At 45.7% G+C, this 239,096-nt stretch overlaps 3 protein-coding genes across 11 annotated transcripts; 1 reads left to right on the plus strand and 2 right to left on the minus strand.

Moving 5' to 3' along the window:
* Nucleotides 1-10,162: 10,162 nt before the first annotated feature.
* On the plus strand, nt 10,163-16,278 carry MKRN2OS (MKRN2 opposite strand). Its single transcript, XM_043885698.1, has 4 exons — nt 10,163-10,458; nt 13,829-13,878; nt 14,629-14,791; nt 16,038-16,278. Exons 1-4 carry the CDS (start codon nt 10,241-10,243, stop codon nt 16,276-16,278), a joined length of 672 nt encoding a protein of 223 aa, XP_043741633.1. The 5' UTR covers nt 10,163-10,240.
* Nucleotides 16,279-23,293: 7,015 nt separating this feature from the next.
* Nucleotides 23,294-65,449, minus strand: TSEN2 (tRNA splicing endonuclease subunit 2). Its single transcript, XM_043886238.1, has 12 exons — nt 65,360-65,449; nt 59,590-59,796; nt 58,091-58,172; nt 53,695-53,731; nt 49,740-50,250; nt 48,704-48,781; nt 40,311-40,361; nt 37,905-38,043; nt 30,296-30,332; nt 29,342-29,453; nt 24,916-25,005; nt 23,294-24,016 (listed from the first exon to the last, which is right to left on the minus strand). Exons 2-12 carry the CDS (start codon nt 59,776-59,778, stop codon nt 23,957-23,959), a joined length of 1,386 nt encoding a protein of 461 aa, XP_043742173.1. The 5' UTR covers nt 59,779-59,796; nt 65,360-65,449; the 3' UTR covers nt 23,294-23,956.
* Nucleotides 65,450-113,732: 48,283 nt separating this feature from the next.
* On the minus strand, nt 113,733-237,940 carry PPARG (peroxisome proliferator activated receptor gamma). 9 transcript variants are annotated; one of them, XM_043885947.1, is made up of 8 exons: nt 237,792-237,940; nt 214,422-214,512; nt 158,424-158,651; nt 156,500-156,669; nt 147,948-148,086; nt 142,573-142,772; nt 131,233-131,683; nt 113,733-114,190 (listed from the first exon to the last, which is right to left on the minus strand). In XM_043885947.1, exons 3-8 carry the CDS (start codon nt 158,641-158,643, stop codon nt 113,943-113,945), a joined length of 1,428 nt encoding a protein of 475 aa, XP_043741882.1. In that variant the 5' UTR covers nt 158,644-158,651; nt 214,422-214,512; nt 237,792-237,940; the 3' UTR covers nt 113,733-113,942. The 9 variants fall into 9 exon arrangements, with proteins under 9 accessions (XP_043741882.1, XP_043741880.1, XP_043741881.1 ...); XM_043885945.1 differs by having other exon boundaries at nt 214,418-214,512; XM_043885946.1 differs by lacking the exon at nt 237,792-237,940 and adding an exon at nt 236,816-236,933.
* Between the last annotated feature and the right edge of the window lie 1,156 nt (nt 237,941-239,096).

The raw sequence follows: 239,096 nt of genomic DNA on the forward strand, positions 1-239,096 counted from the left end.
CACTGCTGAGAATCTTCAGGGCAGCTGTGAACAGAAGGGGTAATAGTGGACACCTCTGTCTTGTTCTTGAGTTCAGGGAAAGTAATATTTCATCATTAACTAAAATGTTAGGCCCAGAGTTTTTAAAGCTACCCCTTATCAGATGAAGGCAGTTTCTTTATCATTTTAGCTTTCTTAAGACTTTTTAATAATAAATGTCTTGTTCTTTTAAATCAAATCAGTTTTTCTCCTGAGAAAACCATATGGTCTTCTCCTTTATTTGGTTATAACAATTGATTTTTCAATGTTAAACCAACCTGAGATTCCTCAGATATACCTCACTTGGCCATGATATATTATTCTTTCTAGAAATCATCAGATTTGATTTTAACACTGTGTTTAGGAATTTTGCATCCTTATTCATAAGAGATATTATTCTGTCGTGTTCCCTTGTGATGTCCGTGTCAGGTTTTGTACTTGAGATGTGCTGGCCTCATAAAACAAGTTTGGAAGTCTTACCTCTTTTCTATTCTTTGGAAAAGTCTGTATAATATAGGTATTAATTTTTCCTCAAATATTTGGAAGAATTCACCACTGAAGCCGTCTCAGCCTGCAGTTTCTGGCATAAGCAGATTTTTAATTAAAGATTTAATTGCTGTATTACATATAGGCTGGGCTTCCCAGGTGGCTCCGTGATAAAGAATCCACCTTCCAATGCAGGAGATGCGGGTTTGGTCCCTGGGTCAGGAAGATGCCCTGGAGTAAGAAATGGCTATCCACTCCAGTATTCTTGCCTGGGAAATCCCATGGACAGAGGAGCCTGGAGGGCTAGAGGCCATGAGGTTGCAAAGAGTCGGACATGACTGAGCATTCATGCACGCATGCACATATAGGCCTATTCAGATTTTATCTTCTGTCAGGTTTGGAAAGTTTTTTTTTCCCAAGTGAAATAGTCCATTTCATTAAAATTATTAAATTTATTGTCATGGAGTTGTTAATATATCTTCTTTAAAAAATGATCTGTAACCTTCTTTCATTACCGATACTAATTGGTATCTCCTTTCATTACTGATATTATTTGGTATTTTATCTTTTTTTAAAAAATTCATTTTACTAGAAATTTATCAGTTTTGTTCATCTTCTCAAGGGAGAAGCTTTTGACTTTGTTCATTTTCCCCACTGTAGATGTTTTTATATTTCACCACTCATTTCTGCTCATATCTTTACTACTTTTTTTTCCCTACGTTCTTTGAATTCATAATGCTGTTGTTTCTGGCTTCTTCAGGTGGAACTTCAGATCACTAATTCTCAAATGTTCTTCTTTTTTAAGTATTTAAAGCTATAATTTTCCATCTAAGCACATTTTAACTGTTTCACAAGCTTTTATGTCCTATTTTCCTTATCATTCAGTTCAAATATTTTCTAATTTTCTCTTTATTTATTTTTTTTATTTTCTAATTTTCATTCTTTGACTCGTAAGTTATTTAGAAGTGTTCTGCTCAATTTCCAAACAACTGAGACTTTCTAATTATCTTTTCCTCACTGATTTCTAGTGTAATCCCAGTGTAGAATTGTCTGTTCTCCTTTTGATTTGGTCAACAGTTGATTTATACATTTTGAAGCTGTGGTTTAGGCTCAAATTTAATGCTTTATCTTTTTTTGTGTCATACATTACTGAGAAATGTTCCTCTTCATGCTTAGCTGTACTTGTTAACCAGGGCAGAGTTATATCAGTGAAAAAAAAATGTGTTAGAATGTGTCAAGAAATTCTTCTAATTTAAAAGTAGTTAGAAGAAGACCCTGGAGCTAAAGTGCCATTCTCATCACATATTCTAAGGACTGGACACACAACCTGACTCAAGAAGCAGAAAATATGAATAGACCTCCATCAAGAGATTGAATTACTAATCCAAAATCTTCCCACAAAGAAAATTCCAAATCCAGTAGCTTCACTATGTCTGGGTGCTCAGTCATGTCTGACTGTTTGCGACCCCCATGGACTGTAGCCCACCAGGCTCCTCTGTCCATGGACTTTTCCAGGCAAGAAGACTGGAGTGGGTTGCCATTTCCTTCTCCAGGGGATCTTCCCCACCCAGGGAGGGAACCCTTGGCTCCTGCACCGGCAGGCGGATTCTTTACCGCTAGCGCCACCTGGGGAGTCAAGCTTCACTAGTGAATTCTACTGAACATTCAAAGAAGAACTAACACCAATCCTTTACACATTCTTAGAAAAAACAGAAGAGGATGGAATACCTCACATTCTATGAGGCCAGTATTACACCTTGATACAAAAAGCAAACACGTCACAAGAAAACTACAGACCAATATACTTTATAAACAGAAATATAAAAACTCTCCACAAAATACTAGCAAATGGAATGCAGCAATGTAGAAAAAGTATTATACACCATGACCGTGTGAAAAGTATCCCTGGAGTGCAAGACTGGTCCAAAATACTTAAATCAATGTAATTCACCGTGTTAAAAGAAAAAATAATATGCTCATTTTAGTAGATGTGGATAAAAAATTTGACAAAATCTAATGCCTTTTCTTTGGCATTGCCCTTCTTTGGGATTGGAATGAAAACTGAACTTTTCCAGTCCTGTGGCCACTGCTGAGATTTCCAAATTTGCTGGCATATTGAGTGCAGCACTTTCACAGCATCATCTTTCAGGATTTGAAATAGCTCGACTGGAATCCCATCACCTCCCCGAGCTTTGTTCATAGTGATGCTTCCTAAGGCCCACCTGACTTCACATCCCAGGATGTCTGGCTCTAGGTGAGTGATCACACCATCATGGTTATTCGGGTAATAAAGATCTTTTTTGTATAGTTCTTCTGTGTATTCTAGCCACCTCTTCTTAATATCTTCTGCTTCTGTTAGGTCCATACCATTTCTGTCCTTTATTAAGCCCATCTTTGCATGAAATGTTCCCTTAGTATCTCCAATTTTCTTGAAGAGATCTCTAGTCTTTCCCATTCTATTGTTTTCCTCTATTTCTTTGCATTGATCACTGAGGAAGGCTTTCTTATCTCTCCTTGCTATTCTTTGGAACTCTGCATTCAAATGGGTATAGCTTGCCTTTTCTCCTTTGCTTTTCACTTCTTTTCTTTTCACAGCTATTTGTAAGGCCTCCTCAGACAGCCATTTTATTTTTTTGCATTTCTTTTTCTAGGCGATGGTCTTGATCCCTGTCTCCTGTACAATGTCACGAACCTCCATCCATAGTTCATCAGGCACTCTGTCTATAAGATCTAGTCCCTTAAATCTATTTCTCATTTCCACTGTATAATCGTAAGGGATTGATTTAGGTCATACTTGAATGGTCTAATGGTTTTCCCTACTTTCTTCTATTTAAGTATGAATTTGGCAATAAGGAATTCATGATCTGAGCCATAGTCAGCTCCTAGTCCTGTTTTTGCTGACTGTATAGAGCTTCTCCATCTTTGGCTGTAAAGAATATAATCAATCTGATTTTGGTGTTGACCATCTGGTGATGTCCGTGTGTAGAGTCTTCCCTTGTGTTGTTGGAAGAGGGTGCTTGCTATTACCAGTGCGTTCTCTTGGCAAAACTTTATTAGCCTTTTTGCCCTGCTTCATTCTGTACTCCAAGGCCAAATCTGCCTGTTACTCCAGGTGTTTCTTGACTTCCTACTTTTGCATTCCAGTCCCCTATAATGAAAAGGACATCTTTTTTGAGTGTTAGTTCTAGAAGGTCTTTTAGGTCTTCATAGAACCGTTCAACTTTAGCCTCTTCAGCTTTGCTGGTAGGGGCATAGACTTGGATTACCATGACACTGAATGGTTTGCCCTGGAAACGAACAGAGATCATTCTGTTGTTTTTGAGATTGCATCCAAGTACTGCATTTCAGACTCTTGTTGGCTATGATGGCTACTCCATTTTTTCTAAGGGATTCCTGCCCACAGTAGTAGATATAATGGTCATCTGAATTAAATTCACCCATTCAAGTTCATTTTAGTTCACTGATTCCTAAAATGTCTACATTCACTCTTGCCATCTCCTGCTTGATGACTTCCAATTTACCTTGATTCATGGACCTAACATTCCAGGTTCCTATGCAATATTGCTCTTTACAGCATTGGACCTTGCTTCTATCCCCAGTCACATCCACAACTGGGTGTTGTTTTTGCTTTGACTCCCTCCCTTCATTCTTTCTGGATTTATTTCCCCACTGATCTCCAGTAGCATACTGGGCACCTACCAACCTGGGGAGTTCATCTTTCAGTGTCCTATCTTTATGCCTTTTCATACTATTCATGGGGTTCTCAAGGCAAGAATACTGAAGTGGTTTGCCATTTCCTTCTCCAGTGGACCACATTCTGTCAGACCTCCCCACCATGACCCATCCGTCTTGGGTGGCCCCACACGGCATGGCTTAGTTTCACTTAGTTAGACAAGACTGTGGCCCATGTGATCAGATTAGCTGATCTGATTGTGATTGTGGTTTCAGTCTGTCTTCCCACTGATGCCCTCTCTCAGCACCTACCATCTTACTTAGGTTTCTCTTACCTTGGACGTGGGGTATCTCCTCTGAGCCGCCACTCCTGCACCATGCAGCCACCGCTTCAGCAATACGTGAACCGTGAACTTCCAGATCTTCAAGCTGGTTTTAGAAAAGGCAGAAGAATCAGAGATCAAATTGCCAACATCCGCTGGATCATCGAAAAAGCAAGAGAGTTCCAGAAAAACATCTATTTCCGCTTTATTGGCTACACCAAAGCTTTTGACTGTGTGGATTACAATAAACTGTGGAAAATTCTGAAAGAGATGGTAATTCCAGACCACCTGACCTGCTTTTTGAGAAACCTGTATGCAGGTCCGGAAGCAACAGTTAGAACTGGACATGGAACAACAGACTGGTTCCAAATCGGGAAAGGAGTACGTCAAGGCTGTATATTGCCACCCTGATTATTTAACTTATATGCAGAGTACCCCATGAGAAATGCTGGGCTGGAGGAAGCACAAGCCGGAATAATCAAGATTACTGGGAGAAATATCAATAACCTCAGATATGCAGATGACACCACCCTTATGGCAGAAAGTGAAGAAGACTAAAGAGCCTCTTGATGAAAGTGAAAGAGGAGAGTGAAAAAGTTGGCTTAAAGCTCAACATTAAGAAAACTAAGATCATGGCATCTGGTCTCATCACTTCATGGCAAATAGATGGGGAAACAGTGGAAACAGTGGCAGACTTTATTTTTTGGGCTCCAAAGTCACTGCAGATGGTGACTGCAGCCATAAAATTAAAAGATGCTTACTCCTTGGAAGGAAAGTTATGACCAACCTAGACAGCACATTAAAAAGCAGAGACATTACTTTGTCAACAAAGGTCCATCTAGTCAAGGCTATGGTTTTTCCAGTGGTCATGTACGGATGTGCGAGTTGGACTATAAAGAAAGCTGAGCGCCGAAGAATTGATGCTTTTGAACTGTGGTGTTGGAGAAGACTCTTGAGAGTCCCTCGGACTGCAAGGAGATCCAACCAGTCCATCCTAAAGGAGATCAGTCCTGGGTGTTCATTGGAAGGACTGATGTTGAAGCTGAAGCTCCAATATTTTGGCCACCGGATGCGAAGAACTGACTCATTTGAAAAGACCCTGATGCTGGGAGAGATTGAGGGCAGGAGGAGAAGGGGACGACAGAGGATGAGATGGTTGGATGGCATCACCGACTCAATGGACATGAGTCTGAGTAAACTTCGGGAGCTGGTGATGATGGACAGGGAGGCCTGGCATGCTGCGATTCATGAGGTCGCAAAGAGTCGGACAGCAACTGAGTGACTGAGCTGAACTGAACTGAACGCCTTTTCATAATAAAAACACTCGAAAGAACTAGGAAGAGCAAGGGACTTCCTCAACCTGATACGGTCTTCTACCCAAACCCCACAGGTAACATCAGACTTAATGGTGAAAGACTGGCAGGTCTTCCTCTAAGATCCAGAACAAGGAAAGGATAGTCACTGGTAACACATCTAGTCAACAGTACGCTGGGGTTTCGCACCAGGGCAATTAGGCGAGAAAAAGAAATTAAGCTATTCCGACTGGAAAGGAAGAAGTAAAACTATCTTTATCTGCAAATGGTATGATCCTGTGTAAAACTCTTAGAAGAAAGTACAGTCACAAATTTTCATGACACTGGATTAGGCAATGGATTCTTAAGTGAAACACCAAAAGGGTAAGAAATGAAAGAAGAATATGGATAAATTTGTGCTTTAAATATCATCAAGAAAGTAAAAAGACAGCATTTAGAATTTATATAGGATATATATATATATATATATATCTCCAGAATATATAAAGAACAACAAAAGTACCAAAAAAGTTGAAATATATAAAGAACAATTATAAACTCAACAATTTATATTCACAAAAGGCCAACAGGCATGTAAAAAGATGTTCAACATCATTAGTCACTAGGGAAATGCAAATCAAAACCATGATGAGGGACTTTCCTGGGGTCCAGTGGCTAAGATTCTGCACTCCCAATGCAGGGGCCCCAGTTCAATCCCTGGTCAGGAAACTAGATCCCACATGCCACAATTAAGAGTTCACATGCCTCAAATCTAAGATCCCTTGTGTGGAAACTAGACAAAGCACAGGTAAAATTTACATGTAAAATGCCCCCATTTCAAGCGTACAATTCCATGGTTTTTACCTGATCTAAGTTTAGGACATTTTTTACCAATTCCCTCAAAAAAAGCTACAAGAATATACTGTACAACACAGGAATATAGCCAATGTTTTATAACAACTATAAGTGGATTATAGCTTTTAAAAAGTAGTTTCGTAAGTTAAAAAAAAATAAATACACAGAACATACCACAAGCCTGAGCTGTGCTCAGACGCGTCCAGGTCTTTGCGACCCCACAGACTCTGGCCCGCCAGGCTCCGCTGTCTATGGGGTTCTCCAGGCAAGAACACTGGAGTAGGTCGCCATTTCCTCCTCCAAGACAAGCCTGAATCAGTCAATCCGAACAGATAACATCATGACATATTATAGTAAATCTATTGATCTTTAAAAGAAAAAAATATCCTTTGGGCATACTGGCAGACAAGCACACATGACTTATATGAGAAAGAAAATAAGTTACTCTGTCATCAGACCTTTGACGGCAGTGTTATACCAGGAGAAAATGGAATAAGATATTAAAGAAAATGTGAGCCAAGGATTTTATATCCAGCAAAACCGACCTTCAAGTATAAAGAACAGGGATGAATTATCCAAGTACTCACAGTATTCTTCCTATGAGCTCTTCCTATGGAATCTTTTCTAGAATGAACTTTAGACAATCTTATAATGACTAGAGAGTGATGGAAAGACGAACAGTGCGCATGAAGAGAAGTTTCTGCATAAGACTAAGCCTCAGCGAGGGTCAGAAGGGAGACATGATTGTTTACAACGGCAGATGCTCCGACAGTGACGATATAGGACCAACCATGTAAGGACATGAGAGAAAGATGGGGAGAATATTGCAAAAATAAAAATAAAACCCCTAATCGTGAAGAGAGGTGGTAGTATTTACTCCTGTTACTCTTGAGATTGTGTCAAGTGGGATTTTCAGTGTGGAGGAAAAGAGAGACAAATGCAATACAGAAGAGTAAAAACACTAGTCCTGAGCTTGGAAATAGCATTTAATCTTTGTTTTGCATGTGAGTTTTTTACCCTGTGATGTTTTACCCTGTTTTGTTTACTGAAAAGATCAAGAAATGATTAAGGGGAAAAAAAGAATGCTAATGTATTAAAAAACGTTTATTAAGGCATAGTTCCCCCGTTTCTTATCACGGGGCTAAAAATACCTCTTGGTGTTGGTGTCATGAGGATGAGAATATTCTCAGTGCACAACAGCGGTGTCTATATTAATAATGAACAACCTCAGAGCCTGGTCACCTGAGCTAGGTGTCTAGCTATAACCTCTCTGCCTTTGCTGTAACAGGAGAAGGTTGGCTGGAATGATTTCTAAGGCCTTTTCTATTTCTGTGAGTCTGATGATCACTCCGTATTATTACACTGAATGTGTGCTTTTCTGCATTTCAGCATGCTGTTAAGTTATCTGAATGCGATGAGGAAGCGCTTTTACCTGCCATGACACCTTCTCTGGGGGTCTTCCCTCTTCTCTGAAACCAGAGTCATCAGCAGGGGGCTGTCTAAGTGAAGTGTCTCACAGCCAAACTCTGGGATCCTCTGCAGGCATCTGATATGCTGAGCTGGACTCATACAACTGATACTGTGAACAAGTTTCCAAGATGAGAGAAAAACATGAATTTCAAAACAGTATACAGTAAACATAATTAACAAGAACCTGCTGTATAGTGCAGGGAATTCTACTCAATACTCTGTAATGGCCTATATGGGGAAAGAATCTAAAAAAAAAAAAAAACAAGAGTGGGCATATGTATTAATATATGTATAACCGACTTATTTTGCTGTGATTAAACTGAAACTAAGGCAATATTATAAATCAACTATACTCTAATAAAAATTAAAAAAAAAACAGTATACAGTTATAACATTGGGGTTTGAAAAAAAGCACATGGAAATATTCATTTGTTTTACCTTTTAGTTTTCTCCTGGGAATATACTATGGTGGGTGCAAAATTGTTATCAGAAACACTGGACATTACCTTGTTTTCCATCTTCTTGTGCCGTTGCTTAAACCTTTTAAAACTGAAGAGTAACAAGCTGCCCAGAGTAAAACGTATAGTTGGATGAATTTTTACAAACTGGATACTGTCAGGCAACAGTACTTTAAGCAACACCTTCCCTGGGGGCTCATATAGTAAAGAACCCACCTGCCACGGGGGAGACCTGGGTTCGACCCCTGGGTCGGGAAGCTCCCCTGCAGGAGGGCGTGGCAACCCACTCCAGTGTTCTTGCCTGGAGAAACCCAAGGACAGAGGAAACTGGTGGGCTACAGTCCATCGGGGGGGGTCGCCAAGAGTCCGATACGACTGAGTGACTAACACACAGTCAACACCTAGACGGTGAATCAGCTCAACCCCAGACCCCAGACGCCGCTTCATGCCCTCTCCCAGGCAGTATTCACCACCTCGGGTAACCACTACCCCTATTCCTGTGCTGTCAGTTTTTTAATGAGCGAGATTCATTCTACAATATAAAATATCATAAGAAAAATAACCTCAAAGTAAGTGAAAGTCACTCAGTCGTGTCCAACTCTTTGCAACCCCATGGACTGTACAGTCCATGAAATTCTCCAGGCCACAGTACTGGAGTGGGTAGCCATTCCTTTTTCCAGGGATCTTTCCAACCCAGGAATTGAACCGGCGTCTCCTGCCTTGCAGGTGGATTCTTTACCAGCTGAGCCACCAGAGAAGCCCAAGAATACTGGAGTGGGTAGCCTATCCCTTCTCCAGGGGGTCTTCCCAACCCAGGAACCGAATCGGGGTCTCCTGCATTACAGGCGGAGTCTTTACCAGCTGAGCTACAAGGGAAGCCCTAATAGTTAAGACACTTGTTTAGTTGCTAAGTCATGTCAGATTCTTTTGCGATCCCTTAGAGTGTAGCCCACCAGGATCCTCTATGGGCTTTCCCAGCCAAAAATACCGGAGTGGGTTGCCATTTCTTTCTCCAAGGGATCTTCCTGACCCAGGGACTGAGTCCTCATCACCTGCATTGCAGGCAGATTCTTTACTGCTGAGCCACTGAGGAATCCTTGAAAGTAAGGATCCCAAATGATATAACAATCTATTCTAGAAAACCAAAAGTAAAAGTGGGTCTCTAACTCTAAGAAGCTCACAGGCACTGACAGCTCTAGTAGAAACAAATATTGTTGTTCAGTCGCTCAGTCGTATCCGACTCTTTGCGGACCCCAAGAACTTCAGCATACCAGGCTTCCCTGCCCTTCACTATCTCCTGTAATTTGCTCAAACTCATGTCCATTGAGAAACAAACACAGCACTGCCAATGCAAGGGAATGCCGGGGGAAGCTAAGGAAGCTTTCACAGAAGAGTAGGGCTTTGGAGGATAAAGAGGAGCCGGATGTCGACTGTGGGGAAACGTACAATGGCTAGAGAGACACGTTGGGAGCACAAATGAAACGAGCTCTTTAAGACCCTGGGGAGGCCTGGTTACAGGTTAACTCTAGCTGGCTTGGCCTGAAGCCGCCCTGCAGAATGACATCACAGCTCTCAGGTTACTCGGAGGCAGGACACTTACTGGCCGAGTTAATGAGGAGAAGGAAGTTCGCGGAGCTCCCCGCTGCTTGCTCGGGACAGGGAAGCCATGCAGTGCCCAGAGGCCGGGAAGCCTATCATCAAGTTCAACCACTGTCAGAAGTACGTCTACAGCTTCGGGGTGCCGAGGCGCTGCCCGCTCTGCGGGCGGGACGTGGGCTCCAGGAGGCTGGAGGAAGCGCCCGTCAGCATCTCTGAGCCGTTTACCAACGGCCACCGGGAAAAGTGCTCCTTCCTCCTCAGGCCGACTCGAGGGACGTTTCTCAGGTACGGGGTTCGATGTGTTGCCCCGGACCCTGCCGGGCTTCCCCTCGCTGCTTCGGTCGCTGCAACTTTCTTTTTCTAACATGTACTCTACAGTGTGAGATCCGGGGGGTCATCTCTTCAGTGCTTTGGAGTTAAATGCTAAGATGTAGGCCTCTGTGTTTCATGAGTAGAAGCGTGCATACGTTCCCGGGGGCTTCCCTGGTGGCTCAGTAGTAAAGAATCCACCTGTCCGATGCAGGAGGCGAACAAAACATGGGTTAGATCCCTGGGTGGGGAAGATCCCCCGGAGGAGGAAATGGCAACACACTCCAGTATTCTTGCCTGGGAAATCCCATGGACAGAGGAATCCGGCCTGCTACAGTCCAGGGGGTTGCAGAGTTAGACATGACTGACATACTCAACAACAACAACATACTTTTCTGGGGTAAGTGCAAGAATATACAAAGGTCAAAGCTGCTTATACAATTTTGAGAGAGAGGAATCCATAGAAGGGAGATTTTTTTTTTTTTTTTTAACACATAGATTTCATGCCAAGAGACTCATTGAGAAAATGACCCAGCAGCTAATCTCATCAAAACAATACCTTTACTTCCAGTGAGTTTGCAACATTTGTGACAAGCGGGTACCCAGCAGAGAGCCTGAAGAATGGCCACTTAGAGACCATTTTCCAGGGAGGGCATGAGACTGAGACAAGCTGGTCTGCTTCAACTGGAGACGCTACCTGACTTTCAGAAACATGTCAGAAGTCAGAAGAGAGGACGGTGGCTTCTCCGAGTCCTGAGTTGACAGGTGGAACTGTCAGTGGCGCTGCGCAAGCCAGGGTCCCAGAGGACCCGGGGCGGAGTGAGCTCTGGGAAGTGCGTCCTGCGTACCGTCACCGTCACCGTCCAACGCCCGGACGTTCCTGCCTCCCGAGTCACGCCCCGCCCGAATCCCTTATGCTGTTTGGGGCTAGAAAATGGGACCTGAGTGCTTCTTTGCTCACCAGCGCCCTTAATCAACCCCCTTCCTGTTTCTATGGGGGTGAAATGACTGACATGTGTAGGAGGTCAACATTAGAGGCAAAACAGACTGCACCCCGACCCTTCCTCGGGGAGGCTGCGGGATGCAGAGGGGAGCATGCAGGCTTTGACGCCAAGAAGCCCCTGGTGTCTGCTCTGCTTCAGATGAGCTCTGGGACCCTCATCTGTTAAATGAGGACCCATCGACCCTGCAGAGCTGTGTGGGTCAGCGATAAGGCCTGTCAAGCTGGCCCAGGTGTAGCAGACACGGTGATGAACCAAATTGCTCCTTCCCATCCCATTCTTTCCATACTCAGCTCAGAAGGTGACTGGTAGAACCTTCCTTTCCGCCTTAACCAGAATCGTGAAGCTCAAACAGTGAACAGCTGCAGCCCTGCTCCCCAGAAATGACACAGCTCGGGACAGGCTTTCAGGCTGGCCCCCGGAAAGCACTCATTCCTTCTATGATGTGTTAGTGACAGGGACAGGCCTGGCCTCCCTTGGCAGCGGCAGAAAGGAGGTGGTGGTGGTGAATCCAGTCGTCTGCTGAGGCATCTTCCTATCCCCTCAGGCACTCAGGCCAGGAACTGCAGAACCCAAGTAGTAGCCCCCTGCCCACCAGACCCTTGAATACCAAGTTCCAGATTATTTCCTTCCCTCTCATCCTATTTCTAAACCCTCAGAACTGGCTCCCACAACCCACCTGAGACAACTTCATCTACTTCAGAAAAGAGAACCAGCAGGGACTGGAGGAATCGCCGAGGCTTTGATCTAACCAGATGAGGCTCCCCCAGGGCGGCCACATATGGTTGTGCAGGTTGTGGACTGCACAAAGGCACCTGGCCACCTGTGCACTAAAACTCAGCCGGAGTTCCACCCCTCCTGGCAGAACTGTATCTACAAGAAGGGTCACCTTTTCTTAATTTGTACAAAAGTGTCATATGGCGTAGGGGTGGCTGGCCCTGCCCCTGTCACATGGTTCTCTAACACTTTCCAGTCTATTAAAAACTTGTTAAACTAAAAATGTCCTATCTGAAAGCAAGTGAACTCTGTGAGGCAGGGACCTCATCTTATTTTCCGCTGTGTCCCTGGCCCTTCGCTACTAATGACAGGCCTGAAGTTGACATCTGTTACATGACTGAAGCGGCTGAAGGAAAGGGAGGAGGGTGGGAGTGGGAGTGGACGCCTGGGACTCAGGGGGGAAACGGAGGCTGCACACACACGGAGCGTGCGTCCAGGGCCTGTGCCGTGATCAGCCGCTCAAGACTGTCCTTCCCAGCATCTCAACCTCTGAACTCGCAGGATCGCAGAAAACTCACAGTGGCTGCAACAGGACAACTCTGGGTGTTGGCGGGGGGAGCTGCTCTGAGGAAGATGGAGCAGCCATCTGCGTCCCTGCGTGCGTGCTAAGTTGCTTCAGTCGTGTCTGACTCTAGGTAATCCCATGGACTGTAGCCTACCAGGCTCCCCTTCACGGGATTTCCCAGGCAACAGTACTGGAGCGGGTTGCCATTTCCTCCTCCAGGGGATCTTCCTGACCCAGGGATCGAACCTGTGTCTCTTACGTCTAACCTACACTGGCAGGTGAGTTCTGTACCACTAGCGCCACCTCTGTGTCCTTGGGCCATTTTAAAGCCCAGGACTTCTTGCTTTAATGAGGAACCAGACATTCCAGACCTGTGGTCTGATGAGAGAGCTGTCATTTAAAAGTGACCTGGTTCATGTGACACCTCTGCACGGCAGCGCTCAGTAAGCATTTTACCCTAACAACCAGCTTGCTAGGAAGCTTATGCTATTTCCATGTTAAAGGTGGGAAAATCTCAAGGTGAGTGAGTGATGATCTGGGATCATATATGGAGCTTAAATCACCTGGAGTTGTACATCTGATGTCAGGGTGGGGTGAAGAATCATTTCAGGAAATAACGGTTGTCTAGGAGAAGCGAGTGTGGCCACAGGCTTCAAGGAACGGGCTGTGTTCGTTTCAGAGAGACGCCCACTGACCCTCTTCCCCATGTGGTGAGGAACTGGCTCCCCCCAACACAGAAGGAGGAAGGAACAAGGGACAAGGAGCTTCCTCCACAGCTGCCCGCCAGGTGGGCCCCTCTGCTGTAGAGCCGGGCGTCAGGCTGGCTTCTTGCTCCAGCAGGGCTGGCCTTCCAGCACACTCACCTTCAGGACTGGGGGCCAAGAAAATCCAGAGGGGGCCCGGGGCAGTGACTCTCCTGGTGTTTCCACTAAGCTGGCTGCTGGTGCCGAGTTCTGGTACCAGCCAAGCGGGGAGGCCCATCACACTCCGCCCACTTTAAATATCAACTCCGGCTGCCAAACGTGTGCACGTGAGACGACCGGAACACACTTGTTTCTTTCAGGGAGTACGATGGAAGGTCTGATCTTCACGTGGGAATAACCAGCACGGGTGGTAAGTGCGTTTTCATAGCTTAACGTTCCCACGATACCCGGTTAGAAGAGAGCAGCGTCTCTAGAGCAAAAGTATTGCGACAGTGTCACGAACAGCTCTCAGTATCTGAACGCTCTCAAAGGAGTGTCTCCAAACATTCAAACCATCACCAACCTGTGAGCGTTCTGCTAGCTTTTTAAGACAAGGAGAAGCAGACATCTGGAGATTGAGCTGTCCAAGCCCCCCTCTTGTGTTAGGAGGAGACCCTCTGCTCCCAAAGCCATACTCAGCCCACTGCCACTGCGTGCTCCCACTTCAGGGGCCAGGCAGGGACCCCAGGGGTAAACTGGTGGGGAGCGGGACAGCACCTGAACACGTGGCGGGGCCTGCAAAGGTCTGCTTTAAAAACATCAGAGGAAGCTGACTCTGTGAGCAGACACGGAGGACTGGGGTTTGAACGCAGTGACTGGTGTGAGCGCGCCAAGGTGCACCGGTCTTTGTCAGGAGACGTCTGCTGCTCACTTAAGGAAACCAGACAGACCCCTTTGTAAATAGAGGGCTTCAGCAAGAATCTTTGGAGATGACCGTCCCAGGCCCTCTTACTGTCTCGTTTTTCTGGGGCGACCGCGGGCGCTGAGAACAGGGGAGGCAGACGGTCCCCGGAGGAGGGGCGTGCCAGCGACCTGGGTTTCTGTTGCGTGCAGTCACCCTTGACGGTACTGGGGGGGCGTTTCCCCTGATGCCTCTGCGTGACTGTGGTTTTGGCCGCAGGAGTCGTGTATAACTACACGGTGCACGGTGTCCAGCGAGACGAGGTGGGCTGGGAGCAGAGTGTGAGCGTCCCCCTCCTGCAGCCGGGCCTGTTTGGACTGCTGGACCAGTGGGACAAGTACCTGGAGGACTTCTCCACCACGGGGGCCTGGCTGCCTCACAGGTAGGACTGGGCCCTCATTCACTGCCAGCTGTGATCCCAGCTCCCTGAGGACGCTGAGCTGCCCTGACTTTCATGTTGAGCCTGTACCCAGGCAGATGTGTCTGTAACAGAATGAAGCAGGGGTTGAATGACTGGGGTTTTCTGCAGAGATGAGCCAGCACACGTTTACACATTAGAACCACAGCACCCTACGAGCTTTGAAAAGGACCAGAACTTAGTACTCGAGTTACTTTATTTATTTGACTAGGTAGTTTTAGATACTTGTTTTTAATAGGCTTCCCCAGTGGCTCAATGGTAAAGAACCCACCTGCTAATGCAGGAGACGCAGGAGATGGGGGTTCAATCCCTGGTTTGGGAAGATCCCCTGGAGGAGGAAATGGCAACCCATTCCAGTATTCTTGCCTGGAAAATTCCATGAACAGAGGAGCTTGGCGGGCTACAGTCCATGGGGGTTGCAAAGAATCAGACATGACTGAGCAACTGAACACACACAAGACGTTTAATAATACATACTGCAAAACCCGTAGTCTTATGTTCCCTTAAAAAAAAATTTCAATGATGTTCAAAACATAAACATATCTAAAGCTCCCCGCCTTTTAAGTCTCAGCTGTTTTGAAATTAACTTCTTGATTCACGCCCCCTCGTCACTGTAGAAGAGGTATACAGTAATGCTTGTATACTTAAATTGTTCTGACGCTTTTCCTTGAAGTAAGTTTAGACACTGTTGTTTAGTTGCTAAGTCGTGTCCAACTCTTTGCAACCCCACAGACTATAGCCCACCGGGCTCTTCTATCCATGGGATTTCCTAGGCAAGAATACTGGAGTGGGTTTTGCCACTTCCTTCTCCAGGGGATCTGCATGACCCAGGGATCGAACCAGCGTTTCCTGCATTGGCAGGCGAATTCTTTATCGCTGAGCCGCCTGGGAAGCCCTTAAATGCGGTGGGATATCATAAGACATGGAATTCCACTTCGAGAACATAGGGCTTCAGGGAAATTAAGTTCCCTCAGTCGGCACTTAGTTGTAACCCAAGTCACCACTCTGGACAGTTCGGTGAGTCCTTTCTGCACTGCAAGCAGAAATGGCCCCAGACGCCAAGCGTCCCTCAGAACCACACTTCTGGATGCTCTGCCATCAAGGGGGCTGGCTCACGTGGGGGCCCAGCTCGCAGGGGGATTAAGATGACGGCAGGCCTCGGGCAACTCAGGGCTAACCCTTGTCTTCCTGACACCCTCGCCCTTGTCAGGTATGAAGAGGACCACCACAACTGCTACAGCTACGCCCTTGCCTTCATTAACTGCGTCCTGGCCACAGAGGGCGAGGAGCCGCTGGACCGAGATGAGTTCACGGAGAAGTTCGTGGTCCCAAGGACGAGGAAGGCTTCAAAGTACATCATGCTCTACCACGCGATCGAAGAGCAAGGCTTCTACGTCACTGACCCCCCTAGTCCCCAGACGGGCCCAGGCCCAGGAAGCGGCTCGTGCTGAGCGCGCGCGGTGCTTGAGAGTGGACGGGACAGGACGGGGCGTCTGGGGGTCCCGCCTGCAACAGACGCTAGGTTTCTACATGACTTAAGCCGTGGTTAATAAAAAAGTTACAGCTTTCCTCTCTGCCTGTTTCAGCCTACTGCAGTGAAAGAATTTACGAAATGAATGAAAACGGCCCTGGGTTTTCAAAGTTATAGGCGCTATTACTAAGATGCCTTCCCTAGTAGTTTGGGGTCCATGTTAAAGCACGAAGTGGCAGCATGTATCTTTTATCCACAGAGCAGTGAAAACTCTTCATATAAAGTAACTGGAGCTGAACAAAGTCACCTTTCAATGTGAATCCAGCAAGTGGGGATTTACAGGATGGTGCCTCAGATCTTCACAGTTTTATTTAGCAATGAGTGCCTTCACCTCGCTGTTTGTTTTTATAGAAAAAGCACACGGTAACAGTCCATAAGGTTGCAGAGTCGGACGCGACTGAGGTGACTTCACACACACAACCTTTTAACAATCAATAGTAGGGAAAAAAAAAAAGAAAAAAGGTCTCAGAATCTGAGCTGGGAATCGGCAGTCTCCTGAACCAGACTTCGTGTGTCTATGCACACAAACAGGCTTGGGAATTTCTGTCAGTCTGTTTTCCTCTCATCTCCTGGCCTGATGTGAGGAGCTAGGGTGGTGGGGTTACCACAGCAACACCGCTCTGCCCACTGAAAGTGTGGAATTCAGAAAGGATGCAATGGAAGTCTGTCTTCTTTCTCTAACACCTTCAGAAGGAGGAAGGGGACAACTGGGATGGGTAACCATAATGATTCTTAACAAGCACATTAGGATTTTTATACCCAAATGATCAGACTTTAGCCAGTAAGCAAAACATCTGAGTTCGTCTTTGGAGAATGCTTCCAGAACTCTTTGTTTCTGACCAAACCTGATATACCATCCACCTAATCTTATTGCCCAGTGTGGGCACCAAATGATGTCTAATTTCCAAAACCCAAACCCATCTTCAAAGTACCAATAATTACTTAGTAATAAACATATTTGGGGTTTCCCTGATAGCTCAGTTGGAAAAGAATCTGCCTGCAGTGCGGGAGACCTGGGTTCGATCCCTGGGTTGGGACGATCCCCTGGAGAAGGGAAAGGCTACCAACTCCAGTATTCTGGCCTGGAGAATTCCATAGATTGTATAGTCCATGGGGTTGCAAAGAGTCGGAAACGACTGAGCGACTTTCACTTTCAAACATATTAAAGTGCTGCACTGAATATGCCAGCAAATTTGGAAAAGTCAGCAGAGGCCAGAGGACTGGAAAAGGCCAGTTTTCATTCCAATACTAAAGAAGGGCAATGCCAAAGAGTGTCCCAATTACTGTACAATGTCACATGCTAGCAAAATAATGCTCAAAATCCTTCAAGTTAGGCTTCAGCACTATGTGAACTGAGAACTTCCAGATGTACAAGCTGGATTTAGAAAAGGCAGAGGAACCAGGAGTCAAATTATCAACATTCACATCATGGAGAAAGCAAGGAAATTTAAAAAAAAATCTACTTTTGCTTTATTGACTACGTTAAAGTCTTTGACTGTGTGGATCACAACAAACTGTGGGAAATGCTTAAACAGATGGGGATACTTTACCTGCCTCCTGAGAAACCTGTAGGCAGGTCAAGAAGCAATGGTTAGAACCAGACATGGAACAATGGTTTGGTTCAAAATTGGGAAAGGAGTACACCAAGGCAGTCTCTTGTCATCCTGGTTATTTAACTTATAGGCAGAGTACATCATGTGAAATACTGGGCTGGATGAATCACAAGCTGGAATCAAGATTGTTAGGAGAAATATCAACAACCTCAGATATGCAGATGATACCGCTCTAATGGCAGAAAGTGAAGAAGAACTTAAGAAGCCTCTTGATGAAGGTAAAAGAGGAGAGTGAAAAAGCTGACTTGAAACTCAATATTTAAAAAACTAGGATCATGGCATCTGGTCCCATCACTTCATGGCAAACAGAAGGGGAAAAAGTGGGAGCAGTAGCAGAGTTTATTTTCTTGGGCTCTAAAACTACCATGGACAGTGATTATGGCCATGAAATTCAAAGATGCTTGCTCTCTGGAAGGAAAGCTATAACAAACCTAGACAGCATATTAAAAAGTAGAGACATTGCTTTGCCAACAAAGGTCCATCTTTGGACCATAGTCAAAGCTATGGTTTTTCCAGTGGTCATACATGGATGTGAGAGTTGGATGATAAAGAAAGCTGAGTGCCGAAGAATCGATGCTTTTGAACTGTGGTGTTGGAGAACACTCTTGAGAGTCCCTTGGACTGCAAAGAGATCCAACCAGTCCATCCTAATGGAAATCAACCTGAATATTCATTGGAAGGATTGATGCTGAAGCTCCAATGCTTTGGCCACTTGATGCAAAGTCCTGACTCACTGGAAAAGACCCTGATGCTGGGAAAGGCTGAAGGCAAAAGGAGAGGGCAGCAGAAGATGAGATGATGAGACAGCATCTCCGACCCAAAGGACACAAATTTGGGCAAACTCTAGGAGACAGTGGAGGACAGAGGAGCCTGGTGTGCTGCAGTCCAAGGGGTCACAAAGAGCTGGACAAGACTTAGCGAATGAACAACAAAGATATTTAGATCCTTAAAGCTTGTTTCTAGAGAGGTACTGGTCAGTGCTCCAGCCCTGTCAACTTCAGTGGGAAAACGTGCAGGCAGACCGACTTTTATATCTGTAAAGCTTTCAGGACTGTTCTTTAAGAAACACAAAACCTGCTACCTAGAGAATGAGACCACCTTAAACAACTGTGCCTGCTATTCTGTGTATTCAAGGGATCATAGAGACCCCCAGCAGGTGAAGATGAGAGGAACACTGAGTTTGGAGGATATGCCCACCTTCCCTCTTTCTCTTCACGCTGTCTCAGGATTCCACTTCCAGGCCCAGTTCTTTACTTGGTTATTAATATTTGTAATCATAACTGCTGCATTTGATGAGGGTTCATGTACGGCTCCATACCAGAGCACACACTTTCTACTCTTCCCTTTCAATCCCTAAGACCATCCTATGAGACTGGTACTTACAGCATGCCAATTGTACAGATGAGAAAGGAAACTGACTTCCCCAAAGGCAGTCAGTGGCAAAACCGGGGTTGAGACCAGGTTTGATAGCAAAGCCCGTGTGGTCGCCTCCAGTCTCCAGCTACCAGAAAGTGACTGGCGGTACGCAGGGTGACCCAGGAAACTGGGTCAGTGATTTGCCATCGTGAGGGAAGATAAAGGAGAAGATGAGGATTCTGCTTTCATCGGTATTCAAATATGAACAGAAGAAACATACTGTGGAACGATTAAATAAGAACTGGTAAATATTAGAAACCCTAATTTCATGCTACTTTCTCTAGTGCCATGTGACCTTGATTTTCAAACAAAGCTTTCAAGATCCCCACTCCCAATTTTCAGGGCTGCTCCGCACCCCGGAGGTGACTTTGGCAGCAATCAACCTCGTCTTTTTTTCTTTCACTCGAAAGTGAAAGTCGCTCAGTCGTGTCTGACTCTTTGCGACCCCATGGATTATACAGTCCATGGAATTCTCCAGGCCAGAATACGGGAGTGGGTAGCCAGTTCCCTTCTCCAGGGGATCTTCCCAACCCAGGGACTGAACCCAGGTCTCCCACAGTGGAGGCGGATTCTTTACCAGCTGAGGCACACAGGCTACAAACTCCCTGCTCACAGAATCACAGTGTACAGGTTTTACCCCAGTGAAAGAAGTGAAGCATCAGAACAACATCAACAGATGGCAGCGTGGCTCAGTTCTGAAGAACTGCGGACGGAGAATCTGTCGTCTCCGTGATCCTACTGGCCAAAGGCTAACTGCAGGAGAGTCAGTGTTGGCGCCGACTCCGCCCCCAGATGAGTGCCGCGGTCCCCCAGGGTCCCCCAAATGCACGTCTCGGCGGCACAGCAGTTAGTGCGGCCCTGGGCACTCGTCTGTCCCCCTCAGCACTCCTGTTCCCAGCAACGCCAGACCGTGCCCAAGAGTCGCCGATTCTCGGGACTAAACGCACCCACGTGAAGGTATTTTTCCAAAGCCTCTACAACGTGCTGGATTACTCTTACAACCAGGAAAATCCAATAAATATGATAAATGAAGGTGGGGATGGAGAGGACAAACATTTCTTTTTAGCCCAAGTATTTTTCCCACAGGAGAAAACGAAAACCCACATTCAAGTAAAGAGCAATTTTTTTTTTAAAAAGGGAAAATGAAAACGCTTTAACAGAAAAGGTAAAAATAAATGAAGATTGAAAAAAAAAAGTTTATCGATGAGTAACAATGAACTTTCAGATCTGTATACTAGGCTCAGAAACGCTGGGAAACCTAACCAGGTTGAGCCTGGTCAACCTGCCTAAAATGGTGTCCTACTCACACTGGTTTAATGTTATATATTAAACCAATATGAGTGGGACTGAGCGTTACATATAGTTTTTTCTGTTGTTGTCGTATTTTTGAATCTCTTTATGATGGAAGTCTAGGACAGGGAAGGCAAAGATGCCACCATTTCCCCTCACAGTCTGGAGCTGAGATGAGAAAAGGTCAGTTTCTAGAACTGTAGCTAAGAGGATCAACCTATGGTAACCAGCATCAACAAGTATTAATAACAGCCATCACGGATGGGGTGGACTGTGTCTCTAAGGATGCGGGGACTCCCCCACCCCCCAAATGAACCCTCACACCTGCAAAGTGCTGAAGGGTGTTATGGGCCAGGCTCTGAGCTAAAGAAGCTCAGATGCGGTGGATCAACCCACCGCATACTCCAGCAACCTGCTGGGGTCAGTAACATCATTACTATTCTTGGCCATGGTGTACGGCTTTTGCAGGATCTTAGTTCCCCGACCAGGGACTGAACCTGGGCCCACGGTAGTGAAGCACCAAGTCCTAACCACCAACTGCCAGGGAATTCCCAGTAACACTGTATCATTATTTTCACTTTCTTTTATTGAGCTGAGATTCACATCATGTTAATGATATTTAACTTTATTTTCTGTAAAATACAAAGATATAAAAACTCTGAACAACTTAATGGCATTTAGTACATTCACAATGTCGTACAACCAGCAGCTCTATCTGATTCTAGAACATTTCATTGCCCCAAAAGGAGAGTCCATAGCCACTAACCAGTTTCTCCTCCATCCTTCCCTCGCTGTAGACTCTGGCGACCACAGCAATCTAAGTTATGTGTCGATTTATCTACTTGCGTATATGACTGCAATCACGCAGTATGTGACCTTTTGTGCCGGCTTCTGTCACCTGGCATGTCTTTGAGGTCCATCTGTGTCAGTATTCATTCCTTTTTTGTGGGTGAACAGTCTGTTCCACTGCGTGTATATGCTGGTAACATTAATCCCACTTAACAGATGAGGAAACCGAAGTTAGGGTCTCACGGTCAGTAGGCGGTTGAGCTGGATGCAAACCAGTCAGCGTGATGCTGCTGAGCTGGTGCTGACACAGAGGGAGAGTTAGAAAAGCGATGGGGAGTGAGGATCTGGTGACGGACTCTGGTTTTTAGGCAAGCCTGGAGGGCCTGTGAGATTTAAGAACCATGTAAGTCTGATGCTTTGAAGGCGGGGTGGGCAGCAAATCCCAGAAACTGCCAAAGATGGCTGTATCAAAGAGCAATTTTTCTATCTTGATGAAACTGAAATTTTTTTTTTTTAAACAAATGTCACAGTATATGTAGGCTCAGTTGCTCAGTCATGTCTAACTCTTTGTGACTCCATAGACTATAGCCTGCCAGACTCCTCTATGGGATTCTCCAGGCAAGAATACTGGAGTGAGTTGCCGTTTCCTACTCTAAACAAATGGCATCTTGTACATTTCCTTCAGAAGGTAAGAAAGGGGTATTAGGTCTAATGCTTCCACAGGTAAGCTGATCCCGCTTTCAGCTGGAGACTTCGAGGGTGACTTAAACCAAAACCTTGGCTGCTCTATCTACTCCGTAGCTGCATCTAACCTTGGCTGGTGTATCCTCCTCTGACGCTCAGAGTGCACGGCCTGCTATCTGGTGTTCAAGCCATACACGATGGGGCAGAATCTTTCCCTCAAGGCCTGCAGGCACCCTTCCGGAGCTTTCAGTTACAAGTCATAACTGCGGTCTTCACACTTTCCTACACCTTCTCTGTAGCCTTTATTCCAAGGAGTCACCACAATCTTTGAGGCTATTAGCTGATGACACAGTATCTGGAGAGCTGAGAGGGTGATGGTCCTCTGGTGAAGGATTCATGGCAAGAGTGTCTACCACCAAGGCATTTGATGCCCTGATTAGGCCTCACAAAGGATGAATCAAATAGGAAAGAGGCGGCTCTGGAAATTTTTTGGCTGACTTGTCAAGGTTTCAAGAAAGTGATGATTCAAAGCCAAGTCTTGGTCTAAGGGAGCCTGGAGTAAGCCAGGTGGATGATAAAAATGCTGAGCAACTCGTCTTATCACTAATGAAGAGCAGAATATACTGGGGACACTGTCAAACTGACGGGCGTTACTGGCCTGGGCGGTGCGGTGGTGGTGGACGACAGAGCTCCGTCATCTGGACGCCAAATCTGTGAGACGCACGCTTCACCGTCAGGCTGCGAGAGCAGGATCAGGAGGAGAGGAGCAGCGTGTGGAACACACAGCCTCAAGCAGAACTTCGGTCGTCAGGAGCTCCGACACCAAGGCGAGCGGAATGCAAACAGGCCTGCTTTGGTTTTCCCATCTCACGGCTTCCAAAGATGGTTCTTAACTGTCTGCTTCCGGGGCGGTCAGTGCCAAGGAGAGGCCTGCCCGCCAGGGGCGTGGATCTGGGCGCTGAATCTCACACACTGCTCACCGGCCCTGCCCACTCATCCCGACTCACTCCTGGCCCTCAGGTAACACTCTTCATTGTCATCTACACAATTCTGCTTTCCTTTGTTTTTTTTTAAACAAAGTAATTTTTACTTACTTCGTCTAGTGTTTTATGAAATATTGATTGCACTCACCAGACACCTCGATTCATTTTTCTCACCACATATTTTTATTTCATGACAAGTTCGGTGAAGCGACATACAACTCTTAAAGTCTAGCCCTGAATCATACTGTCGTGTACTCTACGCAACATGCCCGCCGATGAGGTCACTGAGAGATCACGAGGTAACTTGTTTTAAAATGCTTCTTATGACACAGCAATCCTTGGGAGACAGTACACGGGATTTTCCGTGTTGGGGTAACTGGCTGAAGTTCCTGGAGAGCTGAGACCTGTGGACAGAGCGCCCTCCTCCAGGACAGCCTGGATGTGGGTAACAAGAGGCAGCGCACAGCGGTGAGCCTCCTGCTGGGAACCCACCGTTTCAGGTAAAATCAGAGAGTAACAGAAGTCCCCTGCTGCTGGGAGAGTCTGCCTCCCAGAGCCGCTGAGGCGCCAGGGCGAGAGGCTGGGGGTCGGTGAGCGAGCACTCCAAGGACAGAACCTGCGGTCCCCACACAGGGCTGATTTCCTCCGTGAATTTAACTTTTAAAACACTAACACTTTCTGGTGCCGGGAGCGCCATGCCCTTTACAACTTTTACATTAAGGGGCGATTACCTCAAAAAGACTCTCTACTTCGCCCTGAATTTGGCTTATGCAGGAGGCTCAGTGGTATCTGCCGGTGAGGTCAGAAACCCGAGGCTGAATTGTCAAAGTTCATCCTGGTCGCTCCTCTCCCGTGAAGAGACCCAACGGCTGAGAATCACTTCCTGGAACCAATCCAAACACAAACGCGGCTGAATTTTGGAAGCAGAAATACACGAACACTCTAGACGTGCGGCATCACAGGGATGTTTCCCAGCCGCCTGTCTGTACAAGGACAGTACCTGCTCCTGCTCCTTGCAACTAAACATGGGGAGAAACGTGAATGCGGCAAACCCAGCATGGAAACAGCATCTACGGGCATCACCCCAGGGTTCTAAGAGCTCCCCTGGCCCCAGCTGTGGCTGTCTAGCAGCGCGTTTCAGGAACAGCAAGCGCTGGCGTGAACCCGACGTGTAACACAGAACCGGGTCTGTGACGGCTCCAGTGTGTCTGGGTCAGCACAGAGAAGGGACTCCAGGCTCAAGTGGTATTTACTGAAAAGCTAACCCAGTGGACACAATGAGGACAAACAGGGGGATGAGGCCCTGGAGACGGACTCTGCAGGCCTACAGCAGGGTGGGGGGCGGGAACAGGGAGGAAGGACAGAAGTATTAACCAAGACTGGGCGCCTGGAGGATGGACTGGAGGTCCCGGCCGAGAAACACCCTCCGGGAAGATGCGGAAGCCTCAGCCCGGCCCAGGCCCCAGAGCCAGACCGGAAGTTGGGGGGGCAGTGGGCTGACAGCGACCCTTGTCTCGGGGATTGGACACCGGGAGAGGCCGGGCTGGCCCCAGGCTGGCAGTGCAGGCGGTTCCAGCTGAGCACAGCCGACAGAAACCGATGGCATCGAGGCCGTGGGGCTGCGGGATTGAGGGGGAGCGAGGCAGTGGTCTGCGGGGAAGGGTCTGGGAGGGCGGAGGGGAGACACTGATCCTGTCTGGGGGCCACACCTTCCAGAGGACAGACACAACACGATGGGCAGAGCCTTCCGGATGACGTGAACTGGGCTCCGAGCTCACTTACTTGAACTTTAATTTGTTTCATACATTCGGGTGAGTCCATGTCCTTGTCGGTCATGGTGGAGGGTTTAATCAAATAGCACAGCATAAGTTCCTAAGGAGACATGGAGAAACAAAGTCCGTATCACACAAAACAGAAATACAAACCTGAGTGCGTGTGCAAGAAACATGGGCCCCCTCCACCCCCTCGCAACTCACAAGCATGTCCGTTTCCCCTGGGGAATGTAACTGGGCATTCTAGACCGAAGACCTGCCATCTGGTCGTCGCAGACACAGCACATACACTGAAATGTAGGCACAGCGTTTAAAGTGCTCAATGCTGGAGTCAGCACAGACCCCCTAATTCTATGGGACAAAGCCACTTTCACAGGCTGAAGCCTCAGCAGCTTAGCCTGTACCTAGGCAGCGGCCGTGGGCTCCTGCTGGCCCTTCCCCCAGGGCCGCCCGCGCCTCCAGCAGCGGGACAGAGAACTCAGAACTACTAACAGAGGACACTCTGCACGTTCATTGCTTGTAGTCCTGGTACAGGGTGAACTGACCCTCCAATCCTGCCGGGAGTGGGATGGAGGCGAATACAAGCCGGGAAACACGTGGCCCTGGGTTTGAATCCGGGTTCCACACAAGAGCTGCGTGAGCTCGGGTTTATCATCCGACCTCCCTAACACTGATTCCTCGCCCTTTGGATAACAACAGGTTAGTGAGAGAAGACATAAGGTGTTCAGCTACTTAGTTCAGTAACTCAGTCGTGTCCAACGCTTTGTGACCCCATGGACTGTAGCACGCCAGGCCTCCCTGTCCATCACCCACTCTCGGAGTCCACCCAAACTCATGTCCATCGAGTCGGTGATGCCATCCAACCATCTCATCCTCTGTCATCTCCTTTTCCTCCTGCCCCCAATCCTTCCCAGCATCAGGGTCTTTTCAAATGAGTCAGCTCTTCCAATCAGGTGGCCAAAGTATTGGAGCTACAGCTTCAACATCAGTCCTTCCAATGAATACTCAGGACTGAACTCCTTTAGAATGGACTGTGGATCTCCTTGCAGTCCAAGGGACTCTCAAGAGTCTTCTCCAACATCACAGTTCAAAAGCATCAATCCCTCTGTGCTCAGCTTTCTTTACAATCCAACTCTCACATCCATATATGACTACTGGAAAAACAATAGCTTTGACTAGACGGACCTTTGTTGGCAACGTAATGTCTTTGCTTTTTAATATGCTGTCTAGGTTGGTCACAACTTTCCTTCCAAGGAGTAAGCATCTTCTAATTTCATGGCTGCAATCACCATCTGTGGTGATTTTGGAGCCCAAAAAATAAAGTCTGACACTGTTTCCACTGTTTCCCCATCTATTTTCCATGAAGCAATGGGACCGGATGCCATCAGCTTAGTTTTCTGAATGTTGAGCTTTAAGGCAACTTACTCACTCTCCTCTTTCACCTTCATCAAGAGGCTCTTTAGTTCCTCTTCACTCTCTGCCATAAGGGTGGTGTCATCTGCATGTCTGAGGTTATTGATATTTCTCCCGGCAATCTTGATTCCAGCTTGTGCTTCCTCCAGCTCAGCGTTTCTCATGATGTACTCTGCATATAAGTTAAATAAGCAGAGTGACAACATACAGCCTTGACATACTCCTTCTCCTATTTGGAACCAGTCTGTTGTTCCATGTCCAGTTCTAACTGTTGCTTCCTGACCTGCATAGAGATTTCTCAAGAGTCAGGTCAGGTGGTCTGGTATTCCCATCTCTTGAAGAATTTTCCATGGTTTATTGTGACCCACACAATCAAAGGCTTTGGCATAGTCAATAAAGCAGAAATAGATGTTTTTCTGGAACTCTCTTGCTTTTTTGATGATTCAGCAGATGTCGGCAATTTGATCTCTGGTTCCTCTGCCTTTTCTAAAACCAGCTTGAAGATCTGGAAGTTCACAGTTCACATACTGTTGAAGCCTCACTTGGAGAATTTTGAGCATTACTTTACTAGCGTGTGAGATGAGTGCAATTGTGCGGTAGTTTGAGCATTCTTTGGCATTGCCTTTCTTAGGGATTGGAATGAAAACTGACCTTTTCCAGTCCTGTGGCCACTGCTGAGATTTCTAAATTTGCTGGCATATTGAGTGCAGCACTTTCACAGCATCATCTTTCAGGATTTGAAATAGCTCGACTGGAATTCCATCACCTCCCCGAGCTTTGTTCATAGTAATACTTGTTAAGGCCCACTTGACTTCACATCCCAGGATGTCTGGCTCTAGGTGAGTGAGCCCACCATCGTGGTTATCTGGGTAATAAAGATCTTTTTTGTATAGTTCTTCTGTGTATTCTTGCCACCTCTTCTTAATATCTTCTGCTTCTGTTAGGTCCATACCATTTCTGTCCTTTATTAAGCCCATCTTTGCATGAAATGTTCCCTTAGTATCTCCAATTTTCTTGAAGAGATCTCTAGTCTTTCCCATTCTATTGTTTTCCTCTATTTCTTTGCATTGATCACTGAGGAAGGCTTTCTTATCTCTCCTGGCTATTCTTTGGAACTCTGCATTCAAATGGGTATAGCTTGCCTTTTCTCCTTTGCTTTTCACTTCTCTTCTTTTCACAGCTATTTGTAAGGCCTTCTCAGACAGTCATTTTATTTTTTTGCATTTCTTTTTCTAGGCGATGGTCTTGATCCCTGTCTCCTGTACAATGTCATGAACCTCCATCCATAGTTCATCAGGCACTCTGTCTATAAGATCTAGTCCCTAAATCTATTTCTCATTTCCACTGTATAATCGTAAGGGATTGATTTAGGTCATACCTGAATGGTCTAATGGTTTTCCCTACTTTCTTCAATTTAAGTCTGAATTTGGCAATAAGGAGTTCATGATCTGAGCCACAGTCAGCTTCTGGTCTTGTTTTAGCTGACTGTGTAGAGATTCTCCATCTTTGGCTGTAAAGAATATAATCAGTCTGATTTTGGTATTGACCATCTGGTGATGTCCATGTGTAGAGTCTTCTCTTGTGACGTTGGAAAAGGGTGTTTGCTATGACCAGTGTGTTCTCTTGGCAAAACTCTATTAGCCTTTGCCCTGCTTCATTCTGTACTCCAAGGCCAAATTTGTCTGTTACTCCAGGTGTTTCTTGACTTCCTACTTTTGCATTCCAGTCCCCTATAATGAAAAGGACGTCTTTTTTGAGTGTTAGTTCTAGAAGGTCTTGTAGGTCTTCATAGAACCGTTCAACTTCAGCTTCTTCAGCGTTACTGGTTGGGGCATAGACTTGGATTACCGTGATATTGAATGGTTTGCCCTGGAAACGAACAGAGATCATTCTGTCGTTTTTGAGATTGCATCCAAGTACTGCATTTCGGACTCTTCTGTTGACTATGATGGCTACTCCATTTTTCCTAAGGGATTCCTGCCCACAGTAGTAGATATAATGGTCATCTGAGTTAAATTCACCCATTCCAGTCCATTTTAGTTCGCTGATTCCTAGAATGTTGACATTCACTCTTGCCATCTCCTGCTTGACCACTTCCAATTTGCCTTGATTCATGGACCTAACATTCCAGGTTCCTATGCAATATTGCTCTTTACAGCATTGGACCTTGCTTCTATCACCAGTCACATCCACAGCTGGGTGTTGTTTTTGCTTTGACTCCCTCCCTTCATTCTTTCTGGATTTATTTCCCCACTGATCTCCAGTAGCATACTGGGCACCTACCAACCTGGGGAGTTCATCTTTCAGTGTTCTATCTTTATGCCTTTTCATACTATTCATGGGGTTCTCAAGGCAAGAATACTGAAGTGGTTTGCCCTTCCCTTCTCCAGTGGACCACATTCTGTCAGACCTGTCCACCATGACCCGTCCGTCTTGGGTGGCCCTACACGGCATGGCTCATAGTTTCATTGCGTTAGATGATGCTGTGGTCCATGTGATTAGATTGGTTGGTTTCCTGTGGCTGTGGTTTTCAGTCTTGTCTGCTGTCTGATGGAGAAGGTTGAGAGGCTTACGGAAGCTTCCTGATGGGAGAGACTGACTGAGGGGGAAACTGGGTCTTGTTCTGATGGGCAGGGCCATCAGAGGTGTTCAGTCATAAACATTAATTCCCTTTCTTTCTCTGAGAGACCTGCTACCTGTGAAAACAAACGTGTCAGTGTTTTCTGAGTCATCTGTGAATGTGCGTGGGAGGATTCTGAGCACGTGCTGGTGGGTCCTGCCCCCGGGAAGGAAGGCAAGGCTCACTGATGCCCACGCCCACGGGGAACCTCGGGGCTCGGTCCCTGGAGCTGTGCACCCACGGTGGGGCAGAGGGAGGGTGTGGGAGGAGGGCCACCTTCCAGAGCTCCGCGGGCCCAGATGTTCCGCGGTGCCCACGGATGCCTTTCATGCTTCCGAAACATTTAATATGAAGATCCACCCATTTAAGCGACATGTGAGCCCCAAAGCTGATGCTGTGTTACCTTGGAGACACTGACTGAAACTCTGCTCAAGGCAGCCAGGGACCTCCAGCTGAGAGGTCTGCGAGGAGCACCCTGGAAACGGTCGTCCACCAGCTCCACGATGACGGAGTAACTAGAAAACACGGGAGGGGCGTTCCAGAAATGAAACGCATGATGTCAACACACTTAAAAAGAATGCTCCTCCAACTAATAAAAAAATTAAAAAAAAAAAAAAGAATGCTATCCTACCAAGAACGACAATGCAGAAGACAGAAACATACATCATCTGATCCTGAATTCCCCTAAACTACACCTGGGAAAAACATTTTAATGAAAAACTCATACTTCACATTACAAACAGTCAGCCCGATTTCAGCAATTACAGGAAAGGAACGGGAATCTCTCTCCCAATATGAAAGCTGTGAATTCACTCACCTGTTTAGATACTAACACTCACTGATACAAAGATGAACAATTCCTCTATATCAGTAACTACACAGATTAACTCAATGTTTACTGCTGAAATGTACATTATCATGACATATTTGTTTTATAGCATAGGGACATTAATGTACAAGGCACAGATATACTGTATCGATTCCTATTAGGCCAGGAGGAATCTGACTCCTATTAGGCCAGGAGGAATCATGTGCCTTTGAAAATTAAACTGGAGCTCAGAAAGTTCCTGCTGTCCCTTTAAGCCATTACCTTATTTAAAAATCATTCCATTAAATCAGGAGCTTGGGATGAACACACACCCACTGCTCTGTATAAGGCAGATAATGAACAAGGACCTACTGTATAGCAAAGGGAATTCTACTCAATATTCTGTGATAACCTAGATGAAAAAAGAATCTAAAAAGTAAAAAACATATGTGTATGCACATCAATCGCTTTGATGCACACCTGAAACCAACACGACATTGTAAATCAACTACACTCCAACCGAAAAAAAAAAAAAGAATCACTCCAAACCTGGCATGGTAAAACGGAGGGCCTTTTCGATACAGCACTGCAAAGGAAAAAGAAAATGTATAACCACTCGAAATCAAACTCTTGTTTTATTACTTAATGAAGTGCTTTCTATCCTCAAAGGGATACAAACAGCTGGTGCTCTGCATGTGGGTGATCTGCAGTACACCCTCTGGTCTAGTTTTAAAACCCAAACTGTTTCTTCCCCTGGAACAGAATGCAATTAGCAAAGCAAATCTGTTATCGAGACCCAAACTCCCTCGTCCCATCTGCACCCCACAAATGAGACCCAAATTCAAGCAAGACAGGGCGTAGCCATCTGCCCACCAAACCCATCTGCTCCTTCTCCAGGCACGTGAGAGACCCGTCTCAGCCTCCTGAGCACCCGGCCGGGCGTGACTGGGCGTCATGGGCCCTTCGGGCTGGCCCTGAAGCCCTCGCAGACACCAAGCCTGTGCCTGTCCCTTTCTGAAGCTGCGTGAAGCCCGTGGGACCACATGAAGAAGCCAGGCTCCTGCAGCCCCTTTGGGAGTTGGTCCAACCACCATCCGGCTTTGGATTTCATAGAAACAGAATTAACTTCAAGAGTTTGCTAAGCCCCTGAAATTTGTGGTTTGTATGCAACCAGGGCTGCAGGCGTTACCTTAACTAACACAGTTATGGGCTTCCCTGGAGGCTAAGCTAGTAAACACTCCGCCTGCAATGCTGGAGACCTGGGTTCTATCCCTGGGTTCGATTCCCGGGTTAAGAAGATCCCCTGGAGAAGGGAAAGGCTACCCACTCCAGTATTCTGGCCTAGAGAATTCCAGGGACTGTATAGTCCATGGGGTCGCAAAGAGCTGGACACAACTGAGTGACTTTCACAACACAGTTATATATGTGAGCTCTTGGGAAAACCAAGGCAGGAAAGCTTTGTTTCCTTGAGGAACTGGTAGAACTTTTCCTTCTGGGCCACACTGATCCTGTAGTTAATCACGTTTCCCTTTGGCTCTGGCACCAAGAGGTCAGAACCGGTGAAAGACCCCACCGATGATACAGCAACCCTTCACCTCTACTTCCCATGGTTGGGCTTCCTCTTAAGAATAGAATTCCTATTTAAATTGTATTTAAATTATTTGGAAAGTCAGCTCAAATTCACTGGGTAAGGGCCCAAACTGAAGTAAACATCTAAACACCCATCTCTCAACTTCTGGGCTGTGCTGCAGCGGAAGGAGACCCCCAACTAGGACGAGGCTGAACTCGGGGCTCTTCTTCGCTCCAATCTCTGCCACTCCCAGCTGTGGGGCTCTAAACACGTCACTAACGTCTCTGAGCCTCGGTCCCCTGAGCCATAAAATGAAGACATGAAGGGAAATTAAGATCTCCTCCAGTTCTCAAATGCCGTTATCTCTGATCAGTCACACACCCTTCACGGATGAGACTCAACTGGAACATGACACCGCTCGAAAGAAACTCTGACCCCCGCGTCGGGCCCCTCGGATGCCTGACTACGATGGAGGGGCGTCTCAAGGGTTAGAAGCATGAACAGAGAATCAGTCAGACCCCCGTTCGAGGCTCAGCAGTGCCGAGACCACACGATGACACCCGTGTTCCAATCTCCTTATGGGGAGTGGGGAAAATAATGTAGGTGCAGGTGCTCGAAGTTACCTGTGATAACAGTCATTACCATGGTAACAGTGCATCCAGAGCTAAAAAGGGAGCGTTTTACAGAAATGCCTCCAAGTAGAGAGATGAAAACTTCAGAAGTCTAAGGGATACTGGGTATTTAAAAATAAAGTTTGAAGGAACCGAGAGAAGGGAGGACGTGACGTGTGGAATGAGTGGCGGAGTGCAATAATCGGTGGAAATGGTGACGAGTGCAACAATTAATTCGGGGAACCACGGTAACTACCGGGGTACCAGATACTCAGTCTCACTCTACAAACACGTGTGAACTACAAAAGGGAAAATGCAGACGTCTGACAACAACCAACTTAGCAAACGAACAGCTCCACCAGCAGCAGGACAAGCTGACATCACCCACTCCTGGACGCGGCCCCTAAGGACACACATCACCCGCGCCGGCTGAAAACTGGTGAGCCTGAGCCTAACCGCGAGGAAGTGAGCAGACCTACCCAGACGGCGGGACATCCTACAGGACTTCACAAGAGTCGACGTCACAGAAAACCAACAGGTGGGGGGGGCTCTTAGATGAAGAGAGACTGAAGAGACTGCCGTGCTGGTTGAATGGCGGCCCCCAAAGACACGTCTGCATCCCAATCCCGTGAACGTGATCGTGTGGGGAAGGAGGAACTTTGCAGAGACTGAAGTGACACAGCCTCGGCCAAGGAAGGCCTGGCGCCACCAGAACCTAGACGAGGGGAGGGGTGGAGGGAGCGTGGCCCCGCCCACAGCGCGGTTTGAGGCTCAGGGTCTTCGGACCTTCTGCGGCTTTATGGGCCCGAGTTTGTGGTCATTTCTCATGGCCTCCCTAAGAAACTATAAGACAGATAAATGCTCCCTGTGATAAATGAACCTTGAGTGGAGCCTGTCAAAAAAAAAAAAAAAGATCCAAAACAGCTACAAAAGACAAAGTAGGGACAAGTGGGAAACTGAAAAGATGGACTGAATGGTTAGATGATGTTGATGAATAACTCCAATTTCTCTTAGGTATTACATGGTGTTATAATTACCTAGGAGAATCTTCTCAGGAGCTGTGTCCAAAACCATAGCTTTGATGGCACTTATGAATTAACAGGGATTAGATGTACAAATGTGGACGATGTTAACAAAAAGATACAGTCAGTAGGAAAAACACGCCAAGAGGGTGGCTTAGGAAAGGACTGGAGATGAGATGGGATGAAGGTGCTCCTCCCTGCTGGGTGAAGGGCACGGGGGCCCTGATGCCTCTCCCCAGGGCCGGGCCAGCCGCCAGCTCTCCACAACAGGTGATGGGACTCTGGGCTCTGGACATCCTGTCTCTGCTGGCTTCTGATGGCTCCCATTTTTCTGTCTGATTTGAAACTTCTAGTTTGCAGGGAGCTGTGAAATCACGCGACCAAACACTCAATGTGAATCCAAAACTGAAATGGGTGGGAAGGAGGCTCAGGAGTAACTAGAACTCTGGGTTAAGGCCACCAGCAACTGCATGCCTAGGACAAAAATATAAATCCTGGACTTGGTTTTTGGCTTTCTGGCTGGCAACATTACTTAGCTATGGTGGGAACTACATGGAGCTGAGACCTAAAGAGCCCTAAACTCTGTACTTACCAACTGTGGTTAAAACTCAACATTAAAAAAACTAAGATCAAGGCATCTGGTCCCATAACTTCATGGCAAAGAGAAACGGAAAAAGTGGAAACACTAATAGATTTTATTTTCCTGGGTTTCAAAAATCACTGTAGACAGTGACTACAGCCATGAAATTAAAAGATGTTTGCTCCTTGGAAAAAAAGCTAGACAGCATACTAAAAAGCAGAGCCATCACTTTGCTGACAAAGGTCCATCTAGTCAAAGCTATGGTTTTTGCAGTAGGCATGTACGGATGTGAGTCAGACCTTAAAGAAGGCTGAGCACCAAAGAATTGATGCTTTTGAACTATGGTTCTGGAGAAGACTCTGGTCCTTTGGACTGCAAGGAGATCAAACCAGTCAATCCTAAAAGAAATCAACCCTGAATATTCATTGAAAGGACTGATGCTAAAACTCCAACACTTTGGCCACCTGATGTGAAGAGCCAACTCATTAGAAAAGACCCTGATGCTGGGAAAGACTGAAGGCAGGAGGAGAAGGGGGCAACAGAGGACGAGACAGTTGGATAGCATCACTGACTCAATGGGCATGAAAGTGAGCAAACTCTGGGAGACAGTGAAGGACAGGGAAGCCTGGAGCGCTGCAGTCCACGGGGCTGCAAAGAGTTGGGCACGGCTGAGTGACTGAATGACAACAACCAGCTGTGGGACCCTTGGTAACTGCCCTGACCCTCTGAAACCTCAGTTTCCTCGGCTGTAGAAGGAGGTGAGTGCCACAAGCCTCATGGAGCATGAAGATGAAATAAGATGGGAGAAGAAAAGCAACAGGCAAGCTGACGTTGGCCACAGGAGCCGGCAGCCAAGGGGCCTTTGGTGGGGGGGCGGGGATGGGGATGTGTGTAAGGAAGGGCTCCCAAGTGGTTCCTGGCCTGGCTGTCAGCGGTGGGCGTTCACAGTCAAGTGGTCGGGCAGCTGCGCCTGACCTGAGATCGCATCGCCTGTTCCACAGGCTGCTGCTGGAGTGAGACTGGACTGACGGGACTTAGTCCAGGGAAGAGTCTCCCTGATAAGACATGAGCTTCACGGCGGCCCTCTGTCGTGAGTCACCGCCTCTGTGAGCAGGAACAACTGTGAAGGGAGCGTGTCCTGGGTGTGACCTGTGCTGGCAGCTCTAGCATCCGTATGGTTGCACTGCCGGCCTTCCAAATGAAAACGGCAGTGTTAGACACGGGCAGGCCCGGCGGCTGTGCCTGGGGCGGGGGCCAAGGTCGGGGGGCTGCGCCCCTCACCGCAGGCCACACAGCTCCTGAACGCTGGCCTCAAGACGCCCTTCACGGCACTGCTGGGCCAGGGACCTGGGCTCACGGTAACCACACGAGCACCTCCAAATGCATAAAATGCCCCCCGTCAGCAGGGCAAAGGCCTTGGGGGGCTGGGAAACAGCAGCGGATGGATTTCCTTCCTTTTTAAAAAGTCTGTCCGTCTGTCCACGCTTTCATCCATCTTTATAAGGCAGTTTATTTTTAAACGAGGCAAGTTCTCTCTACTCACCCTCCACAAAGACGACTTGAGTACTGAAAACACATGCAGTAAGGTATGCTTACACCGCACTGGACAGAGGTCCCGCCTCACTGCAACTTTCTGTTTTTACTTTTTATAAAGAAGATGTTGCTTTATAAACATGTTGTTATCCATGTTACATGATGAGTGACCGGAAGCTCAGAGAGGTGCAGTAACCTTCCTGAGGTCACACAGGCAAGCCCCAAAAGGCTCTCTCCGTCACCCCCGCCACCTCTGAGAGCGTCACTGTGGCCTTGTCGACTGGAAAATCCCGCTCAAGTTCCACCCATTCATGGAGCGCACTGGCTGAGGCCTGCCGAGCGTGCGGCCTGAGCGGCTGCTCTTCCCCAGGGAGGAGGTGGGCAGGCGGGGGCCAGTGCCGGCCAGGCCTCAGGCTCACCTCATTTAAGTGCTGTGACCTGTGGGTGACTCTGTTACCTGGAGACTCAGCAAGCTAAGCTCGAGGTCATCCTGATCATTCACATGGTGACCCAGAGTTAGGACACCTGTACCTGAAACCCAGGCCCTGAAGAAACAACAGGAGCCTTTACCTTAGAGGAGTGGGCCCTCCTTAAGCTTTACACATGTTGCTGACCCACTCTGAGAATTTAACGAAAGCAGAAGGGGGTGGCAGAGGTTGGGATGGTTAGACAGCATCACTGACTCAAGGGACATGAATCTGAGCAGATTCCAGGACAGTGAAGGACAGGGGAACCTGGCATGCTGCAGTCCGTGGGATAGCAGAATCGGACAAGACTTAGAGACCGAACGACAACAACCCATTCTTGATGCAGAAAAATGCACCCATTTACAAACATGCAATTTTGAATAAAATTCTGGGCGGGGGGGAGCTGGTGCCCCTGGAGGATCATCTTATGATTCTAGGTTAAGCACACCTGATTTTAGAGCACTTAAGGATTTAAAAGACTGAACTGGCTTTCTTTGTGCATTAACAAGGAAAGGCTCAAAAATACATGGGAGAGTGTGTGACAGAGCCCATAAGACCTCGGGGGCCATGACGTCATAGGAGTCCTCTCAAGCACCTTGACGCTTTTGTTTGAACCTCACATGCAATTCTCAAGAGCTCCCAGGAAGCACCCTCACTGTGCAGATGTGGGAAGGTTTCAGGGGCTTATCAGGGGAGCAGCAGTGGTGCTGGACTGCAGCGGCCCCCAGACGTTTTGGCACCGCGGGATGGTTTCATGCAAGACAATTTTTCCAAGGACCGGTGGGTCTGGGAATGACTCACGTGCGTTACATCTTTCTATTATCATTACATTGGCTCCACCTCAGATCATCAGGTGTTAGATCCTGGAGGTTGGGGACCCCTGTGGTAGGGGATCCCAAGGACCTTCGCCCACTTGCCCAGGCCTAGTGATGCAACCACTCCCCGGCAAGGGTGTACCTCAAGGCTCTCCTGGGCTCCAGAATCATCCATCTTTATAGTATCTTCCCCCACCCCTCGCCCCCAGTTGACTGACTATGTCCAAAACACAGCTCTAAGAATCTAGGCGTGACCCTGAATTCCTCTCCTCCCCTAGACTCTACATCCATTCCATCTGCAAGGCTGCTCAGGTCAGCCTCCCTGACTCCTCTCTCTGCTTCCACTTTTTGCTCCCCTCATCCTACCCCAACCCCACCATCTATTGGTAAAGCAGACAAAGGTCCTATTGAATCAAGCGGTTAAATATAAGTCACTCCTTTGCTTGAGATCCCCTCAGACTTCCAATAGGCAGACTAACATCCCAAGTCTGTGCCAGGGGGAGATGTGATCTCCCCCAGCCTGACTCTCCCTGGGGAGGGACCTTGGAGCTCTGGACGCCCTGAGGCCTGCCGGGCTCGTTCCTGCCTCGGGGCCTTTGCTCCTCTGCAAAGGGTTACTCTGGGCCCCAGGGGTTCCTCCCCACACTCTCAGGGGACCTGTTCCCTCACTGGGGTCGCACTTGAGTTGTTGCAGTTTGGGGCACATCTTTTCAGAGTCTTCTCCTGACCATCTACCTTCCTTTTACTCTCTGTCCCTTTATTCCACTTTGTTTTTCTCAGTACCCTGAAATTACAGTGCATATTTGTACGTCTGCTTGTTTGTCCCCCTCTCAGCATGTAAGGAGCTCCACCCAGACAGCTTCACCTGTCATGTTCACCTTTGTGCTCCTGGCACCTAAGAAGATCTGGCTCACACGAGACCCTCAGCAATATTCCGGTGAACGGGGTGCTCACTGGGTCCCAACTCCTTCCTTTAAATAAAGAGCAGGGAGGCGGTGCCATGTGCAAGTTCCTAAGAGCCTGGGTTCCAGCATTCAGAGTGTAGCACTCTGACACTAGCCCTGGAAACTTTTAAGAGCAGGTGACCCTTTTTTTCACAACTGCAGTCTCCTTATCAGGAAAATGAGGATTGAGAGCATCAATCTCGCAGAAGTGCTGTTAGGATTAAATGAGGTCATGAACGTCGGACGCCTGGCACTCAGTGAGGGCTCAACAATGATCGCTGTCACTATCATCACAGGTACACCATGATCATTAATGCTAACTGCACATAATTTGCCAAATGAAGCTCTCCCCGAAGACAAGGGACCGCCCTTCATCACAAGATCACAGTGTGGGGTGGGGGGCGGGGCTGTGGACTCTCTTTTAAGATCTCAGAGCAGACAAGAGAAAAAAACATACCCTCCACCCTCATCCAAACGTTCTTATCTAAGCCAGGAGGAGGACAGCATCTCAGGAAAAAATGACAACAGCACACACAACCGACTTGATGTTCACCCCAGGATCTGACCCGGACCCTAAGCCTGGCCCGCGCGCCTGCGAGGCCAAGAAATCACTTACGCAAATCTGTTCCGTACTTAAGTCCGGGCTTGGGCACCCAGCCCTTGCTGCGGAAGTGATGGTATGCCATGTAGGTCGTCCTGAACGTGGGCTGCACAGTGGTGAAAGCGTTCCAGAGCTTCATGATCGTTAAAGGCTCCTATGGTTGGTGGGGGAAGACCAGCCATTACTATGTGTGTACCCACCCGGCACCTGGCCAGTTAATCAACAACATCTCTACCAAATGTGAGCTGAACACAGGACCCACGACGAAGGGTTTTAGCCGGAAGATACAGGCCTGAGTGTGGCGGCCTCCAGCCACTCACCTGTGACGTGCTGCCATCGTAGAACACACACTGAGTTTCAAAGACTTCGTACGCAAAAGAGAATGCAAACTTACTATGCAAAAGAGAAGCAGTTTTAAATATGTTGGGTTAAGACTACCTCAGTAGTTTTAAATATGTTCGGTTAAATAAACTATGTCAATCAATTTCAGCTGACTAAAAATAATAAAAACCTTTTCAATGTGGCTATTAGAAAATTAAAAATTATTCATGCGGCCCTAGTGTGAGGCTCCCATCATATTTCCACTGGACAGCACAGCCACAGAGGATCTAGGCGAGGCCCCCCGAGACAGCCACCCTGGAGACAGGGAGCAGCCATGTGAGGGCAAGGAGGGCAGTGGACAGAGCCGTGAGGGGGAACAGCCCAGGCAGAGCAACGGGGGTGGGCTGGGGGGCCCCAAAGCCGAGGGCGCATGTTCCAGCACGTACAGACCCTGATGGGTAGCTACAGTATGGTGGGCCCTGTTCAGAAATGCAAAAAGTTAATTCTGTAAAAGCCTTAAAAGAAAAGATACTCCATTTAGTCTCTGAAACTAAGTAATTAATCCCATAGCACAAATTAATAATCCAACTGCTTGTTTCTAAGGTTGGACTTGAAGACACCACGGCTCAGATAACATTCTCACATGTCAATTCAGAAACACCACACAAAGTACCAGGGAAGTTTGGAAAGTTCCTGCTTCATTTCAGCCTTGAGTAAAAGAAGCCGTTCTTTAGTTGGTTTACGGTTCAGTCACTAAATAAGACTTGCTCCGTTTGTCTCGACCTAAGATCTTAACACCATGAATATGAGCTAGAGTTGGGGCTTGCTTTCTTCTTAAACAAACAAAGAACCCAAAATAGTTGTTCCTTCAGTGGAAACTCTGTATATGCGTGGTCTTCAAATCCATCCCCCCACAAAACAAGCAAGAGTCTGGTAGAGAAGGCTGGACTCCGATTTGGAGCCCGCCGTGTTTCAGGGCAGCAGGCACGTCCTGACGAGTGTCAGCGAGGGCCCAGGGGAGGATGCAGGGCGGGCCGAGAAGGGCCGCCACCTGAGAAAATGAGTCACCCGCCGGCCACACACCCGTTCCCAAACCACGGGAGCACTTGTGAAAAAGATTTATGAAGTTAGAATCTGCTGAGTGATAAGACATGTGCTCCCAAGGAAAGAATAAAATACACGTTCTCCTGGCTTCCCAGGTGGCTCAGATGGTAAAGGGTCTGCCTACAGTGCGGGAGACCCGGGTTCAATCCCTGGGTCGGGAAGATCCCCTGGAGAAGGCAATCGCAACCCACTCCAGTACTCTTGCCTGTGAAATCTCATGGATGGAGGAGCCTGGTAGGCTACAGTCCATGGGTCGCAAAGAGTCGGACAAGACTGAGCAACTTCACTTCACTCACTTCTCCCGTCTGATGTTCTGCTTACCTTTTTCACCTTGATTTTAGCTTGAGTTTTTTTGAAGAGGTATTGTATTCACAAGGTCCAAAATTCAGAAAGTACAGACGTGTGCGGTGAACTCTCGACTCCCACCACCCCCAGCTCCTTTACCGGAAACAGGATTAACAATCTTCCAAGGGCAGCAGGCTACAGCACAAAACTGTGGGCTTCGGAGCCGCCCTGGCATCAGTTCAAATGCTAACTCCAACCAGACCAGCTGCGTGACCCTGCGCAAGTGGCCTGTTTACCGAGCCTCAGTTACCTCATCTGTAAAACTCTTCCCGCGTGGAGGCAAGGCCCAGAAGTGCCGCATGTAAGGTACCGGACTCACAACCTTCACTGAATCGGGAGCTAAACACAGGTGGCTTTCACTTCTGCTGTTAATTTTCAGTACCACTCTTATAGATTTCCTGATCATCCGATAAAGACTCTGCTCCTCTCCTAGGATCTGGGAATGAAATTCAGTCTCAAAGGGTCAAAGTCGGCTTTTTGCCTGAACAGTCTCAATTCAGGATCCAAAGATTAAACTTAGAGAAAAAAAATTCAATTCCAATCTCATCCAGTGGAAGTAGATACACTTGGAGTAAAGCAATATGAAAAGTATTTCAATGTGCTTTTGACATCAGGGAATTTTAAGTGGATTGTGTGAATAAAACACCTTACCTTTTCATAGTGAATACTCAGACATCCCAGAGCATAGACCAGGAAGAAGGCCTAAAAACAGGAAAGGAGAAAATGCCCATCAGAAACTGTTCCTTGTTCTCGACAAACTATTTCACAGATTGATTTCCTTTTGCCTTAAATATGAATGAATGTCTTTTGCACCATCCAATTGGTCACGTACTTTTAAACATAAATGGTTCATTCAAATTTCAAGGGATAAAACAGCAATGTCACAGAATAGTTTAGAAATCAGTGGAAAACAAACAAACAAACAAAAACACTTTTATGAAATTTTCCATATGTTTTCTCTTTTAAAAAACCACACAGTTAAACTGAAAAATGACATAAAGAGCAATAACAGTAGAAACTTTTGCTCACTGGATTTTCCTCTGTAAAATAACCGGAAAAAATAAATTGTAGAAGAAAAACGAAGAAATTTGTGGAAAATGAGCAACGCAGACTTGGGTTGACTCATAATCAAATGAGTTTCTTGGTCACTTGCTGGAAAGTGATTTCCTAACAAGTAAACCGCATCTTTCCATTAATTTCATCATATGGCACCATGCCTCCCTCACAGGGGGATACAAGGGGAAATGGAAAGTCAGGCTCAGTTGGGTAAGATCACTCTGACGTGGAAATAAAAATAACCTTCTGACAAAAACAGAAGGATGCCTAGCACTGACACGAGGAAGCAGGCCCTGTATTTGCTCTGTCTGTAGAAGGGGGCTAGGATCTGAGTTTACACCTGAAAGGCTCGGGTGAGGCTGGTCTGCAGTGGACGGTGGCTCTACATGCTACTTTCTTTCTAGACTTGAGGATGGAAGACGAGGCTCTTGATCAAACGACAGGTTCCCTGTCGAGGGCCCTCTGGTGCAGGTGACAGCAGAAAGGCAGCCCCCGCCCACTGCCCCTCAGGCTGCTGTCCTTGGTGCTGACAGATGATCTAACAACAGGTACCCAGGAGGGCCCCCCAAGCCCTCAGGCTGCTGTCCTTGGTGCTGACGGCTGCTGTCCTCCCTGCCCAGTGTTTGGAACGCGAGACCACAGCTGTGAAAGGTGCAGGGCTTTCAAGGAGAGACAAGGTTCTGCTAAGGAAACACCTTCCCAACCCTCAGAAATCGCCCCAACCCACCCCACTGCCACCCTCTCCTGGCCACCTGATGACATTTCTCTTTACAGCAGTGGTCCTCAAGGTGTGGCCAGTCGGGGGATCCCAGGGTCCCCAAGACCCTTGAAGGGGAGCCACAAGGTCAAAACCATTTCCTGAGATTAAGGCTCATTCTCCTCAGAGGCTCTGACACATGTGATACCACAAGAGGCTGAATGCAGCAGCGGATGTGAGAATCCAGGGCGCTTCTCTTCAACCAGACCTTACAGTCTTTGCAAAAACAAAAAAAACCATGCTGTTCTCACTCGGTTTGTTTTGCTTTGAAAGAATACAGTTATTTTTCAAAAAATATTATTTCAGTGGGTTTATTATCATGTAAAATAAGTTAACAAACACATAATTAAATTCTCATTTAAATATATAATTTGATAAACATCAACAGATATATAATCCACGTAAGACGCTCCTCGGGGTCCCTCGACTATTTTTAAGAGAAAAGTGGTTTGATAACTACTTTAGTTCCACCCAGATCTAAATTGAGAGCTGCTCTGAAGACCAGTGGGTCTATGGCCATACCACCCTGAATGTGCCCGATCTCGTCTGAAGACCAGTGGTCTCCTCCTGCCTGTACTTCTGCAAAGGCCCCCGCATCCTGGCCCCACAGCCTCTTCTCCAGGGCAGCCCAAGCCACGTTCCCAACATGGGAAGACCCCCGGCTCCCAGGAGCCGGGCTGCCCACCTGCCTTCACTGCCTCCAGCCCTGTGACCCTTCCCAGCAGGCGCTTCACTTCTCTTCTAACGCACGGAGCTGGCTCCTGCCTTGGCCTTTGTAACTGCTGCTCAAAGGTCAAGGAGTCAAAGGTCACTCCTCAGAGAGGTATTCCCTGACCACCCTGTTTAAATAATCCCCATTCTGATTGACTTTTAATAGATGGGGAGGATCTTGTCCAGTGGGGTTGGCATTCTTTAGAACTAAGTCATCAGTGTTGAAGGGGCTTGCATACCTTGATCAAGTCACAAGCCACACTGAGCAGGGTCCCCCAGGACAGAAGGGTCATAGTGGAGAGTTCTGACAAAACGCAGTCCACTGCAGAAGGGAATGGCAAACCACTCTAGTATTCTTGCGGCGAGAACCCCATGAACATGAACAGTATGAAAAAGCAAAAAGATACAACACTGAAAGATGAGCCCCCCAGGTCAGAAGGCATGCAATATGCTACTGGGGAAGAGCAGAGGGCAATTACTAACAGCTCCAGAAGGAACGAAGAGGCTGAGCCAAAGTGAAAATGTTGCTTAGCTGTGGATGTGTTTGGTGGTCAAAGTCAAGTCCCATGCTGTAAAGAACAATTTTCATGGGAACCTGGAATGTTAGGCCTGTGAATCAAGGTAAATTAGACCTGGTCAAGCAGGAGATGGTAAGAGTGAACATCAACATCTTAGGAATCAGTGAACTAAAATGGACGGGAAAGGGCAAATTTAATTCAGATGGCTATACTATGTACTACTGTGGGCAAGAATCCCCTAGAAGAAATGGAGGAGCTCTTACTCAACCAAAGAGTCTGAAATGCAGTACTTGGGTGTAATCTCAAAAACGACAGAATGATCTTGGTTCACTTCCAAGGCAAGTCATTCATCACTACAGTATATATCCAAGTCTATGCCCCAACCACTAATGCTGAAGAAGCTGCAGTTGAGTGGTTCTATGAAGACATACAAGACTCTCTAGAACTTACACCAAAAAAAGATGTCCTTTTCTTCTTGGGGAATTGCAATGCAAAAGCAGGAAGTCAAGAGATACCTGGAATAATAGGCAAGTTTGGCCTTGGATAGGAAGCAGAGCAAAGGTTAAAAGAGCTCTGCCAAGAGAATGCACTGGTCATAGCAAACACCCTCTTCCAACAGCACAAGAGATGACTCTACACACGGACATCACCAGATGGTCAGTACCGAAATCAAACTGATTATATTCTTCACAGCCAAAGATGGAGAAGCTCTATACAGTCAGTGAAAACAAGACTGGAAGTTGACTGTGGCTCAGATCATCAGCTCCTTATCCCAAAGTTCAGGCTTAAATTGAAGAAAGTAGGGAAAACCATTAGGCCATTTAGGTATGACCTAAATCAAATTCCTTATGATTATACAGTGGAGGCAATGAATAGATTCAAGGGATTAGATCTTATAGCCAGAGTGCCTGAAGAACTATGGACAGAGGTTCACAACACTGTACAGGAGGCAGTGACCAAAACCATCCCAAAGAAAAAGAAATGCAAGAAGGTGAAGCAGCTGTCTGAGGAGGCTGTACAAACAGCTGAGGAAAGAGGAGAAGCAGAAAGCAAAGAGAAAGGGAGAGAAATTCCCACGTGAATGTGGAGTTCCAAAGAAGAGCAAGGAGAGATAAAAGGGCCCTCTTTAATGAACAATGCAAAGTAGAGGAAAGCAATAGAATCGGAAAGCCTAGAGACCTCTTCAAGAAAATTGGAGATACCAAGGGAACATTTCATGCAAAGATAGGCAGGATAAAGGAAAGAAATGTTAAGGATTTAACAGAGGCTGAAAAGATTAAGAAGTGATGCCAAGAATACACAGAAGACTATATAAAAAAGGTCTTAATAACCTGGATAACCACAATGGTGAGGTCACTCACCTAGAGCCAGATATCCTGGAGTGTGAAGTCAAGTGGGCTTTAGGAAGCATAACTACAAACAAAGCTAATGGAGGTGATGGAATTCCAGCTGAGCTATTTCAAATCCTAAAAGACGATGCTGTGAAAGTGCTGCACTCCATATGCCAGCAAATTTGGAAAACTCAGCAGTGGCCACAGGACTGGAAAAAAGTCAGTTTTCATTCCAATCTCAAAGGAGGGCACTGTCAAAGGATGTTCAAACTACCGGATAATCGTGCTCCTTTCACGTGCTAAAAAGGTTTTGCTCAAAATCCTTCAAGCCAAGCTTCAGCAGTATGTGAACCCAGAAGTTCCAGATGGACAAGCTGGGTTTAGAAAAGGCAGAAGAACCAGGGATCAAATTGCCAACATCCACCGAATCACAGAGAAGGGAAGGAAATTCTAAGAAAACATCTGCTTCATGGACTGTGTGAAAGCCTTTGACTGTGTGGATCACAACAAGCTGTGGAAAATTGTTAAAGAGATGGTAATACCAGACCACCTTATCTGCCTCCCAAGAAACCTGTAGGCAGGTCAAGAAGAAACGGTTAGAAACAAACATGGAACAATGGACTGATTCCAAATTGGGAAAGAAGTATGGCAAGGCTGTCTATTGTCACCCTGTTTATTTAACATATGCAGAGTACATCATGGGAAATGCCGGACTGTGTGAATCACAAGCTGGAATCAAGATAACTGGGAGAAATATCAATAACCTCAGATATGCAGATGATACCACTCAAATGGCAGAAAGTGAAGAGGAACTAAAGAGCCTCTTGATGAGAGTGAAAGGGGAGAGTGAAAAAGCTGGCTTAAAACAACATTCAGGAAACTAATCAGATCATGCTATCTGGTCCCATCACTTCATGCAAACAGAGGGGAAAAAGTGGAAAGAGTGACAGATTTCATTATCTTGAGCTCCAAAATCACCGTGAATGGCGACTGCAGCCATGAAATCAGACACTTGCTCTTTGGAAGGAAAGCTAAGACAAATCCAGACAGCGTATTAAAGAGCAAAGACATCACTTTGCCAACAAAGGTCTGTATAGTCAAAGCAATGGTCTTTCCAGTAGTCATGCTGGACCATAAAGGTTGAGCGCCAAAGAATTGATGCTTTCCAATTGTGGTGCTAGAGAAGACACTTGAGCGTCCCTTGGACTGCAAGGAGATCAAACCAATCAATCCTAAAGGAAATCAACCCTGAATAGTGTTTGAAAGGACTGACGCTGAAGCTCCAACACTTTGGCCACCAGTGAAGAGCCGACTTATTGGAAAAGACCCTGATGCTGGAAAATATTGAAGGCAGGAGGAGAAGGGGGCAACAGAGGATGAAATAGTTAAGATAGCGTAACAGACTCAATGGATATAAATTTGAGCAAACTCCAGTTGATAGTAAAGGACAGGGAAGCCTGGCAGGTTGCAGTCCACAGGTCGCAAAGAATTGGACACAACTAGGCGGGTAAAGAACAACAAGTCCAGGGAGGTCTGTGGGGAATGTTGACTTTGTTCCTTGAAATGTCACAGTAAGTCTTTACTTTGGGAGTACTAATAATGATGGATAATAGATTTCCCTGGTAGCTCAGTCAGTAAAGAATCCACCTGCACTGCAGGAGACCTGGGTTCAATCCCTGGGTGAGGAAGATCTCCTGGAGAAGGAAATAGCAACCCACTCCAGTATTCTTGCCTGGAGAATTCCAGGGAGAGAGGAGCCTGATGGGTTACAGTCCACCGGGTTGCAAGAGTCGGACACGACTTAGCGACTAAACCAACCAACATGATGGATGGATGAGCCTAATGATGGTTTTAACGCCGTATCACTAGGTCTGGTCAGGGCCTAAAGCATTAAGATGAAAAACAGCTCTCCAGGACAGATGTCTACGCCAGCTCAGTGATACCATTCTCACACCCTAAGAGCCGCTTTGAATCGCCACAGCAGGGCTGCCCATGTTCCTCGTGGACACTTATGGAAACACGGAAAACGGCACGGGTGGTGCTGATAAACAGGGATGATGCATCCAAGGGAATCGGCCAAAACGGAGCTGGGAAGCGGGGCTGGGTTTAACAGGCAGCGGCCTGGAGACTTCTGCCATCATGTCTCTGGAATTTCTGAGGGACCACGCAGCTTGCAGGACTGAGAACCCCCTCGTCTCCTGTCACTCAGCATTTCCTCAGCAGGTGTTTGGGAAGTGGGAGCAAGACAGTCAGTGAGAAACATCAGCAGGTCAGCGGTATGGAGCAGAGGTGGAGCCCCCGGTTCCTGACACGCGTCTTGTCCCTTCAGGCCCTGCCAGTTTCTGGGCCGAGCCCAGACCCCGTGCACGTCCCCTGATAAATCATCATCGAGCACCTCACAGACGTCAGGCACCGGGACGAGGGCAGGGCACGGCTGCAGCCCACTGCCCACGCTGCGCCCGTCACGCCAGACCACAGTCCTGTCTGTCTGAGGACCTGAGCCACGTTCTGCTTACCTCTGGACTGTTAATACTCAGCCCAGGGCCAGGACACAGAAAGCACCTGGTGAATAATTTTGCTCGACATTAATTGCAAAGGAAAGAATTCCAACCAGCCACTAATGAGCTTGCACAAGTGACCATAACGATGGCGATGACAGCAACAGCGGGCACCACTCCCCGAGCACCTACGACTCAACACACGCTTCGCTGAGGCCATCACACGCGCTATTGATCTCAGACCACCTCACGGAAGAGGTGTCACACGACCCTCATCTCACAGTGCAGGCCCCCGAGGCTCAGAGAGGTCAGGCAACTAGAGACTGGTGTCCCCAGCACGGCCCGACAGAGTCGCCACGCGTGCCTGCTGAGCGTCTGAAACGCGGCGGGCACAACTGAGGACAGGGGTTTTAATTTTGCTCCATTTTAGTGAGTTTATCTAGTCACACGCAGCTGGTGACCACTGGATTCGACAGCGGGCTCGGCTGTCTCTTGTGTAGAAGGAGTAGATGAAGTGAATAAATCCCGACGTCCTTTCCTGCCTGCGAGCTCCTCTGTGCCCCCTGGCCTCACTGTGCCAGCGGGCAGCGGGAGACGCATCGCGTCTCTGAGCACATCTGGGGAGTGACCGGCGTGGATGAGCTCAAAGAGCGCAGCTTGAGACCCACAGAGACGCCCAGACCTGAGCCAGACGCCCCTGGGGCCGTCCAGACGGGCAGGGGCGCACCCGGAGAAGGGCACAGCCACAGACAGGAGACGGAGGAGGGGCGCTGCCTTCAAATCTGGGTACAGTACAGACAGAAGCAAAAAAGGAGGCGCTCAAGGCTGTGTGAACACAGGATGGAGGAACCCCAGACAGAAAACAGGAGGCAGGTTTAAAAACCCACCTGCACCCACTTTTGAGGCTTCCGTAAAGGGGACACGTTAGTAAATCTGCAGAAGGAAACACCTAGAATCTATTCACACAATCAGCTGTCATGACATGACCCGAAGCACGCATCACAGTTCACAAAAAGCTGGTGAAGCTCCAGGGATATGCTAAAAACCAATGCACAGGGGCCTCCCTGGTGGCCCAGTGGTAAAGCATCTGCCTGTCAATGCAGGAGACATGGGTTCAATCCCCGGTCCAGGAAGATCCCACATGCCTCAGAGCAACTAAGCCTGTGTGCCCCAGCTACTGAGCCCACGCTCTGGAGCCTGAATGCTCTAGAGCCCGCTCTCCACGACAAAAGCAGCTGCTGCAAAGGGAAGCCTGTGCACCACAACCAGAGAGGAGTCCCTGCTCACCTCAGCTAGAGAAAAGCCCGTGCAGCAGCGAAGACCCAGCAGAGCCAAATAAACAATCATACAGGTGTGTGTGTGTGTGTGTATGTACATACATATACATGGGCTTCCCCGGTGGCTCAGACAGTGAAGAATCCACAGGTCGTCTGCAATGCGGAAGACCTGGGTTTGATCCCTGGGTTGAGAAGATCCCCTGGAGGAGGGCATGGCAACCCACTCCAGTACTCTTGCCTGAAGAATCCCATGGACAGAGGTGCCGGGCGAGCTACAGTTCATGTGGTTGCAGAGAGTCGGACATGACCGCCTAATCACAGCGCACACACATATAAAACCACTGCTCACTTTAAACGAGAGAACAGTACGTACGCGCTGTGTCTCAATAAACTTAGAATTTTCCCATGCTTAGTTGTTCAGTCCTGTCCGACTCTTTGTGGCCCCAGGCTCCTCTGTCCACGGGGATTCTCCAGGCCAGAACACTGGAATGGCTTGCCATGCCCTCTTCCAGGGGATCTTCCCAACCCAGGGATTGAACCCAGTTCTCCCACACTGCAGGCCGATTCTTTACCATCTGGGGCACCATTTTTCTACAGAAGTTGGTAAAAAAAAAAAAAAGAAAAGAGAGTAAAACAGTATTTGGACAATCTGAAAACCTGATGTAAAAAGGAGTCAGACGACCTGCTGAAACCTCGGTGGGATGATACTGGGCAGGGCCCACAAATGGACCTCCTAGAGTGGATGAAGTGAAGGCCGAGGAGTGAAATGCAGACAGGCCGGCTGTGGGGCTCTTGGTACTGAAGTGCAGGCGGAACTGCACTGAAGTGGACTTGTCTACACCATGTTGCCCAGGCCCGAGGCCCACAGCTGAGAAACGGCAAGCTGGAAACTTTACCTCTTCTAGGCTGAGCTGCAGATACTCGAAGATCCTAAATGGATTTCTTCTACATACCAGTCTCTTCTGCGGCAATACCTGCAGAGGAAAATAAGATACATATAGGACAAATGTCAGTCCTACATGTTATACGGAAGGGGCTGCATTTTAAAATGAACACACTTCTTCTAAGTTTCCCAGATCCACATTTGCTGGACTCTGTTGAAAATGAAATTTTCTATTATTTATGTAGAAAAAGAAGTTTTTGTTTTCCTTTTATAGCTGACCCTTGAACAACAAGGGTGCTGGGGCGCCGACCTTCCGGGCAGCCGAAAATCTGCATGTAACTCAATGTTGGCCCTCACTTCCTGCCTATCTGTGGACTCAGCCAACCTCGGGTCGTGGAGCGCAGCACTTACTACTGAAAGAAACACTCTTCTAAGTGGACTCATGTTCCCGCCCATGTTCCAAGGTCGGTACTGACATTTTGACTTATTTCTTTTTATCCTCCGTGGAGGATCATTTCGTGGGTCAATTTCATGTGTTTTTTTTTTTTCACCCGACTGCACACCTCACAAGCATATGCCTAGGTTCTTAATGAGACTCCATTCTAAAGGAAAGATAACATTTCTTCATGGGGGTGTTTCATGTACTATCTAATTATGAGACTGCTTCTCACTTCCAGCTTCCACAGATAATTCTGGGGGCAACTGCAGGGTACTCCCTTAGTGAAGCAGCTTCAGCTCCGCAAACCTGAGCCCGTGCCCATGGCTACCCTCAAGACCTGCTGATCACCTCATTCTCCTCCCCGGCAGAGGAGAGAATGTTACCTGACTTGCGTTATTTCATATGCGTGAAGCCAGGTTACCCACAGACTCTGAGGTTTTAGTTGAAACAGCCCTCCTGATTGCTGAGCCCGCAGGGCCGCTGGGGCCTGCAGAGGCTCTCCCAGGCCTGGGTGCTGAACACCCGCTCACTGCCAGGTCCCAGTGAGGGCCGTCCCCACGGGCCAGGAACAGCCGGCTCTGCAGGAAGTGATCTCTTTTCTTCTACTTACGTCCCCCGCTGGGGCCTCTTCGCTCTCGCTCCCGGCACACACGGCTTCCTCCACCAGCACGTGCTCAGGCCCCCTCTCTCCGGCCGGGGCCAGACTGGCCCGCCGGTTGCTGTCCCCAGGCTGACCGCCAGATGGCGGCAGGAGAGCGTCCCGTCTGCCGCAGTGGCTGCGGGGCAGAGGCGCCGGGACCTCGGCCACGTGTTCACCCGAGCCGCCGTCTGGGGCTCCGGGGCCCTCCTGCAGGCCGTCTGATCGCTGGCTGGAATCTTCCATATCACACGACTTGCCCTCGACCCCATTCACGGCAGAGAGTTTCTGTCTGTCTGCTCTGCCTTCCGATCTGGAAACCAGATCGGAGTTGGGCTCATCGCCCAATGGGACCTCTTCCGTCCTTTTCAAACGAGGATGCTCAAGGGGCTTCGTGTAACCCTCGAGGATGCTGCGCACTGTGCTCTCGTCCCGGCCTTGTCTTCGCAGGAGCTCTGCGGCCCACTCCACGCTGCGCTGATACCTGCAAAGGGGGAACTCTGTTAACAACCACACTTCAATGTCGGTATTAAAGATACAGCAGACAGTTTAAAAAAAAAAAGGAAAAAAGGAAGGAAGAAAAAAAAAAAAAAAGACAGCAGAACGTGTGAAAACGATGGGAAGGCAGTACGCCAAAAAGTCTATAGTTCTTCTTGATGGACTATAGGTAAATGATTTCTTTACACTTCTCTGCATTTTCTAACTGCTCTGTGATAACTATTGTTCTGTTATTTGTTTTTATTACAGAGTTTCACTTAATTTGCTTAGTTTGAACCAAAAAATGACCCCAGCTTAACAAAGTGTGAAAATTTATGTGATTTAAACCTGGTGGACCAAGGACTTCCCTGGTGGTCCAGTGGCCAGGACTCCAGGTTCCCAGTAGAGGGGACCTAGGTTCAATCCCTGCTCAGAGAACCAGATCCCACGTGCTGCAAAGATCCTGAATGCACCAACGAAGATCGGTGACCCAGTGTGCCACACCCGAGACCCAGCACAGCCAAATAAATAAATAGAAATAAATACAAAAAAAAAAAACCTGGTGGACAAAATGATCTAGGTAAATATAAAGAAAAAAATGGTCATCCTCTGCCAGGGTTCGTTTTGTATTATTTTCCGTTTTGGATACCATGAAGTTTTCAGACATGTATCCCGGTCACAGAAAAAGGTCTTTGTTTAGTGTTGGAAAGCTAAATGAGAATTTTAATGAACGTTTTTCACAGAACCTACTAATGTCTGTACTGCACATGGAAAAGAAGTTACAGTTATATACACCCCAGCGTCTTTAAAGAAAAAATGACCCCTCCTCCACAATTTTCAAAATGTATTTTAATGAGATAACACACTCTACATTTCTTAAACTTGAAGGCAAACCCTGAACACGTCCCAAGTTACAGACGGCCACAGGTTCCGTCTAGTGAAGCAAGTCTGCTGGGGTGCGTCACGTGGTCCAAGATGCACACGTGTGGAATCACATGAGCATGGGTGAACGAGGGCGAGACTCAAGCTCTGTTCACCTCCACCTACAGCGATCGGTCTGGAAAGCGTTTGGAGAAGCCACATGGCTCGTGGGGAGACAGCTGTCACTTTTCTCTTCACCTCGGGCATCCTGCCTGGGTGCAGATGACGGGACGCGCCGTGGTTTGTAAACTGCTAGTGACACATGGTGAAGCAAGGGAGCGAGCTGGCTTCTGCTGTTTTTGTAAAGAGAGCTGTGGCCGCCTCACCCTGACTCATCAGAAGCATCTCCAAGCTGTCCACGCCCTGTTTATCCTGCACAGGGATGAGCGGGCCGTCCTGTGTATACTGGGAACGGAACCACAGATGTGAAGACTACAACCCAGCGAGGCCGCTCTACATCCATGAGACGGCTGCAGAGGTGATCACATGCGCAGGACCAGAGTCCTGGCGTCTCATGTTCAGCCCTGCCTTGGTCCGTCACTGCTGGGTGGCAAAGCCAATGACGTAACTGCTCCGTGCCTCACATTCCCCCCTAAAATAGAGGCAACAGCACCGTGACCTCGTAAGGGTCACATCACTTGCTGCTGTTTAATCGGGGTAAAATGTCGCTGCCCAGAGAACAGCAGAGTGTCTCTTCTCCTGCATGAAAGGCACAGCCACTCTCGTGGGCAGTCAGAAGCCTTTTCACACGAGCGATCTAAATGCATCTGTGCTCTTCACACCACCTGTAACGCCGCCTAAAGCCTTCGTGGGTCTATGAATCTCCTGTGTCTGAACAAAAATGTGTATTTGTGTCATGTGTATTTTCCTGGGGAAGGGATCCACGACTTTTCAACAGATTCCCTGAGTAAAACATGCGAAAGAACCACTGAATTAAAAGGTTCAATGGTTCCCACTTTGGGCAGATGGTGGAACTGAGAAAGACAAAGACCGAGACAGCAAAAGAGGCAGCGCGCGCGCGCGAGCACACAGACCCCTGCTTTGCCATCGGAGCAGAGGGGCCGAGGCAGACGCGGGCCAGGCCCTCACTGTGAGCGCGCTAACCCTAACCCTAACCAGCTGCGTGCCCGCCCCTCCCACGCTCAGGGACACCAGGGCCTGCCCCAGGCCGCTGTGAGTGCGGACTAAAGGGGACCAGACACGTGAAGGGCTCAGCGCACAGGCAGCGTTGGACGAGTATTTGTTAGCTTGGGACTGTAGGGTCTCGGGGGCAGACCTGAAAAGTAAACTCATCTTGACTCCAGACACAGTACGTTTCACAACACAAACGATGCTTTAACAGATGGAGACGCAGGCCTCGGCGGGCCGCTCCCTGGGAGCGGGACTGGGCTCCTCCCTGTGACTCTGAGCGAAACCACTCAGTGTTCAACCCCTTTCTCTGCTGTCCTGCCACTGCCCGCATCACACCCGAGTCCCTGCCTCTAACGACCTCGCGCTGGCTGGAGGACAGCGGCTGCTGAAGCGCGTGCAGGAAAGCCTCCGAGGCAGACCGGTGATCGACCCATGGCAGAGGGACACAGGAGAGAGGGTGTCTTCCCACTGGTGGGCGATGCCTTTAGAAAGTCCTGCTGTGATCAGCTCCAAACACTGCTGGAGAAGCAGCAGGAAGAGAAGAAGAGCTGGGAAGCCTAAGGGCAGAGTGGCAGCTCCGATCAGCAGCCAGACTGAGGCTGGTGATCCCTCAGACCCATCCCGGGGCCCCCCAACCCCTGAGGGGGCCACCTGAACACACCTCAGCTTCGCAGGCACCCCTGCCCTCGGACACACGTCTTCCATCCACAGAGAACACCCTGCCCCACCTCTTACTGATTAAGGCTGACTTATTATTGGAAATTCTCAGCAGAACGGATTTCAGTCAGTCTGCTTAGGTCTAAGTGCTGACCCTCAGCAGGTTAACTAACCTCTTCCTGTCCTGTGTCCTCACCTTCCAAGACAGACAACAACAGGACTGACCTCCGGGGGGCAGTGAGCGAACGAAAGCAGCTAACCAACAAAGCTGTCACGAGCGCAGTGCTTGTCCCGTGGGAGACGCCCCAGAAACGCCGGCACGCACAAGTTCACGGTCACCTCCCACCCCCAGGCTCCGGAGCTGCTCCGCCTGGTTCAAGTTCAAGTCCTCTTGGGCAGCTCTCGGGAGGCTCCCCACGCAGGGGATGCAAACAACTACACCCACCTCAAAGGTTTCCCGAGAAGATGAACTGGGATGATGAGGGTAGGCGGCCTGGACCAGGACTGGCGCTGCTCTGACAACGGTAACGATGCTGACAGCGAGGGCGACAGCCCGTCACTACACCCATCACGGAAGAGTCAACTGCCTCCTCTACCCCTCCTCTCCCAGGAGAGTCTACAGTGGCCAGACCACACGGCCCCGAGGAGAGGACCCAGGGCTCTCCTCTGCTCACACCTCCCACGCCTGCCCAGCACCTGACCCACGTCATTCTGCCCACGGCCAACGTCCGCCAAGACTTACTTCTTTGATGTGATTACTGGTAGGTCTAGCTTCATATCTGCAACAACAAGGAAGTTTCTGTTAGTTTACGGACTGACAGCCTAGAAAAGACTGAGAATCCCGAGATCTGCAAAAATCTCACACCCGGGAGGTTGATTAATCCTGTCCAAGCAGCCGCAGTGAACACGTGCTGTATAAACCACCGCTCTCTGCTGCCCACAGCCCCTGCAGGCGCCGCTGACCTGTCAGGGCTCAGACGTGACCTCGGAACCCTTCCCAACACTCCAGCTAAGCGGCCGCGGCACGGAGGGGGAAACTATCACCTCTGGATGCTCAGGCCCTCGACTTATTTATTTTCACTTCCCAGGCCAGGGACCGAACCCGTGTCCCCCGCCTTGCAAGGCAGAGTCTTAACCACTGGACCACCAGGGAAGCCCCAGGCCCTCGATTTCTCAATGAGAGCGCTGAGGCCCTAAAGGTGCACACTTCATTGTGCTGGGCATCTGGCCGGAAGAGTCTTCCCGCCTGAAGTGTTGACGAGGTCATCTCGCTGCGTAGGTTTTCGTCCTCGACCTCCCTGACCCTGCCCGTGGAGAAGACATCTCTGTTTCCTGACTCCCTGCCTGGTGCTCTAGACGCGCGGAGTCGTTGATGTTCGGCTTTAAAATCCTAGGGAAGCGAGTTCACGGACTCCTGTCTCCTTGGGAATGAGAGTTTTCCTGGTGTCATGACCTTCCTCTTCTGGGAGTTTTATAACAAGCAACAATTTAGCAGGTGTTACTGACACCCTTCCACCTACCAAGCACAGGAAATACAGAGGCAATAAAGCAAATCCCCTCTCCTTGAGATACTCACACTCTAGCTGGGGAGACAGACCATCTGAACACTGATTCTAACCCCAGCTGATATATGGCAAGGAAAGCATGTATCAAGGGACTGGCTTACTTGAACTGGAAGGGTTAGGGAAAAACACAAAGGAGAAGGAATAATTGAGTTGGGCTCTGCAGAATGAGTATGAGCTCACCAGGCAGGCCAGGGGAAAACGCAGAGGGATCCCTGCAGAGGCTGGGAGACGGCAAATGCACAGCAGCTTCACACAGCCGCAGCCCACGGTGGGTGTGGTGGCAACAGGTACAACGGGGCAGAAAGGAACAAAAGCTGGAAGGTACGGCTGAAGCCAAAAGGCTGAAGAATATCCTAAAATGGACACTTGAGGAGATCTACTTCCTGAGGGCAGCCTACGCCCTTAACCTCTGCTTCCTTGGCCTAAATGCATTTCCTTCACATTCTGTTCACTACTGAAAACTTAAGTTATACTACATAGATCAGGAAAAGCGTCTCAACAGTTAAGACCATCACACTATTTGAAACTTTTTATTTTGCTAAGTGTTAGTAACGCTGAGGCTGGGTGGTGAGGACACAGATTCATGATGCTTATTTGCTTTACTTTTTTTTTTCTCCCTCTTTAAAAATTAAAACTCTACGAAAAAATTTAAAGTGTATAAAAGTAGAGAGAATAATATAATACATTTCTATGTTCCCATCACTCAGCTTTTAACTCATGGCCAGTTCGGGCTTCCCAGGTGGCTCAGTGGTAAAGAATCCGCCTGCCAATGCAGGAGAAGTGGATTTAATCTCTGGGTGGGAAAGGTCCCCTGGAGGAGGAAATGGAAGCCCACTTCAGTATTCTTGCCTGGAGCATTCCACAGATAGAGGAGGCTGGTGGGTTACAGACCATGGGGTCGCAGAGCTGGACACAACTGAGTGAGTGAACAAGTCATGCTCCCTACGTCTCCTGCCCCGGCCCCGGATGATTCGAAACACATACCTTACATCATTCCGGCTTTGGTGCACGTGTGCTCAGCCGCTAAGTTCTATCCGACTCTCTGTGGCCCCCTGGACTGTAGCCCGCCTGGGCTCCTCTGTCCATGGAATTCTCCAGGCAAGAATACTGGAGCAGGTTGCCAGGCCCTCCTCCAGGGGGTCTTCCCGAGCGTTCACAATGACCGGAGAGCATGCCCGAGCTGGCCCGTGCAGGATGACCACACGGTGCCCGCCACCCCTGATCGCAGTTGAGACCATCCTGGACCAGCGGACAGCCATCCAGTCTAGCTGGATGCATCACTGGATCCATCACTGTGGCCAGCAGGTCCAAGACTAACCAGACATGAGCCCATCCAGCCAAGAACAGCAGACCTACCCAGAAAACCCCCTGGACCAGGGATCGAACCCGTGTCTCCTGGATTTGCAGGCGGATTCTTCACCACTGAGCAACCAGGGGAGACCCTATTGTGTTTTAAAGTCACTCAAAACAGCTTGCCCTGTGGCTACACCATCAACGTGATACACAGGTTCTTCATTTTCTCGATTTTTTTGTGCTTTTCTTTTTTTTTAAAAATAAAATTAACTTTTTAAAATTTAACTTTTGTTTGTAGTCATGTAATACGTTTACAAGTTTCCAAAGTCAAATCTAATTTCACTTTTCTCTCCATCCTATTCTATCCCTCCCTCACAGGCATTTTAAAAAATTATAGTTTATCCTTCTTTACATTTCAAAACGTATCTGACATCTCCTCCCCTTGGATGACCCAAGGCACACTGTCCTTTACCTCGCTTCCTCTGCTTAGAAATAACAGCTTAGCGAGCCCCTACTCCTGTCTCAGTGCCATACCACATCCTTGTAAGAACGGGCTATGCTTTATTCAGCGGGTACCCGCATGGCTATTTGGGTTATTTCTAGTCTTTTAACATTAGGAACAGTGTTGCAATGAACAGCCCTGGGCTCTTTCTTTTCATAGTTTTGCCAGCTTATCTTTAAGATAAATTCCCAGGAGTGCAATTGCTGAGTTAAAAGCAAACGCATCTACTGGACAACTGGGTATCTTCAGGCAAAAACAATGAAGCTGGACCCATATCTTACATCAAAGAAAAATTAAATCAAAACAGATGAAAGACCCAAACTTGAGAGCTGAAACTATCAACCTCTTAGAAGAAACCCTGGGGAAAATCTGCATGAGCTTGGATTTGGTAATGGTTCCCTAAACATGACCGCAAAAGCACACGCAAGAAAATAAAAAGGATAAATTAGACTTCATTAAAATGATAAACTTTTATTACCATGTCACGCCCATTAAAATGGCTATTATTAAAAAAAAAACAAAATAATGAGTGGTGGTGAGGATGTGGAAAAACTGGAAAACCTTATGCACTGTTGATGGGAATGTAAAATGACGCAGGTGTGATGGAAAACAGTTTGTGATTCCTCAAACAATTAAAATAGAATAATCGTTTGATCCAGCGAGTCCACTCCTAAGTATATACATAAGAAAAACGAAAACATATGTCCATATGGAAACCCGTATGTGAATGCTCAGACCAGCACTACTCATGACAGGAGAAACAACCCAAATATCCGTCTATGAATAAACAGATAAAAAACACAAAGTATAGGGGAGGGGGGCTGGAAAAAAAAAACAAAAACACAAAGTATAAACATACCATGGAACAGCACTCAGAATGAGGTTCTGATACACGCTATGACACGGATAAACCTTGAAAAAATTATCCCACGTGGAGGACACAAGAGTTTTTTCCCCTTACAAGAAATATTTAGAATGGGCGAAATCAAGGGCACAGAAAGCATGTGAAGGTTACCAGGGGTTCGGGGCGGGGGGAGCGGAGGAGGGGGAGGGGGAGTAAGTGTACATGTGACTTTTGAGACATCCAATTCCTCTCCGTCACGGCCATGCCACCTGCAGCCCCGCAGGATCCCGTGAGGGTGCTTCTCAGGGCTCGCCAATGGGGCACGCTGCGAAACTTTAGGATCTCTGTCACTCTGACTGCTGAAATGGTACCTCAGTGCAGTTTTAATTTCTGTTTTTTTCTTGCAATATAATGCTTTTAAAAAATCTTTTCTAATTATGTTTTAACCTGCTGGTATTGGTTACATACTTACCATGACACTCGCCTTAGAAAAATACACCAAGATGAAAGATTTATAAAATAAAGAGGAACAGCTATTGAGAACTACACACATTAGTACATTTTACAAACACATCAATGTCATGGTTACTGTTGCAAATTCCAAACCTAAAAATAAAATATAAAATTCGCCTCGCATACGGGTGAGCAGACACTTAATGACTAGAACCTTCCATATGCCCATGCTAGGCAATGCTTAACGACAGAAAAGTCTGAGTAACATTTCTGTTAATTTCAGCAATTAGATGAAAAATATTTTCACCAATTGTTAAGAACCCTCTCACCATGATTAGAATTTAGTTGATTACTTTTAGTGGTAAGATTGCCATTGGCATGTTACTTCTCCTTTGGGATTTTATTGTATAATCTGATGTGAGAGCTAAAAATGAAGAAAAATATAATTTGTGAAAAGAACGCAACGTCGTACAAGTCTTACCTTTCCATTTAGCAACCAGCTTAGGATCTGAGATTGTGAAGTTTGGTCGGCTTCTGGACAGGATGCCTTTTCCAAAATAACCCTTCGGGGAAGAGAAGAAAGAGAGTTAGCTCGTGTTGAGTTATTCATTTTTTAGCTGAAGGAGACCTATTTGAGTTAAGAAGAGAGTCACTGCACTGTTCACAGCTTGATATCTTCCCTTTGATTACATAATGATTACTAGGAAGATGGATCATAGCATTTTTTCCCTCCGATTGTGTGAAGGGAGCCGGGGAGTTTCCTGCGCACCTCATCTGTCTCAGGAGTAATGCTTTCAGTCCACCCCGGGCAGCTGAAGGTGATGCGCAGACGGAGGCAGGGTGTCCTCCGCACACGTGGGCCAGGAGCCGTGTCCACCAGACACAGAACCTTCTCGGGTTCCCGGGCACCCAGACTGGTACTACTCCTCGCCTTCCTGCTGCCTCCAAAAACTCGGGCTCCCTCTCTGCCATTTCTTAAAACCAGAAAATATTTAAACCCACAGACAACTCAAAGAGTAATAAAATGAACACCTTATACCCTCCGCCCAGATTGAACGGTCAGAATAAATCACCGGTGTAGCGCTTCACAAAGCCTCTGCTAAATGTTGTGTGTTGCGACGGTCGGGGGAGACTGCCCTTGGCCTGGACCTCTGACCCACCAGGATCAATGCCATCCACGTATCCCTCTCTGGGAGGCTGGCTGCGACATGGATTTTATATAAAATGACTCGAGTGAGTCACACTCACAGAGGCAGGAAGGGGATCAGGAGCACCTGGGCTGGGAGTGGGGCAGGGATTAAGGACTTGGGGCACCGGGGAAGCTCCTGCGCCCGTGGGGAGGATCCACAACAGGACCGCAGTGTGGCTGCACAGGTCTCTGAGTCTGTACTTGGAAGGGCGGATTTTACGGCTTCTTACCTCTATAACGCGGTCTTAAAAGTGCCTCCAGCGTTGAACTGGCTACGGGGCAGAAGATAAGGAAGCTTCCCGTCTCAACCCACACCTATCAGTGATGGCAAAAGCCAAAACTGGAACTTATCAGAGGAGAGGTCCTCCACCAGGAGGACAGGCAGGTAAGGAGCCGGAGGACAAGAGGAGGCCTCATCTGGGTTCCCCTGCAGCACAACGGTCTGCAGCTCCACGGTCACCCCCGGGGATGGAAGCGGGTGAGGGCCACACTTTACTTCTTACCCAGGACGTTTCTGTAAACTGCTTGAAATTTTTTTTTTTTTTTTTTAAAACAACGAACACATGTTGCTTTTACAATCAAGAAGCAACACAGGTCAATGCACTGACCCAACTTCACTGTTACAACGTGGGTCCGTGGGTGGGGTTTATGGTCCTCGGGGCACCTGATTCGGCTCCCACGCTGGACCGGACCTCGAGGAGCATGTGTGGGTCACTGGCGGTCTGCTTCCGGGGGTGGGCGGGGGGAGCACGGCTGGCTCGGGGTGGTCGGGCCCAGCCACCCGCACCTACCTTCCCGTAGAGCTGCTCCATGTCTTCCAGGCCCCTCACGATCACATGGCTGTTTATCATCTCAGCCTGGAAGATTCGGAAGTCCTTCTCGGGACCATGGTCCTGACCGCAAGGGACGGGCAGGGGGGACCCATAGCTCTCGTGCACTCTTCTCTTCCTCTTTGGGGGGCGGAACACGGCCTCCGCCATCTTCCGAAGTGGCTGTTCCTTCAGGACCGTAAGAGACAGAGAGAAGCAAGTGCCTGTATACCCAGGCTCAGAAAAACCTCGTGGCCTGTGGGAAAAACAAAATATTCAAGAGAGACAAAACCAAGACAGTTCTGGTTGGAGCAGTACAAACCCCACTCCCCGAGGGGACCCCGATGAATTCCCACACCAATGCCCCAGGAGTCGTGGCACGATTTCTGATCGCAGCTTGTGCCTCTGAGCCCACAGACAGGTCCATGGGCACCACGCTACTCAAAGGCCTCCTGCCGGCGGGCACAAGAGGGCTTCTGCCCTCGAGGATTCCTCCCGCCTGCTCACTCGGCCAGCAGACACTTACCAAGCACCCACCAGAGGCTCCTAATCACCAGGGGTGCTGGGGACAGACAGAGAAAACCAAAAGGACCCTGTCCTCAAAGAAGTACAGGTAGTGAGCACTTCGTATTCCAAAACAGGATCATCTCCCAGTTTTCTAGTAAATTATTAATAATGACAATGACTTTAAATGATCATCATTGAAGGTACCAAGCGTGAGTGCCTAAGAGCAGGAAACATCAGGCCAGGCTGTGGGGACTGGAATCGGCTCCCCCCTGCCCAGCCATGTGATGGGAGAAAGTTACTTTGTCTCTCCAAGCTTTGGTTTTCTCCTCCGCAAAATAAGGATAAAAACAGGCTCCATCTTATAGTGAAGACCCAGAAGGTGCCTAGAACAGCCTCCAGCGTGTGGCACCGTGCGCTGTGCATGTCCACTATGGTTATTATTACGGGCTGAGCGCTACCAACACCGCGGATGGATGAGAAAGCAGGGCCAGGTGAGAGAAACGCTGCCAGAGGCCCGGAGGGGAAGGGCTCTGCTCCTTCCTCCAGGTCCTGCTGGGAGCACGGGCGGCAGCCGTCCCTCTCGTTTGAAGGCTCACTGCTTCTCCAGGTTAGGGGCTGAGGGTTATGGAGAATCCTGGAATTACTTGACACCCAGCACTACTAGAGTCCCTTGAACAGCAAGGAGCTCAAACCAGTCCATCCTAGAGGAAATCGACCCTGAATATTCACGGGAAGGACTGATGCTGAAGCGCCAATACTTTGGCCACCTGATGAGAAGAGCCGACTCACTGGAACAGACCCTGAGGCTGGGAGAGACTGAAGGCGACAGAAGGGGGCGACAGAGGCGGAGATGGTTAGACAAGACTCAATGGACGTGAGTCTGAGCAAACTCGCAGAGGCGGTGAAGGGCGAGGGAGGCGGGCGTGCCGCGGGTCATGCAGCTGCAAAGAGTCGGCCACAACTGAGCAGCTTAAGAACGGCAGCACTCTGAGGGAGGAAGGGAAGGTGAAGCCGGTATCTCTCCCTTCCTCAACCCGAGGAGACAAAACAAGGCCAACACACACACAGGCTGCAGTTCAGTAATGGCTGGAGGAAGGAAGTCAAACCTGGTGCGCTGCTGTGATAAAGACAGAGGGCCACAGCAGAGGTATCAGCTCAGGAAACTCAACCATGAGCAAGGGGGGGAAACGCGGGGAGTGCAGGAGACAGGGCCCGGTGCTCCACACGCTGGAATGAGACGGACCGATCCTGCTCCGCCCCCAGGCGCGGCTCTGGGCCGGACGGAGGCTGCCAGCACGTGCGGTGCCTGAAGACCCAGGGGCGCTGTACCACCCACGTGTTCAGCCTCCCGAGCCAAACGCTCGCCGGGGAAGAAGCACCGCTGACTGCTTGGCTGTGCCCTGCACTCGGTACCAGCACCCGCGGGACACGGGCTGCCCAAAGCCTGAAACAATGAAACAGCCAGTGAAGGCGGTGAAAGCTGGGGCAGGAAGCTGAGGGGCTCCCGGGGTTTAGGCCCATTAAAAAGAAACCCAGGGACTTCCCTGGTGGTCCAGAGGCTTAAGACCCTGCGCTCCCAGTGCTGGGGGCCCGGGTTCGATCCCTGATCAGGGAGCTAGATCCCACACGCCACAGCTAAGAGAGTTCACAGGGCACAATTACGAACCCACTGCCAGCGCGAAAACAGGGCACAGCCAGATGTTTAAAAATAAATATTAAAGAAGAGCGCGTGTGTTGCTACAGACTCATCGGCAACGTGTGTGCTCAGACTTTTGATTTTTGCTAATGAGACAGCAGAGAAGTAGTATCCGGTGTAGTTGTAATTTACCCTTTTTTAAATATTTCAATTTTTTTTTTGTATGGTTTTTGATTTCTCATGTGGTTGAGGTCATGCTGTGGATACGAGGGCAAACAGACATGCCGCTCCTTTAACGAGCCCACGGGCCAGATGGGGAGACAGACACACAAACAAATCCTTCCTGGCAGGACAATGAGCACCACGTACAGCCAGGACAAGAGGGCGAGCCCCCCGCCCAGCAGACCCACTCCTCCCAGAGATGCACTGACTCTTCCACAGGCTAGGAGCCTGTATGCTGCTACTAAAAAAAAAAGATCCCAAGTGTCGCAACTAAGACCCACCACAGCCAAATAAACAAATATTAGGGAAAAGAAAGAAATCAAAAGCGTTGTCCAATGTGTAAGGATTCCTATAGCCACCCTCCAGAAGATGTGAAGGAATTAAATGACGACAAAGAAAAACAGAAACCACGGAAGTTAGAGACATTGATAACCAGTTACAATAGTAACTATAAAAAGAATCAGCAAGTTGGAAGATTGCTTCTTAAGATTTTGCCATAAAGTATTCCAAACAGCAAAATGCTAAGATAATTTCTAAATGAGTCCCTCAATAAACATAAATACTGAGCGTGACTGCATACATTTCATATACCAATATATGTGTGTATATATGCACACATCTTGCCATATAGTGTTCAGAACAAAACTATGTATACCACATGTTAATGGGCAATTAAGAGATTCCCTCTCAAGGGCATTTTAAGTAGACTTTCACTTGCCAATTTGTCACTCAACCCAAGCAACTGCAGTGGATCCTGAACCACATGGGGTTTACCTGCATGGGTACACGTACACCCAGACTTTTTTCAATAGTAAATGCTACAGTGATACACCATCCATGGTTGGTTGAGTCCACAGATGCATAACCTTAGATATAAAGGAATCAGGGATATGCAGGCGGACCGAAAATTACACTCGGAGTTTTGACGATAACAGAGGGTCAGCACCCTGACCTTCTATGTTATTCAAGCGCCAAGTGCATTTAGCATGCAATTGAAGAAACGGCAACTTATTCTAAAACTTAAAATAATGTGTTGACTTTTTTGAGGCAGGATGCTGGTTTCTAGTTAGGATTTTCAGGAATAATTCGTGGACTTTTATAAGCAGTTCACTTTTATAACTTAACTGCTGGTTAGTATTTGATTTGTATATATTACATTAAAAGATTTTTAAAAACAGAAAATGTTCAATGACTAACTTCAAGCACTTCCAATTAAATTCTCTCAAACCAGTGAGAGAGAAAAGTTCTGTTTTAATTTGCCTAGTTCGTTTAGGATTCTCCCTTTCAGACTGCTGTTATACTCTTTAAGAAAGCCTAGAATGAGCTCTGACACTTGATGGCAAGAACTCTGTACTTCAACCCAAGTTGGCATCATAGAAGGTTCCTCTCACAAGACTCCGTGCTTTTCATGAGACCTCAAAATTCGGAGGTCTGGTGTCACCTCTGTGCATGTGACCACATGGATATCAAAGAGGATGTGTCTCTTAGTAGGTCTTCCATATGTGCAGAGGTACCATTATGACCGTGTGATTTTAACAACTCAAGTATAGTCCCTGAACTCAATTTCATCTTCAAATTGATCAGGAGTAGAAAACTGTGTGGAAGCCACTCACTCACACGTTAAACAACTAAGACCCAGTGCAGCCAGATAAGTAAATAAATAAATAATACAAAGATTTTTTAAAAACATGCTGCATCCATATAGGCTTCCCTGGTTGGTAAAGAATCTGCCTGCCAATGCAGGAAGACTAGGGTTTGATCCCTCGGTTGGGAAGATCCCCTGGAGAAGGAAATGGCAACCCTCTTTAGTATTTTTGCCTGGGAAATCCCATGCACAGAGGAGCTTGGCAGGCTACAGTCCATGGGGTCGCCAAAGCGTCAGACAGGACTTAGTGACTAAAGAACAACATATCCATGTATTGGAATATTACCAGCAATTAACAGGAATGAAGGTTAAGAGAGAATTCTCTGACTTTGCAGCAGGCTTTACGACCCTGTGCTTTCACTGCTAAGGTTCAATCCCTGGTTGAGGAACTAAGTTCCTACAAGCCATAACACGTGGCCAAAAAAAAAAAAAGTTTAAAAGACTAAGAAAATTGACCTGGGGTCATATATAACAGTGGCTCTCAAGCTTGGCTGCTCTTAGAATCACCTGGGGAAGTTTTGAAACTCCCAAGGCCCAGGCCGAACCTACAATTACATCAGAAGGTCAGAGATGGGATCCAGGTGATTTCAATATGTGGTCCACCTTTCCAACCACCAGAGATAGGATGGCCTATTCAAACTGAATGCCAACAGCCATCCCACTGTGGAGAGGAGGAAAGGGACTGGGGGCAGGCGGGGGTGCTACGCACCTGTAAGGAGCTGTTCCTTCTGCTTTTCCAAACCCGGCTATACTGACTCCAGGCACCCGTAGTGTTAACTACACAATACATTTAGTTTTCTATCAGAAGAAGGGCTTGTTCCTAATTCTTCCCTCGAGCACACAAGCTAACACCTTTTAGGTGTTCAGTAAATGTTTATTCCAAACAGAACAAAGGAAGACAAAAAGGGAGGGGGGAGGTACCATTATTTAATTTTCCAACCCCCTGGGCCCACCTGGCCAAACCAGCTGGTTAAAGCCTCCCACTCAGCAGAACTCACATTCTCCCAATTAAAAAACAAAACAAAAACAAAAAAACACGCTTGGGGCTCCAAGTGCGTACCTTGTAGGCTAGGGGAGGCAGGGATGAAAAGGAAAAGACAAACAATCCTGCCTCTGGGGAGCTTTCAGGTTAGAACCCGAGACTAAGACACACAAACAAAAGTGAAACCTTTGAAGACTGATGGGTGATTGTGTGAGCGAGCCTGGTACTGGGCCTACCGTCTGATGTGAGAGCCAGGAGAAAAGCTGCAGCTGCAACTAATGAGCAAAAAAAAAAAAAAAAAAAAGTCAAGGGCTCAACAGACTCTCCCAACTCCGTGTCATAACCTGTCCTTTTGCCGGTCTCCTAGAGCGGCGCCCAGCAACCCTACTAGCGACTAAAGAAGGCTCCTCTGGGGCACAGTCTGTTATCAGATGCATCTCGCCTTAGTCTGCCCGCGGCACTCTGCCGCGCGGCGTCAGTGTTTCCAGAAAAAGCCTAGAAAAGAGAGGCTTTGCAGGTACACGGAGGAGGGGGAAGGGGGCTAATATTCCGGCAGAACTAGGAAGCCGGGCCCTGCGTCCCGCCCCAGTTCCGCGTGGCTGTGCGCCCGGAGGAACGTCCCAGGGCCGCTTCTACTTTCGCCCCGGAGAGCTTTCGGAAAAGGCGACGTCTCTTCCCGCGGACGAACCCCAGAGGGCCGCGGCCACCAGGCTCGGCGACTCGAGTCGCCACCCGCACCGGGAGAGCCAGGGTACCTTACCTTCCTCCGCCCCCAGCGCGCGCGCGGCGTTACCCCGGCAACGCCGGCCGGGGGGAAGGGGGGCGGACACCGCTGCCGTCAAGCACCGCGGCCGCAAAGCCGGGCGACTGCGCAGCCGCGGAGTCCGCGGGCGGCCCCGCCGGGTCTTTGCGCAGCGCGCTTGCGCGGGGCCTGCAGGCTGGTCTCAGTGGGGTGTGCCCCCGGTGTGAGTCGCAAGCGGCGCATCCTCTTTCCTGCGCTTCCCGCGATTGTACCGATAGCCCCTCTGCACAGGTGCTGTTCTCGTTTAATCCCCACAGCAGTCGCACAAGATCCGTTTCACAGATGAGCTCTAAGTTACTTAGCCAGTGTCACGTAGCTGGGAGGTATTGGATTGACAGTGGTAGCACTAGACACGAAGCCAGGTCTTAAGGAGTTGTGGTCCTCGCCCCTGGGGAGAGGGGATGCTTGAAGCCACTGCACTTGACATGAGCCAAGCCCTGAGGAAGCGGGTCGGCTGAGCTCAGCCCGCAGACCGCAGCCTTCTCAACACTTCTGTGTAAGTGAAGCATGCAGGGGACCCGTAAGGAATTGCCCCCTCGCAGATGGCACCGACCAGAAGCCACGGTGGGCACTGGCCGTCCCATTTAGAATCCAGGACAATAGGCCTGGAGTCAGACCTGCGTTAGCATCCCCACCTCCCCCCTCATCTTCTTTAGTGAGTGATCTTTAGTGAGTGACAAGAGCCTCTTGATGAAAGTGAAAGAGGAGAGTGAAAAAGTTGGCTTAAAACTCAACATTCAGAAAACTAAGATCATGGCATCTAGTCCCAACACTTCATGGCAAATAGATGGGGAAACAGTGGAAACAGTGACAGACTTTATTTTAGAGGGGCTCCAAAATCACTGCAGATGGTGACTGCAGCCATGAAATTAAAAGACGCTTACTCCTTGGAAGAAAAGTTATGACTAACCTAGACAGCATATTAAAAAGCAGAGACATTACTTTGCCAACAAAGGTCTGTCTAGTCAAGGCTATGGTTTTTCCAGTAGTCATGTATGGATGTGAGAGTTGGACTATAAAAAAAGCTGAGCGCCAAAGAATTGATGCTTTTGAACTGTGGTGTTCGAGAAGTCTCGAGAGTCTCTTGGACTGCAAGGAGATCCAACCAGTCCATCCTAAAGGAGATCAGTCCTGAGTGTTCATTGGAAGGACTGATGCTGAAGCTGAAGCTCAATACTTTGGCTACGTGATGGGAAGAGCTGACTCATTTGAAAAGACCCTGACGCTGGGAAAGATTGAAGGCAGGAGGAGAAGGGGATGACAGAGGATGAGATGGTTGGATGGTATCACAGACTTGATGGACATGAGTCTGAGTAAACTCCAAGAGCTGGTGAAGGACAGGGAGGCCTGGCATGCTGCAGTCCATGGGGTCGCAAAGAGTCGGACATGACTGAGCAACTGAACTGAACTGAATCTTTTTGAACCACAGTTTCCTCTATTGAAAAATGGGTCATCAGGTTCATGAGGGATGAGCGAAACAAAGGTGCCTTGGGAATTATAAAAGCTTCTCCTACCTGGTTATTTTAAAGGAGGCCTGGTAGGGAGTGCAATATATACCTTCCTAAAATAAATCCCAGGGTCCCCAGCACACATACCATACATGCTGGGCAGTGGGGAAGGCAGGTGGCAAGAAAGGGTGGCATATAATGCCAGAGAGATTAATGAGGCTGAGTGTGACGGGCTCTGAAATCTGGATCTTCCCCAACCTTCTCTTGTCTCCAGGCCTTCGTGAACACTGTAGCCTCCACCTGGAACATCCTTCTCCCGGGTCTGCAGCAGTGACTCCTGGTCACTCTGTAGGTCTCAGCTCAGACCTCTCTTCTTCAGGACACTTCCTCTTGCTTCCCCAGGCTGCCTTGGGTGACATTCCTGTGTGTTCTGGGATAGTCTGGTGCCCCCTGAAAAAAAGTAGTGAAAGTGTGAGTCACTCAGTCGTGTCTGACTCTTTGTGACTCCATGCGTGGATTGTGGCCCACCAGGCTCCTCCATTCATGGACTTCTCCAGGCAAGAATATTGGAGTGGGTTGCCATTTCCTTTTCCAGGGGACCTTCCTGACAAAAGGATTGAACCCGGGTCTCCCAGGCGGATTCTTTACCGACTGAGCCACCAGGGAAGACCTGGTGACCCCTGTGATGTCCCTAATTGCTGGTCCTCCTTAAGTGGACTGTGAACTCCTGGCAGAAAGAGCCCCAGACATGGCACTTGGTGGGTACCCTGCCTGCAGGAGCCTTGACCGCTCAGCTGAGGAGTTCAGACTTTAGAGAAATAGAAATCAGAGTAGGTTCCTGGTTAGAACGTTGCAAAAAAGGGAGAACTTCAGCAAGATTTGCAGAATGGTGGTGTCGGGATGGACTGGGGTGGGAAGCGGCAGCTGGAGGGGGGCTGTAATATTGCACCAGAACAAGGCAATGGAGGAAATACTGGAGTTGGAAGGAGAGGGTTTTTAAAATGAAAGAGAACGCAGAGGTTGTCCAGTTCAACTTCCTTATTTACCTGGTAAGGAAAAAGGTTCCGAGTCGCCAGAGGTGACAGAGCAAGTCTGAGGGGGAGCTGAGACGAGAGCCAGGTCTGGGCAGCCTCAGTGGGTGCTCTGCGCTCAAGGGCTTGGGATGTGCCCACGATGGGCTCTCAGGGGCCATGATCTGCAGTCCTGTTCCCCACAGAGGGTCCCAAGTCAAAGCTAATGAATGAGATATTCTTCCATCAAGATTTCCTCCTTGGTGGTGTGTCTGTTTGTCCCTTCTCCCCCACCCCCACACACCACGCAGGATCTCAGTTCCCTGAACAGGGACTGAACCCGGGCCATGGCAGTGAAAGACCAGAATCCTAACCACTAGGCCACCAGGGGACTCCCAACAGTGTGTGTTTTAGACCTTTAGTTATGGTCCTTTTCAAACATACACAAAAGGAGAGAGAATAGCTTAATACCTCATCACTTCCAGCATCTTCAACCTTTGGTATCTTGATTCGTTTATACTGTCCATAAACATGCTTCTCTCCCACTGCTAGGGTGTTTTAAAGCATCATATAATCTCACACTTTATATTTTGATATGTGACTCTAACAGGTAAGAATTTAAATTTTATTGCATCCATATCTATATAGTTGCTTCTTGTTATTCACAGTAGTTCTGTAAAGTCACATGAACACAGAATAAGAGAATACTGAATCACTGCTTCTAGGGGAAATATAGGTAGGTTCCCGCCAGCCTCCTCTCACAACAGTTTCATCAATCAATTGATGTGCAACCTTGTTTTATGTGTGCTTCTGCTTAAAAACACTTTCCTTAATGTCTCCAGTAGATTCATCAGCATTGAACTCATGGCCCACATGTGTATAACTCACAAGTGAACCAAGCGCATCTAACATGTGTATCTTCTCATAAGACACAGCATGGCCTTCTTGGCTTAGGAACACTGAACGCACCTCAGCACTCTGCTTGGGGGTCCATTTGAAAATCACCAACACAAAGCACAAAAATATGAAAAGCGTGGCACCGAAGAGATGGCAAAAAGCGCACCTGTTTATGACATCTTCCCGACAGAGGGATCGAACTCATGTCTCTTATGACTCCTGCACTGGCAGGCGGGTTCTGTACCACTGGGCCACCTGGGACATGAAATACAGAACTGACCCACAGGGAGTGTTGGGGGCTAGGTCAGGGAAGACTCAGATGGGCTGAAGAATCCGGGAGGCTTCCAGGAAGAGGTGGCCTTTGAGCTGATCCTGGAGAAGGGTGAGCGCGGAGGAGGAGGGAGACAGCAGACAGTCGGGGGCACAGGGCGGGCCCACGTGCCAGGAGGTGTGGGCCTGGACTCTCTGGAGCAGGAAAGGAGCTGGGCCTGGCGGGCAGGAGGTCGAAGCCGCCGATAAGGTCTGATAGGCAGGGCGGGACCCGATCTCGCAGGCGCTTGAATTCCAGGCTGGGCGTTTGGACTTTACCCCGCAGACAATGGGGAGCCACCGGCGTTTCTGAGTCGGGCAGGGCGGCCCCAGCTGCCGCCCCATTGTTTTGCTCAGACGGGTTGAAAGCCCTGCCGTATTTCAGCGCAGGCCACTAGATGGCAGTATTTTAGCAAATTTCAACTACCCAGCCTCCAGTTTTCAGCGAGGAATACCAACACTGCAGCGACCCAGCAAAAGGTTCTACGCGTTTACCCGCAGCATCAGCAACAGAAAACGCCCCCGGGCTGGAAAGGAAAATCGATCGAGGGACTGCAGTCCAGCGGAAAGTTCCCCCGGCCGGCGGGACGGAACCTCAGATCATTTCTCTGCCGTGAAGGAGAAAGGGTTCAGGATGTGCAGGAATGGGCGTTCCATTTTAACAAGAGCCCTGCAGACATTCTCCAGCAATTTTAGCCTCTTGGCAGCCCTTGGGAAGAGGTGCTGCCATCCCATTTTACAGCTGAGGCCACTGAGACGCTGAAGGACACATTTGCTCAGTTATTTACGGAGCTGACACCAGGCTAGGCAGGGAGATAGAGCTGGCAGCGGGTTTAAGTGGTGCTGGCCGGGAGAGCCCCCAGGCTGCGCTTTGCTGGGCCCAGGGCCCCCAGGGCAAAGTGCCCGTGTTACCTTTATATCCTACTTTGGCTGCTAGAAAAACCTGCAGCGTAGATGGTAGGCGCTGCTGGACTCCAACCACTTGCCTGATTCCAGCTGCTTTTGAGAGACCGTCTCATGATTCTCTGACAGCCAGCCACTCAGTGAATTAGGGGTTATCACACAATGGTTTTACAGGTAAGAAAACAGAGAGGTGAAATGACTTGCCCAAGGTCACACTGAAATGACTTGCCCAAGGAGGAAGTTGATCCCACAAGAGCTTACTCCTCCCTGTGATTAATGAAACAGATTTCGACGTCTGGGTAAATTTCCTAGAAAAAACTGGGCAGAGATGGGACACATATGAAGATTTTTTTTCTTTCCCAAATCGAAGCATGATGGTTTGTAATTAAAAAAGGAAACAATTCTAAATGTCCATCCCTAGAAGAATGGACAGAACATGGTACAGAGGATTTATAAAGTGGAAAAGTAGTCTCAGCCATAACGCTTCTGTGCTCATTAGCATGGACAGATTTCACAAACATGTTTGCTGACAAAGGCAAGGTGCAGAATGATACAAATCCTATGATCCCTTTCCATTAAGTTAAAACACAGCCCAAACAGTATCAAGGCTCAGTGTATGCATAGGTATGCCAAACTATTTTAAAACAACAGGAAGGTTATGCACCAAATTCATTAGTTATCTGTGGGCCTTGGGTAGTACATAAGGGTTTTTAGCTTTACATTTTATTTCTTAAAGAAAAATAAAACTACAGAAGCAAAGATAGGGGTAGAAATATAGGTGATTGTTAATTTGGTATATTGACTTCTCTATTTTAATTTTTGCATAGAAAAGATGCTTCAGGTAACTGGATAAATACAAAGACAGGAAATGACAAAACCTAAATTATTTTCCTGTTTAGGATCAGCGGTTTGAAGATGGTGGTTGCCCGTACTCTGGGAGGGCGGGAGAGGACCCTGGGGCAAGGAGGTCAGAGGAAGGGGTGGACAAATTCGGCCAGAAATGCACAGGCCTGGCTCTGGTGTTATGGGGGTCCAGGTCACCAGCAATCACAGAGTAACAGCTCATCCTGGCAATGCCCAAGTGGTCCCAGCATCCTGTGACTGCCATGCCTGCCAGGGAGCAGCGGGCAGCCAGCGAGGCTGTGGGGACTCCAGGAGGTGGGCAGAGGGGACCAGGAGAGGGTGCAGGGGCCCCTGGAAGATGCGGCTCCTGTGTGGCTGGACGTGGCTACACCCTCTGGCTTCGCTCCCTCCGTCCCTTTCCTTTGGTCATTTTCTCTGGACTCATGATCACAGGGACCACTTAATGTGTGGCCTGGAGGCGTCCTACCCCCTCCCGACAGCAGGTGCTGCAGACAGAAATGCCTGTCTCCTGGGGCTGCGGTGCCCAGCATGGCAGGTCTTTAGTACTCTGCAAACCATCGATCACTACACAGAGACAAAGTCTTCTCACTTTTCCTCGTTCTTTACATTTGTCCTATTACACAAAATAAAAAAAGATCCATGTCAGTTCAGTTCAGTTGCTCAGTCGTGTCTGACTCTTTGCGACCCCATGGACTGCAGCACGCCAGGCTTCCCTGTCCATCATCAACTCCTGGAGCCTACTCAAACTCATCTTCATCCAGTGGGTGATGCCATCCAACCAGCTCATCCTCTGTCGTCCCCTTCTCTTCCCGCCTTCAATCTTTCCCAGCATCAGGGTCTTTTACAATGTGTCACTTTTTCACATCAGGTGGCCAAAGCATTGGGGCTTCAGCTTCAGCTTCAGCATCAGTCCTTCCAATGAATATTCAGGACTGATTTCCTTTAGGATGGACTGGTTGGATCTCAGTCTCATTTTCCTTGTATTGGCTCAGTTTCCCACTCACTTATTCCTCCCAACAGCTCCGTTAGTGAATACTTTTATTCTCCCCATTTTGAGATAAGGAGACTGAGTCGGAGAAGTTATATAACTGTCCCAAGGTAATCCAGCTAAGAAGTGGCAGAGGTAGGAATCAGACCCAGCTCTGCCTGACTTTGGGCTTCCCCGGTGGCGCTAGTGGTAAAGAACCCACCTGCCAGTGCAGGAGACGTAAGACGCTGGTTTCATCCCTGGGTCAGCAAGATCCCCTGGAGGAGGGCATGGCAACCCACCCCAGTATTCTTGCCTGGAGAACCCCATGGACAGAGGAGTGTGGGGGGGCTGTGGTCCGTAGGGTCACAGAGAGTTGGACACGACTGAAGTGACTTAGCATGTACACACGCTGCCTAACTGCAGGGCCGCTGTGCTGTATTGATAAGATATGCTTGATGGTCTCATATCCGAAAAAGGAGAATCTGGGGTTTTGTTCTGCTTTTTTTCTCTTCCTCATAGAAATTTCTTTGTTCCAAGTTGCTCTTGTGTGTGACCACCCCCCCCAACCTGGCCCCCTCTCTGGGCTCAGGGTTCTCATTTCCTGGGTGGTTGAAGGATTCGTTGGTCTGCTCATAGGAGAGGCAGGAGGAGAAGCCCAAGGTGGCCCAAACCTGGCTTTCCTCTCTCCTGGGCACGTCCGCCTCAGATGTCAAAAGGCCTGGATTCCAGGCAAACCAGAAATAATGCCCCAGTCATCAGATTTGAAACCAAAATTCAGCAAAGACATGTATTTGCTGCCAGAAAGCAAATAGCTTTTTCTTTTCTTTCTCATTTTTTTTCACCCAAACAAAACATCCTCTTATGAAATATGTCCAATTTGCAATATTTACTTTCCCTTTATTTAATAACAGGAAAGGGTTTGCTGGACTTTTGTTGATTTTTGCATTTCTTATTAAAATTCTTAAGGGGGTTTTGGGGGAACTTAATCAGCAGAAAAAGGAGAAGAAAAAAAAAATTGCATCTGCATTCCACAGGCCTTATTAATGGAGGAAACTTGCTGTTTGTTTAAGGGCATTTTCTGATGGGAGAAGGCAAACGGTCACGTGTTCCGGAGCCTCTGACTCCTATTTGTGACCATGCTTCTTCCTCAGCTGCCTCCACAGCTCTGAACGCCTTGTCCTAAGCTCTGTGCCTGAGAAGATGGGGCTGCTCCGCAGCTTTCAGCCTGAGAAGATGCCCCCCTTGCCAGGCCGGGAGGGAAGCTAACGTTCACTGAAGAGCCAAGTGCAGTTCTCTGCACCCGCAGTCTCACTTCACCTCAAGGCAGCCCGCCTGGCAACCCTGGCTAGGCAGACAAGACGACGGAGGCTTAGGAGGCTGAGGCCCCACGTGCAGCCTCCCTTTCCTGGCGGCTTACATTCCTTGGGATGAAACGGGAGGGAGTCCCAGTAGTCATGGAGTCCTGCCTCCAGCCGAGTCCTCACAGCACCTCCCTGGGCTAGCTAGACAATGTCTCATCTTGAAGCACCAGAGAGGTAACGCGCGGGCCTTGCTAAAGGGCCCGCGGCGTGAGGGTTGTGGAGCTGGGGTTTGAACCGTACTCTGCCTGACTCTCACATCCACCTTTATTTGGCTTCACCACACCTGCTCTCTGGGGCCAAGAGCAGCATCGTGTTTCTTGTAACGAAACACCTCACTCTCCTGAGGTTCAAATTCTGCCCCCCAAGAGGTCTTGGTCCTGCCTCTTCCTTGGTTCTAGAATCAGACTGCAAGTAACTGTAAGGCCTTTGTTTTGATATGTTCATTCTACCAGACACATTTATGCAACATGATTTTTATTATATATATTATATAATCATGGTAACACATTTATTTCTAGAATAGTGCCTTATGTGGGGTCTTTTTTTTCAATAATTTTATTTTTTTTGGCTGTGAGGGGCCTTCATTGCTGCGTGGGCCCCTTTTCCAGTCGCGGTGAGTGGGGGCCGCCCTCTAGTTGCAGTAGGCAGGCTTCTCTTGTGAAGCTTAGGCTCCAGGGCGAGGGTGGGCTTCAGTAGTTGCGGCACGTGACCTCGTTAGCTGCAGTTCCCGGGCTCTAGAGCACACCCTCGATAGCGGTGGCCCATGGGCCTAGTGGCTCCACGGCGTGTGGGATCTCCCCAGAACAGGGATCGAACCCTCGTCTCCTGCACTGACAGGCAGACTCTTTAGCACTGAGGCACCAGGGAAGCCCACCAGGTTGTCTTAATAAAAGGCCTTGCAGACAGCTGGGTCTCCACGCTCTCCTTCTCCAGAGAAGCGAACTGAGGAGGAATTTGCCCCAGGTCCTGGAGGCCAGAGCCAGGTCCCAGGCTCCCTGTCCTCTCAGCCTGGTGCTTCCCCAGGAGCGTGTGTGCAAGCAACAGCCACCTTCTCGTTCTTTCAGCCCCTGCTCCGTGTGGCCCTGAGGGGGAGGTTAGGACATTCAGATAAACCACACATCATATATGACGTCAAAGTTCTCAGGGTTCCAGCTGGAGCAGGTGCTTCGAAAAGTTACTCTTGTAAGCGTGGCGAATGCTACAACGAAGGGTTTCGGGGCGGGGCACCGGGCACGGAAGAGTGGATGCTTGAGCTGGGACTTGAAGAATGAGGGTGGACTGGCCAAGTTGGGAAGGCACCGCAGGCTGAAGGCCCCACCTGAGCAAAAGCCCGGAGGTCTGAACAAAGAAAGGAATATTCAGGAGCGATCCAGCGCTCTGCTGGGGAAGAGAAACAGGCCTGGGAGGGAGAGTGGGGACCAGGCTGTGAAAGGCCTGGAGCGCTATCCAGAGGGATGCAGGAAAGGTTGAAGGAGGGGAATGACTCGGTCAGATTTGGGTTTGGAAGATCCCCCTAGATGCCAGAGGGCAGAAGAGGATCCAGAGGCTCTGAGAGGCCCCGGGAAGGAGGCAGCTCCATGTTCCAGGCCAGAGATCCCCAGGCCTCCCCACCTAAGTGCTCCTCCTCCTCCGACCCTTGAATGAAATCCTCCTGTCCTCGCTGCTCCAGGCGCCCCCCACCCCCGAACCACATGCCTGCCTGGAGCTCCCTCACTGGTTCCTGGGGTTCTGACTTCTCAGGCGGCTGTTCTGCACTGACCTGGAGGAGAGTCTGAGGAAAGCCCTCCAGGAGAGTCTGAGGAAAGCCTTGAAAAAATTGCACAAGGATGGAACTGTTCTAAACACAGAACCTGTGAGTGGGAGTCTCACCGAGACCCTGAAGCTGCTTTTACTTATAGGAGGGGGTGACTCCAAGACAACACCCTAAAAATGATCAGCTCCACTCTGTGAATCCCCGAGGCATGCAGAGGCAGCCCAAGGAGGCAGAGCAATTAGGAGTGAAGACCGACCGCCTTGAGAGTTCAAGCATGAACCCAGGAGGGCTCCCAGGTCAGCGGGAGCGGGAGATGAATGTGGTAATGATTCTAAACAGAGACCGTGTCCATCTGAAGAAGGGCTGGGCAGCGGGAGAAGCACAGGACAGAAAAAGGAGGATGCTGTCCTGGCCAAGGATCATTCGGGGGCATCCCGGCGGTAGGTCCAGCTTGCTCCGACGCCCTGAAACCCTGGAATCGCATAACCAGCCCCTCCCTTCGCTCATTCTGTGCTCACCACGCCTCGTTCTGATTAGAATTTGGCCTCCCCGTGCAGGGAGCCCACAGGGAGCTGGGGTGTTGGCTGGGGGACACGTGTATCCGGTCCCTTTGGCAGTTGTGTTTCTCGTTGCAAATTAGTAAATTGGGAACAGACAATTCACAGAAGAAGCAATACGAATGACTAAGAAGCACATGAAAAAAAAAAAGTTCATCCTCACCAGCATTCAAAGAAATGCAAATTCAAACCAAAACTGAGATTATTTTCTAGCTATTAAAGTAGAAAGGATTTCTTTAAGTAATACATACTGCTGGGAAAGGGGCAGTATAAGAGGCACCCGACGTGCTACTGATGGGCGTTTCATGCTACCTGCTGGGCTGGGCGAGTCGTGCCTTTACACTCCTGCAGCAGAGAACCGTGCAATCCTGGTGTGGAAGGCGTGGCTGGGGGGCCCTCTGCGTGAATCTGTTCACCAAATGCTTAGGGAGCATCTGGTATGTGCTGGGCTTCCCTGGGGGCTCAGACGGCAAAGAATCCACCTGCAATGCGGGAGACCAGGGTTCGATCCCTGGGTTGGGAAGATCCCCTGGAGGAGGAAGTGGCAACCCACTCCAGTATTCTTGCCTGGAGAATCCCACGGACAGAGGAGCCTGGCGGGCTGCAGTCCATGGGGTCACAGAGAGTCGGACACGACTGAGCGACTAACACTGGTCTGCACCAGCCTGGCGAGACACCAGCGAGGGAGTGGCCGCACAGAGATCTCACCCCCAGTGCCAGAGGGCCCAGACCAAGAGGGAGGCTGGAGGCCAGCTCCTGGTGGGCTGGAGGGGAAGGAGACGGAGGGGAAACGGAGCAGCTAACCTCCAGCTCCCCCGGCCCCACAATTTCAGTTCTCCCCTGGCTCCAGGTCTGCCTCAGGCTCCTCTAGGTGGATCCCTGGGCATTTCCTAGAGTCGAAGTCTGCCCCCTTGTCCACTCCCCAAAACTGATGTAACTGCGTCGGGCTGGGCCCAGGCAGGATCCCAGGGGCTGTGCCGCTGGGGCTGTGAACCAATGAGAAAATGGAAAATGAGAAAGTCATACATGTCACAGAGAAGCCCTCCGGCGCTGGGGCCTCCGGACCTGGGTCTCGGGTGGGTCACGCACTGCCTGGGTCATCTGGGGCAGGACGTGTCCCCTCCTTGGGCTGTGGTTCTCCTCTGTCGGACAGAGAGCAGGCATTTGGGCTGGGATCACAGGAGAGCGCCCGCCAGGCTGGGTGATCTTCGGTCACAGTCACGGTGCCGGGCCAGCCAGATACCATGACTCGCTGCCCTCTGGCAGGGACCAGGGACACGGGGCTCCCAAGGCACCTGAAAACCGCACCAGAGAAAGACGTGACGCTGAAACAGCTCTGACCAGCCACGCAAGCTTTTCTGTGAATTTGGAGAACATCCGCATGGTTTTATTCGTGCTGTGTTGTTGTTCAGTCGCTCAGCCGTGTCCGACTCTTTGCGACCCCACGGACTGTAGCTCGCCAGGCTCCTCTGTCCGTGGGATTCTCCAGGAAGAATACTGGAGTGGGTAGCCATTCCCTTCTCCAGGGGATCTTCCCAACTTAGGGATCAAACCTGGGTCTCCTGCAGGCAGAATGCAGGCAGATTCTTTACCGTCTGAGCCACCAGGGAAGCCCATGGTTTCATTTGAGGGGCCAGAATTCTTGTTCCAGCAGACTGTGCAGTTTGGGAGATAACCACATGACTCCAGCCCCAGAGTCCTGATTCGGAAAGGGATGGAGCTGGTTTTCCATGCCGGGATCTATGGGCCCCACTTCCGTGAAGACAGCCAAGAGCACCAGCCCGCAGATCCAGCTCTCAGATTCTACCTCTTACGAGCTGTGTGACCTGGGGTGAGCAACTCCACCTCTCTGAGCCTCAGGGTTTCCTCTCTACTATGGAGATAACACGGGTCCCTGCCCCAACTGGCTTTGAGGGAGGATGAATGGGGTTGAGGGCTTCCCAGGGGGCGCTAGGGGAAAAGAACCTGCCTGCCAATGCAGGAGACCTAAGAGAGACACGCGTTCAACACCTGGGTTGGGAAGATCCCCTGGAGAAGGGAACAGCAACCCACTCCAGTATTCTTGCCCGGGAAATCCCATGGACAGAGGAGCCTGGCGGGCTACAGTCCATGGGGTCTCAAAGAGCTGGACACGGCTCTGAAGCGACCGAGCACACACGCACACGAATGGGGTTGATGCTGGTGCCGCTCTGAGCCTGGGATCAGGGCCGTGTGAGGGCCTGTGTGGATGGTGGCCACACGGGTCTCTGCCCCCGTAGGAGACCAGCCCTTCCCAGAGCGGCGTGGTTCTCTTGTGGTGTTCTCCTCATGCGGAGGCGGCCTGAGGTCTCACTGCTGATGCAACCTGTCTTACCAGGGGCCTGATGGACACGTCTCCCTCGAGTCCATGGTTCACCATCCCATTTGGCTGCCGTTCAGGGAACTGAACTGACCCTTCTTCCTTCCCAGAGAAGACGAGGAAGGTCTACAGAGGAGTGAGGCCAGCAGTGATGCTGGAGGCCACGTGCTGCCTGCTTGGCTGGCTGGGTGGGGAAGGTGTCTCCAAGGGGGCGGGTCTCACCTGGGCAGAGGCTGGGGCCTTCCACTGACTGCCCTCCTGGGGGCTGAACTTGGACGGAGCGGGTGAGGGAGCGCGAGGTGACCACGGACACCCCAGGGGACAGCGGTCAGCAGCGGTGAGCCTTGGCCGGAGGCCCAGGGCCAGGGCAGCGGGGGGAAGGGGCGGGGCCGGGCAAGTGAACTTCAGGCCGTTACGGGCAGGGTGACTCATCTGTGCCAACCGGCTGGTGAGACATAGAGAAACCCGGGGACAGGAAGATCGGTGGGATAACGCATTTGAAAAGTTCTTTGAAAAGGGTGAGTCGCTCTAAGAGCGAGGGCTCTGGGCTTCAGACAGAGCGGGATTCCCAGCCCGCTTCTGGAACCCTCCTGTGACCTTGGGCTTAACCTCATGGGGCCCCCGTTTGCTCCTCTGAAAGGAGGCGCCAGCGGGTAGGCCTGCCTCAGTGGGTGGATGACGGGCTGGGTACGCAGGACCACCCCCGGCAGCCGTGGGGCCCTCGGCCAGGAGGGATGTCGGCCTTCGCCGAGTCTCTCTACGCACCTTGTCCCCATCCTTTGGCCTCGACCAGATCCCCCTGCGTGTGCAGGCCCTCCCCTCTGCTCCTTACTCTCACGACCTTTTATCTCAGCCTTTCCCACAGCCCTTATCAGCCTAGGCCTGGCGTGCACTGATGTTTAGTGAGCGTGCCTTATCGCCCCCAGGGGGCCTGGGTCTTACTCATGTCTGTACCCACCGGGCCCAGCACACAGCCTCCAGCCTCTCCAGAGAGGCTTCGCTGGATGCTTGAGGACTGGTCAGGAGGCAGAAATGGCAGCTGAGTGCTAGCTGCTTGTGTCCTGATTCCCGAAAAGAGTACGCCCTTTGCAGTGATGAAAAGGGGAGGAAGGAATTTGTAAACATGTTTTCAAAAATTCTACAGCCTTCTTTTGATGGGTACCTTGAATTCATCTTCACAGCGAATATGGTTTCCTGTGTCTTTGGTTTTTAGGCTGTGATATAAACAAAATGAATGAGAACTTCCCGCAGGATCCACGGGATGAAAGGTCCCCCTGGAATGTCTGTTAAAGAGCTGAGCCGTGAAAGCTGGCCTGCATGGAGAAAGCGCTATCGCCCGCCATCAGCAGAGGCCAAACCAGATAAAAAGAAAAAGCACCCCACTCTGGAAGTCTGGAGAATTCTGGGGCCTGCACCCGCGTGACCTTGTGTGATGTGACCCCCTCCTAAGCTGGCAGGGGGCGGTGGCCCTTGAGGTCCTCAGAGCTGCCTTTGTGAGGACAGCAATGAGCAGAGCCTCAGGCAGGTAGTGGGTGCTTAGAGATGCCCACCACGCTCCCCTTCACTGCTCGGCAAGGATACACCAACTTATCTTTTGCACTTATTCCATGAGGTTCAAAGTGACTGTACCTAGTACAATGGCCTGAATCTACCTCTACGGGCGAGTCCAGCCCAACCCCTCTTAGATGGATAAACCTCGATTTTGAGTCTCTACTAAATAGGAAGTGGATGGGAGACACTGCTGGGGCGGGGGGCATGGGGATCAGCCAAGAACTGAGCCGGGCAGGATCTCGGGGAGCTAAACGCTTGGCTGCTGGGGTTTTCTTCAATAAGAAGATTCCAGAACTACTCTGAACAGAGTTGTACCATTACTGCGCACTCACTCAGTCGAGCCCGACTCTTTGCGACCCCATGGACTGTAGCCCGCCAGGCTCCTCTGTCCGCGGGATGTCCCAAGCAAGAATACTGGAGTGGGGTTGCCATTTGATGCCTCCAAAAACAACCAACTAGGAAATAAAATCACTCATCCGCTAAATATTCATTGAGCCGAGAAGACTCTCTTCCTTCTTTCCTTCCCTCCTCTCCTGCCTCCTGCCCTCCCTCCCTTCCTCCCTCCCTCTCTGCCTGCCCTCCTCTCTTCCCTCCCATCTTCTCTATCAGCACGGTAATTTTCCGCCTAGCAATTCTCTAGACCTAACTCTCCAGGTCAGAAACGCCCGTGGTGTTTCTGTCCTTTCGTCTCGCCTGTCACAGGGTAAGAACCGCGCTGCTCGGAGCTGCTGACGTGCGCCAGTGTAACCGGCCTGAGGGTCACGGGGCGAACAGCCCAGCTGGGTCTGGCTGGCCCTCGGGCAAGCCCTGTGGCCTCCCCGCCCTCTGCTTTCTCCTGGTTGCAGGTGCGTGAGGAGCAGGTGACGCCCTGACCCTTCCGGCTCAGCCACTGCGACCCCAGCGAGGCCACCTGTTGGGTCTGAGAGCCCAGCCGACTGGGGTCCCCTCCCCACTCTACAAGTGTGGCTGATGGCTTTGGGCCAGGTGCACAGCAGCCAGTGGGCACCCAGGAGTCCTCGTGGGATGCCCTCTCTGTAGAGTCATGGTGGGAGTGAAGTGACAAGCTTACGGATTAAAGTTTATGCCAGTGCTGGCACAGTGAGGCTTGCTGTCTGCCGAAGAGGGTGCACTGGCATGTCAGAGCCGTCTCACACTGACTGTGGGCCCGGCCGGAGGTCTGCTCTCTGCTGATTCTTAAACTTGGCGGCCATAACTTGCTAGCCTGAGGGCATCATATGATCAGACACCCGTGGAAGGACGGGGTGCAGCAGGCTTCAGAGGCGCTCAGGCTGGGTCAAGGCTGTGTCCCTGAAACCCTAAGCACCCCACCCAGGGGTCCCGCAGGCTGGGTGCAAGGGGTGGACACGTCAAGCTGCACAGGTTGAGTTAAAGTCAATCCTGAGTGCCTGGAGAGGGGGGACTGGAGGGCACATGCCCAGCCTACAGGCGCAGAGATCAAATACGGGCTGTTAACACTGCCAGCCCCTCCAGATTCCGCGGCCCGGCCGGCTCCGCAGCCCGGGGCTCCGCACTGGGGGCCCGCGTGCGTGGGGCTGGAGTCACGGTCCTCCCCGCGGTGTGTGCCCGCACTGCTGAGACGGCCTTCACATCCCCCGCCAGCCACCTTTTCAAAGTGCGTGACTGGGTGACTTCTCTGGCTCTCCCGTGGTTAAGACTCTGCCTGCCAATGCAGAAGGCGTGGGTTCAACCCCTGGTGAGGAACTATAGTCCCATGTGCCACGGGGGCGGGTGGGGGTGGGGGTGTATGGCCAAAATTATCTTTGCTATACAATAGGTCTTGGTTGGTTTTCCATTTTAAATATGGCAATGTGTTCATGACCTTCCCGAAGTCTCTAACTATCCCGTCCCCCTGGCAACCATTAACTGTTTTTTAAAAAAGTCAAAGACTAAAATTGTTTGTTGAATGCATTCCCAGAGTACTGCAACCAACGATGACCAAAATAAATTGTAGAACATTTTCAGCACCCTCCAAAGAAACTTCTTACCCCACTAGTTGAATCATTCCCCATTCTCTCCTCCCTCCTGGTAACCAAGAATGGACTTCCTGTCTTTATTGATTCGCCCATTTTGGACTTTTCATGTGAATGGAACCCCACAAAATATGTGGTCTTTCGTCACTCCCTTCTTTGACTTGGCACAATGTGTTCAAGGTTCATCCATGGAACCGAACAGCTACCAGGACTCCATCCTTCTTTCTGGCTAAATGATATTCCACTGTGTGGACAGACCACATTTTGTTGATCCGTTCATCTGCTGATGAACCTCTGGGCTGCTTCCACCTCTTGATGAACTGTGAGTAACACTGCTCTGAACATTCATGTACGTGACTTTGCGTACAGATATGTTTTCACGTCACTTTTGAAAGTACCCAGGGGTGGATGGCTGGGTCATATGTGCTGTGCTTAGCCGCTCAATCATGTCCAACTCTCTGTGACCCCACGGACTATAGCCCACCAGGTACCTCTGTCCGTGGAGATTATCCGGGCCAAGAACACTGGAGTAGGGTTGCCATGCCCTCCTCCAGGGGATCTTCCCAAACTAGGGATTGAACTCAGGTCTCCCACGTTGCAGGTGGATTCTTCATCATCAGAGAAGCCCAGGGAAGCCCAATAATACTGGAGTCAGTAGCCCATCCCTTCTCCAGGGAATCTTTCTGACCCAGGAATCGAACTGGGGTCTCCGGCATTCCAGGTGGATTCTTTATCAGCTGAGCTACCAGGGAGGTCTGAGTAGCTCTTCCGTCTGAGCTACCAGGGTCCCATGGTAAAGTCAATATTTAACTTTGGTTCAGACAGTGAAGAATCAGCCTGTAATACTAGAGACCTGGGTTTGATCCCTGGGTCGGGAAGATCCCCTGGAGAAGGGAATGGCTACCCACTCCAGTATTCTTGCCTGGAGAATTCCACGAACAGAGGAGACTGGTGGGCTACAGTCCACGGAGAGGCACAGAGTCGGACACGGCTGAGCGACTGACACATACTGTACTTACACACATAAACCGTCAAAGCGTTTCCTGCCCCTGCGTTCCCATCGGCAGTATACGGATGGTTTATCTACCTGCTCCACATCCCCACCCACACTCGCCATGACTGGTCTGCTTAGCTTCAGTCATTCTGACGGAGGAAGAGGGGCGGCCGTTGTGTTACCTTGCATTTCCCCCTCCTCCCTCTGAATCACACGGTCAGCTGCCCGGCCCTGAGTGAGACTCGGGATGAGGCAGAAGCTGAGCAGCCCTCGAGGGGTCTGGACCTGGGGTCGGGGCCTGGGTGACGACCTTAGCTTCAGCTTCAAAGGCCGTCTCCACTGACCCCTTGGGGGGTAAATGGGGGCAAGTAGGTGCTGGGGGTGGGAAATCAGGCAAAGGGAAGGGTGTTTGGGTGGGGGAGCCGGACAGAACGAAGCGGACAGCTGACTCAGCGCTCGGTTTCCAGGTTGGCTGCCTTTGTTTTTTCAGCACGTTGGAATCTCCTGGCCACTAGTCTTTTATTTCCTTTTAATTAGCCTTCCCCACTGACAGCGACGGGTCAAGATTTCTAGGAAGTGCTCTAGACGACGCTGCCTGACAGACATCCATCTCAAGGAGTTCACTCCTTAGGGCTGAGATACATCCTCTATCCCGTCCTCGGAGCTGACTTGGGGGCTGGCAAAACAGCTGGGCTCTGGGGCTCTGACTTCTCATTGACACTTGACCTCCAACACACAAGCAGCAGAATATTTACAAAACATCCCCGTGACCTACAAAACGTCTCCCTGGGAAGAATTAAATAGTTACACATTAAAACCTCTTAAAAATGCAGGTACACATTAGCTGCCTTTAGTACAGACCCGCCTGGCGTCTGTTTGGTAGAAAAACAAGCTTCTAAAGCTTGAAGGCAAATTTGTCTCCCTTAAAGGACCCTTGGCTTGCACATGCGGGCGTCTTCAGACATGTCTTACACAGCAATAATCCACACTGTCACCATTCTGGAGAAGGAAATTTCCTTCTGCAGACCCAATCAGACTGAGGAAATTTTAAAAGTCTGGAGCAAAAAACCTCAGAAATCAATTCCTAACTGACTAAGCTTGTTATTTCCACACACGAGACATCTATAAAGAAGTAAATGATAAGACAGCATGATAGCTGTTATGACAGAGAGAAGGATGGGGCACCGTGGAAGCACAGAAGAGAAAGCAACTGTTTGCAGGAGGTTCAGGGCTGTCGGACAGAAAAGGGGACATTGAGGCTGGGCTTCAAAGGATGAATAGGAGTTTGCTGAAAGCTAAGAAAAGGAAAAATCTACGAGTTAGAAAAGCACACATAAGGCCCTGAAATGTGAAACCATGTCCAGGGCTCAGTCGAGACTGCAACATCCCAAACACTCCAGGGGCCACTTCCTTGGTATGTGAACCCCTCATGACCCAGTGTCCGGTTGACAATTCTTGCTTCCCCAACAACTACATCACACCCTGGGAGGCAGGCAGGTCAGGGCTGGTTAGACCCTTGCCTTTCCAGAGGAGGAAACCAAGATACAGAGAGGGGGCAGGGGCTTGCCCACACTCCCAGGATTAAGAAAGGGCAGAGGCAGGACCTGGATGAATGTCTTCTGATTCCCAAGTCACTTTTCCAAGCTACTTCTCACAAAGGGTCAGGAAAACAAATGCTGCGCTGTGTGTTAAACACGCCTTTTCTTACTTGAGGTCTCAAGGGGGACCCACTTTGCAGATGAGGAGACTGAGGCTCCAAACAAGTAGATGACATACAGCCAGAGGCCTCGGTCTGCCTGAGGCCTTGCACATGCAGCAAACTGCCTTCCCAAACCTGAGACCACATTGGACCAACACCTCTTTCTACCCTGGCAACGGTTGAGCCTGCTGTGCTGAGTAAAGGCTGATGAAGACACAGGCCTCTGGAGACGGTAATATTTTCTGCATTGACATGGCAAATCACTTGCAAAATCTCATGCTATTGAGAAGGGTTTTTGCAACACAGCTCCTTGTGACAAGGCAAAGAGGCTGTAATGCTTTGGGACTTGAGCTTCTTTCGAAAAATCTTTTTTTTTTTTCCTCTCTCTCTTTTTGACAAATAACTCAGATCCCGGGCCAGTGTAGGAGCAGCCAGGGGAAGCTGCTCTTCCCCCTGGCGGCACCCACTTCCTCCCGGGGCCCAGGAGAGAGCGGCCGGCCTGCTATCTCCCCGGCGGCCGTTCTCTGAGCCGGCCCCAGGTACCCGGGGTTTGTTTTATGGATGGGTCTGTCGTGAGTCAATATGATACTGTTTCCTGTGAGAACTTTATTTCCCTGCATTGTTTGCAGAGTCTGCGTGTGTGTGTCTGAGCACGTACTCCTGATGGCCGCAGAAGTCTGCGCGGCTTGCCCCTGGGGGGCGGGATACCTCTGGGGGTGGGGGCCAGGGGCCCAGACACGGTTGTCCCCACCGCCTCTGGTGCCAGGGAGAGGTGGGCTGACTCACAGGCTCGGGTCTTGCCTCCTGTCTGTGCCCGGCTGGCGCCCTTGCTGAAAGCCACTTCAATTGTGCATCTCCAGCTGGGGGTGGGGGGCGGCCTCACCGTGGGCCCAGCCTGGACCGGCTTGCACCTGCCCTGGGCTCTCTGGGACTGTCTGTGATGCTCCTGAGCAGTTTCACTAGGGCTGGAGATGACCCTCCTCGAGCCTTTAACTCCCTGGTCTGCAGATGGGGAAACCCAGAGTCACCGGATCTGTCTGAGCTGAAGCGAGCAGCGGGGAGGCGCATGGGACTGCAGAGAGCTGGTCCTGGGTTCAAAGCCTGCCTCTGGGACTTGGCCCTCTCGGTGGCTCAGACTGCCAGATGGGGTTAATACTCGCCTCGCAGACCGGCGGCAGGCATTAAATCAGAAAACAGATGCACAGCAGGCGCCACAGAAGGCGTCTGGAAGGTGTTCGTCCTTTCCCCCATTTCATCTGAAATACAAGCTGGAACTGGAACTGCAGCAAGTGGGACCCGGCAGACGGCTCAGGTGGAGGCCTGAGGACCACAAAGGCATCCGCGTACCTGGCCCGGGACGGTCCTCCTCGGACCATTTCATCAAACCCCATGGACTCCCTGGGTTTCCAGAACAGAGAGGAAATGGCCTGAGTGCTGAGAGATGGCTATCAAGATCAGTCAGAAGCTGGGCCAAGAGTTTTAAAGAAGAACAACCTATAAGCTACCCTGGTTCTCCTTAACTCCCTAGCCCACCGACCACTCCCTTCTCTGCCGATTGCCCCCCTCCCCACCCCGCGTGCTCACAGATGGGCCCGTATTCATGGTACTGAGCGCCCCTTGCCTTGACGATCTCCCTGTTAATTCTTTCAACGTGCATCTCCATCTTTTGCAGTAGGGAAGCTTTCCAGTGGACATCGGTTGTTTTGATCTGCCCCGCTTTCTTCTAGAAGTATCCCGCTTTCTTCTAGAAGTAGAACCCAGCCTGGGGGACTCTGCACTCCCAATGCAGGAGACCTGGGTTCGATCCCTGGTCAGGGAACTAGATCCCACATGCCCCAATCAAAGATTCTGCATGCGGCCCCAACGAAAAAATGATCCTGCATATAGCAACTAAGACTCAGTGCAGCCAAAAAAAAAAAAAAAAACCCAGTTTGGGTTTTGAGCCCCTGCTCCCTTCACTAAAGGCAGTCTCAACAGAACTGCCCAAGGAACACTTCTGACCCCATCTAGCCAATCACATGCCCTTCTCCTGGGGTCTGAATCTTGATGGGGAGGAATATGAGGACCGAAAATGGTTACAGCGGTCTCGTCCCGTTCCCGCTGCCTGAAGACGCAAGCTGAGTCAGCTGTGTAGACCCAGGAGTTGCTTTTGACCCTTCCCATGGGACAAGCACTGGGTCTTCCTCACGCTTCCTCAGTAAATTTCCTATGCCCTAATGTTACAATCCTAGGGACTTCCCTGTGGTCTAGCGGCTAAGACCCCGCGCTCCCAATGCAGGGGACCTGGGTTTGACCCCTGGTCAGGGAACTAGATCCCATGTGGCACAACTAAGAGTTTGCAGGGCGCAACGAAAGATCCTGCACGCCACGACTAGGACCCGGTGCAGCCAAATAAATAACTTTTTTTAAAAAAAGAAAAATAGGTTAAAAAAATAAAGTTACATCCTAAGTAATACACGGTGCGTGTATATACACGGATGTCTTACCTCCTCAGCTTGTCCCACGAGCAGGGACTGAGCCATTTATCCATTCACTTTTTAAATTTATTCAACAAACCATTACCAAGTATCTACTCTGTGCATCAGTGTTGGGGTTCTTTCAGACATGAAAACTGCAGTGCCCACCTCCAGCACCCCAAGTCGGGTGAACACTGTGAGAACGTGCCAGGCATCCCTCCCATCACGGGCATCCACTCATCTCCGGATGCCAGGGAGAGCCTGCTGTGGTCCACCTGCTGTGTGGGGCTGGGCTGGATCACATCCGTGTCTTCCCAGAGAATCCAGAGCCCGCTGTACAGAGTGAACTAAAATGACCTCAGGGTCCCCCAAGGTCAGAGTCTGAAGGCCATCCAGAGTCCACAGGGCCCGAGGGTTTTCAAACAATCCAGTGGGGTCCTGGGGGTTGAATGTCACTATTTCATGAAACAATATAATTCTTTACAGCTTGATTGAGGGATAATTTACCTGCCATAAAATTCACCCATTGTAAGTGTCCAAGTCAAGGCTTTTCAGAGAAGACATCACCACAATCCACTTGGAGGACGTTTCCCTCATCCTACCAAGTTTCCTCCTGCCTGAATGCAGACCATACCTGCTTGAAGCATTCTATTTTTTAAAAAAAGCTAAAGGTAACATCTGAGAACCAGTGATCTGTTGGCGCAGTGGTAAAGAATCCGCTAGCCAATGTGGAAGATTCAGGTTCAATCCCTGCATAGGGAAGATCCCCTGGAGGAGGCTGTGGCAACCCACTGCAGTATTCTTGCCTGGAGAATCCCAAAAACAGTGGAGTCTGGTGGGTTACAGCCCATGGTGTCTAAAGAGTTGGACACGACTGAGCACGCTTACACGCACATGAGTGATCTGTTACAACCCACTGATTCTCCAGGCGGGGAAAGGGAGGCTGAGATAGAAGGCAGGGCCTGCTGGGGACCCAGGCACTGCTGAGATTCAACCCGGAATAGCCCGATCTCAGAGCCCAGGTTCTTGGCCCTCGTGGGGAGCAGCAAGGAGCAGCCGGGAAGAGGGCCGGAATCGCGCAGGCCGAGTTTGCATCCTGGCCCCACCGTTTATTTACCAGATGTGTGAGCGCGGCCAGGACCCTTCGCCCCGGGGAAGCCGGTGTGTTCCTCCGCGGGTGAGGCGGGAAGAACGGTACCCACTGAGAGGCTCGGGGTGCACACCTCGTACATACGGCCTCCTCCTTGGCACCGCGGGCAGGGTGCGGGGTGAATGCTCAGGGGAAGTTGGCTAATCACCATCGTTTCACCATATCTCGTCGCCCGATTTGCCCTCAGAAATTTGGAAGTGAGAAAGACACTGATTAAACAAAACCAGGCCGGGGACCAGATGGAAATGCGTGTACAGAGGCCGCTTTCTAAGAACGTGGTGCAACTCGGCACCCTGGGGCATCGTCGCCCCGTTTGCAGATGGAGCAACTGTCGGGGTGGGGGTGGGGTTGCTCAAGCTGCCTGGACCCGGCGGCGGGGCCTGTGGTGGCCGGGAGCAGCTACCCCTACCTCGCCTTCGTCTCCAGGCTCCGCGTTGCCCAACAGACCCGGGACAGACACATTTCGTCAGTGACCAGGGAGCCGGGCTCCTGGCCCCGCCGCCACCCAGATGAACCAGATGTGTGATGCCGGGGGCCCTCAGGAAGGACAGGGCCTTGCCCCCTGCCCTGCCCCAGTCAGCACTGCTCAGCCGTCACCCAGGAAGGAAGGAGGCTTACCAGCAGCCCCCATGCTGTGTGTGTATTATCTTCATCAGCCCAAGAAGGAAGCTGTTAATACCAAGCCCGGTAACAGTGGAGGAAATCTGAAATTTCAGAAAAGGGAGGGGGGTGTCTGTCCAGGTAGCGAGCTCCAAAAAACAAAACAAAAGGAAACACGGTGTCCCGTGAGAGGTGGGTGGGATTAGGTCCAGGTAATGCTGCTCTGGTAAAGCAGAGTCATTGGTTTTTTTATTTTTTGTAGTATGGACGCACTGTAAAGAGTTCTGCCTTTGAAGCTAAGTGGATGCGACGTTGGGGCAAGTTGCTTAGCCTGAGACTTCACTTTGGGGAAAGCACTGTCTGGGTTGCGAGGTTACCATGGTGATTACACCTTCCCAGGTGGCGCAGTGGTAAAGAACCCTCCTGCCAATGCGGGAGATACAAAAGGACGTAGGTAGGGTCCCTAGGCCACGAAGATCCCCTGGAGAAGGGCATGGCAACCCACCCCAGTATTCTTGCTGGGAGAATCCCGTGGACAGAGGAGCCTAGCGGGCTACAGTCCATGGGGTCGCAAAGAGTCAGACACGACTGAGTGACTGTGCGCACACACACACACAGATTAGAGTTCCTATTTGTAAAAAGCATCTGGCGCGATGACCGGGTATTTACTGAGTGCAGGGTACAGAGGATTCTCAGCCAAGACACACCTCCAACCCCAGGAAGGTGCAGTCTCTGTGATGGGTGGATAAAGTCCTGGGGGAATCTAAGTTCCAATTTGATGAAGATCAGAATAACAGTGCTGGGGGAGAACTACGGAGAAACCCAGGGAGTGTCTGGGTTGCTGAACGGACCAGGAACAGCTAGAGAAGGCTTTGTGGCCCCGTGTGGTTGGGGTAGGAGATGAGGCTGGAGAGGCCAGAGGAAGTCAGACTGTGAGGACCTTCTACGGTGGTTAAGACTTGTAATCTTATCCTGTAGGTCACAGGGAGACACTGAAGGTGTGTGAGCAACGGAAAAACGCTACCTAGAGGGGACTTGATCTGCTGGCAGCTATGCTGGAGTCGACTGGGAAATGGGTCTCCTCCAGGCCCCTTCCCCGATCTCCATGACTGAATGAAAGCGTAAAAGCCAACTGGGAGCTGAGATGTGCTGGGCACCTGGTGGATTTAGAAATGATGCAATCACGCACAGGGCTTTAACAAGGCGATGCCTCAGTTATCAGACAGCAGATGATACTCTGGGGAGCGGGGAGCACGGCTGAAACCCGCCACTCATGAGAGGTCCAGCCCCCAGCAAAGAAAGAAGCAGGACAGTCGGGGAACAGTGAGGTCCACCTGTTGCTCAGTTACTGACTGAACAACACGTTCTACAGTAGCTGCTCTGTTGGGTTCATGGTGACGACACCGAAAGTTAAGTGAAAGTGAAAGTCGCTCAGTTGTGTCCGACTCTTTTCGACCCCATGGACTGAATTCTCCAGGCCAGAATACTGGAGTGGGTAGTCTTTCCCTTCTTCAGGGGAATCTTCCCAACCCATGGATCGAACCCAGGTCTCCCGCATTGCAAGCGGATTCTTTACCAGCTGAGCCACAAGGGAAGACCAAGAATACTGGAGTGGGTAGCCTATCTCTTCTCTAGCGGATCTTCCCGACCCAGGACTTGAACTGGCATTGCAGGCGATTCTTTACCAGCTGAGCTACCAGGGAAGCCCTGATGGCACTGGCAGTGAGAAAGTCATCAGCAGTCTGGATGCTGTGTTGGTGAGGGCAGGGGCCACTCATTTTACCGTTACCATCAGTCAATATGGGGGCTTCCCAGGTATCACTAATGGTGAACAATCTGCCAGTCAATGCAGAAGATGCAAGAGATACAGCTTTGAACTCTGGGTCGGGAAGATCCCCTGGAGAAGGAAATGGCAACCCACTCCAGTATTCTTGCCTGGGAAATCTCATGAACAGAGGAGCCTGGTGGGCTACAGTCCATGGGGCTGCAAAGACTCGGACGTGACTGAGTGACCTGAGCACACATGAATCAATATGCATGAGCACATAAAAAGAAAGGTGACGGAGGGCTTCCCTGGTGGTTCAGTGGCTAAGATTCCATGTTCCTAGTGCTGGGGACATGGTCTCAACCCTGGTCAGAGAACGAGATCCTGCGTGCTGTTAACTAGGAGCCCACATGCTGCAACCAAGATCCGGTGCAGCCAAATAAATTTTTTTAAACAAGGAAGACAAGTGATAGGAGTGGTTCCTTCCTCTGAGTTCTCCGTCTTGACTGCCTGCCGCAGCCTGAATGAGGCTACAGCTAAAGCACGTGGCTTAAGACGGTAAAGAACCTGCCGGCAATGCAGGAGAACCCAGGTTTGGTCCATGGGTTGGGAAGATCCCCTGGAGAAGGGAACAGCAACCCACTCCAGCATTCGTGCCTGGAGAGTCCCACGGACAGAGGAACCTAGCGGGCTACAGTCCATGGGGTCACAGAGTCGGACACGACTGAGCGGCTAACAAACCAGGTCAACTGGGTGAAGCCACAGGAGGGGCTCGGGCACTCAGAAGGCCACTCTGTGGCCACAGGGGTTGGCCACTGTCCACCCAGCGCCCACCTTTACCTCCTCCAGATGCTCCGAGACCTCCCGTCTCTGCACCGCCTGCTCATGGGCCACCCTGCCCAGCGGCTGTCACCACTAATCGGGACGCTGGCTGCCGGCTGGCCGCCGTGGGCTTGCCCATGCTCCAGGGGCTGTCCAAGCTTCTCTGCATCTCCCCCACCTCTCCACGGCAGCCCACAGACACCAGGAGTGCCCTTAAGCTCAGGCTGGTGCTTGGTCAGGCCCCACAGACGCACCAGCACAGAAGGGGCCTCTGTGTTGCACCAAAGGAGATTAGGTCTGCGGACAGATGTCGTCCGTCCAACTTTGTACCTCTTGGTCAAGAGTGGCTCCTGCTTAGTCCCTGGCTGTTTCCTCCTGGGATCCACCTAGGGCCCATGGTGCTTGAAGGCCAGCCAAACCCTGCGTGCACAGCAGCGGCCTGAATCGCCTCGCCCAGGGGCCCTGAGATCTGGGATCCCGCAGCCTTGGAGCTCACGAGAGGGCGAGGCCACCCAGGGCTGGAGTGGCTGGGAAATGGGAGGAGAAGGAGAAGAGCTTGAATAGGAGAGAAAACACGAAGAAGGAAGGGAATGGAAAGAGGTTACAAGCGAGCGGTTACGTGTCTGTTTACTGTGGGTATTAGCTTCAGGCAGGACGACATGTCAGCCTATTAACGCCTGACTTGTTCTTGCTCCGTAAGAGACGCACGAAGAAAGGGAGACCTCATCTCCATCCCTCCCATGTCAGCTTTTCCCAGAGAATTTACTGGCCTCTTCTCCCCTAAGAGAAGCCTGTGGTCCCAGAGGTGATGCTGCTTCATGGTTCTGGATGAAGGGGGAGGGGGGGACAGAAGTGGGAAGGAAGGGGCTGTAACCATGAAGACTGGGGACCTGGGTGGTGGCCTGGAGGTGGCTGAGCTGCTGATGCGCCTACGGCACGGAGGCCGTGAAGGAGGGGTAGGTGCTGGAGCTGTGACTGTGACTGGGGATCCTTCGTACCCTGTCTTTGCCATGGGGATGGAGCTGCCAGCCTCTGGCAGACCAGTGAGTCCTGCAGACGATCAGAGGCCCTGCTTCAACTTCCCAGGACCTCCCACCCTGAAAACATCCTCATCTGATTTAGAAAGAAAACAAGGCTGGCTCTTCTGCTCAAGCGCCGTGCCACGGCCGTGCCTGTATCACCTACAGCAGAGAAACCTCATCAGGGAGAAACCCCCGCCCGAGGTCGGCAGTGCTGGCTCTTGGCTCCCGTTGCGTGTCATCCGCAGTGTGCACCTCACCCCTCACCAACAGGGATTATTTTTCTCCCAACATTTTTTTTAAGATGATGAAGCAGTTTCCAAACAGCATTTTGATTAAAAAAAAAAAAGTCAAGGTACACTCAGTGGTAAAGAATCTGCCGGCCAACTCAGGAGACTTGTAGGAGATGCAGGTTCGATCCCTGGGTTGGGGAGATCCCCTGGAATAGGAAATGGCAACCCGCTCCAATATTCTTGGCTGGAAAATCCCACACACAGAGGAGCCTGGAGAGCTGCACTCCATGGGGTCACAAAGGGTCGGACACGACTTAGCGACTAAACAACACACTGTCACTTAGACTGGGAGTCTGGGAGTTGTTAATGCCTTTCTGTGTCCTGCTGTGATTGATTCTTAACTTCCCAGTCTTCATTGTGAAATGAATATTTGAAATAAATAGAAACTTTCATTCTCTGCTAAGTATGTATTTTTTTCCCTAAAATAAAATGAATTGCCTGGTAAAGAAAAATAAATGAAAGTTATTCCCCCAAAGCCCGGAAGCAGGACACGGGGGTGGGGATACTCTGAGCCCAGGTCTGGGGCTGAGGTGGACGGTCCCCACGGGAAGCTGTGTGAAGCAAGGAGGCTGGGCCAGGCAGGGAGGGATGGGATTCCAGAGGCTATGTGCCCAGCTGTCTTTGTCTGTACCGGCAGGAGTGTTGCATCAAACTGGAGGAGGGCCCTTATCTGCCCCTGCAAAGTCCACGGCCCCGAGGCCTAAGCAGACCCCCTCCTGAACGTCATGCTTCACGGCCTGAGCCTGGATGCTGCTCATTCACCAGCAGGCATTTCTCAGGTCCCCGGGATGCAGAGATGAATGTGATAGGTTTGCTGGGAAGAGCTGGACCGGTTCCACCTCTTGCATGGTGTGTGGCCTTCAGCAAGTTACTTTACCTCTCTGGGCTCTGATGCGTTTCTCCGTAAGAATGACAAGAATGCCATGGGCCAGCAACGTGGAATGGGATCACGGAAGCCCCCGGCTGGAAACTGGTGCCTAACAGATGATCAGCAGGGGCCAGGCTCCTAGGTCCTCCCAGACTACCTGCAACTTCAGAGCCGGAGGGGAGAGATGGATGGACAAAGGGATATCTGCACAACAGCAGCAATAAAGACAGCAACAATGGCAACCCTGATAGCACTGATTTGCTGTTGAGTCGCTCAGTCGTGTCCGACTCTTTGTGACCCCAGAGACTGCAGCGCGCCAGGCTTCCCTGTCCTTCACATCTCCCAGAGTTTGCTCAAACTCACATCCATTGAGTCGGTGATGCCATCCAACCATCTCATCCTCTGTCGCCCCCTTCTCCTTCTGCCCACAATCTTTCCCAGCATCAGGGTCTTTTCCAAAGAATCAGTTCTTTGCATCAGGTGGCCAGAGTATTGGAGCTTCAGCTTCAGCATCAGTCCTTCAAATGACAGAATTTATTACCCATTTAGTTTGTGTCAGTCTCTGTGCTAAGAGCATGAAGAGCATTTCATTCTCGTAATTACCCTGAGAAGACAGGGTTGCCATTCCTATTTCCTGAAAAGGATGCTGACAATCAAAGACATGGAGTCACTTGTCCAGGGCAGCACAGCTAGAAAGGCAGAGGTGGACTGGACTCCAGGTCTGTCTTGCTCTTTGCCAAGAAACCGTATTCATCTCCAACCTGATAAATGCCAACACAGAGGTCTGTCCAGGGCCTCTGAGGAATGCAGAGCTGAGAATGTGGTGAAGAGGGCCAGTGGAATCAAGGGAGGCTTCTCAGAGGTGGTGACATTTACAGGGGGCCTCGCGCTATGGGTTGGAGTGCGGCAGACTCCGTGCTCTGCAGATGCGAAAGTTAGTTAGATGGTGACTGTCCCGCTAAGCAGTTTCCAGGCTCTTGTGGAGCTCAAGATGCGGGGCATGGAGTTCCCAATCTCTCATCGGCCTTTGAGGACAGCCTGCAGCACAGATTCTTAGCTGGTTCTCGGTCGGAAGAAACTAAGACTCACCCAAGCCAAGAGGCTTGCCCGGAGCCACAAAACTTGCAAGTGGCAGGACTTGAATGCCTGTCAGACACCTAATGCCCCATGTTTAACCCCTGGGCGAAACTGCAAATCTGGAGACTGCTGCGTGAAGGATTCTGTTGTAAGCACAAAGAGAGAGTCTCCCCTCTGACCACCCATCCTCAACTCAGGGAGCCTGTCCTTAGGAACGAGGGGGCAGCATGGGGTGGGAGCCAGAGAGTCACATAGCCCTAAGCTCCAATTCTGACTCAGGCCCTAAAGAATTGTGACTGTGTCATTTCCCTCCTCAGCCTCACTTTCCTCATCTGTAAGCGAGATAAACATGCCTCCCCCAACCCAGGAATGCTGTGAAAATGTGAAATAATGTGTATCCGGTGCCTTGGCCGGTGGCTGCCACCCCACTGGATACCCAGTAACAGCTTGTTGTGTTCGTATCTAAGGAACCCAGCCCTGTTTATCGGCAAACCCTTGACCCAATCCCTTGCACAACTCTGGTGCTGATCATCTGAGCCTTTACACCACAGCTCAGGTCCCCTGAGTCCCCAGTGGCCTTATTCGGAGATGCTGAGCCCTGCGCGTGTGGCAATAACTGTCTCACATGGCGGCTGCCCTTCTTGCAACGGGGACCGTGGAGGCAGCCAAGAGCCCCCGCCGTGTCCCCACCTCGTGCTCCACCCCAGAGTGGCTAGCTCCACTGGGGATTGCTAAACATGGCCACGTGTCCCTGGCACCGTCCGGGGAGCTCGCGCCAGGGCTGGTGGGGCTGGAGATAAACCCGGTCCCCAGAGCCCACTGTTGGTGGGGGCACAGATGTCCGACTCTTCCGTTTGTCTACCTTCTACCCTGCAAGGCCTTCAGGGTCAGAGAGACCACGGTTCAGGTTTAGGCCCCACTGCTACTCAGCTCTGATTCCAGACAGTTCATTTCTCTTCTGTAAAACGGGGTTTTATCATTCCTGCGGTTCAGGGTTTCTGTAAAGACTAAATGGCACAATGCGGGTGAAGGTTCCAGCACAAGGCCTGGCTCAAAGTGGGTGCCTAGTGGGTCTTAGTTTCCCAGGGGCCTTAGATCACCCCCTTTTCTCTCTGGATGTGATCACGTATCAGATGTGAGACCTGACGGTCTCTCAGGGCCTGTCCAGCTCTCAGCCTCTAGGCTTGTCCCAAACTGGAGCAACTATCCTGGGTGGTGTCAGCCTTTGGTCAGGAAACAGGGGACAGGACCAGCTCAATGTCACCCAGCCATCTGGCTAGAGGCCCAAGGCCTCCTGTGCCCAGCTTCCAAAGAACCTGTCCTCCAGGTGCGAACAGGGGTTCAGCCGGTTCTCTGCCTGCCAGGAAGGTGCCTGGACCACCTCTGGGGCCGTGGTGAGCTCCATGAGCCTATTCATTTATGGTTCTCTTGAGCACTAGCTTGTACTAGCCTCTCCTGATTCAGTCTCTAGCTTACATTTCCAAGAATAATACAAGCCCTTGGGGGTAGGGGCTGTGTCAAGCCCTGCCTGATGCTGGGACACAGTTGGCACTTGCCAGACACTAACTGACCAGCTGTACCTGCCAGGCTCTGTGCAGACACTGGGGCGGTAACCAGCCTTCAAGGTGACCCCCCAGTGAGCCAAGGCTCCTGGTGTCCTTATACCCTGTAGTCCTCTCCCACCGAGAAGAGGGCTGGCCTGTGTGACCAGCAGGATCTCGTGGAAATGACGGAATACGACTTCCAAGGCTAGGTGATAAAAGGCATTGTGGGTTCTGCCTTGCTCTTTGGGATCCCACACCCTGGGGGAAGCCAGCTGCCATGTTGTGAGGGCACCCAGGCAGGGAGGTCTACACGGTGAGGAGGGAGGTCTACATGGTGAGGAGCCCAGGCCCCCTGCCGACTGCCATGTGAACGTGCCATCTTGGAAGCAGACCCCACGGTCACAGTCAAGGACCTTCTGAGGATGCAGCCCCAGCCGACACCTGGATGCAACCTCTGAGAAACTCCCAAGTCAAAACCTCCCAGCTGAGCCGCCTCAAAATCTGACCACGGATACTGCGTGAGATGATAAAACAGTTGTCAGTGTTTCAGGCCACCAGATGTTTGAGGGTAACTTGTTACGCAGCAGTAGATAACTGATACACCCAAAATGATATGTCAGCATAATCAGCCACTCATTCCCTCTCCTGAGGGACTCCTGACTCACTCACAGCCCCTGGTACCTAAAACATAAGTGTTCCATTCTCCTTGGATCTTCCCAGTTGTGGTTTACCGAGCGTCTCTTTCAGGAGCGCCTGGGACGGGCACCTGCAGCGGGCCTGGGGCCCTTCACCGGACTTGTCGGGCAGAGGCACAGGCCCCTGGTGCCCACGTCACATCCCAGGCCCACCTGGGACCAGCTGCAGCCGTGGGGGTGGTCTCGTGCAGGCTCAGACTCGCCTTCAGCTGTCAGGGTCCCACGCCCGGTACGTGCAGCACCCCTTTCCCCATTCTGCCCCAGAATCTTCTCCCTGGTTGTGGGAGCCTTCAAGGCTCACATGCGGACATGTTCGGGACAACTCCCAGCGTCGGTGCTCTCAACCGGGGGCGGTGGGGACTGTCCTTCTGGGGAACAGTCCTGGGAGTATTTACCTACTGAGAGGCCAGCAACGTTGCCACCACACGTGTGTATTGACTTCTCCTCCTTTCCCGTTGAGTTCTCCTCACGCTGTCATCATCGCTTCCTGCAACCACCTCCCCCAGATATCGCCTGCACCCTTGGGTGAACCCACGCTAAGACACACTGAATCAGAGTCTGGAAACGTCCCGGGAAACTGCACTTACGCACATTCCCTGGGTGGCTTTCAAGCACTCTTAACATGGAGAGTGCTGCCTGCAGTGGGGTTTCCCTGCGTGAGGACCAAGGGCCCTGCTTGCAAGAGCTGCTGGGCTGTCAACGTGCTGGGTACCTTCCATCCACCGCCCTAGATCCACACCCTGTCTTTCTCCCCGCCGCCAGAGGCTGACCTGCATGGTTTGCATGAATAGACATCCTCGCCGAGTGGTTTCTGGCCAGCCCCAGTCAATGACTCGCACACCTGAGACAGAGGGGGAGAGAGTGGGGCTGGGGCTTACTCGCCTGGCTCCTAGGCTGTCTGGGCCCGGTGAGCGGGCCACCTCCCTGGACCTACACCACTCTCCTCCCAGGCTCTCTTCTCCCCACAGCTGACTCGCCCTCCAGGTTCTGGTGACTGCTGTCTGACCCTGGGTCTCGCCCTGGTTCTCTGCACTGCCTCTTGGGGGTCTCTCTGCTCACCCCTTTGGAAATAACCCCTTTATTAAGCTGGGGTCCAAACTATCCAACCTGAGCGTGCCTGCTGTTTCCTGGTGGGACGCTGACCCGATTCTGTGTGTGCTCCCCGCCTGGTGGTGGATGGAAGATACCACGCTTTCCTCACATGACGGCAGCTATTGCTCCTCCAGAACCCACTTCCTTTTCCTTTAGCAACATACCCCGGTGTTTGGTTGGAGCTGTTCTCATCTTCCCCAAGCTCTGGAGGGGGCGGGGCAGGAGACACATTGGCTTTCCGCATCCTCACGGATGCAGGGATTGGGCAGGTGGTGCATCATGTGACTGTGGTGGACCAATCAGGTTGAGGTTCTAGAGGTTGGCGGGCGCTTCCTGAAAAGACGGACTGTTTCTGGTCTAGGGGCGGCCTGACCGCACGAGGCTTCTTCGTGGTGTCAGAGCTTCAACTGGGGCTGAGCAGAAGTGTGGGAAATTGGCTCCCTCCTTTCTCTGTCGAATTAAAAACGTGCCCTTGGGCAAATCACTTAACAACTCTATGTTTTGCTTGTGAAGTGTGAAAGTGTTAGTCACTCAGTCCTGTCGAACTCTTTGTGACCCCATGGACTGTAGCCCACCAGGCTCCTCTGTCCATGGGATTCTCCAGGCAAGAATACTGGAGTGGGTTGCCATTCCCTTGTCCAGGGGACCTTCCCCACCCAGGGACAGAACCCATGTACCCTGCATTGCAGGCGGATTCTTCACCTTCTGAGCCATCAGGGAAGCCCACCTATTCTTTAAAGGGGCATAGGAGTACTTTCCTGGAGGTCCAGTGATTAAGACTTGGTGCTTTCACCGCAGAGGGCTGGGGTTTTATCCCTGGTCAGGGAAGTAAGATCCCCATGTCGCATGAAGTGGCCAAAACAAACAAAAAAAACCGGTGGGCATAGGAATTTTACAAGAGCCTCATTAAATTCTTGCAAGACTAACCCAGAGAACCCATGAAAAGAACTGGCAACAGAGGATTTATCAAAGGAGCTCTTTAACCCCTACCTAGAGGTCTCTTCTTTCCTAGGATCCAGATGTAGGTCCGTGGAGCTGAGCCAGGGAGAGAGTTCAGTGACCATCCCCTGCTGGGCTCAGAACCACACCTCCACCAACTGCAGTCTGTCACTCAGTCAGGCTCACAGCCTTCTCTGCTGCTCAGGGAACTGACTCTCTGCGGCTCCAATCCACGGGCTCACCTGACCGGCCCAGGAATGTCTGAATCACCCCTCCCCCACACCCGCATGAATTATCACCCAAATCTGACTTTCCCATATTTCCAGTAGACGGGGATCTCTGAGAAGAGTGGGAGCGTGGGAGCCAGCCTGTGATGGGGGGTGGGGGAGGCGCTTCCTGGGCTGGCTTGGGCTGGCTGGAGACAGGAGCCTGATGCTGTCCTGCTTGCTTCCTCCTGTTCTCTGCTGTCCTCCAAAGCCTCGTGTCCCTCTGCACACGGCCATCTGGTCACAGCGAGGCGTGGACCAGCAATGAGGCGGGACGGGGAGGAGGATGGGGCCTGAAGCCCACCCCCATGACAGCCTCACTTCCTGAGGCTTCAACACTGCCCTGTTCAGGGTCTCTTTTAAAAAGGCAAATGTTGGAAAAACTAGAGGCCTTTTAGGGCTTTCCTGGTGGCTCAGACAGTAGAGGATCTGCCTGCAACGCTGTAGATCTGGGATTCGATCCCTGGGTCAGAAAGATCCCCTAGAGAAGGGAATGGCAACTCACTTTGGTATTCTTGCCTGGGAAATCCCATGGCCCACAGTCCATGGGGTTGCAAAGGGTTGGACACGACTCAGCGACTAACACACTCACACACACTAGGATCTGAATTCGGTTTCATTTCCCCCTACTCTATCTTATGAGCTGAGTCCCAACCCCAGTGGACTCCTTAGTGTTTCTGGAGCCAGCCCATGCTTGACTCTGCCTTCACCCATACCTTTCCTGACCTGGAACACCCTTTCCTGCTTTCTCCTACTGGACTCTTAAGACCCAGCTTAGTGTCTGCCTCTCCCACCCCCAGGCTGAGTTAGGGGCTCTCCTCCGTGTTCCCACAGCAGCCTGGACCACACTCCATCACTGCCCGCATCACTCTGACTGGTAACCGTTGCCTGCCTAGTCTGCCCTCCTCACTGGACAGTGTGTTTCTTGGAGGCTGGGTCCAGGACTGGATCTCCCCAGTGTCCCCAGCACCTAGAGTCTGGTATTCAGTAGGCGCTCAGGGTGTTCTCACCGACTGTCTGGAAAGATGCGTGAGTGTCCCCACTCTGCCCACTGTTACTGCTACCTGGGTGTCTTAGTCTGGGCTCCCCCACAAACAGACCCTGGCAGGGCTCAGGGTGGACGTGGGTTATCAGGAGGTGAAGAGAACACCTCAGGTGGGGAGGAGGTGGGACATAAATAGAAGCCAGCCCCCCAAATCTGTGTTTTCAAGCTGTTTGCCATGGTGGGAGATGGGATCTTAATCCCACTGGGCAACTCTGGGAGTCAGTATAGATTGTGTTCTACTGGAGGGGTGAGGGAGCTGGGTGTTTGCCCCTGACTTCGATTGCCCAGTCCATCCTAAAGGCAATCAACCTTGAATAGTCACTGGAAGGACTGATGCTGAAGCTGAAGCTCCAATACTTTGGCCACTTGATGAGAAGAGCCGAATCATGGGATAAGACCCTGATGCTGGGAAGGATGGGGGGCAGGAGGAGAAGGGGACGACGGAGGATGAGATGGTTGGATGGCATCACTGACTCAATGGACATGAGTCTGAGCAAGCTCTGGGAGATGGTGAAGGACAGGGAAGCCTGGCGTACTATAGTTCATGGGGCTGCAAAGAGTTAAACACCACTGAGCGACTGAACAACCCACTGCCCTTGGCTTCGGGCTGCTCCCAGGAACGTGAAGTTCCCAGCAAATCTCATCAGATGAAGCTGGTGGCCGGGTGCAGGCAAGAGGTGAGGATGAGGGAGGTGAGGAGGAAGGAGGGACGCGATGGGGCTCCCAGGCTTCTCTGCTGCAACAGCCCTCCAGATGGTACCCCTGGCCCCCTTCCCATCCCGACTATGCACTCCTCTTGGGCAGTGACTGGTCATTCATCTCTGCCGCCAGCACACATGCTCTCTGAGCCCTGAGTGAACGAAATGAGTGGGTGAGTGAATGATGGACGGATGGCAGGAGTGGTCATCAGGTTATCGACTTCTTCCCTCTCCAGTGGGAGAAATTTGGGGTCTGGAGATCCCTGGAGCCGAGAGAGAAGGTAGGGGTGTGTGTGTGTGTGTGTGTGTGTGTGTGTGTGTCTGTGTGTGTGTGTGTCTGTGTGTGTCTCTGTGTGTGTGTGTGTGTGTGTGTGTGTGTGTGTGTGTGTGTGTGTCGGGGGGGTGCTGGGCAGAAGGACTGGCCGGCCAGCTGGCAGTGAAGAAAGGCCTGGTTCATGTACTTCTCAGGCTGGGGAGGTTCCGGGGCCTGGCTGCTGTGGGAGTGGCTTCCGCCCCGGCCCGTGGGGTTGCGTGACTCCCGGAATGCCGGGGCCAGGGCGTGGAGGCGAGCAAACGCCATCAGGCGTATCAGTGATCTCCGGGCGCAGATATGGAAGTTTGAGGAGGCCCAGCCGGCTCTGCCCGACTGTAAAGAGACGTGATTGAGGCGGGTCACGGGGAGGTGGCGGTGATTAAGGGGGGCTGAGTCCCGCGGACTTCCTGCCCAGCAGGTAGGGGTGACCCGGGAGTGAGATGGGACATTAGTCACAATGTAAACCTCCTCGGCCTCATAAACCGGGGCAGAGGCGGGGCTCCCACGGCTCCAGGCACCAAAGCTGATTCCCTGGGGTGGAGCCCTAGCTCCTGGGCTTTATCTTCCTCACCTGAGACCCAAGCGTCTGGCTGGAGTCTCGAGAGCCCGGGGCCCAACTCAGGGAGGCACCTGGGGACACGGCTCTAAAAAGAGTGGCAGTAGCTCGGTGGCCCCCACGATTTCTAGTTTATAGGGTTTGTAAAGCACTTCCTCCTCCCATTATCTCGTTTGATCCTCCAAACAGCTTTGCGCCGTCTTATAATGGAGGGCAATCACCTCCATTTTATTGATGAGAAAACTGAGGCCCCTCAAGGTTTCAGGCCTGGAAAAACTGGGGTGGGAAGAACATCCAGGAAATCAAATCAAGGGCTGAATTTCAACCACAGAAAGTCTAGTTTGGGGCTCCAGCTGAGGTCCAGGGACATAGGCTGGAGGCGGCATCTCCTGGGCTGGGAACCCCAGGCAGAGGAATCTGAGAGCAAAAAGACTGACCCTGGGCCCCACCATCTGTCTGGGCCACTGCTTCCTGATTATAAAACTCTCTCCAGAAGGAGACCTAGGAGCTCAGGGGAGGTTTCTGTTGAGTCGTGGGAAAGAACTGAGCCTGACAAAGGAGCCAGAGATGAGCACCTATTAACTGGTGTGTCTGTGCAGACGCCCTGCGGGACGCCCGTAGGGTCCATGCAAGCTTGCAGCCTCTACCCCTGTTCCTAGAAGGGAGAAGGAAATGCAAAGAATACCGCTCATCCTCAACCTGTTTGGAGAAATGGGCTGGCTTGTGGCTTTGCCCACTAGAAACTCTGAAGAACTGCCTTTGAATGAAATCCTATCTCTCCAACAGCCCACAGCACATAGAAAGTGAAAGTGTGAGTCACTCAGCCGTGCCCAACTCTTTGCGACCCCATGGACTGTAGCCTGTCAGGCTCCTCTATCCATGGGATTCTCCAGGCAAGAGTACTGGAGTGGGCTGCCATTTCCTTCTCCAGGGGATCTTCCCAACCCAGGGATTGAACCCGGGTCTCCCTCAGACTCTTAAGAGACTAAGCCACCAGGAAAGCCCACATAGAAGGGATTCAATAAATATTACCGAACCAACAGATAAAACAGAGAAAGTCAAACCTCCGATTGACCTTGAAGGGAAAACAGGGCTTAGGGAGTCAAACAGACTTGGACTATTGGTTGGCCTCCTTTCCTGCCACTGTCCTGAGACTGCCCTCACTCTCCTCCATCGCACGGCCTCTGGAGGTCTCCCCACCTTCCCATCAGGCCCCATCTCCTCGCCGGCTGACAGAGGGGTTGCTGGAGTGAATATATCATCAGCCAGCTCTCTGCTTGAGGTCTCCACGGCTCTGTGCTGCCGCCAGGGCGGAGTCCGAACTCCTTCATGACAGGCCCCGCTGTCCTTTGATTCCAGCCGTCTCTCCTTCCCCACTTCTGTTCCAGCCACACCAAAACACTCACCCTTCCCAACACGCCACGTCTCTTTGCCCTGGACAACCCTTCCCTGCCTGCCAGTGAAAGAAAAGTGAAGTCACTCAGTCATGTCAGACTCTTTGAGACCCCAAGGACTGTAGCCCGCCAGGCTCCTCAGTCCACGGGATTTTCCAGGCATGGATACTGGAGTGGGTTGCTGTTTCCTTCTCCAGGGGATCTTCCCGACCCAGGGATAAAACCCGGGTCTCCCACATTGTAGGCAGACGCTTTACCATCTGAGCTACCAGGGAAACCTGCCAGGACAACCCTCATAAATCCTCTCAAGTCTATCTCAAAAGGCACCTCCTCCGTGAAGCCTTCCGTACCCTGACCCTGCGCAGAGTTTGACCTCTCTCACGGCACCATGGCAACCGAAACCACAGAGCTCAGATCATCAGGAGCTTTAAGGCAACCTCTTCTGACGTTTTGGCCGGGAGACTGGCTGTCCCAACCAGCCGTGGCGGCAGGGCCCTCCAGCCTAGGGTTTGTTATTGGAAGAGACGACAACCAGGTCCACATGCTGTCAGCGCACATGCTGCCGTGTGTCATCACACACTTCTCCCAGGAGCTTTATGAGGGAGCTGAGAGCTTGCCCAGTTATAAAAGAGGAGCCCAAGACCTGGGAAGGTTACACGACTTGCCCCCAGGTCACAGAGCCAAGAGAGGGCAGGGCTGGGGCTCCGACACCCAGCTGCCTGCCTCCCAGTCCTTCTGCTTCTGGCCGCGTGCCGGATGGGACCCGCACGGCTCGATTCTATGCTCGTCTCCTCCTTGAGGACATGAACCTCCTCAGGCTTTTCTGAGTGTCCCCAGAGCTGGGGACAGAGAACCCAGTGGACGTGTGCCGACGCTGAGCTCAAATCTCTTCCCTCTCTGCCCTCTCGGGTGGACTACTGGTGACCTGCCCCTCTTTTGAGACTCTCTCCTGGGCTTCATTTGGCCAGATTTCCCTTGTGTCAGCCATGCAGGGAGCAAGCTCGTGGGACTCTGAGTATGATTATTAGCTGTGTGACATTGGGCAAAGAACCTCTTTCCCTAAAGGACTTCTCTGTGGTACACAGCCTTATTTTAAGGGCACCTGAAGCCAGAGAAAAAGTGTAGCACCAGTTCTTTGAGGATTGGTAGGAGGAAAAGTAGGACCAGTTCTACCTTTTTTCCTTGAACTTCTGGGGTAGGTAGAAATAAATTAAGTAACTTTTAAGTGATTTTAAACAATTTAGTGAGGTGGAGGAACCCAGAGCCTGTTACACAGAGTGAAGTTAAGTCAGAAAGAGAGAGTGGCTCAGTCGTGTCCGACTCTTTGCGACCCCGTGGACTATACAGTCCATGGAATTCTCCAGGCCAGAATACTGGAGTGGGTGGCCTTTCCTTTCTCCAGGGGATCTTCCCAACCTAGGGATCGAACCCAAGTCGATCACTGCAGGCAGATTCTTTACCAACTGAGCTATCAGGGAAGCCCCATAAATATTGCATATTAACATATATATATATATACACGTGGAATCTAGAAAAATGGTACCGATGAGCTCATTTGCAGGGCAGGAATCGAGGTGCAGACGTAGAGAACGGACTTCGGGACAAAGCAGCGGAAGGAGAGGGTAGGATTGGGAGAGCAGCGCTGAAACATCCATTACCATACGTAAAACAGACAGCTAATGGGGGTTGCTGAATAATACAGAGAGGTCAGCTGGGTGCTCTGTGACAACCAAGAGGTGTGAGATGGGCTGGGGGTGGGAGGGAAGTTCAAGAGGGAGGGGACACATGTATGCTTACAGCTGATTCACCTTGTTAAATGGGAGACAGCAACACAATATTGTAAAGCAATAATCCTCCAGGTAAAAATAAATTATATATATATATATATATTTTATGGTGGCTCAGTCTGTAAAGAATCCACCTGCAATGCAGGTTTGATCCCTGGCTTGGGAAGATCCCCTGGAGGAGGGCATGGCAGCCCACTCCATTATTCTTGCCCGGAGAATCCCCATGGACAGAGGAACCTGGCGGGCTGCAGTCCACGGGGTGGCAAAGAGTCACAGTCACGACTGAGCAACTACGCACAGCTCATGGCTTGTATATATGTGGTGGAGCAAACTCTAAAGCTTACGTTAAGTTTAAGGAAAAAATACGCCTGGGCTGCTCGAGGCTGTCCTCCTCAGGTCGCCAGAGGATGTGATGGAAACCGGTGAGAAGCACCCTATGAGATGAGGCTGGTCCCCCTGGCAAGGAGATGCTGAATGTGTCAGCCCTCCCGTCTTCTTGCCCTGGTCCCCTCCGTCTGCTCCTATAGCTGGGCGGAATACAGCGGAAAGAACCAGCACCGAGCTAGACACACCGGAGTTTGAACAGCTAAGTTCCTAGAGTGGACAGCTAAGTGTTCTGTGACTTCAGATCTAAGAGTCTCTGCTTCCTTTTCAAGTATCGTGGGTTTATCAACACCTCCTACCCGTGCTGGATTCCGCCTGCCCTGCGGAGTCACCCCCACCCTTCTCCACCCTGGCTGAGGTGCAGAGGCTGAATTGAGGGATCCTGCGTCCTAGTTACTGGCTCTTTTGTTCTCTGACTTCCGGTAGGATGTGGCCCATGGGAGACTGAGGTGGGAGGATGGGAGGAGAATGGGAGAGGAGGTTATCGGCCCGCAGCTGCTCTCTCCACCTGGGGGACACAGGGACGGGATCCCTCAGTTCCTTGGACCTCCCCTCATACAGGGAGCCCCACTCCTACGGCTGCCTCTCCTGGGCTCTAGTAACGACCCCTGTCCCCCCCACCTCAGGGTGTCTGCTTTGGCTAGCCGTGGGGTGTCTCACCAGCCTTCGTTGGTTTCCCTCACCCCCCAACTTTGTAAACAGTCCCAAACTATAATAAACTGTCCCCAACCCTGCCTTTAGGGACTTCTCTATAGCTCAGATGGTAAAGAATCTGCATGCGATGCAGGAGACCAGGGTTCCATCCCCGGGTCAGGAACATCCCCTAGGGAAGGGAAGGGCACCCCACTCCGTATTCTTGCCTGGAGAATCCCATGGGCAGAGGAGGCTGGTGGGCTATATAGGCATGGGGTCCCAAAGAGTCGGACACGACTGAGCGACTCACACACACACACACACACACACACACACACACACACACACACACACACACACACAATGACGCCTTTTGAGTGAAGCCTGTTTCTCTTCTGTGGGGCCCCGGCTCACCAACTACTGCGCTGGGTTTCTGGAAGGGGTGAATGTCTGCGCAGCGGTTTATAAGGAAAGCCTGTATGGGCGTTGGAGAGCAGTAATGAGCATCATTAGGGGACCCGGCGGGGAGGGCAGAGGCAGGCCTGGCGGCGGCTCCGTCACCAACCGCGGTGGTGCCCGGAGCCCTGGGAGGCCTGGCCGGGAAGCCAGGGCTTTTTTCGGGGCCCGGTTCCCGCAGCAGCGGCGGCGATCGCAGCGGGGCTCCCGGGGGCTCCTGGCCGGGGCTCAGCTGGCAGGCGAGGCGGCCAGGGAGCCCCAGCGCACGCGGGGCCGCCAGCCGCTGACTCAGCACAACGCCCCGCTCCCCGAAGCGCCGGGTGGGAACCGGCGCCTCCGCGGCCCCAGCCCTCGGCCCTCTTCGGCGCCCCCTCCGCTGGAGCGGCCCCCGCCCCGAGGAGCGCTGGCCGCTGCCCGGGCCGCAGGGAACGCGGGCTCCGATGGTCGGCCGGCCTGCCGCCGCCTCTCCGGCCGCCCCGCCCTCCGGTCCTGCTGCGGCAGAGGCCGAAATGGGGACAGAGGGAGCCTCTGACTGTGAAGATGGGGAAACTGAGGCTCAAGGAGAGTGCAGACAGAGCCTCTGACTGTGCAAACGGGGAAACTGAGGCTCAGGGAAAGGTCTTCCCAAGGGCCTGGGTTGATCACTGTCAGAACCCTAACAGGCTGCAGGCAGGGTTACTCCTCTAGTTGAGAAGAAACCATCTTGTCACCAGCGGGCCCCAGTGGGGATGATTCACTAAGCTGTGTGAGGCTAAAGGTACTTGTCTTTAGAAGATTCTAATTGCTGAGGAGTTAATACAGTGTAAGTTTCAAGAGCCCACACTTGCATCAGTTCAGTCAGTTCAGTTGCTCAGTCGTGTCCCACTCTTTGCGACCCCATGGACAGCAGCATGCCAGGCCTCCCTGTCCATCAGCAACTCCCGGAGCTTACTCAAACTCATGTCCATTGAGTCGGTGATGCCACCCAACCATCTCATCCTCTGTCGTCCCCTTCTCCTCCCGCCTTCAATCTTTCCCAGAATCAGGATGGTACCTTTCAAAATAAATCTTAACTTTCAAAACTAAAAAAAAAAAAAGCAGGAGGGGATTTCTCCCGTGGTCCAGTGATTAAGACTCCACACTCCCAGTGCCTGGGGCATGGGTTTGATACCTGATCAGAGAACTAAGATTCCCCATGCTGTGGGTGAGGCCAACATTAAAAAAAAAAAAAAAAGGTGAGGGGGGGGCGGGACTTCCCTGGTGGTCCTGTGGTTAAGAATGTGCTGGCCAATGCAGGCGATAAGGGTTCAATCCCTGGTCTAGGAAGATCCCACGTGCCTTGGAGCAACTAAGCCCGTTTGCCTCAACTACTGAAGCCTGCATGCCCTAGAGCCCATGCTCCACAGCAAGAGAAGCCGCTGCAATGAGAGGCCAGGGCGCCGCAACTGAGAGTAGCCCGCACTCACCACCAGAGAAAGCCTGAGCATAGCAACAAAGACCCATCGCGGCCAAATAAATAAAATTAAAAAAAAAAAGAAGACTCTAATCGCTTAGGAACTCTAGGTGTGACCCCCTTACGTGACCACCTCTAATCCTCACAACAACCTATAGGGATTGGGATCTTCACAAGTTAAGAGTTGACGCTGAGGCCCAGAGACAGGAAGCAACCTACCTGAGGTTGCACAGCTTGTAAATGGCAGAGCCAACATCCAAACGTTAGTCTTTGATGCTGTTAAGCTTGTGCTCTGTCAACCAGGCCCAAAGATAGCTTTGTTGGTCAGTTGCTAGGTCGTGTCCGACTGTTTGTGACCCCATGGACTGCAGCACTCCAGGCTTCCCTGTCCTTCACTAGCTCCCGGAGTTTGCTCAAATTCATGTCTGTTGAGTTGGTGAGGCGATCTAACTATTTCATCTTCTGTTGCCCACTTTTTTTGCCTTCAATCTTTCCCAGTATCAGGATCTTTCCCAATGAGTTGGCTCTTTGCATCCGGTGGCCAAAGTATTGGAGCTTCAGCATCAGTCCTTCCAATAAATATTCAGAGTTGATTTCCTTTAGGATCAATTGATTTGATCTCCTTGCTGTCCAAGGGACTCTTAAGACCTTCTCCAACACTACAATTCAAAAGTATCAATTCTTTAGCACTCAGTCTTCTTTACAGTCCAATTCTCACATCTGTACATGACCACTGGAAAAACCACAGTTTTGACTATAATGGACTCTATCAGCAGAGTGATGTCTCAGCTTTTTAATATGCTAGGTTTGTCACAGCTTTTCTTCCAAGGAGCAAGCGACTTTTAAGATTGTGACTGCAGTCACCGTATGCAGTGATTTTGGAGTCCAAGAAAATGCTGTCCTATAAATGAAGCCTAGATGGGGTGGGCCTCAGAAAGCTGAAGGGCTAGCCTCAGTTTTGTGCCTCCCTATCTTTTCTGTAGCCTTGGGCTAACTCCTTCACCTCGCTTTCTTATCTGTGAATAACGGTGACCAGGCCTGCCCGGATTCCTTCCTGTGATACTCTGTAAGGTAGTATCTTACAGAGTATGTAAAGCACCTAAGTGCTATTATTCCCATTTTACAGATGGGGCAACTGAGACCCAGTCATTCCTTTATTCATGATGAATGAATTAGATGTAATTTTCTGAGGGGCTTCTAGAGGCCAGCTACTATGTCCCCAGAGAGGAAAGTGACTTGTCCAACGCTATACACCTAAAATGTGGCAGAGCTGAGCCTCAAACTGACAAAGGAGATTCTAGACACTCTTCCTGGCCTCCAGGGTTGTGGACAAGTAGCCAGAGGATCCCCGACTCAATGGACATGAGTCTGAGCTCCAGGAGCTGGTGATGGACAGGGAAGCCTGGCGTGCTGTAGTCCACGGGGTCGCAGAGTCGGACACGACTGAGCGACTGAGCTGAACTGAACTGAGCCAGAGGATCAGAGTTATCCAACTCCAGCAGAAAGTTACTCAGATCCTCCTTAAGCCCAGTCCATGGCACTACATAGATCCCAGGAAGGACCCTCTTCCTGGGAACTTTTGGCCTGGAACATATTTACAAAACCCCAGAGGGGATGGAAATATCCTGGCCCACTCCCTACAGACCTAAATTAGCAATTTTCTTATACTTTATAACCCCTCTGGAAATGCAAACTATGTAATATTAGTCTAAAATTAGGAGCATAAGTCACAAGAGAAAAGTCCCACTACTTCTGGAGAAAATGTTTTCCTAAGCCTCATCCTGGCATTTGTTCTAAATCCAAACATAGTGGTTGTGTTTCAAATAATTATTTACTCCTAGTACTTATGGATTGGAGGCAGGATGCTTCTGAGAGAACCCATTTTTATGGTACTGTCAAATGCAGAAATCCAATCTCTTTATCTGGCTTTAGGACATCCAGGTAGGGCCTGGATACTTGAACAGGAAGAGCCTGTCCTGTGGAGCCAGGATGCCTTCTCAAATGAAGGGCACTTTAATAATAACAAGGGCAATAGTGTTACTGGTAGCTGACGCAGACTGACTGGTTAAGATGTGCCAAGAAACCATGTGGAGTGTCTTACAACCACTATTACGTTTAATCCTCACGATGACCCTGTAAGATGGGTATTATGACCCCATTTTACACCTGAGGTAATTAAGGCCTAAAGAGGTTAAGAGACTGGCCAAAAGCCATGTGGCTATAGAGCTAGTAAGCAGTGGAGTTGGGGTTTTAACCCAAGCCAGCCTAACAGTAAAGTCCACACAAGGCAGAGTTCCCTAGTGGCCTAGTGGTTAGGATCTGGTGCGTTTGCTGCAGAGGCCTGGATTCAATCTCTGCTCGAGAACCACCCTGCATGCTGCGAGGCGCAGCCAAAACACAAAACATCCAAAAAAAAAAAAAGAGGGTATCGTCTCCCCTAAGAGCTGCGCTTTCCATGTGCCAGACACAGTCCTAAGTGACTTACACTTACACAGTACTGAGCGATCACCTCTCGATCGGCACAACAAGCCCTGGCAGGACTTGGCTGCCTCCCCGTCCTTTGCCCACCACTGCAGATACTCACACTCGCTTCATGTCTGTCCTTCTGAGCTTCTCTGGTTAAACTCTGGAATTCAACTCCTTCGAGTAAATTAATCCTAGCCTCCTAGGGCCCTGGACATGTTTCTTAAATTTCTTTGACCCTCAGGGTTTTCATCTGTCAGCTGAGTTGGTTGGTCCCTTCATCTCTAATTTTCCAGAATTCCTGGACAAACGCAGAGCCCATGTGGATACGGGTGTAGGGTGTGCACGTGGGGTAGAAACGACCCTCATCGAGGCGCAGGAACTTCCCGGTGAGGCGGGTGTGAGGTTGGGCTCCTGGGAACAGTGACGGGGAGGGTGGCAGGGTCCTTCGGCCGGACGGTTGTAACCGGACCCCAGAGAATGCGGTGAGTCAGGACCTCCAGGTATGTGTGACCCCAGGGGCTGAGCTGGGTCTATGAGGTGGAAAATCCCTGGGGCGGGGTGGGGGGGCGGTCTGGAAGGGAGAGAGCTTCCTGCCCCTTCAGGTAGCTGTGCAGGGCTGGACCGCCACTGGAAGCATGTAGACGGGATCTGACTTCTGGAGAGATTTTTTTCCCCAAATGCAAATCTGGTCACGTCCCTCTACTGCCTGACCACATCCCCCGGATCCCTACTGCCGACAGAGGCTGTCCCAGCCTGACACCAACTCGGCCACTCTCATCTCACGCCCGACGCTAGGGCGGGGGTCCCTGACGTCTTGTTTTCTGAACACATTCCGTCCTGTCGCAGTTCCGTGCTCCTCGGAGGGTCCCTGTGGACCCCTTCGCCCACCTCTGGGCAGTTCATCGCTTGGGCTGAGTTGCGATGATGCATCTGACCTCATCACCATACTGTGGTCCCCTCCAGGGCGGGGCCCCGTCACAGGCATCTCCACGTGGACGGCGGGGGGCGGGGGGGTACCATGTACAAGCACAGAGTGAAGGGCGGGGATGTATAGAGACGAACAGTGAGGATCATGAGCACGGTGGGAACCAGGGGCTGGGGGCCAAGGACCAGGATGGGCTGGGGGAAGAGGGGGGCCGGCCCACCTAGTGAAGACAGGCATCTCGGGCCCTTCGTCTTGCAAGCCCCGACTGTTCCAGCAAGTCGGTAGGAAGAGGAAGGAGAAAGCAATGGTGTGATCCTCCTGAAAAGGAACTCTGGTTCCTTCTCTCAGGACTCAGAGCTGAAGTTCGCTTTCTTGAGGCGGCTCCACCCCCACCCCAGGTCCCCACGTGGTGGATGTGATACTGCCTGTGGTTCTAGAGGGCTGAGCTCAGAAGCGGTCTCTCCTCAAGACTCAGGGATCGTACATTTCTAGGGGCTCACTTCTGTAACCCGACTCTTTCTGAAGCAATCGGTACCTGGGGGTGGGGTGGGGGGCGCGAGTCCCACCCCCTGTCACCCTGCCCTGCTTTTATCAGCACCACACCGCAGGGCATATCCAGCAAGTTTGGGCCCGCCCACAAGAAGGATTCGCCTGGTAGCCTCGAGGGAGCCACGGAAAATATACTGGAATCCAGGAGCAGCTCAGAAAACCTACGCAGCAGCCTGCTCCCCCAGCCCTGCTGTGCTCAGCGGAGCTGATGCAGCTGAAAACCCCGTTTCTGCACCCCCCTACCCCATGCTTCCCAGCTTGAGTTCTTACTGAAGACCCCCGTCCTCTTGCTCCTCACCCGCGCCTTAAAAAAAAAGAAGCCCTTGGATCACCCCCGTTTCTGATCGTGTCTAGAGAAGCAGGGTGTGTGCAGCCTCGGTTCCTGCCCTGGGTGCCCTACGGCTCCAGCGCTCCACGGCACAGATGGCAGGGGGTGGGGAAGGGGGGAGAGGGGAGGATGGGGCAGGGCCCTCGTGGGAGCCTCGAACGCTTTTTCTTTCTTGTTCTTTTGGCTCTTGACCACAGTTAACTTTTCTTCCTATTTTTGTTAACACAAATCCCTAAGTGTGTTTGTGTCCGGAGAAAGTGCTATGAATAACTGATGATACATTTGTTGATGATGAACTTGTGAATCATCCTGGGGGGAAAAGGAGTCCAGAGAGCAGAGCGGGAGCTCTGGAGCCTGCTTATGACGTGTCGTAAAATATTTAGCGAATGATGGTCCAAACCACAAGGAAAAAGTCAGAGAGATGGGAATTTGAAAGCTGCCAGGATTTAAAAGCTGTTTAATGCTAACCATCAGTGCCAAAGAGCTGAGAGCGGCTCCCTTCCTCCCTGCATTGGCCCCAAGGATGCGGAGAGGGTTTTGGACCAGCAGTGGCAGCGCTGAAAGGCTCTTTGTTTGAGCCCTCCTGTAAACAAGGGATCTCCTCGGAGGTGGAATCCTCACCTTGTCTACTGCCCACACACTCTCTTTTTCTCCACGAGGAACAGTAGGGAAGCCACTGGCTGCTTGGCATCAAAGAAGGAAAAAATAACCCCCCATGATGGATCGAATTTGTCACTTTCCCATGTTCTGATGTCACTCACACAATGAGCTTGGTCCAGGGCCCCTGGATGATGTGGTTGTGTCTTTGGTTCTAAAGGTTTGAGCTCTGAAGCTATCTCTCCTAAAGGGTTAGGGACATCGCATGTTTAGGACTGGGGTCAGGACTCACCTCCCTAACCTGACTCTTTGGAGGTCTGTTTATTTTGGGGTAAAGGATGAAAAGATTTGAACTGAAAGCTTCAAGTGTAAAGTTACGTTCTCCTCATATCAACACCAGGAGGAAACCTAAACTATGGGAGAAGTGGCAGGGGGATAATTCAGGTCAGCAGAAACAATTATCCTGGGGAAGAGAGACCTCAGCAGAGAAGCGTGCTTCAAAGTCATCATGTTGTTCATGGCTAAGCAACGCTAATGAACTTGGTGGCTTCAATCAACTAATCTGTTCCCTGTGCCAAGAAGGTCTCTGCTTTTAGGGAACATGCCATCTGTTTTGCTGGGGAGGCATGTATTTCCTGAACAGATAATTAGCCTTTGAGGTCAAAAAGCAAGAGCTCCCTGGGCAAGGTGGTCCCAAGGAAGTCAGCAGGAAAATGTAGCAAAATTGCTCTACATTCTCGGGAACAGAACACGGCCCTTTCCCCTCATTCGTGTTTTGTTTTGGTTTTGTTTCCTTTTGTTGTTGTTATTCCTATAATTTTGCTTTCCTAGAATGTCTTCTCTTCTACTCTCTACCTATCGCCGAGTCCAACACATCTTTGAGGCCCACTTGAACGAGCTTACAGTCACTCATGACTTTTCCAATCTTCATTACTTTCAACTCTTACAGTACTTGGCATCTGAACCATTCATTTGGCACACACTGTGTTGTTTAACCTGCTTTTAAGAAGGATTCATCTCTTCTCAATTCAGTGGTACGTTCTTTTGGCAGGTACCATGTCTTATAACACTTCTGTGTTACCACAGCTTCTAGCCATTAATACTTGCCACTGGGGTATTTGCATACGCCTTGGTATCCTGTTAGAGGGCTGCTGCTGGTGAGTGAAAATCTTGGTTGGGATTAAGGAAGAAGATTGAATTCCTGGTAGGCCTAAGGATACGCCTCACATGAGTACATCCAGGTTAAGAAACACATGCTCTGAATGGTTTTTGGTCCTGGAGTTCCATTATTAGTTGTAATTTTTCAAGCAGACAGAAGGTTCAGAAAAGTTGTAAATTGAGTAAAAAATGATTTGACTTAGAATGAAAATCAATCAGCAATTCCATCCACATTGTTTCACGTATTTAAGAAAGAAAGGAAAATGAAAAATAAAGATGGAGAAGGACGGAAGGAAGGGAAGGGAAATGAAAGGGGAAAAAAATCCTGGAGGATGGGGTGGGGGACACAACAGACTCAGTCTTCAAATACGACCACTAATTTCACGATGTGGTAATTTTTAATATTAAAAGTAAGTTGTAAATGTATCTTTATAAACAATATGCATAAAATAGATCTATTATTCTAAAACCTTTTCTTTTCTCAGATGCTTTTTCACAGTAATTTTTTTAGGTGTCAGATTTTCCCCCTCAAAATAATAGTGCAATCGGGAGAAGGCAAACGTAGCTGTCAGCGAACGGGACTTCTGCGCTAATACAGGTCCTTGTAGATCTCCTGGAGGAGCGGGTGGAGGCTCATGTCCGTCTCTGTTTTCTTTATCACTTGCAGCAGCTGCACGTGTTCCGTCACAATCTGTCTGAGGTCTGTCATTTTCTGCAGCAGCTTGGCAAAGAGCTGGGAGGACTCGGGGTGGTTCAGCTTGAGCTGCAGCTCCAAGGCTTGCAGCAAGTTGTCTTGTATGTCCTCAATGGGCTTCACATTCAGCAAACCTGGGCGGTCTGGGAGAGCAGAAATGGAAGACAGAACAGGAGGTTGAGTTACAAAATTCTCTGGTCCCACAGCTGGGGCATATTCAGCCAATGACTCACATTTTGTTGGTTTTCCTTTGGTTCTAAAAGAGCGTGTTGGAGAGAAGGTAAGCAGATAGCAGGCAAGAACTGCATACAAGGAGAAATGGAATGAAAGCCAAGACTATCAGAGCTCTTTTCCAGGGCCATTCTCTGCCTGGCCAAGACTGTGTGACCAGCTGACAGAACATGGTGGCAAAGCAATCATCTCCCCAGACTGGGGATTTTCTGCTGGCATCTTTCTACTCATTCAGAAATCTCATTTTCAATTTCTCTTTCTTCCTGATGAGTGTATGTTTTATCACCTCTACTTACTTTCTTATCACAAGTTTAACATACTTTGAAAACAAACTTTTGTCTTCTTTTTGCTTAATATAGCACATGCATTTTCAAAGAGACAGTATTTTCAAATACTGTTACACTTTGGAAGGACAGACCAAATTTTAACATAGGCTTCTTCTGACTAGAGAGGTTGCAGGTAATTTTCACTTTCTTCTTTATATTTTCCTTATTTGAACTTTTAAAGGGAGAGTTTAAATTACTTTTAAGTTCTTAATGTTTTTGCTTCATGTGGATCTTTTTAGATTTATCCTTGAATACTTTCTACTATTCTTTGCTTTCTTGAATTCTATACTTCTTTTTCGTCACATTTTCTAATGTATCCCTGCTGATGTTTAGGAAAAAATGATTGATTTTGTCATACTGAATCTATTCCAATTTCACTCTTGTGGATTCAAATTGTTTTTATCATGGATTTTCAGAAAACTTTGGACAGTTACATCTGCAAATAATCATAGTTTAAATTTATCTCTTCTTTTCCAGTGTTTGTAGTTCTCATTTCTTTTTCTTGCCATATTGCACTGGATAATACCTCTAAAACGGTATGAAATAATAGTCATGTTGGGAGGCATTCTTATTTATTCCTAACATTGAGGGAAATGCTTCTAATGGCTTATCACAAGTATAATGTTTACTCGATTATGGCAGGTAGGTTTTTCTCCTGGCTCCCCCAGAGTTTTAAAGTGTTTTAATCAGGAATTTTGTTGCATTTCATCAAATGTTTTTAAGTTTTGCTACCTACAGTGATGAGCATGTCGTTTTCTGTTAATCTAGTGTAGTGAGTTACATTCATAGATTTTCTTCTACTCTTACATTCATTTGCTAATATTTTATTTTAGGGCTTTGAAATCTGTGAGCTTGGTCCAGAGCCTTCTTTTCTGTGTGCCATCCCTTGCCTATTGGTAATAAATGTTAACTAGCCTTACAGACTGAGTTGAGACATTCTCCTTCCATTTCTATGTAGTGATTATCTATTCCTTGATGGTTTCTTGGAATTCATTTGCAGAACCATCTGAGGCTGGTGGTAAATCTGTGACTATCTTTAACTTCCCTCCTATAGCTTTTACTTTATTCAGGCTTTCTACAACTTATAAAGGAAAATTTTAGTAATTTACATCAGAATAAAGTTGTACATAATGTTCTCTAAGAATCTGAATCTTTTATTTATGTCTCCTTTAATTGAATGCTTTTTGTGTATTCTCTCCTTTAAAATTTTTATTCGCCAAAGGCTTATCTATTTTTCTACTTTTTAAAAAAGCACAACTTTTGGTTTTACTGATCAACCCTGTTTTTGAAAATTGCCTTTTGTTTTCAATTTAGCTAGTTCATTCTTTTAACTTTCTTTAGGTTTATTTTTTCCTTCTTTTTCTCATTTCTTGGGTTGAATGGTTAATTCATTTAGTTTCAGTATTTCTTGTTTTCTGATAGATGAGTGTAAAGCTCTAAAATTTCCTCTGAATGAAACTTTGTTTCACCCCATAGGCTTTGGTAAATCATCCTCTCACAGTTCTTTCCTAAATAGTCTGTTTTACTATTTTGATTTCACTTTTAATCTAAGAGTTATTTAGAGACAGGCTTCCCTGGTGGCTCAGCTGGTGAATAACCTGCCTGCAATGCGGAAGACCTGGGTTCAATCCCTGGGTTGGGAAGATCCCCTGGAAGAGGGAATGGCTACCCACTCCAGGATTCTGGCCTGGAGAATTCCACGGACTGTATAGTCCATGGGGTTGCAAAGAGTTGGACATGACTGAGCGACTTTCACTTCACTTAAGAGACATGTTTTTAGATTTCCAAGTGGAAAGGCTGAGTGTTTGTTTCTTTTTTTTTTTTTTCTAATTTCTGAGTTTGTTGCATTGTGGTGAGAATAAAAGATTCTCTCACTGAGGCTCAGCAGAGGGGTGCAGAGACTATGTATGGCATTTAAGATACTCACTTGATATTTTATATTGATTCAAATTTTAGCTCTTGAAGGCCATTCACTTTTTTCTTTTTAACCCTTCTCCCCTTCCCTGTCATCTAAAGCGCTCTGCGAGAGCTTTTACTCCCCTTTATGTCCCTCATCATCTTGCCTCCATTTATCCTTGTTCCTTTGCTTCAGCCACAGTAAGCTCTTTCTTTACCAAGTCCTTCAAGTATTCTGTGTTCTGTCATAACTCTGCTCAGGCAGTTCTGTTCCTCCTGCTGAGAGCTCTAACCATCCTACTGACTTAAACTCACTCTTCAAAACCTTGTCTGTGTCCTTATGTCCTGAAGCCTTCCTGGAGATCATCCCTTCTTCTCCCCTGTTCTTCCAACCCCCTTTCTCTGGACCGTGTAAGCGCCTACAAACACCTCAACTGCTACTCTACTAGGAGATTACATTTACTGAGGGGCTATCATTTCCCAAAAATTGTACAAAGGGCTTTGTATACAACACATCATTTAATCTCCACATAACTCCGTAAGGTCTATGCTTTAAGGAGGGGAAAATGGAGATTTAATTAGAAAAGGAGAGAAATCCTGTCCAAGAACTGCCACTTGCTAGTAAACAGCAGAGCTGAGTAGTGCTTGATTCCAAGCACTATACTCTTAACTTTTAGTATGTTGTATTATAGGTACAGATTTTTTTGTTTATCTCCCCTACTTGGCCATGAGCGATCAGAGGGCAGAGACTATGTCTTGATCATCTCTGAGGCTCCAGTGGAAACACAGGAAGCACTCAGTTGACTGAGTTAATGAGTGAGAAGGCTGTTCTGGCTAAGAGTCCTGGATTGAAAACTACAATTCTTCTGGTTGGTGAACAAGCCTAAAGGAAGGATCAATACACAATGAAGGAGTCTCTCAGAAATACAGTTTTCCTGTATCTAATAAACTTGAGTAACCTTTATCCATTGAGGCGAGACATAGGAAAGCAATGTGAGAATAGTCTCGGGTGGGATTTTCAGAACTCTAAACATGCTCTTAAGTTTTTTTTTTTTAAAATTACAGGCAGAAAGTTACCTGTAGTTTATTTTTTTCCCCCTTAACTTCTCTAACCTATCCCAGTGACTGGAGTAATTTTTTTTCTGTTTAATTTCAGCACTTAATTTTGGAGACATCAGCAAGAATCTCTGATTCTGAGAATGAAACAGATGATTCAGTCCTGGCCTAGAGACTCACACCCCTGGAGGAGTCATCCTTTCTCACAGTTGCTATGCAATAACGAAACCCCCTGACACTTCAAGGAAGAGCAGATCCTGGATCGGTGCCTTTGGTTCAAAGGCTGCCAATCCTCCCCCCGAACAGATGTGCCAGATTTCGAAGGCCTGGACAGCACACGCTTGTGCGTCGCAAGTGGCAGCGCTCCGTGTGGAAGAGTCAGTGCGGCTCCTCCGTGGGCTGGGACCCCACACGCTTAGTGCAGGACCCTCTGCTCACAGGCAGCCTGACTCCTTGGTCCCTCTCCCCTTCCTCCAGAGCAGCATCCGTGGGGTCAAAGCTTCTGCAGGGGAGATGATGTTAATCTACTAGGTTTCATTTATCATGACAGTTCAAATAAGCTAAAGCCTCAAATGCAGCTGAGGGGGCTTGCTGGAAACACTTGGCCGCCGCGCAGTGCAGTGGAACTGTTGTCTCTAGGAGGGGAGAAGGATCTGGTTTGGATTTTCAAGCCTCTCCCTGGCAAGTTTTTTTTTTTTTTTATGATGTGACAGACAAACTTTGGCTGAAATTTTGTGGCCACTGATTTATGTTTTCTCTAGTGGCGAGTTAGATCATTTACTGAGGTGTCTCACTGTTGCCCTTACTGGGCCTCAGTCAGGGCAAAGACAGAGTGCAGGAGAGTGGGGAAAGTGGGTGTGCTCTGCTTCTGGCAGCTCTCCCTAACCAGCTCTGTGACCCTGGGCGGGCTGATGAAGTTCACTGTGCCTCGCTTTTCTCCTCTGTAAACGAAAAGGAGTGGACTAGAGAGGGGATCTCTAAGACCATAGTTCAAAAGTTCTAAGCTTTCTTCTTGTTTGTAATTCCCTTTATAAGATTCACATAATGAAACTGGGGGAACAAACTCAAAATCCAAGTAGAAAAGCACATTAACAGGCTCACACATTAAACTTAGAGCACTTGGCTCCTTTGCAAAGCTAGAAAAGCTTCCTGTGGTCTTCAGGACTCCCTAGGGTCAAGAGCAAAAGGGCTGTGTCAGGCGTGACCTCGCCCCCTATTCTCCAAGGCCTTCTCTGCTACCCTCGCTGTCTTTCCGCTTCCAGGTTCCTCCCACTCACAGTTGAACCCCTGCTGAGCTAAGCTGGGCAGCACGAAAGTGCCCCAGAAACCTGTCTGCAGACCCAGCTCTTCTGGACCCCTTTCTCTTCCCTCTCCCTTCCCCGCAGCTCAGGGCCTGCTAAAGTGTCCTTCTTAGAAACCTTCTGAGGTCTTCTCCCTTCACCTTGCCAAAGGTTAGAGTTGGGGTCTGGAAGAGGATCAAGGTCAAGGGACCCCCTCTTCGCTCACCCTAGATTGCCTAGAAAGCCCTTTTGGCAAAGTGTGTGCTGACTCAGACTCCAGGACCCAACCTTCAAGGAAGCTGGAGTCAATTACTGGTTCCTTACTCCCCAGGCTGCAAAGAATTGGGAAAGAAAGCTTTCCGGTCCCCATCACACAGAGCTGGAATTGATTACAGAGCACTGTTGATTGCGGGCAAATCTACAAAGCTCCCATCTTATCCAGATCTGGTTCTGTTAAGAGGTTATCTGAAGCAGATTCAAATTCTCTGCCCACCTGAGCCAGGCATCTCCCTACCCCACATTTTCTCAGGAGATGTCTCAGTTAGGGGACCAGATGGCCCTGGCGGTGTCTCCTGAAGAGGGTGCAGAAAAACCAAAGTGCATGGCCCTGTTTCTTTTCTAATTGCTGCTGTTATGACATTCCCAGTTCTTTCGTATTGGCTTTCTGATGGAGACAAATCGGAAAAGGATTGCATCCAGTACATTTAGGAAAAAGAAGTCCTGACAGCTGGGGAGTGGTAAATTGATCCCAAGGCAACGAAAGAACAGCTCGGGTGAGACGGAAGGGAGGTGGGGCTCCCTAGGGAGCTCACACTTGGCATCTCACTTCCTCTTCCTCTCCAGTTTCCTTTTTCCACTGCTCCCTAAGTACACAGGTGTGTTAAAAAAAAAAGAGCAGTGGACGCTATATTTAAAATGGATAACCAACAAGTATCTACTGTGTATACAGCGCTCTGCTAAATGTCCAGTGGCAGCCTGGATGGGAGGGGAGCTTTGGGGGAGAACGGATACACGGACACGTATGGCTGAGTCCCTTTGGTGTCCACCTGAAACTATCACAACACTGTTCATAGGCTACACCCCATACAAAATAAAACTTTTTTTTTTTTTTTTAAACAGCAGTGGATTTGGAAACTGAAGACTTGATCCCGTCTGTCCTCCCCTTGGCTCCATGTGACTGTGGACAAATCATCTTATCTTTCTGGGTTCGCCTTAATCTCTAAGACAACAGTGGTGTTTCTTCCCTTAAGGTCATGGTGAGAAGGAGTCAGGTAAAGGAGCTTTATAACACAGTACTGGTCTCTGTGTTTGTTTAGGCAGAGGCAGTTCCCACAGAGATAGTCTGGAGTGGGGTGGGGTGGCATCTATGCAGCTGGAAAATGGGGTGGTTTCTGAGCTGTCACTGGTAGAGGAGAAATTCAGGAGCATGAGATAAGGGCTCCTGATACAGACACATGTTGGGAGTCTGGGGCAAGCTCTCACTCTTGTCGTTGAATGCGTGTAAGCAAGACTGCTTATGAACAGTTATGAAACAAGGAAACCCCGGTGCCCACATTCACTTCTTCCTTAGAGATGGTCTGGGGGTTTTGTGGTCCTTCCCTGATCTAACCATCAGAAGCATGGGAACCGCTAGGCAAACCTCTGCATTCATCCAGGTCTGTCTCTGGCAAACTCTGGCATGGCGTGTAGCAACTCCCTCCCACCATCCCACCTTTAAGAGAGAGAGAAAAAAAAGAAACCTCAGAGAATTTTCACATGTGTTCTTTTCGTATTTAAATTTGAACTGGGGCTTGATTGAGTGCAGTGATTCTTGACTTTGCCTCCACACTGAAATTATCTGGGGAAATTAAAAACACACAAACACGCATACCTGGCTCCCCTCTTCAGAGACTCTGACTTGGCCTGGGGTGTGACTGTCGCTCCTAAAAACTTCCAGGTGACGGGAAGCCAAGAGCAAACACCACTGATTCCAGAAGCATCTGGAATCTCAACCTCCAAGCTTACTTGCTGGGTAACCCTGGGCAAGTTCCTAAACCTCTCTGTACCTCGGTTTCCTCATTTAGAAGACGGGAGACCTGACAGTAATCAGCGCACGGTGTGGACGAGAGGATAGAATGAGTCCCGTGATGAAAAGTGCCTGGAGCAGCATCTGACGCATGGAAAGTCAGCGATTTTCAGTTGCTCTGTGTAACGGTACAGTCCAACACGCCTCTTTTCTTCTTCCCTTTCTGCTCCTCTCATTTCTCTTCTGCCCCCGGGTCTTCTCTCCTATTCTTTCTCCCTTAACTGCTCCCTTCCTCACCCTGCCTTCTAGATGCTTTTCTTTTTCCACTCCTGGGACTGCCCATTGCTGGGGATGCAGTGGCAGGAATCCTAGCAAGGCCAGCCTACGATGATGAGAAGTGTGAGCAGCAGATGAGGTGGGGAGAAATGTGGTCGGCCACTGCTATCGGGGAAGGGGAACAACAGGGCAGACACAGGTCATCTGGGGCAAGCGTCAGCCGTGGAGGCACACATTGCTGGTAGACTCTTTCCCTCTGAAGGGGTTCACAGTCTAACACATCCTTGTTAGACAACGGTTCAGGAAACGCTTTCTCTGTGTCCAAGTGACAGCCACCAAGGATGTAGCAGTGACACGTGCGACCTGGCTAGGATGGAGGCTGGGAGGACCACCACCATGAAACCACGCCCAGGTCCTACCGTCTTTCACCTGCTGTTTAAGCAGCAGCTGCACACCAACTCCCCTCATCTCAAAACGCTCGACTGCTGCCTCCAAAAGCCACCTCCCCGACTACAGCCCAGGACACAAAGGCGTCTGGCAACAAGGGGGGCGGGGCTTTCCCCTCTGCTGTGTTCGCAGCTCTTGCATCTCTTGAGGGCACCCGCAGTGAAGGGAGTGTGGCTCCTGTTTTATTTCCAATGGAAATGGGACTGGAGACGTCAATCCTGCCCTTGGGAAGTCCTCTCTTTTTCTAATTCCTTTCACGGGGTGTTCGGGTCCCCTTGTTCTATACATTCAAGGTCACTCAAGTGAAACTCAGCCTTGGGGTTTGCTCCCCTTCTCTGGGTCTGGACCAGGGAAGCTACTGACTCCCTTCAAGCCCAGGGATGCAGGTCAATGTCTGCCCCTTTTGCATCCCACCCCAGCTCCAACCAGGAAGTGGGGGCAGAGGAACAAGGCTGGAGTGGAAAGATGGAAAATGGTTTCTTCTCCATCAAGCCTGACACACTCATGCTCCAAACCCAGTGATTCTTCCTTGCTTCTTCAACTTCTAGAAGTGCTAAGACAAACCAAAGGGAGTCAACAGAATACAAGGTGGCCGAGAATTAGCTCTCTGCACCTCTCCCCTCCCTCCCGACATTGTCCTGGCCAACATCTTTGAGAAGAACCTGTGATCTCAAAACAGGTGTGACCTCCAACTGCTAAGTATGACCTCTCAACACATAATGTCCCCCCAGACTTTACAGCATTCCACAACCCCCCACCCCCGCCGTCTCCCCACACACACATGCTCCTGCTTGGTCCGTACCTCCTTCAGGGGCCAGCAGCGCCCAGAGTTCTCCCCTCACCCATTCTCCCCAGTATCTTTCTCCCTTGGGGTTTTGTTCTCAATCCATAGCTAATCCCCTTAAAGTGATAGGTGATAAAGAGATTAGCTGATATCTCCCTAGGAGTGTTTATATGGTACTAAGGGATTTTAAGAAGGACTATTAGTGAAATTTCAAGCGATCTGACTGGCAGGATCGCATGGACCTACTTTAAACTATATCACACAGGGGAGAGGGAAAAGGCGCATTCACGTGTGCCAACCATGTCCCAGGCATCATGCCAGAGGCTCCACATAATGCTGTTTACCCAGGGAGCTGATAAGGAATTTGAGGCTCCGGCAGGTAAATGCGTACGGTCACACATTTGGTAAGTGGCAGAGTGAGGGGGTCTGGGGAGTCCACAGCCTCCCCCCGCCCCTCCCGCCTCTCCTGGTCCACAGATGGGGGGGCGTGGGGGGCAGGGGGGACCCCGGGCAGGCGCTCTCCCCTCGCCACCTGTGCTGGCCTGGAAGAGGATCTGTCTGAGTGTCGTGCCGAGCTTGTGCCAGTCTGGAAGGCTGCCTGGGGTCACCCAGAGTTTAACCACACATTGTGAGAACCCCAAATGATAAAGTGCTCCCCACAGCGGCCCGCCGACTGGCTGACCGAGCCGCTTCCAAGATGTCGGTGCGGGGACAGGAATGACTCAGCAGTTTGGCTTTCAAGCCATGTCTGTCTCTGAGGCTAAGTGCCTCGACGAACGATCCCAGCCTGTGGGGCCTGGGGTTGGGAGGGGATTTATTTCTGAAGCAGTCACAGATAAAGATGCTTCAGTGTTCTACTACAAATGACAAAAGCCTCTGTGTGTGTGTGAGTGTGTGTGTGTGTATGTGTGTGTGTGTATGTGTGTGTGTGTGTGAGCATATGTGTGAGTGTGTGTGTGAGCATGTGAGTGTGTGTGTGTATGTGTGTGTGTGTGAGTGAGTGTGTGTGAGCGTGTGTGTGTGGTTTAAGTTCCTCAGATGATTCTAGTGTGTTCTTCTCCCTGCCCACCCCAACCCTGAGGTCTCTGGTTTTTAGAATTTGGGTGCCAGTTGAGAACTTGTATAAATATACCTCCCTCTGCCGAAACCAAGCCCTCTATGGGACATTTCTAGATAACCCACACTGAGTCATCATTCAAAGCCATCTCAGCCGCCTGACAGGATCTGCCTGCTGGTCACGGCAGCAGTGGTGAGACCCGAACACCAGGAGAAGGGAGCCGGGTCCCGCCGTGTGGACACAGTACGGGTGCCCAGTCGATATTTTCTAACTAATAAATGAAAGCAATTACTCTCTCACACAACCATGGCCCAGGCGGGGAACATGAATCATGTAATCAACACTCTTCCACTGTCCAGCTCAAAGTTCGGTCACATGAGAAATCAGATGTCTGTGTTTTTCCTCAATATTACAAAGAACAGTTAGAAAAAAACAACTTTTACCCTTAGGTACCAGCCTAAGTCTCGTATGGATAAAGTAGATGAATATTTAACTGTCACAGCAGAATGGAAGAAATCTGCTCTACCGCTCTTCACAGTATTTATAATATCTCAGTTTTAAACTATTTTTGGTTTTGTCTCCTCCCAGTTAACCAGTAAGGATGATGCCAGCAGACAGAGAAGACATGGGGACCATTGGGTTGTGGAGAATCAGGGTCCCCCCCACCCCCCGAGCTGGGGCTTCCTTAAGAACAGCACAGGCTCAGTCAGGCACCTGCCCTCTTGCCCTATATTCCAGAGGAGAGGGGGGCTGCCCATTCTAACTGGCAGAAACACGGTTCTGCAGTTAAAATGAAAGGATTATACACGAGCTGTCAACATCCACAAGGTTCTGGAGGGCAGTTAGGGATGCGGAGGAGAGCGGACACGCACAAGCCCAGAGGCCCTCCCACCCTGGACCTGTGGGTCCACCGTCCTCCAGAGGGGTGCTTGCTACACAAGGAATGGGCAGAGTGAACATCTGGATGGTCAGGAAGATGTTAAGTTACTGGAGGGTATTTTAACACTTTTACATTTCTCTGTCAGAACCTGCTGTCAGATGCTATCTGACCATGCTGGGATGTGTTTACTTGAGTACTTCAAGTTTATGGTCAGTTTTTGCAGGGAGCTCTGTGAATGCGGGGCCGTGCTACCTGAACAAACGGAAGAACCAGCACCAATCTCGGGGTTAACATGGGGGTCCACGCCTCCCCAGAGCAGTTCTCAAACCTGGGGTGTAATTTTGTAACGCAGCTGGGGACAAATGGTGTCTCGAGAAGGGCTCTGGATAGTAGGAAGTGATGTTTGAACTGTACCTGGAAATTCTTGATTGAAATACTTGAAGGTAATAGGGAAATGGTAATTTTGGATAACTGCCAAAGAACTCTAAGACCAAGGTAAGTAACTGGGATGGTTCCACATCTCAACACACACCAAGGCAGTGGCAGTTAAGGGCATCTGTTTGAAGGTCAGGTTGGGTCTGACCTTGGCCTCACTGATTAGGAGCTCAGTGACCTTGGGACAAATTGCTTAATCTAAAGCAATTCTAACCTTCTGTTTTCTCCGTCTGTGAAAATGGGGATAAGTGAGAGATTTTCTAGAATTGTAGGGAAAATTAAAGATTCAGGATGTAGGTAAAGTGCTTACTATCTATTCTGGTTCACAGTGAAGTAGTGAATAAATGGCAGATCTTTTTATTAGTAATGTTAGGTCACTGTTCACTCAATAAGCATTTGTTAAGTACTTATTCTGGGCTGGGTTCTGTGCTCTGACTCTAATTCTAACAAACTAAAACATATACATTGCATCTATGGGATGCCCCTGGCGGTCCAGTGGTTAAGACTCTGCCCTTTCAATGTAGGGGCTCATGGCTTCAATCCCTGGTTGGGGAACTAAGATCCTGCATGCTCTGAGGTGCAGCCATAAACAAATAATTATTTAAAAAGTGTATATCTGTACACATGTAAGCCATGACCAAGGATATAAACAGAGCTCTAGTGTACTGACCTGAGCGGTCTAGGTGTTTTCCATTGTCACAGAATATCGACTCTTCCTTCACCTGCAGATGTATAGTTATGAACAATCCCCCCAGTAGCCTATGTGCTCTGCCCATTCCACAAGAGAAAAGCACACAGTCACTCCAAGAGCAGCTGTCCAAAACTGCTTCACGGAGAAAGAACATGACTGGAATGGCTGGAAACAGGAGGAGCCGCTATATAGGAGGTTTGCAGAACCCAGCCAGACCCAAGAGGGCAAATGAGGAGGCTGGTGACTTGCCATCTGTGGCTCCTGCACCAATATTTACAGCTTCTCTGTCATTAGGATGGTGATGACAATCTGCCTCGAGAAATATATTGTAAAATCCAGTGAAATTTCCTCCCCCATATCGTGGAAGTTTGGGGAGAACTGTGATGGATTCCAAACTGTTTTGAATTAACAGAAAGAGCTTTTTCCTGTTGCCGAGTTCCAGCTGGAACCCTCCTATGCTTTTTCTCCACCAAACAGCAAACGCCCGAGGGGGGCAAAGTGTCCAGTGGAGTGTCCTGGGGCTTGTCAGCTTTACTGAGCTTTCCACTTGGCCTTGGCTGCTGGTAGGTTTGGGGGAGTTTGCTGGTGTGGCTGGCATGATGCTGTGGCGCCAGCCGCAAGCATGCCCTTGTTGGAGGCAGTTTTATTACTCTTGACGCCACCCATCCAGGCAGGGAGACGAGAGGGAGCAAGGGCTTCTTGCTCCTTCTCTTCCCTTATCATGACTCCTGAGGAAGCCTTGCTTCTGGACTCTGGGGCCAGGGCTCCAGAACAGTGATGGGAACACAGGCTGGGGCCACTGACCCAATGAGGGAGTTGACAACATCTGCCAGTCAAGTGGCAGAAGGGATCCGGGGAGGTGACAGTCAGGATAGCTGGGTTTCTCTTCTAGTTTCACTGCTCATGAGTTGTCAGATCTTAGACACAACCCTTTCATCTCTGACTCTCTTTTCTGTCTATGGAATAAGAATAAAGATACAGGAGAACTGTCGGGACCTAGTGGGAGAAAGTAAGGGACAAAATGCTGTCCTTTGGTTCGGGGAATGTGGTTCTTTTTAGTCTCTTTCTTCTTGCTTGAAGCTCGAAGGAGAAGGAGGGAGACAGGAGGAAATTCTGAGAAGAACTAGGTCATCTCTCTCAGCGAACTTGGTCTGAGAGCTGAATACATAGTAGAGATACTGAACACCAGACCAATCTAAGGACCAAATCTAACGGCATCAGCAGTTTCTAGGGTTGAAGCCGAGTGACCGTGATCTTTACTACGGCAACTCCAGTTTCCCCAGCGAATACTTACTTGGGTCAAAATCAGGTACTTTCATCCAAAAACCCCCTTTGGGTCCTCTGGGGAATCCCCCACCCTTAACCTCCCCAATTCCTCACCACCCCACTCTTACATAATGCCCATCTCCCCTTCAGTCTAGGGTCATAACTTTGACTGGAACGAAGCTCTTCTGTGAGTGACACTTAAGGCCAGCTTAGAAGGAGGTCACCAGGTTCCCTGCCCACAACGCTCCTCTCTCAAGTCACTGAAGCTATCTGCAGACTTCAGAACAAACCGTAGAGGAGAAAATAACCCCTCTTGTTAAGAACAGGTAGGATCAGCAATTTGTCAAAGCCTCTGCTTACATGAACATTTTCCTTTGGAAAACCCAGGATGGGAATTGAGAAATTATACGTTGTATGAGAAATTACATGGGGTACTCAAACAAACCACTGTCTGGGATGGTGGTTTCACCATCTGTAGATGACCAGGAAGCTCATCTCATTGGGATCCAGTCTTTGGATCCAGAATGACCAGAGCAGCTCTTTCTCTGGCCTCTACCCAACCAGCTTCTCTGACTAAAGGAGGGAATCAAGCTCTTGGGTGTTAAGCAAACATGGGGTCCAGTTTATCCATCCTTACCTAGTGCCCAGAGGCTGGCTTCATCGACAAAATCAAACTTTGCTCAGCGAAGAGAAGGATTTCCCTTTTGCGATATGGGAACTTGCCAATGGGTCAATGGTAAGTTTTTCTTTTTTTTAAAGGAAGTCTCAAATGATCCACAGGGTTTTCTTCTCATTTTAACTACAGATATATGATTTTAAGATTCTATGACTGGCAGCTACTTTCAGATTTCTTCTCATTGTTGTGAGGATCCAGTGAACTCTGGAAACTGGCTACTGTGAAGACAGTCTGGGGAGTGCTCAAAGGAACTCGTTTATAGAGCGCCGACATTTAAATGATACCATTTTTAATTTTCATAACTGAAAGCCAAAGTCTGCAGTATCTATTAAATTAAATCAAGTTATTCTCAGAGGTATTTTTGACCAATTCATACACATTTTAAAGGCCTAACTGAATAAATGGTTTTTAAAATAATCTAGTCTGTGTGTCGTGGGTAGTATATGGCATTTTTCTAGATGAAATCATACTGTCATCTCACATGCCCATAAAACAACATTGCTCAGGTTCAAAAAGCCATGAATTACTGTAATTATTTCTTGCCTAAACCTTTCCTGGATAGAAACAAAGCATGTTGGAATGGCTTATTTCAAATGCCTCCCTTAGTATCTGTGGTAGGAATGAATATAAACTGGTACAAACTTTGTGGAAAAACAATTTGGTAATAATGAAACAAAAGATTTAAAAATGCTCATGGCCATCTACTCAGCAATTCTACTTCTGGTAATTTATAGAGTGAGAAAATAATCTGAAATGTTAACAGAAATTTACACATAAGAAGAATCACTGCAGTAGAATTTAGAACACGTTTTCCATAATTTTCTATAACATAAATCAGTCATAATTTGCTCTTATAAAGCAACCTATACATAAGTAGGGAGATAATTTAGCATGCAATGGTCTATTATAAAAAGAAATATGTTATAGTCATTAAAAATGATAGCATATATTAGAGAAATGCAAATCAAAACTACAGTGAGGTACTACCTCACAGTCAGAATGGCCATCGTTAAAAATCTACAAGTAACAAATACTGAAGAGGGTGCAGAGAAAAGGGAACCCTCCTACACTGTTGGTGAGAATGTAAGTTGGTGCAGCCACTATGGAAAACAGTATGGGCTCCTCAAAAAACTAAAAATAAAGTTGCCACATGATTCAGCAGTCCCACTACTGGGCATATATCCAGATATGACTCTAATTCAAAAAGATACACGCACCCCTATGTTCACAGCGGCACTATTCACAATAGCCAAGATACGGAAACAACCGAAATAGCCAATCGACAGATGAACGGATTGAGAGGCTGTGGTTCATGTTTACCATGGAATTATTAGTCACAAAAAAGAGTGAGACAATGCCATTTGCGGCAATGTGGCTACAACTAGAGGTTATCATACTAAGTGAAGTAAATCAGAAGGACGAATACAGAACGATGTCACTTACACGTGAAATCTAAAATATGACACAAGTGGAACTATTTGTGAAATAGGGAGAGACTCACAGAGATAATAGACTTCAGGTCGCCAAGAAAGACAGGAGATGGGGGAGGGATGGAGTGGGAGGCTGCAGCTGGCAGACGTAAGCTATTACCTAAAGAACGGACAGACAGCAGGTCCTACTTGATAGCACAGGGAACCATGTTAATATCCTGTGGCAAATCATGATGCAAAAGAATAAAAAAGGAATAAACATATACACACACATGCAGCTGAATCATTTTGCTTTACAGCAGAAATGAACACAACCTTGTAAGTCAACTATACTTCAATTAAAGCAAATTTTAAATGGCCGCATACATATATGCCAGCACAGGCACAGAAACGTTTTGGTAGGAGAAACAGACCTTTGTTAATCCTATTTTATTTTGAGGATACGGAGCTTTACTTTTCACTTACACCCTTCTATACTCTTTGAATTAAAAAATGACCATATATTACTCTTATTTTTAAAATTAAGAAAAGTATTAAGAGTGTTAATGACATGAGAAATGATTACGTGAAAAAAGGAATATAAACCTGGTACGTGCTCAGTTGTTATCATATCTGATTCTTTGTGACCCGATGGACTGTGGCCGTCCAGGCTCCTCTGTCCACGGGATTCTCCAGGCAAGAATCCTGGAGTGGGTTGCCATTTCCTACCCCAGCGGATCTTCCCCACGCGGGGATTGAACCTGCACCTCCTGCACTGCAGGCAGATTCTTTACCATTGAGCTACTGGGGAAGCCCACAAACATGGTATATATGGTATAATTAGGGAAAATCTTAGAAATAGATCACATGTTAATAATTATATTTCTATATTTCAATAAAAATAAAATGGGCCTTAAAATATTAGCTAAACAATACCAACTTGTTTTCTAACCTGGTTGTTCAAAATTGAATCTTTTTCTCCCAGTGGACCTAACCTAAACTGGAATCTCATTCTTTGTTGAATTAATCACAGGTTCCAGAGATTCAAGGGTCAACTGAAGAAGTAGGTATCAAAACACACTGGATAGCACAGTTTTGCTATTATTAAACACAACACGACAAAGGGCTTGTGGCGTCAGAGTTACTCTGCACTGTGTTGTTATCTATTTGCACCCTGGTCATGCAAAGTGGGCTACCAGTGTAGACCGTGGAGTCAGCCAGATGACCTCGGTTCATCATCCTGGCTCCACCTTTGCCGTCTGGGAGATTCTGGCCAAGTGACTGAACCTTTTAGTGCTTTGGTTTCCTCATTTGCAAAACAGTACTTACCTCATTGGGGTTGTGAGAATTAAAAGAATGTGTGTGAAGTGGTTAGAACACTTCCTGCACAGAGTAAGTACTCCATAAGTATTTGCTACTTACTATTCTCGTTACTAACACACCGTGCATCTGATTTCAGAAACACTCGGCTCTCGAGTATCTGGACAACAAAAGACGCCCGAGTGGACCTTGCGCTTTGCAGTGTGCTGTCTGGTCACACACAGCTTACATCTACAGGACCACGATCTCCCTACACATCAGTTTTCACCCACAGGGGGTATTCTGGAGAGCACCCACAAAAAACTTCACCCGAAGTCCACCTCAGTAAAGAAGAGTGGTTGTCGAAAGACAATTTTTATAGAGAGAGATGACACTAAAACTTTCTCCTATTCAAGTTGGAAACCCATGAGGTGCCAACGAACGTAGCATTTAGTGTAAAACCTGGCTTTCGGAGTTGGTTAATTAGATCACGCCCTTGCAAGGCCAAAAGTACAATGAATGCCTAAATAACTCAATTTTCTGGGTGTTCCCTGGTTCGGACTGCATTCTTGATCACAGCCAACCACCTCACCAGGGCACGTCAGGGGAGTCGTCAGAGGACTCCATACGGGAGAGAGGCGGAGGACAGTAGATGTGTGCTCTTTAATCCCTGAACCTGCGAAAGCGATTCAAAGTAACACCTTGCTGACGGTGGGGCTGGACCATAATCTGACCACACACACACACACAGTGGTGCTTTCTCTATGCAAGTGAGCATCGTCTCACAGTTATACATGCCATTACTTAAATGAAGAATAGACTGGCCTTCTGGAAAGGAACAGAAAAAGACAAGGAAAAAGAAAATAAAGAGAGAAAAAAAAAAAAAGGAGAAGAGGGCATTTGTCTTCCATGTTTGGATTTGACCAGAAAAAAATATTTTTCAGAATAAGGGAAAAGCGCCTGAGTTACCCACAGCTGTCAGAGAGAAAATCAATAATTCTTTCTCGGTATGCCTCCCAGGGCATTATCCCATTGGCACTTTCTGTGTGGAAAGTGCCGTAGGTGCAGAGAGAAAAGGCACAAAGCCTCACGCGAAGGCAAGTGGAGATTCATTCGGCCATCCCCCCCCCACCCCACCCTCCTTCACGGAAAACCGCAGGCGGCAGCTTACCTCCACTGAGAATAATGACAGCTATAAATATTGCTAAGTCGCTGTCATCTAATTCCAGTGCGTTGAACTTCACAGCAAACTCGAACTTGGGCTCCATAAAGTCACCAAAGGGCTTTCGCAGGCTCTTTAGAAACTCCCTTGTCATGAATCCTTGGCCCTCGGATATGAGGACCCCATCCTTATTCATCAAGGAGGCCAGCATCGTGTAAATGATCTCGTGCACGCCGTATTTTAGGAGAGTTACTTGGTCGTTCAAGTCAAGGTTCACAAAGCCGGGGATATTCTTGGCGTACTCTGTGATCTCCTGCACGGCTTCCACGGAGCGAAATTGGCACCCCTGGAAGATGCGGATGGCCACCTCTTTGCTGGGCTCCTGCAGGGGACTGATGTGCTTGAACTTGATTTTATCTTCTCCCATCATTAAGGAGTTCATGTCATAGATAACAAACGGCTGCAAAGAAAAATGGAAGAAAGTGGCTGAGTTGGACATTTCTCATTCACGGTCAACACCATCCCAGCTTCTTCACAGACACTTGCTTTGCTAATGAAAATCTTTCAAGTTCAAGACACTGAACAATGAGAAAATACTCATGTCTTGATTAATTCTCCAAGTTGTCTTCTGGAACCAAACATATTTCACCAACATTGGTGATATGATACCACAACCAGTGACTTGCTAATAGCTCCAATTCCTGTTGCTTGGAGGGTCTTTGTTGTTGATATAGAAAATGATGCAAAAATCTACTGTTTTATTCTGGCTTTCAATGGGATATATTGTTAACCTTTTTTCAATAATAAAATTATTTCAGCAACTCAGGGTTGAATAGACCCACTTGGACATAAAGTAATCTTGCAGTTTTAGATTAAATCCTCTCAGAGCTTAAATAAAACATAATGTATATGTAAACTATACCTAACTTTAGAAAAATCAGTCTAAAAGCAGACTAAAAACACAGAGTCAAGAAAATGTCTGTTTCTTTCTTTCCTCTTTTTTTTTTTTTAATGCTCTGGAAGCAATCTGTTTCAGAAAGAGCAGCTGCATAAGGCCTGTGGGCAAACACTACAAAAGTGGCAAAATAAAAAAGGGCTGGAACTTATTTTTCAAAGTATCTGTCCTTAAGGGTCAAGAATCAATAAAACTTGTTTATCAGTTATTCAGGTTTGCAATAGGCTGCTTTCAAAAGCCCGTTGGGTTTGTCCATGAAATAATCTTTCTCTTTCATTTCCTTGTATAGATTTAACCAGAGGTTTGTGGTCCTTGTGAAATTCTCAAGGCTACTCTGAATAAGTAACCACAATTATATATACACACACACACACGTATATACCTACTGATCTCCGTAAGGAACCACCCCTCGATTCTAGTCATGTGTTTTACTCAGAAGCAAGGAATAAGAGTTGAGGGTATCTGGCTTCCAGCTTTGGTTCTATGGTTAACTCTGTGACTTTAGGAAAGCTATTTATCTTTCCTAGCCCTCGAATTTCTCATCTGAAGTGGACTGCATAGATTTCTCTTCTCTTGAGGATATGCTAGTTTCATTTCTTGGAAGTGGTGTCTGTGATGTGTGTGTGTGTGTGTATCTGTGTGAGTGTGCATGTACACATACATGTCCACGAGTATGAAGTTTCTGATGTACTAAAAATAAAGCTTCTTTTGAGAAGCTTTATTGAGAGATACTGAGAATTCTCTCCTCTTTGGCAAAAGGAAGCAGATACAATGAGAGCCAGCAGTAGCCAGATTCAAGACCCACTGGTTCCGACAGTCTAACTATCAATCTCTACAGCAGTCTAGGATTGTTATCAAATTTTTTGGGGGGAGGGGCATGCCACACGTCTTACAGGATTTTAGTTCCCTGACCAGCGACTGAACCTGGGCCCAAGCCATGAAAGCACTAACCACTGGCCCACCAGGGAGTTCCCGTCACCAAACTATTAAGTCTACTCTGCACTGAAGGACATAACACCAATTCTAAGGGGTTTTGGATGTTGAGTAGATTCCCAAACTTGCCTCTTATTTCAACAGCATTCACTGGAGTTATTCCAGAAATTGTTACTTTTTTTAAACCCCCAAAATTCACTTCAATTGTATTGTTTAGCAAATACAAAACCGCAAAGTAGGACAGATGAGAGGAACCCAAGAGTAAGCTCGCCAGTGACTCTTAAGTCTTCAAGCAAGCCAGGAACGAATAGTGCACACTGCTTGAAGGCATTCTGCTTTTTACTCTACTTCAGACCGATACTATCAACGGGAGGAAAGACGAAGCAAAAAAAAGGACAGAGGAGATGGACAGTCTCTTCAGTTAACATGTGGTGAATTTTTCCAGAACGCCAGATTCTGATGCTGACAAACACTTGCTTTTACAGAACCTAGGAGAAGGTGGTGTCTGATCTCAAAGAGTTTTGTGGCCCATTATAATTTATGCTACCAAGAGCCTGACTTTCTTTACTGCTATGAGACATCTGAGGGTACCTGAAGAGTCCACCCGCACCTGTACAAACACAAACAATAAGGATATAAAGTCATCACCTCTTTACGTATGGAGAGACAGTACCTCCATCTGCCCAGCTTTTGGATGACCTCAGTCCCTCAGCTTCTTGGCAGAGAATGGATGCATAACATTCTCCCACCTCCATGTAAGCAATTTCTCTGGAACTATGCCCTGATAAATCATCCTGTGACTCTTCCCCCTCGACTTCCCCTGTCCCCTCATATAAAGCCCCAGGTTCCTGTTTTTGAAACTCTGTCATAGTTGCACAGAAGGCACAAAATCCTGCTAATTTTCTCTCCCAATTTAACAACAATGTGACTTGGTAACCCCTTGGCAATCGACGTTGGTCAGGATTTCCTGGCAGTAAACACTCAAGGACAGAGAAAGGAATCAGCAGCCCCCACCGTCATGCCAAACCATTCCAGTTTTTTTCTTTCTTTAAAAAAAAGATCCCTTCAGCATTTTCAAAACGTTGAGTTGGCAGAGGATTCTGGGTATGGACATGCAAATGAATCCCAGGTGGGTTTCTTTGTTTTTCCTCGTCATAGCTGATGTTGCTGGTTTTTTTGTTTTTTTTTTTTTGCACTTTTGAAGTCTGCATAGATCCTTTCAGATCCCATGTGGATCTATCAAGCTGCAGGGGTGATCCAGATGTGATCTGCCCGGAGATCTGCCTTTCTCTGCCACCCGTCCACCAACTGTTAGACTGCAAACAGTTAAGCCACACATTTAAAAAAATTAATGAGTTAATTTATTTGGCTGCACTGGGTCTTAGTTGCGGCATGCAGGATCTTGTTCCCTGACCAGGGATTGAACCCAGGCCCCCTGCATTGGGAGTGCACGGTCTTAGCCACTGGGCCACCAGGGAAGTCCCAACCCACACACTTTACACTGGGATTCCTCATACAGAAACAGCAGAAGATGTGCCTGCCTGGCTTACAGATGGCTGAACTCTGAAAACCACGAGGGGAATTCGGCCTGTGGAGTTTATCTTGAATCAATGACTTAATATTATACTTCTGGTAAAACGCTCCACATAAAATGTACTTCAGTTGCACGTTTCTGTCTTTTCTACAAAGCCTTACATGCTCTATTAGCTTGCACGGTATCATCGCATGATCTGCCACTGTCAGAGGAACCATATCCTCTTCAGATTTGGTTTTAATGGTTTTACACTTCTAATTTGGGGCTAACAATGTATTTATCTTCAGACACTATATCAAATGGCTAGATAAGCATCTCTCCTTAACAGGAAAGAATGCTTAACTACAACTAGGACGTTATCAGGGTGAGATCCAGGCTTTGTGGGGCCTGAAATGTACATGACTGTTGAGTACATTTACAACAACTGTTGGGTTCAGTGATACAAATTATAAGAACAAATAGCTCAGGCCCTTCCCTGAGCACTGGAAGGGGCTCTATGCAAGGGAAGAGGCCCTGAGGCTTCATTAGCTTCACGGTGAATCAGCCTCTGGCTGTTATAAATGCTTGCACTTCCACCGACCACAGAAAGGTCAGGACGGAATGAAGAAAACCGCACTTGAACACAATGTTTCTCCAGGGGAACAAAGTGATTTCAGTAAGAGGAAGCTAGTTTTCCTTGGAGAGATATATCAAATGTCATCTATGTTGATATATTTTGATTTTCAAAAATGGCTCCACATATCAAAACTGGGATGGGGTTAAGGGTACTGTTTTTATAGAAAATTAAAATTCGTTCTGGAACTATCGCATACCTATGTATAACACAAAGATCACCGGAAAAGCTGACTTATTAATGAAGACAAATTAGAGTAATAAAAGTTTACTTTTTTGAATGGACAGATATAATAATACTGTTTCTTGGCGGTCCAACATCAGCAGTTTAATATAAGAGTTGTTTCAGTGACTATACAAGGATGCTTTAAAGTTACAGCTCCTTTTGAATAATAAAATGGCAACCTAGGGAAGACAAATGAAAAAATAAACTGAGAAAGCAGGGATTATTCTGGTGATGGGTTTCCCAGGTGGCTCAGTGGTAAAGAATCCATCTGCCAATGCAGAAGATGCAGGTTCGATCCCTGGGTCGGGAAGATCCCCTGGAGAAGGAAATGGCAACCCATTTCCGTATCCTCGCCTGGGAAATGCCAAGGACAGAGGAGCCTGGCAGGCTACAGTCTATGCGGTGGCAAAGAGTTGGACACGACTTAGCGACTAAACAACAGCAACAATTCTGATGATATCTCCAAGCTGGGAAACTGAAATTAGTGAAGCAGACAACTCTACACTCTCACGATCACTTGGTAACCGCATCAGAGTTAGCCTGGAAAACTAGCCTGGAAAAACTAGCCTGGAAAAGTGGTGATCTTAGTTTAGATCCTGGTGGTCTTAGGTTTCCTGACAGATTAGAGCAAAGATTCAAGGAAGAAAAGTGAATTCTTAGGGCTTTGTCTTCTTCATCGTCTCCTTCCTTTTTATACTTTTGACCTTCACCCGCTGAGGCACACATGGTTCTTCTCCTCAACTACTAGCTCCAGTGGGTGAATGTTAATCCAGCTTGCATTGGTTGGGGTTCCTCAATTTCTTTCTGGTTTCTCCTCTGTCATCCCTATTTCCTTCCTGTGGAGAACCATCGGCTTAGAGAACTAACAGGAAGGTCTTCAGGAATAATCTGCAGCATCATTCTCTGACTAGGTGTGAATAAACTGAAGCTAAGAGACTTTCTAAAGTCAAACAGCTATTTATAGCAAACCCTAAACCAGATCCCCTCACTCATGACTAATTCTTTTCTCTTTCTGCTACTTTCTACATGACTTCCCCACTTTTGCTTTTTTTTTTTTTTACAAAAAATGACAATTCTGGGAGGAACTGGGGCTTCTAAACTCATTTATGCTGGGGTCTTGGCACAGGGCCTTTGAACTCTTACTTCCGAGAGATGCCATTTAAGTGCTAAAGACTGAGGGCAAGAGAGGGGGCGACAGAGGCTGAGATGATTGGATGACATCACTGACTCAATGGACGTGAGTCTAAGCAAACTCTGGGAGACAGTGAAGGACAGGGAAGCCTGGCATGCTGTGGTCCATGGAGTCACAGAGAGCTGGACGCAACTTAGCAACTGAACAACAATGTGGGATCGAAGTTAAGTTTGAAAGTCCCTCCAGTGTATCTCATTTTCCTGCATCGTTTAGAGATTTAACACAAAAACTTAATAGGAAGAATTGTTCACACTTTAATGACCCAGCACATACCCTCGTCTCTTAAAGAAACATCTATGGCTGGCCAAAATGTTACTCAGCTGACAAACAAGCATACTGACCTACTAGGTCTAATTATTAAAGATGAAAAAAACAACAACTAAAAATGCCTTTCTTCTTGACTACATAGAATATTACCTTCTAAATTTACTGTCTAAAAGAAGCCCATTTGTTCAGATCTGTTATATCTTCAGTGATTCCAGATAGTACTGGAAATAAATTTATTTTTAGAATGTGACTCTATAGATTTAACGATTCCAGGAGCCAAATTTCTTCAACAGTGATCAAAACAAAGCAGCACTGCCATTCTGCTCCTTATTTACACTGCAGTTCCCAAGTCTCTTTTGTCTGTCTGTCTGGTGTCTTCCTTCTCAGGGGAGCAAATTCCAGCTCACTCAGGGAAAAGCGGAGACAGACCACATTTTGTTTAGCTGGTAAGCGTAGGATTTAAAAGGATAGATATCTTTCCAATAGTTTGACTTACTATGTTTGACGGCCCTTGTAAATTTTAGGATGCAAACATTTAAATGGGTACAGAACTGTTTTCACAAAAGTTTATATTTCCATACTGGTTTTACTATTCCTTGGTTTCCTATTTCACACACTGTTTAGAAGAACCATTTTTATGATGGCACCAGTTTGCTCCTGCAATTATAAAAACAGTGACTCCACATACATGCGTTATAAGCAGGGCGATTCTTTGGGACCCAAAGTCCAATACAGTATAAATAACAAGCTTTATTCCTTATTTGCAGACAGAGCGCAGTCAGCAGGGCCTCACCATCCCTCAGATATGGAGTGAAAAGCTGGCAGACACACCAAGGGTTTTTCTATTTATTGTTTTATGACAAACCATGGCACTGAAAATGGTTTTTTGAAAACCACTCTCTGTTTATTTTCATCAACAAACATGGGATCATGTGACAACGATACACCCAGTGTGATCATCACAGCAGGGTAACAGTCAAACACTGGGAACTTCCAAAGTCCGTTCAGTTCTCAGGTTGCCTTCAGTAGACACAGCACCCTAGTTCTAGCATATTCGTGATTTTAAGAGTTCTGTAGATTCTCTCAAAGAAGGGCTCTGGGCGGAACAAGCCATTGACAGGGAAACAGACCATGGGGAGAGTCAGTTCCATTTCTATTTGAGGGTGGCTCAAAGGTCCAGTGCTCCTAAAGTTTCTTCTCTGATGTCCCACACCCTGTGATTCCAATTCCCCATCTTCCCCTAGACCCAGAGCCTAAAGTTCCCAAACATTACTCTTTGAGGAAGGACAATGAAAGTGGGACCATCATATTCTAAAGGTATGACGTCTAAGTTTAAAAGACAGGAGGGGAGCCCCTGCGGGCCCGCTGGCTAAGAATCCGTCTTGCAAAGCTGGTGACACGGGTTCGATCCCTGGTCAAGGGACTAAGATCCCACATGCCGCGGGGTAACTAAGCCCACATGCCACAGAGTCTGTGCGCTGCAAGGAAAGATCTCTCGTGCTGCAACTAAGACCCGATGCAGCCAAATAAACAAGTATTTCTTTAAAAAGGAGCATTTAACTGATCTGTCATTTACCTGTTCTGCACAGTGCCAATGGCACCAGGGAATAAGAGACAGAGGAGAGCTGAGTGGGGAAGGGAGAAGCCCTGGTTGCCCTGGAGGCAAATGCTGGAGCTGGGCCTGAAAGACTAGCAGGCGCGTCACCAATGAGACAGAACAGGCGAGGGTTAAACGGAGCAGGAAGATAAATTTAAAGAAAGGCCTCTTCAATAAAGCCATTTCCCTTCACAAAGGTTCTGGGTAACTGGTTATCCACTATGCTGAGCAGCCTTCCCCCGGCTTGGCGGCACCCACCCTAATGACAGCCTTCCAGTGGGGTGTGCAGTGAGACCCAAATGGCTCTCCTGCACCAGCCATGGCCCCTTTTCCAGATCCCCCCATCCTCTCAAGAGTCCGCCCTTCTGCACAACTTTTCCTATCAATGCAAATCTTCACTTTCAAAAGTCCTGGCCAAGAAGAGATAACACAACAGCCCTGAGATAGATGCTATCAAATGAATAACATGACCATGTAAGATAAAGAACAAATCTCTAGTCTCATTGGAAATCACATTCTGATTTTATTTTTTTCCCTTTCCCATATTCCTCTCTGCACTATTTCTTTCCACTAGTGCTTAATTTGATTTTGCAAGATAAGGAGAAAAGAGAGAGCCAAACAATTCTATTTCAGCTTTGTGTAATCAGAGGGTGGATTATTCTAATTTGGCCCAGTCTCTCTTTCCTTCCCAGACCCTAACAAGAGGCAATTCTGCCTCCATCCAGATTTTTAATGATGTCCAGGTTGGTGAGCAAATCTTGGGCTAAAGGCCTTCTGATGAAAGTCCAGAATTTCAAAGGGCATAGGCAGCAGCTTTTAATTCAATTAAGCAAACACATTTTGAGTAACTATTATAGACAAAGCACAGTCTTAGTTACTATAAGAGGAAGCCGATAATTAAGCATTTTATGGCACTTTCCCTTAAAATAGCTTAATACCTATTTACCCCATAAAACTTTGGGGCTTCCCCCACTCTCCCCCCACAAAACCCCCTGGAAGAAGGGAATGGAAACCCACTCCAGAATTCTTGCCTGGAGAATCCTATGGACAGAGGAGCCTGGAGGGCTATAGTCCACGGGGTCACAAAGAGTCAGATACAACTGAGATACTAACATTTAATACCCCATAAAGAGCCTTGGTTCCCGGATGGCTCAGATGGTAAAGAATCCACCTGCAATGCAGGAGACCTGGTTCAATCCCTGGGTTGGGAAGAGCCCCTGGAGAAGGGAATGGCAACCCACTCCAGTATTCCTGCCTGGAGAATTTCATGGACAGAGGAGCCTGGCGGGCTGCAGTCCATGGTGTCGTAAAGAGTCAGACACGACTGAGCAACTAACACACTAAAAGAGCCTACAATTACCTTCATTTAAACTCAAAGATTTAGAGCCAAAGACTCAATTGCCGTGAGCTTTTAAAGTGATTTATAGTGAATTGGGCTCTGGACCGCTCAGTTAACACACGAAACAGTATGCTGGCTACTGTAAGTATAAGTTTAAAATCTTGACTACTGGAGAAAAAAAAAAATTTTTTTTTTTTTAATGCTTTCCTCTTATCTTTCAGGTACTATTAAATTAATAGGACTTCCAGTGTGGATTGCAGGTCTGGATGGGGAGATAAAGAGGTGAGAAACTAGCTCCTGGAAACTGAACGGCCCGAGGCAAACTGTGGAGTAAACAGTGTGCTCTGGGCTCTCCCTGGTCACCAAACCGCTCCTGGCTCAGGGTCTCCTGCCTGGCTCCCTGTCACACATGGGGCTCTCAGAGAACTGGCGCAAGCTGCCTTCCACTGTTAACTCTATTCAGCCAGGCTGCTCTGATTTTCTTGTTTCTCTAACCTTTAAACGAACACGTTTACCTTCCATGGTAAAGTGAGCGAGGCCGGGGCCATCCGTTTTTGTTTTGCTGTGCCCTCATTTCTTCGTTTAAAGAATACATAGACTCTGCTTTTCGTTGTTTGCTCGCTAAGTTGTGTCTGACACTTTTGAGACCCCATGGACTGTAGTCCGCCAGGCTCCTCTGTCCACGGGATTCTCCGGGCAAGAATCCTAGAGTGGTTTGCTGTTTCCTCCTCCAGGGGATCTTCCCGACCCACGGACTGAACCCAGGTCTCCTGCATTGGCGGGTGGGTTCTTAACCACTGAGCCGCCAGGGAAGCCCTAGACTCAGCTTTATCATGACGTACAACCTGTTGCCTGCCCTATGGAAGACAGTAGGTCCTCACTAGAATTTGAGAAGAACAAAACAACACAAGGAAAATTTCTCGACTGTGGAGGTATTGGGGCAGCAGAACAAGGTGGGACATTCCTGCTGATCTACACATTCATAAAAATAAACCATCACTTCGAATGCTTTCCCAAGGTGAGAATTCTTGGGAATTTCACACAGAGTCTCTGTCTACCAGGCCGTTGCTGGCCAATGGGCAAGACTGGCTTCTGGGAGGAGAACAAAAGAGGATAATAATAGCAGCTGCAAGGTAGTGTGGGTCTTGAACATAACGAATGTGCAAGATTTTTAAAAACCTGTAAACAGCTGGATATAGGTATAATACTGTTAGGGTACCAGTGATCTCTCTGGCAGTCAGGAAACCCACTGCCCTTCTTGATAGTTGACTTTTTACGCAGCCAACTGCATAAAAGGTTTTCTTTTTCTATTAGCTGATTCTACTCTTATGGTATAGCTAAAAGAAAAAAAAATAATGTTTTGAGACAGTCATCAAAATACAGTAACAGGTGATAAAACTTTCCCCCAAATAAAATTAAGTGGGGAGAGAGTTACATATTTCTGTTCATCTGTTCATGTGTGCATCTGAAAATAAATGACAACATGCAGAGGCTTTCAAGGGTTGGGACAGTGTCTTCAGAATGTCCTGTGGCTCCTTCTGCCCTAGGAACCTGGTACGGACGTTGTTCTCAAAACCAGACCCTGCCTGTGAACAGTGTGGTGCAGAGACGGGAGCCAGGTCACAGCTGAAGGTGACGGCAGGACCAGGGCCGGAGTTCAGGCACAGTTATAGTTCGTTTCAATGTCATTCCCATGTGCTTTCTCAGCTGGTTATCAGGGAAGAATTCCACTTCTTGGAAAACGGACTCAACCACCATTATCACCCACTCTGGGTCTCCTAAACAGGTCATCAATGCGCCTGCTGATGTCTGAGAATCCCCTGTAGTAGCCCAGGCTGCTCAGAGCCTCCGAGACGGTAAAACTCATACACGACACGAGGACGGAGCTCCCAGCTCCCTGGGGGTAATAATCAAGACAGCACTAAAGGCAAGAAAGGGGGTGTGATATTCGAAACATATTTTTATGCCCCACAGAGAACTTCTGAGAGGTACTTGAGTAGTTCTGCACGATACAATCATGGGATCAACCGCCTTTCCCAAACCTAGGTCAGGCCCTTCCCAGAGAAAAACTGGGCTGCTTGAAGGCGTGCAAACGTGGCCAGTGATTTTGATGCCAAGAAAAGATATGGATCCTGAAAGAGCGTGGTGGCATGAGGGGAGCCTGAGTTCATTTGCTCAAGTTAAGATGACCTGCTGCAGCGTCGGACACGGCTTAGCAACTAAACCACCACCAAGGTGACCTGTATCTTTCTATACTAGTCTCAAAAATTTTATTAGGAGAGCTTGAAGGAGTTTTTCCCTATTCAAAATAATGTTTATTTACCGTATCTGAAAACACTCTCTCCCCTCTATTTTGGACTCAGCCTGCAGTAGGTACCAGCCAACCACAGAACGGTACTGTGTGGGGGTGTGCATGGGTGCTTAGTCGCTCAGGCGTGTCCGACTCTTGGCAACCCCATGGACGGTAGCCCGCCAGGCTACTCTGTTCATGGGATTCCCCAGGCAAGAATACTGGAGTGGATTGCCATCCCCTTCTCCGGGGGATCTTCCCCACCCAGGGATTGAACTGGGTTCTCCTGCATGGCAGGCGGATTCTTTACCACGTCTGTGTGTAACACGGTAAGTCATTTACTCGAAGGGAAAACAACAGCAAAACCCAGCCACCCCAAATGAAGACAGTAGAAGAGAACTAACTGATTTGTCTGTCGTCTTTCCCGTCAAGATCGCCCTCGCCTTCGCTTTGGTCAGCGGGAAGGACTTAATGTACGAGTCATACAAATGCTTTGCCAGGGCCCGGAGGTCCGCAGACTCTGGGTTCAGTTGGTCGATATCGCTGGAGATCTCCGCCAACAGCTTCTCCTTCTCGGCCTGGGGCATGCGCCCAAACCTGATGGCTACAGAAGAAGACAAAGGGCAGGATGCATCAGTGCATTCATTCCTGTATATACATATATATACATTCTTGTGTGTGTACACATACACATCACAACTTCTTTATCCTTTCATCCATCAGAGGATACTTAGGTAGGCTCCACGTCTTAGCTATTATAAATCATGCTGCAATGAACATGGGAGGGGTGGCAAGTGAATTAGGTTGAGTCTTATTAAAAATATTTTTGTCCTTTAACATCTAAGGGGTGAATTTGCAGTCATATCAGGCTTTTGACAATGAGTAAGGCTTCGTCTCATGGTCAGTTTTTCCGCTTTTAACATGTTTATTTTGCAACAGCTGTAACCTGTAAGCGAGACTTGTATGAAAAATAACACTACTGCTTTTCATATGACTGTTGCCAATAAGTCATGTTTTTCCACCTCTCTTTCTTGAGGGAAAAAATATGCGCATTTGGAGGTTTTGCAGGACTTGGCAATCATTTTATTTTCTAGCTCCTCTACAGTAAAACAAGGGGCAGTCTTATCACCACGATTAAGTAATTTTTAAGTTGGGGGTAACGTTTTTCAAACTATTTGGAGAGGATATTTAAACATCTGTCCAGGTTTCTCTCCAAAGTCAAGATGAGCAAGATACTACGGCCTCATCTTCTGACTCTGAAGGCTTACGTGGCATCGTTTAATTCATTCACTGAACACCTTGTTTGATGGAAGATACCGACCGGCTCAACAAACTGGACCAGGGGACACAAGGATGAAAAGGATGTGTATGGCAGATCCAAAATATAAAAGAGAGCCTGCATACGCATGGATTATTCTCTCCCTCTCCGGTACTGCTTTCTACCAGCTCCTTCCTCTCCATCTAAGCAGGGTTTAAGGTTCTGGCCCCAGTACGATCCCCCTTTCCTCCACCACTGGACTTACTGAAAGAGCTATCGTCCCTCACTGTCTTACTCTTTACCTCCCAACCCACTGCAATCGCTTCTTGGCCTTTGGGCTAGGATCAAGTGTAGCAAGGGGGCTTCCCTGGTGGCTCAGTGGTGAAGAATCCGCCTGCCAATGCAGGAGAAGCAAGAGATGCAGGTTCAATCCCTGGGTCGGGAATACCCCCTGGAGGACGAAATGGCAACCCACGCCAGTCTTCTTGCCTCGAGAACCCCATGGACGGAGGAGCCTGGCGGGCTACAGCTCACTGGTCGCAAAGAGTAGACGTGACTGAGCGACTGAGCACACAGCACCACCGCAATCTAGCTTTTCCTCATTTAAATTCACCAAAACTTTGCTCTTACAAAGGCCCCTTCAGCTCCTCCAACGGGCACATCTAGGGGCCTGTTCTAAGTGTTCGTTCTGCTTGAGCTCCCCGGCTTCCTCCCAGCCCTTCACACTGCTGACCTTCTCCACCCTCTAATTTCAAAAGTTTCTCATACTGGTCTCTGCCTCTCTGGCTCCCCATGCCTTTCTGTCGGCTATTTTCCAGACCTCTGTGAAAGCCCCTCTTCCTTCATTTACATGCTGTTATTCCTAGCTCAAGCTTTCTCTCTAAAGCAGAAAATGTGCTAACGACTCCTGCCCTCTCTTCCCTGAGATTTGTACCCTTATTTTTCACTTCTTCCTGTGTCCCTTTGCCTGTGGATGCTGGATATTCTATAGGCACCTCAAGTTACTGGCTCAGTCGTGTTTCTTTGCCAACCCATGGACTGTAACTCAACAGGCTCCTCTGTCCACGGGGTTTCCCAGGCAAGAATACTGGAGCGGGGTGCCATTCCCTTCTCCAGGGGATCTTCCCAGCTCAAGGATCAAACCTGGGTCTCCTGCAGGCAGATTCTCAACCGTCTGAGCCATGATTTAATGTAATAGAAAATCAAACTTTTCATTTCCCCTTCCTGTTTTCCTGTTTTCCTGTTTTCCTTTCTGGATTAGCTCACTCTGTCACCCAAACTAAGCACCTCGAGTAATCTCTGACCACCTCTCTCCCCTCAGACGTGTGCATTCGCTGGTCATGGCGGTGATGTTTCTTTCAACGCCGCCTCATCTGGCCATGCCCAATGCCTGCGCTCACAACACTGCACTGGCCTCCTGGTGGACTTCCCTGGCTTTTCCCTCTCTGACTTCTCCTTTTTTACGGTTTTCAGTAGTTTGGTTTTTGGCGGTACAGGTCTGTTTGCTCCCTTGCTTTCTGACAACATGGCGCTTACAGGAGAGGTTAAGAAGCACACAGAAGAGAAAGAAGGGGGAATCAGAAACTGGATGGAAGAGAAGGTGTTTGAGTTGGGCCTTCAACACCAGGTAGGATTTTGACAGGGAAGGAAGGGCAGAGGAAGCAGAGCCCAGAGGTGTTCTATCACTGGGTAATTTGCAGCAACAGCCAAGAATACAGCTTGTCTGAAATGTAAGTGGAAAGAGCAGCAGTGGGAAGAGGGAGGTGGAGGCTGAACTGTGGGCAGTAATGAACCCCTTGAAGGTGTGAGTACCACAGCCTCTGCCTTAGGACTTCTCACTCTGTTATATCTGCTGAAAGTTATTTGAATTTGGGGAGATTTTCCCCATACCACAAAGAAGACTAAAGAAACAAAAAGTAACATGTTGCAGTTTAAAGTCATTTGCCATTCCGGTTTTTCTTTTTTGCAACATACACTGGTGCTTTTGTTTGCAAGAAAGAAGAGAAGTACCTTAAAATGGGGAGAGCCACAGAAATTTGTGAAACCACTTTTCTAGAATTTAACAAGCTGCTAGGAAGTTATTTTGAAAGTTGTCAGCTTTTTTTTTAATTAAAAGACAAAAGGCATCGTTTATATACTACAACATCCCAATCAGTAAAGCGAGTGAAAGTGTAAGGGCCAGTTGCTCAGTTGTGTCTGACTCCTTGCGAACCCCGTGGACTACGGCCCACCAGGCAGAGCCATTCTCTTCTCCAGGGGATCTTCCCCACCCAGGGACTGACCCGGGCTTCCCGCATGGCAGGCAGATTCTTTACCGTCTAAGCCAAAGATGCTTAACTCTGTAAAGCTAAGGTTTCACTAACTTTTCGTATTTGTGAAAAATAAAACTTCTGTCTAAAGTGGATGGAATAGGGAAAACCTAGCTGCTTTCTTTTCTGTGCAGCCCATTTCCATTAAAAAAAACCCTGAAAATGGATTTTCTTAGTCATGTTTGCAATCCTATAAATGCTAAAGTATGATCTTTGATACCATGATATTTAATTTCTTTCCTTTTTCACCTTTGTAAGAATTAACCGAACACTCTCTACAAGGCTGCTCCTCTCTCTAAATAGAGTAAGCTAATGGGCACAAGAAGGCAAAAGATGACCTAATTATCATGCTTATGCTAGCTTTGACTTTTCTGGAAAGAGAAAAGTATACCATCAACACTATAAAAGTTGCACTTTAAATTATTTGCCTATAAACAATAAGCAATAGGAGATATATTTTACATGAATGTGTGCAAGCAACAGAAAACATATTGTACCTCAATATGAAAAGTGACAATTTTTAAAGGACAAAAAGTAAATACAATTGAAAGCAAAACTGGCATCTTTTCCTACGTGGTATTTATAACAATGACCTCAAAGTCAAAGATTTCTTCATAAAGATAAAATAAATTTACTGCAACATGATCACATCACCTAAAATGTAATCCTGCAACTGAAAATGTACCCTTGCTTTACGAAGTCTGAAATAAAAAGGAAATCGGTAGAATTAAACCAGCAAATTATCCTGCAATTAATGACTGAAGTTGTATAGACAGCAGATGTAATCAATTGCTGGGAAAGTTGGACCAAATTTCTATCCTGTCTAATAGAGTTGGTAGAACTATTCAAAATATATTCTTGCCTTTAGAGAAAATGACCCCATATTAACGATACAAATATAATTTTGTAAACCATTTTTAAAGGGTAGAAGACCTATTCAATTAGTGATTCCCAAATATCTTGATTGTTGCTGTTAAAAAAAAAAATCTGCATGATGGAACAAAAATTTAATTTTCACAGATGCTTTGGAGTCCTCATAGATGACGGCTGACTTCAAATATTATATCTTCTTACCAGATCAGTTTTGAGAGAGGAAAAGGTAAAAGAAAGAAAAAATAGGGCATACGATGACATGAGACTTCAGATTTAATTTGATTACTTTGGCATTTTATCAATGTATCTCTAAGCCCATAATAAGTTTTGAAAGAATTGATGAATACTTGACAAATATAATACTACCAAGTTACATCAAAAATTTGTTTTGTGAGCCAGTCAACCAATAAGAGCCAAATGGCGATTAAGAGCTATTTCTTCAAACAGGGCTATCTCCCATGACTGTACTGAGTTAGTTCTACAGTTCATGAAAACATGGGTCTTCAACAGTCCTGCCCTTAAGCTGACACTCCTAACTATAAGCTTCACTTAAGATACAGGTTCAAAAAAGTAGAATGCTTTACTCTCCTATTGAAGCTTTGTGGAACTTTAAAAAATACTTGCTTAATCCATAAATTGTATGCTGTACAAAGTCAAGGATAGGGTTCTGCTCATTTCTGCATAGTAAAGAGAAAAAAAGGACATATGTCTATGTCTGATATACTGCTAAAGTTCCATATCCATAAATCAGAATTTTCTTACATTTAAAGTAGAAACTAATGTTTATAAAATAGATACCTAGCAATAATCTGCTGTCTAGCACAGGGAACTTTGCTCAATATTCTGAACGGCCTACATGGGAAAAGAATCTTTAAAAAAAAAGAAAAAGTGGATATATGCATATGTTTAACTGAGTCACCTTGGTGTACCCCTGAAACTAACCCATAGCTGTAAATCAACCATGCTCCTATAAAATAAAAAAATAAAATAGAGACTATTTACACTTATAATTCTATTTTTAATACTATTAAAGCAACACAAAAAATTAATCACAACTCTCATACACGTGTTTCAGAGCACTACAGTAACTTTCATTACCGCCCGGACTTCCCAGTCTTTTCTCCCATCGTGGCAAATGCCCAACTACAAGAGAGAAGGATTCACACTTAGAGCTGAACAACTCTGACCTAATTGAGAAACGCTTTACTGGCATGCAATATTCTGAAATCTGGCAATCTGTGGGAAAACTGTACACGTTTTCAGCCACAGCCCTCGGGGTCTACGGATCTAGCAGCCGTGATGAGAAGCATTGGGTGCGGGGCACAAAGTGCTCACTTACCATTATGAGACATCCCCACAGCAAGGCACTTCTGAAACCGACAGTACTGACATTTATTTCTACTTTTCTTGTGGATCCGACAGTTAAGATCACACCTATCATAAATAAGTTTCAATCTGATTGTCCTCCGGAAGAAACCCTACAAAGGAATATTGGGGGGGGGGAGAAAAGAAGCAAGTGTTAAGTCTTTGTGACAATGGCTTAAACCCACAATGGCCTGAGTATTAGACACTGGAGGCTCTTGACACATTTCGTCAGTGGTGACTTTAGACAAATCACTTAACCTCTCTCGGTTTTCTCTGCTATAAACTAAAGAAACAGAGGATCGCCAGTGTCCCTTTTTTAGCTCTTAGTGACCACAACCCACTGATGTCATTCAGAGAATCTTGGCCCCACATCTGGATTTCAGCAAGCCCTAAGAAGTGCTCTGGATTTAATGTAATGCAAATAAAACACCATGTAATCAGTTCAGTCTCTCTGTAAATCATTCCAGCAGCATGCCCTAACCTTATAATTGTGCTAAGCAGTTTGGCAAACTTAGAGTCATTTCATTCTAAAACATGAGCAAGGCCAATAAAAATCCACATGTGGGTAATTTTTTTGGAATTCTCTATGTTGCATAATTTCCTACAAAATTGGTTTCATTTATTTATGCATTTGAAAGAGTGTTCCATAATCACTGTAGCCTACAAACAGAGATAACAGAAAATAACAGGAGATGTAATATATAAGTTCTCAGAAACTTGACCACTATCTCAAAATAGCAAACATGTCAATTTGAGGCTGAATTCTGCTATGTTTATTTTTGAAAGATCTGAAAAAATTCTAATGAGAAATGTTTTCTAACTCCATCTTGTTGTTGTTGAGAATATTTCTACTCATTTCTATTGCATTCATTTTCATGAAACTCACTTTTTAATTCTTTCAAATTTATCTGGCCCTGTTTGAATACAAAAAGCACTGAATTAGGATTGATTCTACCACTGACACACAATTTTACTTTCTCCAGATTTCTACCTTGAACTCTAGACAAGTATGTTAAGCTGTTTACTTGACAACTTCACTTGGAAATCTAACATTATCTCTAACCCAGCACAACCACCACTGAAGTCCTGGTGATACCCTATGAGCTTACTTTACTGCAACTTTCTCCATATTAGCTGTCACAACTCCAGCCCTGAAGGCACTCTCAACTTCCTTCTCTCATGTGGAAAGCTCATGCTCAAAATATACAATCACCTGTTTCCCTCACTGTGTTAACATCTCATCTTAATGAGGCTTATCTACCTTATTCAATACTGTGGGCTGTCCCTGTTCCTACCTCTCATTGGCAATTCTTGCTCTCCTTTATTCTGCTCTTACCCACCATCTCCCCACTCCATTAGCAGTTATGACTTCCTAATGTACCACATAATTTAGTTATTTATTTTCTGCCCCTCTCTTACTTCCCAACTATAATTCTGAGCTCCCTGGGGACAGGGATGGTCTCTTATGTCCCTGGATGTAACCCAAACACTAACAATAGTGCCCCATTAAAAATTTTTGTTGAATAAGCATGTGTCATTTAACTTCCTTTCTGGGCCATCTCTGATATTTTGAGATTCTAAACTACGACTGAGATATTACAAGGTCACTGGCACACTTCTTTCCTTCCAGTTTTTGAAGCCATCTTATTAAATGTAATAATTACAAACATGTAGGAAATACATGTAACTGTGAAACATAATGGGCCCCCCTGCCGGCTCTTATGGTGAAGAATCCACCTGCAATGCGGGAGACCTGGGTTCTGTCCCTGGGTCGGGAAGATCCCCTGGAGAAGGGAATGGCCACCCACTCCAGTATTCTGGCCCGGAGAACCCCATGGACATGAGAGCCTGGTGGGCGACAGTCCACGGGGTCACAAAGAGTCGGACACGACTGAGTGACTTTCACTATAAATCAGAGTAACATAATTATCACACACGAGCCCATTATCCAACTCAAGACTTAAAATCATAACCAGCCACGTGCATGCACTTATGTGTTCTTCCCTTATCCAACTGCCGCTCCTGTGGCTGCTTGACAATATAATCATAACCCTAATTTTGAGCTTATCATTTCCCTGACCTTTAAAAACACACAGCTTTATCATACAGCCTATAAACTAAATAATACATTGCTTAGGTATGCTTGATTGAGGGCTTTATTAAGTAGTATCATACTACATACAGATTTTGCAAATAGATTTTCCTCTCTATGGCTTACTATCCTTGGAGAATACTGCTTCAGTCTTTTTAACTTTTTAACTTCAGTTGTTTTTTTTTTTTAACTTGTAAACCTTTTCATTTTGCTCTCATTCTTGAAAGAGTCACAGGGTACTCAGTTTTTCCTCTTTAACAATCTGGATTCCATTGTCTCTGTGCTTTCATTGTCTCTGTTGAGATGTCTGTTGTCAACTGACCTTGATTTGCACTTAATTCTCTTTGCTTCTTGTACTCTGCAGTTTGCCGCACCGTGTCTAGCCATGGATTTCTTTATCTTCTTGGACGTTTTCTGCACCATGGTCTCAGTAGTTCATTGGTTCCTGTACTCCACTTAGGTGTTAGACTTTCTTTTCAAGCCTTCAATACTTCTGAATTTCTCTTTTATATTTTTATCTTCTTGCCATTAATGTGGATCACAAGGGTAAACAGCAGAACAGCCAAATAAGATGACAAAAAAAAAAAAAAAAACTTTTGCAATGGCAAAAGTAAGGAAAAGCAAACATTTCTCACCAAAGTTCATCAGTGAGAAGAGTTCTGTATATTACCCTTCATTAGTAAAAACGACATGTTTTTAATATTCGAAGATCTTATGAATCCTTCAAGAAGTAAAAGAGGCTTCAAATTCTAGCAGATTCCAGGTGGGATATGTTCTTTAAGACATTGTTGGTTTCATTCTTAATAACTTCTTTGCACGTATCTTTCAGTTCGGTAATCCTTTTTTCTGCTGTGTACAGTATGCTATTTAACCCTTGCATAGCATTTTTATTTCAATGATTGTATTTTTCACTTTTAGAAGTTTCACTTATTTTCAAGACTGTTGGTCATTCTTGATAGTCTATTATTGTTCATTCATTGCTATGATTCTGCCCTCTATCTTTAAACAACCCATACATAGCTGTACATTCTGGATCAGGCAGTTTCAATATCTGCATTCTTGTGTAAGGGTGGAGAGTTCTGTTTGCTTGTTTACCTCTGATGAATGTCATCAAGAAAGCTGCCTATTTATGTGCTTGCTGATATTTTATTTTGAAGTCATTTCTTGACCTTAAATTGTGAGAATCCTACAGGGTCTAAATCAGGAATTCTTTCCTCCAAAGAGAATTTGAAGATCCTTCTGTTGGAAGTCAGGAGTGCCACTGACTTATGACTATTTCAGACCCTCTTGGGAATTCTGGCTCAACTCAGAAGCTGGGCATCTATCATGAGGAAACTCTGTCCCTCCAAGTGTGCCTGCAGCTGCAGTTCAAGACCTAGGACTGTTTGCTTGTTTTGCTACCGATGTTTTAGAGAGTTTTCCCTACCTCTTGTGAGATCAGCAACATCTCAAAGGATATGTCCTATGTAGGGTATGCTGGAAAGGAAGGTAAACCTCTTTAATTCTCAGAGGGTTCTAAGACGCTTTGAATATTTAAAAGGCATTTTCCCCCTGACTGATTCACAGAAGGCTAAAGTACAGAACTGTTGCCACTGTTAAATACTGTGGAGAAATCTTGCTTTGATTTTTGCCATTGGATCATATATATTTCAGGATATCTTTGGCTGCTTCTCTGAGTTTCACTTTTAAAGCCCAATACTAGTAGTTGAAAATGCTGCTCGGCTATCCAACAGGTCCCAGAGTACTCACTTTTTTGGCATGGTTGGAAATGAAGACTTTTAATAAAATAACTATGTTTTTTAAGTTTAATGTTTATAATGTGATTTGTTTTTTGTGTTGACCCCAATGAAGTCTTTCAAAGAGTATCACATTTTTTGTAATGATTCCAATGTTAAAGGATCATCATTCTCTATATCATATATGCACTGACCATGCACATAAAATCTTGAACTAAGTATATACAAACCCCAGCACAAACTTGGAACTGCTTTTACTTTAAAAAAATTTTTAAGACTAAGTTCATGATAACCAACTGCTTTCTTGTCATCTGACTTTTTCAAGAAACCTGGAGAGGAAGATACAAGGCTCTCACTTAGTTTTTTGTAAAAAATTATTTCTTTACTTGGTGAATGAAGCAGGCTTCCCCAAAATTTTCTTCATTGCCAGTAAAGAAACACTCGTTTTTATTATGTCAGTGTCCATACAATGAAGTGCAATTTCAACAGCTCACAGTTCTGATCACCATGAAGTCTATGAACTGGTGTGATGGAGATGCATCAGTCACCATAAAACGCTTTGTGTATGTTTTTATTATAAAACCTTCACACTTGCTTGTGAGAACATAAAGCCTGCTTATTTCTTCCTTAAAACATTTTCTCCAACCTCTCCTTCATTGCTTTACTAGTAACAAAACTTCAGGTACAATGAGATCTAAGAGTGCTATTTAAATTTTACAACGAGATTAAATGCCCTGTGTCGGACCTGCAGTCAGCTTTAACATGAAACTATATGGCCCACAGAGGCTGAATCAATGAGCTGCCACTGGTGCATGGGAATATACTAAAAACTCTTCCTGAGGTAGAAATACAAAAATACATAGAAATATAAAAATAGATTATACAGTATTGTATGGTAGTATTTCCTTGTATCTTTACTAAGTCTATGGTTCTAAAATGATCTTTCACTATAGACATAAAAATATTATGAAACCTATTAGGGAAAAAAATAAATGTCCAATCTGTAAGCAATCAATGTCAGCTTTATAAGTTCTAAAGTATATGAATCTTTCATTAGTTACAGGTTATATATTACCTAAGTCTGTAATATTAATGACTGAAGAATCTATCACTGTTTTCTTGTAATCCAAATCCAAACTTTTTATTCCTGTCTGAACTTTGGCAAGGGTCATCAACATAAAACTGTTCCACTGCCATGTAAATATGTTTAAGAAGTTCTACCGACAGCTATCTTGAGCAATATAGCTATTTTTTTCCTATTGTAAATTAGTTTGTAGGTTTGTGGTCAACTGTATTTTAATTATGGGTATACCCCACATTCTACTGAAATGACAAATGTTAAATTGCCAAAACACCTTTTTTTAACACAGTCTAACACGTGTGTTAATTTCACTTTCACTGAGTATTGTTGGTGAGCTAAGGCTGTATCTTTTTAAAGTTTATTTATGGCTGTGATGGGTCTTCGCTGTGGCATACTGGCTTCCTCTGGTTGCAGCAGGCTGGGGTTACTCTCTAGTTGCGGTGTGTGGGCTTCTCATGGCAGTGGCTTCTCTGGTCGTGGAGCACAGGCTCTAGGGTATGTGGGCTCAGCAGTTGTGGTACACAGACTTATATGCCCTGGGGCATGTGGGATCTTAGTTCCCAGGCCAGGGATTGAACCCATGTCTCCTGCATTGGCAGGTGGATTCTTAACCCCTGGACCACCAAGGAAGTCCCATTAAGGTGGTCTCTTTGATTACTGATGGGCACTGGGCTAACTGGTCTAATGATGGCGTTCAGAGTGTGGCAGCAGTTCTGTTTAACTCCAAAGTACCAAAGAATGAGTGAGCATGTCTTCAGGCTCATACCTTATAATAACAGTTCTCAAACTTTTTGGTCTCAGGACCCCTTTACTCACCCAAAAACGTTGAGGTTTCTAAACAGTTTTAATTTATATGAGCTATACCTATTGACGTTGATCAGACTAGAAATAAAACCTGAGAAATTATCATGTACAAGAACATTCAGGTCACATTCCATCAGGCATTATAACTACGCTACCATTCCATGTCATGTAGCTTCTAGAACACTCCACTTACATTCCTGAGAGCATGAGAGTGAAAAACAAGTTAATATTATTATGAAAATAGCATCAACCTCATGGTTCTCTTGAAAAGGCCGTAGGGATCCCACCCCCAAACCACACTTTGAGAACTGCTGACATACTTGGAGAAGCCAAATTATATTATTCCTCTAACATTTTTCTTATCTTTAAAATGGGCAGATGCCTATTTTCCCTTCTACAGTGAGCATAACCTTCTCTGTATTTTAGTCTTCTTGTCGTTGTCGTTCAGCCACTAAGTCGTGTCCCGCTCTTTGCAACCCCATGGACTGCGGTGTGCCAGGCTTCCCTGTCCTTCACCATCTCTCAGAGTCTGCTCAAACTCATGCCCACTGAGTCCCTGATGCTATCTAACCACCTCATCCTCTGTTGCTCCTTCTCCTTTTCCCTTCCATCTTTCCCAGCATCAGGATCCTTTCCAACAAGTTGTCTCTTCCCGTCAGGTGGCCAAAGCAGTGGAGCTACAGCTTCAGTATCAGTCCTTCTAATGAATATTCAGGGTTGATTTCCTTTCCTAGGAAGTCTGTAATCTTTTTTTTTTTGGATGGTTTGCAAGTTACTGGAGGTTACTATACAATACTGTTAATTTTCTTCTACCGCTCTTGCTTGTCTGTCTCTGGTAGGTGAAGGACTCCTCTGGACTCATCAGGTTTTAAGTGTTATTTCTCTGTCTCTGCCTTAGAACATTTCTGTTTGTAACTAGAGGGCATTTGAGTTTTCTCCTCCCTCTTTTCTCTTCTTTTTGCTACTTTTCTTCTTTGTTTGCTTTGGTCTTCTAAGTTTTTATGCTCTCAGAACTTAGCTTTAACACTATAAGCAACTGCTGACAATATCTTTCAATTTTTGGTTGATTGGTTAGTCCTTAAATTGCAATTCAATTTTTAGCTGTTCTCAGAAATGTTAACTCTCCACAAATATCTGATGAATAGAATCACAGTGAAACTATTTGCTTAAAACTTATAGTTTTCTAACTGCTTTACCAGCCCATAAAAAAAAAATATTGTGGAAACTTAACCAACCATACTTTATTTATCAACATAAATTACCAAGATGATCAAAACTAGATGATTTCTTCAAGTACTTCTAAGAATTTAGCCACAATTTCCTCAAAATTACATAAATCTAACAGAGTAAAATGACAGGTTCTTACTACTCCTTGAGAACATAATGATTTCCTATAAGGTTACAGATATTTTAGTTTGGTTTCAATCACTGAATGAATGAGTTTTCATGTTTTAAATAAAAGCATCTCTTGCCAGGAGTCATTTTGGAATTTTAGACCCAGAGATGAATCAGAAGCCCTTTGGCGAGCTACTCTAGCCAAACTGTTTTATACATGAGTGACTGAGGGCTGAAATCCTCATGTGATTGGTTACAGACCGTGGACAAGTGGCCAGGTAACCACTAACTTGTCTCTTTCACTTTATTAGGTTGCCTTTAGAAAAATAAACTTTTGGATTGAAGAGGCTTTAGTGATCATCTAAATCAACACCATGATGTTATAGATGTGAAAACTTAGGCAGGATATGGTTAAAAATATAATATATACAAAGGCATCTTGCCCAATATCTGGTGTATAGCAGCAATTCAGTAAATATTAACTCCCTTTTTTGGCTCATGGTCCAGTTAGGAACCCAGATCTTCCAACCTATCTAACTGCTGTCACGTATCTTCATTCTGAACAAAAAGCCCTGCTGATGATTGAACCTGATCTTACAGAAGCAGCGTTATTTTATAAGGCAAACACTTATCAACAATTTATTCTGAGCCCTAGAGTATAGAGTATAAATACTACTCAATTACTATTTTATTCATGGAGCCTATTAGAATTAATTACTTTAAAAGAAAGTACATTTTAAAACATGAGTAGATTAACATTTTCTCAATAGTTGGGCAGAATATTACTAACTGAACTTTCCAAAATAGCCTTTTTCACAAAGAAAGGAGGTGAAGAGAAAGGGTATCTCTTTTCCAAAATGGCTGTGTCTCTTTGCCTGACCATAACTCATGGCTCACGCTGATGCTGAATAAGAAAACACACAGTATTGGTTTAGGAGTCAGAAGGTGTATGGATCTGCCACTTACAATGGATGACCATGGGAAAATCTCACTGACACAAGATTTCTACACCTGCAAAGTGGCCATAAATAAGCTTAACCTTATAGGACTGTGGTAAGGCTCAAACGAAGGTTATCTATCTATCTACATATACAGAATATGACATGGTATAGTGGAAAGAAAAAATATTAGGAGATTCAGGAAATCTGGGTTCTGTTCAGGGTCAGCCTGTCACTGTCTTGCCACGTTACCTTGAACAAGCAGTTTCTGTTTTTTGTAATCTGCAAACTGTGAAGCTTGAATTAGATCAGCGCTGCACAGGACCAATTTGGAAAAAAGGAAGTGAGGCACAGTAGCCTTGCTTTTTAACAATTTTCTCAGGTTTTCAAGTGTTATGTCATCTAAAGAATGGGTTTCACCAAAGATATTTAGAAGTTTGACAGCTTTGTCTCAGTTCTTTGCCATCTGTTTGCAACAGGAAATGAAAACCTAGGTACATTTTCAGCAAATTATTTAAAAAATGATTTTTTTTTTTTTACCTTGCATCCTTCACAAGCGTGAACTCCATAGTGGAACCCTGACGCCTTATCCCCACACACCCGGCACTCAATGGCCATGAGGGAGTTGGAAGGCTCTTCATGAGGCTTACTGTACAGCTGAGTCTTTTCAGAATAATAAGGTGGGGACACAGGCTCCACTTTGATTGCACCTGTGTGCAGAAAAACATGAGGCCAGTTATCACAGGAAAAACAATGCGAAACAGGCAACAGGGCATGTCGCTGTCGTACACCTTATTATCATATTTTATTATTTAGGTTAGATGCACTATGGAACATGAAAAAGACACAGGAAAAAAGTGGGCTTTGTAATCACATGCAAGTCACAACGCCTCTGAGCCTCACCTGTGAAAACAAATTGGGAAGGGAATTAAGTTTGTGGTTCTATGACCCTCCAGTACCTCATAATACTAACGTTCCCTCAGGAAATATATATTTGAGATCATGAAGGTTATTTTTCTATGGGCTGTATTTGGCATTCATGACAATATTAAATTATACATTTCAACTTAAATATTGCATTTTAGAAGCGTTTTTAAACCACTCTTGCAAAGGAAACACAAAAGGAACTGAGAAGGAAATGGTATGCCTGGCTTGAGGGTACATGAAAAGTAAGAGACCAGGTTCTCATCAATGTTGAGTCAGAAAAGATGGTTTGTAAAATGATCTTTGATAGAGAGAGACACTTTGGAAAGCAAGCACTATCTTTCCGCTGGTCAGGATCAAGCCTATTAAATTTCCATATTAGGCTTCAACTGAAATCACACATGTAAATATAACCACGTATATAATTTATCTTAAAAAAACTAGAAATACAGGAAGTTCTTACTTATTGTCAAGTAATGGCTGCCAATTACACAGTGGTTGCTCTGGAAAACCAGCATGACAGCAAAGAGATAAAAATCAAGGAAACAGCATCACAGAAATTTATCTTATCTTGAAAAGTGCAGTTTTAGTTTTTCTTGATGTGAACTGCATTAATGGCATGGAGATTTATCAATAGTCTACAATGTCAACATTCAAATTTGTGCTGAAAAATAGGTTTCAGTGTAAGCTGTTCACAGTGCAGAATTAGGAAAATTGCATTATAGTAATAGTGATTCAGTGATAAGTTATAGCAGGTAATAAACTATTACTTGTCTACTTAAAAGTAGAAACAATGAATCAGAATTTGGGGGGACGGACATTTAGCCTGAGATACAGCTAGCGGTGTAATCATGCTGGAGATTGTCCCTGAGAAGGACAGAAGAAAAGAAAGAGAGGAGGGAAGCGGGGAAAAAGGAAAGATGATCCAGGGTGCTCACAGACTACCGGCCTTGTTGGTCAGTTACATGTGTGTGTCAGCTCAGTCACACAGTCATGTACTCTTTTCAACCCCATGGACTGTAGCCCACCAGGCTCCTCTGTCCATGGGATTTCCCAGGCAAGAATTCTGGAGTGGGTTGCATTCCCTCCTCCAGGGAATCTTCCCGACCCAGGGATCAAACCCATGTCTCCTGCACTGCAGGCGGATTCTTTACCACTGAGCCACCTGGGAAGCGAAAGTGTTAGTCACGCGGTCGTGTCCGACACTTTTTCCCAAGAACTTTTGCCTGCCAGGCTCCTCTGTCCATGGAATTTTCCAGACAAGAACAAGGGAGTAAGTAGGTGGCCATTCCCTTCTCCAGGGGAATCAAGGATTGAATCCAGGTCTTCTACATTGCAGGCAGATTCTTTACCATCTGAGCCACCTGGGAAGCCATTGGTCAATTATAAATGCTTAGTATTTCATGGACAAGTGGATGAATAAATGAATGGTAAATGTCTTCACCACAGCCATTAGTCCTGGGAGCATTTACCCTACTGTGGACGAGAGATTAGTCCAATCCTAGTCTCAACAGTCTGAAAAGTGAAATAAACCTCATACTTTGGTACTCTTGGAGCTTCAGGTCATACTTATAATCTGCAACCATCGGGTCAGCTCTTGGGAACGGAATGTCCTCGTAGTGCGGAGCGGAAATGCTGGAGAAGTCAACGGTGGTGAAGGGCTTGATGTCAAAGGCATGGGAGTGGTCATCCATCATAGAAAGATCCACAGAGCTGATCCCAAAGTTGGTGGGCCAAAACGGCATCTCTGTGTCAACCATGGTAATTTCTGAAACAAAGAAAAGACCAGCTGTGACGTTAGTCCTGAGGACTGGGCAGTCTCGTGAAGATACACAGAAAGGGAACAGAAAGAGTCTCCGGTCAAGATGTCACCTAGGTGATCACGAGGAGAGAAACGAACACAACCGCCTTCTTAGTGCCGTCCAGGCTGCTGAACTAACTGAGGGAAGTCACCCCTTGCCTGGACGTCACGATCGAGGAGCCTCTAGCAGTGTCAGCCTGTGCAGCAGGCCCACACCAACGTCCTAGAGACAGCCTGCTCTCCTTACAGCGGGATGACTTTCCTAAGGGTATCTGGGAATGGGCTTCTTGCTTTTTCCCAGCGAGCAGAGAGCTAAAGAATGCAGCTCTCACAGGCTGACTCTTGCAAGAGGTTAAAGATTCTAGCTGTGGTCTTCGTAAGAAAAACAAAGTGCCTCGAAAACACAAATAAGGAGATGAGCGTTGTGAATGCGCTTCAGCGGCTCCAAGAGGGCTCCTCAGGCGCTGTGTGGGTTCGCACTTCTGAATATCTGCACGAAGAAGGATGCAAAAAGCCTGATGCTATCTGTGTTATGGTGCAAACCCTGCACTGCTGACCGTCTGGAGCTCACACTGGGTCTCAGTGACATCCAGAAAACAGCGTGCGCTCTTAGTGACGGGGCATCCATCGAACTGCATCTTTTGTTCTGAACGTCACCTAAACCTACCTAACCCAGGACGCATCACTTACTTTGCCCATCTCCTCAGTCTGCTTATTTTATTTTTCTCCAGCCATTTTTCTTAAAATAAATCATTTTCCTATGAAAAGACACCTCTCTTGTCTCACCTGCAATATCCACAAATGTGGGTTATGCTGACCGCAAAGTTCTTCTGAAGACCAGAGTAAAGGTTGACCACGCTAAAGGTAGTGTATATGCTGCTGTATCCATACCGGGAAATAAAAATAGAGATGCAAAACATGTCTGGGTTGCAAGAAAAGTTGTTTGCTCATCATTTTACTGGTTTAATTTTGTTTCACTTTTAACATATGACTTCAGTGACTGCCTGTCAACCCATGTCAGGCTTCTCAACACAGGAATCATATCCCTAAGGGTCATTAGTTTTATTGAAAAGTTTTGGGGAAAATTTTAATGATAAAATAGCTACTTATGTGTAAATAAATAGAATGAAAAATTTATCTGATTTTAAAGATATGATTCTGAACTCCTAAAAAACTTTATACTTAAAGTACATTTCATAGCTAGAAGAACACTAATTTTTTTAAAAGACTGTATTTTTTTAAGCTTTTTAAAATATGGACCATTTTCTAAGTCTCTATTGAATGTGTTACAATACTGCTTCTGTTTCATGGTTTGGTTTTCTGGCCACAAGGCATGTGGGATCTTCACTCCCGGACCAGGGGACTGAACTCTTGCCCCCTGCATCGGAAGGTGAGGTCTTCACCCCTGGACTGCCAGGGACATCCCCAAGAGAATAGACTATTTTACTTTATTTTATTTTATTTTTTTGTGAAGTCGCTCCGTCGTGTCCGACTCTTTGCGACCCCATGGACTGTAGCCTACCAGGATCCTCAGTCCATGGGATTTTCCAGGCAAGAGTGCTGGAGTGGGTTGCCATTTCCTTCTCCAGGGGATCTTCCCAACCCAGGGATCGAAACCGGGTCTCCCACATTGTAGGCAGATGCTTTACCATCTGAGCTACCAGGGAAGCCCAGAATAGACTATTTTAAAAAGCAGCTTTAGGTTTACTTAAATATTGGGCAGAAAGTATAAAGCTCTCCAATACATCTTCCCCTTTCTCCCTCCCCACCAAACCCTGAAACACACAGTTTCCCCTATTAATAACTGACATTTCCCCTATTATTAACACTTACATTAGTGTGGTATTGCTTGTTACAAAACTGATGAAGCAACAGTGATACATCACTAACTAAAACCCACAGTTTATAGTCGGGTTCACTCTTCTGTGGTGTCCATTCTATGGCTCTGAATGTATGACGTCCCTGATCCACCATCACAGGATCCTACATTTCCTTGCCCTAAACGCCCGTTGTGCTCCACCCCTCCCTCCCCCAAGAACGCTAACTTCATTGTCCTCTTCTCCTAAAGGGCAATCTGCTGCAAAAGCAGCGATCAAGCACTGATTGACGTGCAATAAATTTAAAAGTCTTCACCCGTCATGCAAGCACCCCGACAGTCTGACTTTTTCAGTGTCATTTTCCACTTGGGCTCCCTGACCTCACCCCCACCCTCGGCAGTCATGTGCTTGGGCCCCTCACACCACATGCCCCGGGCAGACACTCTGCACTGTCTAGTCCGCTCGTCTCTGTTCACGCCGTTTCTGAGACTCCTCGGACTCCTCCCATTCCTCACGATCACACGTCACGATGCCCGTCTGTCTTTCCCACAGGAGTGGGGAAAATCCCATACTGGTCCACATGCTCCTTGCTCCATGAAACCTTCCATGAATTCTCCAACTTAAAAAAATATCCTCCCTTCTCCATGTTCCCACAGCTCTGAGTACACCTCTTTCACTTTGGTATAATTATTTAAACAAATATCTCCGCTGTTAGATTTCCAGTTTTTGGAGCAAAGGACAGTGTCTTATTATTCCGTTTTTCCTTCAGACCTTGTTTACTAAATGCTTGCCAACTCAATGATCATATTTTATAGGGAAGGCCAGAACAAGTATTCATTTCTCTGAGGAAAATGGAAAAAATAAAAATACTTTCTCAGCGGTTTAGTTTTGCTAAGACTGAAGCTCCCCAGGAAAGATGTAGCTTTCAGTATCATAAATAAAATACAGTTTAAGCTGTACCTCCTTCTCTCAACAATGTATACTCAGTTTTTCTCTTCTGATAATTGCAGCAGAAAGATTAGAGTCCTATAAACTTTTTTTCCCCCCTACACAGAAAGGACAAAGAAAGAAAGAATACAGTTTGCTTCTTCATCTCTATGAAAACAAAGCATTCGACATTTACCTTCCTTCCTCTCCTTCCCTCTCCCTGTCCTCTCATCCTGGGACACCTTGACCTAAACAATAGTACTCCACCGGCCACAGTTACTGGGAGGCACAGTGGTTCCCTAGATGTTTTATTTTATTTTGACTTAAGAGATGGGTCCAGGGAGCCTGCTTCTAATTTTGTCTCTAGAAAACATAAGCTACTGTTTCTGCCAAGCTGTAAGGTGAGTAGGTGTTTTTTGTTACCCCGTGCAATTACCCGTGGAAGAACACACGAGCAGACCACTTGCATGAGCAGCAGCCCTTCTCAGAGGTGAGGAGCAGCATCGTCACTTTCCAGCCGGGTGACCAGTGCCCTGCGTTAGGCACAGCCCTTAATTTCACAACTGTAGGTGTGTTTCAAGCAGACGGCAGTCCTGGGGCAGATGTTGTGGGGTAGGACACGAACATGTGCCGTTTATCTCAGACCATCAACCCTGGCTTTAAACTCTGCGACAGTTCATGAGCAGATTTTTTTCGCAATGTGCCAAACTACAGTGTATTTCATGCAAAGAGACATATGATGCAAAGTAAAGCAACTTCTCTCACCCGAGAAGGCGTCACTGTTCGGGAGTACAGAAGTGGGTCAGGAAAGATTTTAAATGGTAAGTCGGAGCACTAGAACTATACAGTCTACCTGTCAGGTTTTATGCTGTCTCCTATGAAAAGAAAAGAAAACCTTCTAGAATATCCAGGGAAATGCTGCATCTCCTTAATAATTGTTGTTCAGTTGCTAAGTCATATCCAATCCTTTTTTTTTTTTTTTCAGAATGACTGCATTTTTATATAAAATATTTACATGCCTAAGATTCTGGCCAAAAAAAGTTAGATTAGAATCACCTGGGCCAATTTGGCTCTGCATTTTTATTTATTTATTTATTTTTTCACAATTATTTTTATTAGTTGGAGGCTAATTACTTTACAATATTGTGGTGGTTTTTGCCACACACTGACATGAATCAGCCATGGATTTACATGTGTTCCCCATCCTGAACCCCCCTCCCACCTCCCTCCTCATCCCATCCCTCTGGGTCATCCCAGTGCACCAGCCCGGAGCACTTGTCTCATGCATCCAACCTGGACTGGTGATCTGTTTCACACTTGATAATATACATGTTTCAATGCTATTCTCTCAGATCATCCCACCCTCGAATTCTCCCATAGAGTCCAAAAGTCTGTTCTATACATCTGTGTCTCTTTTTCTGTCTTGCCTATAGGGTTATCGTTACCATCTTTCTATATTCCATATATATGCGTTAGTATACTGTATTGGTGTTTTTCTTTCTGGCTTACTTCACTCTGTATAATTGGCTCCAGTTTCATCTACCTCATTAGAACTGGTTGAAATGAATTCTTTTTAACGGCTGAGTAATATTCCATTGGGTGTATGTACCACAGCTTTCTTACCCATTTGTCTGCTGATGGGCATCTAGGTTGCTTCCATGTCCTGGCTATTATAAACAGTGCTGCGATGAACATTGGGGTGCATGTGTCTCTTTCAGATCTGGTTTCCTCGGTGTGTATGCCCAGGAGTGGGATTGCTGGGTCATATGGCAGTTCTATTTCCAGTTTTTTAAGGAATCTCCACACTGTTCTCCATAGTGGCTGTACTAGTTTGCATTCCCACCAAAAGTGTAAGAAGGTTCCCTTTTCTCCACACCCTCTCCAGCATTTATTGCTTGTAGACTTTTGGATAGCAGCCATTCTGACTGGTGTGTAATGGTACCTCATTGAGGTTTCATATCCAATTATTTGTGACCCCATGGACACGTCAAACACCCTGTCCCTCACTATCTCCTGGAGTTTGCCCAAGTTCATGTCCACTGAATTGGTGATGCTATCCAACTATCTCTCTTGCCTTAATAAATACATTAGCTGAAGCCTGGCGTGCTGCAGTCCATGGGGTCGCAATGAGTCGGACACAACTGAGTGACTGAACTGAGTGTTAATAGAACCCTGAATTTTTGCTGAGTCTGGTGCCAAATATCATCTCACTTAACGCTCACAATGTCCTGTGAAGTAGGTACACTTGTAAATCTCTTTAAAGAAGAGGAAACCGAGGCACAGGTGTGGAAATAACTTGCCCAAGACCACCCGGTTACTAACAAGCAGAGCTGGATTATGAATGAACACAGATGGTCTAAAACTCCACAGCCTGCACCAGTTACTAAGGAGCAGAGCTGGGTTATCAACCCAGATGGTCTAAAACTCCACAGCCCAGCCTGCACTTGTGACTTCCTAACTTAGTACTGGTTAGGAAAAGAAATCTCTTCTTGGATCTTCTAGTTCTATGTCAAATAACAATTAATTTCAACGAACCCTCACTGAACACCTATGAGGTGCCAGGTTCAAAGGGATGCCCTGTAAAGGGTGAGTAATTCTCCAGTAGAGGTTTCACTGAAGCAACTGGTTAAGCTGAGCAACAAGAGTGGGCGCAGGAAAGAGCCTTTACTAGATGGTCTTAAACTTAGGAGCCTTGTTGGAAGTGACCTCAGTGAGACATTTGGTCACTGCTGTTGTTTTGTTTTTTTTTTCCAATCTCATTTGTTTCAGTTCAGGGTCAGTTCAGTTCAGTTCAGTTCAGTTGCTCAGTCATGTCCGACTCTTTGCGACCCCATGAATCGCAGCACACCAGGCCTCCCTATCCATCACCAACTCCTGGAGTTTACTCAAACTCATGTCCATCGAGTCGGGGATGCCATCCAGCCATCTCATCCTCTGTTCAAGGGTCATGGTACTCTTAAATGTGATTCACCCAGCCACCCTCCTTATTAATCTACTCAAATCACTCTGCAGTGACCTGTGGATTTCCTAATTCCTCTCCCGTTACAATAGCTGATACCCAGAGACAAAAACTATCCTGAAAACGTTAGAGTGGAAAGGGCCTTTTGGAGATCATCTAAGCTCCTCATCTGACAGATGAAGAAAAGCAGGCCAAGTGATTTGCTTGTGAGTCTGGAGCTAGAGGCTGAGCCCATGAGAATCCAGGTTTTCTGTCTTCTTCTCTAGCATCCTCTGTACTACATTAGGAAGTTGTTACTGTATGTAAACACATTGAAAAGGGTACTTTTTAACCTACACCAATATCTACCGATCTGAACATTTTAGTCTTGACTCCTACACAGGAATGACATCAAATTCATGAAGGAGAATGGCTCCTTCTCATGCAAGAAGCCATGTGCTGGATGACAAATTAGAATGAAAAAAAAAAAAAAAACTGGGAGTAGAATTTGTTTCTAAGAAAAATAATAAACTCTGAATTCATCAAAAGGTTTAGGGAACAGTCTGATAAAGTGAGCACTGTACCAGTCTAAGTTTTCACATCATAAATGTATGCATTTTACATGTTCCTTTGTTGAAGAAGCTGCTGTTCTGGACATTAACACCTGCAGATGGAGAGCCAGGAGTGAGTCAGAGGCCCCGGGTTTGAATCCTGCCCTCCTGCTTGTCATTTTGTAACCTCTTTATACCTAACTATCCCTAGTCTGTAAACAATCATACTACCGACCTCACAGAGTTGCCATTGAAGATTCAGTTAAATAATACATGTAAAGCATCCAGCATGGGGCCATTGAGTTCTCTATAAATATAATTATTGGTGGCAGTGGTAATTTTTGTCACCAGATTACTAGAATCATGTAAAAGGTGGGCTAAAAGCTCCTCAACGCTACCACTAGGGGACAGGAAGAGGAAGAAACAGAAGCAAAGTCCTATTGTTCAAACAGGACTACGCCTAAAACAGATGTCCTGTTTTAAAGGCCTCTGCAAAAGGAGAGTCCACAGCCTCTCCTGGTTACTCATTCCAATGCTTAATTGCTCTTCTGCAGCCAGGAAAGTCTACGTCTTATCTGGCATGTCCCCAACTGTGTTACACATATGTTAACGATGTTCCTTTCAGAATAATTAAAAACAAAAAATTCTGGTGGGCAAATAAACTTAGGAAATGCTACATGAAGCCTGTTTAAATGGGTTTGCCGCAGGACTTCTTAGAATTATATGCTAATAATTCATGAGAATATACAGAAGCGGATGGGGGGGGCATGGACTACAATGTTCACAGAGTTTACTGTCTGATGCAATAGGGTTTGTGAAATCATGATCTAACCTATGTTGTTGGACTTTATAATTTTGGAATTTCATTTTCTAAATCGATAGTTATTGTCTTCTGTATATTTGCCCCTTACTACATGTACTTGAAAAGCATTAAGTTACCCCTTAGGCTTTCTTTGACTTTAGAGTGACTAAGGGCAAGGATTTATGTTGGTTGAAACAACAGCAAAACACAAGAGAGAACTTAAACCACGCAGAAAGGAATCACAGTAAAGACGAATGCTTTTACAGAGACTCTCCTAAAAGATTCCAGACAGGGGAAAAAAAAGTCCAATATAAAGGGCCAGGAATCAGAATGACACTGACCTGTTCAAGAGCAGCACTGGAAGCTAGAAAATCAAAAGAGCAGTGTTTTCAAATTTCAAAGAAAAAAAAAATGATTCCCAACTTAGAATTTTATACTCAGCCAAACCGTCACTCAAGTGTAAGAGGAGAATAAAGATATTTTCAGAAATACAAGGACTCAAAAACAGTCACCTCTTTCCTAGAGTTCCACACCAGAACAAAAAGGAAACAAAACATCCAGGAAGCAAGGGATGGGAACCCAGTGGAGAGGGGGAAGGAAGGCCTAAGACACCAGATCCTGAGCAGAACCTGCTCCTAGACAGAGAGAGGAACAGGGGGACAGAGGAGGGCAGAGGGATCCCTGGAGAAACACAAGGCCTGAGACATGCAAATGCCCACTCTGAGGGAGAGTCTGAGGATGGGTTAGTGACAGGTATGCAGAAAAAGAACAACATGGGAGCAAAGATAATAATAATAATAATAAACTCCAGAAAAACAAACAGCTATTCAGGGTCAGAGGCAGAACTGCAGCCTACTGTCTGGCTCAACCGTAAGCAACACTTTCAAAGGTGAGCACAGATGTCTGATTGCACCTAAAATTATGAATCGCCACACTATGAAGTTGGGGGGAAGGAGAAGTGTGTGTTTTGGGAAAGGGACCGTGGTGGCAAAGGGCTAAATAAATTCTTATCTACCACAGTAGGAAGTCAGTGGGTAATGATGGACACAATTTTAAAATAGCAGTATAAACATGTTATCTTAAGACACAGTAGTAAAAGCCAGGAGAAATGTTTTAAAAAGTTAAAAATCACTGCCTCTGAGGAGTGGGAACTGGGTATGGACTAAAGACTGCAATTCTTCATTAAAAGCTTTGCACAATCTGACTTCCAAAACTGTGTGCAAATATTACTTTGATAAAGGTAAAAATTAAGTATCTTTCAATTGCAACATTTTCCCATGATTTCACCTTAGAAGAAGGAAATATATTCCCTGCCTGTTTCCCAGTCCTCTTAAAAGGAATTATCATATAATGACCTGGAATAGTAGAGAAAAATTTAATGTAGCTTCAAGTAAAATAAAGGAAAATCAGAAACTATTTTTAAAACTTGACCAACAGATGACATTTCACAGATGACTGTGACTAGAGCATTTAAAAGATAGATTCTATCACTTCATCTCTTTTCCTTCACTGGTATCACGGAAGAAAAAGAGTCTGGGCCCCATCAGCAGACGTATAGCTTACTGTTGTCGTTTGTCATTGTTCAGTCACTCAGTCGTGTCTGACTCTTTTGTGACCCCATGGACTGTGGCCCACCAGGTTCCTCTGCCCATGGGAATCCCCAGGCAAAAGTACTGCAGTGGGCTGGCATTTCCTCCTCTAGGGATCTTCCTGATCCAGGGCTTGAACCCACGTCTCCTGCACTGACAGGTGGGTTCTTTACCACTAAGCCATGAGGGAAGATCACAGTTTAACAGTAGCTAATAATTTTTAGGCACTGATTCCATGACAGGCACTGACCCATTACATATGTAATTTATAATTTGTTAATATGTATAACTTATAAATGTACATATAGTTAACATAACTTACTACTTTTAATACAACTTACTAATGTTTAAAAGGATTAAAAATGGATTCCTTACAGTGTCATTTGTTTAAGAAAAGACATTTTCATTGTGTTGTCAACTTAGACAATACTACAAACCAAATTCAATGCTTCTGTGGTTGACATCTTGGTGATACTCCCATTGATAGCCTTGGCTTTCAAGAGGTTGAAAGCATTCTAATATGTATCCTTATATGCACATTTCTTTATAATATGCCAGGAGGTCTCACAGCAAATTTCCAAATTCAGACCAACAAAGGGCTTTAGAAAATGTTCATTTACACTTTTACAAACTTCATTTTCTCTTGCATGGGCCACATCTTGCTGAGATAGCTGTTTAACCCAGTCCTGAGATATCAGGTGAGAGGAGAGATGAGAGAACCATGCCCTCATCCAGACTGATCATTTCTTCTGCCACCTTAGCTGGAGATTCAAGCCCTCTTTCTCATCATGGTCAAACTAGTTCAAGGTTGGTTCTTCTGATAAAAGCAGAAGAGAAAACATGTCATCTGTTGGTCAAGTATTAGGAAAACATGTTTCTAAAGGGAGACTCACTGAAACCTAGTCAGGATTGAATCTGTTGTACTGTAGTTAGTTACTCTGGCCGAGTTGAAAATCTGGGCTTGCCTAGCACACACGGGCAGCCAGCGAAGAATGGTGCTCAGGTCAGAAACAGCCAACTGGAGTGCTCCCCACTGCTCATCTCCCTCTGTGCAGCTTGATTTGGGTTTTGCAGTGACGGGGGAATGAAAATGGGAGACAGGAGGCTGAGTGGGAAGGGAAAGAGAAAAAAAAAATGAAAGGAATGCTCCGGAAGTGTGTAACTACTTAGAAAGGAGGCAGCCACCAAAGATCCCCAAAGGACTGCTTCTCCTGACTCTGCCTCCTTGTCAACCATCACAAAGGACCTCCTGCAACCAGGGAGAGAGAGTGGGTAGGTGTTTTTATTTTTATTTTTTTTGGGTAGGTGTTTTTAAAGAACACTTTACTACCCAAGCATCTCCAAAGGCCTGCGATTACCCTAGAGGGGAAAGCTGGCCTGACTCAGAGTGGTTTAGTTTGGCGAACTGAGTGATATACTATGCTTCTATTTACTCTTTTGTTTTCAATTTGCTGTGCCAAAAGCACTCTTAATGAGAAGACAATGGTCCTAAGCTAAACAAACTCTGAGGACAAAAGTGTCAAAACAGATGTAGCCAGATCACCAGTGGTTACGCAGTGAAACACAGATTTCCATTAGCTATACTATATACACATACATATGTAGAGATTATATATACATATACACACATATATATAACAATCTTAAAACATATTGCCACATCATATTAAAATATTCGATGTAAGCATTTTCATTTTAACTCTTCCTCCCGAGCCAATATAGCATTATGAAAAATGTTCTACATGAAAGCATTTGATACAATTCAACACTCATTCATGAGTTTAAAAAACCTCTTCACTAGGAAGTGCAGGAAACTTCACTAATCTGATAAAGAATAGCTGTTTAAAAAAAGACAAAATCCCTAAAGTAGCCATCATACTTGATAGTGAAATACTTAAGCTTTCCTTCTAAGATCAGGAGTGAGATAAGGCTACTAGTTTATCATTATTTCTATTAAACACTGGAGATCCTATCCAATCCAACAATAACAACAACAAAAACACAGAATTAGAAAAGTACAAATAAAACTAACATTACTCACAGATGACATGATTGTATTAAAAAAAACACAACAAAACCATTAAGTTAACAGAATTTGGCAAAGTTGCTGACTATAAGGTTGATATTAAAAAATCAGCTGTATTTCTATAAGCCAACAACAAACAGAAAATGACATTTTTAAATGATTTTTTACAATAGCATCAAAATCATCAAGTACCTATGGGACAAAAATCTATCAGAACAACAGTAAGATCTCTACATTGAAAACTCAAAAGTATTACTGAAAAAAGATCTAAATATTTGAATGAAGGGGTATATCATGTTCATGCACTGGAAGGCTCAGTATTATACCACCGTCAATTCTCCCCACATTTATCTATAGATTTGGAACAATTCCAATCAAAATCTTAGCATTTTTTTGTGTGTGTGGAAAATGACAAGCTGACCCTAAAAAATTATATGAAAATTTAAAGGGCTAAGACTAGATGAGGCAATCTTGAGGAGAAGAAAATGCTGGAGAACTTATACTACCAGATACCAGAACCAATGATAGTGCTACAGTCATTAAGAACAGATATTGGTTGGTGCAAAGACAGAAGAACAGACCAATGTGATAGAAGAGCAAGCCTAGAATCAATGCCACATGTAAATGGTCACCTAGTTTATGAAAAATGTCAGTGTAATGTAGTGGGGAAAGACAGTCTTTTCAATAAATAGGGTAGGTCATACATTGGATATCCACATAGAGGAAAAAAAAGGTTCAACCCCTTTCTTATATCATACACAAAAATCAATTTCATATGAACTGTAGGTCTTAATCTACAGGTTCTTAAAGCAGTGTAAACAGGGCAGGTAAAAATTCAAAGGGTGCACATTTCATTCTAGGAGTCAGTATTCGAAGATATGTTCTTGTTTTAGATATGTTTGGCCTACTTTGTTATATAGAGACCCTGTGTTCTTTAATAATGCAGGAAATCTTTCTCTAAAACCTAATGCCTATATCAAGAGTCCTATGTTTGGAAGGTTAATGTGCTTCAATCAGTTGAGTTGTCTTTTGAGACATTCTTTTTTAAGTGAAATATATCAGCAGGTTAAATCCAAGCCACCAATTTTATACTAATAATTTAACCTCTTCTTTATATCAATGACCTATTTTATAACCTTGCTTCTTATACAAGTCATGGTGTATTTCATTATGGTGTTTCTCTTCCCAAAACTTTTCCTTGGTTTACTTTTCTTTGGCAATTTTCCTTTCTCAGTAGCTTAATCTCAGTTCATGCTCAATCAGTAATACAAAGCCAAAGCCATCTTAAATCAAGATAACCAATGACCTAAAACTATGTGCAAGGTATTCTTCAGGTCTCACAAGAAATACAATATAATGTAGTTCTTGACCTTGAGACGTTACCCAGGTGAAAGATGTTTGATAAAAGAAGAAAGTAGACAGACAGTAAGTGCTTTAGAAACAGAGAGAAAGAGACTCACACTTTCTGAAATAATCAGGGCTCTCTTCACTGTAGAGATGTGTTTGAATTGTAAGGGCCAGTGGAATGGCTAGGACTGGATTGTTCCTGATAAAAGATAATCCAAGGAAAAGATACTCATCTCCAACATCTAGCATGGCCCTTCTAATACCTGAATTAATTTAAGCAATAATAACAAAATGAATATAATATCAGGATTAGATTTCATACCGAACCAACACTTGCAAACTGGACTGGTTTCTCCTGGGTCAATTGTTTGTACCTTATAATTGACTAGAGGTGTGGCTGTATCAATAGTAAAGAGATTCCTTGTAAATGGTAGAGATTTCTATGGAAACTTGACCATAATTAGGTCAAATTTACACACACATTTGGATCTTATTAGCAACATAGTTTAATCAACTAAGCAAAATTGCCCAGTCTGCATAACAGGTTTTTTAAAACTAAAAGGCAGAGTTTTAGGTAAAGGGTAAGACAACAGTAAGGTAATATCCAATTATCTTACATTAAAAACATTTAATTGCTAATGCAAAGCAAAAGAGTAAGAAGAATGAATATCTAAGTTTCTCTGAAAGAAGGGGGCCATCGTGTTCACGTGCCTGGAACACGTGAAGGATGTCAGAACTTCTGTTACTAGATTCTGCCATTGGCTCTCTGCCAAAACTAGAAATTGAACCTTGGTTTTTCTTCTAGAACTATGACTAATAATGGGTATCTATGGGATTGGGGGCAGGAGGAGAAGGGGACGACAGAGGATGACATGGCTAGATGGCATCACCAACTCGATGGACATGAGTTTGAGTAAACTCCGGGAGTTGGTGATGGACAGGGAGGCCTGGCGTGCTGCGATTCATGGGGTCACAAAGAGTCGGACACGACTGAGCGATTGAACTCAACTGATCAGATAATATCTAGATATTCTGAAAAAATGCTAAGGAGAAGACTAGAGGAGACTTAAGAAGTAAGTCTGATTTAAGTAACTGAAAATAGAAAACTTTTGGTAGTGTGGATAATGTAAACCTGTATTATCCCAGAGTGGTAACTTCTATTTTAAAGATGATAAGACAGAATTAACATCTGGACACTGATGACATAGCACGCAGTGCTCTAAGGGCTTCATATAGGGGATGTTAGCTACTAAAGCAAGTAACGCACTTTTCTGCTAGCAAATAGGCCTCCTGAAGTTCAGGTGAACACTGGAAGTATCAAGACATAGATAGACTTGCCAAAGAAGCCAGGCATTTGGCTAATTAAAAAACTTGTCACATTCAAATTAATATTCAAATGATATCCAACTAATGATATTCAAATCAGTGGAGGGCCATGGTGCAAATAACTCTAAGTAATAGGTAATCCATAGTATCTTTGTACTTGGTTTTTAGCATATATATCACATGGTTTGCTTATATTAGCATCCATTTTAGAATGTTACTCAGCGCATACTAAACTTTCATTTTTACACACTAAATAGATTCCAATGCCTGATTTCAGAAAAGTACCATGGAAGATCAGCATGTTCTTAATAAGTCAACAAGAACTTAACAGACACCTATTACATGTTAGATACTGGTGGAATAAAAGGAAATATAAAACTTGGATCTTATCCTCAGTGACTATATAACTTGGCTTAGGGAATCTTTAAAACAGAGAATAATATCAGGCAGTCTCAAATTAAGGGTTAAACACTGTGATACAGACCAAAAATTCTAGAGGGTTTTTATTCTTTCATTGAACAAGTGTCATTGAGCCCTGCTATTCACCGAGCATATTCCAGGTAGTTGGGATGTGTCAGTGGATGAACAAACTAGACAAAGATCCCTGACTTCATGGAGTTAATGTGCTAGTGGGATAAAGCAGACAACACACAATAAATACGGAGAGTAAGTTAATTATATGGGAGGCTAGAGGATGAGGAATGCTTTAGACATGAGAAAATGTAGAGCAGGGGGAGGGGAAGGCCCATGGGGAGGACAGATAATTCAACAGGGGGTCAAAGCAATCCTCACATGAAGGTAAGAGCTGAGCAGAGATTAGGAGGAGCTGAGAGTCAGCCAAGGTGTCAAAGGAAGAGAATTCCAGGAAGATGCAAGAGCTGGAGCGAAAGCACTAAGGCAGGAGCAGTGCGGAACATGGGAGGAATAGCAAAGAGGCGAATGTGGCTGCAGAGAGGGGGTGAAGGGCAGACAGGGGTAGGAGGGCTGTTGACAGTGGTGAGGCAGGGGTATGGGGCTTACGTTTAAGAGAAGGGGGGTTCACTGAACGGTGTTGAGTACAAGGACAGACCTGACTTCCACTTTAACGGGATCCCTCTGGGTTGAGACTAGGCTGTTGGGGCTAACGCAGACTCAGGTAAACCTCTCAGGAGACTGAGATGGTCCTCAGGGGCAGTGGAGGGGAGAGAAGACACACAGTCCTTTATGGGAGAGGGAGAGCGATTAATGGTAACGTATCCAGGGAGTGTTTCATGGAGAAGACGACACCTGAACCTGACCTTGAAGGACAGAGAGGGCTGGCAAAGGTGGAAGAATCAGGAGAGGTATTCTAGGACATGGTAGTCTTGGAGGGAAAAGTGAGTGTGGCTTGTCCTTGGGACAATGACATTGGTCCAGTTAGAGCAAGGCAGGCCAGTCTCTCGGATTGGAGGGAAATAAGATACATAAGGTAGAAACAGATTACAAAGAGCTCTGAAAGCCAGTGTTCCTGCTGGTGTCTCGTACTTATTATATTGTAGATGCTCAGTGTGTATTAGAAGATGGGTAATAAAGACAGGCTTTTAGGACCACTTATCTGGCAGATTGGATTGGCTGGCTGACAGTTTCTCATTTAGAAGGTCAGCTATAAGGCTGTACAGAAATCCTGGAATGAGGTAATGAGGGATAATTCTCCTGTAGGTAATCGACAGTTGCTGTTTTAAATCTACTTTCTAATGTAAACCATTCGCCACTTGTGGGAACCTCAATCTTGTGTTGGCAATCCCTTTCTCAACTAAAAATTACGTGGGCCTAAAAAACTATGTACTCAGGCAGCCACGTGGTCTTGATTCCAATAGCAGTTGCTATCAAATACATGTGCAATGCCCGTGTCTCTAAATTAGTTACAGGTACAAAACTGTCTACACACACAAAAAAAGTAATCTGGTAGAGGTTTATAGAAACTCAGTCCTATTCAAATGAGTCTGATTCGTTTTTCTACCACATATTTGCACAAATAACTCAACATTAGTAGGTGGACAAAAGGCGTTTTCTGGACAGCTTTCTAAAGCCTAATATAAGGGCGTTCAAAGGAAGCTAAAATAACAGAAACTTTGTGTCTGTTCCACTGATCTAATATAACTAAGAAATTTGCTTTGGTCAGATTTCCTCTGACACAAAGAATATGTACCTTACAAAGAGCTATGATGATTTCAGAATCTCCTCCAGCTTATCTTATTCAAGTTATAAATGAGAATGCTGATAAAGGTAATAATCCACGACAACCTCTATCAGAGGTATAAAAGTTGTTTTTCACTTAACGACCCATGTTTTACACTGCCATTTATATGGATTTATATTGCAGTTTATACAGATAGTTGCTGGCAGGCTTTCCCGGTGGCTCAGTGGTAAAGAATCTCTGCAACGCAGGAGGCACAGGAAACTCAGGTTCGATCCCTGGGTCGGGAAGATCCCCCAGAGGAGGGAATGGCAATCCACTCCAGTATTTTTGCCTGGAAAATACTGTGGACAGAGGAGCCTGCTGGGCTACAGTCCATGAAGTCGCAAAGAGAAGAACACGACTGAGCGATTAACCAGGAGCATGAGCTTTGAAGACAAGTCGTGTTCCTTAGGCTTTGTTGGGGAAAATAAAAAATCTTTAAGTGCTATGTTTTTCTTGTAAGCACTTAATATAAATGACATATATTTGGGGTGTTTCCTATAATTCATAATTTGGGGAGAATGTACAAGAGAAATGACAGTTTTCGGACGCATAATAAGAAGATTCCCAGAGTCTAGAAATCTGGCAAATCTACTATATCCTGGTGATCAGAAAACAAATTTGAACAGTTAAATCAGAAATAAATGATAAAACTAGAGCCATACTATTAAGGAAAGGGCTTCACTGGTGGCTCGCACGGTAAAGAATCTGCCTGCAATGCAGGAGAGCTGGGTTCGATCCCTGGGTCAGGAAGATCCCCTGGAGAAGGGAACGGCTACCCACTCCAGTGTTCCTGCCTGGAGAATTCCACGGACAGAGGAGCCTGGTGGGCTACAATCCGTGGTGTTGCAACGAGTCGGACAGGACTGACTGACTTTCACTCACTCATACTAAGGAAAACATTATTATGGACAACAGTAAAATTCTAGAAAAACTCCCTGAACTGTTATTACTTGTGAGATCATGAAATCTGGAGCTGTCAGTGACCTAAATCTTCATCATATAGAGAACATTATAACCCAAGACACTTTTTCAATGTCTCTGAGAAGAAAACACACAACCATTGCCCTCATTTAGGCACAAAGAATGATTGAACTTGTGGAAATTCAGTCTCTTTATAGACAAATGTTAATGAAATTGGGAGGTAACTGGCCCGTTTTAAAAAAAAAATCAGACATGAGGATGCTTTTTCTAAGTCTGATCGTTTCCTTATCAAAACATTCAAGAGAGGTTATACAGAGGCCTCATCTCACTTAAAACTGCCACTCATTTTGATGCATAAGGAATCCTGCCGTTTTTTTCCTCCATATTCCTTAAAATGCTATCCGTAGTGATTACCACTACAAGCCCAGGACAATGGACGTCACAGAGGGCGTCTGGTGTCACTCCGTCCTCACAACAGCCCTGCATTTTCTGTTAACGCACGTGCGGAGGGCAGAGGGGATGGATGGCACGCTTACATTCACACAGAAAGCACATGGCCAGGACAAGTTCAGGAGTTCCATTTCCTGACACCACATGGGTCCCTCAGAACTTCTGGAAAGGTAAAAGCCTGGGCTCAGTTCATCTAATGCTTCCAAGCACACAGCTGCCTGGAGCCACACGGCCACAGTTTAAGTCTCCCTCAGTAGAAACGGCGGCAATCCATCACTCGCCCCTCTCTCAGGAGAGACTCTCGTTTCAAAGAATCATCTATTGCAGCATTTGTCGTGTCTCTAAGGCACACTTCCATTGCTCAATCAGTTCCAAAGGACAAGCGTGTCATCATCTTTCAGTGCTCTGGTGCAACAACTTAAAATTAGAGAATTCACCCAGGACTAAGTCTGGCACTGAAAGCGGGAGGCATGTTCAGCTTCAGTTTATGGACGCGTCCCTTCAACCTCGCCAGTTTCTCTAGTGGAAACGGATTCACGGCCAGCATGGGGTTACTTGGGGTTCCTTGAAAAGCTCATGATGAAAACAAAAAGGGGAATAAGATACGTGGAATCACGGTGATAATGAAGCCCAGGAAAACACGCAGAACTCCCCTTTGGGCACAGAGGCTACAAAGAGAGGAGTTTTTAAGTCCATGAAAGGGACCCGTATGGCTGGAAATCTGGACCGTTCACACTCAGGGAGCCACTCTGCCTTCAATAGCAACACCCAGATCTTTGCAACACCCTTATTTCCCTTTGCCTGTGATGAGGAAGAGAAGCCAGATAAATTCCTGTGCCAAGGCCAGGTACCTAAATCTCTACAGGCTTTCATCTCTGCTGGCCTCGATTAGCTAATGATGACCACGTTCCCAATTTATTTTCAGGTTTGTTTGTTTTGGCAACAGTGAAGTATTTAAGTGGCCATCTACAAAATACAATAGAAGTGAACTATCACGGGTCTTTGGCCTTTAGAAACATATTTTTGACAGAAAAAAACATTTATGAATAAAGAGTAATCAGAGATCATTTAACATGAGCGTTAAATAATTGGTACAATATATAATTTCTTAACTGCTAGTAATTCTATTCTGTACCATCTTAATTAAGAAGAAAAGTACTGGGTTATTCTTTTGAAAGGGATCTGAGACACACAAAAATTACACCCAGGGCAAATTCAAGGTATAAAAATAAAGATGTTAGTGCAGAATGAAAACTAACGCAAAATCCATAACTATCCCTTACCATAAACATATTTGCTTAAGTTAACCTAAAATATTTGTTGCACTGCATTCTGGACATATTCTTTTCAAACAGACAAAACTGTCAAATTGTGACACAAGAATTATTTTAATATAGATTGGACATTCTGCCCTGATGCAGATTAAATTAATAACTGGAGAAACAACAATACTTTTTATGGTTTGTAGGAAAACAGAATAACAGGATTTTATGTAATATAATAAGACTAAACTCCCATTTAAGAGAGCCAGGTGACAGAAATATACATTGAATCCAAATGTCACAATAAAATGAAATGTCACTTCAGGAAATTTTTTTCTTAACTTTTAAAAAGCTCAATGTTTAAAAAATTCTGTGATTAATATGTTCAAACTTCAGATTTTCAGAGAAATTAAAACATCAAAATGTAAAGCCATCCATTTCAACAATTAAGCAACTTAATTTTAACACTTTAGCATTTATGTTGTAAAATGGGAATCAGACTAGCTAACACAATGAATTTTTACGTAGTATCTACAAGAAGGGGGAAAAAAAGAAATAAATATGATATAGCATAAAAGAGAAATAGCTGTGCTAATATGCTCCAGTAGAAGGAGCTATAGAAATAAAAAACTTACATTTTGCAAAGGCCAAGAAAGAAATGCTGAAAATGAAGTATCTAATTGAATCTTTCATATTCGAGTAAAAGTAATAATCATCGACTTAGCATGCAATAGTAAAATGAGATGCTTAGAACAGGCCTTCCCCAAGGTCTCCACGCTATTCTACAAAGCATTAAACACTATGTTTCGCACCCTAGGAAATATAAAGAATAAAACTTGGTCCTATACCCTGGATGCTTACAATTCTTTGAGAGAGATAAAATGTCCACGCAAGTATCTAGATTCCAAAGTAGAGCAAAAACATGTTGAGCGTACTTTAGGATGAATAAATGCGGCCATGAGAGATACGTAACACACAAGGCTAAAATGAGGAAAGATATTCTGAGAAGACCTTAGGTATTTGGGGAAAACATATGTCAACCCAGAACATGTTAGGTAGCCCAAAAAGTTCCTTTGGGTTCTTTGTAAGATTATACAGAAAAACCCGAACAAGTCTTTTGGCCAACCCGATGAAAACAAGTAGAATTTCTTTGGATATAAATATACCTTGAATACTTAAATTCAGGACATAGGAGTCAGGAACAGAAATAAAATCTGGATTTAGTTGTCTGTTCTTTAAAAGAAAAAGCTCTGAGTATGCTTTAAGTGAACGCAACAGCAGCAAGTTAAGCATCAAAACACTGACCTACACACACAGACATCACTTGGAAGACAAGCCACAAGATCAAGTTCACCCTTCCGTGATGCCCGGCGTATACCGACAGCCAAATCTGGAGCTGACTTTACCTTGTGAGGTACTTGCAGACGCTGTGACCGCAAAGGGCTCGCTCTCTGGGTCAGTAAGAGGACCTCCCAGGGTCTCACCCATCACAGCGCGAAACAGGGATTTGCCGTGACTCCCACTGATATTTGGTCTATTTCTTGCAAAACGCCAGTTCCGTTCAAAGAAAAAGATGTGTGGCAGTAAAACTTGGGAATGCACCAATGAGTCAAGGCATCCGTTTCCAAACGTTTGGGGGAGGTGGGGATAAACACACAGAGGACCAGGCCTGGGTGGACTGGTTGGCACCCTCCTGCTGGAGACCAGCTGTGACAAACTGTTTTGTCATAGCACTGTTCACTGCTTTGGCAAGACCTGGTACATTACAGGGAAAACATTGCCACACTGTCTCGCCGGTGACCCTCGTGTCTTGGGAGGGGCGGGGGCAGGACAGTGCTGAGAACTCTGAGCGCAAAGACACAGTTCAATCCTCACTTGATTCTAAAATGGAAAACTTTACATCTCTGGGTTATGAAATACTAGTGAAACTTACTTGGATAGATTTTTTTTTTTTCTGTCTGCCCACCCTTGGTTGAATCTCTAGTCATATCATCTGATATCTGAAGAAAATGTTTGAATTCAAGTATGTGTGTATAAAACTTGCCATCAGCTACTGAAATGTTCTGTCCTGAGGTATTTACTCTATTACTTTGTGAAGTCTGTAAAAAAAAAATGACACAGTGATCCAGATTCTCTAAAACTGAAGCATTAATAGACTGGAGACAGGGCCTGAGACAGCTTACATTTTATATATCAGGGTCTGTTTCTCAAAAACTTAAGTTTATCCATCCATAGCATATACATCAGCTGATGTGTGAACGTTCGTTAACGCTGGAAGGATAGATTCCATATCATCATGAAAAATGTGGAGTTCTCCCTGAGAGGATTAATGCATTACCAGAAAGGGGGAAAAAAAAAAATAAAAGACTGACAGTGATAGGTTGGAGAGGAATTGTGGTCAGTTTTGTAATCAGGAAAAAGCTGGCTTCTTGCTCAAGGCCTTTGACCTTTTTGGCAAAGAGAAACGCTATCTGTGCCAAATTTCAATGTGGGAGCAGGCCTCCTCCTATCACACAAGTGGCCTCATGGAATTGCAGTGACTTGTGGATTTAAAAAGATGCCCCCACATGGGGCAGAATATCAGGTGGTAATAAATCTCTGAATATGCTGATCCCAATAGTCCCCGAGCGGAATACATACATATCTGGTTCATCTATATTGAGTAACTCGTCATCCTACAAGAGACTAGCAAAAGCTCCCTTGACAGTTGTGGGGCAATAGCTTGGTGGGAAGAAGACTTAACTGGGTCTCCGCAGCACAGAATCCAGTGGAGAGTTGGGCAATTCCATCGTGTATAAACTTCTAAAAACCAAAACACCTTTATTAAGGTGATTGAGCTAAAGGAACTTTCTTGACAGTCCAAAGGGCTGAGGGAATTACAGCTGTGTGTAGAACTAGTTCTTTTCTGTTTGCGGCTGCTGCTGTTGTTCAGTCGCTAGGTCGTGTCTGACTCTTTGCGACCCCAGGGACTGCAGCACGCCAGGCTTCCCCATCCTTCACTATCTCCTGGAGCTTGCTCAAACTCATGTCCATGGAGTCGATGAAGCCATCCAATCATCTCATCCTCTGTCACCCCCTTCTCCCCCTGTCCTCAATCTTTTCCAGCATCAGGGTCTTCTCTCAATAAACGAGTTTCTTCTTCTCAATGGGAAATTTTGCACAACGACACAACATTTAAAAGTGTGATTAATCCAAGATTCTTGGTTGAAGTTATGACAGATAAAAATAAGTCAAGAACATTTTCCTTTTTGCTAATAAAACTGAACAAAAATTTAAACCCCATTTGGCCTACAGATAGGGCTTCCCAGGTGGTACGAGGGGTAAAGAACTCACCTGCCAATGTAGGAGATTAAGAGACTGGGTTCGATCCCTGGTTTGGGGAGACCCGCTGGAGGAGGGCACGGCAACCTACTGCAGTCTTCTTGCCTAGAAAATCCCATGGACAAAGGAGCTGGCAGGTTTCAGCCCACAGAGTTGCAAAGAGTCAGACACAACTGAAGCAACTTAGTACCCACGCGCTGCCTACAGATACTCAATGTTCCAAAATGTGCCTGAGTCTGAAAGGCAAATTTTGGCTTTATTCCTGTTGTGTGTGTGTGTGTTAAGTCACTCAGTCGTATCCAACTCTTTGCAACCCCATGGACTGTAGCCCTCTGGGCTCATTTGTTCATGGGATTCTCCAGGCAAGAATACTGAAGTGGGTTGCCATTCCCTTCTCCAGGAGACCTTCCCAACCCAGGTATCAAACCTGGGTCTCCTGCACTGCAGGCAGACTCCTGACCGTCTGAGCCGCCCAGGAAGCTCCTTATTCCTGTTAAGTGGCAGTTCCTCACCCAGTTACCTATCATCACCTCAATCTTGCCTTTGGATTGCACAGTCTCTCCAATTTTTAAAAAATGAACTTAGTACAAGTTTACTAAAGTGTCCTTAAGATTATGATGGATTATAAGAAGGATAAAGTTGGCAGAAGGATATCATTTTCGAGTGAGAGAAGCCCTTTGCGGGTCTAAGGATCTATTAATAAGATGAGGAAATGGGGATCCCAAATGAGAAGTAAATTCTCCAGGTCAAACAGCTAGGGAGGGATGGAGCTGGAACTGGAATCTAATTCTCAGTCCAGTTTACCACCATTGGCCTTCACTGACTTCTACTCTTTGAAGTGACTGAATCATCACTTTTAATAAATCAGGCGCAGCAGGGATAGAGTACCAGGTGAGTTAAGGGGGAAACATGTTAACTCTTTAAAGGAATATCAATAAGTAACTGCTCTTCACTTTTCCCTATCTATGGACATGAAGGGAGTGTGGGGAGTTTCTCAGTACACTTCTTCCTGTCATTCCCACACTTCCTCAGTGACCATGTAGCTCATTCATGCCCTGTAGTTCTATCTGAGGATCATCTTAGTTTTGTTTCTGAGGCCAACAGTATCATCTGGTTCTCTGGTCAACTCTTTTACTCTCTGGGCAATACACACATTCATTCTTTCCAAGGGTCATCAAAGGGACTGATTTCTGGATTCTTCACCCACTGTCACTTCTATCCTCTCTCTTTTTTTTCCTTCTCAAAAACCATTCAACTTGGCCTACCTCCTATGTTGCTCGACCCTGTAAGTCTCTAATAGTTCTGAAGACAGGCTTCAGCCATTCAAACACAGAATTATTTTTAACAGCGAATTACTCCACAGCCCCTGAATCTAACACCATCGACTCTTAGAGCACTGACCACAATCTGCCAACCCTTCTCCCCTAGACTATATTACAAGAAAGCAAAAAACTTGTCCTATTCACTGTCTTTCATTCATTTATTTATTCAATGAATGTTTACTGGCAATATATCACCACTGTATTGGCAGGCGTGGAGCTAGGTGCTGGCTTGATGAACAAGATGGATGTGCTCTCACCTTGGAGAATTTAAAAATAGTCAATAGACAAAAATGACGGGTTTTTTTTTAAATGACGGTTTTAATACAGCAGTACAACAAATGTTGCTTAAACTCTGGACAACATACGAAGCAACATAGAAAGCACCCCAAGTCACTAACAAAATACTTAGAGAACACAGATTGTTTAATCGTATTTGTTATGTTAGTGACTGTATTTTGTCCTATCACACTGTAGCACTGGGTCATGTAAAAGGACAACTTACAAATTAAAAGGGACAAAAGCAAATGGAAACAAGAGTCCCTCTGCTGCTCACCTGAAACCACCGCAGCACTGTTAATTGGCTATGCCCCAATACAGAAGGTTTCTGGTGTTAGAAAAGTAAGTAAGTAAAAATTTAAAAAAAAAAAAAAAAAGGACCCAATTTCACTTGTATCTAATTACACAGTTTACAGCTATCCACTCGTGTATCCCTCAGATGTGCATAAGATACTAAATGCCAGGTATTATTCTAAGGGATAAGAGATAACAATATTCATAAGTCAAGGTTCCCATCCTTGACAAGTTCACATTTGATTATATTTATCAAAATTATCCAAATATACCCAAAAGAGTGATCTTTTAGCTTCCTTAACCTTGAAGGTCAATCAGCATGTGATGGTACCAGAAATAATTCATTTGCTTAAGTCATTAGCATCAGTGGACACAGTATATGATCACTGACAAACCTGCTAAGTGTTTTGACATGCATGTAAATTTACTTACTGTCAAGGTCTTGAGATTCCCCAGTGTCTTACTCTTTACAATATCAAAATTTGAAGGATATTATAATAAGATGCATAATGCCAGTGAATGGGGCTGTAATGTATGTCTTGGAGCTCTAGACCACATCTGGGCGTTTTGTACACCAACTGGCTATCAGCGCTTTGCTTCTGAAGAGTACTTTTATAAAGAATTCTATTGCATTCCATCCTGTGGAGCATGTCCTTTGAAAGATTGCTATTGTTTGGTTGTTTAGCCGTGTCTGACTCTTTGCGACCCCGTGTACTGTAGCCCACCTGGCTCCTCTGTCCATGGGCTTCTCCAGGCAAGAACACTGGAGTGGGTTGCCATTCCCTTTGCCAGGGTATCTTCCTGACCCAGGGGTTGAACCCACATCTATGGCGTCTCTTGCATTGGCAGGCAGGTTCTTTACTTTGCCACCTGGGAAATCACTCATGAAAGATAGCCCTTGGTAATTTTCCAGAGTGAGGAGAAATGGGAGAAGGCCACCTTCCTATTGCACTCACACAAAAGCTAACCCAGCTTCCACCACTGGGGGATGTCGGGCTCTGTGCCACGTAGAGGGGGGAAGACGAGGCGATCGTCTCCCCGTGGATGGTGGAGATGCAGGGGTGTGGATGTGACTGTGGGTGCAGGACGCATCTTCAGCAGGAGGAAGCATGGGGAAAACCAGGAATGGTGCTATCATAAGGAAGACGGAGAGCTTAATCCTATTCTAGTTATGACATCCAAAAGAAATGGAAGTCTGGAATTTGAGAAGGCTACTCTTCAGTAATATTTACGGAATCATCTCTTAACCGAAAGAATCTGAATATTACTCAGCCAAAATACTCCTCAAATTTTAGTACAGTTAGGAGAAGCAACTAGAATAATGGGCTTCCCAGGTGGTTCAGGAGTAAAGAACCCATCTGCCAATGCAGGAGACAAGGAAGATCCCTAGGAGAAGGAAATGGAAACCCACTCCAGTATTCTTGCCTGGGAAATCCCATGGACAGAGGAGCCTGGTGGGCTACAGTCCACGGGATCGCAAAGGGCCGGACACGACTTGGCAACTGAACGCCACCACCAAGTAGAGTAATAACAACTGTTAATGATTCCATAACAAAAAAGTAAGAGAATGTCTAAAAATGTACAATTAGCAAAATCATGGTATTATATCTGTATGCAGTTTTTTTTTTTTTTTTTTTGTATGCAGTTTTTTTAAAAAAGCACTAGGTTGAGAAAGATTTACATCAAATGTTCCCACAGAAGAGAGTATTTTTCCTGTCACGTTACTCTCGGAAACTAAAACCTTTCTCTTTTTCCAATCATAGTAACATTAGTTGATAACATCATAGAAGTTTCACATGTACAACGTTATAGCTCAACTTCTGTAATACACAGCAGCATTTGTGTGTCTGTGTGTTAGTCAGTCAGTCGTGTCCGACTCTTTGTGACCCCATGGGCTGTAGCCTGCCAGGCTCCTCTGGCCATGGGATTCTCCAGGCAAGAATACTGGAGTCCAGGTAGCCATTCCCTTCTCAGGGGATCTTCCCAATCCAGGGATGGAACCTGGGTCTCCTGCATTGGCAGGAGGACTCTTTACTGTTCAGGGTTGGGTGGCTATGAATGTGTATTAAATATTAATAAATATTTAACCTATTTATTAGGTTAAATTTGGATTTCATTCCCTAGATTGAATTTGGATTTTAAAGCTGCTTTGATTGCTTTCTTTTTTCTTTTCTGTAAAACAAGCCACGTTAGTACAAGTTAGCATAGTGCGTATAGAGTTCTTTCTCCTGCTAGCTCTCTGTCTCTACCTGTGCCCAGTTCTGCCTGACTCTTTGTGACCCCATGAACCGTAGCCCTCTAGGCTCCTCTGTCCATGGGTTTCCCAGGCGAGAATCCTGGAGAGGGTTGCCATTTCCTTCTGCTATAGCCCCACTGAAAAAGTTGCTTTGTTGCTACAAGAGCTGTGACCACTTGCATTAGCTCCTAAAAGGTCAGGAGCTCCTTGAGGGAACAGTATCTAATAATTGTGAGCATCCCCCGGTCCTGCGCAGCGTGCCTAGCTGGCATCAACGTGTGTTATTGATGGTGATGAGAGCCACGAGGAGACGCCTGCCTGACACATCTGTCTCCCACGGATCATTCATGGAGGAGAGGGACCTCGGGAAGTGACAACACCTTCAGCTTTCTTCTTCTTCCGACAAGACTGACATCTCCCCATGGTCCCCCAAGGAAGCCACACAGCTGCCAACAACCAGAAAGACTTCTGAAGCTCACTTCGCCTGCCCAGAACTGCTGCCTTTTCCTAGTGCAACTAAAGTCAGCTCAGAACCCCACCTTCCAGTGTCAGGGGGTGCATCAATTCAGTTTCTCCATGGTCTCGGGGAACACAGCATGGGAAAAATGATGTTTCAATGGGACACAGGTCTTTTAGCAGAACATACAACCCCGTATCCTAATGGGTAGATTCCATGGCCACCATCCCAGCAAGTCCAGGATTCCCATGGGAAGAGAGAAAGGAAGGCCACCACTGAACATACCTGGGTCCTTTCTTTCTTTTTCTTTTTTTCTTGAAAGAAAGGAGGGCAAGATCCATTCTCTTTAAGCTACAACTATAACTTGGTTCAGAATTTCAAAAAGTATTGGGTTGGCCAAAAAGGTCATTTGGATTTTTACATACATGAAAAATTCAAAAGAATTTTTTTGGCTAACCCAATGACATGGTTTCTATGCTGACATTGTTGTTCAGTCGCTAAGCCAAGTCCGACTCTGTGACCCCATGAACTGCAGCACACCACTGCAGTTCTCCACTATCTCCCGGAGTTTGCTCACATTCAGGTTCATTGAGTTGGTCATGCTATTTAACCATCTCATCCTCTGCCACCCTCTTCTCCTTTTGCCTTCAAACTTTGCCAGCAGCAGGGTCTCTTCCAATTAGTTGGCCCTTCGTGGATCACAGCCTTCTCATGGTGAAGGGGCCTGTGTAACTCAACGAAGCTACAAGCCATGCCATGCAGGGCCACCCAGGACGGACATGTCACATTGAAGAGTTCTGACGAAACGTGGTCCACTGGAGAAGGAAATGGCAACCCACTCCAGTATTCTCACTTGGAGAACCCCATGGACAGTATATGTTTTCTATACAGGATTATTATTTTAGGCTAATAAGCCATTTTGATGAATGAACATGAATCTGAGCAAACTCCAGGAGACAGTGAAGGACAGGGAAGCCTGGTGTGCTGCGGTCCATGGAGTCGCAAAGAGTCTGACACAACTTAGCGACGGAACAACAACAACCACCATTCTGAATGAAAGAAAATTAACTCGACGAAAAGATGTTAGCTTATAGCCAATAGCTCCAGAAGATGTGTATTTGGTATGTTAAAAGGTTTTCTTGACCCTGAAGTGATGTGATCTATGGAGTCATAGATAGAAACTGCAGCCAGAAAGCCTAGGTTTTCAGTTGTTATATGGCTTCAGACTTGTGTTAACCCTTTGGGTTCACATTTCTCATTGCTGGAATTCTGCAAAACCCTTTAAGTCCTTTTGGCTTCTAATGTGGAGATACTTAACAGTACGCCTGCAATTTGTTTATTTAAAGGGTAATGGAAACTCTGTATATTGCATTCGTATTCATGTTCTAGTCCTGAGTTACTACTTCCTTCTCATAACTGGTGGCTAATTAGGTACACCATGAAAGGCACTTTCATCTGGAAACTTCCTTCTTCCCGCACTGCCCCCCCTTCAAAAGTTAACTTGCCTGTTATACCTGAAAAAAACAAAAACAAAACAAAACTCTAACCTGTCTGACCACTTTCGAGGGATCAACTAAACACGTTTCCAGTCATTATACCGTTGAACCAAAGACATACCACCTAAACTATGTTAACTTGTGTTTGCAATGTAATATTTGAAATTCTCCAGCAATTTGGCTTCTAACCATAATAAAATAACTACAGGTGATATCATCAACTGACCCATATTTAAGTTGTGGGAAATCCCAAACTTCTAAAACATGTATCTTCTTCATTGTTCAGATTTTATCAATTAATTTTCCAAGATCAGCTATCTGGAGATTCCTAAGGTAACGTATACCATCACTGGTGAACCATATGAAAACCCCGCAATCCTAATGCAAATTCAGTGCCACAGAACTATAGGCAAGTTTAGTTTACGTAAAATAAGCCATTTACCAGTTTTGTGACTGCCCCAAAGGAAATACGACAACTTTGGAGATCACAGACTCCTATAACTTGATACCACAGAGATTAACACATTCAGACTCTTAACTTTTCATAAGGAAAATGAGTTACAGAGAAATCAAATGATTTGCCCAAGGTATGACTCCGATAATCAGCAGCAGACTTTGAGCTAGAAATCAGGTTTCTTCATTCCCAGTCTGTGCTCTGTCTCATTAAAATGATGCAATAAAACGTTCAAGTAAATTGTTCCAATCAATTATTCTTAATGCCAACAATTATGTTAGAAGTCTATCAGCACAAAAGCTTCAGTACTATGCGAGTCACTTAATCTGTATGACTCACTGTGGGAATGCCACAGTGGGCCACAGAGTTTAGAGTCAGGGCTTTTTAAAAAGGAAGTACTCAATAACAGCTTGGTAATTAAAAATTGGTGATATCTGATCAATCAGTTCAGGAACCCATTCTGCTGACAAATGTCCTTTTGCCTCATGCTCAGATTCTTCATGAGTCATCCTAACAGCCTGGGGTTCTTCTGGTACAAACAGTTGTACTTTCTATGGACACAGTTCCTCTAATGAAAAGAATAAAATTACTATGTGAAAATTTCCACTGTGAGGTATTCATACTTTCAAGTTTTAAAAAGCACCTTAGAGTTGCACTGTGCTTTTATCTATTTTGAAATTCACAATGATGCTATGAAGTCCTTCAAAGCAAAACAAGAAAGTAAAAAGCAGCTCTTGAAAAGAGCTTGCATGTGGAACCTGGCAATGGATTTTGGCTACAAAATTAATCTTTATTTTTCTATCAGCTCTCTAATTGCTACCATAAATAAAATGGGTCTACTATTGCTAAGTGAACCTTTAAAATTCATACTTGTCTTTGAAGATCTAACTACTTAACAATTTCATACTCTACTTATATACACCATGTCTTTGTGAAACATACTTAACATTCAAAAAACATAAATTTAAGAGCAACAGAGGTTTCAGTTGATGACTGTTCTCATTATTTTATTAATCAAGTTGTCACGTGTAAGGTTTAAATTGTTGATGATAAGATTTCAAAATATTATAATTTTGAAAGCCCACTCTGTTCCAGGCACCGATTTACTTAAATCATCTTTAATTCTCATAACCACTCTTTTAGATGAGAAAACAGACTTGGAGAGATAAAGTGACATGACCCAAGTAAAAACGCTTGTAAAGTGACAGAGTTTGAATTCAAACATGGGTCTGTTTGACTCTTTACACCATGTTGAGTAAAGACAAACAGACACAACTTGACAGACAAAACCCACTACCAGATGTTTTTGAAAGATACTAAATTGTTTTCCAGTCTTTTCACTTTTCTTCCTCAATGGAAACATTTTTATTTTCCTTAAAGGACAGAAAACACTGTTGCTTTTCTATATGAAAGTGTTTTTTTTTTTTTTAATTAACATTTTATATTTACAGAACCAATCCATTTTCATTGCTGAAAATTTCAAAATACAGACTGGTAAAAATAAAATTATTATATTTCTATTACTTGGAGATTATTATTGTTGAACTCTTAGTGTTTCTCTAACTGGATCTTTTTCTGGGGATATGTATAATCATAAGTACATACATAAACGTACATACCTGTGCCTATACACATAGTATTTATGTTTTTTAATAAAAATGAGATATGGTACTTATTGGTGGTAAGCCTGCTTTTCATTTATTTATAAGTTGTTTTACTTTATTATTTTTTATTTTTAACTTCATATTTGTATTGGGGGATAGCCAACTAACAATGTTGTGATAGTTTCAGGTGAGCAGTGGAGGGACTCGGCCATACATGTACAAGTATCCATTCTCCTCCAAATTCCCCTTGCATCCAGGTAACCTGCTTTTTAAAGTCCATAATCCCCATCTTTCCATTTTACTAAATTTTCATTTCAAACAATACCCAGTTCATATTCAAATTTTCCCAGTTGACCCCAAATGTTCTTTATAACTGGTTTATTCCTAGCCTGAATCTAACCCAGGATGTAGCTATCCATTTGGTTGTATGTCTCTTACGTCTTCTAAAATCTGGGGTAGTCACCTTCCCCCACTGCTAACTTGCCTTAATTTTAAGGCCACTGACTAATTGAAAAGATTAGCCCAATTTATCACATGGTATGCCTGCCGTCTGGATTTGTCTGGCTGTTTTCTTCTGGGACTGTTTATCTGGCTTCTCTATCCCCACGTTTCCCAGAAATTGGATGTTATATCTAAGGGTGTGTGGATTCAGGTGAAACTTTTTTTTTTTTTTAATGTAATATAGGTCATATTCTATGTTTCCTAGTTCATCACATCAGAGAGATGGTATATGACTGACCATTAGTGATCCTAAGATCAATTACTAATTTAGAATGATGATAACACTGTAGGGTTCCTTTTTCTTCTTGCAACTAGAAAGTAACATGTGTGCTGCTAACTATGGAATTATAAGTATATTCAGCTTCACCAACCATTCACCCAAAAGTCACAACATACTTAATAATCCTTGAGTGAATCAACGCTTTGAGTTTATGAAGTTTGATTCCATCCCTCCTTCTACATTTATTAGCTGGCATTTTTATATAAGGTAGAGCTTTCGTTGAGAATTAAAGCAATGTGGATACCCCTGAAATATAGTTTTCTATTGCAAAGGAAGAGTAAATACTTAATTTTTTCTCTTACTAAAAAAAGTAGATATCTTCAGTATCGAAATCTCTTGGTTAGGCATGCTGTTCTGAATGTTCACTGAATGCTCTTCTGTTCTTGAATGCTTTTCACTTTAGTCTCATATCATAAAATACTGACATACTTAAGTTTCTATTTTTTCAACTGTTTTTTTCACTTTTCTGTTATCTTTGGTTCTAGGACAATGACAACCAAGACATCCATCCTCTGGTTCTTTAGAGCTCTAGTCCTTTTTCCTTTCATTAAACATACAAACCACTTGTCAACTCTAATAATATAACGAAGGCTTCAGTTTCACCTAACAATTTCCACTACTAGCGATTTTCAGTTTTTCGCAAGTGGTTATTCCTAAATAACAGGGAATACATACAATAAAAACTGAACTGGTTCCTCCAAAGTTATGCTGTATGTCAGCATAGCTTTGGGAAGAAAGTTTAAGATTCCTGACAGGTTTGTGGACTTATTAAACCACATTCCAACCACTGAGTTTGTTTTTTGCACTCCAGTGATGCTTTTCTTCAGATACACTAAGCACTAGAAAGTAAGACACTATGTTTTCACATTTACAAACATGAGCTCCATTTTAATAAACTCTTTATTTTAAACATTCAGAAACACCTTACTGAGCACGAAGGGAAGGAGAGGGAAACTAAAATATGAAGAGAGACAAAGAAAAAACAAACAGCAATGCTTTCAATTACAAAATAAGTATGCGCTCCCTCCATAAAAATAAAATCCAGTATTAAGTCAGTCTTCCTACTAATTATGTTTTTATTTATCTATTGCATACACTCAGATGAAGAGCTCAAAATGCCTAAAGTCATTCTGGGCAAGTTGACAAGTATCCTACACAGTGAAATGAGAAGCAGGAAGAAGGCCAGATTGCCTAATTGCTACTTGGGAATCCAAGGAGGTGGACAAGCCAAAATCTTTACAGGGATCCAGAGAGTACAGCTTCTTCCTTAGGCAGCAGGAGAAAACAATGGGCCGGAGTCTCCTTCTGTGTAATTTTATAGGATGATTCCATTGTTTCTTTCATGTAGTGCCTGAAGGGAAAGTGTATTGCTATCTATGGGAGAGCTTCCATTAGAGAGCTATTACGGAGGGTGAGACGTAGCTCCTGGGAGATTAGCGAATGATGCCGCACGGAGTCTCCTACGGAGCTTTCAGGTAAACGCTTTGGGAACTGTGCACCCAAAAGACCTCTGTCCTGAGGTCAGGCAGTTTTAGTGACCAAGCATTAATGAGACAAGCAGTATGGCAAGCTGATTAAAGGAGCTTTGAAAAGAGCGTTTGGGAGAGGGGATAAATAGGGGATTGAGAAAGGGTATGGACATATAGATAATGGAAATGTGAGACTGGCACTTATGCAGAAGTCTTACAGAACACTTAACCTGACTCCTTTCCACTTATGGCTGGGGAAACCAAGGCACTAACGGGTTAAGTGACTTGCCCACATCTGTGCCCTAGATAACACGGAGTTAGTGACAAAGTCAAAGCTAGAATCCATGACATCTTTCTAAAAATGATACAGATAAACTTATTCACAAAACAGAAAATGGACTCACAGACAAACTTATGGTTGGGGGGGGAGGGGAAGGATGGGAGAAAGGGATAGTTAGAGAATTGGGGATCGACATGCACACACTGCTCTATTTAAAATGGATAACCACTACAAGCAATAAATGCTGGAGAGGGTGTGGAGAAAAGGGAACCCTCTTACACTGTTGGTGGGAATGCAAACTAGTACAGCCGCTATGGAAAACAGTGTGGAGATTTCTTAAAAAACTGGAAATAGAACTGCCATATGACCCAGCAATCCCACTTCTGGGCATACACACTGAGGAAAGCAGATCTGAAAGAGACACGTGCACCCCAGTGTTCATCGCAGCACTGTTTATAACAGCCAGGACATGGAAGCAACCTAGATGCCCATCAGCAGATGAATGGATAAGAAAGCTGTGGTACATATACACCACGGAATATTACTCAGCTGTTAAAAAGAATTCATTTGAACCAGTTCTAATGAGATGGATGAAACTGGAGCCCATTATACAGAGTGAAGTAAGCCAGAAAGATAAAGAACATTACAGCATACTAACACATATATATGGAATTTAGAAAGATGGTAACGATAACCCTATATGCAAAACAGAAAAAGAGACACAGAAGTACAGAACAGACTTTCGAACTCTGTGGGAGAAGGTGAGGGTGGGATGTTTCGAAAGAACAGCATGTATATTATCTATGGTGAAACAGATCACCAGCCCAGGCGGGATGCATGAGACAAGTGCTCGGGCCTGGTGCACTGGGAAGACCCAGAGGAATCGGGTGGAGAGGGAGGTGGGAGGGGGGATCGGGATGGGGAATACGTGTAAATCTATGGCTGATTCATGTCAATGTATGACAAAACCCACTGAAAAAATAAATAAAAATAAATAAATAAATAAAATGGATAACCCCCCAAAAAAATAAATAAATAAAATAAAATGGATAACCAACACGGCCCTGCTGCATAGCACAGGGAACTCTGCCCAATGTTATGTGGCAGCCTGGATAGGAAGGGGGTTTGGGGGAGAATGGATACATGTTATACGTATGGAGCACAGGGAACTCTGCTCAATGTTATGTGACAGCCTGGATAGGAAGGGGGTTTGGGGGAGAATGGATACATGTTACACGTACAGCTGAGTGGCTGAGTCCCTTCGCTTTCCACCTGAAACTACCACAACACTGTTAACCAGCTCTACTCCAATACAAAATAAAAAGTTTAAAGTTACAAAAACTAAAATAAAATGGATAACCAAAATGGATAACCAATGAGGTCCTACTGTATAGAACAGGGAACTCTGTCCAATGGTATATGACAGCCTGGATAGGAAGGGGGCTTTGGGGGAGAATGAATACATGGACATGTACGGCTAATTTCCTTTGCTATACAGAAATTACCACAACTTTATTAAGTGGCTGTACTCCAATATAAAATAGAAAGTTGAAAAAAAAATAATTCTTAGTTTTTTAGTCCCAGTTTAGATGCCACCTCTCCATGAGGCATTTTTGGACCATTCTGGTCTCCTTAGAATCCTTCCCTCTCCCATAAACAAAGGCAAAAACCCCTCATATAGTAGTTATTGATGTTCTCTCTCATGTTGCTTTATTTTATTTTATCTTGGTCTAATCTGAGAGCAAAGGAGATGCTGAAAGAACAAGTGAATGGAAAGAAAAAGTTAAGAGGCAGAAGAGTGTAACTGAAAAGAAGCCGAAGACCAGGGTTCAACCTTGAGTTCTGCTACTAACTCCATTCACGAACTAGCCACAGTGGCTCTGGTCTGAATTCCCCATTTGTAAAGTGGAGACAGGGAGAGGAGAGTCGATTAGAAGGCATCTAACATTTAACTCTTCCAATCAGTGTACTTTAAGGATTAAGCTCTCATCTGTTATAGACTCCTGTCCCTAATCAGAATCATGGTAACCTATTACTACTATCATCTGCCCACACTCCCACCCACTCACCGCCCTGTTGTTCACTATTTCCTAACACATACCTGAAGTTCTATTCAAAAGGATGTATCTACCCATTCTGAGGTACCTGTGGTATACAGTAGGTGTTCAATACATGTTGAATGGATTCATTAACATGTGAATCAATGTGTATACTCCTATTTTCTATCATCTGCCAGGACTTGTTTCTGGCTTCCTGATCTTATTTCTGCTATAACACTTAATGATATGTTTTTCTTGATGGAAGCAAAGTAAATGCTGTTTGAAGGTCAGTTCATTAGTTCTTACCCTTAATAATAAACTGTACACAGAGTCAATACCACATAGTTTGCTGCCTGTTGCTAAGTCATGTCTGACTCTTTGCGACCCCATGGACTGTGGTATGACAGGCTTCCCCGCCCTTCACCATCTCCCAGAGCTTGCTCAAACTCAAGTCCATCGAGTCAGTGATGCCATCCAACCATCTCGTCCTCTGTCATCCCCTTCTCCTGCCTTCAACCTTTCAGGGTCCTCAAGACCCCGTTTTCCTGACAGCCAGTCCCTCCCACCAGGAAGTCTGCACAAGCCTCTTATCCTGATCCATCAGAGGGCAGACAGAAGAAGCAAGAACTACAATCCCACAGTCTACAGAACGAAAGCCACAATCACAGAAGGCTAACCAAAATGATTGCATGGATCACAGCCTTGTGTAGCTCACTGAAGCTATGAGACACGTTGGGCAGAGGCCCCGAGACAGACGGGTCCTGGTGGAGAGTTCTAACAAAACAGGGTCCATGGAGAAGGGAATGGCAAACCACTCCAGTGTTCTTGCCTCGAGAACCACAGAATTTACCCTGAGCTGTTTCACATGTGTGTTTTACTCCTTCAGGTATAAGTCCTTTGAAAACATGAGAAGGTATGTTTTACTTCATTTATTCTTCTTAATATAGCATTAGAGATTCAAGACTTGATTGACTATTAATTCTAAACAGATAGTACACTATCTTTTCAAAGGCCTTCAGGAAAGTTCCCTACCCCCAAAGGACTCAGCCCCCTTGTTACACTTTCAGAAGAGGTTCTAGGAAAGATGGTTATCACTCTTTGAATACTACCCCTCTACAAACCTAAAGACCATTCTACAAAAACACCACTCCTCTTTCCTTACTTTCTTTTCCCACCTGACGAATTAGTTTCTCATAACTAGTTCTTTAGACCTGATTCTATTTTGGAGGACTTAAAAGTTCTAGTATAAGAAATTTCTCAAGTGGTACACAGAAAGAGTCTTGGACTATGAAAGAACCAGGAGTTCTAATGAAGCATCTACTACTTACCAATGTCTTTGGGCAGATTACTGAGCATTTCTGGGCTCCAGTTTCCCCATATGTAAAAAAGGAACTAATATTTGCCTTGCCTTACAGGGATATTATTATGATTAAACATGTTTCTGTATACATTTAAAAAAAATCTTTACATGTTTTAAAGCTCTGCACAAACATAAGATATTATTTTCCCATTGTTACCAGAACACTAAAAGCATTTTCCATAAAGATATAATTTAAGACTTTCATTGAATAAACAGTTAAAAATATATATGTGTAAGAAAGCTGAAAGGAACCATGCTATAGTGTTATTTCACCATTGGTTATTTCATGGTGACAGGATTATGAGTGCTTAGTTTTTGCTTTATATTTTTCTGCATCTTTTTTTAATAGTAGCTATTACTCCTAGAATTTAAAAAGGCTACTTTAAGTCAAATAATGACACTGTGCAACAACTGAGTATTTAAAAAAATAGCTATCAAATCCTGAGGACTCTTTAAAAGAGAATATCAAAAACAAGCCTTTTATAACTGATACAATTAAATTTCTAAGTAGATCACTAAGGTAAATGGCAGAGGTATTTAGCTAAGCTTTTCGAAGAAAATGAAAGTTATCAGGAACAACATGTTTCCATTTTTCTAAAGAACTATTATCTTCCTTTTTTTTCTCTGAAGTGTTTCTACTAGATACCAGCATCACTACTCCTCAGGGTATCAAGAGGTGAGACACTCAACTTGGAAAACCTCAGACAGGAAGCCTAATGTCGGTGTTACATAAAAGATACCACAAGCTCCTGACCTGTTTCTGGTCCTCTGCCTCTCCATGCTCCCTGAGAGCAATCAGCGTTAATCTGGGGGACCCTGTGACATTCGGAATGTGTCACAAATCAATTTCTAGCTCAGCTTTCATTTTCTTTAGTGAGAATTCTGATCCGCAGCCTTTTGGTTCTAGCACTGCCTCAACCTGAAGATCACTGTTCCTTTAATTGGTTCTCACCATTCAGTAAGATTCAATCATTCAGTCAGTTCATCATTCAGGCCTCAGTAAGATGACCATACACTTTATTGCCCAAAGTCTGGCACTTTGAAGAGTGCAACAGAGAAACATGCATAAACTGAGACTGTCACAGGCCACTAGAACATGTAATCACTTTAAAATCAAGCAAAGTAAGGAAACTTAAAGAAAGAAGTTCCACGATGTCTTTGGTCCTGACAACTAGAAACCAGGTCAGTGTTGCCATAGTTTTTTTTCATACTGTCTTCCACTTCCAATGGTTGTTAGCTCTTAAATATAAGAATATAAGAATTATATTCACACTGTTATTGGAAATCTATAATTAAACGTGAAAGTAAATTTTCTTTCTCTTTTCTTCTTTTTCATTTTAAAGGTTCACATAGGGCAGCTGTTTTGCAAAGGAGGGTGGGGATTGCAAAGGTTTTGCCCCAGGCTGTCTTGCATTAAGAATTGTTGCGTTTGGCCACTTTTCAAGGAACCAGATGTGAAGTAAGTAATGCCCATTTGGATTACAAATCTCATTTTAATATCTTTCAACATAAATAACAATAGCAACAGTCCATATATTTATTTCAAGGCTTCCAAGAGGAGGACAGACATTACCCACACAGGAACCACACTCTAGAAAAGCTACAGGAAACAATGATCCTATTAAAAACAGTTTTTACATGCTCAAAAAAGTTAATTTCAATGAAGACAACAAAATAAAGTTTGGTTTGATGGCTACAATTAACCAAAGCATCAAAAGTGGCAAAGACTAGACTAACTCAATTCAGTAAATTCTGTACACTTGGAAAGTCTTAATCACAAGACTTAAATATGGAAATTACTGTATTTTGGGGTTATTACTAAGTTTGCCAAGGTTTCATAAACATAACCAAAGGCAACACAGGCTTGGAGGGGACCAGTTCTAACATATTCTTTGGAGAATAAACAAAGTTTTAATATAGATTTTTAAAAAAATCTCAATATCAAGTTTCTAACAACACTTTATTATATCAATCTGAAACTGCAAGTGAATGGATTAAGCTAGCCTGAAAGAAAATTAACAATAATTTCTATTACTCTCAATTTTGAGTATGAGGGGCCCATTAATCTGATGGACTTTGTCTGAGGACAGTGCGTTTACATCCACAGTCATAAACAAGACTAAGATTTGGGAATATTCAAAATAAAGCAAAAAAAAAAAAATTCAGAAATACGCTTATAGCAAACAAAGATGTTAAGCTGTACAGAGTATAAGACAGGACCAGAGAGATGAAACGAGGTCAAGTGAAGAGCCGAAGTAAACGCTGGGGCGTGGAGGGTCCACTGGAGGAATTCAGAGTATGGTGATTTTCATCACAAGGGACGACAAATCTGTAAGGCTTGTGTGTCTCTGAAAGTGCACAAAGCATTTTTCCATATATCACTTATTGAATCATGGCAGGCAGCAATTATTACCATTTTATTGAAAACTGAGGAAGCTACGTGACATGGCCAAGATCAGCTGACCAAGAAGTAAGACCTCAATTTAAAAAATTTAACCCAAATCAATAAACATCTGTTGAACGAACCCCATCAGAAAACCCTGCCATTTATAAGACACTGTGGGAAATACAGAGAAGTGTCAGCCTGCCCTTAAGGAATTCACATCTTGTTGGAGAAACAAGCTGCAAACAGGTGAAAAGTTAAGTAATGATTCATGATGTAAATAAGAGTTCCAGCCAATGACAGAGGAGGTGTCACAAGGCAGCACCTGGGGAATTGCCAAACACATGGAAAAATGACTCAGTTTCACAGGGACTTAGACGAGTGTATCAAGATGGGAAGGGTTCATGGAAGAAATGGGATTCCAGTTATGGCTTACACATGAGCAAGACGCAGATAAGACCAGAGTATGGTCTCCTGAAAAAGAGGGACCAGGTCTCTACAGCCTACAAAGCTATGGGTATATCTATTCCCAGCTGTGTCACAGAACCTCAATTATGTATGAATAAAGACTATTGTTGTCTGACCCACTGATGAACAGGTTAACAACGCATGAATGAACACCTGGAGAGGAAGTAAGCAGCATTCTAGACAAGGGGAAAGAGCAAGAATATGTCTGGAGGATGGTGAACCCAGATGTTATTGTGCTTTATAGGAGTCTTCTTGTTATTGTCACTATTCAGTCCCTAAGTCGTGTCCAACTCTTTGTGACCCCATGAACTGCAGCCTGCCAGGCTCCTCTGTCCATGGGATTTCCCAGGCAAGAATACTGGAGTGGGTTGCTGTTTCCTTCTCCAGGGGATCTTCCCGACCCAGGGATCAAACCTGCATCTTCTGTGCTGGCAGGCAGATTCTTTACCACTGAGCCGCCTGGGAAGCCCTTACAGGAATCGAGGAAAGGGCATATCCAAGGCAACATAGTTAAGAGGATGGGGCAGGAGCTAAAATACAGGTCTCCTGAAATCCTGGTAGGAGTAGAGATGTAAATGAAAAGAACACTCACTTTAAAATGAAGTAAATTTGAAGTAGAAGTCTGGCATCACCACCTACCAGGGTGTAACTTTGGGCAAAGGACTTAACCTCTTTTAGTCTCAGTGGCCTCATGTGTAAAACAATTGCTGTTTTACAATTTCTTTGTTTTACAAAGTCTTGTATGTAAGCCTTCTACACACAAGTGAGTCCAGTTCCGAGAGCATGTTCAGAAGTCCAGTTTGTTTTTAAGTCCAACAAAGATGGCCTAGGTACCCAACTAACACAATCAACTATACAGGACTGCACTATAGTAGGCTTATCACACTTTTCACACACACACACACACACACAAAGATGACACTTTAAATCTTATAATACAGTGCCTTGAAAAGTACAGTAGTACAGAGCAACAGCTGGCTTCCAGGGGCCGGCATCGAGTGACCAGACAAGAAGAGTGACTGACTGGAGCGGGGGAGGAGTGGGAGACGGTGGAGCCGAGGGGTCGTCAGCAACGGGGACGGAGGGCAATGTCTCTCATGCCTCACGGTGACGGAACACAAGTTCGCGTCTTCGAAAGTCTGCAGTTTGAAGGTTGGTGTGCAGGGGATTTACTGTAATGCGTGCAAAACAGAACCGCTTGGCACAGAGTGAGCATAGATGTTAGCTTCCTTCCTAGACCACACTTGGAAGGGTATTGTACTTCATTTTATAAGATTCACTTTGGTATTATTGCCATTGGAAAGATCCCCTGTGCAGTTGCCTCATGACTTACTTGCTCAAACCTGATACAGCTGTAACTTTTCACATTGCTCTTTATTGCCTGCATATGTATATCTGTAATGTCACTAGAATAATTCTGAAAGAGCTGCCTTATACACCAGGTCAGTGATCAAGGAGTACGCATTTTGATGAAATTAACAACACTGAGAAATGTACTGACGTTCTTGGTTTTACTAGGTTAGGATTATATAAAAATCCACATATAAATAAAAATAAATGCAATATAATGTTCATCAGCTTTCAAAAGCTCTTGATGTACTGAAAGTTGTTCCCACACCTTTAGAAAAAAATGGACAAACACTAAGGGAAAAAAGGCAGTTAAAAAGTGATTTGTTTTTAAAAGTGGCTTCTAAAGCATTTCCTGAGATAATCGTCAACATTTTCTATATCTTCAGTAAAATGTTATCTGCTATTCAAAATGAAACTAAGACATGAAGAGCTCTTGAATCATTAGAATTACCTAAATTCAATTTAAATTTTACTTCACCCCACAATAATTACCAAGACAGAAACTTGGCTTACTGTGTTTTAGAAGGATTTTACGTAACCAGAAATGACGAGGGCTTTCTGGTTGATTCGAGAGAGACTCAATTTACTGAGAACACCATACATCCAGTTCATCAACATTTCACAAGACTACCTTCTGGAAAAAGAAATGGAAAAATGTTTGACTTGACAAATCAGTGGCGTACAACTATCTCAGCATGTCAGGTAGGTAGATATTTTGTGGAACTAGTCATTCAGCTTTTCCATCACAGAGCAGACCTCTAGGTCCTGGTCCTTCTTCCATGGTTTCTCTTCTTCCTGGCTCCTGAGAAACCAGTGATCCTACTAAGAAAGTTGGTTCTTCCTCAAGGCTCTTCCCTCTTCCATTTCTATATACTCTCCCCTCAGCAATCTCATCACAGAAGACTTCAAAGGTCAAGGATATACTGAGATTATTTGTGCCTCAGACCTCTATATAAGCATCTCCTTGATATGTCCATTGCAATAGGCTCCTCAAAACTCAACAGGTCCAAGACTACATCTATCATCTTTTTCCTAGAACTGGTCTCATTTAGTGAGCCTGACTTAGTAAATGGTTCCTGCCAATCTACCAGCTGATCATACCCGCCCCCCCAAAAAAAGTCATAAGTGACTATTCTTACACTTACATGCAATCAATCACCACCTCCTTTTGATTCTATCTGTTAAATTCATTCGGTCACTTCTCTCAACTTTCTCCACTATCAACCCCGATCCAAATTACTCGCCTATCTTACACATCTTTCTGATCATTTCCCACCTGCTTTCCCTAAGTCAGCTCTAATCACCTCTCCAGACAGTTCTGCAACTTTAGCCGGAATGACCTCTTAAAGTTCAAATCAGATTCTGTCACTCCATTATTTAAAATTGACATTGCCTTCTGATTGCCTGACCTCTGAACTGCTCTGAATAATCCCTGTTTATCCTTGAAGCCTCTTCCCAGTCCTCTTCTCCATTTACAGCTTGCTTTTCCCCATGCAGAGCCTTCACACGCTATTTCCTCTGTGGTACTTCTCCTTTCTCCTACAGCTAACTCCTTTCTTAAGCTGACTCCTACACCCCCTCTTCCATTATCAGCATAAAAATCACTTCCCCAATCCCTCAGATCAGGTGAAATCCCCCTGTTATTATCCTAAACAACTCACCACTCTCTTCCTCCCTTGGAGCACTCTTTGTCTTAGTTATTACTTGCTCATTGTCTGCCTTTCCCCACAACATCACAAATCCAATGGGTTCACGACCCCTGCAGCATCCACAAACATGGACTAAAGACTCGCGATTCAGTATTGGTTGGTTCTGTTAATTTGCTGTGTTATTCCGGGAAGTCACTTAACTTCTCTAGGCTTTTGTAAAAGGAGAGGAACGGGACTTGATCAGAGTTTCTTAAGCATCACTGATGTGAGTCCCTTTTAAGGGAAGAAAAAATTGGACAGATCTGCGAAGGCTGTGTCTTCAGACTTTATCCCCAGGTTGAGAAAACTAATGTAAGAAACCAAGAAAATATCCTTGAATTGTGAAACCGGGGCTTTATAAAAAACCTTTTAGATTACTGTTGATGACAACACAGTATTTTTAAATTCTGAAAGTCTCGGAGCCCAGGAATATATATGTGGACCCCCAAGACTGTTTGGATCCAAATTTCAGAAAGAGATGGTCTCTTAAGTCTACAGTGAAATCTTTCTAAGAAAGTAGATGTTTATTTTCCTGAGTACTTCTTAGTGAGTCGGTCCTATAGGGACGTGGGCTCATGAAGCTGCCGTTTGGGAGTACAAGGGATTTCAGAGCATCAAAGCACTCTGAAAAATCCTTTCATTTGAAGCGAGATTCTCAGGTACTAGTTTTGGCAACAGGGTGAAAAGCATTCAACCTCAACTGTGTGGCAATGTCGGTGACAATGAAAGGCAGATATAAAGCACGTCTCCGGGCTCAGTGAAATAATCTTTTTGATTGTATAGAAAAGTGTGTAAGAAAATGAATTAAGAAGTGAGAGAAGAACAATAAAAGGCAAGAAAGCAAACAGCCCAACTATAAGGGGGCATACGACTAGAACAGATATTTCTCCAAGGACATACTGATGTCCAGTAAGCACATGGAAGCCAGTGCCATTCTTGACAAAAAAGACCCTGGGATTTTAACATCTCTTTTATGACATGAGTATTTATTTCAAAGGCCCTTCCCAAATGTACGTCAGCTGTAGTATGCACAATAACCTCCCACTACCTCTGCAGACTTTGGGTCTGAGACCTTTCTCAGCAGAGCCACAAAAAGCATGATACCAGCTGCCATCTCATACGCTCTGCTGTGGTCCTTGTTCTCTTTTGATTTGGGCTCCTCACTCTCTTTTTTAAAAAAAAAAGAACTTGCCAAGTAAGTAGAAAGAGAAACATCCTTAGTTTTTCTCAAGGTACTTGGATTTAAACCTCCTAGTGCTAGAAGAAAGGTGACATCTATTCATAATAAACGTCCTGTTCTTCGGGCTTCCCTTCCCTGACTTCTTACTGAATGCCCAGACGCCAGGTTCTCAAACTGTCTAAATTAGAAGCAAAATGCTTGTTTTCTGGCTGAGACCTCATCTGCCAAGATTCTACTCCGTCTACTGATTTATAACTGCTTCTAACTCTCTAAGTGCTGAAGACTGTACCAGAAGTGGTGACGCTGCCTGTATTCAGGCAAACAGAACAGCTAAAATAAAATCAACAGCAGTCCAAAGAGGAAGAAGCAAATTGGGTTAAAACACCCTGTTTCCTTCTCTTTTACCACTCCACCCTTTTCACTCCTCTTGTCTTTCAAGTGACAAGATAACCTCTTTCAACACAACATGCACAGTACACTGGTCACTTTATAATACGGTGAGGGTGTATATTTTGGAGAAAAAAAAAAAGCAAATACTTAAAATTGAACAAACTTTTAAGGGAGAAATGAAAATCAATCACCTTCTTCCTTCAAGTTCATGTTTTCACAAGATGGCTAATTCTACATGCCACACTGTTTACTAACTTGACTCAAAACCCAGGATAACTAAAGCTTTCACTGATCACTCAGTTTTGGGATCTTGGGTTGTCTTGCCCAATATTTCCATTTCTATCCAAGAATCAAACAGCCATTTGTTAAAGTTGGCATTTTTGTGTGTCCCATGTTAAACAGTCTGAATTTCTATCTCAGGAAAAGGGAAGACCAGGGACAATCTGTAGACTTGAAGCATGGTAGTGAGAGACAAAGGCATCTTCAAGGCACCAGATCGCTGAAGTCAGGGTCTGCTAATAGTGAAAAATGTCAGCTCTGGCTCTAATTCCTATCAGAGAGATGAGACGAATCAGTAAGTCCCAAAGTAGCACCAAGTAACATCAGTGCTATCTGGAAAGTAGTATAAAGTATATAAAAGCATGCCTTTGAAAAAAATATTCCTGCAGTCAATCTTCACACTGAAGTACATCAGCCAGAGATGTTTCTGTTGATTTTGTGACAGCTGCAACTTTTCCAACATACAGAGCACTAAAGTTACAAACTGGCTTGCTGGTTGAGTGGTCTGGAAAAAGTAATATTCTATCTCACTGGACTGCTGTAAATTTAAATCCATTTCCTCTATTTCTCAGCTCATTTTGGCAGAACGCTTCTAACTAGAAGTGTAATAAACTATATTGTCATACCTCAGGGTTTTTACAACTCCATCTACCATATTTGGGAATAAGGGTGGGGGGAGCAAGAACTCATAAGGAAGTGAAGGATATTTGGTGACATTTTGTAACCTTTAGCTAGTTGGGGACAACTGAAATCATGTGTTTAAGATGGGAAGCATTACTAATTTGGGATGACTTCTTGTGGCTTTTTTTTTTTTTTCTTACACCACCATCAGTGAATTTGTTCAGAAATAGATTTCTGCTTTTCTCAAAATCAGTTTTCCTCTGTAATACAAAACATGATTCCTTTTTATAAAGGCAACATTCTTGGTACATGGGGTTGCAAAAGGTCAGACACGACTTAGCAACCAAACAGCCAAGAGCCAAACTGACAAAAAGGTGTGAAACTGGAACACTAATTAATTTGTAAGTTCCTACAAAAGATAATTTTGAAAACTCCTAAGGTTTCAATGAACTGTCAGTCAACTCACCAAGGATAGAGTCCTTTTAACAAAAAACCAACACAGCAATCAAATAAAAGAGCAATTAAAATGATATAGACTCAGGCAGCATATTGAAAAGTGGCTGCCTTGGCATAATTAATACCCTTCTGAGTTGTCACTGAGGGGACTGCGAAAGGAGATCAAAGGAGACGAAAAGCATCCTCTCTAGTGGAAATACTGTGTTTTGTAATTCAACTCTCATTCACTTAATATGCAGAATTGTTACTCTGTACCAAGCACTAGGCTTGATGGTGAGGACATATCAGAGGATAGGATAGAGACCCTGCCTTCAAGAATTAGTAACAAGAGTTAGTTACAGTTAGTAACACACTGACATTTTAATAACTGTGAATAAGGGAGAAAAGAGATACAACCAGAAATTTTAACTGGAGGACTTAAAACTCTCAATTTTCCTTTGTATCTCTGATTTTAATTATTCCTACAAGTGTCTTTGATGTATAAAGCTATGTGATTGCCCTCTCTCTGAACAGATCAAGGCTATCCCATTCCATAGTGCTTAGAAAATTAAGTACTGGAAGGGTCCTTAGAGACTCACTTGTCTACCCTACCCTAAACTGTCAGCACACAGGAAAACTGAGGCCGGAAGAGGGAAAATGACTGATTAAGGTCATGTAGCCACCATATCTAGTTTTATGACCTCTTCCCCAAGTAAGTTGTAACTCGGAGGTGTCACTACAACTAGTGTTTTTTTAAAAATCTGTTTTAGAAAACAAACGTACAGTTATCAAAGGAGAAAGGCAGAGGAGGGGAGGGATAACTGAGAAGTCTGGGATTAACAGATACACATGGCTATAAACAGAACAGATAACCAACAAGGACCCTATTGTACAAGCACAGGGAACTGCCCGATATTTTACAATAACCTCTAAAGAAAAGGGCTTCCCTGGCGGCTCAGCTGGGAAAGAATCCGCCTGCGATGCAGGAGACCTGGGTTCGATCCCTGGGTTGGGAAGATCCCCTGGAGAAGGGAAAGGCTACCCACTCCAGTATTCTGGCCTGGAGAATTCCATGGGCTGTGTAAGTCCATGGGGTCGCAAAGAGTCGGACACGACTGGTGACTTTCACTTCACTTAAGGGAAAAGAATCGGAAAAAGAATATATATCTATATCTGAATCATTTTTCTGTGTACCTGAAACCAATGCAACACTGACTGCAAAGTAACTGTATTTCAATTAAAAATAAATGACTACTTCCCTGATGGTCCAGCGGTTAAGACTCCGAGCTTCCAAAGCAGGAGGCAAGGGTTCAGTCCCTGGTATGGGAACTAAGATCCCACATGTTGTGGCGTGGCCAAAAAATTAAATACATAAATAGGAGAAAAAAAGTAATTAAAAAAAAAATCTATGTTTATCTGACATCTTTCTATTTTCCACACCCCCCCCCCCGCCCCCACTGCCCCGCCTCTGGTCTCCACTGGAAAACCAACCTCTGAACTTGGTGGAAGCAATCCTTTTTCACAGGCTCTGGCCCTTTTTAATGACTTTTCTCAGGCCTCAGCCCTATACTGTCTCCTCCCCCACTGATCTGCACTCCGTCACTACATTCCTTGAGTCAGCTTTTCTGGGAGAGCTGTCCTATTTGCTGCCCCACTCGGCGGGGGTCTAAAATCTCTCCCTTCATCCATATATTACCACCTGTTGCCTTCTAAGTTCTCTGAACAGGCATTCTGCCCGCTCTGCCTGCATACATGCTCAGTCGCTCATTGGTGTCTGAGTCTTTGTGACCGGCGGACCGTAGCCCGCCAGGCTCCTCCGTCCATGGGACTCTCCAGGCAAGAGTACTGGAGTGGGTTGCCGTACCCTCCCCCAGGGGATCTTCCCGACCCAGGGATGGAGCCTGAGTCTCCTGAGGCTCCTGCAGATTCTTTACTGCTGAGCCACCAGGGAAGGCCTCCTCCCGCCACACTTCAGCTATAAAATTAAACAATGATCTCCTCCTTGCAGCTGTTAATGGCATTACGCCTTTCCTCATTCTTCTTGACAGTTCGCTGTCATTTTACAATATTTCAGTTGAAAAAAAAAATATGTGAGCTTGGAAGTCAAAAGAATCTCAGTTGAAATTACACTCCTTTTGGCACTGGTAGTATGCCCTTAGGCACGTTATTTCACCTGTTTAACTTCACTTTATTCATCTGGGAAATAGGGGTAATTATAATTCCTACGGTTACACAGTTGTTGTGAGGATGAAACAAGATTATATACGTCAAGTTAGTAATATAATGCTAGGTGCGTAAGAGGTACTAAGGCATGTATTCTTTTCCTTTTCTTAAAATTCGCCTTCTTTGGCAGTGATGTGATGATCCTATCTACTCCTGCCATTTGTTCAACTTCCCCTCTTAAGCCTGACCTGTGCACTGTCCTTCACTCTATGTTCTATGCTATGCTACTCTATGCTATGGGAAGCATTCTTCACTCTGTGTTCACGACATCCAAATCAACGTCTCTCATTCCAGCCTCCGAAACAAGGTTCAGTCTCGAATTGTCACCTCTCTAGGGCTTTCCTACTGAGATACTCCACCTTCACTTCAAAGTCTACAAGCCTAAAATCAACCTCATCTTTCTTCCCCCAAACATAGTTCCTCTCCCATGTTTTTTCCATCTCTCTAAACATCACCCCAAAGGTCATTCTTGACCCTTTTCTTCCATTCTCTTTTTTATTCAGTCGCCCAATCTTACGTTATCAAACCATCTCCTTCACGTGTCCTTTCCAAATGGAGTGACTGTTGCACCATGTTCCCCTCCTGAATCTTCAAGTTGCCCAATGTCTCCTAGACCAAGGCCAAGTTCCTTGCTCTGGCCTTTGTATCCTGCCAAGCTCAGGCTTTCCCCCTCCTACGTGAACCTCCCACTGCCTCTAGAGTGCAGTCAGTGTGGCCCTGACATCCCGAAATTCCTGCCCACGATGCTCCTCGTGTCTAACACCTCCAGCTCCTTCCTTCTCATGTCTCCGTATCCAGATTTTCAGGGTTCAGCTCACCTGAATACTCCAGCTCTGCAGATGTCTTTGCTTCTACGAACTTTCACTACACGTTTTCCACCAAACACACGTCACCCAGCTCTGTGATTTAATTCTTTCATGTGGTCTGTGTTGGCACTGCCCTTGAAATGAGAGTGTGAGTAGTGAATGGTGTCATTCTCCTTGGTCTAGAACAGGGCTGGATGCAGAAAAGTAGCTCGGAAATGCTTGTCGAATAAACAACACATATAAACAGGAACAAAAACAACAAAACCTCCGTACAAATAACTGCTGTAGATCTTTACCTGACAAGCAGCCCTGCTTCAAATACTAGAGAAGACTGAAAGGTCATCACAAGTCTGTGAACTGAATATTCCTCATCTCTGAATTATACAGGTCAAAAAGTAGCTGGCTGGTATTACCCTTTGTATCACACTTCCTATCTCTTGTTGGTAGATTTAAAAGTAATATTTAGGCAAGAATGCTTATAGTACTATCCTTAATTAGCAGGAATAAAAGTATATCTGAATCACTTAATTTTAATTACACTATAATTGTAGCACTTGCATAATCCTTGCTAGGAATTGTGTTAAGTATTAGGGACATCCAGAAGACAGTCTCTATCCCCAAGAAGCTCCCTTGGGGAAACTAACTACAAAATCAGCAATCATCTGATACTTGGTACATTCTAGGCATGAACCAAGGCCACGAGAGGAACACTAATAGAGCCGTCTGGTGTGGCCACGCCCTAGCATGGAAGCCACGAGACTGAGGGTGTAGGTTGAGGTTAGCCACGAAGTCTGTAACGCTCCCAGGAAGCGGGGTGAAATGCAGACACATGTTTGAGAAGAAAATCTGTCTCTTTGAAAGATGAAATGGGAATGATGGATTGAGTCGGAGAGAGAACATGCAATAACTCAGGTGAGGAATAAGGAAAACCTGAACTAAGAAAACATCAATGGAAATTAAAAAGTTGGAAAAACAAATTTATAGTAGCAGCCATCAGTAGTTCACACATACAGATTTTTTCCCCTTGCCATGTCGGGGAGAGGACGTGCACAGAGAATTTATTCTCCTAAGACTCTTACTTGCTGTTGCTGTTACTGTCACCGCAAAGTCTGGTGGATGAAAGGATGAGAACAGCGACCTCCACATACTGAGAACACAAGCTGGGACCATTGTTTGCAACTTTCACTTATCACTTAGGGAGTAAGTCAAGTCACTCCATCGCATTCCAGCCACCACGCATCCCAGTCAGTTCTTCTTAAAAGATGTGAACTTGAAGGAAGTGACTCTAGTTTGTGGGACTGCTCCCCAGCAAGCACTTTTCCTGAGAAATGAGCGGTAGGGTCTAGGTCTATTACATTTCACACTTTTCATACAGGTGCACAAAACCAAAGTTAATTAATGAATTAACACAATGAAGGAGCCGAATGCCTTTCCTGAAGAGAGATATTACAAAGATATTGAATAGCTGTGGACATTCTTTGAACATATGCTCTATCACATGGATAAGCATTAAATTTCCTCATGTGGAAAAGATGAAAACTAAAGACAGTGACTATAGTAACATCTTAAAGATATATGATTTGCAAAAACTGTATCTATTTGGTCTTACTTGACCCTCATAATAAATATCTTAACAGATAAGGAAACTGAGGCCCAGAGATTTTAACAGATTGCCAACTAGTAGAAAAGGAGAGATTACAGTCTAGATGTCCCCGATGCTCGGGTGTCAAATTTCAGGTGCCCCTGGAAGCAGAAATTCTGTCTAGAATTACATACTTAGGGTTCTTCCAAAGTATAACTGGGGGTCAAGGCTGGTAAAAAGTGGAGTATTAAACATCTCTATAGTTAGAGGAAGAATCCCTTTCTCTGTATATAATTATTATACTACTTCCTGAGTAGTACGTCTTATATTTTCAGTGAAAGCAGCCAAAAGCATTTTGTGGCTTATGATTCATGCTAGATTTCTCTGGATGCTCAAAATGGATTGCTAAAAAAAAAAAAAAAAAAATAGGCCTTGTCAATTGTACTGATATATCAGTGGTTATTTCTGTACACAAAAGTGTTCTCAATTTTATGACGCTATCTGGAAGAAGTTCAACAACACATTGTTAATACTCTATTGCTACAAAATAATTTTAAAGCTCCATGGGAATTTAGATTTGCACAAGTTATTAGAATGTGACCTTTCCCTTAGATTTCTTATTTTAGGATCAACTTAACATGGTATTTCCCCAGTGGGAACTGTTGTACTTCCTTCGCAGATAAGAAAAATAGCAATCACAAATTATAGTGAGTAAACTTAGGGAGACATATATTTCTGTGATGCAGATGAAACTGAAATCATAAAAGGTGGCCACACGACTTATTCCTTGGGTTTGAGAGGAAAGCCAAATGGCTTGCTAACAAAAGAACACAAGTCATGCCATTCTGGTATTTCCCTGAAATTTATGCCTAATTGTTTCTTGTCCCAGCTACCAAGTCTTATGACTTTTAAAGATTATTAAAGATGCTTACGTCACTAAATTTCCTATGTCCTGTCTACTGAGAGTATAAAAGGTTAAGAACATCAAACTTTTAATAATTTAAATGATTTCAGATCACAAGATCTGGACTGAAGGACAAGGAGTTCAAAAATGTAAAGAAAGAAAAATCAAAACAACAACTAGAATAATACAGATAGATCACAGCTGCTTCACTTTATGGTCCATGGAATAGCAATGGCCTCCAATGGTGAAGCTCTTACATGTTAAGTTGATCCTATGTGGCAGAATTTATGCACGTTATCGGGAGGAGCCAAAGAATCAAGCAAGCTACAGCTAGGACAGCACAGCTCATTACTGGCATTTTTAAAAAGGCAACAGAATCCTAGAAGGAGAGATTAGAAAGACATGTACATTTCTCCTAACTGGTCTAACTAGATGCCAAAAATCAGTAATTTTACACACTGTTAGTTCATGAAAACATTAAAATTAAGACATTACAGAAAGATTAAAAACTTTTCTTCTCTTACAAGAATGAAAGCACAGTTATAAATGAAAATCAAGTCATCGCCAAAAGTAATGTTTTGTATCCTCTCTTATGAGACCTTTGTACAGTAAGTTTTATTAAAATTACTACTTGAGGCCAAACATTGCCTTATTGAAATTATTACTCAAGAGTCTCAAATAGTCAAACCCCTCACCCTACCATGAATTCTTCAGTTTAATAAACTGTGAACATTACAGAAGTTTTTCTTTCAGGCTTAATTTTTTGGAGTTAATCCTCTACATTTCATAGCAGGGACTCACAGTTTTTAGGTGAAGATAGTACCCATTGTGATCAAATTATATGTTTTTCCAGAAGATGTTACAGAGTTCAGACACAGGTTTTAAAATACTGTTTTTGAATGAAAAGATAACTTAGAAATCATTTACCATAATTTCTTAATTTCACAGACATCAAGGGTCAGAGATAGTGTATTTTCTTTCTCAAATTCTATAATAAACACACAAAAATGTGTGTGTATTTATTAAGAACGGGAAAGCAACTTGTAGAAATTAGTTTCAATAATGTTGATTGTAGATAATCTTTTTCTTTAAATGATCTTAATTGTTATTATGTTGCTTATTTGATAGTGAAATGTACAGTACACTGCATTGTAGTTAAAAAGCTGTAATCTCTATTTCACATCATTAACTGTTACACTTAACCCGCAAATGACAGTTTAGAATAAAAAGGAAAGACAATCACCAATAATCTTTTTCTACTCATTGTAATACATTTTAAACATATAATTTTGTATCTTAAAATTTTCTCTTATTTTTTAAAAATTTTCTCTTATCATTAGATCTTTATCGTAAAATTACTATTCCCTTCAAATATTCAAACTACCAATTTAAAATATTTGATTGAAATAAATCCTTAAAAAATCGTTTGTATCTGTCTCTCTGGAAGCGCTACTTAGTTAAACCTGCATTTTTAAAAGCCATCATTCCTTTATAACAACTAGCAACATGCGGACTTAAAGGCCACAGGGACCTACAGCACAAACTTTACATCTCATTTAAATTTGGCATAGCCCCAGGAAATAACCTGCAACTTCACTGCAACCAAGTTGGTTTTTCCTAACCCAGAACAAAACCAACACCTCCCGACACAACCCTGGAAATACCCCCAAAGCCCATATTATTCTAATATCTAAGCAACCAGTGAAACTCTTCACTCTCCACCCTTGTTCTGCTGTCATACACACACACACACACACACACACACACACGTACACATACACACACACACACGCACACACGCACACACACCCAGAGCTGAAAGGTAACAGATTCAAATGAACAGAAATCATTTAAACACATGCTCTGGAAATATGCCTTTGTTCAATTTGCTGCTAATATATTCTCAGAGCAATGGGAAATGCCACAAAAATGAATAATGCAGGAGTAAATACAGTTGCTCAAAACCTTTAACATAGAACTCCTCTTAAAGCAATTAATCGAAGAAAATGACTCTTTTGAAAAGTGGAGTATGTGCATGAAGATATTCACTGTATGTAACTGAACAAGAATAAACAGTAAGCGTATAACAATTAGAAAATTAGAAGCCACCGAAAAACTGGCTTACTAAATTCTGTGATATCACTAAGATGAACTACCGTCTTGTCGTTATGACATCTGAAAGCCAGGTAAAAAGGGAGAAAGACGTGTAATCTAACAGGGAAAGAAGCAGAAATACTACATAAACCATAACTGTCAGTGATTTAAAAACATACATAGGTCAGCTAGAACTGCAAGGAACTATTCAGAGGTTAGAATAGTAGTTTATTAGTTTAGTATAGTGTGATTACAGGTGGTCTTTTTCTTGTAAAAGATATTTCACAGCTTTTCAGTAACAAAAACATCTTGAAAGAATTTAATGTGAAATGAGACAAATCCAATGGCCCAAATTCAAGAGCCAAAGTCACTTTATCTGTCCTAGCTCCTAATCTTATTTCTACTCGTACCACCTCCCCACCTTGAAGGTTTCAGAACCCTATCTATGTTCCAGTCCTACAGCTCTGAGTTCATACCTAGCAGCATAGCTGAGCAGAAAGTGTATTTACAGAGGGCAGGCCTGAACCCTGCATGTGAGCACATACAGAAAACGATAAAGATCATGGGGTCCTATTAGTAATTTACAGGACTGCGATTTGCTCTTGGCTGGTACACCTCTAATTGAATTCCTCAGCCATAAAATCATTGGGACCAAACGAGTTCAGATATCTTTTATCTAAACCCTTTTTTCTCCCTTACCATCAGTTAACATAATTCTTATGGGGCTTTTCTTCTTTTTATAGATTCATTTGTCTTAGTTATAAATTAACCCAAAAGCAACTCTCCTGACTACCCAGCTCTCCTGTTTCCTGCGTACCGGGTTTCTTCCTGCTCGCACCATTTATGATACAGGGCCATTTAAACTCCTGGTTGGTAAGTGATGTCCAGGAAATCATCTCTAGATTTTTAAAAACGATCCCTCTGAAGGAGAAACAACTCCAGTCAGAGATTGTGCTCATAGCTGGGCACCCTAGAAAGAGGGGGAATGGAACTGCTAAAGACTTTTACTTCTTTTTTCACTTTTTAAAGTGCTGGTAAAACATACACTTAGATGAAAATGTACCATTTTAACCATTTAAAAATGTACAGTTCTATGGCATTAAGTGCATCCACACTGCTATGCATGCATCACTACCATCCAGAACTTTTTCATCTTCCCAGACTGAAACCGAGTTCCCTTTAAACACTAAACTCCCATCTCCCAGTCCTCCCAGCTCCTGGTCACCAGCCTACTTGCCATCTCTATGAATCTGACTATTCTAGATGACACTTCAGTTTCTTCTTGTTTCTCCTGAAGTTTTTGAACTAGTGTAGTTTATCAAATTGGTTGAACACACAAGAGAGTTGATGACAAAAAGACTTCAGGGAAGAACTAATACCTAGTATTTTGTTTTTCATGCCTAAATGCTCATTTTCAGAAGCCAGAGTACATGTCTGCCCCTTACTTGGTCTTTCAAGAGTTTGGTCTTTTGATTTTAAAGTGGCTTTGGGTTTGTTGTTTTTTTTTTTTTTTTCAGTTAAACTGATTTTCAAAGCAAACAATGCAGCTATCAACTTGCTTTAAGAATCAAAGTTCCCTCATTATTCCTTGTATTCACAGAACTCCCAGACATTTTACCTGAAAACAGCTTGATCTTCTCTTATCTTCACCATTCAAATATAAGGCTCCTATTTCTAAGGGCTTGTTCAAATGTTGTCTTGCATCAAGAAGAACGGTGGACCAAGAGATCATTAATGAGATGTAAAGATTTAGTTTGAACACTGAAATCACACCCTGACCATCGCCAGCTAAAGTTTTTGCTAAGAGGTGGTTTCCAAGGACGCAGAGCCTTGGGGTGTTTTCCCCCAGTCACAGGTTTTCTAGGGGCTGGGAGTAACTGGTTGGAGAACTAGGTGGAGAACTGTGGAGCCCGGGGAAGCTCTGTGTACGCACAGGATTAAGAGCGAGCTCAAAGTGTAATCCTTGGTGAGAAGACTGTTCTAAAGTTGGCAAACAAACAGAAACTCTCTCTGAAAACCACCGAGAATCTAATGAGAATGGTTACTGAGGGACTCCAATGTAACTCTGGAAGAACGTCTCATCTTGAAATAATTTCAGGTTGACAGAAACGTTGCAAAGATACAGTTCCCGTGTCACGTGTGCTGGGCGTCCTACTGGGAACATTTTACAACCACAGCCCGACGAGGAAAACTAATAAATGAATTGGCACAAGAATGTAAACCGCTTGACGCGGATTTCACCGGTTTTTCCACTCATGCCCTTTCTCAGTTCCAGGGCCCAATCCAGGATCCCACATTGTGTTCTGTAGCTATTTCTCCTTATTTCCTCCAGCTTCTCACTCTTTCTTCTTCTTCTTGTTTTCTTTTAGTGGTTTTACTGAGGTATACTTGACATAGAGTGAAGTGCACATACTTAATGTACCGTACCTCAGTCTTTCCTTGTCTTTCCTGCCCTGGACACTGTTGAAGAATGCTGGTCAGGTATTTCGTGGGATGTCTATTGAGATTTGCCCAACATTTTCCCAGATTCTACTACCGTTATGAATTTTGGGGAAGAATTCTGAGGACCTGATGGAACCTTTTCAATATGTGTTACTACTGTGGATATAAACCTATTGACCTTGGTCACTTGGTTAAAGTGGGGCCTGCCAGCATTCTCCCCCATAAAGTACCTACTTTTCTCTTTGTAATTAATAAATATTTGGAGGGAGATACTTTGAGGTTCTGGGTCCACATTCTGCTCCTCCTGACACTCATCTTCTGAGTTCTGGTCGGTGGGCCTGCCGGGTGCAGTCACCGCTGCTGGGCTTCTCTGAAGGCAGTTTTCCATCTCACTCATCCCTTTCACGTTTACTGATTTAAATTCTTCTGTACGGAAAAGTACTTCTTCCATTTACTTGTTCATTCAGTCCTTCATTTATTTTGTTTTGTGCCTTTCTCGTTCAGTCGTGTCTGACTCTTTGCAACCCCACGGACTGTAGCCCGCCAGGCTTCTCTGTCCACGGGATTCTCCCGGCAAGAATACAGGAGCGGGTTGCCATTTCCTCCTCCAGGGGAATCTTCTTGACCCAGGGATCAAACCTGTGTCTCCTGCATTGGCAGGTGGGTTCTTCACCATCTCAGACACCAGAGAAGCCCTTTCTATCAGTATAGAATCATGTGTGTGTACATATATATACATATATGTATATATGTGTATATACACACACACACACACATACATACATGATTGTATATAGATGGGGGTTGTAATCCAAAGCTGTAGTTCTTAAAAATTTTATTGTTCAAATTATTCCAGCCTAGGTCACTGGGAGTTGAAATTATTTGAATAACAAAACAAATAACTGTAGCACTGGATTTTAATGCCCCAGATAGAATATATATACCTGGGCATTGGAAAAATTAAGCTACTTTCTCCTCTGTGACCTGGTATCATGGCTGCAAGACTTATAGGGAATCAGGCAAGATATTTTTATTTTTCTCTCAATTTAACAACTACTAACACAGGAATCTAATATAATGTACTTGAAACTTCTTATTTTCTAAGGATCTGAGTTATTTTCTCAACTTCTAGGTCACTGTCCTATCTTTGTTTTGTCTTAGACAAGTAAGTTACTGTGGCCTCCGTTCACTGACTGATAGATTATACAGTAGAAAGTATTCTGATAGTCAAAATAAAAGCTCTCTAAGAAATTTTGCAATAAAATACTATGAAGCATTCACAGCTTTTTTTTTTTTAAAGATTCTTTTAAATACAAATTTAGTACAATAAATTCAGAATTTACCTACTGTTCAGGGCTGACACTTGTTTAAGGAAACGTCCCTCTTGTATGTCTGTGGCTTAGAGTTGTACGTTGTGGCTTCTTTCAAACCTGAACAACTGAAAAGAAAGAAGATTTTTAATATACACACATATTCAAAATTCTTAGACAATCTCATCTGTCAAGATGGATAAGCACAAATACATGTATTTTCTCTGTTGGATTTCATCCTGAATGTTTGCCTTCCCTGAGCTTAGAATGCTCTGCATTCTCTAGAAGCAAACAACAGACTGACTAATAAATCATGGAGAATCTTCCTGAACAGACAAGTCTGTCACTGATCACGAGTCAAGGTCCTTTGTCTCACCCATTTTTTATGCAGACTTAATAATCGCACGTATGTCGCTATGCAGACTTAAGAAAAAAACTAGATCGTAAAAGGATTACTAACCTCAAAAGATAGGTGATTGATAAAAGTTATATACAGCAAAGATGACATTTACGAAAATACAAGCTTGTTCTAGAGGGCACATCCCTGCTAACCTAAAGTAAGTGTCACAACCATTTAGAGACAAGAGATGTCACACATTTCATGTGGAGCCTTAAAAAATTTTTTCTTTAACTTTTTATTTGCGAGTACAGCCAATTAGTAATGTTGTGACAGTTTCAGGTGGACAGCAGAGGGACTCAGCCTTATACATACATGTATCCATCCTCTCCCAAACTCCCCTCCCAGTGGATCAGATTTATACAAGGAAGACGCAGAGAGCAGATTATTAGTAATCATGCCAAAGGTCTAAGAATGTGTATCCTTGGCTCTCACAAAGGACTCAGGGATCCGAGAATAGCTGTGCGTTCCGTAAAGACAAAATAGCACCCAGTGCCAAAGCCTTATCATCAGGGCCTTCAAAGTCCCAACAGCCAGACCCAACATTCTGCCCAGTCTAACCTCCCCCAAATTCCCATTTCTCTTTTCTTTTTTTAAAATTCTGCACCCTTCCATCTGGAGTTTGCAAAAAAACCTAATCTATTACACCCAATGCATGGCATAAACGTGTTGTTGTCGTTTAGTTGCCCAGTCATGACTCTTTGCGGCCCCATAGACTGCAGCACGCCAGTCCTCCCTGGCCCTCACCATCTCCCTGAGTCTGCCCAAGTTCATGTTCATTGCATCGGTGATGCCTTAGTCATCTCATCCTCGGATGCCCTCTTCTCCTGCCCTCAATCTTCCCCAGGGAGGGAATAGCAAACCACCCCAGTATATTTGCTGTGAGAACCTCATGAACTGTACAAAAGGCATAAACGTAGTGGATCATGAATATAAAATGTTTTCTCATTTTGTTATTTCTGCATTAAAAGAATATAAACTGCAGCCAGTGTATTTTGCTTGATTATTTGTTTCTTTCCCCAGCATTGGTTAGTACTTCTGTTTGGAAATTGAAAACCTCCTAATGTGAACTCAGCACCAATGGTTAGGGAAACTATTTTGTTTTCAGGACAGGGCACAGACAGAACTAACTTGTCCGAGTTTTAGACCAGCGTGCTTTGCTTTCTGACTGTTGATCTGTATTGGAGCAATGTAGTCTGCATGTGAAACACTCTCTCATCTGTTCGTAAAAAATGAAAGGAGTGCCCACATCAAAACTGCTCATAACATATAATACACATGATACGTGAGAAATAACTTCTCTACAATGGACTACCACTTGGACTTTTTTCACCCTTAAGTCAACTAAAACGTGTTCAAATATGTGAAAACACAAGGAAAGAATAATGATAAAGAAAAATTTGAATAAAATCTCTATCTGAAAAAGTAAAGAATGTTGACTCCAGGCTAAGATTAAATCATATTAGGTTTTCTTGACACTCACCTGAAATACATATGAATTCATTTAAAAAAAACTGACAGGAAGAAAGTTAAGCTCTCTGGGAAACTGCTATGTAGTCCTACCTTGTGGCCCTAAGAGTTGGACCAGACAGAAAACTGGGCCAGTTTCTGTGACTTTCAGAAAGTCTCTCTAACTTTTTCTCAAGCCCCTTCCCTTTGGTAAACTCAGTAATCTGCTCTCTGTATCCATTCAGAACTGCACTGTGCCATAGAAGGTATAGTTTCCAGACATAAAATGTAATAATCTGCCAGAAACAAGATCCATTCTGGGGGCGGTATATACCAAGGGTTATAGTTCTTTCACGTTCCCCATCTGATCAGTTAAACGCAGACTGGGGTAGAGTCATTCATTCATAAATCTCTCTCCTCATCGATGTAAGCCAGAGAACTAGGCTGTGAAGACAGCAGACGAGCCCCTCCCACTTCAACAGAACCCACACTAGACAGGGTCTGTTCACATCTACCCATCCAACTTTCTATTATCTGAGACAGGCTTTCTACCAGAATCTAAGTAGATGATAATACAAGCCAAAAGGCAACTTAATCTGCTCTGTCTGAAATGATAAAAATGGTAAAAGTCGACTTAAGAAACAGGAAAATAATTAAAAATGGAAACAACTGAAAACTTATCAAAGAATTACTTCCCCAAGAAGCTTTGGGCCTTGATAATTTTACAGATAATTTTTTTCCAAGTGTTCAAGGCAGAAATGTTTTTTGCTACATAAAATTGTTTCTGAGTAGGGAAAAAAAGAGTGACCAAATTAATTTTCAACACCTAACAAGAACAAAAATACCAACTTCACTTATTAATACTGACGCTAATGTACAAATAAAACGCTAATCAACAAATGCCAATAGTACAGTAAAAGAACAAAACACCATAATAAAGTTGGATTTATCTCAGAAAAACAAAGAAGATTTAATATTGGAAAATCTATTAGAATAATGTGTTCCAGCAAGTGGGTCAAATTTTAAAAGAAACCACATGACTACCTCAAAAACTACAAGAAAAATACCCAGTAAAATTCAACATTCATTCTTGCAAATACTTCCTTAGAGATCTAAGAAACTTTAAAAACAAGAATATTAATCTCAAAGTTACAGCGAACATCATCTTATTTGTGAAATATTACAGCAGCATCGTCCCAAATATACGTTCTATAGATAACTAGATTCCTCAAGATTTTCCAGTGGAAAAGCTTCCACCATGAAATGAATCTGCACATATTGTTCATATCTGGAGATTAATAAAGTACATTAACATTGGATATGTTCTGTAGGCTCCATGATCAGAAAAAAAAAAAAAAAAACCAACAATATCAACAATAACAATCTGCTTAGCTATTTAGCTCACTAGTTTTCAAATGTATTTGAACATTTTTCTCACTTTCCATTATTTCACTCAACCCACTTCAGTGTAGCTTTTGCCACCCACCTTTCTACTGAAACTCAAGCAAAAGTGACAAGTAGGCTCCTTCTTAATAAATCCATTAGGCTTTTCTTGGTTTTCATTCTATTTGCGCAGTGGTGTGCTGTTAAGTGAAAGTCGCTAAGTCACGTCTGACTCTCTGCAACCCCATGGACTCCAGCCTGCCAGGCTCCTCTGTCCATGGGATTCTACAGGCCAGAATACTGGAGCGGTTGCCGTTCCCTTCTCCAGGGGATCCTCCCAACCCAGGGATTGAACCTGGGTCTCCTGCACTGCAGGTAGATTCTTCACCGTCTGAGCCACCAGGGAAGCCCAATGTTTAATAACTGGGTCTCCTGGCAGGAAAAATGCTCTGGTTTGCAGTGTTTTTCTTTCCGGTGGCGGAAATACTCCCACGGTGACTGATTTCAGGCCACCAACAAGACAGCAGAGATGGGCGGAGCTGAGGCAGGAGCAGCGCATGACACAGGATCCCGGCCTCCCAGATGCAATCCCGACCAACACGTCAGCGGTGCAAAAAAAAATCAGGAAGCGACGCGCTTGGTGTGGTTGACTACCTTCTTTTTTCCAGCATCACCTGTTTCATTGCTGGTGCATGCAATGTAACTTTTAATAATGGCCGTGGGTAACAAACAGTTCACAAAAACCCCCCAAATTTAACAGTTGACTTCTACATGCCCTTCTGAGCTGGCTCGGGCATCAGTGCCTCTGCCTCTGCGTCGTTTGTTATTCTGTCCATCCTCTGCTCTTGAAACCTCTCTTCCCTTTGCTGCCCAGGGATCAGTTTCTCTGAATTCTTATCCTTAGTCTACGCCTACTGTGTTAGTCTTTTTTCTTGGCACTTCTTCCTCCTGAGTTCTTCTATTCCATGTTTTATGCAAATTCCGTCTTGCCCTCACTCTTATCTGTAAACACAACTAACTTGATTACAGCTCCCAGATCTTCATCTCTAGCCACACGTCTTCTCTCAAGACTTCTCAAAGTGTATTTCCATTTTTGGCGGGGAACTCCCCTCCTTGACTTTCTTCAGGAACCTCACACTCAGCATCCCCTAAGCTACCCATCTTCATCCTCTTTGGAATTAAGGAAGCACAATCCAACACATGCTGGACCCCTCCTCGCCTCCCGTCAGATGAAAGGTTTTCCATCTCTCCTCCAGACTCGCAGAGGATGTTCAAGGAGGCCCAACTCAATACCACAGCAACCCTTCTCACCTCCCTTTCCTTTGACTTTTTCATGTCCTACGCTTTCCAAAGCATCTCCTTCAGCAAAAGCCCTCCTAACTCAACACGTCCTCCATCCCCAGCCCAGTAAAGTCATGATCTCCCCTTCCTCTCTGTCCCAGCTCTTTAGAACTGTGGCAACTTAAATCTTCTCCAACTTTTCATATCTAGCCCCTTTCTACTCATTCTCTAATACCTGACAAAAATGAAGGAACTGACCTAGCAAAATCAACTTTTCTAAGGGACAGGGGAAAGAAAAGAAAAAGAAAGAAAGTGAAGTCGCTCAGTCGTGTCCTACTCTTTGGGGCCCCATGGACTGCAGCCCACCAGGCTCCTCTGTCTATGGGATTTCTCAGGCAAGAATACTGGAGTGGGTTGCCATTTCCTTCTCCAAGATGCTCTCAAATGAAAAGTATTTTTGGTGCACTGAGGGAAGGCGAAAGTGTATGAATGCTCCCAAATGACTAATTTCTATCCCATTGAGTTAAATACCTGGTCTGCCACTGACCTCCCCGCCCCCAAATTGCTAACTGATTCCATGAGAAGCCAGAGTCAAGATGAGCTGATCATACCCTTCCCTAGATTTTTACAACGTTCCCATTCAAAACTGCCTATTAAATTGATGTCTATAGCCTGAGGTGACAAAATAAGGTGACTTTATTTGGATGAAGAGGAATTTAAGAGAAAGGGAAAAATGGAAATAAAGAATCTCCTAAGAGCGGTTGGTTTTCAGTGACAGCAGAGTTACTGAATATAAAGATTTGGTGATCTACTTTACTTTGCCACAAGCAACAATTAGAAGTACTTTCAAGTTGCTTCCCGCTAACACATAAACCAATCGGCAGTGAAGCAGAACAGCTGAAAAGCTGGGATCTAATCCTTGGGTACATCTGAATGCGGTTACACTTCTGTGGGTGGAATCGCTAGGTGTGGAACGGTGCTGGTAGCATGGGGTGCAGTTATCTCATTCTCTGGCAAGTTAAAAACTGGGAAACTAGACTCCTGTGAGTGTGCACAAGACACGGTGCCTGGGTTTAGCCTGCCTGAGTTCAGATCTCAGGTTTATCACCCGGCAGGTTATTTTTACCTCTCTGGGTTTGTTGCTTCATCTGCAAAACAGAGATAATGGTGTATACCTTTTACAGATTGCTGGACGACTAAAATGAGACACGGTATGTAATGTGCCTAAAATAGAGCCTGATTCAGAATCAGGGCTCGGTAAATATTAACTATTGCTATCAATTGCTGGGTTACTTTTTTGATGCCTGAGATAGTTAAGGAAGAGTCCTTTAGAAGGATGGGTAAATGACAGTTTAGCTGAGGATTTAAACTGTGGAGCAGACTGAAGTGGAGACTGAACTGGAAGGAAGCATTATTTAAACATGAAACTCGATGGTTACATTTATAAACCAATCGTAAACTAAGTTATTCCAATGAATAATAATATTACTCCAGAAAGTTATGATACCTATTCAGGATTAGGAAGGAGAATGAAACTGTAGATCTGAAATGAAAAGCAATAGGAACTTCCTGGTGGTCCACTGGCTAAGACTCTGTGTTCCCAACGCAGAGGGCCTGAGTTTGATCCCTGGTCAGGGAACTACATTCCACATGCTGCAACAAGAGCTTTCACGCCCCAACAAACATCAAAGATCCTGCAAGCCACAACTAAGACCCGCCGCAGTCAAACAAATAAATAAAACTAGACATTAAAAAAAAAACAAGACTTCCAAACTTAAAAAAAAGCAACAATATTTGTTGAGCATCTGACATTTGTTAGCAGTGTTCTAGGCACTGGGGATAAACAATGAACAAAACAGAGAAATATTCCAGCTCTTGTGTAACTGTGTAAATCAAGATGTAATTTAAAAAATTAGATGGTGCTAAAGGATCCCATGATATATCTGATACATGTACCATGTGGAAAAATGAGGAACTAAGGTTGTTAAAGACAATTAGCTATTTCAATAAGCTATGGTGCTTTACTAGGAATTATGACTTAAGATCTGTTGATCCCCTTCTCCAAATCTGAGGATTAGTGATTCACTAATTTTTAAGAAAATCAATTAAAATCCACTTATAAGTGATAATCAATTTTATTTCATATCTGAAAGAGCAACATAAGCATGTTGCTCATGTTACATTCGGGGTAAAAACCCCTGAATGTACATCATGGTGACTATACTTGTTAACACCGTATTATATAATCAAAATTTGCTAAGAACATAGAACTTACATTTTCTCTCCAAAAAAGAAAAAAAAAAAAAAAAAGGAAAGAGGGGTATTTGTGAGGTGATGGATGTTAATTAACAAATGGAGGGAAGCCTTTCACAATACATAGGTATTTCAAATCACCAGAACGTACATTTTAAATTTATGTCAATTTATGTCAATTATACCTCAATAGAGAAAAAAAATACCCATGTCCTTATTTGATTAGTGGATTAAAAATACATTCCTTTTCCATACTGTAGTTAAGAGACTGGACCAAAAACAGAGGTATTAGGAAACGAGAAAAGGAAGAGGGCCATCAGATGAGACAGCAGAAAAAGAAGGAAAAAAAGGGACAGAATATGGAAAACACCAGAATATTAAAAAAAAAAAAAAGGGGGGGGGATAAGAACACAGTTAGAGTAAGAAAGGTGGGTAAGAAAGAACCCACCTGCCAATGCAGGAGACGCGGGTTTGAGCCCTGAGTCGGGAATATCCCCTGGAGGAGGAAATGCCAACCCATTCCAGGATTCTTACCTGGAAAATCTCATGGACAGAGGAGCCTGCCGGGCTACTGTCCATGGGGTCACAAAAATGATCGGACACGACTGAGCAACTAAACAACAAGAATCAAAACGAGCAAGAATTGAGGGGCAGGGGGAGGCGGGAGGAGGGTGGTAAGGAGGAAAGAGACGGGAGAGGAGGGGCCCAGAAAGCAGAGTTGGAGGAAATGACTTTTCCCATTTCAGCTCAGCTGCTCTCTGTGGACCCAGACTCAGAAAGAGCCAGCACTGGGATCTTAAACATTGTGTGGGAATTAAGAAGCCTCCACAATTACTGAGCCAAAAAGTGTCACACTGGTAATTACAAAAGGATGTTGTTGCCTTAAGGAACCTGTCTGTTTTTCTCTCTAAGCTCACAGTTTCTTTACTCCCGTGCTTGCATTTATAGTAGTTTCCCATGTGAAGTGCTTTGTCCACCATATCGTTCGATGAACAACACTCAACAAATATTGATTGATTACGGGGCTTCCCAGGTGGCTCAGCAGTTCCCCTGCCAATGCAGGACATGCAGGAGACATGGGTTTGATCCCTGGGTTGGGAAGATTCCCAGCAGTAGGAAATGGCAGTCCACTCCAGTATTCTTGCTTGGAAAATCCCATGGACAGAGACGCCTGGCGGGCTAAAGTCCGTGGGGCCTCAAAGAGTCGGACACGACTGAGCACTGAGCAAGCATGCCTCACTCCTATAGGAGTCTAGCTCTCCAGATTCTCCCAAGTACAATCAATCTATGATCATTTGAACTGCTCAAATGTTGACAATTAGAATTTGAGACTTGTCATAACTAAGTGAAATAAGCTGAATAATACAAGTTATTTGAGCTTTCACCCACACCAAAACGGAATCCCAAAGACATTCCCCACACGGGTAGCCTGCCTGGTCTTGTTCGGCCTCTGCGTTACATCACAGGAGTGGGAACTAATGATTTCAGGGTCAGCAGCCTGCCTGTGATTTACGTAACTTCTGCAGAAATCCACGTTGCTTGTGCAAATGTCACATGGAAGAGGAACTTAATGAATAGTAAAATTGGAAATAAATGACAGCTGAGGAGGCATGTGAGAACAGTACTTTCTTTAAAAAGAACTGCGGGACTCACTGCGCAGGTAGGTTTAAAAATCAAACTTGCAGGCAAATGTAGGGAAATATAGTTACTAGTACTGATGAGAATGGCCGTGGACATTGTCGTTCCAACACAGTCAAATAAGAAAGAGACAGGAATGTACTCTGCAAAAATGCTGCAATCACTAGCTGTATACCTAAAACTTACACAGTACTGTCAGCCATCTACACTTCAAGTTAAAAAAAAGAGAAAGAACTCTGTTCTCCGAAGTTAATGTTACAGAACAGGGAATCACCTTAACATCGGAAGGGACTTTATAAGGTCCCTGATTCCTTTCTCCTATCAAATAAGACCCCTTAACAGACAGCCATTCAGATTCTGCCTAAATATCTCTACTGACAAAAGCATGCACTTGGCACTCACACGACGGCCTTCCCCACCTCTGGACAACTGTGGTTGTGAGGTTGTTTTTGAGCTCGCGTATGCCTCCCTTTAATTTCTAGCGACCCTTTGACAATCTATGACCTAGGAGCTCCATGAGGGAAAGGAGCAACCTGCCTTGCTCACTGTTCGTCGAGAGCCAGCGCGACACGTGGCACGGGGTAAAGTGACATAAAAATGAGCCATAAAACTGATGACACGGCTGAGGACTGCCCTGAGAGGCCCCGTCCCTAAGTCCAGTCCACCTGTCCTTCAGGGCAGTGGAGCTCTAACTCGGGATGAGGGCATTTTTCTTTTTAACCTGCTGTGGATACTTTTACAAAATGCAAAAAAGCATGTGCCTGAATGTCATGACAATACAGACTTTTTTTTCCCCATTACTGATGTTTTTCATTTATTTTTTTAAATTTGACATATAGTTGATTTATAATCTTGTGTTTCAGGGGTACAGCAAAGTGATTTAATTACACATACATATATATTCTTTTTCAGATTCTTTTCCACTATAGGTTACTACAAGATACTGAATATAGTTCCCTGGGCTATACAGTAGGTTCTTGTTGATTACTTATTTTATATGCAGTAGTGTATCCATGGTCAGTCACTCAGTCATGTCCGACCCTTTCCGACCCCATGGACTGTAGCCCACCAGGCTCCTCTGTTTATGGGATTTTTCCAGGCAAGAATCCTGGAGTGAGTTGCCAGTTCCTACTCCAAAATACATGGTATGTATCTACTAGTCTCAAAGTCCTAATTTATCTCCCCCTTCCCTTTTGGTAAGTGTAAGCTTGTTTTCTACTACAAACGGCTGTAAACGCTTATCCTCATATCTGCGCTTACCTTTTACCAAGTCGGAAACAGTGAGCAGAGCAGCATCAGAGCAGGGGCCGTCTCCAGAAGCTGCTTCACGACGGCCCTCTCCTTTTGTCTCTTTCTGTTCTGACAGGCCCTCCTCTGTCCAGATTTTGCGATAGCCTCCTAGCTGCTTGCCCTGCACACTACTGCCAAATAAACCTTCTGATTAAATCATCTCACTCTTTCCCCCAAGACCTGGAATCCCAACCCTTCTTACAAGATAAAGCCCACACTCCTTTGCCTACACCCCGGAACCTTTCTCATCCCATCTGAAATCTACATCTCCAATCCCATTTCTCACTGCTCCCACAGACACACGACCCGCTTCCGCTGGGATGATCTCTGCAGAATGACCCCCGCAGCCTGTGCTTATTCACTAGTCCAGGCTTTGTTTTCTTGCCCTGGAAATTCTTTCCCCCTTCCTCTTACACCATCTCAAGCCCTGAACTTTTTTTTGCTTCTGCGTAAAATTCACATACATAAAATTAACTGTTCTAAAGTGTGCAGTTCAATGATATTTAGGACATCCTTAAAGTCACCTCTATCAAGTTCTGAAACAGCTTAATCTCCTCAAAAGGAAATCCTGCACCATCAAGCAGTCACTCCTCCGGCCCCCTCTGCCTCCAAGCCCTAGCAACAAATAATTCGCTTTCTATCTCCATGAATCTGCCTAGTCTGAGTATTTCATATTAACGAAATTGTATTTTGATTCCTTATCCTTTTCCGGTATACTTAAAAGTCATTTTCCATTTTTTAAAAATTAATTTTTATTGGAGTACAGTGGCTTTATTGTGTCAGTTTCTGCTTTACAGAAAAGTGAATCAGCCACATGTCCACATATAAGCCCTCTTTTGGATTTTTCTTAAGGTTATCCTGTCAATTCCTCAACTTTTCACATATAATCCCCTGCCCGTCTCCTCGTCAGGCTCTTCCCGCGTTCACTGCCCTCCACTCCACACTGATTTTGCCGTTCTCTGAATTGCTGTAGCACTTGTTCTCTGCTTTCTTCGGTCCTTAACCACACGCTGATTTGAATTTTTGGTTAACTGCTTCAGTGTTGCCCCTTTTCGATTCACGTAGCTTATAAACTCCTAGTTCTAGGAGCTCTGCTGTCTCCCTTTGTGCCTAGAGCCTACCGAACCTGTACATAACTCATCGTGTCCGGCTGTGCGTGAATGAGGTGCAAGCGGAAGACGCGGAAGTCTGGACCATCAGCGAGAGCGGGCTCCAGGCCCAGGTCAGCGCTTATCCCCCCTCCCACTGTGGCCTCCGGCCTGCCATGCGCTTCTTCTCAGCGTCACAGCTATAGGTATGGGACACCTCTTTGCCCTGCTAGGAGATGAACAGGTGTGGCCGCAGGAGGATGATGGCAGGTTGCCCAGGGGTGGAGAGGGTGCAAGTTCCTTGCACTGATCTCTTGCTAAGAGACTCCTACCTTCATTCTTCAGGCACACAAGAAGCCCTACGGAGAAAAGTGGGCGTGCAGAGATGTCACAAGGCCACATTAAAAAAAAAAAAAAGTTCGCCTGTTTGCTTTGCTTTTATATGTAAATCAGTTCCTTTGCCTGGTATTTTGATTTGAAGTGGCTCATAAACGTGTATCTACCTTGTAAAAGGAGATTAACTGTTAAACAATTATGGTGATAATACTTGTGATTCACATATGAAATAGCTGAGCATATAATTATTTTATACATTATAAACAAATGAATAGGCCGAGACTATGTAGTGTTTTATCTAACAATTGACAGAACGTTTGAAAGGGAACCGGTTTTATTTTCTGCATGAGTAATAAATCTAAGTAACATTATGGATCACACATCTGTATGAACTTTTCTCCCCGCTGTGGTATTACACTGAATTTGCTACAGTTGCCACTGGAAGTCTCCAAACAAGAAAGTACAACTGGCGCCCTGGCCCTCAGGCCATTTAAAACCTGTTCTTCTGACCAGGACAAGAAAAAGATCCAGCATAGAATGCTAAAGTCTATAATTAACATTTTTTTTTCTCTTTCATATCCCATGGTGCTCGCTTTAGCAGAGCAAAATGGAAATTTCTTCTGGCATTAATTTCATATCACTCTGTGTAACCAAAAATGTTAAAATAGAAATAAACATTTTTAGAGATGTTTAGGGAATTCCCTAAACATCAGTAAAGAATCCGCCTGCAATGCAGGAGACCCGGGTTCGATCCCCGAGTCGGGAAGATCCCTTAGAGAAGGGAATGGCGACCCACTCCAATATGCTTGCTGAGAAAACCACATGGACAGAGGAGCCAGGCGGGCTACAATCCATGGGGTCACAGAGAGCCAGACATGACTGAGCGACTTTCACTTCACACTAAAGAAGTGAGGAACAGTAGCACTGAGAAACCCACAATGAAATAGCACAAAGCAGTCCTCAAAATCAAACCAGGTTTGAAAGCATTTATAAAGTAATGACAACATGCTCAGTCCCCTGTGCTGTGGGCTGTGAAACAGGGAAGGGAAGCAGGGCACATACACATGAGAAGAATAAAAAGAGCCTCCACGCTCATTTCTACTCTCTAGGAATTCATAATTCTGCTTGGTACAGAACTTGCACATAAAACTTGTAAGACCTGACTGCAAACAATCAGCAAATACAATGAGTGATATAGAATCTGGAACGTGTTAAACTGCATTTCAGGGTAAATCTCTTCCAATTATGTTTCAGCTAAAAGTAAAGTTAGTTTGCATTTTCTGAGTTTAATAGCTAGTGGCCAGGGTGAATTATTTCACACGCATATAGTGTGACAGAGGAAATCCATTTGACACTTAAAACTTCACGTGTGGGGCAAAAACAAAATGTTTGTGTGTATGCGCTGTGCTTCGTCAGGATCAGAGATGGTTCCAGCTGGTATGTACCCATGGTCAAGTGCACACGGATCGTGTGAATGGCTTAAAGACACATCATACCCATATGCTGTGTTCTGTCACTTAATTATTTTCTTAACTTTCACTGAGTTCGGTTATTTGCCTGCCTGGTGCTAGATTCTGATTCCCTTCTCCAATCTGAAAAGCACCAGGGCCACCAACTGTAAAGCCATGTCAGATTTTGCTTCCGGTATAAGGAAACCTAGCCCTGGAAAGCGAGTGGTCATCTGATAAACGTTCACGGATTTTTGAATAAATTACGGTGAAATTTGTAAAGTTTGAAGGCTTTGGTTACATCTGCATTGAGATGCACTCTAATATTCCATGTCTATATAAGAAAATATTAATTCTACTTAACTTCATATAACTTCCTTCAAAATCTATTTTCCTTACCATTTTTTTCCCCCAAAGTTTCATATTGTTCAGGATTTATCTCTAAGTGGCCAGTAAGACATTTTCTGAGAATTTAAAAACAGAACTGAAATGGTAATCAGACAACTGGATCGTGCGTACAGAAGTTGAAATAGCTGTAATACTTACACTGACCAAGGGACAGTCATTTGAAGTAAGATCTGGGTCTCCTTTTACTCAAATATTATATTCTAAATATTTAAAAATTCTAAATATGCTTTTAAATGGTAAGTTGCTAACTGTATTTCCCAGGGGAAAAAAGTGTTTTTGTTTTTGTTTTAATGGGATAGTCTCAGTGAAATTTGTTTCACATATTTGTTAGGTGTGATTCATTTTTCTGGTAAATAAATTTATGAACTAAATACACTTGGATAGTTAACCACTTAAATATATCCATTTTGAGATTACTGTGAAATAAATACTCCTTCTGCAAAGTGAATCAGCATCCTATTATTTGTATTTTCAAGAAAAGTTAATAGCTTATTAACAAAAGATGCATTCTTACATCCTTTGCTAGTAAACTTTGTTGCTGAGAGAGAAATGAAATAATACAATAATTATATTATTCATTATGTGTGATACATACTACGTATGTATAACCTAAAATAATATAAGAGATTTAGGAAAAATATTCAAGGACACAGGTGTTCCCCTCCTTCACATCTAACTCAAAGACAGCCACCCAGTTCCAGGCTGGCCTGGCAACACTGCCTGGTCACAAGGCAGGGCTTAGACTATTGCCTGCTCTTAGTCATCACCTCTCCCACTAACACCCTCGTTAAATCTAGATAACAATACTCATGAATGTCAGGAGGGGTATCCTTGTCTGTTTTGTTCACTGCTTTAAACTCCTTCTCTAAAACAGCTCTTGGCACAAAGTGGGAGCTCAGTAGATTTTTCTCGGATAAATAAATCTTCACTAAAAAGGAGCTCCTCCTCTGTAGATTTGTTCTTGGGAGTACGAGGATCATCTCCAGGTTTGTGTTACCCGCTGAGGTTTGCCTTGGGCTGTATTAAGGATTAAATCATCAGAAATGGTGGCGGCAGGGGGTGGGGGGGAAGAAGAGAGAAATATCTAATATCCGTGATATAAAGTTTCTAAAAAAATGTTTAAAACTTTGTTTTCATTTAGATAAAGGCTATTCTAAAGGCATCAGGCTGATATAAATTTCTCAAAAGAAGTTCCAAAGAAAGTGACAAGAAAAATGTAACCTGTAATCTGGGTCGAAGGCAAAACTATTTAATTTTCCCTTTGGGATTTTCTAGAGCAATGCAACAGAAAAAAGGAAAAAGTATTCAATTCAAAGGACATAGCTCTGTGTGTGTGTATGTGGATAGTATACACACATACACACATATATTGCTCTGTGTGTGCGTCTTTTACTGTGTTCACTCTGAAGTCTGACAAGATTTTGGGAAACCTCTACTCATTTGCTATTTTAAAGTTCTTGCTATTTTAAAAGTTATTATTACAAATTATAGCAAGGTCTCACAATAACCATTTGTAATAGAAGTTTAACCCTCTTGTGCTTCTGCATCAGCTATTTACAGTTACAAGTTCAGTATTCTATCAGAGTTAGAAGACAAACTATCCCGAGGTTATTTAATTTTAGGGAAAAAAAAACCCCATAATAGATATACATAGTTTTTAGAAAAAGACTTAAAAGGGGATAGCTGGAAAGTAAAATAACTCTGGAAACTACTGTTTAAAAAGAGCTGCTGTTTGGTGGATGCTAAAGATCAAAGAGAGCACAGACCCAAAGAAATCAATGAAATCAAACCGTACGTATGACTGAGGAAACCAAGAGGCTGTACAAAGATGGTGCATTTTTTCCTCCCAGAGACCAGTCCAGCAGAGTACAGAGAAGCCTTACATGTGAGAGAAAATTAAGTGTGAAATAAAACTGGGTATAACAGAAAAGAATTCCTGTACTGTCTCACATTATCTTGAATGGCTTAAAAGCAATAAAATAGCTAGAGGGTTCTCAATGTTTAATTTACTCTGCTTGATCTTTACTCATCAGGGTCACAGACATACTAAAAAATAAAGGCAATAAATGTAGGCTTTTAAGTATAGGAGTAATTTTTATATTAATGGCTAAACTTTGGGAAAGAGAGAAAAACATAAAAGCAAACAAAAAGCCTTCCATATCTATTTTAAAATATAAAATACATTTTTTCGTAACTTTTGTATTGTCTCTTCACATGCACGTTTATATAAGGTTTCAATCAATGGTGCACATACATTCTTTATGCTACTTTTTTAAAAATATTTTTCAAGTTTGCTCTAGTTTTCCAATTTGTCACTGACAATTACATAACATTCCACCTACTAATAATTTACTTAAGCATTCCGCTGCTGTTGAATAGTTATTTCCAAATATTGGTTCCTATAGCAATGCTTGTATGAAAGTCTCCGTGTATGTGGCTTGTCCCATGTCCTCCACCCCTTTGGAAAAAATCTCCAAAGCAGGGGTACAGCAGCAGATTGTGCAATATTTTTCCCAATTGCCTTTTCCGCAGGCGGAACTAAGTGATAATGACAATAGCTATACGTAAGAGAACCAGTTTCTTCAATTCCTGAATCACAGAATTTTAGGATTAAAAAAAAAAAAACAAAAAACCTATCACCAACAATCACTAGGACTGGTACATTTTCTACGATTATGAAACTGGAGTTGAAGTTTACAAATCCATATCTTGTAAGACCCACATCTGTTTAATGTGGGTCCTCCAGGGCCAGACCACTGTCAGATACTGTATAAAATCCAGTCTCTGAACTTACAGACTGGGGATTCTTGGCAACCATGCTAAGGTAAGGGGAATCAGTGATTCTCCAACTCAGAAGTGACCCGGCTAGCCTCTACGGACACGAGCTTATCGAAAACAAGACTGAGTCTCTCTAACTAATAAAATGTCAAACCAACAGAGGCAACTTACAGGACGATCTCAAGAGCTTCTATCACTACCAATAGGGTCATACATCAGGAGACTTAACTACAGGCAAGAGGGAGAACAATCCGGACTAACCGCGCCGCGCACTGGGCTCCAGGCTCTCAGACGGGACGCGGGGCTCAGCAGCAGTGAGAGGTTCTCACACACGACCCGAGAATCCCCTGCAGGGCTTGTTGGAAGACAGATTATCAGGCCTTCTCCCTAGAGTTGCTGATTCAGTAGGACTGGGGTGGGGCCTGAGAATTTACATTTCCACCAAGCTCTCAGACACTGCTGCTGCTCCAAGGACCACTCTTTATTTTAGACTATTTCTTGATTCTTTTAAAAACATGTATTAAGTACCTAGTGAGTACTGTGCTATGTGCTGGAGACATAAAGATGAGTAAAACCAGTCAGTCCTGTTGAAGAAATTAATAATCTATGTTTTTGTAGACATTGTACTGCTCTCGTCCCGAAAGTCAACAAACTGGGACCTTGTTGAAAACAAAGTTTAAAAGTATATTGCTTTTAAATAAAACTAGGGTATTTCTAATTACTTCCAAATGCTTTAGGAAAACATGTAGTAATCCTACATTGGCAAAGGCCTGGGTGTTTTCTTCACTCTTCTGAATTTTCTGAACATATGCAAATAATTTGCTACAGTATCTTCTTCATTTATATATATATACACACCATTCATATGTTTGTTCTCTTTCATAACTTCATCCACCACATTAAAGAGAAAGGTTTTATGTAAGTACTTGTCCATACACAATCAAAACCTTGTTTACAAAACCCAGGTAATTATCAAGTGACAGAAAAAAACAACGGTAAGTACGGTAGGACTTAGGGATTCTCTGATTTAGATTTAGACTTCAGCAACACTGTGGAAAAGTGAATGACACAAGTGTGCAATATGCTTACTTTTACCCGTGACGATGGCCTGCAATTAACTGTTAAACACTGCCTATCAGCTGATTCACAGAATTAATGAACTCGCTTTTGAGGTGGCTACTAAGCTTCTATTTCCATCAGATACACACTGATTTCCTGTAAGTATTTTTGGCAAAAAAACATAAAGGGAAAAATAAAGTATGTATAAAATTTTATGATCTGAGGATCTGCCAAAGTCTTAAGCATTATTTATACATCTTTGGCATATTTTTTTATGACGTGATTGAGAGATTCCTCTCATTTCAATCTGTTAGAAAGCTACTTTGTAAGTCTGGAAGAACTCACTCAAGAAGTGACTAGATAATTTGTCTAACGTTACAGAGAGAGGAAGACATAGTGAGAAGTAATATTCATATATCTAATTATACTAGCCAACTACCAACTCCTAGAGCCTTAAATTTGATAAATTTCTTGAAGTGACATTTAGGAATGATGATTTGTTTTTTCTGAAGGAAAAAATGGTTCAAGGAAGAATTACAACACATGTTGATTTTGGTTTTTAGGCCAGGCCGTGCAGCTTGTGGGATTTTAGTTCCCCATCCAGGGATTGAACCCAGCCTCTGGCAATGAGAATGCAGAGTCCTAACCACTGAACCACCAGGGAATTCCCCTGTGTTGATTTTTAAGAGAAAAAAATACACCTGTGTGGGAGAATATAGCCTTTTGTGTCACTACTATCTCAAGTGACTATTTGCAAATTTGGTTTCATAAAGGCTGGTTTATGGAGAATTGGGGACAGGACTGCTTTAGTTTTATTCTGCCTTCTCCTGATCCCCTCTTTACATTTCAAGTGTGTTTATTATTCCTTAAAAGCTTTGCCTGCAGGTAGCAAGCAAACCAGGAAACTAACCTCTCAAATTTTTGCTGATAATGTCTTAAAGAATTAACCCTGCTAGGAATATAGGCATTTTGAAGGCAGACTCCAAACTTTGAAAGGACACAGACGGCGGAGGCGAAATAATGGTCAGCGGGGTGGGGTCAAGGTGAAGGAGTTCTTTCCAGCATCTCGCCACTGCACGTGGCAGTCTCCACCATACAGGAGCAGTTACTCCTTAAACACACAGGATAATAATACCCTCTTTCCATTCACTTGCTGGGACTCTCTCCTGAAGCCACCTAGAGCACCCGAGACAGTGACAGTGCCAAGCAGCAACTTTAGAATTCAAAGCTGTCCTAAAAGTTTCTGACGTCACCAAGGCACAGGGCAAATTCTTAGAAACCAGCCCCTTCCATTCAGGTCTCTGTACGATTACTGTGCAACCCGCTGAGTGTGGGAAGTGAGCGCACGCAGACCTCTTACACTCCCACTCAGGGTATTTCCCTAGTTTTCTCTCTCCCTCCTAGCTGCCTTCTCCTTATCTACGGTAATCTGTGCAGACTTCACACCCCGGGTCTATGCTAATCTGAACTCTTCCCAGAAGGTCAGGAAAGGTGTCTCAAAGGGTCTTAGCCACATGTTACAATTCTAGATGAATTGAAGTGCTTCTTTAAAAAAAAAAAAAAAAATCAGTTAAAACTAGCAATGAATTTATTTTCTAAAAATAAACCACTGAAGTGAAATAAAAACTGTTTCTTAAGACACTGAATCAAATTGAACTAAACTATTATAGGATTGAGTGTAAATCCTCCCTTACGGTTTTAAATCTCCATTGTAAATGATTCATGGTGCATGAACTGATGACTTCATTTCTTTCCTTTATGTCTGAGAAATCGCAGTACAGAAAGGAAACCCATCCCAAAAAAGATTTTCAAGTTGAGAATGGCCTGGTCACTGGAATAGCTGAAGGTATAGCTATGGCTCTGAGAAAGCCAGAGAAGACCCAGGAAGAGAATGAAAATGAGGGCTGCTCCCCACTCCCCAGCTGCAAAGGGGGAGCCACGGGGAAATGGAACACCCATCTCCAGGCATGGCCTAACCCTTCTTTGTCCTCTGCCTCCTCATACTTTCAGTGAGGTCCCCACTTGGCCTCTGTAGGGGAACTGGGAACAGAGTGGGGTTCAAGCTGGGAGTCAAGGCCCTTGCTTTCTTGCATAGGAGACAGTTCACAACAGAATGGATTTTTTAACAATCCATAAGAAGAATTTAAAATTTATTATCTGGACGATGCACCCTTAATTACATGCTTTTCCAATGAGTCCCTACTAGTAAACTGGTGGGTTCCTAGGAGGCATGTTCACTTTTCAAGCCACTAAAAGCCTATGTTTTTGGATATGGCTTCTTAGAAGGAGCCCCACGTTTTATGACAAGCACGGTCCCTATTTATTCTTTAAGCCGTGACACTAAAATGTCTTTTGATCTGAAGGATCATAGGCCTCAGTATAAAACAAACACACATTAAGCATTCACAGCGTACGCCATAAAAATATGTAAAGACTAGAATTTCATCAAATAAAAGCACAGCTTGCGCCTTCTAAATGCGTGAAGACGCAAAAATGGACACGAAAGGCTACACACTGTCTACACAGGACTCACAGAGATATTATCAACAGGACAAAAATAATTCTTAGGCTGATTTTTGTCCGAAGTCACCAGAGAATAGGAAATACAGTTTTAAACTGAATAATGATGAAATATCTCATTTCAGAAACATCTGATAAATTGATCACCACATGGCAAGCATTATCTTCTGTTCATTGTTAACAAGAATCTCAAAATTAGTACTAGGGTGAACTATTAATATTTGTAAAAGAATTAGCTCAATTAAATTCAGGGACAAGGTCCTATCATTTAAGATACACAGATTTGCTGATAAAGTCTTAAAATCATACAAAAAAAGAGAGCACGGAACAATAATTGCAATATTTTTCCAATTTACACTGATAAGGAAACAGAGAGTTAGAAAGGATAAATGACTTGCCTCACTATAATAATTAAAATGATTAAAAATGTAAACATTCACAGTCTGAGTTGAACATTTGTTATTAAAACATAGGTGTGCATTGACTGTTGAAGAAAAATAATAATATATAGACCTGTTTTTTTAAATAAAAAATAATTTAAGTATACACTATTATCGGTGATAGTTGTCTTCACATCTCCAAAAGTTTCCCCCCAAATACAGTCTACTTTATTTGAGCTGATTTCCTTTCAAGAACCTACAGTATTTTAGGTAAATAAAAATTAGAATGAGTTCAAAAGATACGCCATATAACTCCTGCAAATCTACCTCTGTGTTGTGATAAAATACAAAGAGTAAATGACAAAGCCGAGGAGGATTAAAAATAGCCTTCAATTTAAAATTTTCATCTAGAAAGCTATGACACTAACTGAAGTTTGATACACTGGGGCTATCTAGGCTTGCAAGGTGGTTATTTACAGATCTTACTGTATTTTTGTGGAGTCAAATTAGATCAGTTTCAAAGGATTAAGCTTTTTAAATTGCCGCCCTTTTTGTTGCTTTTAGGCCTTAAGAGAGAAAGCAACAGCTCAAGAGGTCAAAAGCAGTACAGAGATCTGCTAGGAAAAATAAAAGCAAGTTAGAAATTCAGTTTAATAATTTTGAAGGTGGTGAGGGACACATGTTTATATCCATAGGCCGGTGACTTTTATCGTTTTCTTGATTAGTGATTTAAAAAAAAAATTCTCTACAGCTGATACTTATTTTTAGTGGAACCCAAAACTTCTTTCAGTATACTTGACACATTTTATGACATTATTATATTTCCAAGTTCAAGTAATAGTGAATTCAGCAGAACATCCACAAATTAGAATGACCAACATTTTCTGTCCTGCTCATTGGGCATGTATAAATCCTATGAAAGAAGCAAAAATAAAATAAAAAAAAAAAGAAGAAGAAGCAAAAGTAACAGACCAGGATATATAAAACATTTGTAAAGTATTATTTTAATACTGTTTTCATGAAACTCTCCCAACAGTAAAACACCATTTCACAGTTTGAAAACTAAATGAAATGTATTATTAATTCTTGTGTGTGTTTCCATGGCTGTGCCATTCATACAACTGTCGAATACATAATTATCTTGATAATTAGGGCTAGTAGCAAACAGCCTTATTTAAACAAATACTTATTTTTTTTAACTGACTAAAAGCAATTAGCAATGATCAATAATATAATGCATTTTTCTAAAGTCAAGCTTCTTTCCTGTATATATTTTCTTACACAGGGATAATACAGTTTTAATGTCATAGAGATGTTATAATTAATATTGGGATTTTTTAAAATTCTATGTTACGTCTTTAAAATGTCGTTCTGAAAAATATACAAAGAAATGAAGAGTGAGGAAACAGTCCCCTCAAAGAAAATAACGTATTTATTTAAAATGCCAACTGCAAAAATATGTTCAAGGTGTTCTAAGTTTAATAAAGAATATGATGCAGGCGGATATTTTAGTTTTAATTTAAAAATAAATTATATTCTTTTAAATTTAAAAGCATGAAAAAAACAGTGCCTAAAAAGCTTAGCCTGGAAATCTCCAAACCTTTATATTTCACTGATGCCACGTTTTTATAGTAGTTGTCATAAAAGCAAGAAACAAACTTTTAAACATGAAAAAGAATTTTGATTTAAAAATTAAATCACCAGTTTCTACCCCCTTTCCAGTGATTTGCAAGAGATTGAGCGGTGAGTCATTAATTGATCCTAAGATCTTTAAATTTAAGATCTAATTATCAGCAAGTGAAGTATCACATATCATTATAATTTAAATAAAGGATAATGACAAGAAGTACACAGTAAGATTAAAATGGATGATTTTGTAACAATCCTCACTTTTTAGCTAAGGGCATTCATTTAAGCGTTTTGTATATCAGAGAATACTATGGTGCCTATTAACTTCACAGACTGAATCCGATTGAAAATAGGCAACATAAATCTGTTTTCAAATTTGAAAAAGATCTTTTGAAGTATTACCCGGAAAGATGACTGGTAGCATCTCTGTTTTCTACAGACCTTTCATAAGAGTGGAAGGAATTTCTTTAAGAGAGAAGCTACAGTGAACATCTACATTGGTCTCTATTCCAGGAGGGTTTTGTAAAAATCATCTAGACGATCATGAGGTCCTGTTTTCAGTCAGCGATTGATCACTTAACTATGAACAGGAAGACTGCCACCAAACACCTGGGGTATGTCCAAGGTTTGCCCAGCGCCTTCTAAAGAGTGTTAGTCATTCCTCTCTCAATATCTCCAACTACAATTTGCTTCATGAATGATAAAAACAGTTGACATGAAAATAGTGTACTTCAAAACCAAGTTTCTTCAGCAACAGGTTTCAGACAACTCAGTTAATCATCGTGTCTGGTTTTGTTTTCAGACAATGATCTATACAAATCAATTTTACATGTTAACCTCAAAACTAGTTTCTTCATGACACAGTGCTAAGTTCTTTTAAGCTTTCTCTACTCAAATAATTGACACTAGTTCCCCAACCATTACTCTCAGACCCAAGTGAATGAAATTCTCGCGGTAAGACAAGAGCACGACCAAATAACAACAACAGAATAATCATCACCACGAGCCTCACGAGCAGCGTCCTGCAAACTTTGGACACGCATCACCAACACAGTGATTTCAGCAGAGTGTAATTGCAGAGTAAGCCGACTCACCTAAGCAAGGGGACTTAAGGAGAATTTAGAGACGCGGGCTTCTGATCACCGGCGGAGGTAAAGGCCCCTTCTTTACCTAACCACTGACCTTATATAAAAGCCGCAGATAGGTTACTCCCAGTTTCAGCCTCCTTACCTTAGGCTCCTCCCCTAACACCGAGGCAGAAAGTACCACAGATACACACCCACTTTCCGCCCCCTGCACGCAGGGACTAGAGATTTCGGTGAAGCCAGCGCCGTGTCCACCTTCCCCGCTCAGGGCTCGGCAGAGCGGGAGTCGAGCCCGGCACGTGGAGGAGCCACCGCACCGTCCGGCCTCCTTCCTGACCGCAGAGCGGGCGGGAAGGGCCCGCGCTCTCCATCCGCTGCCCCCCCGGGGGCCAGCGAGCCCCGCGTCCCGGGCCACTCCGCTCGGTTCATAGACAGCCCGGTGCGTGAGGGCACCTAGGCTGAGGGGGCGCGCCCCCCGCTCCGCCCGCCCCCAAAGGGCGCCCCAGGCTTAACTGTCACCGCGACCCCACGGCGGTCAATCTGGGCGCCGGAGACTGAGCCGGACCCCCGCGGCCGCGGGACGCGCCCGCACGGGATCCCGCGCCGGGGCTCTGGGGTACCCCGGGCAGCGGCTCCCAGACCACTCCCCCTCTGGCGCCCCGCGCCGCGCCGCCGGGGGGCTCGCAGACCCGCGCGCTCTCGAACCCTGAACAGGCGCGCGGGGCGCTCGGCCTCGCGCCTCCCGTCGGACCGCAGCTCTCCCCCGCGCGCCTCGTCCGCGGCCCGTGCCCTCTGCCGCCCGGACGTCTCCTCAGGGCGCGACCCTCGGCCGGGACGGGACCTGTCAGCCCGGGCGCCGCCGGTCCACGACCCCTGTCGCCCCCGGGACCCATAAGCCCGAGACCCCGTCGGCCCCACCCCGAACCCTCCTCAGCCCGGGGCCCCGCGCCCACCCCCGAGCGCAGCGGTGCAGCCCGGCTCTGACCTGCGCCGGTGGCCTGGCGGCCAGCTCCGGTGTCCAGGCGGCCGACCCGAGCGCCCCAGGCGGCGGCGGCTCGGGCGCGGGCTCCCGAGTGCGGTCGGCCCCGCCCGCAGCGGCCGGGTCGGGGGCGGGGGCGCGGGGCGAGGGGAGGGGCGCGGCCGCGGCGCCGCCGCCCGGCGCACAGTAGGGCCCCCCGCGCGCCGCGCCCACCTTCTAGCGGGCGAACCTACTCTGCGCCCGGCCCCGCCTGTTCCTCCCTACCGCCGCTGGGCGGCGGCCCCGAAATGGTCCCGTTTTTCCTGACGAGGGACCGGCCGGAGCCCGGGAGGATGCCCGCGGTCACGTCGGGGAGAGCCGACGAGGTGTGGGGCTCCCGAGCCGCCCCGTCTCCGGGCTAGCGGGTCTCGCTTTCGCACGGTGGTCTGCGGGTTTTTTTTTTTTTTTCCTTCTCAAGTTCTTTTCAGTAACATCCTCTTAAGTCAAAATTTAAAAAAGAAAGAAAGAAATGAGAACGTACTAAGGATCACCTGTTTTTTGGTTTTTGTATTTTTAATCCCCCTACCCCATGACGCTACACACTTTCAGCTCCCCGCTCCCCGACCCCCACCCCACTCAACCCTTTCGCATTTCGTATTTCCCGCTGGTATTCGTGCTTCACTTAAAGTGACAAAGTTTTAATTGTAAAAATTTAAAGTATTCCTTAAACTCATTGACCGAATTTTTGAAATTCTTTTAGCAGTGTTTCTGACGCCAAGGGAGCCGGACACGTGGTGTGTGTGGGTGGGGGTGCGGGTGGGGCGGGGCCTGGGGCTCTCGGGTCGGGCGAGTGAGGCGCAGTTTGGGGTCCGAGCTCTAGGGCATGGACCGGGTGGACTCTGGGCACCTTCGTTTCCTGCCTCTCCCGTGAACCTGTCCAAAGAGGGGCTGAGATATGGCCAACTAAAAAGCCTCTGGTCTTCTGGACATGAGGCCTTACTTACCTTGTTTCCAGTCCCATTTGCTGAAAAGCACACCCTGTTCTGAGTCTGGCAGTCCTTGGGGAGAGAATAGAGCCCGTGATTTCGAGAAGTGTTATCAATTACTTGCCCACGATGCTCTCCACCCTCTTAGCGTCTTAATTTGGCCGGTTCTTTTTCCTCTAGGGAAGCTGGTCCTTGTTTGCAGTTACAAGTAAAATATTGTGAGGATGTTTATCATCTTGGAGAACGTTCAGAGTTTAATTCAACAGATCCGTGTCCTCTGCCTGGCCCATATAACAGAAAGTTGAAGAATCATAGCTCTAGAGGGGCTTAAAAGAAGACCATCACC

Source organism: Cervus elaphus, chromosome 24, assembly GCF_910594005.1.
Source record: "Cervus elaphus chromosome 24, mCerEla1.1, whole genome shotgun sequence".
Classification (NCBI taxonomy): domain Eukaryota; kingdom Metazoa; phylum Chordata; class Mammalia; order Artiodactyla; family Cervidae; genus Cervus; species Cervus elaphus.

Excerpts from the sequence above, each read along its gene's own strand:
- MKRN2OS (XM_043885698.1), top strand. The coding sequence starts at position 10,241 with ATGCAGTGCCCAGAGGCCGGGAAGCCTATCATCAAGTTCAACCACTGT. Across the intron at positions 10,459-13,828 it reads ACTCGAGGGACGTTTCTCAG|GGAGTACGATGGAAGGTCTG; the intron begins GTACGGGGTTCG and ends TGTTTCTTTCAG. Across the intron at positions 13,879-14,628 it reads GGGAATAACCAGCACGGGTG|GAGTCGTGTATAACTACACG; the intron begins GTAAGTGCGTTT and ends TTTTGGCCGCAG.
- TSEN2 (XM_043886238.1), bottom strand. The coding sequence starts at position 59,778 with ATGGCGGAGGCCGTGTTCCGCCCCCCAAAGAGGAAGAGAAGAGTGCAC. Across the intron at positions 30,333-37,904 it reads TAAGTACGGAACAGATTTGC|TGCTGTATCGAAAAGGCCCT; the intron begins GTAAGTGATTTC and ends TTTCCTTTGCAG. Across the intron at positions 29,454-30,295 it reads CCTCCGTTTTACCATGCCAG|TTACTCCGTCATCGTGGAGC; the intron begins GTTTGGAGTGAT and ends CGTGTTTTCTAG.
- PPARG (XM_043885941.1), bottom strand. The coding sequence starts at position 178,328 with ATGGGTGAGACCCTGGGAGGTCCTCTTACTGACCCAGAGAGCGAGCCC. Across the intron at positions 158,652-178,246 it reads GTCTGCAAGTACCTCACAAG|AAATTACCATGGTTGACACA; the intron begins GTAAAGTCAGCT and ends TCTTTGTTTCAG. Across the intron at positions 131,684-142,572 it reads GAAAGACGACAGACAAATCA|CCGTTTGTTATCTATGACAT; the intron begins GTTAGTTCTCTT and ends TTTTCTTTGCAG.